The sequence below is a fragment of the Bacillus rossius genome, chromosome 14, assembly GCF_032445375.1.
Source record: "Bacillus rossius redtenbacheri isolate Brsri chromosome 14, Brsri_v3, whole genome shotgun sequence".
Taxonomy (NCBI): Eukaryota; Metazoa; Arthropoda; class Insecta; order Phasmatodea; family Bacillidae; genus Bacillus; species Bacillus rossius.
The window spans coordinates 3,437,426-3,663,391 of record NC_086341.1 but is presented as its reverse complement, the minus strand read 5'-3'; the positions used below and the strand labels follow the sequence as shown (position 1 = coordinate 3,663,391).

The 225,966-nt window shown below is 39.6% G+C and overlaps 5 protein-coding genes and 1 long non-coding RNA gene across 8 annotated transcripts; 3 read left to right on the top strand and 3 right to left on the bottom strand.

Moving 5' to 3' along the window:
* The first annotated feature begins 225 nt into the window (after nt 1-225).
* LOC134539027 (lateral signaling target protein 2 homolog) lies at nt 226-83,964 on the top strand. Its single transcript, XM_063380700.1, has 11 exons — nt 226-489; nt 59,649-59,795; nt 60,875-61,006; nt 62,826-63,136; nt 65,120-65,291; nt 66,134-67,017; nt 69,466-69,543; nt 72,344-72,463; nt 74,053-74,210; nt 77,271-77,452; nt 79,193-83,964. Exons 1-11 carry the CDS (start codon nt 454-456, stop codon nt 79,328-79,330), a joined length of 2,358 nt encoding a protein of 785 aa, XP_063236770.1. The 5' UTR covers nt 226-453; the 3' UTR covers nt 79,331-83,964.
* Nucleotides 83,965-86,680: 2,716 nt separating this feature from the next.
* Nucleotides 86,681-89,245, bottom strand: LOC134539016 (large ribosomal subunit protein bL9m). Its single transcript, XM_063380682.1, has 2 exons — nt 89,133-89,245; nt 86,681-89,032 (listed from the first exon to the last, which is right to left on the bottom strand). Exon 2 carries the CDS (start codon nt 88,923-88,925, stop codon nt 88,122-88,124), a length of 804 nt encoding a protein of 267 aa, XP_063236752.1. The 5' UTR covers nt 88,926-89,032; nt 89,133-89,245; the 3' UTR covers nt 86,681-88,121.
* Nucleotides 89,246-89,290: 45 nt separating this feature from the next.
* LOC134539014 (bridging integrator 3-like) lies at nt 89,291-101,044 on the top strand. Of its 2 annotated transcripts, none has more exons than XM_063380679.1 (4): nt 89,291-89,517; nt 91,596-91,703; nt 93,543-93,717; nt 96,629-101,044. In XM_063380679.1, exons 1-4 carry the CDS (start codon nt 89,446-89,448, stop codon nt 97,132-97,134), a joined length of 861 nt encoding a protein of 286 aa, XP_063236749.1. In that variant the 5' UTR covers nt 89,291-89,445; the 3' UTR covers nt 97,135-101,044. The 2 variants fall into 2 exon arrangements, with proteins under 2 accessions (XP_063236749.1, XP_063236750.1); XM_063380680.1 differs by having other exon boundaries at nt 96,622-101,044.
* A 75-nt stretch (nt 101,045-101,119) lies between these two features.
* LOC134539015 (homeodomain-only protein-like) lies at nt 101,120-136,777 on the bottom strand. Its single transcript, XM_063380681.1, has 3 exons — nt 136,567-136,777; nt 104,980-105,173; nt 101,120-103,468 (listed from the first exon to the last, which is right to left on the bottom strand). Exons 2-3 carry the CDS (start codon nt 105,151-105,153, stop codon nt 103,388-103,390), a joined length of 255 nt encoding a protein of 84 aa, XP_063236751.1. The 5' UTR covers nt 105,154-105,173; nt 136,567-136,777; the 3' UTR covers nt 101,120-103,387.
* Nucleotides 136,778-150,074: 13,297 nt separating this feature from the next.
* On the top strand, nt 150,075-204,804 carry LOC134539025 (RRP12-like protein). The gene is given in 24 exon segments (XM_063380699.1): nt 150,075-150,257; nt 150,653-150,824; nt 152,713-152,839; nt 153,734-153,916; nt 154,605-154,721; nt 155,804-155,992; nt 156,793-157,028; nt 160,834-160,909; nt 160,912-161,109; nt 168,170-168,334; nt 176,119-176,246; nt 178,868-179,000; nt 181,472-181,708; nt 184,861-185,087; nt 185,788-185,911; nt 186,809-186,973; nt 188,623-188,755; nt 189,908-190,065; nt 192,134-192,399; nt 192,879-193,048; nt 194,942-195,100; nt 203,643-203,759; nt 204,163-204,340; nt 204,567-204,804. Coding segments are annotated over 24 exon segments (3,894 nt in total). The 5' UTR covers nt 150,075-150,127; the 3' UTR covers nt 204,673-204,804.
* On the bottom strand, nt 194,666-222,419 carry LOC134539026 (uncharacterized). 2 transcript variants are annotated; one of them, XR_010076252.1, is made up of 4 exons: nt 222,186-222,412; nt 215,691-215,821; nt 207,406-207,478; nt 194,666-195,132 (listed from the first exon to the last, which is right to left on the bottom strand). It is a non-coding gene; the product is annotated as an uncharacterized LOC134539026 (long non-coding RNA). The 2 variants fall into 2 exon arrangements; XR_010076251.1 differs by lacking the exon at nt 194,666-195,132 and having other exon boundaries at nt 205,629-207,478; nt 222,186-222,419.
* Nucleotides 222,420-225,966: the final 3,547 nt, after the last annotated feature.

Genomic DNA, 225,966 nt, shown 5'->3' with positions numbered 1-225,966 from the left:
TTTACAAATAAAAGTTGTATAAAAGTAAAATTTAGTGTAATAATTTTATTATTTTCTAAAATAATTCTGAATTTTAATTCAAATGTATATTCATAAATTCGTTTTAAAATATGGCACCTTGTTGAGTCTATTCTATGGCTTCCCCTGCCACTACCGCCATCCAACGGTTGCCATGGAAGTTCGTTCTTTGTCAAGTAGGACGCGCATGCGCTTTGCGCATTCTGAAACAGTATGGCAGCGGCTCGTGTGTGGTGTTGTGGATGACGTTTGTTGTCCATCCGTTCAATACTATATCCTTCGATAAAATTTAAATGAAATACATGTATAATAATTTTTTAAAAGTAAATATACAAAATGTCCGCTAAGTGCTAACGTATTCTGAGCCAAACAAATGGCTTGGTAGGCCTACGTCTAAATCTTTGAAGTGAAAATTGAGGAAAAATCACCAAGAACATGGAATCCATAAGGAAATGGTTGTATAGGCCCAAGGTAAGCCTAGTTTGGATTAAATATTGCTTAGTAATTGTCTTTCCATACTTTAACGAGTGCTATTGAAGACATACGGTTGTTTCACCATTTGATCTCTTTGTTTTTTTTTTAATCTAGTGTTCAGCCGTGCAATGCCTAGTCAGAACTATATCTGCCATTTGTTGAGTTTTGTTGAGCTGACGAAGTGTTTGAAGTAATTTAGAATTATTTTCTTTCTTATGAGATTAATGGTAACTTACTAGTAATCTAAGCTTAAGTATTTACATGGCCTTGCAGTTTTGCAAAGTAAGACAGCTAAGCGCCTGGGTTTTTAATTATTAATACTGTACCTATTGAACATGTGATATGGCTTGCAAATAGGTAATTCCGAAAGAAAACCTAATTTCTGTTATAAAAATTTTTTCTTTGCGTATTTTTGAATAATTCTCTAAGAGGGCATTGTGATACTTCTAGTTCACAATTTTAACTACCTATTGGTTAGGTTTGTTTATGTACTTAAAAAACTACCATTATATTGTGAGAACGTTTGGTTTATTAGGTTAGCTGCATTAAAAATGTTATAAAATATTAAGGACGGTTGTTAGGTTAAGTGAGCGATATTTTAAATTGGTTATTTCTAATCAACCATATAAACGATTTTACAGTATTTTGGGTAAATCTGTATTGTACGGATTAGCGCCAAAAAAAATCGTACAAATATGAAATAACTTTCATTATATGCTCTTTTATGTCCTCTTTTCAAAACCGCCTGCGGAGATTAAAAATTCCAATTACTTTTGGAGATATCGCCGTTCTTATTTTGCAATACAAGCCCTATGTAATCATTCAACAGGCGCCATTTTATATTTTGCCGTGTGTGCGTGAATGCATAAATAACAGAAATTTTCCATTAGGTAAGGTTAGTTACATGATAAATACTTCAAAATAAACGGAAATTAAAAATAATATCAATTAATTTTACTTGTATAGTTTTAAGTATTTATAATGTAACTGACCTGACCTAACTAAACGGGACAAAGGTAGATTAGGTCAGGTCAGCTACAGTATAAATACTTTGAAACTGAACGGACATTAAAAATAATAAAAATTAATTTTAATGGTTGTTTAGTTTTAAAGTATTTATAATGTAGCTGACCTGACCTAACAAACCGGGAAAAAGGATGAACAGTAGGAACTCACGTAATTTTCTTTTTACGTGATGTAGTCGTTCAACTACGTCGCGAAAAAAAAAAATATCATACTTCTAAACAAGCAACAATGGGAACGCGGGAAGCCTACGATTCACTCATCCTTCTGGACATACCCGAATACTCACGTTGGCAAGCCTTCTTTCAACAGACGAGAGGCGAACGCCCGATCGTGCATCTTCGGTTTTTTTTTTTGTTTATTGTAAATAAATATGCAACTCATGAAAACTAATGGTCAATTAGGTATTGTTAGCTATATTATAAATACTTGAAAACATTGTGGATGGTTGATTTGGTTAGGATAGCTACATTAAAAATACTGTGAAATCATGTTAACGGTTTCCTAGCGCTGGATAGCTACATATTAAAAAGTTATTTGCTAAGCAACCATAAAATGATTTTACAGTTATTTTAATGTAGCTATACTTACCTAATATAACCAACCATCCACAGTGTTTTAAAGTATTTTTAATTACTTCTTGCTAATTTTAAGAAAAGAAGTCTTGCCAACGTGAGTATTCGGGTATGTCCAGAAGGATGTGTGAATCGTAGGCTTCCCGCTGAACTCCGCATCAGTGCACATCACGAAAATTAAAAAATTCCATATCTCCTAAAGTATTTGGAATTTCTGATCTCCGCCGGGTTTAATGAAAAGAGGAAGTTAAAGAGCACAGAATAAAGGTATTTTCGGATTTTTTAAAAAAATTTTTAAAAAAATCGCCAAAAAATGAATATTAAAAAATTCGATATCTCCAAAAGTAATTGGAATTTTTAATCTCCGCAGGCGGTTCTGAAAAGAGGACGTAAGATAGCATACAATGAAAGTTATTTCATATTTTTACGATTTTTTTTGGCGCTAATCCGTACAATACAGATTTACCGTATTTTGAATGTAGCTAACCTAATCAACTGTCCAACACAATTTTATAGAATTTTTAATGTATCCATCATAACGTAACCAACCATCCATATTATTTTTAAATATATTTTAAATGTATTTTAAATGTAGCTAACCATATCAACCGACCAATCTCGTGATATCACAGTGTTTGTGGATGGTAAAAGTTATTTCATGTATAAGGATTAGTATGCATTGTGATGGCTTAATACTTTGGTTGTCATCAACATGGTGGTGCTTAGGTCATTTACATCTCGACATTCATTTTGGGACAAGTGCTGGAATATAGGGCTTTTGGGCGAGGAACATTCACACACTTGTTTTGCTCGAAAACATTTATTTTTGAAATTAACCTTTGGTACACAATATTATACTATAACCTTATCTGTTCTAATCTTGAACATGATACTGAGTTTGTTACTTATAGTATTCATATTCTATGTAACACAATTCCACCTGGTTTAGTATATTTTGTAATATCACTTTTATATAATTTGTTAATGTTAGAGCTATAATTTAAACATCCTGAATATTGTAAAGTATATTAAAGCCCTACCAATTATAGTATAGAACATGATACTGTAGATATAAAAACATATCTTTTGAAATACAAAATACAAGCATGTGAATCTTTCACGTTCAAATCACAGTATTTCCACACTTGTACCGCAAAAAAGTACAGGTCGTATTTACTTCAGTACTGCCTTGTTGATGAATTTATCAATGTTCCTATCATATTGTGATATTTACTTTTAAAGAATTGTTTAATTTATCTTATCTACCCTCACCAACGTAATAGCTATCCCTCAGGTAAATATTTACTTGGGCGGTATTTCCGAAAAAAAAAATGTTAAAAATACGAAAATACCTTTATTTTATGCTCTTCAACTTCCTCTTTTCATTAAAGTCGGCGGAGATTAGAAATTCCAAATACTTTAGGAGATATCGAATTTTTAAATTTCAGCACAAAACCAGCGCATTCCCGTGGCGTGCGTGCACCATTGTTTCTTGTTTACGTACGAGTATCTATTTTTTTATTGGATAATGATGTCACGTGATTGTTCGTGATAGGCCAGAATTCAAATGAACTAATACGTGATTATTTAGTTCAATTATTGTTTAAAACGGTGTTTAATTACCGCCTCCAACTTAGGTGAGTTTTTAACGTTTCTAATTTTAAAGTCTTATTTGTTATTTTGATATTGTTGCACAAGTAATAAGTAACAAAAAAATTTACGTGAGTTGTTACTGTACATCCTTTGTTACGGGTTTGTTTGGTCAGGTCAGTTACATTATAAATATTTTAAAACTAAACAGCCATTAAAATTAATTCACAAAATAATTTTTAATGTCGGCGTAGTTTGAAAGTATTAATAATGTAACTGACCTGACCTAATCAATCATTTTATTAATTACGCATTCACGATTCACGTATTCACGAACACACGGCAAAATAACAAAAATGGCGCCGCTCGAATGGTTCCACAGGTCTTGTATTGCAAAATTAAAAAATTCGATATCTCCTAAAGTATTTGGAATTTCTTAATTCCGCCGCTTTTAATGAAAAGAGGAAGTTGAAGAGCATATGATAAAGGTATTTTCGGATTTTTAACATTTATTTTCGCAAATACCGCTCAACTACATATGATGAAATTTAAAAATTCGATATCTCCTAAAGTATTTGGAATTTCTTACCTCCGCCACTTTTAATGAAAAGAGGAAGTTGAATAGCATAATATAAAGGTATTTTCGGATTTTTAACATTTTTTTTTCGGAAATACCGCCCAAGTAAATATTTACCATCCCTCAATTTAATTAATTTAATTTTTGAGACACGTTCACGATTTGAATCACAACCACACAGTCATTATATTGTACCATTAAATTAATTCAATATAAAGAAACACTCATTTTTCTCGTTACAACTACCCACGATAACTACTTCATGCATACATCCATACATACATACATACATACATACATACATACATACATACATACATACATACATACATACAGTGAATGTATGCCTACACACCCAAATTTGTGTCACAAACAATTGGGATCTTTTGAACCACTTCACTCTACTGATGCCCCTCTACATTTTAATTTTCCTACATCTCCACAATAACTGTCCTTCGTTCATTTTTCACTTACATTGACATGCGTCATTTCCTTCCCACATTTGCCTAATATGTACTTGTTTTTATTCTATCTCAAATCCCTGGCATATTCTACAACCTGTTGTAATGTACCTATCATAATCAACAACTAATTTAAACTTGCAAAATTTTATTTTTACTACGCATCCTGTCATTATTACCAGTACCTACTATGTCTTATATGTATTTCTTATCCCCTGTTTTTTTCTTTCTCATACAATTTACTTTTTTACTCCATATTTCAACCCTTTCTAATTTAATATTGCTTTATTTTTCTTATCCCAATAAACTACTATTATGTACTAAGTAAACTTATTTAAATAATTACCTATTATCAAGATATTCCGTTCCACAAATTTTTGCTTTCAATTATATTCTTCTTTAATAACTGCACTCCACTCATTATATATACTATTTTTGCTTAAAAACTAATCCTATGATTCTTAATAATTACACAACAATATTCATTCGCTTTCAAAGGTTAACCAATATTACATACTAAATTTCCCATTATTCCTCCATTCAAGTTTATTATTGGTCAACTTAAATTACATCATCCCTTTCCCCTGCAATTTTTCTGATAAAAAAAACCATTCGCTGCTTTCCAGTACCTATCGAGATAACTACTTGAACCAGTTTTTTAACATCTAAACCTTATTTATCCACTTGTTAAAATGCTTAACTACTGGTAATTTTAAATATCATAATCCAAATTGTTAAATTTTTTTAAGTAGATGCTTATTTAAAACTAGATTCCTAAACTAATGTTTTTAAGTGCTTTTAATGTTGCTTAAATATCCTTTTAAAGTACGTTTACGAATCAGCCGTATTCTGAAAAAACTCAGCATTGGGGATGTCACTGTAGTACAGGGAAAGTTGTTTAGTAAAAACAGAAATTTTAAAAGCTTAATAATCAAAACAGCTGTAACAATTTTTTTTCCAGAGATTTTAATAATTTCCAATTAATATTCACTCATTATTTATTTGGTAAACCATACAGTTTTTTTTTTTCAATTTCCAAGTCCTTTCACAACTAACAACTTTTCCAGAATCAATATGAAATTAAAAAATATATATATTTTTTAGAAATAATGAATTTTAACAATTAGTATGTAAATGTAAAGTCATGGTTTATATTGTAAGTACCTAAGTAGGATAAATTAAGGAAATAAATTTTATTAGAACCCTAGTTTAATATATATATATATATATATATATATATATATATATATATATATATATATATATATATGCTGAAGTAGGCATTTAAATATTGTAAGTAGTATTTTATTTGTGAAGGTTGTAAATTCAAGGCTTCATAAAATTAATCTGAATAGTACATCAATAGCACATTAATAAAAATTTATCAATGATTTTAAGTGTTATTAATGTATCCGACCTAAACTAACTGACCTATCACTTAGATATTATTAGACTTATTTCCTGAAAGCCATGACTACAACCTTCAAGGTAAAAAACCACTTATAGTTAGAGACCGGAAAAATTCGCGATTTAAATGTCCTGTGGGATATACTCCATGATCCTCTATGGACGCGGGAAAATTACATCTGCTCATTGGCTACTGACTCGTGACACCTGTTAACTGGGACACTAGTGATTCGATAGGTACTTCTTTTGTTAAAGATTTTCTCATTGGCCGAGTATCATTAATCTAAACTGTGACCCAATCAGTGATGCAGTAAAAAGGCAAACGTTTTTGGATTCTAGCCTATCACGAAATGAATCCGCAAATTTTTCCGGTTTCTACTTATAGTATTTTAATACCCTTTTTAGAAAAATGCATGATATTTTTCTACATGCTGATAGAATCTATATCTTAAATTTGTTTGATTATTACTCATATTTACAATAAGCCATAGTGTTCAACATCTACCAATAGCAATTTTGGAGTTATTAAGTGAAGTGGGTTTAGTTAAAATTGGGGGGGAGGGGGGGGGGGAAGAATCACAGTTAATATATTATTAAAAAATTATATAAAATAATATGAAATAAATGGAGTGAAATTAATAAACTGTGTAAGAAGTAATATAAAGTGTGTTTAGTGTGATTTAAAAATTATCTGAACTCATTGATGGCCAAATGGTAGGAATAGCACCAAGTAACCATATATGATTTGAAATATAGGGAGTTTTTACATTGTAAACAAGGAATCAGTAGTGTAAAATATAGATGTTTACATTTAAGTAAAAAAAACTGCTAAATGTATCATAATTACATACAAGGAAAAAAAAATATTTATTGTAGCATATTTGCCAAAAAAAAATTTTTAATGTACCTTTCTTAAGAGCAGGCGACTGAATTCCACAATCACCAATTTAAGGATTTACATTTCTTAAATTGAATGACTTAACAGCATAATGGCTGTTCCCTTCCTTTGCTGTCCTACACATCAATATGTTAGATAAAATTAATAATATTAAAAATTAATATAATAAACTCTATAAAATCATATCTGCCGTTGTCTTCCATGGAATTTTCTAACTTTCTATGGCTGTCTTTCCCTTCCCTCTGGAACTCGGTTTAAATGTTCTCCACCGGTTGAATGCCAAGGAGTGAAACTTCTCATGCGGTGGTTGGACAGTTAATGTAGGGCAAACACCATTTGCTTGTTGCCTAGAGTAGCGTGGGTGTAAGAGCCACGGTGGAACTGCTATGCAGACTGGGACAAAACTCACAAGCGAGTGTTCGTGAAGTTTTGATTAGCGATTGTTTGCAAATTTGCGAGGCAAACGCTCTTGACTAGCTGTGTTGAGGCGGACTAGCAGACTGGCCACTATTGTATTCTCCCTTCTGGCTTCCATTCTGCTCTGCTCCCGTTATCTGCCTGTCTTCCTTGCAGTCACATCAATCATGCTCCTTTCTCGTTGTTTGGCTAATTAAGTTGGTGTCATTTCAATTCTTTCTTTTAATTGGGTTTATATTTCCAAGTCCCTCTTTTTATTATTTTTCGCAATTAACTACATGTTGTATCAATAACAAGTATTGTCAATGTTTGATTTTATTTGAAACCAATACCAATCATTTTAATATTTGTTTTTAATATAACTGTAAATCAATAGTCTGGAAAATATCAATTATTTCATTTCATCTATAAAAAAAATTGTGGATTTCTGAATTTGTTTTTTAAATTTTGGTAAAAAATTTTAGGTTTCTCTTCTTTCATAAGCTGGTCAGTGATAGCTTAATTGCTGAACTAACTTAATCTTAACTTGAAAATAAGGTATATCCATGTTGTATTTAAGTCAACTGAAGTGATTTTGTAAAGACATAATATAAAAAAAATTTCTAATCATATTGATTTGCAAGGAATATGACTCAGAAATGTGTTAGTACTAAGTTCAATATTTTCCCCCTAATAGCTTAACCATAATTTATTATGTTTACACATGTATTGATATTTACACATGTAATTATATGGCTAAAAATTATAACATATGTTTGTTTTCACCTCAGTCAATATAATTTTTGCAGTTCCCAAAACAAGCAAAGTATTTAGATGATTAGCAACTATGTATTTATCTAGATGAATTTATATCACTGAAGCTGGAGAGTAAGTCATAAATTAAAGTAATGGAACATATTATTTATTGTGTGTTGGAATTCCTTCCTTAAAGAAATATAGGTATTTTTTTCACTTTATAAAAACTTAAGTTTAAGAACCTCTGAAGTCACTAGAGCTAGAAATCGAAAAGTATTGTATTACATTAAAAATAACAGGGTGTATATGCAACCTTAATATCCTTATAAAGTCCTTAATTTGTCTTTTTTGAATAAGGCCTAGTAAAATTCCTTAAATTTCACAAAGAATCTTTAAAACTCCTTATTAAATATTGATAGCATGCAATTAATGGATAATTGTGTGTATTTTAATGTTCTTTTGTTTCCAACTTGGCAGCAATCGTTTTGCGTATGTACAGTACAATGGGTGAATTTTGGGCTATGTGATAATATTTTATGTATAAAAAATAATAAATTAGTTTTTTTTATCTCACATATAACAAAATTGTGTTTTGCTATCTTAACTTACAAAGAAAAAATATGTAGTGCTTAAATTAAATGTTAGGACCAAATTTTTAAGATATACACAATGCTTCAGTTAAGTTTGTATTCCAGAGAAAATTATGGACAAAAGGCCTTAGGTGTAAGAACTGAACTAACCTATAATATTATTTGTTGTGCATTAACTATTTATTAAACATAGTTATTGTCTTGAGGGATTTTATGATATTACAAATAGTTTTCTACAGTGATGAAGGCGATGAAGTAAACGATCCTTAAAGTCCTTAATTTTTTTATTGCATAAAAGGGTACGATCCATGTACGTTACAGTACATTCTCAGTTGAGTTTAGCAGAATTTTGTCAATTGTACGAATTTAAATGGTTTTGAGGTTGGCAACTAGTAATTGACTTTGTGGAAGTTAATACAAAACTAAGCAAAATTGTGTGTCGGTTTTCATGTACGCAGGGCCGGTGCAAGGTAAATTGGCGCCCTAGGCGAAAAACCTTAATGCCCCCCCCCCTCCCCCACACGCCGAACACCCGAAAAAAAATTTTTGCTTGCCTCAAAATACATCACGTAAGCCTAAGATTTTGTCAACAATCAAATGTAAGCAGGCTTGTTTTTGTTTTTTACTTTTTTATTTATTACAAATCAAAACAGGTCACCGTGGACTTAAATAATTACTTATATCAATATAAACATTCCAAACTGTTACAAAAATCCATTTTCATCTAGTTTCAATAATCGTTAAACATATCGTATCAGCTGTTGTGTGTCGTGCTGCGCCGCCCCCAGCTACTTGGCGCCCTGGGCGGTTGCCTAGTTCGCCTTTGTGGACGCGCCGGCCCTGTATGTACGGTGACACAGTACAGATATTTTTGGTCTACCATCGACGATGCATTGTAATTAGAAAAACGTTTTTTATTTGTTTATTATTTGTGAGAGGCTGCCCTCCCTAGGCGCGCCCCAGCGAAACTCTGCGTTCCGAGAAGTCGAGAGATAACCTCCCACTTCTACCCTGGTGCTCCCTCTTGCCTCTTCCCGCTGCTACTTATCCTTAGGACAAAGTGCGGTTGTCCAGCCCGTGACCTGGTGGTGACTCAAATTGCGCTCGCGACATGCGCAGTGACAATCTTACGGGCTCGCGTTCGCCACTAGGAACGTTACAGGTTTTTTTTTGTTTACGTAACGTCTAATAAATCGATGAACGCCGGCTGCACGCATGAAAAAGTGTCCCGTTACGCACATTGTCCCGTTACGCTATGTCCCGTTACGCTCATTGTACGCTTGCGCCGCACCTATCTCTCTCCCACTCGATTGGAACAACCATCGATTTGACTTTTTTCGTTTTCAAAAATGCCATTTCATTTATTCAATGAGTATATCGATTACAGAGGCCGTGGCCAATTTTATATATATATATATATATATATATATATATATATATATATATACACATACAATGACAATAATAATAAGCACACACAAACAGCAATACCAGACGAAATTGTCTCTTCTTGCAGAGGTGATATTCGATACGCATAAAAAGGATAATGTGATACATAAAAAACACGCTATAAGCATACATAGAATACATGGGGGGGGGGGGAAAGTAGAATTAAAATACCACCAAATAATCGATTTTATATACAATGAGATTATACATACCCTACAAAGAGTAAATGAATAAGATGAACACGCTAAAGGAATCTTGACGTGCGCATTTGACATGTGGCCAAGGTCCTGGACTCGTTAGGGCCGGTGTTCCGAGAGGGAAGCCTTCTTTTCACAGACGAGAGAGCCAAACGCCCGATCGTGCATCTTCGGTTTTTTTTTTTTTTTTTGGTTCATTGTAACTCATGATAACTAATGGTCAATTAGGTTAGGTTAGCTACATTATAAATACTAAAATACTTTAAAACATTGTGGACGGTTGATTTGGTTAGGATAGCTACATTAAAGATACTGAGATAGAACGGGGGGAAAAAGCGAGCATTAAGGGGCCCGCCTCGTCAGGGGTGTATGTGTGTTAGTGAGGCGGGATGATAAGCGCGACGCTCGATGGTATTTCTAGCGCGGTATCGCCTCTAAGCTCAAGGCTCTGAACTGGCGCGCAGTCTTCTCGTCGTCAATTGATAACTGTGAAATTTGTGCGGTGACCGTATTTTTATATTACGGGGAAATGAAGATAAAGGTGTAATGCAAGCCCCTTAAGTGCTTTCAAAAATCTGTACCACTTGTTTTACACCTAAAAATTACTCTGAAAACATGCGTTTCAGCCATTTTAACGCTTCTAGAAATACAGTTTAAAAACATGATCCAAAATTAAAAGTACTTTTCGGGCCTTAGCGAACTCTTAAATGCTATTCATAAATAGGCCCCACTCGGATGTCTTGAGTGGTTTTGAAATCGCGTTGTTTTTCCTGAAGCTCTGCGCACCGTCTGTGTGACCAGGTAGGCGGGCCCCTTAACTTCGGGGAACTTCGGGTGTGGCTCTCTCGTCTGTGAAATGAAGTCTTCCCGTTCCGAGACGCTCGGGCAAGCATTGCTTTGTGACCACGGGGGAGGAACTGTAATCGCCGAAGCTGAGACCTTTTTTTTTTTGAAGTCGTTTTGGGCCCGTCCACTAGGTGGAAACCCCTGGTTTGAACCTGATTTTCGACGAGGAATTTTATTAAAATACTGCCCATCTAGTTAAAATTCATTAAACCGTTGATGCTATGAAGTTTCCTCTTTGGCTCTGTGGAACTTTTGTTCGCGCTATCTTCCACAGATGGTAGCACCGTGAGCACGCTTTTCTGTTCCATTTAACGTCCATTCCATTCACGTAATTACTCCTATCAAATGCATTATACCGAGACGTGAGATGTTTACATATCATAAAAACACACCAAGTGTAGTGGGAAAACCACCGATCTGGCAACACAGCATGCGTGGTATTGGTTGCTGGGGCAGTGATTGTATACTGACACAAAAATAATGAAGTAATGGTAAAAATTATTTATTTACAATTTAAAAAAGTAAAATAAATTTTGATTTGCTGTTTTAATAATTTTTATATTCGTTAAACACGGCATTGCTTGTATACTTTTATAGTGTCTTTACAACTGTTATCAAATAATTTTTTTTTTTTCATTTTTGTTTGCATAATAGTTGCTAAATTCACATTTTAAACGTTTTAGGGGTACAAATAATGGACAATTAAATAGATTAGGTTCAGAAATTGAATTTTTTAAGTTTAAATACAGTGCTAAAGGCTACTTCATAAAATGGTTTGAATTTATTTCAGAACTTTTAATAACGTAGCTTTTCAAAACTGCGAAGCTAGTGTGTTGGCAGCCCTGCGTCTACTGGCTGCTCGGTCCTGTTGACCTGCTTCTTGCAGGCGATAGTCGCTAATGAGGTGGGCACCTATGGGGCCGAAGGCATTATGCTTATCACACACACTCTTCTTTCTTTACCAGGGTTCCCCTTGAAGGCAGTTAGAAAAATTTCCACCAAAAATACCGGGAATGTTCCGTATCAGCTTTCTAGTGACCTTGTGTATGGGCGGTGTTCCAAGACGCTCGGGCGAGGTAGCGAACAAGCACTGCCTTGTTGGGACACGACCGTAACCTAACTCGCGGGCCCGTATTCCAGAACGTGTCCAAACTGAAGTCTAGTGAGGAAACAATAAACGGTGCCCTGCGCGAGGCTAGAAAACTGGTTCCAACGCATTCTAGCGGACTTTTCGCAACCATAGGTACATCTGTTAACGACAGAAGTGCTAGAGATAGCAGCGCCGTAGTACCAAAAAACAGAACCGCAGTTCTACTTTTCTCGGGTACGTTTTAAGTTGCGATACAAAATTCAATCCGGGATAGTTTTCGCTATCATAAAGTTTCACTTGGCACACCAACGCGCTTGGTGCGTCCCGCGATGATATGAGTTATTGGGGCCAGACGCGGATCCTCCTTTCTGGACGAAATAACCGAAAAAGTGAGCTCTGCGCATGCGCCGAATTTGGGCAACAGATCGGCAACGGAATAGGACACCAAAAATCTGTTCCCTAAAACATAAGGAGACTGGCCGTGTCCTATCGTGCACTTGGAATACTGTTAGGTGTTGCGTATTTACAACCTAATTTTTTTTTTGTCTTGGAACTTCGGCGTATGTGTAAAATGTTAAGCTTCTGTAGGTGTCGCAGACACGATAGCGAGTTTCGGCCTGATTCACTTGTGACGTGCACAAATAGGCCAAGGCTGACGTTATGTCACACTGCTTTTCTGCCACTGCGGCTGGTACCCCAGCAGCGAAGCGACGGAACGGACAATTTTGTAATAATTTCCCTGTCATTTTAGAGGACCTGATACTGTTGACGTAACATGTTGACGTAACATGTTGACAAATTTGTTCATTCTGACATAATTGTTTTATGTATTTATTTATTATCGTATTTATTGGTGGCGAAGATAAAGGCGATACGCGTATTCTCAGCACGTATAACCACATTTTCTGCTATTACATCATACATTTAAATTTGGCAAAAATAAGCATACCTACTATAAACTTAATAAATATATTATAAAATAGATAATAAGATAGGACGGATAATTAATCTTTATCTAAATGTTCAAAAATAAGAGGTAACCATTACAAAATTTAAACAAAAATCTAATTTACAGGTAACTAAAAAGTAATCATAGGCATATACGTGCTGAAAAGAAATTTACACTTGAAAAAACCTGCATTTCCAAAACAATATGATAATTAGTAGTACTACATTGAAACCAGTCTCACATTCTCACACAGATTCAAGCGGTAGGTAAGCCGCGAAGTTATCGTAAGATTTTTTTTTTCAGCCTGTATTTGATTGAAATTAGCTGGGTTTTTAGATTTCCTTGTTGCCTGGTGTGGTTCGTTCCACCAGTCGCAGTTGTCGAGGTTTTTTCCACCAGTCGCAGTTGTCGAGGTTTGTTCCACCAGTCGCAGTTGTCGAGGTTCGTTCCACCAGTCGCAGTTGTCGAGGTTTGTCAAATAGGCTTCGGTTCGGTTGGACCTGCCAATCTCTTGGTATCTGTACCACGTTCCATGTTGACGCCATCGTGGTACGTCGATGTACCATTTGGACATCGGTGAAGATCAAAGGCCGAAACACGATGCTTTGAAAAAGATGACGGAAAAATGTTTCAAGTAGTGTTTATGTGGTCGTTGGTTAAAGCATCGGGTTGCTACTCTTTTATCTGCCTTGCTTTGAGGTTGTGAAGCCGCCGTCTTGTCTGTTAAAGCCGGTCCACACGCAACGTTTTGTACACAGTTTTGACTGCGCAGGCAAAACTGTGCAAACAAAACGTTGCAGTTTAGCCGTGTACACACAACACAGTTTGCAGCCAAGTTTTATCCTATCAGTTGCGAGAATTCCGTACTTTGGCCAATTCTTTCCGGTATACCGACCTCAAAGAATTAATTTTTTTTTTTGTAATTTTATCGCTGTTTAGCCGCGATGTCAACCTCTTTGTATTTTTGCACAAGTGCTTCATACGCTTGACTTTTTTTTGTCCCCATCGCTATATTCTTTTGATTCGACCCGCCACAAACACGGGAAGGACTTGTACAGACCAGTGAACTCTGTTAGAAATTCACGTGAACAGTGTCGCAAATCGGTCATCGCTGAACAACTTACACTGTTCCGGCACAATAACCGGGGGAGCTGAATTGTTGCCCGTTGGATGGGCAGCCCTTCAGGATTTTTCTGACAGTGGTTAGTTTAGGTTAGGTTAGTTTAGTTTAGGTTAGGTCACTTTACAAACTAACCACTGTCAGAAAAATCCTGAAGCGCTGCCCATCCAAGGGGCCACAATTCAGACAACCTTTCAAAAACACCACTGTCAGAAAAATCCTGATGGGCTGCCCATCCAATAAGCAACAATTCAGACACCCTTTCAAAAAAACTACCGTCATAAAAATCCTGATGGGCTGCCCTTCCAAGGGGCAAGTTTTCAGGATTATTTAACTCTTAAAGGAGCGTGTTTTCAGAAATTGGATGGGCTGCCTTTCCAGTCTCTGTACAAATAAACCACTGTCAGAAAAATCCTGAAGGGCTGCCCTTCCAATGGGCAACAATTCAGTCGCCCCCAATAACCGAGGGGAGAACCGAGCCCCGTGTACGGAGAAGACGGAGGAAGTGTCCACACGCTACGACAAGTCTGTGCAGGTCGACTAAACTGCGCGGACACAAATGCCCTTGGCCGCAGTTTTCCTTTCCCCGTATTGCGTCTCCGCGCAGTTTTCCTGTCTGCACGCCACGGCTTGTCTACGACGATGTGACCTGCGCAGGTAAATCGTTGCTGGAAACGTTGCGTGTGGACCGGCCCTTTAGCCCGAGGCTGTGGCGGGGTGTTGCGGGGGAGGGGACCGTATCGGCGCAGACAGCCGTGAACGAGCAACGGTGAACGACGCGCTCACCCGAGACGCCTTCTTCCGCCCAGTCAGCAAGTAAAGCAAGCACCAGCACAGAGCGGACACTCGGCCCGGTATACCAACACACGAAACTAAAGGTTTCTGTGTCGACTAGCAGGGCCGGCGCGTCCACACAGGCGAACTAGGCAACCGCCCAGGGCGCCATGTAGCTGGGGGCGGCGCAGCACGACACATAACAGCTCATATAACATGTTTAACGATTATTGAAACTAGATGAAAGTGGATTTTGGTAACAGTTTGGAAAGCTTATATAGATATAAGTAATTATTTAAAGTCCACGGTGACCTGATTTGTAATAAGTAAAAAAGTAAAAAAAAAAACACACAAGCCTGCTTACATTTGATTGTTGACAAAATCTTAGGCTTACGTGATGTATTTTGAAGCAAGGAAATTTTTTTTTTTGTTGTCCGGCCGGGGGGGGGGGGGGGGGGCATTAAGGTTTTTCGCCTAGGGTGCCAATCTACCTTGCACCGGCCCTGTTGACAATGCTACAACAGAGATTAGAGAAAGTTACCGGTGGAGCATAAACACAGTTTGTAGGTATCTCTGCTGAAGCCAGTGGACGTAAAGGGGAAGCAGGTTCGCCGCCATATTATGCAATGAAGAATATCGCATTTTCTCATAAGTGGAAAAGTGCATGAATATTAAACAAATAAAGACTTAACTCGAGAAAAATGCCCCTGGACTTTGTAACATTTTATTTAACTGATATAGCAAAGGGGAGTTACGAGAAAAGCTTACCAATGATGTTTAGACTTATGTCCTTGTAGCATAACCCCGCACGCCAGACTCATGCCCCACGCCATGTCGTCTTCTTCGTTCTACCGAATTCAACACTTCAACACGTGATACAGATAAATAAAAATTCTGTTTCTCACATTTAAATGTAATAAATATTTGAGGGTTTTATAAAGTTGAAACTAAATAGAATAAAATACGCGATGTCTTAAATATAAGTGAAGTGCAACAGCTTGAAAACTTTTATTTATTTTTTCCAATTTTTTATTTAGCTTTGAGACAACACGAAAAATGGGCTCACTTCTTCCTACGGTGTACGACACCCTGCTTGCGTCGCTCTCAGCTGTTCTCGTCTTTACAACATTATCTGAGGACTATTTCTGGAATTTCAACCGAATACCTCCCTGGCATTTGTTCTGCCATCAATATGCTCAGCATATATTCACTGGTGTTCGTAATCATCATCACTTTTGCGCCTCTTTACACCCATTGCATCACATTTGGTACATATATGTTGGCAATATTGGGGGCGCGGTAGTGCGGGTGGAATATGTCCCCTTGAAATGCTGTGGGGTGGAGAAATGCCAACATCAAAAATTAAGTTTTAAATATAAAGAAAACAGAATTTTGTTCTTAAAAATAACTTACAAAATGAAATTTTACTAACATAATTAGTTTCAAGTACATGAATATATAGTTTTCTATTATTACGTGGTCGTTTATTTTTATTATGTATGTAAATTCTGTCTGTGCTTTGATCTAGAAGCATATTAAAAAAAATTGGTTGTCTGTAAAGTCGGTTTACGGACGATAGTTTAACGTGACGTCATAACAAAACATTGATGAAATTATTGCATACTTTTATTAATAAAATTGAATCAAATCGATGGTTGTTCCAATCGAGTGGAAGAGAGATAGATACGGCGCAAGCGTACGAGCGTAACGGGGCAATGTGCGTTGCGGGACACTTTTTCGTGCGTGCAGCCGGAGTTAATCGATTTATTACACGTTTGCACGTTAAAAAAAATTAAATTAATGCTCCGTGACCTTGAAATGGTAATATCATTGGTTGGTTGCCAGTTGTTAGGTTTCCGTGCGTTGTGGAAGCAGCAGATGCGATAGTGAAGTGTGCCGTGGGACACGGTTGTACGTGAGTTTCACTGCCATCTGTCGGGGCAGACCCTAGGTTCCGTCCACTGACGTGCATGTCATGTAGACGCAGCCATCCCAGTGTTGCCAGCACTTACTAGGGGCTGAGAGGGGTGTGACTGTATTACACTTCACGAGCTTTTGCAGTAGAACCTTTTTGACGTGACAACGTCTAATAAATCGATGAACGCCGGCTGCACGCACGAAAAAGTGTCCCGTTACGCTGTGTCCCGGTACGCTCATTGTACGCCTGCGCCGCATCTATCTCTCTTCCACTCGATTGGAACAACCATCGATTTGACCTTTTCGAGGCACATTTAATTTGAAACACACCCGTTCGTTTCCTACTTTTCCTATCATCGTCCTATCCTTAACAGAATAACACAGATTGGAAGAAGTTAAATAGCAAACATGTATAAAAGTTATAGTTAAAATAATCTCTTCGTTAAAGTAATAAACATATTTTAATTAATGAGTGCAAATAAAAGTAAATTTATCAATTAAATTGTAGATTTCATTTCACTCCTTCTTTGTATCCATACGAAATAGTGATAATTCAATAAAAATGATTCAATTTTATTCATAAAAGTATCCAATCATTTCATCAATGTTTTGTTATGACGTCAGGTTAAACTATCGTCCGTAAACCGACTTTACAGACAACCAATTTATTTGAATACTGTTAAAAATGGTGTTTCTTATGGCTGAAAAAAAAGTTTATAACGTGGTCGCCTAGCTAGGCCGTCAGACTTGTGTTCACGCGACCGTGTACAAACAAGTGGTGCAAGTGCTCGTTAAGCATCATTACCTGCGTGACTTAAGTCCCTTATTTGCACTTATTTCAAATGCTGGAAATAATTACGACGGAACAGAACATGCAAGAGAGGTGTAGTGTTAAATTTACAGAAACAGACCTTAAGTACTAGTAATGACGAAAAAATAAAAATTAATGGGTACTTGTACGCATGCACGCGCGTTAGAAGTAATAATTACTTGGCGTAGTAAAAAAAAGAACTAATTTTAATTTTGTATGCAAATAATTAATAGAAATAAGATGATAATAGGACTGGAGTGATATTATAAATCGTACGGTTAGTAAAGTATAAGTCCAATCAAATTTTAAAATATAAATACGTGTATAAAATGATAATTTAATGTTTTAAATTAAAAATGAATTTAAATATAATGAAGGTTTGTTCTAATTTATTAATCTTAATTATATATTAAATACCGTAATAATTTATAATACAAATAAATTATACATACGACATTAATAAAAACACTTGAAAATTTTTTTGTAAACACAATTACCACCACTAATATTCACAACTGATGAATGTTTTTAATGATTCGGAGTAGTATTAAATATCAGTTAACAAGTAAAAGGTTTAAACTCACATAATTTTTTATTTGTATGTAGCCTTTTGTTTACTGTGAAAATTTCCCTGTACGGTGCGCGCATCGTAAAAATCCACACTCTCATACGTTAATAACACGCCTAAAGAACTGAGACTGTTTAAAAAAAGATGATGGCGGGTGGTGTGAGTCGCGGGAAGCCTTCATTTCACAGACGAGAGAGCCAAACGCTCAATCGTGCATCTTCGGTTTTTTTTTTGTTCATTATAACTCATGGTAGCTAATGGTCAATTAGGTTAGGTTAGCTACATTATAAATACTTTAAAACATTGTGGACGGTTGGTTTGGTTAGGATAGCTACATTAAAGATACTGTGAAATCATGTAAACTGTTTCCTAGCCCTGGATAGCTACGTATTAAAAAAGTTATTTGCTAAACAACCATAAAATGATTTTACAGTATTTTTTAATGTAGCTATACTTACCTAATATAACCAATCATCCACAATGTTTTAAAGTATTTAAAATGTAGCCAACCTATCCTAATCGACCCCAAAATTTAATGCCACACCGGTTTATACAATGAGATAGAACGGAAAAAAAAAGCTGGCATGAACTTCGGTGAACTTCGGGTGTGGTTCTCTCGTCTGTGAAATGAAGGCTTCCCAAAGAACGGCGACTGTTAAAAGAAGATGGCGGGTGGTGTGAGTCGCGAGGCTTTGCGCGTGCGAGTGGAATCAGAGCAGCGAGACCTCTGCTATCTGCCTGTGACCCGAGCAGTCCCGTGGCGCCTCTGCTGACACGTCGCGAAGTCCCGGCTCGGAGAGCTTCCAAGCAGACGTCGGCGGGCACTTGGAGGCCCGCGAGGCATCTCGCCCCGGCACTATTAGCCGGATCACGCGACAAGGCGCTGTGGACCACTCGGCGGCCTACCTGTTGCCAGAGACCGGAAATATTCGCGATTTCAATGACCCAGGGGTGCCCACAAGGGAGGGTAACGACGCAGACTGCTTCATTAAAATTTCAGGGGGGGGGGGGGTGGTTAAAAGACGAGAAAAATGTATATATTATTTACATAATTATAGCTTCTAATGTGAAAATACGTTTCTGGTGCTTTGATAATTGAAAGGGATCTTGTAAATCAAATTGGCAACCCCGCACTTTCCTCAACAAAAGCAGTTTGGCATCTGTCGGTTCAGGATGGAAATTATTATTAAAAAATCAGTTTAAATTAATGCAAAATGTGATAAAATATAATACTAAAAAAGTATAATATTATAAAATAATTGACTAAATCATTGAGAAAATAGCATAAAAAATTTCGGGGGGGGGGGGGGTACATCATTAGGTTAGGGGGGTTGATTCATATTGTTTGGGGGGGGGGGGGGCACCTCTTAATTACCTGTAGGATAGACTCCATGATCCTCTATGCACGCGGGAAAATTACACCTGCTCATTGGCTACTAACTCGTGACACCTGTTAACTGGGTCGCTAGTGATTCGATACTTCTTTTATTGAAGGTTTTTCACTGGCCGCCTGTCATTCAGATAAACTGTAGCCCAATCACTGATGCAGTATAAAGGCAAAACGTTTTTTGGATTCCAGACTATCACGAAATGAATCCGCGAATTTTTCCGGGTCTACGCTATTGCCCCGGGCGACAAGGCACACTATAATAGCCCAGCTGCGTGTGAGCACGGGCTGAAGAATATTAACCTGGACCGCTCAGCGGCCTACCTACCGCATGAATGTGTGTGTGACTGACTGCCGTCGATTGAAACTCCCTCGTACTTTTCTTATCGGCAACGGATGACTTTTAACCATTGATTTTAATTTTTGGCCTATGCTTCATTACAATTCGAAATATGTATTTAGCTTTTATATTTGAACATGATTGTAACGTTTAGGAAAACAGTTTTATTTATCAACTGCCTTTTTTTACACTTGTCATTAAATTACAACTTTTAAAAAACCTGTCTACAAATTAATCACTCTGGTCATTCAGTCCACGGTTCACTCTCCCCCCGGGAAGCTCTTTTTGACAGTGGCGCTCCATACTGGCTTTGAATATATATACTGTATAGAAGTCGCCAGCCCAGGTTAAAATTTCTAATACGGTTTTGAGGTAGTTGGTTAATTCACCGCCGCAATCGCCACCATCTCCAGGGCATCGACTTGTGGTGGTGCCTAGCGGACAAGTGTCGAACTCTTCAAACACCCCTTCCCCCTCCTGTTGAACGAACTTGAGCTGCAGTGAATGATGGATGCGGGGGTGTGCGGGGGAATGACAGCGGGCGACAGTGCTGCGCTCTAACGTGTAAGTAACAACTAAGACGATACAGGGCGTTACGGCAGCGCCCTGCAGCGGTGAAGTTCCCAAGCTGCTCATCATACGCTCCTGAAAAACGTAGAGTAAATCCTATCCACTCGCGACTTCTATACAGTACATATATTCAAAGATACTGGGTTGTCTCTCACGGGTCGTTACCGCAACGCCGAAATACCATAACGCCGAATGTCAAAATTGACCACAACGCCGACAGCTAGAAAACTGCTGTGTACCACAACGCCGAAATAACAGCAGAATGAATTTGTGCGTGTTTCTTAAATGTACCTTAACGCCGAAATACCGCAATCAAACCTAACCTTATCTAACCTAACCTAACTTAACCTAGCCTATCCTAACCTAGTCTAACCTAACCTAGTCCAACCTAACCTTTGTGGCAGTCCTGCTGTGAAATTTTTCGGCGTTAGTGTATTTCGGCGTTGTGGAAATTCAAGGTTGTGGTACACAGCAGTTTTCTAGCTGTCTGCGTTGTGGTCAATTTGGCATTTCGGCGTTGTGGTGCGTCCCCGTCTCTCACCTCGCACCTATGTCCCAACACACTGCCTCGCACACGACACAGTACCGATGCACCGGTCTCCGCACCCGAGGCCCGTCGCCTGTCGTCCGAGGGGGTCACTCCACTGCCTCACCAGCCCCCCCCCTTTTTTTTTTCCAGAATGGTCTTCGCACCCCTTTGAAGTGTCAGGTGTCGACGTGACACACCCGAAGCTCCCAGAACAATGGCGTTCTAGTTACGACACGCAGGCGGGGGCTCTGGGTATCCCGCAGAAATACCTCCAGAGGGGCGGAGAGTTAGGTTACAAAGCGCCGCGGAACAGAAAAAAAGGAGGGGGGGGGGCTGTAGCGAGGTCCCGCCGCTAATCCGGCGAGGAGGGACGGGCTAATGGACCGTGGTCCCGCCCCCAGATTGCTCTTGAAAAGACAGTTGGCATTCAAGTTTGTTTTCTATCATGACTTGATGTAAGCTTTTGGACTTACCCCATTGCTAAGCACATGCATGTCTGTAGAAGAAAACTACAAAAAACCCAAAAAGACAAAAACACAAATTAAGCAGACATACGTGTGCTTAGCAATGGCGTATGTCCAAAAGCTTACATCAAGTCATGCATTCCCATTGCACAAATCTTTCAAAGATAATGTTTTCTATCATATTATCTACTTTATCATTAGTATTTATTTTTATTTTTACTGTATTAATTTTTTTTATGTAATGTAATGGTAGAAAATCTTCCAATGTGGTTATGGCCACCAATAAAAATGATAGTTAAACAATGCAGAGAAGGGACGAGTGGTGTGTAGTCGAAGGAAGCGAGACAGGGGAAGCTGGTGGGAACTGCAAGCATGCACAGCTCGGAGAGTGGTGTTCCCTGGATCACGTGAGTGGCCTTGAAGACAACTTCTCGAGCAGTCTCACATGACTTGATGCAGTCATCTTCTTTTCCCGTGGACTTGGTCGTAAATAATCATATGAAATTACCTTCAACCTTGGTTGTTGTTTTTTTTTTTTTTGACTTGACAACGTCTAATAAATCGATGAACGCCGGCTGCACGAACAAAAAAAATGTCCCGTTACGCTGTGTCCCGTTACGCTGTGTCCCGTTACGCTTGCGCCGCATCTATCTCTCTTCCACTCGATTGGAACAACCATCGATTTGACTTTTTCGAGGCACATTCAACTTGAAACACTCCCATTCGTTTCCTACTTTCCCTATCATCGTCCTATCATTAACAGAATAACACAGATTGGAAGACGTTAAATAGCAAACATGTACAAAAGTTATAGTTAAAGTAATAAACATTTTCGAATTAACGAGTGCAAATAAAAGTAAATTTATCAATTAAATTGTAGATTTCATTTCACTCCTCCTTTGTATCCATACAAAATAGTGATAATTCAATAAAAATGATTCAATTTTATTCATAAAAGTATGCAATCATTTCATCAATGTTTTGTTGTGACGTCACGTTAAACTATCGCCCTTAAACCGACTTTAGACAAACAATTTTTTTTAATATTAAACTTGTACCTTTAGAAGAGTGAAACTTGTACCTTTAAAAGAGTGGAGATGGCCAAGGCGTTGCTTTTTTATTCAAGAATAATTTTTAGTGGTGAAATATCCGGCATATATTATTGAACTTGTTAACTTGTTTAACGTCGTCAAGAGACTTGAACGACTTACGGAGGGCAAGCGAGAATCCGGAAACGCAGACCATTCTTCGATTGTGCTTGCGACGACTGTGTATACACTAGTGAGATGGTGCGGTTTATGATTTTTCGTGTGGGAGTTTCAGGCAGGTCGTGTGCGAAACGTGTGTTTTTGACTTGGAACTTGACTGAGGTGGTTGTATTTTTACATACATACTGTTTTTTTTTTTTCACGCCGAGTATTGGGATTTTTCGCATGTTAAGTATTCGGCGTGTGCATCAGCTCTCGCTAGCTAAATGCTGGTTATCTGGTCGCCGCGATAACAGCGCGACGCAAACAAAACGCGCGACCTTCTTCCATTGGTCGGTTTGTGACCGTGACCGGTGCGTGCTGGTCTCCGCGGCCTGTATCACCCCACATCCCGGCGGTGCAGTGTTGCCTCTAGTGACGCTGCAGGTCCAGCGATTAGTGCTGTTCCATCGTGTAAGGACATGTCTCGTTTTGCCTATTTTTAGGCAAAACGCCGTTTGGCAAAACGCCGTTAGGCAAAACGCCGTCAGGCAAAACGCCGTTAGGCAAAACGCCGTTTGGCAAAAAGCCGTTTGGCAAAACGCCGTTTGGCAAAACGCCGTTAGGCAAAACGCCGTTAGGCAAAACGCCGTTGGCCAAATCGTAGTTAGGCAGAACGTCGTTAGGCAGAACGTCGTTAGGCAAAACGTCGTTAGGCAAAACGTCGTTAGGCAAAACGTCGTTAGGCAAAACGTCGTTAGGCAAAACGTCGTTAGGCAAAACGTCGTTAGGCAAAACGTCGTTAGGCAAAACGTCGTTAGGCAAAACGGGGTCGTTACCACAACGCCGAAATACCACAACGCCGAACGTACAATAACGCCGAATACCAAATTGACCACAACGCCGACGACCCGAAAACTGCTGTGTACCACAACGCCGAATGACCACAACGCCGAATGACCACAACGCCGAATGACCACAACGCCGAATGACCACAACGCCGAATGACCACAACGCCGAAAAATGTTGCTTCGGGGGTGCCACATGAGCAAACTGAAAACAACTTAATGAATTTATGTGTGTTTCTTAAAAGTACCTTAACGCCGAAATACCACAACGCCGAATACCATAACGCCGAATCGGTAATTGACAATAACGCCGAATTCAAAGTTGACGATAACGCCGAAATCCAAATTGACCATAACGCCGAATCCGTATTTGACCACAGCGCCGAATCCGTATTTGACCACAGCGCCGAATCCCAAGCGTGTTGCCTACCAGCCAGGAACCTAAACGCAGTATTTGGAAACTTATTTTATTTATAACGAAAGCAGCAAAGTTTAGAATCTTATCTGTAGTTGTAAAGTGGCACAATTAATTAAAATAAATTATAATTGTCAGTTATTATATGAATTGTTAGCGAAAATTAGTAGCCCCGGATACTTGGTGATCGCAATAGTGATTTATAAAATCATTCCTCTCGATCTGTCTCCTCAGTTACTGCTTCGTTATCATTTCACTATAGCATTTAAACTCACTTCCATGTATCATTATTATCCCCCATGCCTAAGTTTCATTGTGCACTGTGGAGGTACAAATATAACTGAAGTAGCTATTCAAACGCTTGGAAAACATTTAAGTCTTGCAAGATGACTACATAAAATAATTATGCATTGTATTAAGGTGGTTTGGACGCAATAATAGTTGTAGTTTTATATTTGTACCAAACAATGTCAAACTTTTAAACATTGATTCCGGTTTTCAATGGTTTCCCGAAAGGCTAATACTGAAATGGCGCGGTTGAGATATTCGGGCGTTTTAGGGTCTTGAAAATTACATTTCATAAATTCCTTACATATCGCAGGGGTTTCTGAATTTTTTCATGTTAAGAATAAATCTTGTTCTAGCCGCAAATGCGTACTTAACTGCGATATAAATGTGTTTAACAAAATAAAAAAATAAGCATATTATACCTAAAAATTTTATCTTGCACCATTCGTATTTATGTTACAGATTTTACTAAAGTATTATTAGCGAACATATTTTGCTGTTTTTTTTCATTCCCAGGGGCTTTATCTTGAGCCTAGCATAGATATAATTTAGTGTGATTGCAATAAATAATAAATTAAATATTATTTACTTGGCTACTGTAAATTTTATGCACCTAATTATAAATTTATCTTATTAAAGCGTAGCAACGAATTTGTAAAATAGCATGTATGTAAACTGATAAAGCTAGAGTTAGGTCCCGTTCGTACGTTTACTGCGTTCAAGAAAGGTAATTGGTTTGTGCATGAGCTCAAGAACAAACTATTCTCTATACCGCGAGGGTAAACGTTGCTTCCGAAGAGCCCGCTAGAATGCGTGGAGTGCTCTGCTAGGAGGTGCTTGGAGCGGCCAGTGTGCTAAGGAAGGCGCGCTGTTGTCACTTACTCGTCTGTTCTTTTCCAAGTCAACGAAGAGCGCCGGAAAGTCCAGAACACAAAACGTGACAACTTCGTAGTCGACAGTGTGAATATTTATGTAAACTAAATATATGTATGTTCAGTTCGAAAGCGTAGGTCAGATATTCTATTGGGTTTGCCATAAATATACGTTGCCGTGATGCAGTAATTACTGTGCGTATAGTGAAAAATCGTTACGTTTTTCTAGTAAGGCCTGTTCTACAATGCAACGGTAACAGAACAGACGGGACCGAAAACGAAAACGGATCGTTGTTCCGTTCCGTCCGTATTTTTCTCTTTCTACAATTACACAGACCCGTAAGAAAAACAGCCAGTAAATAGCAAGCGTGACGTCACATAAAACTAAGAGTATCAAATTAATTAATTTCTAAATCCTTGTATTATATGTACGGTAGTATATCTGGAAATATAGAAATAGCCATTTGGAAAGGAATTCCGATATAATGGAAGGCATAACTATCCTCGCCTTACGTTTAAACATTTCCTTTTAAAGTTTTTCTCCATCTTGTCATATATATAGTAAATATTTTAACCATGAAAATCAGCAGTTCGTTAAAATTCGTCACGAAGAAAAACACGCAAAGAATACAAACACTTGTTTCCATTTTGTTTCTGTCAAATAAAAATATATTAATTTAACAAAAATAAATCAATTTTCAGTTGTAGGAATGAAAACACAAACGTAGCTTGAGAAAAGCAGTGAAAAAATAACGTGCTCATATTGGTCGAACGGAGCAACATAAACGGAAGAGCTCAGCATTGCTGAACTGGTCCATGCGGGTCCGTCTCCGTCTGCGTGCTCTTGTAGAAGCTCTGTTCCGTGGGATTCGTCTCCGTATCTGTGTCATTGTAGAATGGGCCTAAGATGTCTTAATAGTTCTGTTACAACAATGGGGTGAAGGAAACAATCGTACTGTCCCAAGAAGAAAACGTATGCTCAGAAGTCGAAACTTGAGAGTGCAGCTATCGTGCATAGTGATCCTGTAAAAGCAATAACGCTAAAATTTATTTTTATTTTATGGCCGTACTAATATAAATAAAATCCTGCCAGTCAGTCAGAAGTGATAAAGGCAAAGAATGTGTCGCAAAAGCATTACGGTCGTACAATTAGTATATCTAACTATTATTAAACATACGTTAGAAAATAGCGAATATGTTGCGGACATGTAGACATGTTATAGCTTTTTAGAAAATGTTTTAATGATAGCATTTTAACAGTGCAATATTTTTCAATGCATGTTATACATATTGTACTTACATTAAATAATATTTCCTTTAGTTTATTGTAAAATTCTTATGATGTTAATTTGATTAGGCTTTTATAAATTTACTTTAATTGGTGCATTTAATTCAGTTATAGTACTAACACCTGAAGAATATTTGGTGGTTCTGCAATTGACAAATCAGCCTCCATCCAAGGTAATCTGGGTTCGACTTGCGGTGGGGTGGACATCGGAATTTCCAACAAGAGATAGTGGCGTACATTGCCGGTGGTCGGTAGTTTTAATCGAGATACTCCCACGTCTGCCACCCTTATGATCCACCATTGTTAAATTCCCACCCCGTTTTATCTTTATTGGCGCTGATTATGTCGATTAAGTAGGTACTATAAACCTCACATTTACTAATGTATGCTTTAAAAATAAAGGACTTCATTGTTGTGTACTTCTATGCCATGTTTTTGTTAACATACAGCTCAGAATTATAAGAACAACTACTGAAAACTTCCTAGAATATCAGTGCAATGTGACTTACTTTCCAGTGTTAGAAAAACTGCCTCTGGACTGAATTTTAATTTGATTTATAACAACTAACCTTTAGCTATATTTATCTTATTTGTCTATATTTAATTTTTTTCAGGCAGTTTTAATAGGCCAGGCTATTGGTAAGCTGCTGTTTATTGGTGTCCGAAAACAAATACTGCTGTATAAGTGAGTAAGCAGCCAAGAACAGATTTAGATTTTTTTGGGCGGGGGGGGGGGGGGACCACGATTTGGACCTAGTATATCTATGTATAACTGTATAAGTCTTGTGCATATTTTACCCTTCTAGGAGTGAACTTGCACTCAAAAAGAGTTCGGTTTTCATCCCCGGTTCGGTCATATTAATTTCGGTTTTCCATTATTTCTCTATATCACTCCAGGCGCATAATGGGACGGTTCCTTAACAAATGCCATGCTTGATGATTCCTCCCAGCAGTCTCTGTCTGATGTGTAAGGTGTGTGCGCAATCATCTCGTCGCGGAGACGTAAAACTGTAGGAAATATTTAAATGCTATAGAGCAATAACTTTTTAGATTAGAAATAGAGTGCGAAAATTACTCATAATAAGCACAGCTTTAAATTTGAATTTATTAGATTAAATAACAGTGATTAGGCCTAAATTACAAAAAGGTAGAAGGTTAAAATGATGTGTGCTTTTAAAATTTGCAGTTAAATAGATACTAAACCAAATATTTGTCGGCAAAGGTATGAATGCATTTTGCTGTAATATTTCAAATTTTTATTACCTCTTGGAACAAAATGTTTTAAAATAGCGTGAGAAAAACAATCAATTGTGCGACATGAAGTCAAGCAAAATCTGAACTTACAATACAGCATGAATCGTAATTTAGTTTCTGTAGGTGTTGTATATTTAACATACTTACATGTAAATCACATATTTTATAAATATTCCGTGAAAGTTGAAAAAAAAATTTCCTCGAAGAACTGCCTTAAGTAAAAAAAAAACAACTTAAAAATTGAATATGACTTGTCCCGAACCAAAATTAAAAATGACCACAACAATTAAGTATGTTGCTAATTGAAGTCAACCAAACACTAAAAAAAAATTAGCTCAATTAAATTTATTTAACATAACCAAATACTTAAAACTAATTTACATTATTTTTATGTTGAAAATTAAACATAAAACTTTTGAAATCAATAATTTTGGTAAACTGCTTGAAATACTACAGTGACAACTAAGTCATTCAGCATAATGAGAGGAGTGCAAAAATAAGAATTTGAAGATATTTAAAAATATACAATGAAAATTTAAAAACAAAATTCTATTAAACATAGGTTAAAAAAAATATTTCAAAACATTGAATGTTGAAATATGTATCATTGTTTCCAATAAGGCACTATCATTTTTAAACAGTGGAAAAGAAATATTTGATGTAAACCATACACAAGTAAACATGGCTATAGCAAATATTGTAGTTCCTATTAAGATATTTGGCTATAGTTTCAGCCTTCGGAAAACTAAAAAAACAACTTCTAACAGCTAGATACATCGTAATTATTGCAACCAAACATTGCACAAACTTTCCCAGTCATTATAAATAACTCAAACAGGAGAAAACAAGGAAAAAACGTCCATTCAAAATTAGCAAAATAACATTGTCTCAAATGCGCTTACAACGTAGGTCCAGGCTAGGCCGCCAGAATGCGCTGCTGAATGTGTCGCCCGTTTTTTTGACGACTTTCCTATATTTTTCTTCTAAAATATTTGGTTGAACCATCCTCACACTACCATAAACCTGTCTAGGGACCTAAGTGTGGGGGAGGAGGTGGTACACGTCCCACATTGTAAACAAACAACGTCTACCATCAACTACTAAGTACTATAACTACTATTATAAACGTTCATTTAGTAGTGAGTCAACGATGTGTGGGATATTACAGACTATAGATGATAATACACACAGATTTACGCAATTACCGAATGCTGGTTGTGATCTGTCATACCACTGGCGCTAAACTACTAAATTCTTCCACCCTTGGTAACGTAAAAAAAAATTGATTTTCATATTTGAATTATTATCACCTTGTAAACACCGCTCTTAAAGTGACAATAGATGGTTAATACCACTATGCAAGACTAATTTATATTCAAAGTCATCAACTACTGTCGCGTCATAAGCTTGGAACAGTTTACCGACATCAGATTAGTCATCCCATGGCTGAGGGGATGACACTGAAATTCCGCAAAATGTTTATTCAGATCTGTATAATTGTGGGTGTGAGTGTACATGAACGTAATAGAATTGTAATTTTTTATATTAGCACTAAGTCTGCCACTTAGGAGTGTTTTTGTGTATTTGTAACATTTATGTAATTGTATCGTTTGAGCATTGATTTTTAAATAACATATCAACAAAATGAAAGTGTATTTTAAATGTGTCCAGTGTAAGGAACGTTAGCATGCCCTCTGCGCTTTTAAAGACGTTCATAAATGAGATTGAATCACTGTAAAATCAGGTGTTGGAGTAGCGATATATATACACAAAATCATAAAAGTGACTGCCTTAGACTTTCTCATGCCAGGTAGGCATGAATACTTATCAGCAGAAGTACGCCATAAGCACAGGGATATTGCCGTTAGGGTCCTGTACAAGCCAAAAAATATATATGTATGTATATATGTACATACATATATATATATATATATTCCATATACTAATTAAACTGAAGACTGTTCACGGTAAATTTAACACTTCTGAGCACCTGGTTACTTTTTTCTCTCGATCAATTTGTATCCTTTCACTACTCATTTATGCTAAATATTTATATTTTTCTATTCAAGATAGTCTGTTTTTTCAACCCAACAAAAATTATATGTTCGAAACCTCCACGAAATATAATCTTGGTTGTTATTCAAATATAAGTTATTTTCAAAGTGTCAACTTTACCGTGAACGGCCTACCTTGAAAATGAACTAACAGTTGTACGCAGGAATCCTAAATATTGCGCAACGATTTAAGGTGGCCGCCTGACAGCGGGTATTTTTTTAATGTTCGAGGCGTGGGAAGGGCAGGACAGCTAAGAGCGATACAGTCACGCGCATCAAGGTCCTAACGCCTATATCCGCCAGGCGGTCTTCTGACATGCAGCAACATTGTCGAAGACTCCCCTCTAAGGCAATTTCAGTGGGTATCCTATCATTTTATGACGAAATATTAAATATGAAGGTTTTTTGTACGTTCCTAAACCATTTTCAAGTCAGTGAAACTGTATTTTCAAACCTAAAATTGACTGTGAAAATAACCATTTTAGCCATTTTAAGTTTCCAAAAGAGGTTATTTATATAGAGGATTGTATAAGCAGGCAATGGTCTAGGAACACGTGTAACATATGTTAAGTGGTATTGGTAGCAAGTGCCGAGCACAAACGCGGTACACTTGTGTGATACGTGAACTGCTGAAGCTCTGCACAGTATTTATAGCGGCCGGTCTAAACGACCACCTTAAATAACTTCACGTAACTGGATATAATAACCCAAAGATAGCTATCATATGAATACCAGAAGAACCTCGTATTTTACAAAAAATTTCGAAAACGCAGCAATTATAAAAAAATAAAGAAATTATATTGTTATGGGTATATTTCAGCATATTGTCTATCGCACGTAATTTCATTCTGAATAATTTAATATTTTTTTTACTGATTGTATGCTCCTGTAACATGCATATTTAGTGTTTAACAAGCTGTTTTGACAAAAATATGCAAACTGTGCTTACAACTAATGTATACAGAATTAACGTTATTTATAATAAACATCAAACTGTGAATTTTTCACACTTGAACGCATTTAAGGGGCCCGCCTATTGCAACGCCCTTAAGTAGTTTCATTTGTATCCAGATAGTAAATTTTCTGAAATAGCACCCTAAACACCCCATTTTTGGCTATTTAGACGCGAAGTAAAGGTTTTTATATTGCGCCTGTTTTCTTGAAAGAAGTGTGGGTTTTTTCGTAGATAAACAGCATAAAGACACTTAACTAAATCTGTAAAAAAATTACTCTGACATGCTACAGTGCAGTTTAGGCACATGTAGGCGAGCTCCTTAGGGAAATGCCAGGTAGTTTTACAGTAGTTATAATTTTTTTAAAGAAAATATAGTAGGCTTATTGGTATTAAAGAATCTCTTATTATTTCTACACTATTATACAATTATGTATAGCCTATCTACATTATTTTATAACAATGAATCAAATAGTGTTTAAATTTATGCACCTAAAGAATTGTAAATATTGTTATGAAAATAGCCTAAAATGGTATAATACTTTTTTTGCAGACAAGTGGTGCTCTATTTGCAAAAAGCGTACATTTTAAATAAATACTTTATGTGTAAATTACGAACTACAAACTACTACACTTATTGAGACAAATGTTTAAGACGCTCGTCCACTCATAGGTTACTTGTGTGAATGAGACACTAAATCTATATACCGTCCTTATCCACGGTGCCTCCAACTCTGAGTCGCCCTTCACGTACAAGCAATTGAACGAGCATGCAGCGTTTTCATTGTGCAGCGTGTACCTACGGGACTTTAAGCGGTAACCATATCATTTTTGTTATAACTACGTAATTCTGAATCGAATAATATATTAGTAACACATCCGCACTGCAAGAGTGGAGGTTAGCTACAGCATTAGCCTCCCACAAAATCGATCCGGGTCCAATTTACTTCCAGATTTTCAACGAAAGTTGGCAATTTTTTTTCGGGATCTCGTGTTTATCCTGCCCATAATTCCCGGCGCTACTTCATATTTAATTTATTTCCTCAAATCAACTCTAAGGAGCTGACATTTCAAAGGCCGCCTACTCTTCTTGAAACCCTTGTAAAAACGTCGCATTTTCGAAATAAAAAACATTAAACCTGACCTTGAATTGTAAAAAAAAAATTATTATTTAAAAAATATATTTTATTTCGATCAATGTTCCATTTGCCCTATAAAAAATAAGAAAGTGTATAATTTTTAGCTTCACAGTTGCAAGAGAGTGCGCTTATCTTACGAATACAGCATTTCAATGCCTGGCAGGTAGGCAACACGTTATGGTTTCGGCGTTATGGTCATATTAGAATTTCGGCGTTATGGTCACATTGAGGTTTCGGCGTTATGGTCGTATAATGGTTTCGGCCTTATGGTCATATAATGGTTTCGGCGTTATGGTCATATTGTAGATTCGTTGGTGGAATTCGGCGTTATGGTATTTCGGCGTTTTTGTACATTTAAATTCTCTTTCAGTATATTTAGTGACTTTCTTCTGAGTTTGTTTTTGTGGCAGTACTGCAATGAAATTTTTCGGCGTTAATGTATTTCGGCGTTGTGGTCATTCGGCGTTGTGGTACACAGCAGTTTTCGGGTCGTCGGCGTTGTGGTCAATTTGGAATTCGGCGTTATGGTATTCGGCGTTATTGTACGTTCGGCGTTGTGGTATTTCGGCGTTGTGGTGCGTCCCCGGCAAAACGTCGTTAGGCAAAACGTCGTTAGGCAAACGTCGTTAGGCAAAACGTCGTTAGGCAAAACGCCGTTAGGCAAAACGCCGTTAGGCAAAACTCCTTAAGGCGAAATGACTAGGCAAATCGCCGTAAGTAATTCATGTTTAGCCAAACCGCCTGTTACTCTCGTGGAATACGGAACAAACTTTAGTTGTTGCTATTGCAGTTGCACTTTTAGTTGGTCAAAAGGGAAGGGGGGGAAAAAACCCAACAGCATAAACAAATATGTCAGCCACTACATTCAGCTGATGGACTGATTGTTTGGACTGACGTGACTCTGTTCCCACACACGGCAGTTCTGACAGGTCGGTCCACCGTCCATGCACACGACATGGCAGATCAGTCCGAACTGAAGGGTAGTCACTGTTGGTAGTGCTGTCGCAATTGTGGACAAGGGCGCATCCAGCTCAAAACTTCCTGAGGGGTAGCGGGTAGCATTTTCCCCGGAATTCAGTGGAGGGATCATTGTGCCGTACAATATCAAAATGAATATTATTTATTCAATTGATGTTTGTTTTCATTTATTTAGTTTTTTTTTCAACTTTGAAAATGATGGCAGCCTGTCTCACGCTCTGATTACTGTACGGATTGAACAGCGACCACTGCGGCCATATTGATACTACCCGACTTGTTTACATTAAAAATATTACTCGTGTACCGTCTTTATTTATAATAAGTTTAAAAAATAATAATTTTAATACTTTTTTTGTATTTTTCTGAAACCATAAGTGGCTGTTGACATAATTATGCCAGTTGCAGTCATTCTAAAATGATAATAATTCAGTCCTAAATATCAAAACATTTTTTCACAAGAGAAACGATTTTTAGCATTCGTTCTCTGTTAATTACAAAGCATTCCATAACATTGTGATATGCTCAAAAGAGAAAATATTAAAAAAAAAAAAAAAAGTTTAACCAAGATGGCGTCCTGCAATTACGTAATCTTAAAAAAACGCCCATGATGAAAAAACTATAAGAAAATGTTGCAAAATTCTCATTTCTATATTTCCTTTAAAAAAATACAATGTTCCAGATACAAAAAAAAATTCATTGCATTACAAAGTTGTGTCTAAATCGTTAGTGCTTGATGGCGTATGTCTTCGAACAGAGCACACCGTAACAGTGACGTGACAGCGCAAATGGCTGAAATTGTGCATTTGGTATGAGAGAGTAAATGCGCACAGCAAGTCTTAAAAGGATGGCACACGTCAGAAACTCGTGTGTGTCAACGCGAAACGGCGCGTTATCTACAGACAGTTGAAACGATGGCGTGTTTTGTTCCCTTGCGGTTTTACTGCCTGACGACAGAATGAAACTGTTAGTGCTCAGCCGTATCTCAGTTGATTGCCGTGTGTCCCACAACCGAAGTGTTGGAGTGAACACGAGCCATGTTGCCATAGGTCTTACACAGGTTCTCACGCCTCCCTGGTCTTGCGACGTTGCCTTTTTATTTTATTTATTTATTTATTTATCGTCTTTATTGGTGGCGAAGTTAAGGCGGTACGCCTTTTCTTACACTTAACCACTTTTCTGCAATTACATCAAATCGTGGAATATTAAAAATTATGCATAATATAAGCAGATGTTGACTAAATATTAAGAGAACAAATTAAAAGTTTAACTTAATGTTCAAATATTAACTATTACAAAAGATTCAACCATAACTAACTTTCTGGCTGTTCCCTGTTCCCTACCGATTTGGGTGTCAGTGGATGATATTTTTTTCGTACACAATTTATGACACTGGTATTCTAAAACTAAACGTTAAAATACTCTACCTTCGCCCCTTACTTGAAATCCTGTAAATACCAGTTTTAAAGTCGGCGTACGCAATCGCTATTTTTCATGGAAATGTCTGTGCGTGCTGTCGTTTTGTAAAAAAAAAAAATTAGTTTCTTCGTTGGTTTCTTCTTGTTTGTCTCTTGTGTTGTTCAAAGTGTTTTTCTTTATTTTTTTGTATTTGCTGTTCTTGTTGCAACTGTCTCGTCGTTTGTCAGCCCTCTTGTGTTCGCCTGTGGTGTCGAGGTAATGGCACGTTGACATCAGCCGATTTTGCCGTGTTCTCCGTGCGTTCATATTTTGTTGGCCGTTCGTGAGCGTGTTTTCTGTGACAGGTACTACAGGGTGGGCCAGAAGTGAAGAATGGGTTATGACTTCGTGTAACCTTTTATATATATTTATCATTGGTTCCCCCTTGATTTTTTTAACAGACTTAAATACCAAGTATGGGAGTTACGTTCTCTTCCATGACAAACCGTGCAAAACTGCAATGTCGTGTGTCCAAAAAAAAAAAACTTCAATGAATCAAGTGTAGGAGATTGTTTACAATTATTGTGTTGCAATTCGTGATTAGTGGAAACTAAACTATGTAACTGTTCGTTCAAAATATTTAATCTCCGAAAGTTCTTGACCGATTGCTTTGAAATTTTGATACAACGTTGCATTCGAACACGCGGGTGTTTATACATAGATATGTCACACACGTGAAAGGTGAAAATTGGAAGATGTAAAGATGGAGAGATATAAAGGGATAGAGGGAGAAGTACACTTTGATAGATTGTCCGGCCTCCCTTGGCTGCAGTGCGTTGAGTCGCGAGTCGCCGAAGTGCCTTTTTTAAAAGCGTTCCAACTGTGATATTGTTGCGAGGCGTTGAGATGTGTGCACGCTTGCCCTAGTGCCGGCTCAGAGGAAGCCGTTTTTTTTCACAGACGAGAGAACCAAACCTCCGATCGTGCATCTTCGGTTTTTTTTTTTTGTTCATTGTAAAAGGTTAGGTTAGCTACATTATAAATACTTTAAAACATTGTGGACGGTTGATTTGGTTAAGATAGCCACATTAAAGATACTGCGAAATCATGTAAACGGTTTCCTAGCCCTGGATAGCTACATATTAAAAAGTTATTTGCTAAGCAACCATAAAACGATTTTACAGTATTTTTTTATGTAGCTATACATACCTAATATAACCAACCATCCACAATGTTTCAACGTATTTATAATGTAGCTAACCTATCCTGATCGACAGAAAAATTTAATGCCACACCGGTTTATACAATGAGATAGAACGGGGAGAAAAAAAAGGCGAGCATGAACTTGGGGGAGCTTCGGGTGTGGCTCTCTCGTCTGTGACAGGGGCGGAGCCAGCGTTTGATGTCGGGGGGGGGGGGGGGGGGGGCAAATGCAGGTTTCAAAAGTATTTAAAATGGGAGAGTCCGGGGGTCCACCCCACGGAAAAATTATAGATTTGTTGGCGCGGCGTATAGTTGGGGAGGGGGGCTTGGTTGTGGTCGCACTGCAACTCTCCTCGCTCCACCCTCCACTCCAGTAACGGGACAGCCCAGCTTGTCGCCCGCCACCCCCTTCCAACATTCCAAGTCACGCTTTTCCCTTGAGCTCAGGACAGCTGAAAAGTTGAATGATGAAGGAAACATGCCCAGAGTGAAGTTACTCTGTGTCAATGTGGCACACAGCTATCAATATTTCGGTTTCGTGTAAGACATTGCGCGGGTCTTTATGTATTTGGCTAAGAAAAGAGGTGGGGGGGGGGCGATCCCCCCCCCCCCCCCCTTCCTTGGATCCGCGCCTGGTCTGTGAAATCTTTGAATATATATACTGTATAGAAGTCGCCAGCCCAGGTTAAAATTTCTAATACGGGTTTGAGGTAGTTGGTTAATTCACCGTCCGCAATCGCCACCATCTCTATGGCATCGACTTGTGGTGGTCCCTGGCGGACAAGTGTCGAACTCTTCAAACACCCCTGTCCCCCAAGACTGGCAGAGAAGGAGGTTGGCCCGAGAGGGCCGGTTTGAGTAACGGTACTTCCAAGGGCTGCTCGTGACGTCACTGCGGCGCAGGAACCGGCCAGCTGAGCTCTCAGCTAAGGGCAAAACCTACATCTTTCACTCGTTTTCACGCCGATACAGCTACTGTGTTGGAACATATATCAAACAGTTTCTTTATATCTCACACAGTTATGTGGCTGTCACAATTTGGAGAGGAAAAATAAATAACTTTGTTACGAGTATATATACATAATAACAGTTTCATGCGCATCGTGTTTCATGCTCGTGCAAGCGATTCGTCGGACAAATTCTAATAATACCTACTCGTATTTGTTTTTTTGTTTGCAAGGTAATTATATTATATTATAATTATACTATGTATGTTTGAAACTTATTTTAAGGATACTCCTAAAGTGACTAAGTGAGTATTTCTGAAGACGGTCATACAAATACCAATAATCTAATAATTTACTATATTGTAGACTAAGACGTTCATTTTTAAGTAGTGTAGAAACTACACGCTGTGTTTATTACCAATTCGGCCTTACTGATATGAACACGAGACGGGAGTGCATAAATTGACTAGAAAAAGAAATAAACCATGGCTCGAAAAATGCGCATACCATTGTATATTGCTCATATGCATGCAGTTATAACATTTTGTCACTCAAACAAGCACATTGACGAATATTAATATATCAGTTACCTTAATTTCTGGTTTTCTGAACAAGCTGTGCAAGCTTCTTCTGCCTTTTCTTTTCCGTGCTTGCAATTTTTGCTTGACGATTTAAATGCCGAAGTCTAATAAAAGTTCTGGTTCTTGCAAACTTCATTAAAACTTTTTTGTTAACATCTGGAAAATGTTCTACTAGTTTCACGAAAAAGTTTCGCACAACACCTTTTCCGTTCTGTAATCCTAACCCGTGATGTGTTTTAAATATTTCTTCAGCATGCTGTACAGTTTTCACAAATTTTGATGACGGGACAGTCAATTTTCCGCGACTCAGTATTTCTATCCATCCATCTATAAAAATCAAAACACACAATCCTACAGTAAACAGAGAATAAAATAAAATAAATCATAGCAACAAATAAAATTATGATAATTACCTTTGTTTTCTGTTTCTTCAATACTTTTTAGATTAGCGTCCTCGCTTGCATGAATCAAATATCCAGCTACATATCTTAATGCTTCATTCTCTTCCCATGACGTAGTCAAGGGCGTGAACAAATCATCTTGAACCGCCTCGTTTTCTTCGTTCTTGTTTTCTGGAATGTTTAAATTCAATTCGGTGAACATCTGGCTGGTCAGATATGGTTTTTGCTTCAAACTATCGTCTTCAACACATGCGCCTTGTGGCAGAGGAAGTTCAGATCCTAGTAACATTTGTCTGAACCTGTACTTGAAATCTGTTGGTGTAGGGTTATCGTAAGTACCGCCGATGCTTCTGAGGCGCGAAAAAAAACTTTCAAGTAAGTCCTGGTTTAAGCGACAAGTTATGATGTATTTCAGTGAGTTATTTTTCTGAAGATAATTGTGTAGACCAATTACAGATCGCACAGAAATTAATAAACCTTTCTGAAATGGCATCAATGTTTTGTGACCTACGATTCTCATGTTAAGAACCATCGCCTCCATTTCTGTAATTATTGACAATTGTTCTTCAATTCGAAAACCAAAAGCACTGTGCCACGGCTTACATTTATCGTGAATAAATCTTGAATTCATAACATCAAAAAACTTGTCAACTAATTCAAAGAAGTTACAGATTTCTGGATGTTCAGTATATTTCAAGGAAAGCCGTGTCGCTGTGTGATGCGAAAACAGCTGAACAGCAAATTTTACTTTCTGGCGAGTGTTCCCTTTTAGTTGAATATGAAGAGGAGTAAGTTTTGGAGACAAATTTCAATTCTGTGTTTTCAATTATGGCTTGCACATGATCTTTCCTAATAACTGTTCCACAAGGGAGCTGTATTCCATAATCCAAAAAATTATTTCTCAACAACTTAATGGCATGTGGCATGTCTGCAAAAACCCACACAGGGTGGCTACTATGGGGATTTTCAAACGTTGTACTAGCTGGTGTTATATTTAGTTCTTTCCACAAGCCTATATTACTTCCGCCCATGTCACTGACCATCGCAACGACACAAAATGGCCGTTCCTCGAGCGCTCTTATAACATCGAAGAGAAGATCTTTTGTTATCTTTCTATCGAAGTCGTAAAATATTGGCTGTTTCCACTTTGAAGCTAGTCCTCGAGCCATTATTACTTGTGCGTTTATATTTGGCCCAAGTATTCTATCGTCACTTTGGTCGTAACATAATCTTGAATCTACACTCATCTCGTCAAATGACAGAATTGTTATGCGCTCTGTTTCAGTCATGATTTTAGTCGTAGCTTCAAGGACTGCTAACACTTCAGTTTGAATTCCTGGCATACATTTTAAATTCCTGGTCCATTTTCGAAGAGTTGACAATCCCGGAAGTGGCAAGCCTACTTTATTTTTCATGTAAAGATAGGCTTTCCGAGAAATTGATCTTAGAGTAATTGCTGCTGCTATGTCTTCTTTTCCCCAGCAGCATTTCTTTTTGGTTATGAATCTTTCAATTTGTTTTGGCGTGAAAACATTTTTCAAAATATTCCGCAATTCAGTTTTAACTAATTTTGGACATCGCTTATGCAGAATTTTAATTTTCAATAACTGTTGTTTCAACATTTTGTTTTCCATTTCCAAGCGCTTTTCAGATTCTCGCCTCCGTATTATTTCATTTTCCAGGTCAGATACTTTCATTTTTAATATCATTATTTCATTTTCCATGGCTTGCATTTTCGCTGACAAATAAGCCTCTGAGTTCACATCGTCTTCTGCAACTAACTGACAATTCGGAGTTTTTTGTTCATCATGTACAGTGTTACAATGCACCGAATCGTCCGATTTTCGTGCCTTTACAGATTTGTGTAATTCTTCCACAAGCTTCCTCTTCACGCTTCGCGAACGAAGACGTTTTCCTCTATAGTCTGAAGTGCATTCAGTTTTATTAGGTATGTTTGCATGTGGCACAGAACATTTTTTCAAGACTTTTCTTCTCTTCTGACCGGTCAGTTCCGCTTGTAAGTCTCTTTCAAAGTCCTCGGAAACGAAGTGATCCGAACAAATGCTAACATTCCTCGGATTGAACTTGTCTTTTCTCTTGCAAGCTAACACCCACTTTATTGAAATGTCTGGATCTTCAGGAAATCTATAAAAACATAACGCACTGTCACCACGACCTGAAACGTTTCTGCAGGTCGCAACTGCACAAGCGGGCATTTTTATTACACAGTCACATCCACGACGAAGCACGAAAAAAATCCACTACGGCGTGCGACTACTGATCGCAGCAACAAAAAACTCGCAGCTCTCCCGTTTGTGCGGTTGTAATACCATTAAACTCCGAAACATAAGTAGGATAAGGAAACTACTATAAATAAATAGAATTTTAAACCACTCCGATCTAACTACGAACTCATGCCGAAGTAAGGCGGGTAAAAATCGCGGTCTGGAACTGGCAATGCGTGGCATAGAGTAAGTAAAGGGAGAGGCGCCACTCCCATAGTAATGATCGTTTGCTTAAATTTGTAAACAAAACCCTTGCGATCATACCATTTCTTTGCAACTTGACAACGAAAAAATTACAGCCAGATACAACCTGAGAAAGGTTTAGCGTGTGATAGTTGGCACCGTTGTAGTCGTCATATTTTATATTTTTTCGATAAAGGCTACTGATATTGTAAAATTGCTTTATGTTAGTTCTTATAATGGGACGTTAAACTATTTCCGCAATAAAAAAAAAGTTTTGATGTAAAGTAGATTCGAACTCTCAATCGTCAGTTTCGAGCCATGACGCCTATACCCACAAGACCACCAATCCATCTTAAAGTAGAATTATCAAGTGTATGTACTTATATATTATTTTTCTGCACTAGTATAGTCCAAATTAATTATACAGCCAGATTGAAACTGATGATCGTTTGGTAATGAATTTTATTTCTGTTTATTATATTTATTTTCCATTCCATTTTTATTTATTGTTTAATTTTCAACTTCAAAAACTACAGTAGCAGCCCTAGCAGGTAAAATGGAGAACGACAGGCCAACGTGCTCTAATTTTCGTTTTCGGCAATATGCCACGCAGCATCTAGTTTTCAGTGACATTTAAAAAATATATACTTTTACTTTCAAATCCCATTATTACCACGAGACAATACAAAGATGGCCGTATGTAATTATAATAACTGGATATGTAGGTAATAAACTAAAGAGATCAAAACTTGTAATTTTTTTTCCGATGTTGGTGAAACATGGTATGATCTCAATTTTAAGGATTCAGTTTGTCCTATCTACTGTCACCCCCCTGATGCGTGGCAGTCAGCCCTAGACTCGGAGAGGGATGCGCCGCGGTGACGTCACGCGCGACCCTCCGGGGTACCGTTACTCAAAACAGGCGAGACGGCCCTCTACCAGTCTTGCCTGTCCCCCTCCTGTTGAACGACCTTGAGCTGCAGTGAATGATCGGGGGGGGGGGGGGGGTGCGGGGAATGACAGCGGGTGACAGTGCTGCGCTCTAACGTGTAAATAACAACCTAAGACGATACAGGGCGTTACTGCAGCGCACTTGCAGCGGTGAAGTTCCCAAGCTGCTCCTCATACGCTCCTGAAAAACGTAGAGTGAATCCTATCCACTCGCGACTTCTATACAGTGTGTATATTCAAAGGTGAAATGAAGGCTTCTCCTGGCGCAGACCAGTTGGCAACACTGCGCTCCTGGGGGCGCGCCAGCCTCGCAGGAGGCGGGATGTGCGGGGAAATCTCCTCGCCGAGGGGGAAAGTGGATTGTAGCGTGACCTTGTGTGTGAATGTGTGCGAGGGAAAGAGTGGGGGGACACCTGGTGGTCCTGACGTCGGCTGGGAATCCTTCTTTGCACAGACGGAGAGAGCCAAACGACCGATCGTTAGAGACCTGAAAAATTCGCGGATTCATTTCGTGACATGCTACAATTCAAATGATTATACCTTTTGTGCTGCTTCTGCCATTGGTTCACTGTTAATCTGGGCCAATTAGAGACCCTCACTCGTGGAAGTGTCGAATCACAGGGCCACCCCAGTCGAGACGACTGACAAGTCAACAGCCAACGAACAGTTGGCATTCGCCCGAGTGTGTTAGAGGATAGTGGAGTCTATCCTGGAGGTCGTTGATACCCGCGAATTTTTCCGGTCTCTACCGATCGTGCATCTTCGGTTTTTTTTGTTCATTGTAAATAAATATGGCGGTGTTGATAAAATGATACTAATGGTCAATTAGGTTAGGTTAGCTACATTATAAATACTTAACATTGTGGACGGTTGATTTGGTTAGGATGGCTACATAAAAGATACGGGGGAAAAAAAGCACGAACTTCGGGGAACTTCGGGTTTTTTTTGCTCTCTCGTCTGTGAAAAAAAGGCTTCCCGATGTGGGTTACCACCAGGGGCGCAAATCTGTAGGATTCACAAAAAAAAGGGGGGGGGGGGGGGAGAGAGAGAATTTTGCACGCGGGGTTATCCGACAAGAAGTTATCTCTGCACACGACGGTGCTTGTATGCTGTACACTTGCCCATATTTTGGCCGAGGTTGCATGCAATAAGCAGAAAAACGTTTTGAGCTACATGCAGAAAAAGGTTTTTCCATAATTCACTGTTTTTGACATCAAACACGTTTCACAGTCGGCGCTTTTGCAAGTGCAGGCAGGCGTCACCCCCTCCTCCCCACTCAGTGAAGGTCTTCTTAATTCCGGGGGGGGGGGGGGGGGGGGCACCCTTGGGATCTACACACGTGGTTCCCATACTAGGCATAGGTTATGGCCTATTCTCCCCATGTCCCAGACCTCGTTCCGTCTGCCCGGACACACACATAGCGTGCGGAGCTCCAGAAGTGACCATGCGATTTGCAAACTGCTGAAGTCTATCCGAGAAGTCTCTGTTTACGGAGAAAAAAAAATTGGTTGTCTGTAAAGTCGGTTTACGGACGATAGTTTAACGTGACAACGTCATAACAAAACATTGATGAAATGATTGCATACTTTTATGAATAAAATTGAATCATTTCTATTGAATTATCACTATTTTGTATAGATACAAAGGAGGAGTGAAATGAAATCTACAATTTAATTGATAAATTTACTTTTATTTGCACTCGTTAATTCAAATATGTTTATTACTTTAACGAAGAGAATATTTTAACTATAACTTTTATACATGTTTACTATTTAACTTCTTCCAATCTGTGTTATTCTGTTATGGATAAGGACGATGATAGGAAAAGTAGGAAACGAATGGGAGTGTTTCCAAGTTTAATGTGCCTCGAAAAAGTCAAATCTATGGTTGTTCCAATCGGGTGGAAGAGAGATAGATGCGGCGCTAAGCGTACAATGAGCGTAACGGGACACTTTTTCGTGGCATTCATCGATTTATTAGACGTTGTCACGTCAAAAAAAAAAAGCGAGCATGAACTTCGGGGAACTTCGGGTTTTTTTGCTCTCTCATCCGTGAGAAGAAGGCTTCCCGCGCTGAGGACACGGTGGACACGGCGCGTGGCCTAGGATGGTCCCCGGGTGTTCCCGGAGACTCCCTCAGTTGACACCAGGCGGCACGGCGGTGCTGACGGAATGTGCAACAAGCCCATCACCCGGGCTGTGACTCGGCAGCGCCGCCTGCCCGGCCGCGCAGCTCGAGACATGAGTAGTTCAGTCTCCTTGTTAACTTTTTTGACGTGACAACGTCTAATAAATCGATGAACGCCGGCTGCACGCACGAAAAAGTGTCCCGTTACGCTCATTGTACGCTTAGCGCCGCATCTATCTCTCTTCCGTTCGATTGGAACAACCATCGATTTGACTTTTTCGAGACACATTAAACTTGAAACACTCCCATTCGTTTCCTACTTAACGTCCTATCCTTAACAGAATAACACAGATTGGAAAAGGTTAAATAGCAAACAAGTATAAAAGTTGTAGTTTAAATAATCTCTTCGTTAAAGTAATAAACATATTTGTATTAATGAGCGTAAATAAAAGTAAATTAAATTGTAGATTTCATTTCGCTCCTTCTTTGTATCCATACAAAATAGTGATAATTCAATAGAAATGATTCAATTTTATTCATAAAAGTATGCAATCATTTCATCAATGTTTTGTTATAACGTTGTCACGTTAAACTATCGTCCGGAAACCGACTTTACAGACAACCAATTTTTTTTTTTTTTTTTTTTTTCAAAATGTGCTTGTGGAAAGGCCCCATCCGCTGGTCATTACCGAAGCCCTTATTTATTTATTTATTTATTTTATAATTAGTGGCATGCCCACCAACAGTTTTGCAACTTTTGGGGGTGGGCACGAACATACACAAACACAAATACACGAAAGAAAGCAGTCCTTGCCCGTGTTCAAGGCACAGCAAGCATGTCTGCACCACGCCAGGTGGGCTCCGCCCGCAAGGAGAACAATCCGTGCGGGTAGCCGCCACTCGCAAGTAGATGCGACATAACCCGCCAACACCGCACACATGAGGGCGCCACGACACAACGAAAGACAGAAGAATACAAACGCATATAAACAAGGATGTTAAAACTCTAAATGATACAGTAAGAACAAAGCACAAATACCCTCTCGATCAACAAAAGGGACGCGATCCCCAACAGTTCTGTTTTTTCTTGAAGCTCTGGTATGTTATTAAAAGCGAACTGGAACGCTACTCCCACGCTACGCTATTAGGGCATATATGTGGGAAGTGACGTGAGAATGCCGGCCGTAAGGTCGGAATAATCTGTACTTATGGAAGAGTGAAAATGGCTAAAACGCGTGTTTTCAGTATAGTTTTTTAGGCATAAAGCACACAGCACAGATTCTTGAAACCACTCGAGGAACTTGCTACCCACCTTTTACCTTCGTTTCTCCGCCATATAATGTAATGGTCTCCGCTCAAATCTCGTAATTGTCTTTTACGCACTATGTAAAGACTGCCTGCCAGTGTACAGCCTTGATCTTAGTGGCGATACCGCGCCAGAAGCACCAGCGAGCTGGGTGCCGGGTTGTTGTATCGGGGTCCGCCATCTTGTGTTGTGACGTCACGGCGGCCATCTGGGATGTCCTTGACCTCGGGCGGCCATCTTGTTAGACCTTGACCACGGCTGCCATCTTAGATTAGTCATTTAACCTTCTACAACTTATTGCCATCTGGTTTTTTCCGCCATTTTGACAATCCATAATTATGATCCAAACATATCTGGAATAATTCCAAACTATAAAAAGTAATTCAAATTTTAATTTAAAAAAAGCACTTAACATAATATACCTTGAAGTGCTCAGCTCAATTCCCGATGGTCATTCTATTAAAAATGGTGACAGGCCCTTCCACCATTACGCTGCTGACAGAGACCCACCATCACTAACACCGACCACCATTACGCCAACCAGTACAACCATTTTGTTTTATTCAGCTACTAGCCATCTTGGCTTATTTTTTTATCCGCTAGAGTGCCGCAGTGTCAATGACTAGATCGCTAGCCGCCATATTGAAAATCTATAATTATGAAAAAAATTTAAAATGGGTTCATCTAGTATGTGTAGACTTGGCGTAAAGCATTAATTCGTTCTTCTAAAAAAAACTTATTGCTATCACTAGAGACCGGAAAAATTCGCTGATTCTTTTCGCGATACGCTAAAATTCAAATACGTATACCTTAAAGCTGCTTTTGTTATTGGTTCACTGTTCATCTGGACGACTCTGGGCCAATGGGAAATGCTCAACCAAAGAAGTATCGTATCACAAGCAAACTAGTTGCGACGACTCGCAAGTCAGCAGCCAATGAACAGGCGTTATTTTCCCGAGTATACTGAGGACTGTGTAGTCTATCCTGAAGGTCATTCGAAACCGCGAATTTTTCCAGTCCCTAGCTATCACTGTCTTGAGTACACAGCGAGCAGTTAGCAAAGAAGATACGTACGCTTAAGTGTAAAGTTTTTTTGGCTATGCTTTACGCCGCGCCTTGTGTGTCATGTGTAGTGTGTTTGACCGTCAAGAGGTCGTCGGCTCGGTTCGGGAAGCATGTATTCGTGGTCTGTGAAGGCATGTTAATGCTTGGCCTACTTTCTGGCTCGTGGAGACATCGCAGCGTCTTGCTTGCCAGCCCGTGTTCGTCAGCTACCGTCGTTCCTTTCCCCCCGCAGTAATAGTTGTCCATTGCGGTAGCGAACCATGGTGTGCAAAGCGTGCGCATTTTCGAATGAGAAGCGGTTGTTGGCCAAATCACGGCCGAGCTCGCAAAAGTGTCGCGGACACTACATATTTGCTGATGTCGATGCTCAGATAATGAGCATCCGCCATCTACTCGCACACGAAGATGGACACACACTAATCCTATTCTTAATAGGCATTTATTTAAACTTTTATCTTCTTGATATAAACCCCGAGGTGTATCCAAGAAGGAATTTATTTTCCAAATTTGATTGTGCATAACATTATTAGCCACTATATTCTCTTAATTATTTTATTTTGGTGTAAGGGCATAATTCCTTTATATATATTATAATTATTTATAGGCTATAGATTACAAGAAGATGGACGCCTAGTGATGGGGTGTGTGTGTTAGGGCGATGCTAGCCGGTGCTTCTTGCGCGTTATCGCCTCTAAGCGCAGGGCGGTGGACTGACGCGCAGTCTTCTCTTCGTGCTCAGGTCAACTATGGTGTTTGAGCGGTAACTTTTAACATTATATGGCGCAGAAATGGAGATGAAGGTGTAATGGATGTCCCTTGAGTGCTTTCAAAAATTTGAACCGAGGGTTTCATGCCGAAAACTTACTCTGAAAACATGCGTTTTATCCCAAAAAAAAAAGTTTAAAAACTAATTACGGCAATTTAACTACTCATCTTCCCTAAACGTATTCGTAAGTGGTTTAAGTAAACAGACACCACTCAGATGGCGTGGTTTATTCTGAAGCTCTTCACACCTCATGTGAGCCCGGGTAGGAGTTCCTTCCCCTTGCTTTTTCGTGCGGCTCTTGTGTTGAAACCCTCCCGAAGACTGAAGGTTGGCAGGCCTTCGCTGCCGTTGTCTTGTGTTGGATAGGCCCGTGGGCTGCGGCTGTGTCAGGGTCGATCGACACTGCTGCAGTCGTCTTCTCCGCTGAAGATGGGTGGCAGCACTCTTGTTGGAAACGCTTCTTCGCGAATCGCTTTCAAAAAAGACTCGTGTTCCTCTTCGGGAGGAAGCGTAGCGGCGTGAAGGGTCGAAGTTACAGTATGTGTGTACAGGGTGTCCAGATTTCGAAAGATCAGGGAAGTTTGAAATTGGTCAGGAAATGTCAAGGAATTTACTTGGAAAAAAAAATGGCAAGTGAAACTTGTAATTTTGGTGAAGGGAAGCCTGGGGAAGCCAGGGAAATGTTAATTAGATGCGTGCATTGTAAATTACATTTGTGACATCAGTACGATTATATTAGTGTTTACGAAATGAGCTGGAAAACCAAGCAGTACTTTCAGGCTTACAGGGCCGTTTGCAAGACTTTCCGTATCTGATAAAGGTAATGAGTGTCCTTTCTGTAAGATTTGTGGTGATATCAGTCGACATGGCACACAATTGGGGGAAAAAACCACATTAAAAATCATTGTAAACCACGTGACACAGCAGTGACACGATAAGTGGCAAAGAAAGCTAGGAAATTCATTATTTTGTGAGGACTCAAAACGTGGATAATGCCGTCATTAGAAGTGAGTTCACTGTCAAACATAAGTAAGCAACTGCATCATTACTCATCTCAAGAAAAAAAATAGCTAGTACACACCCAGATAGGAACAGATTAATCGAGTGCAGTTGATGATGGGTGCAATATTGGGTGAAGTACTATTAGAGTATGTATTGTGAATTATGAAATTAACAAAGCAAGTTTTTGACGTGACAACGTCTAATAAATCGATGAACACCGGCTGCACGCAGGAAAACGTGTCCCGTTACGCTGTGTCCCATTACGCTCATTGTACGCTTGCGCCGCATCTATCTCTCTTCCACTCGATTGGAACAACCATCGATTTGACTTTTTCGAGGCACATTAAACTTGAAACACTCCCATTCGTTTCCTACTTTCCCTATCATCGTCCTATCCTTAACAGGATAACACATATTGGAAGAAGTTAAATAGCAAACATGTATAAAAGTATAGTTAAAATAACCTGTTCGTTAAAGTAATAAACATATTTGAATTAATGAGTACAAATAAAAGTAAATTTATCAATTAAATTGTAGATTTAATTTCAATCCTTCTTTGTATCCACACAAAATAGTGATAATTCAATAAAAATGATTCAATTTTATTCATAAAAGTATGCAATCATTTCATCGATGTTTTGTTATGACGTTGTCACGTTAAACTATCGTCCGTAAACCGACTTTACAGACAACCAATTTTTTTTTCTGAAAATATTTTTACTTTGGTAGATAGTACAAAATGTACGACATTTAGTCATTTGCCAGGTTTAATGTTAGAGTGACCAAATTGACGATGGTTTATTTAAGCTGGAATTAACAAATTAAAAATTTTTCTGCTGGATTGGGGATATTCCAAAGGCTGGCAAGTGCGCCGACCCTGTGTTCGCTGTCGGCTGCTGTTTGCCGCTGTGAGTCCGCGGACAGAGAGATCGACTGCGCGTGACTGAGTCAGTGAGTCAGTGAGTCACTGGCGGCGGGCCGTGACGTGAGTCAGCCCCGCTGTGACCTGCGCGGTTCTCCCCCCCCCCCCCCCCCTCTTCTCCTACTAAGGCCTCGTGACGCCGCCTGGCTTTCCCCAGGGAGCTTCCCTTTCCTCCTGCTGTGTCCTGGCGCAGGTTCGGGTCTGTTTTTCTACTTTCTCGCCGAGAGGAAAACACCGCATGTGTTAACGTTATCCCAGGGTCACAGATATCTGAAATGTAGAACAACATTTGTAAACTTAATGGAAGCATGCATTTCAGTCACTTGGTTATGATTAGGGATTACTGAATTTTTTTTTGTAAATATTTGTAAGACTATTTTGGTATTACAAAAGCTAGGAGCAGCTGTACATGTTTTTTCCCCCTAAATAACGCCGTTAACTTCTTTAGGCGCGTTATGAAAGAAAAATAATGAGAATAAATTATTACGATTCACACGCACCATGCGATGAAATTTTCACAAGATGAAAAAAAAATTATGTGCTTTTAAATGTTATACTTTATTGATTGATATTGAATTCTGATCCATATTATTAAAAGAAAAAAAACATTTATTTATTGTAGATATTAGTGATGTAATTAGTGTTTATAAAGTTTTTCACATGTTATATAAGTGAGGTTTTGTTCCCGTATTTATAATTTATTTGCATTATTAATTATTACATAATGATTTAATAACTAATTAAAATTAATAAATTATAATAAAGATTTAGCATATTTATTGATTTTCATTATTAAAATTTATCTAAAATATTTTATACGCATCTATTTAATTTGGTATACGGGTTTTATATTTATATTGAAAACTTAGTATTTGTTTATATTTTATCTGATTGAATTTATACTTTTATCAACCAGTTAATTTTTTGCATGTAAATTTAAGTTTGGTGTTTTTATTACGCCAAGTAAGTATAACTTCTAACGCACGTACATAAGTACACGCGTCCATTAAAAAAAAAAATTTCTTCTTACTGTTTGAGACCACAAAACTCATTGGAAACACAGCTGACGATCTGTTAAGGTCTTCAACGTCTCTCACTCGAGCGAGGCAACCCCCTTAATGCTGTGGATGCGTGAAGCTATTATCGACTAGGTTTGGCAATGGTGTTTGTTCGATTTAGTTTTGAATACGTAAGCGTTATTAATAATAATCAATTTGTTTCTGAAGTTGTGAAGGATCGAATTCCAATTTTCTCGAATTCGAATCGTAAAGAGTACTTGGATATACTCCTGGTTAATTTTGTTACAGGTAACGAGGGGTCAAAAATAAAATATTGAAAATATAAATTAAAATATTAGCTAGATTGTTAAAAAAAAATCAGTCCTTTACATTTTTTTTTGTTTTATGAACTAAGTTTCACGTGTAATTGCTTACTTATCTTAATTTTATTTACGTGATCACGTATTTAAAACTGCAATAACTTTGGGAATGGCAATATTATAGGCATGAATGTAAAATCAGTAGACATAGTGAACTGCAGTAGTGTTAATAAAGCTGGCTGTACGGTGTAAAAAAAAAAAACAAAAAAAAAAACAGTAACATTAGTTCATATGCACATGATTTGACCACCGTTTTTTCGAACCTAATGGTTCACAATAGCGCACAGGACGGTAGTATGCATATAAGGTAAGTGAATATATTTTATGTATCTTACAGACGCATGGCGCAACAGCCAATGAGAGTAGAATAGGAAGCCATTTAGGCGGAACTAGATAACCGTTTATATTTATCAACCATGTTGCTGCAAAGAAATTGTCCAGGTAATTCAATGATCATGCGTAATTCCTGCTTTAAAAATTATTTAATTTTATTACTGTAGCAAAAAATAATTGTAAATAAAACAAAATTCTCGCGGTTAGAATGTTTAACTAAAACATTTTTATATAACCCTCAATTATTTATACTTTAAAAAACTGTGCTCACAAATTGCTGGTCAGATGTCACGGAATAATTGTGTTGTAGTTGATATAGTTAGTTACTGACGCTGCTAAACATATGTCGGATACATCTTTATTTTTCATCGGCTGAAACTTAACAGTGAGATTTCAATCGTGAACCGACTTCGCACAGGCCTGCTGGTTTATTATTATTATTATTATTATTATTATTATTATTATTATTATTACCGCGAACCAAGCCTTAGGAGTTGCTTCGCTTGTGGGTCGTAGCCGCGTCAACAGTGAAGATTTCACCGACGTTTCGGTCGAACTTGCAGTCGCTATCATCAGGGTGGCAAGTTGTCCGTTGTGTTTGAAGTGAAAACTTCTATACGATGGTTTGGATAGGGAGTAAATTCATGTAAGTCGTCATCGACATGGTCACGTGACGTGTTAATTTTTTTTTTTAACATTTTAAGGATAAAACTTCCATTTATTCTATTTTTATAGATAAAAGTTTTTAATTTTATCTTTATTTTCCAAGGTAATTTTAACGTTATTGTGTGGTACATATTTGCGAGTATTGGATATTTTTTAGTAGGTAGTAAAGTTGAGGTTATGTTTTTTGTTTTGTTTATTTATTTACGATATGAATTTTTTCAAATGTCAGGTTATTGATTTATTAGAGATAGTTTTGATTATTTGTAGATTTAAGTTAATAATTTTTTATACCTACAATTAAAAAAACTTCATTTCTTCTAGTTTTAAAGTTATTATTGGTAGGGGCAGAACTGATGGGTTAGCGTCACCGACATGCTAGTGACATAATACCAAATACATTTTCTTGCGTATATTTGACGTAGAAATGATGTCATAATACACATTTAAAAACAAAATTTTAAGTTTTCACTTCTGTCGACAGTCCCCGTTACTGACATTTTTTTTTTTAATTGACGGCGTTTTCTCCCGTTTTTTTTTTTTTTTTTTTTTTTTGCGGGCTGTGAGATGTGGAGAGCGCGGGAGACCCGAGTGTTGGTGGGCTCGTGCCCATCCTCCAGGGGGGAGGGGGGGGGGCGAGGAAAGCTCTGGCTGGATGTGAAAGTGGCGCCGCCAGGTTGCCCAACCTGCCGCCGGCAACAACTCTTGTTTTCGTTTCGCGCGACCTGCCTCGGGACGCTTGTTGCACTCCCAGCCTTCGTATACGCCTCCTGGGTAGCCTTAACAAGTCCTTAATCTGCCTTCAATTGAAAGTGGCATTTTAAAAGTCCTTAATATGTCTTTTATTGAAAGTGGCATTTTAAAAGTACTTGATTTGTCTTTTATTGAATCCTTGATTTGTCTTTAGCTGAACATGGGCCCTTAAAAGTCCTTAATTTACCTTTAACTGAATATTGGCCCTTGAAAGTAATTTAATCGTCTTCATTTGAAAATGGCCTTTTAAAAGTCCTTAATTTGTTTTTAACCGAATAAGCGGCCTTTAAAAATCTTTAATTTGTCTTTAATTTAATCCTTGATTTGTCTTTATTTAAAACTGCTCAAGATATCCTGGTGGGGTCTGCTTACGAAAAGCATTTAAAAGTTCGCTGAGGGCCGATAAGTTCGGTTTCCGAATTAAGTTTTTAAATTTTATTTTTTTAGAATAGCTAAAAGGGATGTTTTCAGAGTAATTTTTTAGGCATAAAATAACCGACACAGATTCTTGAAAGCAATTACGGGACTTACATTATACACCTTTATCTTCACTTCTCCGCCACACAATGTTACGGTCACCGCTCAATGCGCGCCAGTCCAGAGGAGACACCGCGCTAGAAGCACCAGCGAGCGTCGCGCTTATCATCCCGCCTCACCGACACAGTCTAGACGGACTCCTTAACTTGTCTAAAATTTGACATTTCTGAATACAAAACAACGTGTGTTTGTCAGTGTTCGTAAAGAAACACCTCGCGTTGCTTTGGACACCACTGGCACTACTAATGACTAGAGATCGGAAAAATTCGCGGATTCATTTCGTGATAGTCCAGAATGCAAAAAACGTTTGCCTTTTTACCGCATCAGTGATTGGGCCACAGTTTATTTGAATTGACACTCGGCCAGTGGAAAAACCTTCAACAAAAGAAGTATCGAACCACGAGCATCCCAGTTAACAGGTGTCACAAGTCAGTAGCCAATCAGCAGGTGTAATTTTCTCGCGTGCGTAGAGGATCATGGAGTCTGTCCTATAGGTAATTGAAATCGCGAAATTTTCCGGTCTCTACTAATGACCTTGCTTGTTAAGGTACGAAAATTCCACGAATAGAATTATTTTGAAACTTGAAATCCAAATTTTCTTCGGGGATGAAATTCAGCTTTATTTGTGGGAATTGTGTGTTCCTCGGGGAGTGAAATTGACCGCGTTCGGTATATAGTTGACTTGATTTGCTGTTCCGTCCCTTCATCCCCGGCGGATAGAAATCCTTTTGTTTTCGTCTTCGTCGTCGCTCTGAATGCTTGTGTGCGGCGGTCAGCGACTGTCGTAACCAAAGTGGCTGGCTGCAGGGTTCCCAGAAGCGGCCATTGGACGGGGGACGTCTTGGGGGCGTGTCCGGGGTCGACCAGGGGGCGGAGGCGGCGCGCTGATTGCCGCCGCTTGTCCTCTTGGTTGGGGGCGGAGGGCGGAGACGGGCGGACGGCGTCTCGCCTTGCTGTGAATACTGCCTGCCCGCCGCCTGCTGTCCGCGGCTAAACACTGCTGTCTGCAGCTTCAACCAACTCCAAAGGGCTAAGGGGGCATCCAACTTTCTGGTCAGCTGAGTGGGGTAGGGGGCTGTAGGTGGTGCATTAGCTGGGATGGGTAGCCTCAGCCCCTGTGTATAGCTAACACTCTAACGTCCCTCCTGGTTGCGTATGCGGCGTATCCGCATCCATGCCCATGGGGGCCCCAGCCTTAAAATCCTGTTAGGCATGAAGGCTGGGTTATCAAATAGGAGGAGAGATCCTCAAAACTTGTCTGCAGCTTGAACCAACTAGTTTTATATAGGTCTTCTTATCGTTGCCGTTACTGAAAAAGGTCGCATGTCAAAAATTGGCATTTTTTAAAAATTTTTGGCTGTTTGTGTATTTCGGAAGGCAACCCATGTTGTGGCAAAAAGTCGTTTGTCAATAACTGTGAAGTAAGAAGCATAATTCTAAGATTACTACCAAAATTTCATAACATGATATGATAACCCTGATGAATGAAACAGTTTTTTTTTTAATCTCCTGGAAAGTGAGACATTTTCACATACGACCTTTTGCAGTAACAGCGACGTTATTCCACTCTAATAACAACAAAAGTTAACTCATTGTTTCTTGTGATCTACAGGAACAAGAAATTACGTACCAACCAAGATCGTATCGTTTAAATTATCTGAGTAACTTCTCTAAAATTAAAAAAAAATATAGTTAAATCCTATTTTGTTGTGGGAAATCCCTGACTACTGTAAATCCCTGTTCTGTGGGAAACACCCATTCTATGGAGAATCCTCCTCCAGTGGGGAAATGCCATTTTTCTGTGGTTTATGCGTCCAGATTTGCTGGACTTCAGTTCTCTGATGTTATAACTTTTCTAGTTCAACATGGGCGGCAGAGATCGGGATGTTTGTTGTATGGCTTCCATTTTACCATGTAGAGAACCGAGATAACAAACGTAATAAAAATTCTAGTTTAAACAAAAACTGTTTAAACAAAAAAAAATGCAAAGACAATAAGAAAATTGTAGCAGCCTAACTACATAAAGTTTCAGATGTATTTTTTGGAAGGATTATCGTAATCCTTAGTGTATTACAATAATGTATTTTCTCCGTATTATCACCCGACATGTCTGATACACAGAAGCGGCAGGCATAATTGTGTTTACAAGTAGTCCATACTTAATGCCGGTTTGTAAGCGTAATTTTTGTTATGTCTTTCATATAAACTTCACACGTATGTTTCATGTATTTAATTACATTATGTACTTTTCCTTTTTTTTTACGAATCATTAATCAATACGCTTAAAACAGAGTATTAAGAACCGAAACAAATAATATTCAGTTTTATTTTCTAAGCTACATTGATTCAGACAAAATTCATTGTAATAGAAATAAACGAAAGGAAGGAAAATATGAACGTGAATAAACTTATGAATTTTGCCTTTGCTGTGATGGTACAAATATTGCATGTGATGTATCGATAATAAAACCTGTATGTATTATTATGTATAATAACTGATACAAATTATAGCTTGTTAAGAAGTAACGAAAAGTAAGTCTCTTGAAAAATAGTATTTACAAAAATATAAATACGTGGAAATTTAAGAAGAATTATTATCAAACATTATAAATCGTATGTAGAATTTCATTTCGGAAGAGGGGGAGAATACAACCACTTTGCCTGCTGTTTGTTTTCAAATATTTCCAGTTGTTGGTTTACAATTTCTGGTATATCCGACACCTTGCATATGCCCCCGGTTATAAACTATTGTTTTGAACATATCTGAGAAGAATGTGGCTTATAAACACCGCCTGTTACCAAGTTATTCTAAATAATATACAAACGACAACTAACGCCGACCATATACCTGATATAGTATGTGCATAAAATAATATCCCAGTTATAAATTTTAATAGTATCAACTGTGAGCGTTGTAGAGTTTTGGTTCAAGGTTACAATTTAAAGGAGTCACTCAAAAAAATTTTAGATACGTGCATGCGTGAATACTGCTTTGTTGTTTTCTCGCTTGTGGCGAGCGCCATACATGCTGAAAGATTGGCTCCTTTCCACAATTAGTTGGAAGGTGAACTTGTAAACTTTATTTGGCAACAGGTTAGAGCCCCTCCCCATTGGACTCTCTTTGTGCGAGAGTGGTTGAACGTTCATGTCCCTGGCCGTCGGATTGGTCGTAATGATCGAGACGACAGAGCTATTTTCCACTGGCCTCCACGTTCACCTGACATATCGCCATGCGATTTATTTTTTTCCTTAGATAAAAAATTATAATATAACAAATAAATTAGCGAACTTTATTTTTTAAATAAATTTTTTTGGCATCATTCCAAAAAGGTTGATAATGTAGGTATTTTTGAGGCTAAAATGTATTTTGGAAGTAGTCTGGAGGGACGTTTGGTTATGTGAAACCTGGCAACACTGGAGACCCGCAGCGCAGCGCCGGCGCCCTCGCTCGATCCGCGAACTGGTTTTCGCAGCTCCGAAAGTGGACCTGGAAAACAAGTCCAGCCGATTGCGTGTGGGCCCCTTTCGACAGCATTGGTCGCTGGCGTCGCGTGCGTGGTGAGTAGGTGGACACGCGTGGTTCAGGACCAGTTAGTGTCAGGGCTCAACCAGTAGCGAAAAAAAAAAAAATTATAAAAAAATTCTCCTGCTGGATATGTTAAAATCTCAGTAAATTAGAAGCATCTCGTACGCGTAAAATTCCCAATACGATTGTTATAATTTTTAAGAAAATACGTTTTGAACTTAATTTTGACCTCGTTACAAGAAACTGTAAAGCGTCAACGTTATTCACGTAATGTGATTGAACGTGAATTCAACTTGTGTATCAGCATGCCAGTAATTTGAGACCTAAAAGTTTCCAGTGTATAAGGGAAACTAAATATGTTATGGACACTACCAGAACGATGTGGAAAGGGAAATGTAAGTTTCAGAAACAATTACAGATCACTTAGTCGTATTGCAGATATATATGAACATTTGAGCAGATAACGAAGCGAGAGTGACACGTGATAGTTCCGCTAACAGTGAATTTTGAAAACAAGTCGTTTACAATACGATAAACTGTCGATATTTACAAAAACATTAACTTTTTTTTTTGTGGAAGACTTCACAAATTATGTGTGTGAGTGAGTGTGTGTATAAGTTAATAGGCTCTCTGAAGAAGAAGCATCTAATGTGGAAAGTAATTTTAATGAAATAAAAAAAACTTTATTTAAGCATCACATTTAAATAACGTATATTTTAAAAACTTAATAAATAGGTTCATTTTTTAGTGGTTGTAACACTGGGAAAAACAGTATATTTTTTGATAAATGTATTGTATATCATATGAAATTTTGTAAACCGTGCACTGATATTTATGCCTGATTAAGATAATAGTCTGCATGAAGTCCGTGAAAATTCGGGCCATGTCTACTCGTGCTGTGTCAAGATGATCCGTCATGGATCGCCAGGATTGTCGGTTCGTTTTGGATTTCCCGGTGATCTTCACCCGGCGCTCGGCACACAGCGGCGCAGCTGAAGACGTGATGAGACCAGTGTGTGTGTGTGTGTGTGTGTGTGTGTGTGTGTGTGTGTGTGTGTGTGTGTGTGTGTGTGCGCGTGTGTGTGTGTGCGCGTGTGTGTGCGCGGGTGCGTGGGTGCGTGTGTGGGTGCGTGGGTGCGTGTGGTTGTGGTGGGGATGGACGTCAGAAATCCTGAAGGATCAGCAAGTCAGTCGTCTCTGGACTTGTGGCAAGGAGACAACCCCTCCCCGTGCCAGGCGTCGTGTGGGGCGCCCCGGCAAGGCCGGGTCTTGTTTGCAAACAAGTCCGGAGGGACCGCGCCCCCACCGCGCGGGCGAAAGTCTTGGACACGACTTCGGGATCTCGCCGCCTCGCGTTACCTTCGCCGCGGCGTATAAATAACTGGAGGCTGCTCCGGTCTGGAGGTCGCCGGCGTTGCCAGCGCTCCAGAGGGCCAGGAACCACCGATTTCTATTCTACCTAACTAAAACTAAGTGTATTTTGGAGGGGTCCGGGTTAGGGAGGGACCTAGGTGCGTCTCAGGCCTAAGCCTATACGCCTAGTCACGCTGGGATTAGCCATGCAGGGAGAGGGTCGCATGCGTCATGTGCTAGGAGGGGATTGGCCAGCCATGACAAAGATTGGCGCCATGACTAACTCCCCTCACTCTTAAATCTAGACTATAACTAGAGATAGGTTGTGGCCCAGGTAAAACCTGCATAGACACAGGGAAAACCCTGGGGCACATTCATGCGGGATGCAAATTGGCATGCATTACGTGTAGGAGTTTACAAGAGGCAGAGGATGGTCTGGATGAAGTGTTGGACAGAGTAGAAAAGAGTCTACCATGCGGGGGTTGGGCACTGGGACTAGTGGTCCACTTTGAATTTTATTTGTATCTGGAACCACCCGGTCGAAGACACGACACGACTCGACTCGCACTCGGAAACACTCGGCTCTCCTCGGCACGCTTCGGCCGATCAGTCTGCAAGGCGACTTTGCTGACTGCATCTTCCCGAGAGTTCGCTCTTAATTCTAGACTCTAGCTGGAGATATTTGGGCCCAGGCGAAACTATCATCGACATAAGAAAAACCCCTGGGCACTCTCATGTAGGGTGCAAGTTCGTGTGGGAAAATACAAAAGACAAGAGGACGGTCTGGACAAAGAGTTGGTCAGAGTATAAATGGCCATGCCGGAGTTGAGGCAACTGGACTAGTGGTCCGCTTTATATTTTAATCCAGGGCTGGATCAATGCACCCCTGGTGGTGGTGAGTGGATGCACTAGCAGCTGACTCGTCTGTTCCGAGATGGCCGGTTCCAAACCGAACCACGCCAAGCACGACTACTTGGGGTACCGATTCGGGTTCATTAGTTCGAGGCACGCTGGAGTGTTGGGCTCTGTGGCCAGTTGCACCGTTACGCTCTTTGATCCGTGATCCAGTGATCTTCAGATCATTCCTCTTGACGCCACACCAACACATAATGGGACCACACGATCGTTTGTAGCGACTTCATGTAGTTTCAGCCCACCAATAGAAATGCACCTAACATTTCTTCGACACTTGCTGCTGATTGTAAATGATTGAACTTGGGCGACTACCTGGTGGGATCGATGAGCATAATGGTGCAACTTGCCACAAGTGATGCTCGATTAAGCAAAAAGTGAATTTTTCGTACTCTTTTTAATTATTAACCAATGAGTGTTACAGGAACAGTGTGCAGGGCATGTCCCACACACAGCTTAATGCTGCCCCTGCCGTGCCAATGTCCCTACTCTGTTGGTTAGCACCAATCTCTCTGAATCTGTGAAATATTTCTGATGATTCCAGTGACACAACTTCAGTGATTTTAATTCATTTGAAAAAAATATTTCAAGTGGAGTCTATTGACTGCTCAGTCAGAGAAACCTTGTTAACTTAAGTTTTAGTGAGTGAAACTGAATAATGCCTCGACTGTGAAGCGACCAGCTCATTTGCCTCAAGTCTCGAGTGGTGAGAAACCCCGTATTTGAGCCAAAGTTGCAACGAGATGGTTAGTTTTTACTTGCGGTACAACTCTTTCCCTCACCAATGCATTCCCTTGCAGGTTTCAAATAACCTAAGTTGTCACCGAGATGTTGAACAGTGATTCATAAAAACCCCAGGCCAACGGAAAAACACACTATATTTTTAAGAGTGTGAGAATGGTGAAAACGTGTGTTTTCAGAATCATTTTTAGGCATAAAACACACAGTGCAGATTATAATCCCTTGTGTGCTTTCAATAATTTATTATTGAAAGCACTCAAGGAATTTTCATTGCACCCTTACCCTGGTTTCTCTGCCATGTAATGGTATTGTTACCACTCGGACCTCATAGTTGACGTGTTCACGACGAGAAGACTGCGCTGGAAGCACCATCCCGCCTCACCGACTGGGCGAGCCCCTGTAGGAGTCGCTCGTCGAGGCGTGGATTGAAGTGTTGAGTGGCGCGGGGCGACTGAATTGTTGCCCATTGGAAGGGAAGCCCTTCAGGATTTTTCTGACAGTGGTTTATTTGTACAGAGACTGGAAGGGCAGCCCATCCAATTTCTGAAAACTACGCTCCTTTAAGAGTTTAAATAATCCTGAAAACTTGCCCCTTGGATGGGCAGCCCATCAGGATTTTTCTAACAGTAGTGTTTTTGAAAGGTTGTCTAAATTGTTGCCCCTTGGAAGGGCAGCCCATCAGGATTTTTCTGACAGTAGTGTTTTTGAAAGGTTGTCTGAATTGTTGCTTATTGGATGGGCAGCCCATCAGGATTTTTCTGACACAGGTGTTTTTGAAAGGTTGTCTGAATTGTTGCCCGTTGGATGGGCAGCCCATCAGGATTTTTCTGAGATTGGTGTTTTTGAAAGGTTGTCTGAATTGTTGCCCGTTGGATGGGCAGCCCATCAGGATTTTTCTGACAGTGGTGTTTTTGATAGGTTGTCTGAATTGTTGCCCGTTGGATGGGCAGCCCATCAGGATTTTTCTGACAGTGGTGTTTTTGAAATCTTGTCTGAATTGTTGCCCCTTGGATGGGCAGCCCATCAGGATTTTTCTGACAGTGGTGTTTTTGATAGGTTGTCTGAATTGTTGCCCGTTGGATGGGCAGCCCTTCAAGATTTTTCTGACAGTGGTTAGTTTGTAAAGTGACCTAACCTAATCTAACCTAACCTAAACTAACCACTGTCAGAAAAATCCTGAAGGGCTGCCCATCCAACGGGAAACAATTCAGCTCCCCCGGTGGTGCGAAGCGGGCGGTGCAGGGTGTCGCGTGGCTGGGTGTTGCAGAAGGACGACAGCTCGCTGCTGGCGAGGTTCTTCTTCGCGGACGAGGCCTTGAACCTGGTGGCGGCGGAGCTGGACAGCTTCGACGGCCGCAAGGACCCTGAGCGCTGCACGTCCCTGGTGAACCGTCTGCGCCAGTGCCAGGACAAGGTGAGTGGCGGCCAGGGCCGGCGCGTCCACACAGGCGAACCAGGCGACCGCCCGGGGGCGGCGCAGCACGACACACAACAGCTGATACAACACGTTTAACGATCATTGAAACTAGATGAAAATGGATTTTTGTAACATTTTGGAATGTTTATATTGATACCTATAAGTAATTATTTAAAGTCCTCGGTGACCTGTTAATGATTTGGAAACTATAAAAAAAGTAAAAAAAAAAAACACAAGCCTGCTTGCATTTGAATGTTGACAAAATCTTAGGGTTACGTGATGTATTGTGAGGCAAGTAAAATTTTTTTTGGGGCATCCGGGGGGGGTGGGGGGGCCATTAAAGTTTTTCGCCTAGGGCGCCAATTTACCTTGCACCGGCCCTGGTGGTGGCGCCCCCTGTCGCGAGCCTGCGTAACCCCTCGCGTGAACCAGCCCAGTTATAATCTAGGGGAGCTGGTCATGGTACCAATCGCTGCCACGGCTGGGCCGATCCCCGAACGAGATGCATGCCACCCTTTCTGCATGGCTGAAACCCGGCAAGATTAGACTGAAAGCTTATAAAGGCTTAAAGGCGAGGAGGGAAGGCCATAGCATGGCTGGGACTGTGGTAAGGTGTTTGGGAGCAGGTTTAATTACTGGAAATACATTACAATTAACGTTTGCATTTATTATTGCCAAAATAATACTGACGTGTTACAAAGAGTAAAAGGGTAAGACAACATGACCGACTATATTTTGCAATTAAAGTTTACAAGTTTCATTTCATTGATGACATAAATAGTTAGACAATTTTAAATAGTGACATAATAATCGACAGAGAATATACACGACGTATAGGCGTTGGCCTGAGAACACACTTGTCTTTTCCTAACACGAACCTCTCCCAAACAAATACACTAATTTTTTTTTTTCCCAAACCTGGAAACTTTGAGGAATTTTCCATCACACGTTCGCCGGTCTCCCTGGTACAGCCTGCCATCAACCAACCTGTGCGCGCGGCCTCTCCCGCTGTAGCCTCTTGAGGTACGGAGGGGGCCGTCGCTAACGATGCGAGTTCCCGTGTTTTTGTTGCGAAGGTGCTGAACATCTGCAACCACATCATGGACGACGTGATCCCCTGCGAGCGGGCCAACCGCGACTTCCGGGTCAAGTTCCCCGACGACGTGATGCAGGAGAGCCTCGCGGGGCAGCTGTGGTTCGGGGCGGAGGTGAGCTCCGTCTCCCCGCTGTCCGGGGTGCATGCTCAACATTGTGAAGCCAGGGAACGCTTTGAAAGCAATCACCCAAGTTGGGAATTTCAGTCGTAAATTAGAACCTTGAAAAAAAATATTTTTTTTTTGTTAATTTGGTCACATGCCACCAACAACCAAAGGTTCTTTAGCGGTGGGTACAACACATACAGAATTGTCGCTGCAAGTGTGACACACCCCTACGTTCGTACCAAGAGCAGGCAAGCGCGACTTGAGGGTTGAGCCATTCGTGATTGGCCGACACATGAAAGGTTAGTGAGCTCCACACTTGCGGCGACCAAAACTAGAGTAACATGTGCAAACACAACACAACACTAATAAACATTAAGACAAAAGACCAATAATATGACAAGGAGTCAATGCTTGTCGGCGGAAAAAAGACTGCATGCGTTATTTCTTATAGCATCAAAATACCTATTGCCCGAATAAAATAATGGTGGTTGCTATGGAAATCGGTATCAAATTAAAAAACAAATTGCATCAGTACTGCAAAGGAAAATACAAAAATATTAAACATTTTGTATTTAGGTGTGTACCCTTTTTAAATGACTCAAATTTTTTTCAGGATAACATGAAAAAGTCTTTTGAAATTTGATTACAAAATTCTGTAACAAAATGTATCCATCATTACTTTCGCACCATGTTATTGGTGTACAGAGAAATCTCATAAAAAAATACCTGGGTATACGAAATTCTCATTAATACAAGATATTTCAGAGATTCTAGAAGTTACATGGGAGGTTTAGCGCTAAATAATTTGTTTATTACAAAAGTATAGTTATTATGTTTTACAAAGTTTTAATTCCAAGGGTAATAAATTACATGTAGTTAAGCATGGATAGTATTAATATTCAAGATTAATCTAAAGAAAAAATGTGAAATTTCAACTAAAAAATACATATTCTATTAGTTTAATTCGTTGTAGGCTAGATTAAAAAGTTAAAAAAAAATTTATTCTTCCTTATTGAAAGTTGTTTGTCTTTTTATAGGTAATAATGTAGTGTGAACCATTTTTTGGACCTCATTAGCAGCTATCTTGATATTTTTACAATTTCCCCCCCCCCCCCCCCCCCCAAAAAAAAAGTATAATTTTGTGCAGTCTAAAATTACGTGCAATTACTAACTTTATTTGGATTTGTTTTGAAAATTATATAAAAATTTTTGATTAAATTTTGTTAGTTTTGATTATTACGTTCCTTGTTACTGCAAAAGTTAAAAAAAATTATGTGCCCTTTCAGGTTTGTGTGTGGTTTATAGGTTTTGTCTAATTTTGCACTGGGCCATTTAAAACAATTGGTATTGAAAGGTGTTAGTAACCGGTGTTTTGTGCGCAGCGGCGTAGCCAGGATTTGTGTATGGAGGGGGGGGGGGGGCCAAAGAAGCATGTGCGCTCCCCCCCCCCCCTCCCCGTATTAAAGCCGGGGGGGGGGGGGGGGGGTGTTTATGTCTTCCCCCGTGGAAAAATTCGGATTTTTTTAAGGCGTGAAATAGGTAGTGCTGTTTTTTTTAGCAGTTTTCGGTACCTACTTAAATTTAAATCTTAAATTTAAATGTGATGGTTGAGGTTTTTTTATTGATTTTAATATGAAATTTGTTTTGAATGATGGATAAGAAATTAATTAAAGATTTGGTGTGCTATTGGGGGGGGTTTGAACCCCTGAACCCCTGAACCCTTGAACCCCCCATCCCCTGGCTACACCCCTGGTTGTACGTGTGTCCCGTGCGTGATGGCGTTGACCGGGAATGAGCCCGAGCGTGTGCCCCCGGGCGTGTACAGTGCCTGGCGGCGGGCTCCAGCATCATGAACCGCGAGGGGGAGAGCGCGGCCATGCGGCCGCTGGCCAAGGCGCTCACCAAGGCGCTGGAGGGCGTGCGCAACATGCTGCGCGAGCGGTGCCTGCGCGGCGCCGCCGGCACGGACGCCCAGGGCGGCGGCGGGGGGCGGCTGCGCGAGGCGCTCAGGGTCTTCGACCGGCTGTTCGCCGAGTTCGAGCTGTGCTACGTGAGCGCCATGGTGCCGGTGAAGACGCCGCGCGAGCACGAGACACAGCAGCACGTCGCCGTGCTCTTCTCCGAGACGCTGCGCAGGTAGCGGAAGGAAAAAACTTGAGTCCCCAAAAAAAAAAAAAAAAATTCAGAAGGAAGGAATAAAATTAACGTCATTAGAATTTATGTTAGTTACAAGAATTGGTACTTAAGAGCAGTAGCGGATCCAGAGGGGGCTAAGGGGCTCAAGCCCCCTCCAAAAGCATCTGGGTCCACTATTGTTTTAGTGTTTGCCTTGATAAAGCCTAGCCTCAGCTGGATCAAGCCCCTCTCAAACCAAAATCCTGGATCCACCACTGCTTAAGAGGCCACTCCAGTGTTTGAGCCACTGCGCAACCCTGCGTTAACCCCGTAAGATTCAATGCTATTTTTCATTCTGCTCATAACTTATTAACTGATACAGATTTCGAAACGACTCTCGCTTGATGTGCAAGACGACGATGCTCTTGTTAAAGCCCCTTTCCTTCAAAAAACCTTGCGTGAATTATGGTTTTTATACTAATCTCTACTGACGTGCGTAAGTGTATTGTCTAGGGTTTGAACCATAATTTATGCACATTTTTTGAAGAAAGGGGTTTTTGATAAGAGTGTCGTCTTGCACATCAAGCGAGCATCAGTTCGAAATCTATATTAGTTAATTAGTTATGAGCAAAATGAAAATAGCATTGAATCTTATGAGGTTAACATGGGTTGCGTAGTGCCCCTGAAACACTGGAGTGGCCTCTTTCAAGTCCCCAAAAAAAAATTTAGTCAGAAGGAAAGAATGAAAATTAACGTCATTAGAATTTTATGTTAGTTACAAGAATTGGTACTTAAGCATATTATTGCCTTTATTTTAATCTGCGAAGTGCTGTAAAACCATCCTTATTTAAAAACATCACAATATTTTACCTAATTAAAGCCAGACATGGTTCACAACACGCTGGGGCAAAAATTATCACCTTAAAATTAAAAAAAAGGGATAGAGAGAGATAAATTAGAATTCTTCTTAACTTTGTATTAATGAACTGTGTCATTACACTTATATGAAACTTCGAATATTACATAAATAATTAATTATTTAATCAGTTACTTGTTCCTCCAGTAAAAATAAAAATTACTGATGTCACATTTTATCCTGAGAGTACAGTTGTTGCTACTTGCAGTTTTGCTAGGGCAAGAGATTGTGTCCTCTTTTTACCATTCAGAGAAATGAGAGAACCTAACCTTATATTCAAGCATCATCGTACATGATTGATGAGAAAATAAAACCACAAAGGGCAGGGTTTGTAAACATGACTGCAAATGCGTAAAATATTTCAAAATAATATATAGAAGTGGTGCCGTGCCGTACAGTTATCTCCTCTATGAACATTAGGGAGCGGGACCGTAACACGGACAAGTTTTCCTGTACCTGGAGGTAATTTCTTGGCAGCTGCTAGATGTACTGGGGACGGTGTAAGTAGTTCTGGACCAGATGGGTTGATCACTCCCGAGCAACAACAGTCCTTTACACGTACTGTCTGCCCGTCAGAACGCTGACCCAGGGAGTACTGTACAATTTTGTTTCCAAGCATCAGACTCTTTGTTTTGCTACATCTATAGTTGTTCGGTGAAGTGTCAAGAAATCTAGCCTGTGGATACATAAAATATTTCAAAATAATATATAGTTACAAAAAATGTCAACTATTAATGCCACGTTTGGTTTCATTTTTGACGTAAATATCTTATTGGCATGGGAGAAGTGTGCAGCCCTTATTTGACCTGGGTCATTAAAAGTACGAATTTCTTTAGTATGTTAACTCTTTAGGCTGATATTTAGTTTTTCGGCTAGCATAGATCGCAATTGAAAACCTTCCGTAACGTATCAACATCTTTCTCATGAAAAAAACAAGACACCCACACTAACCACGTGCAAGATACCCGTAGTCTTACTAATAGCAGATGATCCCAGCCTTTGAGGTTGACAGAAGTGGTGCCGTGCATCGCTGCCGGTGGCGAGTGTGGAGTGTGGAGTGTCGTCAGCGCCAGCGCCGTGTGCCGCAGGGCGCTGGACATGAAGCTGCTGCAGCAGGAGATGGTGGACGACTGCGACCCCGCCCTCATGTTCACCATCCCCCGCCTCGCCATCGTCACCGGCCTGCTGGTGTTCCCAGACGGGCCCCTGAGCCTCGACCAGCCGCCCTACGACATGTCGGAGATGTTCCGTCCCTTCCGGGTGAGCCCGACAGACACCCCGACTCATCAGGGACACGATAAAACCAAAATAACGCCAGAATGCAAGTTAAATGCCCTACAACATGTCGGAGATGTTCCGCCCCTTCCGGGTGAGGCCCGAAGCGCGTCCCTTTCAGACACCCTGACTCATCAGGGACACGGATCTTACGGTGGATTGCGATGAAACCGAAATAACACCAGAATGCAAGTTGAATGATGGAGTCGAGTAGCGTTTAACCAAAAACTAATTCAAATCATGAATAAAGGAATCTTAAATTTTTTTAATTCAAGAAAAAGTTATTTTAGGATAAAAAAATTTTACCAAATATGTGTGGATCAGAAATATTGATTTAATCAGTTTTATTTTGCATCTTCTATTATAATCAGTTTTAAACCATAAGTGTTCACTAATATATTGATATTGTTCTGAATGTATTTTTTTTTTTAGGACCAATTTTTAAAAAGTTATTTTGCTATAAAAATGCAGTATATATTATATATAAAAAAAACAAGAACACCGAAATACTCTTGTTTTAAAAAGTTAATTTGGACTAAAAAAGAAACCATAAAAACCTTTTCTCTACATTTTGTACAGTGATAAAAAACTATTACACCCCATGTGATTGGATGAAAGTTTTTTTACTTCTGTTTTCATAAAATTTTATATATGAACTAATCCGTGAAACAAATATGCGACCAACCACATTAGTTGGTTTGCGAAACAAAGTTTTCTTTCAGTTAAAATAAATTTGTCTCTAGTTCCTTGAATAGAAGCCTGACTATCGCGTGATGTGGGGTCCGTCAGAAATTGCACTGACAAGGGGGTGTCTGCTCTGTCCCCAGACGCTGCTCTTCAAGATCAGGGAGCTGCTGTGGACGCTCAGCAAGAAGGAGCTGTACGCCCTCGAGAAGCTGCTCTGCTCGTCGGAGGAGCCCGGCGACTACCGCAGCCAGTGCCTCGGGAACGAAGAGGACAGGGACAGGATCAACGAGGAGAGCTACCGCAGCGTGCCGGACCCGGACGACTTCGTGACGCGCTTCTACGTCGACTACCCCAGCTGCAAGCAGTTCGTGTCGGACTTCTACGCGCCCGGCGACGCGGGCGAGGCGGACGGCGAGGGGGAGGGGGAGAGCTGGGTGGGGGAGGTGTCGGAGTGCGAGACGGTGATCAGCGGCGACGGCGGCAGCATGACGATCATCGCCGTGCCCGCGGCGACGGCGGGGATCCCCTCGGACACGCCCGCCGGCGTCCCGGGCGCGCCCGACGAGTTCCCGCAGCAGAGCGGCTTCCTGCTTGCCAACCAGGTGGGGCACGAGGCCATGCAGGGGTCGCCCCCGGGCCCGGGCCCCCGCTGGGACCTGCCTGCCGTCCCCTGCAACTGCAGCCCTGCGGACGACGGCTGCGAGTGCGACGAGAGGGCCGCGGTCCCGCCGGCGCTGAAGCAGAGGTTGTGGGCTCACGGCGGCGTGCTGATACGGACCGAGGGGGAGGAGTGGCTGGGGGTGACGGCGGGGGAAGGGACTCTGGCCGTGTGCGACGGGAACCTGGGCCCGCCCGCCTCGCTGAGCTACTCCGACAATTGGGACAGCCTGGTGGGGGGCCGGCCGCGGGACTACGGGTGCTCCCGGTCCCCCAAGGGCGCCGTGTCGGGACTCGGCTCCCGGGGCCGGCAGGCGGCCAGGCTGGAAGAAACCTCGTCTGTGATAATCCCGAGGACGTTCGGCAGGCAAGTAACTTCTCCCGTCAGGCACACTTAAAACTTGTCAATTGTTAATTAATAGCATAGCTGTAATTTAAATTCTGGTTAATATTACTGTTCACATTTGCTGTGATCGCAGTAGATTATTTATGAATAGAGACAAGATTTTATTGTTTTATTTTTTGAACAGTCTCTTTTTCAAACTGAGGATTTCGGTGTTATTGTTTTATTTTCTAGGATGAAATGATATATAATGATGGCTCTAAACCGGATACATTCAGAACAATATTAAAATAAAATTGGCGAGCATTTGCAGTTTATAAGTGATTCAATTAGAGGTGCACAATAAAACAGATAAAAAAATTTTTTTTCTGATCCGCGAACATTGATTCATTCTTTCGTCTGGAAATAATGATATTCTTTGAATTTCCAACATTAAAAGATTACATTTTTATAATTTCAATTAAGTTTCAGTGCTGTATGGTGTTTTAACTTGCATTTCAGTGTTATTTCGATTATATCGCAATTCATCATATGATCTTGTCCCTATTTATAAATCTTCACACCAAACCTTCAAAAATTCACAGTATGTGCGATTTGTTCTTTGCTAAGCTTTTGTGTTGTGGCTCACCTTAAACAGCAATTTTTATTCACGTGAAGGAGGAATTTTGGAGTAACGGAAGAAGATAGAGGCATATTTCTTTTCTGACCCGGTCATAAAGCTGGTGGCAGTTGATGACTATGAATTAACATTTACTTTAACTCTTATTAAATGGCACTGTTGATGGTAAAGTGTGTAGGTCATAAGATTTATTTAGTGGTATGAGTTTATAGAAATACAAGCCACATATGGTAACATTTGTCATGTATGGCTACGGTAAAACCTGTTTAAAGATGACGCTGCTTAAGGCGTTTTTCCCACATAAACATCAGAATAGTTTTCTTTACGATTTACCAAAACAACCCTCTTTGAATAAGTTTTGGGTTATTATATTTTTCCTTCAAAAATCCTTGCATAATAAGTACTTGCCTGATTGCGTAACACTTTTGTTATAATCAAAAAGTCATAAACACAATTTTCAGTAATTGTTTTCTGCAAATTCATACAGCCTATGAAAAGTTCACATTCAACAGTACTTTAAGCATAGCAAATAATAATGGGTGAAAACATTCCTAGAAACTATCAAATGTGAATTTTACTTGACATTTCAACACAAGAGTGATCAAAGCTATCTTTCAAAACAGTGGCAGAAAAGATTGTTTGGATGATTGAAAACTGACAGTTTTTTTCCTCCCTTCAAAATGAACCACCTCGATTTTATGAAGGTAGCTATTTTACAAATGCAACCCATAGAGCTGTCAGCATACGTAAAATCGGGGTTCCAGTGTATAACTTTTTAAATTATTAGGAAAATTGGTGTTTTGTATGTTCAGCGTACTTCTTGGTAATAAAGTGTAAAACTATCTTAAAGTTCGGTCTCGCTCACTACTGAGTTAATTATTTCATTTGCTCATCATAATTGGTACTTTAGGGATTTTCCTGTAAATTTATTCAGATAGCTCTTTTTGTCTTTTTGTATTTGTTGTTTAGCCTGAAATTCTCTCGCCAGAGATTATTAAACGTTATTTTCGAGCAGTACGGTATAAAAAAAAGTGATTGCAATCATGAACACTTGCATGACACCAAACCACTTCCAGATTTAATATTAATGAAACAAAATGCAAGAAAGCCGTCGTGATATTTTTGCAGGGAAAGCCCTGGGACGGTAGCAATGATGAGAAAGTGAAATGACCAGCAGGGATTGTGCCGCTGAGACGTGACGGCAGTGAATGGCAGTGAACGTTCGTTCATCTCGCTGTTTTGGTCATGCCACCTCAGTAGAGTGCAGCTCTAGTGTTTGGATCTGAATGTGTAAAAGAGGCCGCATTTGGGCACCAATATATAATATACACTATTATTTAAAAAGTCATCATCTGTAGCAGCATTAAATTTTGTTACGTATGTGTAGAGACCCGAAAAAATTCGCGGGTTCATTTCGTGTTATGCTAAAATTCAAATAATTATACCTTAGTGCTGCTTCTGCCATTGGTTCACTGTTAATCTGGAGGACTGAGGGCCAATTAGAGACCCTCACTCATAGAAGTGTCGAATCACAGGCCACCCAGTCGAGACGACTCACAAGTCAGCAGCCAATGAACAGTTGGCATTTGCCCGAGTGTGTAGAGGATATTAGAGTCTATCCTGGAGGTCATTGAACCCGCAAATTTTCCGGGTCTCTACTAATGTGGCACTAAATTAAGATATTATTTTTGGTTTTTCTTTATGGATATTAAATCTTTAACAATTCCAGAAAACCCACAAATACGCGGTGGGAAAATTTTCTGAGCCAACAACAAGTGCAAGAGATCTATCGTAATAAATCAAGCCGCAGTGCTTGCGTGATGCGTGACGCCCAGTGTGTGTTTGTGCGTCAGGGAGCAGCCACCAGCGGCCAGTAGCTGTTCCTCGACTTGTTCCAGTTGCCAGAGCTCGGTCAGCGCCAACTCCGACAGGTACCTCGCGCGTTCGTGCGGACTACTTTAGACTACTTTGTGTCTACTTTAGAACGATCATGAATTGTATCACCGTCAACTGTTCAAATCGATACTTCTAATGATCTGAGTACATTGGTGGAGTATAGAAATCACGATCTTATTGATAGTTGGTGTAGCTTCTTAACCACTTGACCAGTAAGTAATCTGAATACCACTGTCGAAACGTTATGGAAATTAAATAGATTAATATTAGTGCCACCTCCTTGGTTCAGTGTAGGATGGCGAAAGCTGTTGGGAAGTACGTAGTTTTGTGATTTGACGTCGACAGGGTAACAACGCTCCTTTTACGAGCCCAATGTGACCTGCCAATGGTCACCCTTTCACTCCGCCCCGCAGTGCTTGATCCTCCGCCAATGTGTGTATGCGTTTGTTGTGTATGTAATACCGTGTTCACCGGGAAATGAGCCCCGAATATTTGGGGGTCATCTCATAACGAACAAGAAACTATTTCAACAACTGTTTAGGTTAGGTGTGACGAAGAGAATGTCAGCAATGAGAGTGATAGTGATGAGGAAAATGATATGCATTTTTATCATAAAAGTTCTGAAAAAATTAATTAGAAAAATTGTTTTAAATTACAGAATTTTTATTTATTTTTTTATTTTGAATAGAAGCAATAATATTGAAGCATTTTAAATTCTCACAGAGATTTGGGCAAGAAAAAAAAAATTTACAATTGTTTTTATTATTACTAGCTAATGCACGGCATGCGTTCATATGCCTCTTTCAATTTTTTTGTAATATCTCTCTCTCTTTCTTTCTCTCTTTAAATCTCAATATATTTCTCTCTTTATATCTCAATCCATTTCTATGTATTGATATATACATCCTTTTCTCTTTTTTCTCTCTATCTGTATATCTCCCTCTCTCTATGTCTATATCTTCCTATCTGTATTTTATCTTTACTAAACAAGATGAATAGAAACATTCATTTATATATATTTTTTTAACTCATCTATATTTTTATCTCTTTCTACGTAACACAGGTGTGACAGGTATATAAAAACAAGCGCTTATTCGAATGCAACGTGTCAAAATTTCAAAGGAACTGTGAAGAACTTTCGATAATTATAAATTTTGAGCAAACGAACATTTACATTTTTATTTATATATATTTATTTTTATGTTTTTGTGATTCTGTGCAGTGACTTCCTACTAAGCAAGAGAAGGAAAATGGTGAGTATTTATTCTTTAGAACCTTGACTTGTGGAGTCGTTTTGCATTCAGGGTTTATTTATTGTCAAGTTATGTAATACCTTCGCCAAGTTCCTGTCAACCTCCTTTTTAATTTTCGCCCCAAGTGTGTTTGTTTATTTTTCAGCTCATAAATTAATAAAGATGGAGCTGTGCTGAGCGCATGAATTTAGAAACACACCCCGTACCGAACTACATTTATACATTTTTTAACTAATTTTAATCGTGTACAGTAGTTTAGTTAAAGGGCACAATTTAAATTTTTTTAAGGCTTTATGAAAGGTTTCTTTTGTTTCACCTCCGGCTTGCATTTCAAATTGACCTAACAGTCATTTTTAGTTCATTGATCGTACACTTCCTTTGGCCATTTTGCGCTGTGCTCCGCCCACTCTCGTGAGAGCGTTACTTGAGAGAGATGCTAGCCACTCCCCCATGACTTCAACTTTGTCTGAACTGATCCATTATCATTCGCAGCTTTTATTAATAGTATGTCATTTTTAAAATTATTTTTAAATTTTAATTTATACTGTTTAACTTAAGTATTTATTGTCCCGTGGTAAACATTTTACAAACGTTAACAATTAACATTGAACTCAGTCCAGGACACGAGGTGACCTGGGCAGTATAAAGTAAATCAATTCTGTGCCAATTGTGCCTTTTCGAACTGTTTCAGTTATTCCGTAATAATGTGAGAGAGCTGCTTCGATAAATGTAGTCTTAACGTCCGCCGGTGTCAGGGTGTCCACAAGGAAAAAAATATTTCGTACTAACTTAGGCATGAAAAAAGTACTAGATGAGAAAAAAAAGTACTAAATTATAATTTGTTAATGGTTTTTAACAATTTAGGAAGTTATTATGACATTGCAATGCTCGAACTTAAATATCACACCACACACATACATTCCATAGTTTTTTTTTTAAAATAATTACGCTTGATAATAAAACAAATTGGAGTTACAATAATATTATTATATTAAAGAAAAATGTACTAGATCTTGTAGGAAAGTACTAACTGTGGAGACCCTGGCTGGTGTGAAGGCGGGGTGTGGTGACGCAGCAGCTGCAGCAGGTGTGTGTGTGCATGTGTGTTGCAGATGCAGCAGGTGTGTGTGTGTTGCAGCTGCAGCAGGTGTGTGCATGTTGCAGCTGCAGCAGGTGTGTGCATGTTGCAGCTGCAGCAGGTGTGTGCATGTTGCAGCTGCAGCAGGTGTGTGCATGTTGCAGCTGCAGCAGGTGTGTGCATGTTGCAGCTGCAGCAGGTGTGTGTGTGTGTTGCAGCTGCAGCAGGTGTGTGTGTGTGTTGCAGCTGCAGCAGGTGTGTGTGTGTGTTGCAGCTGCAGCAGGTGTGTGTTGCAGCTGCAGCAGGTGCGTGTGTGTTGCAGCTGCAGCAGGTGCGTGTGTGTTGCAGCTGCAGCAGGTGTGTGTGTTGCAGCTGCAGCAGGTGTGTGTGTGTTGCAGCTGCAGCAGGTGTGTGTGTGTGTTGCAGCTGCAGCAGGTGTGTGTGTTGCAGCTGCAGCAGGTGTGTGTGTGTTGCAGCTGCAGCAGGTGTGTGTGTGTGTTGCAGCTGCAGCTTCAGCAGCGACACGTCGTCCTTCAACTCGGACTGCCAGGACGACGAGGAGATAGCCCTGGCCATGCAGGCCGTGGAGATAGCCAGTCGCAACGAGGCGCGCTCCAAGTTCAGGTAGCCCCGAGAGCCCCCCTTCTTCTCGATCACCTCCGCCGAGAAGCAATACCTTCACCAATACCTCTCATTCTACAGCCGTCGCCTCCGCACTTTATCCTAGCGTAAACTGTAGTAAATTGTTATCCGGTTGCCTTTAGCTTTCAACTCTGAGGGTGTACTTGCTGTCGGAAGTGTCTCTTCCCCGTTTCGGAACATGAGATGCAGGTGTGCTGTGATTTCGACACACAATCGCAAATAAAAGGGTAGATAATTTATTTTAAATTTTTTGAAGTGCAAACAAGCACACCAACTTAGAAATAAATATTATTCATAGGGGATCTTATCTGTTCCTTTAGCTTACCCAGACAAAAATTTGTTTGTCACAAGGAAAAAATATTTCGTACCAATTTAGGCGAGAAAAAAAGTACTAGATTTAAAAAAAAAGTACTAAATTATAATTTGTTATGGTTTACATACATTCCATAGTTTTTCAAAATAATTACACTTAATACTAAAACATATTGGAGTTACTGCAATATTATTATATTAAAGAAAAAAGTACTAGATCTGAGCGTAAATGTACTAGACCACTAAAAAACTTCTAAAAGTACTAGATCTAGTACGAAAGTACTAACTGTGGACACCCTGCACGCAGGCGGATCCCTTCTTCTGAATCACCTCCGCAGGAAAATAATACATTTACATTCATTCTACATCAGAATCACTCTTACCAACTTGTTAACCGCAAAACTAGATGGATTTATTATTTTTACCGTGCTAGATAGTAAAGTTCTAATTATTGTATAAAACTGTAAGCATGTATGACATTTATTTAGAGTGGTGTAAATTAGCGTCGTATTCTTTTCATCATAGTGAGATAATAAAAAAAAAATTAACACTTATCCCCTTTACATATTTTTGGTCTTTTCCCTTTAAATATGTATTAAAAAAAAGTTTCTAATGTAAATAAATTTTTATATGTAAAAATTATTCTGGAATATTAATTTAATTTTATTAAAAAAATTCTCTATTTTATGTATTTTTATCAGTTTGATCAAGAAAGCGTTTTTCAAACTTTAAATTTTATTGGTTTAAGAATTTCATTATATTGTAGTTTGTATAAAAAACAAACATGTAGTTTTACTTCATTTCATTTACATATTTAATTACATTTGGGTACAAATAATTTAATTTGTATTGTATCAAGAGAATTTGTTTGTTATATTAGGTTTCCGATTCATTTCGGTATATGTATGTGGGTGTATTTCATTTCCGTTTGTATCGTTTGAGATCATTTCGGGTATTTCATGTTAATATGTTCAATTAGGTAACTTGAAGAGTACTTGTTGCAGATCAGCAAATAACCCATGCATGGATGAACTATAAAAAGTACCCTCACAAAATACATGTACCTTAAAACAACTGACAAAGTCCTAAGCTGGATTAGGAATGGCTACTAGAGGTGTATTATTATAGGTACAAGCAAAGTTAAAAAATTTTATTATTCCACACAATTCAGTTCTTTCCTTAGATTCATTTCGTTAACGACGCTGAGTACCGGATGCCTGTGGCCGCCGTGCCGTTGACCGTGTGCTGCCGGGTTCCAGGTCGAGCGAGGACCTGGTGCACCGGCTCTTCGTGTGCGTGGCGGGCGTGGCGGACCAGCTACAGACCAACTTCGCCGGGGACCTGCGCAGCATCCTCAAGTGCGTGTTCCTCATGAACGCCAGCGGCGCCGCCGGCACGCCCGACCCCGACGACGAAGGTAGCGCGGCGCTGTTCTTCGTCCGGTCTGGGGGGGGGGTAGTATCTCGTGGCGGCGAGGCGCTTGGGGCGCAAGGCCCTGGGACGTCGTGCAGCTTGTGTGGTGGGAAGCCTACAACTCGCGTAGTTTCGGTTCTCTACCATGTTCGTGCAACTTCGGGATTTCTCTCGAAAAAATTGAAATTTTAAAAAAAAAATAGAGGGGTTGGGTTAGGTTAGGTCAGGTCAGGTCAGGTCAGGTCAGGTCAGTCACGTCACAACATGCTTGTTTTCATTGTAAACTTCTGATTTAGCGGGGCTGAAGGTGGCGTTAACACCAAAAACTCAAAACTGCACGGAAATCTTCGGAAATTCTTGCAGGGAACCGAAACTACGCGAGTTGTAGGCTTCCCTTGTGTGGTAGCCGTGACTTTATACGGCTTAAAAGGGTTTGACAAAAGTCCCTTGGCGTGCTTTCAAGAAACTGTACCTGGAGTTTTCGTGACTAAAAATAATTTAAAAGCTTTTTTTTTTTTTTTTTTTTCCATTTTCACTCTTATAAAAACAAATTTTATAATCAAAATACAGAAACAGAACTACTCATCCATCTTCTACATATTCGTAAATGTTATTTTTTTGTAACAGACACCACTTGGATATCATTAGTAAGTTAAAATTGTCGTTTTTTTTTCCCCTTCTGATTGTGTGTCTGAGTAGGCAGGGGCTTTAACAGTTAGAGCAGGATTGCGACAGGTGGGGCAGATAAAGCCATGAAGGTCGAGCGGTCAGATCAGTCCCCTCCCATTGGGGTTATAAAGCTTTGATTCCCGGCAGAGTTGGACACAGATTATTCGTAAGTGTGAAACGCTGCAGACGTTGCCGCGGTCGTAAAATTTTCTCGGGGTATACTCCCGTTACCCCCCACCCATTCATTCCACAGGGTGGCCAGCCAACCGGGAAATCGGGAAATACGGGAAATAGCCAGGATTTCTTAAAAAAACCAGGAATACCTGGAATCAACCAGGAATTTTTATTAGAACCGGGAATTTTTTTTATGAAGTAACGATCACAATAACATACTGCTGTTAAATGAGCACGTTCACCACCCGTCGAAGCACGACAGCGTGCTCGTGTGCTATATTTTGTGAAAGTTAATTTGTTCATATTGCATTTAAAAACTTTTGTAGTACGTAAGAAACCGTTAACAATTCAGACTTCCATACTTATTATGTTTCTGTATTCAAAAGCAACAGCATTTTGGCTGAAAATGTTGTTGTAGGATGGTAGTAATTTCTCGCACGGCATGTTGGTAGCACTAGTTTTGTATGTATATTTGTTTTTACTTTGCGCTCATGTTGTTGCGTCACGGTATCACGGATACTTTTCTCGAGTTTTTTTTAAAAGTTTAGTTGTGCGGGACGTTGTTTTGAATCTTTTAATCTAACATGTAATTGGCGCAGACTATCATAATGTAAACGAGTTCGGTCACCACATACAATGACAAATGTACGGAAGAGTTTGAATGGGTGGAGAAAGAGCCAAAGTGCGGGACGAACGCTATTTGCAATTTCTGTAATCTTAAAATCTATATCGGTAGCATGGATGGGAAGAACAGCATTAGCCAGCCACGCAAGAGGGGCAAAACACGTGCGTTTGGTGTCAAGTAATTTTTGTGACGTGAGATTATAAATTTTTTGTTGGTGGTAGGTTTTGTTTTAAGCAAGTTCATTGATTTAATTTTTAAGCCTATAGTTAAGTTGTCTATTGTTTAACGGCAATAAAACATCATATTGTGTGTGCTTTGTGTAACAAAAATGCAAATTGTATGCAAATATTGATAAAAACCACCCTTGAAAAAACCTGGAAAAAACCAGGAATTTTATTATCCCAGAAGAGTGGCCACCCTGTTCCATCAATGTGCCATTGTCATCTCGTGATAGCTCTATTCAGAGTTCTTCATTTTTAAATAATTATTTATTTCAAATATATTACATCCTATTTATTTATAAATGAGAGTGTTTGGATTTTTGTTACTCAATCATATCAATTATTTAACCATTTTTGATGACTTTTGAAATAGAGGGATACATACATTGGATAAAGCCACTTTACATTCCTTTTGAAAAAAATCCTTAGGGAATAATTATTTTTTCTTTATATTATAAAGATAACATATTGCGACAGGCCACAAAAAGAACAGGGAGTAACCTAATGGCTGTGTTGGAAATTTATATAGTGTGTTTGTAATATTTTTTTGTAGTTTAAAATATCATAAAATAGATGTATTTAAAGTATTTAATTGTTTTCCTTTTACCATATGTTACTTCGAATATGAGCGATGTACATAAATACAGAGCTGAGTACATCTGAAAGCTTTGCAATGAAGTGGAAATGGAACTCGTCAGAGGATGAGTACTAGAGCTAGTTTTTGATAATCCCTACAAGATATATTATTTTTAATATTAGTTTTAAAAAAAGTACCTTTGACTTAGGTAGTTTGTTTCTTGACATTATTTTATATTCATTTGTAATCCACTATAACGGAGAAAAAGTTAAATGGCACTTTGTTTAGCAGTAGAATGAAACATTCTTCATAGTGACACAATTCTTTCGCTGTTGTGTTTGTTTCATAGGGGAATTCCAGAGTGGGATAAGTTTAGCCACTATTGTGATGAGTTAATTTCTGATGGCTAGGTCAGTTTTACTTTTTTTTCCGTGTTCTCAGTTTGGTACTGATTCTGAAAAACCATTTCTCAGTTCTTGGTTAACTTCCTAACATTTTCGCATCACACCAAATATACAATTATTTCCTGATAGATGGCATCTTTATTTGTTCAGTATACGACTTATCCGTGTGCTGTTTAATCTAAATCTGACCACAAACAAGTCGCCTAGTATCTAGGTAGCACAGCATCTAGTAATGTGTATTAACTTTTGTTGGGTAAATATTTATGTTATTCATACACACCCATGAATGATGCGCGGATAATAGGGAGTTTACTGTATAAACAAACAGTTGGTAACCGTTGGAGACGAATGACGGGCGTTGCGAACGAGGAGGGTGCGGCGTGTGTGGGCGCAGAGGGCGGGCGGACGGTGGAGCGGGCGGAGGAAGCGCTCTCGGCCGGGGGCTGGGAGCCGAGCCCCGGGCAGCCGGAGCCGCCCCCTCCCTGGGTCCCGGACTTCATGGCCCCCCGCTGCATGTCCTGCGAGGCCGCCTTCACCGTCGTGCGGCGGCGCCACCACTGCCGCAACTGCGGCAAGGTGCGTGCACACCAACACCTCGTGAAGAGGTTACGTACTAGCTTTGAATATATATACTGTATAGAAGTCGCCAGCCCAGGTTAAAATTTCTAACACGGTTTTGAGGTGGTTGGTTAATTCACCGCCGCAATCGCCACCATCTCTAGGGCATCGACTCGCGGTGGTCCCTGGCGGACAAGTGTCGAACTCTTCGAAAACCCCCTTCCCCCTCCCGCTGAACGACCTTGAGCTGCAGTGAATGATGGATGGGGGGTGCGGGGAAATGACAGCGGGCGACAGTGCTGCGCTCTTAACGTGTGAATAACAACTAAGACGATACGGGGCGTTACGGCAGCGCACTGCAGCGGTGAAGTTCCCAAGCTGCTCATCATACGCTTCTGAAAAACGTAGAGTAAATCCTATCCACTCGCGACTTCTATACAGTGTATATATTCAAAGGTACTGGGGTGTGCACGGGGATATAAAAAAGAAATGGAAACAATGAAAAAAACCACATCACGATAAAAGATGCAAACGAAAAAAAAAAATGCAAGGCACAAAATAAACAATAGACACAGACTCAATAAACAGTTGGTTAATGAATCAATCATTCTCTACAGGAAGAGATGAAATAAACAAATTTAGACAAGTCAAAAATCAAAAAGTTTAATTCTGCGGATGTGGATGTAAAATAAATTATATTTATTAATACATAATTTTTATTTATAGTTAATTATTTATAACTTGAGAATCTAAGGATAAGCAGAAGAAAAAATGTTTTTAATGAATATTCTATTATTTGTTGTCTTTTTTCACTCGGGAGGAACCTTTCCAAGCACAGTTCATCCACCGATGGTCTCCGTAAACTACTCCTGGCTTAAGCTGGAGTTGGTTCCTTGCAATAAACATAGCCCATTTATTTCCCGATTCCCCTGATGTGTATAGCATTCATTTGATACCTAATCTCATCGATGAGACAAAAAAAACCCAACAAAATTAGAAAATTTGTTTAAATATTTTTCAGTTTTTTTTTCCTGTATACCTTAAGAAGTGATAACTATGAATGCACTGTTCAAAATGTGTCAACATCTGTGACAACTGTCGCAAAGAACATTCAGACTACAACAGTTAGGGAAACTTGTAGTGTCAGGTATGTTAAATCCAAACGAAATCTGGGCAGGTTAATCAAATGGAGACATTCTTTCCTTTCCCTTAAGTCTCTACTGAGTATGCCAGCCTTAATATTCTGATAAAACTAATAAATAATATTTATTGAAACATAGTTGTTCAGGTGCAACATGAAGGGAAATTTTGTATTGTTTTGTTTATTACATCATGATATTTGGTTCTCAAGGTCTGAATGTTCCTAGAGCAGCTATCAGAAGTGCATCCTTATCTTGAAGGGTGCGTGTTTAGAGTTCTTTTATTTAGGCTGTCATAATATCTGGAACACTGAGCAAGGCATAATTGCAAAGTGAAAAGACTGTTGGGCTGCACAAATGATTGAATCAAGGAAAGTGCAGTCTGCACAGTAAACAAAGTATGTTTCTCCTTATTCTACCATGTAGAATAAGTTTCCATCCAGTTAGAGTATAAACGTGAAAATTGTGTTTTACGTGTATTTCCATAGAAACTAGGCACGTTGCAAAAAAAAAAAAACCTCTTTAATGGCCATGTTTTAGCATATCTGGAACAGTTAACTTTGTTTGTTGGGAAGACAGGTGTTTGTTGTGGTTTCAAGGTGTTCGTTGTGGTTTCAAGGTGTTCTGCGCGCGCTGTAGCGCTAACTCCGTGCCGCTGCCGCGCTACGGCCAGGTGAAGCCGGTGCGGGTCTGCAACCGCTGCTTCCTGCACCAGGTGACGCCCTTTACCCTCGAGGAGGTGGCTGCGCGCTCGTGAGCCCACGAGCCCGGGCGTTGGCCCTGAACCACCTCGCTCCCTCTACTTGAAGCACAGTGGCTCGCGGCGCTGGCCCTGAACCGCCTCGCTCCCTCTACTTGAAGCAAAGTGGCCCGGGAACACCGCGCTCCCACTACTTGGTCCGAGACCGTCGCCTGCGCCTTTCTTAGGAGAACAAGGATGTATATATGTATTTTTTGTTTTGTTTTTAAGTGAATAACAAATTCCGTTACGTGCTGCCCGCATGGAAGTGCCTGATCGGCTCTGAGATAGCGCGGGAGCATCGCGTAGTGGCTGCTACGTGGCGCCAAGAACATCCGCGCGCGTGAAGTGCGCTTCTTCTTTTGTAATTATATTTTGTACAGCTGCTAGGAATGTCGTTTTTAGAGTACTGTGTGTTTATACATGAGTGCGTTCTTTAAAAAAGAATTTATTTTATTTTTTGATTCATTAGATTTCATAGAAGAATATAGTATTAGGTTATTATTGCAACTTTGGTTGTGTCGAGACTTTTTGAGTGAGAAATTTTTATTTACACTTGTATGTTGAAATATGTGAGGGATGGGTGAAGTACCAAAAATTATTTAGGGGTTATTTGAAGGGTGTTTCTGTGGAGCATTTTTTTTTTTTGTAAATGTGTAAATGTCATGCTTTCAGCAGTGAAGTCTGGATTAACATTCAGATTGGATCATTGTTGGTATTTTTCTCTTTTTTTTTATTTTGTGGAAGCCAATTTTTTTATGTGTAATATATGTGGCTTGTTTGTATGGAAATGTTGCTGCTTATGAAAGGTTCGCAGTATTCAAGTTTAGGTGGCCAAAGCAACAGAGAACATATTTATATTTTTTTTGTCACTCTTTGGAAAGTATCTGATGGTTAATGTAAGGTCTTTTGAGTGATTACTTAGCAGGATTGGATTTTTCTGTAGAAGATTCACAACCAAAGTTCTACATCACTGTGGTCGTTTGAAGTGTTTGTCATGCACACAGCTGAGAGTTCTGTATTTACCATGATGGGTGCAGTTCTCTGCTTTTGGAATATTTAGGCTTGAACACGGGGAAAGAAACCAAATTGAATTATGAAATACTGTACACATAGTTTAGCTTTTGAGAGATGCAATTTTTTTTTTCATGCAAATTGTTTTAAGTTTTACTCTAACTTGTAACAAGTAATATTGTTTTTATGATGTTACACATTTGATAGGGTTGAGTCTTTACCGATCAACATGTGTTAGTGTGAATTCCGTGATAAAAATTATAAATCAAAAAAATTGTTAAAAGAAGGTAACTTAAATTATTAGTTTTTAATACAGATATATGGACAAGAAAATCTGTGTGACCCAAGAGCCTTTTCAATTAACGGCCATGTCCCTCCGAAGGTAGGGCTGCTGTTTCGCGTCACATTCTCTCATGCTCGGTGAGTGTCCAGCCATATTGCGCCGCTCCAAGTACGGCGATGCAAAAATTTAGATGGTACTCGAGCAGTAATAGACTTTTCAGCCGGTAACTCGCACATGTTTGAAGTAAACGTGTTAAGAGTTGCAAAACTGTGCAGGTTTACCTATAAGCGTGTTTGTAAACTACAAAGACGCTGCATAAACGTATTCACTGATGAAATTGATCAATATTTTTTTCCCACAGATAGTAAAGTTATTGTTCCTCAGGGATAGTTTACGAAGTAAAAAAAAAAAGTGGTACAGGCTGACGACTAGCAGTTGGTACTCCTGGCGTGTGGGATAGTGCTCACTAGGGTATTCGGCAGTCGGTGATTGAAGTAGTAATTGTTAGTTTTGAACGATTAAACAGATTTTAGTTGCCAAAAGTGAAAAAAATAAACATTTGTGTTCCATTTTTTTTATTCCAGAAAGTATCTACTAACCTGAACTAATCACTCTTATTCGCAATCTTTAACTTTGGAGAGGGAAAAATGAAACAAACTAAACATTTTAACGCAAGAAAAATCACAGAATTATTAACTTAAAAAACATATTTTTTGTAACAAACTTGAAGGAATAATTATCGTTACTTAGAGTATTGTGCGACAACCACAGACACACACACAGTAGTCCAAACACCAATCAGCGACTGAGGCGCGGCAGACTCACTCCCTTCACCCCGCCCGCTTCCATCGCCTTGTCAGAGGAGAGTTGCGAGTGAGAGTAACCTTGGCACAGAATAAAAACAAAATTTTATGCTGTCGATGTCGATTCCTCAAAGTACCAAAAGAATCTGGAATTGATTTAAAATTCCTTGTTCTTTTACTATAGCAAAAGTACCCGTAATTTCCGGGATTTCCTGGTTCAGAACCCTAGTGCTCACGGGAGAATCGCAATGCAAGGTGCCCAAATAAATGCAGAAATGTGGTTTTTCTGTTTGCTTTTCTCAAGGTTCCCCCATAAAGGTTATTGCTTGGAGAGGGTTGTTATTCTCGGGAGAGTTGGAAGCTACCTGTATTAACACTCCGGTTTTTCGCATTCTTAACGGCAGTGATTCTCGTCTATTTACTTCGACTGTGAACATCACTCTGACCCAATACATCACATTAAACACAACTTACGTTATGGCGTGTCATTTGTAGGTTGAAATTAATTGTCTGGCAATCCTGAGACGGTGTACACACGCACACTTTCGCAAGCTAGCTTCTCGATATATGCCAGGGTGTCTTGTGGCCTGGAAAAACTAGTGAACCAGCCAGCATTTATATAGAGATTTTTCAGCCTAGGAAAAGTACGAATTTGTACATAATTTTATTTGAATACCTGGAATTTATTTTTTAGGGGGGAAGGAAATATGAAATTCAAGGAGCACATTCAATACGTCAAAACCATAACATATAATTATGATGATAAAAAAAGTTTGGGGTCATTTTACAGCCTCCAGAAGTCACCGCTATTCCTAATAATACTTTTCGTCCTCCTGTTATCACAACTGCATCTATTGTATTTGTGTTTGTCTCAGTACAGAAAATAATCAGCTAGATAGAGGCATTAGGTGTAAATGGGGCATGAACGGATATTTTATTTTTCCAGGTACAATAATTATAAAACCAAACTTTGGCATAGCTTATGAGTGTTATGACAGATTATACTTTACTGAAATTTTTCACACTCTGCTGTAGGAATGCAAAAATACTATAGGCATCTAACTCATGTTAAGTCAGGGATTATCCAAATTTAATCAGATTACGAAGCCTATGGTGTACCCATCGCTTTATATTTATTGTCATTAAAATACAGAATTTTTGGCAGTTTTTTTTATTCATTTCACATCACACAAAAAAATTATTTCGATATATGGATCATTCAGATATAGTGCAGTGAAACTTTATTATAAAGTATCTGACTAAATGATTTTCACTTTAATGTTGGTATCTAATATTAGATCCCAAAGAGAGAATTTTTTTTCCTGACCTGTTGTAATCATTTAACTCTTTTGTAATTTACGTACGTACAGTTTAGAAATAATTGTTTTCACACATTGCCTAAAGTGTTCAGAATAGTTAGCAAATATTAAGCCAGGTAACGAATCGCTTGTGAGCTGAAGGGATGCAAGTGAATAGTGGGAGAACGCTAAAATGTCACACACCATATTGGTCTGCCAATTACGTGCAGTGTGTTACTGCTGTAGATACTGTGCTTTGTTTGAGTGTTCTTATAAATGTTGGTGATGACTGATTAAATATGCCACACATCAAATGTTTTTTTTTTTTACAAGATGGCAACTTGTAATATGTTGTAAAGTCCACGAAATACTGCGAGTCTTGAAGGGTGCTGAATATGCTAAACTGGAAAGTATGAACAAAGAAGCCACTCATCATTCTTACTACATGATCTTAGATTCGTTAGTTTTTATAACTCCCGAGACATAAGTTTGTTTTTACCTAAGTTGTGCAGTATAATTGTTTCTTCTATATTGAGCCATTCAAATTTTTCTAAACAGAGGTAATAGAATGTATAAATGGTTGTATTAATGTTATTTATATCCTCTGATATGTTAAATTTTTTTTTGTACCACTGCTGGTTCTTTGCCTTTGATGTAGTGACATTAGTGTTAGGAACATTTGGGGGTTCGTGGCAGTGTGTAGCGTCGTTGAGTGACCTTCACCTTAGGCAAACATTTCAAATACCAATTTTTTTAGTTAATTTTCTTGTGTTGTTATTTCAGTTATATTCTCATGTTGGCTATCTTGATGCACTGTTTGAAGTAACAGTCTCAACAAAGTGTTGTTTTTTTAAATATATATTTTAGTTTTACATGTATTATTTGATATTAATGTTGTTAAATAGAATGAAAATGAGGAAATAACTTAAGGGATTTTATAGTTCACCCAGAAGTCATGAAGTTAAAAGTTCAAGGTCATTCGTTGGGACCCTACACACTTGTCCTGGTAGCCCTCGGAACAATGCTGACAATATATTTGCCTGGTAACATCATTGGCTTCTGCTTTTGTGAAACTGTGATTGTAGTGATTGAAGCAACAGCTACCAGTCTTCATCTTGTTACCAACAATATCTGTGTGGTGCATAAAAAGCAGGAATTCTTTTTATGTTACTGACCATGTGATCTGCGACTATTGTAGCATATTGGTGGTGGTTTAAAAAAAGCCTAGAAAATAAAAAAAAGTCACATACTTAAGATTGTAGTTTTATTTAACCTTTGCCTTGTCTAAAATACACAATGACAAAGTCAGTACTAAGTAATTGAAATTTTAAACATGTGAATTTACCTTTGCAAAGTTCATACAGTGTGTAATGCCATTGAATACCGTGTTTTCTCGCATAATCGTCGCACATTTTATTCTAAAATCAAGTTTGACAAGTAGGGGTGCGATGATTATGCAGGAAAAAAAAAATTTTGTTAGGTAAAGTTGTTTATGAAAACAAAACCCGTTCACGGAAAGTACGTTTATTTAAAAAAAAAAAAACATAAAAAAAAGGGTGGAGTATACAAGAGCACGCCAAACAATTTATATTAATAATTCATTAAACCAAAACCTTTCTTCAACTTAAAAAAATAGAAAACCCAAACTGTAACGCGAACGCAGGCCACTTGAATCTGCAAAGTGAACTAACGCGTAACTATTGCCGTAGTACACATTTACCACGAAAGAATGCGGGCCATTAAATGTAGTTAACTCTGCACTCGACAGAGAGCGCGCGCTGCATGCAATCGGCGAGATATCGATATTCCACTACGTGTGCGCGCTCTGTGCGGGAAGCCACATAACCAAACATGAATGATGCCAACTAGCACTGGCTACATGTTCATAGGCGGTACACCGGGGCGACGCAGACGATCAGATAAAAATAATGTTTAAAAACGTCTTTTAAAGAAAATTTACACGTCAGACAACTTCGTATTTTCCATTAATTAAATAAGTGGTAATTTCAGAATAAATATTAAGATTTCTACTTTAAAATACATCGTTTTATACGGAAAAGATACCTACACATAGCGCTCGGCATCTAATAGCGGGTCCAAAAACATCATTTGACGTTTAAGCGAGAAGTTTTTTTTATCCCAATTTTGACGGCCAAAAATATAGGTGCGACGATTATGCGATAAAAGAGGGTGTTTTTGCCAGTGAGTTTCAGCTTTATTCGCCCTGACCTTTCCACTAGTGCTATAGAAATGATTCTATCCAACAAAATTGGGACCAATCTGATTGCTGTGCTGTTGCTGTGGTTATTTTCGCATGGAAAAAATATATATATATCGTTTCCCGCCATTTTCTTTGGTGAACATCCTCTCTACTAATTGGTCAAGTAAACTAGTTGATTTGAAAGCAATGTTGGACACTAACATTTGCTTCTGCACACAGTGTACACATTTTGGGAAATCCAGGAAGTCGGGGAATTTACTTGAAATCCTGGATAAGTCGCTGGAATTTCAGCGTGTGAGGAAAATGTCATGCTGAAGTCTGCCCTCACGTATAGAAAGCATAGTTTCAGTGCATAATCATTGTAAATGCTGTAAAATGGTGTATGCAAGATTCTGTTTGTATTAGTCAGCTGTAGGGATGGTGGAGGCTGTCTCTTAGTTTATTTTATAAAGTTGCAAAAAAATTTGATCCAATAAAATTTTCCCGACTTTTTTTTTAAATATTTGCAAGATTGACCTCTATCTTTGTGTACTCTTCAGTTAAATGCGAAGCTCCTTTGGGGCACATGCAGTACAAGAGCATATTTTGTGTCTCAAATTTCTTGCTGAGCAAACAGCTCTAGCCTGTCAAGTAGGTACGGTGTAAAGTGTGTGTGTGTCTCATCCCATGACGTTGCATCCCACTACCCCCAAATCTTGAAGCTTCCTCCCGAGTTCTACCCTTCTTGCCGTCTCTCCTGCCTTCCTCCAGAAATTAGTGTTTCCTTCTTTTAGTGCTCTATATCCTTCGCATCTCCTCCCTTTATGCAGCCTGTTTCCTAACTTTTCCCCTTTTTCCTCCTTGGTGTTCCCTATGCCAGATCTCGGGCCATTATGGATGGCTAGAGACCGGAAAAATTCGCGATTTTAATGACCTCTATGCACGCGGGAAAATTACATCTGCTCATTGGCTACTGACTCGTGTAACCTGTTAACTGGGACGCTCGTGATTCGATACTTCTTTTGTTAAAGGTTTTTCATTGGCCAAGTGTCATTCAGATAAACTGTGGCCCAATCACTGATGCAGTAAAGAGGCAAACGTTTTTGGATTCTAATCTATCACGAAAAGAATCCCGCGAATTTTTCCGGTCTCTATGGAGGGCCTATCTGCCCTGCCCTGCCCTGCCCTGCCCTGCCCTGCCCTGCCCTGCCCCCCCCCCCCCCCCCCCCCACAGCACTTTACCTTTCCCGAACATTCCCATTAACCATCTTGACCAAGAGTACGTGCAAGTGATACAGTTGACACTATTGTGTGTACGTGTATTGTGAGCACACTGGCTAATTTGTACCTCTCAGGAAACTTTATGTATTTAAAATGAGTAATGGTGTTTCTGGTGCTATTTGTACAGATATATTCATGAACACACACAAAAAAAAAAATTTTGAGCTGGAGATATGATTTGCGAGTGACAATGCACACACTGTTGAGCTTGCGTGGAAATAAGGTCAAATCAACTGCTTTAAGAAGCCAGTAAATTGCACCTGCTCTCGATATAGATTGCCGACTCCGTTGTGAGGCGTTCCGGCCATTTTAAATTGTCAGATATGATTAGTGTAGAGGTAGTGACAAACTGCAACTAGCACCACTCTGCAAGACAGCTCAATCATGTGATTCCCCTTGGGAACCACGGTATATTTTAATGTATGTACAATCTCACCCATCCTTTTGCTTTGAGAAAAAAAAAAACTGGGGAAGGCATAAGATAGCAAATTTAATCATTACTGTATTTATTAGTTAACACAAGTTAATAATACATAGTAAGAATTGTCTCCAAGAATAATCATGATATTTTCAGTTTCTGGTTATAGTTTAAAAGGTAAACTGCTAATAACAGACAGATAAATTATTGATAAGTACAGTCAGTTTGCAACTAGTGCTTTTAAATGGCCAAACACAAATTATTTATTAGTATTTACCACAGGTTTGGATGGTTACAGACAGGCTAGATATGACAACATAATTTTTGCATCTCAATGTAAGGAAAATAAATAATCCTGAATTTCAATGTAAAATTTTTATAAGCCAGTACCATCTATTTTAATACGTACTTATAATGTAAATAACTCATATTTGCATACAGAGGAATAGTACATAGAATATTCTCATTGCCAGACTCAATTTTACTTCAGGACACATTGGGAACACATTCAGAATGGAAACAAATATTCTCACTACTTTCTATCCATCTCTACAGTACAGTCAATTCACATTTAATAAAAAATGGCTTGCCTGTGCCACCAACCTAATGAGCCAAGGGCTTACTGCCGCAACTGCAGTACCAATGTGCCAGGGCATGGCTGCAGAAGTGTATGCTTGTTTCCGCCACTTGCTCCTGTGATCAAGCTGAAATGGCATTCAGAAATTCAAAATATCCATATCAGTGCCAACGCAAGTAGAACAACTCTATCATGAACAAGATTTCAACTACTGAGGGTAAAAAGAGTCTAAAAATTAAACTGATATTTGTCATAAAACCCTAGCATTTATTACCTCCTTTCAGTTAATAGTCAAATTGGTTAAAATAAGGGTACAAAAAAAAAAAAAGAAGATTCGAGGGTTTTTTTGCAAACGAGAAGAATAAAAATTCTGAAATGATTTTTGTTTCCACATCCTGACAAGTTTCCAAATCATTCTCTTAGAAGACGTTTGATATTTCAAGTAGTTTACCAGTATTTTATAACTGGTTCGGTTAGGTTTACATACCTATTACAAATACTCTGATCATGCACACGATTTTGATGCATACTTGTTATCAGGGGTGCAACAACTAAATTTCCAAAGGGGGAAGCAATATACCTTTTTATAAAGAATCATCGATCCCCCCTATTGAAGTGGGGGCTCCGGGGGGTCCACCCCCGGAAAAATTTGTATTTCAAGGTGGAAAATTGTGCTATTTAAGCAGTTTTATTATCTAAAAATTGATGATTACACAGAACTTTCTTTGCCCCCGTTTGCCCCCACTTCAAGGTTTCAGAGGGGGGGCAAAATACCCTTGCCCCCCCCCCCCTGTTGTTGCGCCACTGCTTGTTATCATGTACATTCTGAAAAAAAAAAACTACATTCCTCACTTGTTTGTGTGGCTCAACAGAGCATTCAGCCTTGACGTGGGAAAAGTAAGGTGTCTAGTAACACGAGCAAGCGGACCGCGGGTCTACTGAAGACCGGGTGCCGTCGGCTTGGGGTCGCCCCCCGCGGCAGCCTCCGGGAACAAGGGCTCGGCGGGCAGCAGCCAGTGGTCCTGCAGGTACGGCAGGCGGTCCACCACCTTGGTGCTCCAGTGGTGGATGCGACACTTGACCGCCACCCGCTCCACCCCGTTGATGGTCACCGTCACGAGGAACTGCTTGCGCTCCAGGCCGAGGTCCGGCCCCGTTATGGCCTCCTGCGGCATCTCTATGGCGCTCTCCGGCACGTGGACGTTGGCCTTGCGGAATGACATCCGCACGTGCCACGGCTCCACCGTCCACGGCACCTCCTTGTTCATCACCACCGACAGCACCATGGTCGACAGGTAGTTCACCGTCCGCTGCGCGTGCGGGGAGCTGAACTTGGGCTTGGCCGCCGCGGAGCCCTTGAGGCGGGCGTACTTCTCCTCGTTCTCGGGCGTCGCGTACACGGCGAGGCCCGGCAGCAGCAGCTTGTTGTACGCGGCGAAGCTCTTCACCGCCACCCTGTCGCCGACGTCCCCCAGGCCGCTCACGTAGTCCGTCAGGATCAGGTCCACCGTCTCCTGCTTGGCCACGCTGGTGTCCTGCACCAGGTCGTAGATGAAGTGGCGGTTCTTCAGGCGCTTTGGACGCTGCCCTATCTTACTCAGAGGGACGGGATTCCTCCTTTTCAGAATGAACGTGGTCCTGCACTGTTGGTTTACTTTTAAGCTTCCGTCGACATTAAAAACAGCGGCTAACTGATTCGGTAGAAAATTACGAACTGATGTAGCGAACTGTTTCCACATTTCAAAAAATCGGTAGAAATTTTAATCTTACAATACTATTTTAAAACTTACGAAAACGTATTCAACAAAGCCCTTTAGCCGACGAGTTTCTAGGTTAAGCGCATTATCTGCAAAAAAAAAAAAGTATCCATTAATGCATTAAAATATTTAAAACCTGTTAACTAAAATTATAATTTATAGGTATATAGCCTAATAAAATATACTTACATCAAAAATTAAGCCAGGAACAGAATTATTGTAAATAACAAACTACACACGGACGAACAATTGAAGCATAGAATAAAAATGCCAAAAACAAAATGAAAATATCGCTGGAGATTGTTTTATGGTACTACCAACCGTTGCGTACGTACCAACGCAAAAATGCAAAAATAAGTTTCTTAATAGAATTGCTTTCAGAAACGTAAACATGCAGTGTTGAAAGTTAAAAGGGCAAAATTTACAGGACGGATGTATTATTTATTTGTTCCAGTGCGTCTTTAAAGATGATCCTTTTGTTTACTCTACATGTGGGTGTGGGATGAGAGTGTTGTATACCCAAAATTTGCCTGTATTGTCATCTGGACGTTGCAGAACTTTTAAAGATGACTTGGTGAGTTGCATTTACGTACTTTTTAAAGTGTGGCTATGTAAGTGGACATAGCCTTAAAGATAAAGAGAATTTTTGTGAGGTTTTCAACAGTAAAATCATATTGGTCATAAAATCTAGTATTTATTACCTTTCATTATGTAGTCAAATTGGTTACAATCAGTAATGAACTCAAAAATTCTTGGACGGGCCAGACACAAGCAATAAAAAGGAAAATTGCTATGTAAGTGGCCACGGTTAGTGGGAATAGGTGAGATATGGATAGAGCCCTATGGTACACATTGGGCGAAAATGTGGAGATATTAGGGCCAAGGAGAATATTGGAAAGGGAGGGAGGAAAGTGTGTTAGGTGTACTACGGAAGAGAGACCAAAAGGCTGAGACGCAAGTGCATGAGGCTGCTTGCTAAAGCAGAAAGGTTTGTGTGGATGGGGCAAGGGTGCAGCTGGACTCTAAATGATCCGTAGCATCCGTCCATCATGTGACCTGCAGTTAGTCGGATTGCTCGGAAAGAGACAATATAGAGATACAGAACTAAAAATAGATGGATGATGGAGAAAGATAATAGGTACATCAATTTCATCATAACATATTTACCTTTCTGCCTATAGTTTTACATAATTTTTTTATTCTCCCAAACAGTACAAAATTGACCCAAATTGGGACATTTGATGATTTGATGCATCATTAATTTATAAGTCGGCGTAAACATTTTACGTCTGAATTACAATACATACAGATTTCTCTACTATCTTTAAATTTAATATGGTTATTTTATAGGTACACATAAACCATCCGGAAGAAATTTACTAAATGATGTGAAAACCGCATAAAAATCAATTGTATAGTTGAGAAGAAGTAAGCGAATAGACCGGTGTATATACCGACTTTTTTCATACTATTATTTAGAGATAATCCGTTTCTATTTTTTTCAGTGACTGTCTTTAAAGTAGGTTGCCATTGTTAAGTGGTCATATAACTCGCCTCCCATAAGCTAATTCAAGTTGGATCCTTGGAGTGAAAAATGAGTTTTTTCGCACGTGAGAACATGGCACACTTTGCCGTGGTTGGTAGGTTTTCTCTGGGTACTGCCATTTTCCCCCACACTTGGAGACCAGTACTGCTGTTAACTCACTCACTGTTTTACTTCTCATTCACTGCTAACGGCATTGATGTACCTAAATGAGAAGTTAAACCCTCATTTGTTCTCTCATTAAACTATCAGGAGTACGCTAAGCATTGGAGTAGGTACATAGGTTGGCCCAAAAATAATAATGAAGGGATTTCTTGGAAATATTATAATAGAAATTAAAGCATTAAAGCTAATATTGTACTCATTTTAGTTCAAGACTGCAGTTTGAACTGAACAGTGTTGATTACATGTACTGTTTAACTTGATGTAAGCTTTTGGACATACGCCATTGCTTAGCACATGTATGTCTGTAGAAGAAAACTACAAAAAAAAATGACAAAAACCACAAATCAAGCACCTGTGTTTCCGTACTGTACCATGTGCGTCTCTGCCTGAGGACGGGAGCAGATAGCAGTTCCCAAAACGTCGCTTGTTTTGTTTTAGAAAAGTGTTGTGTTTTTTCGTCTTTTCATTAGGTCGTTTTTTTGTCTCGTTTTGACTGTTGTGCTGAATTTTTTTGGGTGTAATATTTGTGCTGTCATCATTTATGGGGTTTTTTCATTTCTCTTTTGTTTTTTTTTTGTTTTTGGAAAACTATTGTGTTTGTTTCGTCTTTTCGTTTTGCTGTGTTTTTGTCTTGTCTCAACTGTTGTGTTGAATTTTTTGGGTTCGGTATTTTTGTGCTGTCATCATTTGTAGGGTTTTTTTCGTTCTGTTAGTCCATTTTTCTTTGTTTTTCTTTGTTTGTTGTGGAGTATTGTGTGGCGTTAAATCCTGATAACAGCAATTTTTTGCTTAATTTGTGTTTTTTGTCATTTGTGTTTTTTTCTAGTTTTCTTCTACAGACATACATGTGCTAAGCAATGGCGTATGTCCAAAAGCTTACATCAAGTCATGCACTCCCATTGCACAAATCTTTCAAAGATAATATGTACTGTTCACACTTGCAGGAACCCGCTCCGGAAACAGAAGCTGACGACGAAGCCGTCGCCAGCCATCCAAGCCATAGACAGCAAGAGCGATCAGAAGTTGGAGAGCCTGTTTCTGAAGCTTCAGCAGTGAGTGGTGGCCGTAAGAGGGCAGCACGCCTCGGCGTGGCTGTTGGGTTTGCGTTGGGCCCAAGTGTTTGCAGATGCACCGTCACAAAACTATTTTGGCAAGAGAAGTACTTAGTAATTGTTGTTGCCATTCCTAGAGTATGATTAAGGATCATTTACACTGTTGGCTGAAGCATCATTCAGCATCATTTGGTTGTTTTGCTAATGTTTCTAGCTGCTTGTCGCTAACTTGGTATCACCAGTGTCGCATGCAGCAAACTAGCCAGCAAATGTGTAGAAATTAATGTACTAATGGTAACCACCTTCAAGCTATAAAATTCCTTTGGTGTGTTGAGTCACTACTAACATAGTGCACAACTTAAGGTATAGGTACCTGATAATATTTATTATTTTGAAAAATCGTTTAGACAATACTTGCGAATCGGTTTCTTGATCCGGATCTGCCTGTTGCCAGCTCTGATCTAGGAGTTCAGGAAAAGTTTAAGGTTGTTTGAGTCACAGCATTACATGATTTGTGAAGATGTCAACACCCTTGCTAATCCACCAATGAGCTGGAAGCCATATAGAATGCTGTTGACTTAAAAAATTTCATCCGTCGGCCCGTCACTAGTTTGGCAAACTCATACTTTTGACAGAGGGATGGATTATATCTATGGTTTTAGCTGCGACAGTCAGAAGTCACTAGAATGCAGGCCAGTGGTGTTTGTATTAGGTCGTTCAGATGTTCTATATAACAACATTGTGGTTCTTAAAACTTAAAACCTTAGAAGCAGGTTATTGTAGAGTTTTTGTTTGACGGGAGCATGCCTTAGAATGATGTGGTTATAACCTTTTTACTTCCCTAATAAGCTGAAGCCTTAATCATATCTCCAATATTTTGCTATTTGTTAAATCTCGAAAATAAGGGTATTGTTTTATTCAAAAGACACTCGATAACTGTAGTCTATTTTGTGACATGTAAGTGTAGTAATATCACACGTGCATTCTACATCTGGCAAGATGGACAGTTAACTGAAATGCTTGAGTTATACAAATACGCGCACAAAAAATTTATTTTGATTTAGTAGGGTAACCTAGTTGACTAAACCCCATTAAAAACGGTGAACTGATTCCTCGTGACTGTAGACAAATAATTCCCCGCTAGCATCCCTGAAATCTTGCATTTTTTTTTTTCTAAAATAGTAGTGCTGATGTGAGCGGTCTAGTGAAGATGTCGGTTGTAGCGGTTCATGCTTAAGAGGCCACTCCAGTGTTTCAGGGGCACTACGCAACCTGCATTAACCTCATAAGATTCAATGCTATTTTCATTTTGCTTATAACTAATTAACTAATATAGATTTCGAAATAATGCTTGCTTGATATGTAAGACAACGATGCTCTTATCAAAGCCCCTTTCTTAAAAAACGTGCATAAATTATGGTTCAAACCTAGACAATTCACTTATTCATATTAGTAAAGATTAGTATAAAACCATATTTTATGCACGTTTTTGAAGAAAGGGGCTTTGATAAGAGTATCGTTGTCTTACATATCAAGCAAGCATCATTTCGAAATCTATATAAGTTAATTAGTTATAAGCAAAATGAAAATAGCATTGAATTTTATGAGGTTAACGCGGGTTGCGTAGTGCCGCTTAAACACTGGAGTGGCCTCTTTAAGACCCGATGCCCCATTCTGATGGTCCTGAACCACACTTTTAAAGGTCCTCTTATGGCTATTCAAAGATTCCCACTCTGCGGCTTTCTAGTCCATAACACCACCTGGCCGGAACAGTCACTCTTCATTCGTGCGTCCGGGAGCGTGGCCGGAAGGCACCGACGAGCTGGGGCTGTGTCCCAGGAGCGAGGAGCTGTCCCGGAAGCTGCAGAAGGACATGAGGAAGTACCTGGAGGGCGTCGCCAGCTGCTCCAAGCAGGAGCAGCAGATCACGACGGAGCTGTCCGCCAGCCCGCTGTGCGTGTCCCGGGACGAGCTTCGGCAGGTGGTGGAGGACTACCACTCTGTCACCTCGCAGGTACGAGCCATCCCGCCCCTCTCTCCCTCCCCTGATGTGCCCTCACACACGCTTCCTAAAGAAGTGATTTTTTTCAACCCAAATATTGAACAGAATTTCTTTATGCTGAGCATACAAGTGTGTTACAGTTATATGACATAAGCTAGCGTTCGCTGTTGAAAGTTTCCAAATATCGTCAATAGATTGTAACTTGTTATTATGCTAAACCATGAAACTTGGGCTGGTAAGACTATCCTCAAAAAACAGGTCATAGTATTTAAATTTTCATTATAGTTGTGGAATTTTACCAAATTGTTTTTGTTAATATTTTTATATTAAATTTAGGTTACACTGAAACTAAAATTTAAAATCCAAAATTTTTAGAAAATTTATATATATATTAATTTTTTTTTGCGTTGGTTAGTAAATATACATCTTGAAAAAAAAAAAATTGTCTATTGTTTTACCTCTATACCCAGATATGTATTGTCTAACAAAGGTCCATACTAGAAACATACGTACAAAGTATATACCTACTGTTACGAACGCGACGCCAAGTTCGTAGCTGGCTGGCGGCTCTGCACGACCACAGGCATCACACACTGGGTCACGTGCCGTCCACTGACGCAAGGCATGCCACGCACGCCTGGCCGGATACAAGGGTCGTCACTACCGCCCTTCCCCCTCCGCTCTCCGCGCTGTTACCTATCGCCGAGCGGCCTTGAGAATTCCGTGTGCCACCACGCGGAGTAACGTGAACGAGCGCTGCCTATTTGGACTTTCCGAGCGTCGGTTCGGCCCGGGATGACGCAGCGCGTCACAGCCGCTCTCGTCGGTTCGAGAAGGGCGCCCCGAGTACTTAAGCAGCGACGCCGGCCTCCGTGAGAGTTCCACAAGGAGTCCCGCGACGGAGAGGTCTGCGATAAGTCCCACGCGAGTTGGGAGAGTTCATAGAGTTCCGTGAGTGAAGGGAAGTTTGACATCGGCGAAGAGGGTGCGAGACCACCTCGAGAGTTGCGCGACTGGATTGTGAGCGTGCGGTGACTGAGTGGCGCGAGACTGTGTGTGGACAGGCGTGAGGTGAGGGGCGAACCACTGCTGAGTCTAGCTCCAGTGAGGAGTGCGAACTGCGAAACTTGACAATCATTGAGTGACTGGCAAATAAACATTTTTAAGTGCCAGGGATTGGTGATCGGACGATTTTAAGTTCAATTATTTATTAGTATAATTAAACTGTAATAAAACCTAATTGGCCTATCCCTTACGAACCCAGTTCTTCCCACATAGATCGTAACAGTACTAATGGAAAAGATAGCTGTTGGTGAAATAGTTTCTAATAAATGCTATACTTCAGTTTGACAGAGGTATTCATGAATTTAGCCCTAGGCACTGTTACTATATAAGACTAAGCATTCAGGCTGTTTTTTGTGCTCCCCTCTATAAATGTGGTAGTGATGGCAGTTTAGTGTGTTCTATAAATTTTCTTATCTTTATCAGATAATCCACAGTGTATTTTGGGGATAATAATTTAGATAAATTTACTGTGCTTATCTTTCATGACTCATGAGGAATGGCACACTGCCATTTAATACTTTTGTTACATAAGTTGTCAGTTGAAAGTCAATGCTTTGATAAAGTTTCTTTCCGTGCATGTTTTGGTTACGGAATAAATTCCGATGATTGATTTCTGCAAGGAGCCACGTGATTGGGTGGTTTTGGCCATCTTACTTGCTACACGGTAGTTGTTTCATCACTAACCTCTTGCCAAATCTTGACTCGAGAGCGTTTTGCATGCCCCTCGCCCCTTGCTCAGCAACCACCGGCAGTTGTCGGCCCAGCCTTGCGTACCCCCGCGAAGGTCCGCCGAGATCTCTGGTAGCACGCACTGCGCAACATGGGCGACAGGCTGCCTCTTGGAGACCGCTCTGCGCCTGAGCGACGACAACAATGCTTGCGCACTGTGACCCCCGTGTGATCTGCCGCAGAGCCACGTTCTCGTCCGTGCCAGTTCACGGAGCTGCCCAGACACCCGGCAGTGCCCTCCTCTCAAGGTGAAGAAGAGGGGGGAGCGGGTATGGGTTTCCCCAGTACAGTATGCAACAGTCTGGGCATGTCCATACTGACCTACTGTCTCCGCTTGCCCACGCAACAATTACATATACTGATATAATGATAGTCATTACGGTATTTAAGTCTTGGGCGCAAGACGTCAGCAAACGAATGTCTTGACAAAATGGAGGCCGTGTGTCAGACAGGGTCTCTGCAGCGAAGCAGTGACGGAGCACACACATTTAAAACATTTCCCAGTTTTCTCAAGGATCGAGTGGTCGGACCACTCGCCTTCCGCGAAGGTGATCCAGTTAAATTCCAGGTAGTATCAACTTTAAGTTGTTTTGCTAGTTTTGTTGCCACGAACCAGTGAATTTTCCATGGGTGCTGCGGTTTCCTTGTACCAATAATTTTCATTTCTGCTCCATTCAAATCCCTTTGTCGGAAAACTTTTGAAATTATTATAAACTTTTTTCACACTGGTGGCTACCAAAATTGGTTTATCATCAGGTATGTTTACTAAAATAAGATTTAGCGTTATAGCTACCATTCCCTATTTCCAAAAAAATAACCGTTTCACAGTTTCATCTTCCTGAAATGTCTGTTATTATTATTTTAAGATCACTATTAGGTATCCCAGTGTTTATCATAAGTTTGATCAGAATTATTTTAATTTATCACAATGTTTCCATCGTTTCGGTATCAGGGCTTCATCACAGCTTTCGACTTTGCCAGCTTTAGGTGCTTCAGCCTCAGAGTCACTATCATCATCATCGTAGGCATGACTGCTACTAAGACATGTAGGATGGCCAATGCTGAGAGTAAGGTAGTCTGGATGCCGGGAGGGTGCTATAGTCCGCGCGTGTGTGTACCGAGGTTTCAGACAGCGTGAAGGCCCTCATCGACTCGTGCCAGAAGACGTTCCAGGAGCCGCTGAAGAAGTACGGCACGGTGTTCCCCGACATCGACGCCAGGTTCCGGCAGCGTGAGCAGCTGGTGCAGGAGTGGCGCGAGGCGGGCGCACGGGTGCGCAAGTACGAGCTGCGCGAGCGCACGGCCAAGAACTTCGTGAAGTTGGAGCAGGCGCGGCGAGCCTTACAGGCGGCCGCCGCCACGTTGGTCTCCTGCCACGAGGGCCTCCTCTCGGAGCTGAGGGAGTTCACGGCGCGGCGCGCGGCGTACCTGAACCCGTCCGTGCGGGCGCTGGTGCGGGCGCACCTCGAGCAGTACGGGGAGACCACGCGCCTCTTCACGCACCTGTGCCGCTTCCAGGACGCCAAGGGGGCGTCGCCGTCGTCCGCCGTGATGCCGGAGCGCGAGTTCCAGGCCCTCATCGACGACAAGATGGCGCGCATACAGAGCCTCATGATCGTCAAGAAGAAGAAGTGAGACACGTCCGTAGCTTGTTGGTGTCGAGTCTCAAGCAGTGAATTCTCTCAAGCTGGCGATACCTTAGCTTCTGAATTTCAAAAACGAGAAAATTTGCCCACATCAAGCATTCACATGATAGCTCAGGAGCTTTTTCTTTTATTTGTGTTTGAATTCTTGTTAAGTTGTTTAACATGACAAAAAATGTTTTTCATCTCTCTAGCATACCAAATGCACTCTCTCACAACTAATTGAATCTTTTAAGTTTTTTTCCTATCTAAGAATGGAAACCAATTTCCTGTCAACATTTTTGTCCTAATCTCCCAAGTTTTTGAGCAAACATAAAGCATCATATTTTCTATGTGTAGCACCCTTAAAATAAAACGCTTCAAACTAACATGAACGCTGTCTCGGTCGAGTCCTAAGTTTGTAAGCAAACGCAAGAATGAGAAGGCATTAACAAGGAATTCTAAGTGGAACAAAGTATATTGTTGTTACAAAAAAAATTAAGAAACAGTACCTGAAAAGATTTACGAGAGGATTTGATTATTTTTTTACCTTTTTTGCCATTCTCAGCAATTTGGTGTGTTTGCTCATTTTTATCCTGTGAGGTTTTAACGTTTTAACTCCTGGAGCGAGCTGTTTATAAATGTTGAGTCTTTCTAGAGTTAAGATTCGAAACAATACTGTTGCCGAGCTATATATATATTTTTTTTTTTTTGAGTGGCACAAGTGCTGAGTGTTCACACTGCACTTCTGCGCACACATGCCGTGCACTAGCGGTGGAGTTTCCAAACTGAAGCTACTGGCTCGCCAGATATTGCCCCTGCAAGCACTTGATCTCAAGCTATTCACGCCGTGTTTCTTTCTGGTGTCGCAGTTTATCCATGGTGCTATTTGATCTACTTAATGAGGAAAATCAAAGAATGTGTTCTATTTTACATTTTAGCTTTGAAGGAGGAGGATAAAATCTGGAGGCTAGGTGTACCATTGGTGCAAGTTTTACTCATGCCCCAGGCAGTGAGTGAAGATCCGGGGGCCTTTTTTTTATGCCTGTGGCACTGATAATATTCAGTGTTACTTTAGTTATTCTGGTAATTGATGTTACGTAGTAGCTTACAATTTAAAAGTACTAATGTGTTAAGAATGACTGTCCAAGTTTACTTTTACAATTACGCTTAAGTTCTGTCACATTAGATTCCTGCAGCATCCAAATGATTTACATTTTTAGTCATGGATTCCCGTCTGAGAATAATTATTTTTTTTTTTAGTATTAAAACAAAATTTGCCAATAGTAGTAAATTATAGCTAATTGAAAACAAATTTTTTTTTTTTATTGAAATGAAGTGTATGACAATAATTTAAGTGTCTGCAAATCTTCATAAGTCACAAATTATTATTTCATGTAAGATATCACTAGTAAAGACATTAAATGTGTCAGCTCAAAAAAAAAAATTTATTCAATTTTTGGACCTTATGGCCATCACATATCACACAACTCAAATATTATATAATTTTTGTTTTTGTGTGTTATTTTAGGGTTTGTTTCTTAATTCATGTCACCTGCTATTTTTAATGTCTGTACTAGTTTTATCTGTATTGTAAACACTTCATTGCTGTTTTGTCAGTGAATCAACTGAAGCTTTGAGAAACAAGTTTATGAAATAGTAATTTTTAATTACAGTATGAAATGATTGAATAAGTGATGATCTGGTTCTTATGAAGTTTAGGAGTTTTTCAAAGTAATGTATGTGTTAGTTGAAATTTCACTGGTTATTATTTATTCCTTTGAAATTTGGAAATTTTGCTAAACTTATGTAATTTTATAACCAAGTTTCTTATTGCCATGTAGTGGACTTATTTAAAACTAAATTAATCTACCACTTGATTTGTAGGAGTTGGTTTGGTAACTATGTTGTAAAAATTAACAAAAGTTTATATGTAGGGTTTTTTGATACTATGTTTAAAGTTTCATAGAAAAATGAATCACTGCAAAGTAATAAGTGGTTTATCAAGCGACTTATAATTGTTTACTTACTGGCAGCGTTTGTCATGTTCTGATGGAGTTTTGTGTGGTGGAACTCGATGTGGTTGAAGTTAAAGTTACGTTATTGTTCTGGGCAATTTTGCTGTGTCAGACTTCACAGAACTTGACTTATGTACTGGAGATTATTGGTTCATTGGCTGCTCTTTCACCTGAACTCGTTCTTTTGTTTGACTGAACTTTTGGCATTGTGCCATTCGAGCATCGAGTATGCACACACTGTTGATGATCACATGTTTTGTGACACTTAGAACCAACATCTATGTACATACTTCAATTACTTAAATATATAGGCCTGTTTGAATATTTGAATTTTCAACTATGAAAACTATAATTCTAGGCTGCCAGGGAAAAATAGTTTATGTTGAGTTTGGACTTCTGTTCCTTTCCTCTTGGAAATCTGAAAACTGTGATTAAATCCATCAAAACCAATTTTATTTCGTAAAAACTGTTTACTTATGATTTATACTTCTAACGTCACATAAGTAGGCTCTTTCTATTAGCAGACTGTTGACTTAATACCATTTTGGCCATTATGTGACCTATACTCTTTCTCCCTAGCAGCCTAGAATTTCTTGTTCATAATTGATTCAGTTGTAAAGAGGTTCTTACACTTTGAAATGTAAATGTTCATTTCTTTGAAAGTGCACTGAAGCTATTACACATCACATCATGTTACTATGAATATGGTGGTTCAGATCTGCTGTGGTACAGTATAAACATGTACATCTCTGTTTCTGTAGCTGTGACTACTCTGACTATTCTAACAAGGGCACAGTGCACAGTAGAACCTCTTAGTTTCAGACTGGGGGACATAATGTAGGGGCCCGAAAAATTATCATCTTGCTATAGATGCTTTGTATGTATACATTTTATAGTTTTGTTTTCTAAGTACGTTTAACCTTTTACGTGAAACACCATGCACAAGTATTTGTCAAAATATTACTTTACCACCAACATTAAAACAAAAATTAAGTGAAAAAAAAATTCCCCCCTCATATTATTGAAATTTTAAAATGTGTAAACACGTTTATAAATAAATTTAAATGGTGGGCACTATGTAATAAAAATATTTTAACCTTTATTTTTAAAAAGTGAATATTACTATGAGATGTTGGCAAAAGTTTTTAGAGCAAGCTTAATGTGGCATTTTTTATATTTATAGTTTGTCATTATTTTGAAAGTGGTAAATGTAGATATTGGGGTAGTATTATATTGGTAATTAAAAATTCGTAACTAAATTTGTTTGTGGTAGTGAATTAAACATTATTAAATCTAACATAAACCTTTTTAATACTAAATAAAAGTGCAAAGTTGACACACAACACATTTTTTTTTGTAAATTTCTTTAGTTATTAGATATAAATAATTTACAAATTATAAACTTGCTTCAGTAATTTTTGCAACAGATCATGAGTATGAATTGATAAAATATGCTAGTGCACCTTCAGATTTGTATTAATGAGGTTTACTGCAAATTGTAGCAAATGTACTTATTAAATTTATTTTAAATTACTTGTTTCATAACTGGTTTGTTTCCGTATTTAAGCTTATGCTTATGGCCAAGGAATTGAGAAAGGCGTAGAACTGTCCCACATTAAACCAGCCACCTCATAAATATAATTTTTGTAATGTTTACCACATAGCAAATGTATTCATATGTACCTACCCATTACTTTGGCCAAAGTTTGTTGTTTTAAAATTGCATTTTGTTAATGCGCTATGTATGATATGGTTTTATAATAATGTATTATGATTATTTAGCTGACAGCAGTGTTTGTACTAATTATTGTATTTAATTTGCATATTATAGATAAGTATTTTTGTTATGCTAATACATATATTTATTTTTGGAATAAAATAAACGTAAATGATCACTTGCATTATTTTTCCCATCACTTCTTATTTTTGATACATCACTCTTGAATAGTATAACGTTTCCAATAAAATTGACAACTATAATTTGTGTCTGCACTTGGGTAACATAAAAATATACCAGTTTTAATATTTTAACAAATTTTATGATACATATACATTTTTTTTAAATACTTAACATCATAAATTCCATAATAGTTATAAATGTGTTGATATTTATAAAGTAATGTACACACACATATTATGTTGCTAGTCGTACGCAAACGCAAAGCTTTTTTGCGCCTGCTGTCTTGGGGTTTTTACATTCTTTGCTGTAACTCGTGTATGTGTTTTGTAAAATCGGGTTGTAATTGCACCAAGAGCTTATGGACTGAAAGCACAGAAGAATGATAATAGTCTGTCTCATGTTTATATTGCAGTAAAGTCTTAAGTGGTGGCCACTGGTGCCAGTCTGATATATCATTGTTAATTATAGTAAGTTCAAATACTATGTTTTAATTTGACTATTTTGTTGATTTTTCTAAGACCTAACACCAGTTATTATTTTACAGGCGAAACTATTTAAAGAAGCCAGTCTGTGTTAATGACGAGGCATTTCATTAAATTATGTGCTGTGCTCGAACAGAACAAACATTTTTAATATTAAATTATATAAAACATTTTTTGACAAAAACACATTTAAAAACCAAGGTGGCGTCTTTCAGCTCCGTCTCCTTAAAAGAAAAAAAAAATTGAATATGAGACAAAAATAAAAGGTATTTCTCGACAACAAAAAAGTACTTCCCAGATTCTCATTCCAAATTTTTCTTCACAAAATACAATGTTTCAAATTATGCATGAACTGTTGTGCTCTATGGTGTGAGTTCTGGCAAAGAGCAAACCGAAAGAAAGACAGCGCTAATGGCATGCATCGTGCATGGGAAAGAGAGAGTAAATGCCCATAAAGTGAACACTGTAAAATAAAGATGAGACACGCTTCAGTGGAAACCAGGTTCTTTGAGTACGAGAAAAGAGAACAAAAGAAACCTTGCATTGGAATCATTTACGAAATGTAAGCTGCAAGATGTGACCAAGTTCCAAGCATTAAGAAAAATCCCAGGTGGCAGGGTTCAATCTTCCTTAAGATTATTTGTATAACTACTTTGGTTTCTTTATTATTGCTCTTCACTGTAGTATAAAAATGTTATTTATTTTTTATTACAATCAACACAGTTGTTTGCTCTAAAACTAATGCTTGTGTGAAGAGACATTTGCAGCGAGAATCTACTGGCATGTCCGTGCTAGCTACACGTATTCTTCTGAACTAGTCTAGCATTTGAATGGCCCGCAGTGTTGATTTTTTTTTCTGTCAGACTGCGACTTGGAACTCAAGAGCTGTCCCTGTCCGACAGCGCAAAAACGAGTTGTGCTCTAGAGTTCGTTGGCTGGGCAGAATGAAGTTCGAAGTTTTCCATGTGATAATATCAACAGCCTGAAATATGGGAAAATTTAACTTCTCGGTTGAATAAATGAGCTGTGTACAGGATATATTTTTTTTTTCCAAATTTGTATAAAAAAACTTTTCAAGATATGCAAATAATTATTATTATTACTGCTTGAAAGGTTTACATAGATTGAAAGATTAGAAATTTGTTCTTTCAATCATATTTTACAAAATGCATTTCAAAATAGTGTACAATTAATTGTACGTGATGCAAGCAAATGTTAAGATAAAAGAAAGTTGATGCTTGAATAGCAGAAGAGTGCCAATTGACATTATAGCACTGAATTTATGCATGACAGATGTTAAGCCATTAAAGAGTGTACTTCCTCCACAAGACCAGTGCATCAGGTGGAATTGAAATTAAAAACAGAAGTACACCACAAATTTCAGCAATTGTTATGGACTTTGCTTGAAAAAATTAACTATGAAGATTTATTGTGGATTTTATCAAGACTTTCCTCATAATTGCAATACTGGCAGTATAATTCATACTGCCGCAAATGAATGGGGTGGCGATGATGATTGGAAAGGACTGTATTCACGGTGTCCTCAGCTCATGGGTCACGAAACTCGCGAGAAAGTAAGGAATCACATTTTGGGTTCTTGGCACCTCCCTTCAGTTTACAGTAATAATTTTAGCTTAGAGAGTTGAAAATTTTCCTTTTTAAATCAACTGTTGATTATATCTGAAAAGGTTTTACCTCTCAACAGTACGTTCCTGCGAATTGTGGGAAAACGTTGCATTACATTCGCTCGTGTTTAAATTTTGATTTGTTGAGGTGACCGTGCAGGAGGATGAGCTGGGAGAGCGGTGATGGCGGTCGAGATGTGTCCTGTAGCGGTCGCTGGCTGCCGGCGACACCAGCGGCTTCTCAGCGGGGGAGGGGAGTCGCCTTGCTGGGGGACAGCCCCTGCTCCAGCCTCCATGCGGCCAGCCTCTGCGCGTACCACACCTGCACAGCACCGCGACAAGCCCAGGTACTCGCCTCGCCTGACCTGCAGCCAATCAGACATGGCCTGGAGAATTTACATCCGCCCGTCCGTCCTTCGAAACCTTTCCACGCTTCGATGGCCCCCGCCCACCCGGGCGCGCACACACTGCGTGCAGAGCTCCAGGGTAAGAACAACGCGATTCGAAAACTGCTCAAAATATCAGAGTGGGGTCTGTTTACGAAAAGCATTTAAGAATTCGCTTGAGGGCTGATAAATGGTTTGGTTTCCAGATTAAGTTTTTTAAACTGTATTTTAATGAGAGTTGAAATGGCTTCAAGGCGTTTTTTCAGAGTAATATTCAGGCATAAAAAAGGCTACATATTCTTGAAAGCACTTAAGAGACTTGCATGACACCTTTAACTTATATAATATTACAGTGACTGCTCAAATTTAATAGTTGTCCTATGCACGACGAGAATACTGCATGCCAGCTCAAAGCCTTGCGCTTGGAGGAGACATTGTGCTAGAAGCACTAACCAGCGTCACATTATTTATCATCCCGTTTCACTAACACATATACACCCCTGACTAGGGCGGGCCCCTTAACTTTCGACGGTCGGATGAAATAATAACCTCAAAAATGTCTGAAAGGCATTGTCTGAATTCTAAAATGTTTTTTTTTGTTTGTCTAGCTGCTTCCATATCACGTTTTAAGCTTGATATTCGAAAAAAAATAACTAGTCAGTAGTATATAATAGCCAGAGCTGCCCAGGCTTCAGCCTGTGGTGCCGGTGCCAATGACCGCCATCTTGGATTGTGACATCATGGCGGTAATCTACGATGACCTTGACTGGTGGCCATCTTGGATCTGCCATCTTGGATTCTGCCATTTTGTTTTCTAGAACTTTCCGCCTTTTTGAATTATGTCACCGTTGCAATTTTTCGGTTAATGCCGCCATCTTTAAAATCCGTAATTATCAAACAATTTTGAAAAAGCAATTAAAATAGGTAAAAAAATGAGGTGAGTAGTCGAGGTGTGCGGAAGAGAAGCGGTGTGTGGAAGAGAAGTGTGCAGACGAGGTGTGTTGAAGTGAAGAGGTGAGCGGAAGATAAGAGGTGAGCGGAAGAGAAGAGGTGTGCGGAAGAGAAGCGGTGTGTGGAAGAGAAGTGTGCAGACGAGGTGTGTTGAAGTGAAGAGGTGAGCGGAAGATAAGAGGTGAGCGGAAGATAAGAGGTGAGCGGAAGAGAAGAGGTGTGCGGAAGAGAAGCGGTGTGTGGAAGAGAAGTGTGCAGACGAGGTGTGTTGAAGTGAAGAGGTGAGCGGAAGAGAAGAGGTGAGCGGAAGAGAAGAGGTGTGCGGAAGAGAAGAAGCGGTGTGTGGAAGAGAAGTGTGCAGACGAGGTGTGTTGAAGTGAAGAGGTGAGTGGAAGAGAAGAGGTGAGCGGAAGGGAAGATGTGTGTGGAAGAGAAGCGGTGTGTGGAAGAGCAGAGGAGAGAAGAGAAGAGCAGAGGAGAGCAGCGGAGAGCAGACCTGCACGTCCCGCTCGTCGAGTCCCGTCTCGGCGGCCAGCAGCTCCAGGTCGGTGGGGTGCGGGTTCTTGACGCGCCGGAACTGCGCCTCGAGGGCGGACTCCTGCTCGGGGCTGATGCGGGGCGCCCGGGACACCGCCCCCGCCGGCAGCCGCGGCGACACGGACTGCAGCATGTGGCGGCCTCTCGCGCCTCCTGCAACACCCGGCTCGTGGCAGTTCCTTTCTCTGACTAATACTTAGAGACCGGAAAAATTCGCGAGAGATAACTAACCGTTGATATAAAAGGAAAAATTTCAACTCTCTACGCTAAAATTATTACTGTAAACTGAAGGGAAGTGCCAAAAACCCAAAATGTGATTTTTTTACTTTCTCGCGAGTTTCGTGACCCATGAGCTGAGGACACCGTGGATACACTCCTTTCCAATCATCATCGCTACCACAGACAGTGTGAATTAATAATACTGCGCGATAGGCTAAAATACAAATAGTTATACCTCAGTGCAGCCTCTGTTATTGGCTCACAACTCAACCTGGATGACTCTGGCCCAATGAGAAAACACCCAACGAAAGCTGTATCGAATCACAGGCTGCTATACGTCGGGACGTCTCACAAGACAGCAGCCTATGAGGGGGTCACATTTGACCGAGTGTACGTAGAACTATGGAGTTCATCCTACAGGTCATTGAACCCACGAATTTTTCCGGTCCCTGCTAATATTCTTATTGTAGAGAATAAACTTCCTACTGATAAGAGAATACTTAATGATGTGAATGTGTCCGGATAATGAGTATCGCCGAGGTATTCCTGCTGGACCTAAAAAGTGTTTTGGGGAAAATGTAATTAATAGAGACCTGCAAAATTCGCGGTTTCGATGGCCTTCAGGATAGACTGCACATACCCCTGTACACTCGAGAAAATAACGCAAGTTCATTGGCTGCCGACTTGTAAGTCGTCTCAGCTGGTTTGTCTGTCATTCGATCCTTCTTTGGTTGAGGGTTTATAACTGGTTGAGATTCGTACAGATGAACAGTAAGCCAATAGCAAAATTATCTAAGAGGTATATGTGTTTGAATTCTAGCCTATCACCGAATGAATCCGCGAATTTTGCAGGTCTCTAGTAATTAATTAGATTTTTAATAATAATGGATTCATAGATAATCCTGTAAATAATGGTAATCATTGTATGTAACCTTCCATAATGGCATCTGTAAAAATGAATGTATGAAATACTTTTTTTTTTTAACAATACAATCATAAATGTCAAAACGTTTCATTAGTTGTACTTTATTTTGTTTAGTTTTGCTTATTAATGTGCGCGTTTAATACTGGGAAGTTATTCAGGGAACGGTTTCCAATTAACTTTAACTAAAGTGGGTACTTGGAAAACACAAATCACGTTTGCCTGGGCAAGAATCCAAAATTAGTATTACTGCGGGAAAAAAAATTTGTAGCAATACATGTTAAAGTACAAATTTACACACACATGTGTGAGGCAGCTAAGACCAAAAATAATAAACTTCGCTGGTGTGACATGATTTAAAACCTGTATTTGAGGTTATCTGACCAAGTATGTATATTCATTTGATGGAGAAAATTGGAAAGTCCTGCCCCTACAAATCCATTGTTGAATGTGGTTGGAGACGAATAACTGACAGTGTGGCGGGGTCTTTACAGTCCCCCGGCGCTTTTGGCCCGGCCGCTGCACGGACCGTGTGTCGAGTGTGGGAGCGGACCACGGCGTGTACACCCCTGGGACAGCGACTGACCCAGTTCCCCCGGACGCGAGGGACAACCCCCCCCCCCCCCCCCCACCCCCGCTTTCACACACTGATGTTCAACTGAGCCTCCCACGATACAGAGGCCTGCTCCGTAGTCGACTGCTCTACACTGTACCCTTTTTTTTTTTCTTTTTTTTTTTTGGAGCTGATAAATATTACGTAGATTGACAAGATATTTGCAAATTTGTACATTTACGTGAAAGAAGCAACCGTATCGCTACAAAAAAATTGTTTTTATTATTCCCGGGTTCGGATTCTCGCCCGGGACATCTAAGCTGTGTGTTGTCGCAATGCCTTCATCAGTTAAAAGTTATTCGCAAACCGTTCCCCGGATGGCTTTCCTGTGTTAACGCACACATTCGAATATCTTTCCCATTGTTTTTGGATACATACATACATACATACATTACATACATACATACATACATACATACATACATACATACATACATATTATATATAAATATATACACATAATTGTATTAAATAGCAGTCATTATTTAACTACTTTCGCTAGCGTGACTATATTCTATATACAATCAATATTGTTTCCAAAAAACGTATTTCATACATTAAAAAAAAACAGTGGCCTTGATTTGTAAAAAAATACAGTCTTTTTTTTTTTTTTTGTGGTACTACAAATAATTTATTGGTAGAGGCAAGCATTTTTCGCGAAAAAATCTGAACTCGTATTAGACTGCAACAATGTATATCCACACCAGCTGTTTCTTCCTTGTGATTGGCGGCCGTGTATGAGAGAAGTCATTGCCTTATTTGGTCGAGCCACTCAGGACGAGTTTGCTTCCTGCTGAACTACTGTGATTGGTGATGTAACAATCGACATGCACCTGAAAGAAACTCACCCAATCAAGAAACACAGACGAAGCTACAGTGTTTTAACTTTCAGCTGGTCTCGGAATCTTTTCGCGAAATATGCATGCCCCTATTTATTGACAACTGGTTTCCAAAGTTATATTTTGTAAAAGTAGTTTTTTTTTCTCGGTTTACTTATGATTCGGAGTCAAGGAGGGATAACTACGTGATAGTAACTTTATAAAATAAGGGGGGGGGGGGGGGGTTAAATGGTAAACAATAAATAATAATTTTTAAATAATAATTAAAACCTACGTTTTTTTTAAACGGACTAAAAAAACATAAAATAATTTCTCCTAGCCCCGTGAGTATCTGTAACCCCATACAGATTCCTATATGTGGTTGTATGAATTAACTTGTAAGTTTCAAATCGACAAACGTTGGGCGCATGTGATCGATAATCTTAAGCAGTGTAGGGAGTAGCTGTCGTTGAGAAAACTCGCACAACAGCCCATATCATTTGCAGCGCAAGTATATTGTTAGTGTGCTGTTAATGCATCAATTGTCTATTGCATACGCTCCGCGGTTTTAGTTTCAAAACTTACAATTCAAATTCATAAGTGTTAAAAAAATCAACAATCGCCATTTTTTTTTAGCACCATCTGTATGGGGTTAGGAATCTATATGGAGTTATAAATCCATGGAAAGTTCTCGTAGCCCTCAGAAGTGTCGCGTCGTTAAAATAGGTCCCTCGATGTAACACTCGAAGCTGCAAGAACAACGGCGTCCTAGTTATACCACTTCACGCGGAAGGGGTTCTGGGAACATGCCGAACCCGAGAGAGAGAGAGAGAGAGAGAGAGAGAGAGAGAGGCGCGGCTACTTCGGGTGTACGTGTAGCAGTAGGGGAGGGACGGCCGCTACCTACATCGTGCGTGCTCCTCCCGCAGACTGGCCGGCCTCGTCGCTAGCGTCCTCGTAACAAAAACTTAAATAAATTATTTTGGTTACGTCTTAAATTATACCGAATATCTAACGAGTATTTTACTTTCAACTGTCTTGAAATCACTGTTAGTTCATTTCCTGTGAACGTTTTTAGATATTATTAATTTTCATTTGTTCACTATTTCCCAAGAAAATAATTTTAATAATGATTTTAAAAATAAAAATTAAATTTATTTAATTTTAATTTGTTGAAATATTACAAAAATTTCATTGAAATATAATGGTTTTGAGTGGTAATTAATGTTTTATCTATTGCTGTCTCTTGCTATCTCTTGTATTTGCGTATGGTGAAATATGTTAATATCTTTATTTTATTCACATCCATACCGTTTTTAGTCTAACTTCTATTGTTATTTGATCCTAATTTTTTTTTTGTATTTTTTACAATGATATTTCCGTGCTCACAATGAACATTTTAACTATTTTTTTCGAATGGACTTCACATATTTTTTCGAGCTTTCAAATTACTCTTTTTTTTTTTCATTATAGTTGCTTATATACATTAAAAAAAAGTTTTACAAGTACTAGTAAACTAGTATGATGTAAAAAATTTCAATATTATTTCTCACCTCCATAAACTATTTTATTTTATTCAAGTTTATCTTTTTTATGTTATAAATCTGACCAGTAAAATTGTTTTTATTCTTTTTATAAAATATTTATGTAAAACAGAAATCGCTTTTAGTCAAATTTATTTACTCTTTTGAACTTGAAGTATTTCCAATTTAGAAAGCTTCGAATGTTCAAATTATAGATTCTAAATACTGTTAAAACGTTTCTAGCATATTAGTTGATGGTATAAATATAGTTTGACCTGATAGATGTATTCCAAAAACTAAAAAAATATATATAATGAAAACCGTTTTATTTTATGGTCATAAATAAACCTAGAGACTTGAAATTATACTCATGTTTAATTTTCTTGGTGTTAACTGTAAAAATTTTTTTTTATTAATTACAATCCAAAAATAGCACAAGCGTGGTTAGTTAATACGTGAAATTAAATATAGAACGAATTATCGTCTTGAATGATATATTTGAAATGTCTGTATGAATATTTCACGTACACGAATCGGGCGAGGTGTCTCGCTGGTCCACTGCTACAGCGCAGACGCCAGCGCCTCTGGTGTTAAAAGCGCGCAGTCGCCATGTGGCACGCTGGCAGATGAGTGAGTGACCCCGTTTCTGGGCGCCCGAAAGCCGCCCATCTACTTCCTACGCGAGCAAAAAAAAAAAAATGAATAAATAAATTATAGGCCTATATTTTCTCTTCTTGTACCACTACTCCTTGAATTTTTATTTTTTTTTAACTTCTGATTAACGGCCTTCGGTTGTCGAAGAGGCGCGCCGCTCGAGGCACGGAGGTCCGTGGTTCGAGTCCAGAGTCCAGCACACGGCTCGACTCGCTATGGCGGCCCTGAGCAGTGGTGGACTTTTTTTGTTGAGGAGGGGAAGGAGGAAATTTTTGAAAAAAAAAATACAATTAAAATTTGAACACATGTATGCAAAAAAATGTGTACGTCAGCGGTGAAACTTCTTGCGTATTATATCATTACGTATACCGGAAAATTTCGCGAATTCATTTCGCGATAGGCTAGAATCAAAATACGTTTGCCTTTTTTTTTACCGCATCAGTGATTGGGCCACATAGTTTATCTGAATGACACTCGGCCAATGATAAACTTTCAACAAAAGAAGTATCGAATCAACTAGCGTCCCAGTAAACAGGTGTCACGAGTCAGTATCCAACGAGCAGGTGTAATTTTCCCTCGTGCATAGAGGATCATGGAGTATATCCTACAGGTCATTGAAATCGCGAATTTTTCCGAGGAGACATAATGCTCTTCGACTGAGGTTGCGGATAAAAAAATATATACAAGAATATGAAAACTAAATTATGCTACTGTGCAAGTATGCAAGTGGTAACGTGTCCGAGTGTGCAATTATCCAAGTGTATAAAACTACTTGTACAATAGTTCAAGCCGTAAATAAAGGACAACCGAAGGAAGCAGACGTCCCAGTGCTGAAGGAACTCGGACACGCTGGTGAAACAGGAAGGACGAGAAGCCAACCTCGGGATTTGTTTTTATTTTTGCGCAGGAAAAATGAATTCAAATATTAAAAGTGGTCGTTTAGGTTAGCCAGGGGTTCCCATAAAAGGAGGTAACGACGCAGACTGCGTCATTAAAATTTCAGGGGGGGGGGGGTGGTTAAAAGACGAGAAAAATGTATATATTATTTACATAATTATAGCTTCTAATGTGAAAATACGTTTCTGGTGCTTTGATAATTGAAAGGGATCTTGTAAATCAAATTGGCAACCCCGCACTTTCCTCAACAAAAGCAGTTTGGCATCTGTCGGTTCAGGATGGAAATATTACCTGATATGACCAAAATTATTATTATTATTAGAAAATCAGTTTTAATTAATGCAAAATGTGATAAAATATAATACTAAAAAAGTATAATATTATAAAATAATTGAGTAAATCATTGAGAAAATGGCATAAAAATTTCGGGGGGAGGGGGGGCCGCATCATTAGGTTTGGGGGGGGGGGGCACCTCTGGGTTAGCTACATTAAAAAACACTTTCAAACACTAGGGACGGTTAGTTAGGTTAGTATAGCTACATTAAAATAAACAGAGAAATATAAATATATATAAATGAACCCGAGGTTGGCCGAAGGTGAATTGTTCGGCCGTGTTCGGGCAGGGACAGAACTTGATGTACATCTTAGGCTTCCCGAACAGGACAAGTGTCTTCATTGCGACACTTGGAGCACGAGCTGGGCGTGGGGGCCGCTCGGAAACAACAGGCACCTGAACTGTCGCGGAACAACGTGGTGGGCGCACACAAGGTTGTCGACAGTCGGCGGCTGGCAGTGGTCACGACCTTGGCACGAATGTCGAGCGAGACGGCGCAGAAACGGATACGTGGAATCGATACCCCAAGGTTATTATTATTATTATTATTATTATTATTATTATTATTATTATTATTCGAGAAGTGTAGAACTGACAAAAAAAAATTGGTTGTCTGTAAAGTCGGTTTACGGACGATAGTTTAACGTGACAACGTCATAACAAAACATTGATGAAATGATTGCATACTTTGTTTTATGAATAAAATTAAGTCATTTTTTTATTGAATTATCACTATTTTGTATGGATACAAAGAAGGAGTGAAATGAAATCTACAATTTAATTGATAAATTTACTTTTATTTTCACTCATCAATTCAAATATGTTTATTACTTTAACGAACAGATTATTTTAACTATAACTTTTATACATGTTTGCTATTTAACTTCTTCCAATCTGTGTTATTCTGTTAAGGATAGGACGATGATAGGAGAAGTAGGAAACGAATGGGAGTGTTTCAAGTTTAATGTGCCTCGAAAAAGTCAAATCGATGGTTGTTCCAATCTTGTGGAAGAGAGATAGATACGGCGCAAGCGTACAATGAGCGTAACGGGACAATGTGCGTTACGGGACACTTTTTCGTGTGTGCAGCCGGCGTTCATCGATTTATTAGACGTTGTCACGTCAAAAAACTTTTGTATGAACGCTCTGATAAGGTTGGCTCATTTTCATTTTGAGGTTATAAAATCTCCTTACATTTGTAATCCCTGTTCTACAACGACTCGTAGACGGAGACGGATCACACGTTAACAGAGTTTCAACAATAGCACGCAGACGAAGACGGGCCCATACTGATTAGCTCGGCGATGCTGAGCTCTTCCGCTTACGTTGCATGTTCGAGTTCTAAATACGTTAAAAAAAAAATTAAAATTAAAAAAAAATCTAGTGTTCCATTATTAGCCTACTTATTCGTTTATTTTTATTATACATGTAAATTCTTCTCCTGCTATGTTCTCGAAAAAAATATATATATATTTTTAATTAAATTATATTTTGTAACCTTTAAATAAATCTCAATTAACTGCAATTTGTTACGTTTCCGTGCTATTGTAGAACGAGCCTAAGCGAATTGTGAAAAGTCGTAGGTATTAAGCTTGTAAACAGAAGATGAAAGGGACGGGGGGAAAAAATGGGGGAGGGAACGGATTTTTGAACATGTATAAATTTAATTATAATATTATTGGTTGCCTAATGAAATAAATGCTCAGATATGTTTTTTTTAAGTTACAAAAACATAATTTCATTCATACTCTGTTTTCGCATACGACATTCATATTAACATTATTTTAGTAATTTAACTGTTTCACTTATTAAAGCAGCCATGTGTCCTTTGCATTTTTTAAAGAATCATTGAGACTCTAGGCACGATTTTGATTGGCCGATTGCATCCAACATGCAACGTGTTTTAGAACACGTCCTATATGGAGAATATTCGATGGGAACTCAAGTCATCCAACTTACAAGCATGGATGTATTAGTGACGTTTTTCGGTGATGTCATAACCCTCCAGCATATCGGAAGGTGTTGGAAGGGAAAATTCGACCGTGTGACAGCTGACAGGGCCTATGCAGGTCTACGCCACAGTTGCTCTATGGCACGCGCGCTGCCGGACGTAGTTCGCCGACCCGCCGCCGCGCGCCCGTGGCGCTGCCGCCAAGGCCAGTCTGCGCGGCTCGTCTTGCAGGCGGGCGCTGCGCTATTAAAAAGGGCGGTCGGAGATAATTACAAGTCGCAGCCCCGCCATCTACGGCCGTCCATTCATCCGGGCGAGCGAGGCAGAAAGGAAAAATAAAAAGTACTAAACACGCTCTTTGCAACACAACACATCGAGCTGCCAAGCGATGTGCACATTTTAGGCCCGTTCAACAATGGCACGTAAACTGAGAAGGATCTCCCAGGGACATTTCACTATCGCGTCTGCTGCAGGGTGGCGCAACTGTACAGGCGGAGTATGGACACTAAAAAAAAGGGGGGGGGGGGGTTGTCTGTAAAGTCGGTTTACGAACGATAATTTTACGTGATAACGTCATAAGAAAACATTGATGAAAAATCGCATACTTTTTAATTTTCAAAAATTGTTTACAGTTTTCCCAAATTTAATTTAAATAATTTATTTAAATATAATCACGAACGATTAGTTTAAAAAGCCCGCCTTAACCTGTTTGATATTATAGAAGATTTTCTTGCACGGTGGTTGGCCGGTTCTTGCACGCTCGGCTCAGTCAGAACGTGACAATTTTTCATGCGTGCAGCCGACGTTCAACGATTTATAAGACGTTATTACGTAAAAAAAAAATAGAACGAAGAAGGTACCCAAAAAAATTTCACGATATATCATCGTCTCAAAATATATTAATAAGATGTTTTTGGTACAACGTTCCAATTAAGAATTAAAAGGATTTTTATCATTGTATTACGAGTAATTAGACGCTGCCCGAAGAAAATGAAACAAATTACAAAAATAAAAATTAATATGATCTAATGAAGTGAAATCCGCGCAATTGCCATTAATGTGGAAGAAGCCAATTAACTATAAACTCGTACGAGAAAATTTAATTAGAACAGGAAATATAAATTTCACATAAAAAATAAATTTCGGGGGCTAAATATTATTTTTTTTACCTGAAGACGATACTTTCTGTATTGTATCCTATGCCAATAAATAATGAAAAAATCACCAAAAAAAATTATACTATTTTTAATGTACATATAATGGTTCATATTTTAACGCATCTGATATTTTCAAATTTACTTTCTGTGATCGGTCATCATTTCAATGTCTATTTTACGTACATATAAAACAGTATCTTAGCACTAAAAAAAAGTTGCTTTTGTGAATGTTAATTACTTTCAGTTTTACAAAGTGTTTTTGTGCAATTTATGCAAATCAAAGAAATAATTTAGCTGCATAACTAAATAAAATACTTACGTTTATTTGAACAGTTATTATTCGGTCAATATATGATAATAGTTGTTATTATATCATCTTTAAGTTGGTTTATTTTGCAAAGAAATCGCCATTGAAAAAAAAATTGTAAAATACTTTTTATCGCGCAGCGAACGGCCTGAATCGAGGCGACGTCCACGCGGCCTCATTGGTCACTTCCTCGTTATCTCGCCCGCTGATTGGCCCTGCCCCGGGCACTGTGGAGCCTCCCCCACCGCGACATGCCGCGCTGTCTGCTGGAGAGTTCAGTGACCTCTCTCCGGAGTTGTCTCTCTCGTGTTATTCGAGGCCAACCTAGTATCCTCCTTCCAAGGTCGTCCCTTATTGCAACTCTGTCGCGCTCGGACTGCAGTGCAGAGCAACTGGCGCCCACTACATGGCTTGTTATGGGGACCGCCTCGTCAGGGGTGTATGTGTGTTAGTGAGGCCATAGGCGTGCCCAGACATTTCCATTAGGGGGGGCCCCTGCTAAATTTTTAAATCAGAAGCTGAATTTAGAATGTTAAATAGCCTAAATACATTCACTCATTGCCGTGTTTATATTTTTGTGCAGTATCAACGAGATATGTTTACTAGTTAATATTTATATCCGTATAATTTTAACAATCTTGAAAATATGTTTTTTTTCCATAGACAATGTATAAAGGATACTTACACATTTCCCCCCCCTCGAATTTTCCAATAGCTTGGTCCAGATCTACCTTGAAATGAACTTATTTTTAGTGAATGCAAACACAGCAATTCAGACAACAGAACTTTAACAAACCTCTTAAAATATTTTTTTTTTTTGCTTGGCCATGACCTCGTGTTTTAAATATACTAAGGCGGCTGTATTTCCAGAACGATAAAATGTTTAAAAATATTGTTAATTAGCATCCACCAACACTGAAACATAGTTTGAGTGTCACAGTTCCAGGAATATACGAATATTAGCGAACGCATTAGAGAAAATGCCGATCTGAGTGATTACATTAGGGGGGGGGGGGGGCCATGGCCCACCTGCCCCCCCCCCCCCCCCCTTGTAGGCACGCCTATGAGTGAGGCGGGATGATAAGCGCGACGCTCGCTGATATTTCTAGCGCGGTATAGCCTCTAAGTGCAAGGCTCTGAACTGGCGTGCAATCTTCTCTTAGTTACAGGATAACTGTGAAATTTGAGCGGTGACCGTGACATTATATTGCGGAGAAACGAAAATAAAGGTGCAATGCAAGTCCCGTAAGTGCTTTCAAGAATCTGTACCGGTTGTTTTACGTCTAAAAATTACTCTGAAAACATGCGTTTTAGCCATTTTAACTCTTCTAAAAATACATTTTAAAAACTTAATCTAAAATCAAAAGTACTTTTTAGTCCTCAGCGAACTCTTAAATGCTTTTCGTAAGCAGACCCCACTCGGATATCTTGTGTAGTTTTGAAATCGCGTTGTTTTTCCTGAAGCTCTGCGCACCGCGTGTGTGCCCGGGTAGGCGGGGGCCTTAACATTAAAACACTCTTTTTGAATACTATTTGTTTACCATCGCAAGACACCAGGGCTTCTGAGGTTCTCTAATGTGTGGTTTTTCCAGCTATCTGTCACAAACTTTATTTGTTTATACCTTAGAATCCTAACGGGTCCCAAATAAATCTCATACATGGGTACCTTAATAAATATATATTTTTTTATTGTTTAAAACTTTATTTAGCGATAGATAGGGACCGGAAAAATTCGCGGGTTCAATGACCTGTAGGATGAACTCCATAGTTCTACGTACACTCGGTCAAATGCCACCCACCCATTGGTTGCTGTCTTGTGAGACGTTCCAGCGTAGCAGCCTGTGATTCGATAAAGCTTTAGTGGGGTGTTTCTCATTGGCCCAGAGTCATCCAGGTGAGTTGTGAGCCAATAGCAGAGGCAGCACTGAGGTATAACGATTTGTATTTTAGCCTATCGCGAAATGAATACGCGAATTTTTCCGGTCTCTAGCGATAGAACCACAGTACAGTACGTTGAAACCTCATTTCACCGGAGGACTACGCAATCAATTGCGATAGGAGATTAGAACCCTGGAATTTACCACACACACACACACACACACACACACACACACACACCACACCACTCCTGAATCGCCGGGCAGAACTATGAGCACGTCACTCCCATTGTTCTTTTTAACGTCGCAACTACCAACCGAACCAACTCACTCCATGTTCCGTACGTGACTAACTTGAAAAAAAAATGCCGGAATACACACAATGGCGCCCGGTAACGGTATCCTTAAACGGTCAGTGTCACCAATTCAACAATATAATCACTTCCTAAACACAATTTTCAACCTAGTTTATGCACAACACTCTTAGTAATTATAATAATATTTACCTATTTGTTCATATTTCTAAGACCATCAATTAGTGTATTTTGATAGTTTTATTACATTATAAAAATATGTTATGAAAGAAAAAATATATAAAATCTAAACACCAATTATTATTATTGCACAAGAAAAACTATGTGTAACAGTCTGTAACTCTTAATAGCAAAACATTCCGTTATATCATATTTAAAGATATAAAATTTTTTAAATAAACTTAGAAACCGATAAAATAAATAAAGACAAATGTAATCGAGGATAATAATTCACAGATATTAATTTTTGCAATCAATGTTTATCTCTTTCACATCTCCAGCGATGGCAAGCTTGTTATCATCAGCGATGTTATAGAACATCCTGCCTATAAATTTCAGCAGTTGGCCACACTTGCTGGATAAATATATGTATATATGTGTCTATGTTTAATTGTGAAGGGTTTGAAAATGTGTGTATCGAATAATGGGGAGGGGCCCAATCAACTGTCGTGACAGTTCTGGAGGCGTGTAGACATGTCTGCGACCAATCGAAGTGCAGCGCGCAGTCACGTGCTCTCAAATTACTGGCTTTGAAGCACTCCGCAGCGGACTGATATCATTAGGGGCAGGCATTTTTCGCGAATAAATCTGAACGCATGTTAGACTGCAACAAGGTATATCCGCACCAGCGGTTTCTACCTTGTGATTGGCGGCCGTCTGCGAGGGAAGTCGTTGCCCTATTTGACCTGAGCCACTCAGGACGTGTATTGCTTCCGCACTGACTCGCTGTGATTGGTGTTGTGACAATCGATATTGACCTGAAAGAAACTCACCCAATCACGAGACACAGACGATGCTACGTTTTAACTTTCAGCTAGTCTCGGAATCTTTTCGCGAGATATACATGCCCCTAGCATATCTTTTTTTTTTTTTTGACGTGAGCCATTCCTGGTCTGCACTGTACGCCAATAGTGTAGAAAACTCGAAGAAAGGTCAAAGAAACGACGACAGCACAGGGTATGTTAAAAAAAACCAATGATTTAAAATCAGTCCAAAGAACTCCGCAGCGGGGCATCCAATGAAGTGAATGCCGCTTGCGAAAGTGTAAGAGTTAAAAAAAAAAATGTTTGTTAACTTGCCGGAAAATAAATCAGCGAATTGTTTTCATTCGTGCGCCAGAATGGATTTGGTTTAAAAAAATAATAAATAAAAAAAGAAGGGTCACGACTTTCCTACCCCATCAACCCCCTTCACCGCAGTACGCCTTTGTCTTCGGCGGCGGCGACCTTGGTAGGTTCTCGTGAGTCTTGACGGGTTGGGGGGAGTGGGGGGGAGGTACAAGTCGGGTAGGAAGGGGAGGGGGGCTGACCGGACTAGTGTCTGCACAACCCTCCTCCAGCCGACACAAGGTCGAGCGTGCATTATGTCCGCTGTCCCGCGGTGCAACAATAGCGCCGAGAGAAGCGGTGGACACTCTGTGGGGAGCAGTGGCGGATCCAAGTGGGGGGGGGGGGGGGGGCACCAGGGGCAAATTCCCCCCCCCCCCCGAAAAACCACTTGTCTGCTACATTAATATTGCTGACAAAAATGATTGTTTCTGAAACCAATAAATTATTTTAATATAATTAATGAATTTCTTGTAGAATCATAAAATCCGGTGGTTGGATGTTACCTGTATGTGTAGTGTGAGTAGATGAAATACAAATTTAGTAATTTTAAGACATTTTTTTTCTCTGGCTAATCTGAAATCCTAGAGTGCCCCCTCCGAGGTGAATCTCTGGATCCGCCACTGATGGGGAGAGACAGTTTATACAACAGCTAGCAGCGGCGCAAATATGTTTGATTCCCTGGGGGGGGGGGGGGGGGTGTCTCGAGCTTTGCGCTTGGGTTGTAACCGACACAAGTCATGTCCGGATGTTGTACACTGCCCACATGCATGCAATAAGCAGAAAGCTCCGTGAATAAAAGGATGTCTAGTTTCTTGACTTTTTTTTACATGTCATTTTATAACTTAAATGCTTGAACACATTTGGAGGTTGTTTTTTTTCCTCTAAAATAAAAACGTTCGACTCACAGATTATTATTAATTATTCATGGTAACTCTGAAAGTGTTTAAATAGATATAAAGTGAAGGGGAAAAAACGCGTGTAACTCTGTACATGTGATAGAGGTAAAACTTCTTATTAGGCAATTCAAAACTCGACTAGTAAGTAGGTATATCGTAAGTGTAAAACGGCATAGAGACAGAAAGAGAGAAAGAAGATGATTTTATAAAACAAATATTTTATTACACAGCTAAAAAAAAAGAGGGGGGTTGTCTGTAAAGTCAGTTTACGGACAATAATTTTACGTGATAACGTCATAAGAAAACATTGATGAAAATTTGCATACCTTAACCTGTTTGATATTATGGAAGATTTTCTCGCACGGTGGTTGGGGCCGGTTCGTGCACGCTCGGCTCAGGCGGAGCGTGACGATGAGTCATGCTTTTTCGTGCGTGCAGCCGGCGTTCATCGATTTATAAGACGTTATCACGTCATAATACTCATACAACACTGTTTAACAATACTGATTTACACAAGTAATTAAAATAATACGTGCATGAAAGAACACCATTTTCTTGCCAATACTTCGCATTAACTTTCGGCCTTGAAATTTTACTCCCATCGCGTCCAAATAAGTTTCACTTAAACTAGTCTAAATTATAAAAGAGTAATTTTCTCCAAATTATATAAGTTTTCTCAGCAGTTGGCAACAATTCAAATGGAAAAAAATTAAATATTTTGACGGACGAACGGAGTGTTGTAACTCGCTCGGCGGCTGACGGACGGACGCGAGGGTAAGTTGTAATCCCGGCCCGAGACGACGGCCGGATCGCGGGGGCGCGGTGCGCTGACCACTACACGGAGCGGACATGTGGTGTCGCAACTCCCTGGCGGTCGCAGTTGACAAACACTTCCTGGCTCGCGCCCCAACTAGCCCCCCCCCCCCCTCCCTCCCTCCAGGGACAGTTATTCCTGGACGCCCCCTGACCTATCTCCCGGTCCGCCTACGCGCTCTCCAACGGACCGTGAACAACATTTTTTGAAGGCGTTGTGAAAAAATAATGAGAGTGGATTTTTTACAATGCGCGCGCACCATGGAACGAAATTATCACATGAAATTAAAGGCTGTATACAGAAAGGTCTACATTAAAATAAAATAAAATTATATATGTGCATTTAAATCTTATACTTTAGTGGTTGATATTGAGTACTGGTCAATACATATAAAAAAAATATTTTTTATTGTAAATATTAGTGATAGAAATTGTGTTTATACATTTCCTATTGTATTTATGAGAGGTTATGTTCCCGTATGTATAATATGTTTGCATTATAAATTACATTAAATAATTATAATTAATAATTTATAGTAATATTCAGCATATTTATCGATTTTTCGTTATTAAATAAAATTGATTTAATTTATTTTACCAAATTAAATAATTAATTATATAGTTTTTATAAAAATGTTAATTTAATTTTTTAATTTGATTAAATTTATAATTTACAAACCTTAATTATAATATAAATCGAGTAATTTTATAATTTAATTTATATTAATTATTTGTATCCAAAATTAAAGTTAATGTTTTATTACTCTAAGTAAAATATTCATCTAAAATTACAATTTTTTTTAAGTTGTACATTTACATGAAAACAACTCTATCATTACAAAAAAATGTTCGCAGTACTACTGGGTTCGGATCTTACCCGGGCATTATTGCTTTGTGTTGCCTCAGTACCTTCAATAGTAACAGTTATTTGTAAACCGTTCCCTGAATAGCTTTCCGTATTAAATGCGCACATTAAAAAGCATAAAAAACCAAAATAAAGTCTAATGATTGAATATTCTAGTATCTATTCCATGCTTGAAAAAAAATATTTATGTATTAACATATATTAAAATAAGGAATTATGCGCAAATTTGCGTAAGATATACCTACTCAGTATTATCACGAAAACGTGATATTCAAATAACCATTGCCATGTGTTGTACAAAGTTATAACATATTTCTTGTAATATTACAAAATATTTCTTGGTAACTAGTTTCCAAAATAATCTTCTGTGGAAGTACAGAATGGTTTTTTTTTTTTTTTTTTTTCTGTGCGTGTCTCTACGAGTGATTCTTTGGATTGCACATGGTGGATCGCATGGATATCATTACTACGCTATTGATTTGTTTGCCTTGGAATGTTTTAAATTGTTTGAGGTTCAATCGTGAGTTTCAACAAAAAATTTATGACATCAGATGTTCAAATAATTATTGTTAAAATTACACACATAATTCAAACTTTTTCAATCAGTCACCATTTATTTTCAACTTTTGGGTTTTTCAAGTAGTTAGGAAATTAATTGTCAGGAGACGGCATGCTGTGAAATAGTTGGTCACTTTTTAATTTTACCATCGCAATTTTGTTCCGCCCAAAACATTGCGGAAATGGTTCATGATAACGTCCAGTAAGTATGCATTAGAATCTCCGTCGTTAAAAAGTCACTTTCTTTTTTTTAAAAAAAAAGTCATTCGAAACTTTTCCAACAATTCAAACACTACATTTCATCCAATGTTTTAGGCGTATAAACAAAAAGGCACAACAGTTAGCTGGAGAAAAAAACTGCTTTACCCAGCTACCATATCCTATATAAATAGTTACGCTTATCACTGACTCACTGACTCTGTAACGTCAAAGAAATATGTATACCTTGGAGACAGGCGTTATCATGAAGCACAAATATTAGCCTACTCCATAGAGATGTATATAAAATAGAAAATGGCAGTGTAACAATATACATATTTAAAATTTATAATCTTATTTAAAAAACATTGGTAATTTTTTTATGTTCTACCTTATTGCAGTTCTAAGTTATGTGGATTTTTAAATAATTCAAATTTATGATTGTTCTAAGGTATGATAGTTCTAAGTTGTGTGTTTATAAGCTATGTTGTTAGGCGTTGTGTTGCTAAGTTATGTATCTAATCTAAGACAGTTATATCTAGGCTAATTTATGGTAGTTCTAAGTTACGACTTTTTAAGTTAAGATTTTTCTAAATGTGCATGTTTCTAAGTTAAGATTTTTCTAAGTGAACATTTTTCTAAGTTATGATTTTCTAAGTGAACTTTTTTATAAGTGAAGATGTTTCTAAGTTAATATTTTCTAAGTGAACATGTTTCTAAGTTTCTAAGTTAAGATTTTCTAAGTGAACATGTTTCTAAGTTACCATGTTTCTAAGTTAACATTTTCTAAGTGAACATGTTTCTAAGTTAAGATATTTCTAAGTTAAGATTTTTCTAAGTGAAAATGTTTCTAAATTAAGATGTTTCTAAGTTAAGATGTTTCTAAGTTGAGATTTTCTAAGTGAAATGTTTCTAAGTTAATATTTTCTAATTGAACATGTTTCTAAGTTAACATTTTTCTAAGTTACGAGTGGCTCCCTGGCTCGTGGACGAGTGTGTCTCCTCCCCTCCCCCGCTGGTCGCACCAGGTCTCGCCATACAAGGAGCGACGCAGCACGCAGCTGCCTCGCGTGGCTACACGGCCAGGGGAGGGGAGACTCCACTAGCGTACTGACCACTGCTTCCAGCTTCCTTCCACTTGTGGGTGGTGGCTCTTATCAGCTCGGCTACACTCTACAGAGAGATGGCGGACTGTTCATTGGCTGCCTCCCGTGTTGCGCCTTAAGCCTCAGTCCACTCGTAATTACTACTATCAAATATTGCAATACGGACAAGATGGGAAACCGGTAAGAAATACGCTAGACAAGTGATGTCAGCGAACCTGGCGGTGTGTGGAGTGTACCTTCATACGTTTTGATACTATATGTATTTTTTTTAAGTGGAGACTAGTTACAGTAGCATGACTCATTGTCACGTTCCGCCTGAGCCGAGCGTGCAAGAAACCGGCCGACCACCGTGCGGGAAAATCTTCTATGATATCAAACAGGTTAAGGCGGGCTATTTTAAACTAATTGTTCGTGATTTTATTCAAACAAATTTATTTAAATAAAATTTGAAGAAAAAAAACTGTAAATAATATTTGAAAATTAAAAAGTGTGCAATTTTCCATCAATGTTTTTCTTATGACGTTATCACTAGAGACCTGCAAAATTCGCGGAGACATTCGGTGATAGGCTAGAATTCAAACACATACACCTCTTAGATAATTTTGCTATTGGCTTACTGTTCATCTGGACGAATCTCAACCAGTTATAAACCCTCAACCAAAGAAGGATCGAATCACACAGACAAACCAGCTGAGACGACTTACAAGTCGGCAGCCAATGAACTTGCGGTATTTGCCCGTGTGTACAGGGATATGTGCAGTCTATCCTGAAGGCCATATCGAAACCGCGAATTTTGCAGGTATCTAGTTATCACTAGAGACTGGAAAAATTCGCGGATTCATTTCGTGATAGGCTAGAATCCAAAAATAACGTTTGCCTTTTTACCGCATCAGTGATTGGGCCACAGTTTATCTGAATGATACTCGGCCAATGGAAAAACGTTCAACAAAAGAAGTATCGAATCACGAGCATCCCAGTTAACAGGTGTCACGAGTCAGTAGCCAATGAGCAAATGTAATTTTCCCGCGTGCATAGAGGATCATGGAGTCTATCCTACAGGTAATTGAAAACGCGAATTTTTCCTGTCTCTAGTTATCACGTAAAATTATCGTCCGTAAACCGACTTTACAGACAACCCTCCTTTTCCTGATCCCGTTACGGAACGCCTGTACGTCCGCGCGCAGGACGCGAGGAAAGCTTGTCTGAAAGGAGCCGGGTCAGAGGGGTAACGGGGGCGTGGGATAGAGAGAGAGAGTGAGAGAGAGTGGCGGTTGGAAAGGAGGTCCGAGGGGTCACTCTCAGGGGCAGCCCAAGGTCTCGCACGGGTCAAGGCCGCAGTCCGCGGCGCCGTGCGGGGGCAGCCGAGCGGGGACGCACCACAACGCCGAATTACCACAACGCCGAAAAATGTCATTGCAGGACTGCCACAAAGGTTAGGTTAGGTTACACTAGGTTAGGTTAAACTAGGTTAGGTTAGACTAGGTTAGGTTAGACTAGGTTAGGCTAGGATAGGCTAGGTTAAGATAGGTTAGGTTATATTACGCTAGGTTAGGTTAGGTTAGGTAAGGTTAGGTTTGATTGTGGTATTTCGGCGTTAAGGTACATTTGAGAAACACACACAAATTCATTCAGTTGTTATTTCGGCGTTGTGGTACACAGCAGTTTACTAGCTGTCGGCGTTGTGGTCAATTTTGACATTCGGCGTTATGGTATTTCGGCGTTGTGGTAATGACCCGCAGCGAGCCTGCTCCGCTATCGATACATCGATCCGTCCATGTTTCGACGCGGAGGCCTTCTTCTTGGTGCGTGAACTGCATTGTCAACAAGCAGAAGTATCCGACTGGCCCCCCACAACTGCAGCCAATCAGGAAACACTCCCGGTGGGTAACCGCTACCCTGAAGATGGCGACTGCCAAGGTCGACCGAAACTGCGGCGAAATCTCCGCCTTCGATGGTTTTTAAAATCCCACAAGACAAGCAACCGCAAGTACCGGCCGCGAAATATTTCAGGCTACGTCAGACGATTACTTTCAAAACGTCTTCAACGCCAAGAATGTACTTTCTGGTGTCGTTTAACGTCAGAAACTGTAAATGTGAGACTGCTATGCTTAAGGGGCGATGCGAACTGTGGGTCCGGGTTCGAACCCCAGCGGAGTCGGACCAGCATGCTTCGCGAGTGGGGAACACGAACAAATGAACCAATCGTGGCTTAACGTCTCGAGACATCGAGGTCACGAGAGGCGGTGAATGTAGAAGCAAATGAATGCTTTTGTGGGTTTAGGCCGGGCACACGACACGACGAGATATTTTATTATCTGATAGTATTTGATAGTATTAAATAATCGGGATAAATTTGATTAATAATGAAAATTAATAAATATGCCTAATTATAACTCTAATTTATTAATATTAATTAATTTTAAAACGATAAAATAGTAATTTTACATTCATAATGCAAATTAATTATACATACAGGAACATAACCTCACAAACACTCCCATTAAAACAGCCAGGAGACTACTAAACCCTCCACACACTCCCTGCCAGCGACCAAGTAATCTTACAAGCAACCTAACATCGTTATACATACGGGAACATAACCGCACTTATATAAATATACTTGAAAAAGGTTATAAACACAATTTCTGTCACTAATATACACAACAGATAAACTTTTTTCAATTATATGGACCAGTATCCAATGACAATCACTAAAGCATATGATTTAAAAGCACAGACACAATTATTTATATAAATGCAACAATGCACACAGGCTCAGACTGACACGACACCACAATAACTGTCGCTATCAGACACGAGGCGAAAACTTCGGATGACTGCTCCAACTTCGTCGCGTACAGACTTATGGCTGCAGTGTTCTGCGCATGCGCGAATATATATTTAAAAAATGTCAACAAATACATACCATATGTGTTTATAGCTGACTAGTTAGGGTTGTTTTTCAGTGTTTCTTTAATTTCAGTAAATATTCAGTTGTAAAGTATTTTGATTGGTATTTTTCTCATTGTAGAGCTGGATGCATATAGTTTAGTATGGGTAGTACAGGAAGACACTTTTTGTATTATCCATCCTTGCAGGAGTATCACGACAAAGATTTAATTTCAAGAAGTGTGTGAAGATATAACGTGACGAAGATACGGTGTTAAAGCTGTCGCGAGGTGTCACGAAGTGTTGCGTCTGGTTCTGTGCGCGCCCGGCCTTAGAGCGACGTCCGCCATGTCTCCCACTCGCCAGGAGGGGTCTAACCCCGCTGCCCCTGCAGAGGAGCACGCGGGGGGAAGGCGCTAGCCGGCGCGGTGGAAACGACCGGAGACTGCAACGCTTGAGAGAACACTAACCCTTGTCGTGCTAATCGCTCCGTCTGCCCGGGCACACACACACGGCGCGCAGAGCTCCAGGAAAAACAACGCTATTTCAAAACTACTCAAGATATCCGAGTGGGGTCTGCTTACGACAAGCATTTAAGAGTTCGCTGAGGGCCGAAAACTACTTTTGATTTCGGATTAAGTTTTTTAAACTGTATTTTTAGAAGAGTTAAAAATGGCTACAACGCATGTTTTCAGAGTAATTTTTAGGCGTAAAACAACCAGAAGAGATTCTTGAAATCATACTTTAGGGACTTTCATTACACCTTTATCATCATTTCTCCACCATATAATGTCACGTTCACCGCTCAAATTTCACACTTATCCTGTAACTACGAGAAGACAGCGCGCCAGTCCAGAGGAGACACCGCGCTAGAAGCACCAGCGAGCGTCGCGCTTATCATCCCGCATCGCCGACACAGATACGCCCCTGACGAGGCACGAATAATGATAGTTTCACTGCGAACGGAATATTTTTTGAAAGGGTTGCTCTGTATCTTACGCCTGCCCATGGCGTATTTTTCAATTAATCACCATCACGAACAATGGCATGGGTCTAGCAACTGGCGTGCGCGTAACGATAACGCAAATTAATTTGTTTTAATTATTAATGCTCTCTGTTCTATCCTGATGGTCAAATCAAGAGACGACTTACAAGCAAAACATTATTTAATATTCCAGCCAAAAAGAGAAAAGATTATGAGATACAGTATAATTTCTTGAGAATACCTGTTAACATTTTGAACTTTAAAAACTTATACATCAATTTTTGGTAACGTTCCTTAACACATTTTATATGTTATTAACCTATACATTGCGTAAAGATACATCCTGTGCATCCATGGCATATCTCCATTTGTTTAGAAAAAAATTAAATGAATAGGATAAAAACGAAAATCTGTATGCATTGGTTAATAATAATAATTACTTCCATTACACGTTTCAGAAAACTGATACATTTTTTTACAGTGAATATTTTGAATTGGAACCACATTTACTGCAACAAGCCCAGCGGAGGGCTTCATGAGACAAACATAAAATGATCACAGGCAACCCATTCTACACTGCTAAAAATTTTCACCTCTACAAAGAACGTTGGTTACAAATTACACAGGAATCTTCGTAGATTTACGATCATTTTCTTTGACACCGAGTTCACTTAGTAATGACATATAGAGCAGAATACTAGTCAAAACATAAGACTATGTTATTAATAGAGTCCCAAAGTGTATAAATGTTAATAAAAATAATTATTGAAAGGTTTTTTTTCAAAGTCCCGTACCCCTTGTGGCGGCCCTTCTCTCCCGACATATTCATCATCTGCACGTTCCTTTCTGCACACTAAATAAATTTAACATTGTTGATTTAATTTTAGAATTTATACAGGCCGAGAAATTTGTTCGGATTTTTTTTCTTTGCCATAAATAATGTATTTTACAATGATATAACATGTCCTATGTCTCCTAGGTACAGATATAGTATTGCAGTGGAAGCGAGGTAGGTACCATCTGTAGTCTGTCGGTGTCTCGGCCAACTTGGCAGTAGCTCTTCCACTGAAGCTCACCCCACATTCGCCTCAGAATCCCGAACACAGTTCGCGGTTAGTTAAACACATATTTTTTTTCCCTGCCAGGCTTTGGTTGCGTCTGTCTGCTAATTTAGCATGCGACACGTGTCACAATCAGCTCTGCTGTTCGCCGTGGTTTCAGCGACTTGTGACCATTGTGCTCCGCACAAGGTACAGCACTGTGAAATCGTCTGAAACAAGACGGACAGACGTGACTGTGTCGTGTCTGATGGTCACCACCGGAATTACAAAATGTTTTCCCCTACCCTACGAAATGTCTTGAAGACATTTAAAATCCAACTTTTAAATTTTGACGTGACGTCTAATAAATCGATGAACGCCGGCTGCACGCACGAAAATGTGTCCCGTTACGCTCATTGTACGCTTGCGCCGCATCTATCTCTTTTCCACTCGATTGGAACAACCGTCGATTTGACTTTTTCGAGGCACGTTAAACTTGAAACACTCCCATTCGTTTCCTACTTTTCCTATCATCGTCCTATCCTTAACAGAATAACACAGATTGGAAGAAGTTAAATAGCAAACATGTATACAAGTTATAGTTAAAATAATCTGTTCGTTAAAGTAATAAACATATTTGAATTAATGAGTGCAAATAAAAGTAAATTTATCAATTAAATTGTAGATTTAATTTCACTCCTTCAATTGTATCCATACAAAATAGTGATAATTCAATAAAAATGATTCAATTTTATTCATAAGAGTATGCAATCATTCCATCAATGTTTTGTTATGACGTTGTCACGTTAAACTATCGTCCGTAAACCGACTTTACAGACAACCAATTTTTTATTGTTAATGTGTTGGTGGACAAGTGGCTTCTGGGTGCGGGTGGGGGGGGGGGGAGGGAGTAGGGGTGGTATCGGAGGGGGAGGGTCGGCTGTTTGTTCCCAGGACGCGACCAGAAGCCGCGACGGAGCAGTTAGACTTCCTTCCCACGGCCGCGTGTAACCGCCACCGCTAACAACTGCCGCGCGCTAGGAGGGGAGGGGCCTAACCGCTCTTCGTCGCCAATCACTGCACACGTGCCGCTCGGGCGAGTCCCCGAGGGACCAGGCCTCGAGTCCCGGGCATCGCCATCTTGATCTGGGAAGCCTTCTTTTCACAGACGAGAGAGACAAAACCCGAAGTTCCCCGAAGTTCATGCTCGCTCTTTTTCCGTATTTTTAATGTAGCTATCCTAACCAAATCAACCGTCCACGATGTTTCAAAGTATTTATAATGTTGCTAACCTAACCTAATTGACCATTAGTATCCCTTTATCAACACCGCCATATTTTTTACAATGAACAAATAATTGGTTGTCTGTAAAGTCGGTTTACGGACGATAGTTTAACGTGACGTCATAACAAAACATTGATGAAATGATTAAATACTCTTATGAATAAAATTGAATCATTTTTATTGAATTATCACTATTTTGTATCGATATAAAGAATGAGTGAAATGAAATCTACAATTTAATTGATAAATTTACTTTTATTTGCACTCATTAATTCAAATATGTTTATTACTTTAACGAACAGATTATTTTAACTATAACTTTTATACATGTTCGCTATTTAACTTCTTCCAATCTGTGTTATTCTGTTAAGGATAGGACGATGATAGGAAAAGTAGGAAACGAATGGGAGTGTTTCAAGTTTAATGTGCCTCGAAAAAGTCAAATCGATTGTTGTTCCAATCGAGTGGAAGAGAGATAGATGCGGTGCAAGTGTACAATGAGCGTAACGGGACACAGCGTAACGGGACAATTTGCGTAACGGGATACTTTTTCGTGCGTGCAGTTGGCGTTCATCGATTTATAAGACGTCACGTCAAAAAAAAAAACGAAGATGCACGATCGGCGGTTTGGCTCTCTCGTCTGTGAAATGAAGGATTCCCCGGCTCCCTGACGCATCCCCCGCCGCGGTCCACATCCGGTTCCTGCCATTGAAACCCCTCTAATCGTGACGTATCTTCCCTCGAGCTCGGCCAGTCGTGAAACAAATTACAAAACTCACCTTTTTCTATTAAAAAAAAAAAAAAGAAACTAGAAAGGGGCAGTTTGGTTCCGCGCCGTAGATTTTTCGTGAGAACTCCGGGATATGCGTCCGTTTCGACGCTGCCGTGGCTCTCGTGTTCGCTCAGCACTGGACTTTTTTTTTTAGACTTTTTGGATTCCCTTTTGAGCGAGCTTTCCAATGACAGACCAGGGCTCCTCGCTCGGGGGACTGAGGGGGGTGGGGGGGGGGGGACAAACCTTAACCTAACTCGTCTGAGCCAGCATTTCACATTCAACAGTACGAATTCAACGAAATTCTTCCATTCAATTTGGCGTCGAATAAATTCAGGCTAACAATTCATTGTCTCTCTGCAGCATTTCAATGTTAACTAAGGATTTTCAAAATTTTATTGTATAATTTTTTATGACTATAAATTATAACTTTTTTTTTCAGTTTGGCACACCAATGCGTTTGGTATAGCCACTAATGTTCACGTAGGAACACGTGAATCGGCCATAATCGACTTCCGTTCCATTTTCATGAAGTCACTTCTACCAGATGCCGTATACTCTTGCCAGATGCCGTATACTCCTGCCAGATGCCGTATACTCCTACCAGATGCCGTATACTCTTGCCAGATGCCGTATACTCCTGCCAGATGCCGTATACTCCTACCAGATGCCGTATACTCCTACCAGATGCCGTATACTCGAGTGCTAACATGTCTACACAAAAAAAAATTGGTGCTAGTCGTGAATAGTCATGAAAAAAAATCCAAGGTTAAAGGGCGCGGGAAAGTTTATAGCTTTTGAATTTACGACGGATTCGCCAAATAGAAGGAAGTACTCGACACAGAACTCCAATCAGCCAATGAACGCATGATCACAACGAAAATATTTGCAGTATACGCATTTTTTTTTACAAAAATGGGGGCCACTGAAAATTATTTTTTGAAATATTAATATTACCAAATATTTTATTGTACCAGTTAAATAAGTTCACCAAACAGTTTGATATCGACCATAAAATATCGCTGTTACAAATAAACCGTTCTACGGGGTGATAAGACACTATATATTTTGCGGTGTTAAAAAACTTATATTTCCCTAATATAGCAACGCCTTAATATTGTTTGTAAGAAAGGTTACTTTACTGTCTGGGACGGATGAAGTTTGACAACGTTGCTTTATTTGTATTTGTCTCTTATCCGACAGAGCGCTGCACTTGCTCTCTACAACATGTCAGTTAAAGAAGGTCGTTCGTGCTTGAAAGCAAAGCACACGGCACAAGGTTTCAGCCACAGAGACCAACATCAAAATATGCCACGTTTCATTCACTCGTTTCAAGCATAATGCTGCCAAATAATTTCAGATTGAAAGCAAAATAATCTTACATCTGCAGATAACTTTGCGAAGGTTTTATATCTTACTTTATCTAAATCAGATTTCTGTAATCTACGTGGGGAAAAAAAAAATTGACGTTGGAATGGTGAATATACTGACGATTGTGTGTTATAAAGATATAGCAGAATCATCGTCGGTGTTTTAAATGCAACTAAATATTTACAAGAAGCCAGCATGTTTGTTTGACTTGCCAAGTTAGGGGACATTTTTAAAAGTAATTTTTCCTTCAAGCAATCCAAGTCACCGGACAAACTCCGTCGTGAAGTTGACCCCAATTGTCTCGAGGAAATTAACAATCTAAATAGCATCACCTTAAATCTACTAATGGTCTTAAACTTTTGAGAGAGAGAGAGAGAGAGAGAGAGAGAGAGAGATATGTATGTTTTTCGTTTATAATATTTAATTGTAAATGCCGTGTAATTCTATTTCCGACTATCCTCCGCACCGACACATACACACACAAACGAACGTTCTATTAGTTAGTTTTATTTTTTAAAAAAAAATTGAACGTAGCAACAGTTTTTGTGTTGAAAATCCGTGCACTCCAGTAAATTAAAACCGTTGCTTAACTGAAAAACAAAAGTCAGAATTTTTTTCCGGCACTGCGTCGATGTCGAGAGGAAAGGCGGCCCTCTACATCTGTCACTCGTCTCCTTCCCACACCACACGGCGCGGCGACATCAGTGGACACTGCAAGAAGGGGCTCGCGCCTGGAAGGTAGGCAGTCCGTCTGGCGGGTCAGGGCAACCGGCTGCCTAACCATCAGCGCGCCGTTTGTCTCATTAAAAAAAATATATATGTATATTGGGGTGGGTATAAGTTGGAGCGACTACCACTATGGTTTCCCCCCCCCCCCACCCCCCGCGATGTTGTGATGTCCTGATTTCCCCGGGTTGTCCACGAGCATTGACTCCATATCCGATGCGTTGTCACGTGTGTCAGGCCGATACGCGCACAAAACAATATCGTTAAAAAAAAATTTTCAGTTTTTGACGTGACATCTAATAAATCGATGAACACCGGCTGCACGCACGAAAAAGTGTCCCGTTGCGCACATTGTCCCGTTGCGCACATTGTCCCGTTACGCACATTGTCCCGGTACGCACATTGTCCCGTTACGCACATTGTCCCGTTAAGCACATTGTCCCGTTACGTTGTTTCCCGGTACGCTCATTGTACGCTTGCGCCGCATCTATCTCTCTTCCACTCGATTGGAACAACCATCGATTTGACTTTTTCGAGGCACATTAAACTTGAAACACTCCCATTCGTTTCCTACGTTTCCTATCATCGTCCTATCCTTAACAGAATAACACAGATTGGAAGAAGTTAAATAGCAAACATGTATACAAGTTATAGTTAAAATAATCTGTTCGTTAAAGTAATAAACATATTTGAATTAATGAGTGCAAATAAAAGTAAGTTTATCAATTAAATGGTAGATTTCATTTCACTCCTTCTTTGTATACATACAAAATAGTGATAATTCAATAAAAATGATTCAATTTTATTCTAAAAACAAAGTATGCAATCATTTCATCAATGTTTTGTTATGACGTTGTCACGTTAAACTATCGTCCGTAAACCGACTTTACAGACAACCAATTTTTTTTTTTTTTTTTTAATAAAATGGCGTCAGATCGGGCGCGCTAAGTGATCCGGCCTCAAGGAGGCGGCAGTCGCGTGGCTTTCGAACGAGGCTTGGCGGAGAATCCGAGTTTCTCTCCGACCGGGTCAATCCGACCACTTTCCGTAAACGCCCGAAGGAAAAAAAATGAGATTGAGGCCGCGTTCCAATTGAGATGTGTAACATCTTAGCATTCGTTTGGTGGGAGTAACTTCGTGGGCGGAGCGGTGGTCGCACGGAACGGAAAGGTGTAACCACGCTCTACTGCCATCTGTGGTGGATGGTGCGAGCCAATGTTCACAAAGCCAAAGGGAAACTTTATGGTGTTAACTGTTTAATGGATTTTAATAAGATGGGCAGTATTTTTTTTTAATTCCTGGTCGAAAATAGAGGGTTTAGTACTTTTCCAAGTATTTTTTTTTTTTTCGCTTTTATCAGCGCCGTTTCATTAGTAACTTCGTTATGCTAATCAAATGATTCAATAGTCGACGTAGCTGCTCCGGCAGCTAATTATAGCGGCGGGTGCGGAAACTACGTGCGTGATTCGCGCCAAGAAACATTTTTCTAATATTTATCTTGCCCGGCATTATTTTAAATAATTTTTACTTGGAACTTCGTGCCCGAGTTTCCTATCATAAGTAATACTATTTTTTTTACGAAATGATCACGTGACCCGGTTTACAAAAGTTTCTCATGGAAACACATAAATAAATAAAAGTTGATGTTTAGCATTGAATGTTTTCTCCAGGCTGTCAAAATACACCATTTAATGGGTCTTGGAAAAAATAAATCTTAAAAAAAGGGGGTTGTCTGAAAAGTCTGTTTATGGACGATAATTTTACGTGATAACGTCATAAAACATTGATGAAAAATTTGCATACTTTTTAATTTTCAAATATTATTTACAGTTTTGCAAATTTAATTTAAATAATTTGTTTAAATATAATCACGAAAAATTTAGTTAAAAAGCCCGCCTTAACCTGTTTGATATTATAGAAGATTTTCTCGCACGGTGGTTGGCCGGTTTTTGCACGCCCGGCTCAAGCGGAACGGGACAATTTTTCGTGCGTGCAGCCGGCGTTCATCGATTTATAAGACGTTATCACATCGAAAAATAAATTTATATTAATACTCGTATCGAACAAGGGAACACAAAATAATATTTTGAATGTTAAAACGAGCCGGTGGTAACGGTCTGGCAACAGCGCGCGCCGTTTGCTCTGTACTGCAAACTAAGCGTGGGACACTTTATACTTCAACTCGAACAAGGTCGGGCGCCAGTGCGTGACGGGAAGCCTAAGATGTACATCAAGTTCTGTCCCTGCCCGAACACGCCCGAATATTCACCTTCGGCCAACCTCGGGTTTATTTATATATATTTATATTTCTCTGTTTATTTTAATGTACCTATACTAACCTAACTAACCGTCCATAGTGTTTTAAAGTGTTTTAATGTAGCTAACCTAACCGACCACTTTTAATATTTGAATTCATTTCTCCTGCGCAAAAATAAAATAAATCCCGAGGTTGGCCGAAGGTGAATACTCGGGCGTGTTCGTGCAGGGACAGAGCTTGTTGTACATCTTAGGCTTCTCCAGTGCGCGACACCGCTCTCCTCGCGAACAGCCAGAACATCCAGAACAGCCCGAACAGCCCGTGTGCCAAGCTACAGCACGCGCTGTTGGACAGTCGACTGTAGACCCGGGAAATAACAGGTCGTGATGCCGTTACATAACGCAGTTTACGAAAGTTGGAAATTTCCTCGAACGTTGGCAAACCACGGTTAGCATTAAACACGTGTACATTCATTGTGAGAATTAAACGAGCAGAATCCATTGTGAGAGATCACGTTTGTGAAATGGTGTTATTGTGACTTCGTGTCGGTAACGCACCGCTATGGGACTTGTAGCGGTGACCCTGTAGTTGTATGATACCACTTAAAATACTGTGTATAGAATTTTTTTCACCCCTTGATGTTATGGCGGTCGTACGTTCAGACGGATGCAATATTCGTCATATTATAGAATTACTATATTTTATGTTTGGAAGTGAATAAATTGTGAAAAAATTACGGTAGTTATCGCGTCTATAAAAATTTGACACATCTTTCATCGAAATCTATCTCGGGCAATATACTTAAGTTTCCTAAAATACGGTCGTTTCATGTAAGCGAGGATTATACAAAGTAGTTTTTTGTGAAATAATTATTCGTAGCTAATATCTGAAATATTTCCACAATAAATAAATAAAAAATTGGTAAATTTAAATGTACAAAAACTGGAGCAATACGAGGCACATGTCTATCAGCAGTTTTTTTTTTTTTTACGAAACATTTACTTTTAACTGATATTTATTTCCAACATGCTAAAATTCCTCTTAAACAAGAAACCAACAAATATTTTTGCAAAACTCCGTTCCCCCGGAGAAACCCCCGGAATGGCCACCGCATGGGGAGCCCAAGAAAAGAAACAGGCTCCCCATTTGAAAGCCACCTGGCAGGTTTTTTGTATCCACCCACCGTCTCTTTGGTGACCTGACTTGTTGCAAGGGATTGTATTCCTATCAGACAAATGCCACCATTTTGTCTGGGCAATCCGCCTTGGAGGAGCCGGGGCGCGAACCCGGGTCCTACAAGTCACAAGGCAGGCGCTCTACCCCAGAACCAGAGTGGTAGAGCGGATACTTGTAGTCTTCTTAACACTTAACACGATATCATTCGCTCGCATTTACTGTGTTACACATGCTAACTTTTGGCTGTTTTGGTTCGCTATCATTGACTTATATGACAAATAAAATAGGAAAATATTGTTTACATGCATTAAATTACTAATATCGCTCTATCTAAAAATATTTCTGGTGTAACCTAATGCAGTTCTCTATACTGAAAATTATAATTTTAATATAGATTAATTAATTAATAGTTTTTACAATAAAGAATTGATAGTATAGCTACTAAAAGAATTTATGGTTTGTTTTTGTCTTTCAACCCTTGTTATGTATTTTTTTAGGCAATATTTAGACATTCAAAATAATTAAGAACAGGTTCAATAGTGAACATTTCAACCCTTGTTATTTTTTTTTTAGACAACGTTTAGATATTTCAAAATGAATGAACACCTTGCAGTAACGGTTGGTCATATAAAAAAAATATTTCACACGAAAGTTTTAGATATCATTTTTAGGTTTTACAATAAATATTAACGGATGTAATAGTGTATATGGTACAAATACCAATTATAATTTCTTTTATACACAACATTTTAACAATTTAACCTTACAAAATAATAATTTAATAACTTATAACTGTCAAGTGATATTTTTTGCACTACATTGTTTTAGATTAAAAATTTATGCAACACGCAGAAACAATGCAACATAGGAAAGTTTAATTAAAACAGTTACGGTGACTTTATACTGCCTACAAAAAAATTACACGTAGATATAATGTACTTTGTATGAATTTGAAAGCATCTGCCTCGGGTGTTAAAAGAGATAAAAAAAAAAACCTCTAATGATGTTATTGTTTAGGAAATCAGTTAAAGTAATTTTTTTTATGAATGTTTGTAGGAAACGTAAACTTCACTTCAGAAACGTACATATCTTATGATCGACACTCGAAACAAGGATTTAATTATTTTGAGGGGTTATCACATTTTACACCAGAGGTCTTCAGTTCTTGTATGACTATGGGTCGTATCACCAATGAATATCGATTAATTGTTCGGCGTAGCGAAAAAATCTGTTATTAAGTAGAGTTGTTACGCTTATGTTTGTTGATAGCACTGAAAAATATGCATTTAATCTAACATGCAGGGTAACATTTCACTCGAAAGAGTACCAGCAAAATTTATATTTAGATCAACGTCAGCGTAACGGGACCAAGGAGGTGTAAGTACACGGAGTGGATGTGTGATACAAACGTTGAAGTCACCCTGGTTAGCAAAATAAGCCGTATCTCTGCATAAATACTCGAGAGTTTGTTAATTAGCCTGAAAGGAACGATTTTTCGCCTGGAATAATCGTGAAGTCATAATGCAGTGAGTACTATAGACAACAAACACGACCAGACATCAGCTGCTGGAACAGCACTTGAACTATAGTTAACCCACGTGTGTTTTACTGTCCAAAATTGCACACACAAACTCCCCAACTTCTCGCATCCGTGAGCGACGCGACAATTCTGCACTGTGCAGAGGTAGCAACTCACCTCAGTTGCAGTTGTGCAGAAAACAATGGTTCCTCGCCGGCGACTCTGCAAGTCTGCAAGTCTGCTGGTCTACTAGTCTGGTAGTCTGCTGGTCTGCTGGTCTGCTAGCCTGGTCTCCGCCGCCGCTACCAGCCAACACGCGATCACGACTTGAACTGAGCGCCACGGTAGACGTATCGAGACAGCTGGGCTGTTGGTTAGCCGCGGCCCTAGATCCCGCGTCGTCGCTCGCGCGCGGAGCCGTAGAGAGCGATCAAGGATCTAGAAGTCACCCCCAACCCAAGCAAAGCGTCTCACTGGCAAAAAAAAATATAACACGCGTGTATTTCCTACACGTGATAGAATTAAAACCTCGACTCGTAAGTATATCGTAAGTTGTAAACAGCAGAGAGAGAGAGAGAGAGAGAGAGAGAGAGAGAGAGAGAGAGAGAGAGAGAGAGAGAGAGAGAGAGAGAGAGAACGAAGACAATTTTCAATTTTCTAATAATTTTGTAAAACAGCAAAGCTATAGATGTAATACGAGTCCAGCAACGTATAAATAATATTTTTTTTTGGCCAAGTACGTATTCTCTGTCCTTTTCGCATCAGAAACGTTGTTTCACAACAATGTTCCACGAAAGAGTCGCATTAAAATTCGGCCTTGAAATTTTACTCTCATCGCGCCCAAAGAAGTTTCACTTCAAAAATCGTCATAGTTGATGCCAACAGTTGTGCCCTATAAAAAGTCTCTTTACTAGTACATTAAAACATGCACTTGACATGCAATACTTTTAGCAAAGCGCGCAAGTCTGCCAGAGAGTGCAGTTTGTAAACAAACGCACGTGCCATTGTTGTTGACGTTTGCTTCTGTTTAAAAATCGTTCGCCAATCACAGGTGCGTACGCAGAATATCATTTCGTAAAATGGGGGGGAAATAAGAACCAATTTTCCTCCTCAGTTTGCTTTCAAGATTTCCTTTCGTTGGTGGAAATGATTGTTTTTTTTTATTTTATTTAGAATTTATGGTCAAGTATACTTATGTATGGCGAGATCCATGGAGGTCATACACTCGTACAGTAAGTACTGTTGTTGACATCTATGGCGGGATCCATGGAGGATACACACTCGCACAGTTAAGTAATGTCGACTTCTATGGCGGGATACATGGAGGTCGTACACTCGCACAGTGACAGCTGCCACACGTAGTCGTGGCTCATCAACGCTAATTTGTTTTCTTGCGCCGCGCACTCTTGAACCCGCGCCACGCCGATGGCAATCGCCGCGCCCACAGCTGCGTCCGACGGGCATTCGTTCATCTCCGCCATCTTGGTCTTCAAGCACGCAGCTCTAATACTGTATTTAACTCCACGAGGGAGGGCAGTGGTGTAACTGTTATCGCATGTGTAGTTGGCCACATGCTGCGATCAGAGGCGGACCCATGCCATCGTACACTGGAACAATATTAAGTTTATTTTTTTAAAGTTGTACTTAGGCGCGTCATGGAAAAATAATGACAGTTAATTTTTACGATGCGCGCGCACCATGAAACGAAAGTTCCACAGGAAGATGGCGGACCCACATGTATGAACATAAACCCGCATATAGTCACTTTCATAAAAATTTGGGGACATACCAAACGTATTGGTATGATAAATGAAACTACTCTGGAATATATTTGGTAAACTAAATTAGTCATGGTAAAGAGTAGTTAAGTTTTACCAAACGTAAGAATACTGGTATTAGATATAATAATTATAATACACATGTTCTTTGATGGTTTCGTAGAGCAGTAGTTATAGTGCGTGGCTAATAAGCTTAAGGAATGTGGTTCAACATTCGAATGTGGAAATTTTTTAAGTTACAGAGATTACTAGATTATACAAATTGTGCTCCAAGTAAAGATATATATGAATACATTTTGTGTGTTTATCGTATTGCTATAGTATTATTAAATGCATAGTTCAGTAAATTGGACTGATTATTTTACACTAGGTACACCTAATTCTTATATTTATACTTAAAGTAATATTAAATTAAATACGTTTGTTTGGAAATTAATTTACATGAATTCAAATACGTAATAAAAAAATAAAACTTTAAAATACCGGTTGTACAACTATCCTTTAATACTTAATCATTTATAGTCATAACATGTTCGTTAACTATAAAGTATAAAATATTTAATGGTTTTTAACAATGTGGGCATGTCGGTATTTGGAATATCCTTAAAACGATCAGTTACTTCCAAAATAACTCCGTTGATTCGTCTACTGTTTTTTTTTTTACATCTGTTTTCCATCCAACCTCAACTCGTTTGAAACGTTACCAACTAAATTTTAACGAATGATACCATACGTTCCCAGTATTGTGTATACTGACGCGCCTGGCAGACATTTTATTTTATCCTCTGTCACAGAAACAAATAAACGTCTAAACAGGGAGCCAAGTTTGGCGAATACGAACAAGGACTGCGACGTCTGATGGTTTTGTTTACGTATTTACATTCTCAGCGTCTTAGTTGTAGTAATTTTTTTCTGTGCGTTGAACCTTGTCTGTATTTGCTATTGAGTTTTCCGAGACTGACATCCACTGTCACTCCAGTAAAATATGGGATGTTTAATTAGTGTTGCTGTCATTTGCTAGTATAGTTGGTGTTAACCAACTCCGAGCTTATCTGTTGTATTGTGTTAATCTTTTTATTAGATTACTAGCTGAAGTACCAGGCGTTGCCCGGGCTAGACACATCATCTTGTAAGGAACATCACTACCGACTTTCCAGTCTGTAGGAAATACACTTGAAAAACGGTGAATTTTGCTTTTAAAGTCCCATTTATCGCACGATCTCGGTACATCAAGGCTACGCATCACCAAAACCGGGACGACAATCTTCAGCCTCATTCCATGGGAAAGCAGGTAACCCCTTGGCAAGACGTGACGGACGCACCAACTGATAGCGCGATACGAATTCAAGGCAACGCCATCTATTTACGAAGTTATAAACTAAACTGTTATTAGCGCCTTTAGTTCGCCAGCAGCCGCGAGCTTCACTAAGCGGATGGGTTTCGCCACGGAGAAGGATAGGAAGTTGCGAGACCTTACTATGTGACCGTTCGGCGGACACAGAGAAATGACACAAATGCATTGAATTTACCCATTTCCTCCTCTCCTAGAGATAGAGTTTCATAATTATATGTATTCTATGTCACTTTCCGGCACATAACTATGTAAACGAAAAAAAAAAATTCATGTAGATAAGTTGCTCCGTTGCTGCGTGAAAGAAGGACAAACAGGCAAACACACGTTCGTATTTATATTATTAGTAGGTATAGATTACATAAATTACCTCTAGAGACCTGAAAAATTCGCGGATTAATTTCGTGATATGCTACAATTCAAACAATTATACCTTAGTGCTGATTCTGTCATTGGTTTACTGTTAATCTGGAGCAATGAGGGCCAATCAGAGACCCTCACTCATAGAAGTGTCGAATCACAGGCCACTCAGTCGAGACGACGCACAAGTCAGCAGCCAATGAACAGCTGGCATTTGCCCGAGTGTGTAGAGTGTAGTAGAGTCTATCCTGGAGGTCACTGATCCCGCGAATTTTTCCGGTCTCTAATTATAGGGGACAGGGGCGTAGCCAGGGGGGGGGGGGGGGTTAAGGGTTCAAACACTCCCCCCCCCCTTTAGCACCAAATCTTTAATTAATTTCTTATTCATCACTCAAACAAATTTCATATTAAAATTAATAAAATTTTTACCATTACAATATTTTAATTTAAGTACCGAAAACTGCTAAACTAGCACTATTTTACACTTTAAAATCCAAATTTTCCCGGGGGAGGACCCCCGGACCACCCGCTTTAATACGGGGGGGGGGGGGGGTGCGCCATGCTTCTTAACACCCCCCCCCCCCCATACACAAATTCTGGCTACGCCACTGATAGGGGATAAAAATTATTTAATTCAAAACAATAAATCTATCGAGCAACTCCGCTTTTACGTTATCGAACCATTTGTTCGCATGTGTGTGTGTGTGTGTGTTGCATGCGTGTCGATAACCTTTCCTCCGGATCGACGCACCGCTGTTGAATATTCATGATGGCCGTCCAGTAGCTCTCCTTCTCTGGCCGGAGCGCGGCGTCATTCAGGTGTGATGGCCTCGTCTTCTCTGCAGTCGCTCTGCCGGCGACCTCCGACCTTCTTGCAGAGACGGTCTCTTGTCCTGTTCCCGGTTGCCCTGGTACCCTTCCCCGCGGTGAAGCCTTCTTTCCACAGACGAGAGAGACAAACGCTCGATCGTGCATCTTCGGTTTCCTTTTGTTCATTGTAAATAAATATACAGCGGATGGTCTGTCTCCTGTAAATTCCTACACGTAACGCATGCCAATTTGCATCCCGCATGAATGTGCCCAGGGTTTTCCCTGTGTATGCAGGTTTTACCTGGGCCCAACCTATCTCTAGTTATAGTCTAGATTTAAGAGTGAGGGGAGTTAGTCATGGCGCCAATCGCTGCCATGGCTGGCCAATCCCCTCCTAGCACATGATGCATGCGACCCTCTCCTTGCATGGCTAATCCCAGCATGACTAGGCGTATAGGCTTCGGCCTGAGACGCACCTAGGTCCCTCCCTAACCCGGACCCCTCCAAAATACACTTAGTTTTAGTTAGTTTAGGAGAAAAAATCGTAAATAAATATGGCGGTGTTGATAAAAGGAAAGACCATAAAACAAGGCAACGGTATTTATTTGTACGCCGCCATATTTTTCGTTTGCCGTGTGTCCGTGAATGTTTTATTTTGGAATAACTCACGATAACTAATGATCAATTATGTTAGGTTAGCTACATTATAAGTACTTTAAAACATTGTGGACGGTTGATTTGGTTAGGATAGCTACATTAAAAATACTGTGAAATCATGTAAACGTTTTCCTAGCGCTGGATAGCTACATATAAAAAAGTTATTTGCTAAGCAACCATAAAATGATTTTACAGTATTTTTAATGTAGCTATACTTACCTAATATGTATAACCAACCATCCACTATGTTTTAAAGTATTTATAATGTAGCTAACCTATCCTAATCGACAGCAAAATTGAATGCCACGCCGGTTTATACAATGAGATAGAACGGCGTATGACGTATGAGTAAGCTACATCCAAAATAAATACACTTGTTGTGGTACGGAAAATAAAAAGCGAGCATGAACTTCGGGGAACTTCGGGTGTGGCTCTCTCGTCTGTGAAATGAAGGCTTCCCCTTCCCGGGGTCTAGAGGCGGCGAAGCCTTCGAGTGACTTCGGCAGCCCCCGTGAAGGTCCCGTCTGCAAGTACAATCACCAACCACCGTGGCACAAGCTCCCAACCCCCCGCATGGTGGACTCTTTTCCACCAGGACCGCCCACAAGGGGGGTGGATTGCCCCGGGCCACAAAAAAACTCAACTGTAAAGGAAGCCACCTCTAAAGAGAAATAAAAAAAAAGGGAAGACAAACTGTTGATTAACTGAAACTAACACCATTTTGTCATGCTATGATTTAATTTTAAGAGCTATCGAATGAAATTTTGAATATATTTGTATAGTTTTGAAAGATTTTTTTTTTCAATATTAAAGTTAGTGATATTACATTTTTTTTAATGTTGTCTTCTTTTTTTATTTGTTATTGAAGAACAACCATAATCATTCCAATACATTTTTTCTAAACAATCTACATACAGGTCTAGGTATAGTCCCATCTAGTGAGAGATAAGAGACCAGGCCCCAGGTTTCTCTTATTCAGTTTTAGGTGAATAGTGTGTAAATGGCAACTTTGGGCCGATGGAGTACAAAAACGATTTTTTTTTTTTTTTTAGAGGAGGGGGCCACAAAACCCAAACTCTGCCCCGGGCCACAAAATGTCCGTTTGCGGCCCTGTTTTCTACTGCTTTGTCCAACTGTTCATACATAGGTACCATCCTCTGTATCATGACGTATGTTCCTGCGTAATTAATGCATGCCCTTGCATCCCACATGTCTGTGTCTATGCAAGTTTTACCTGGGCCCGAACCAACACAGTTATTAGCTAATTTTAAGATAGAGGAGTTAGTCATGGCTTCGATCGCTGCCACGGCTGGCCAATCCCCTCCTAGCACACGATGCATGCGACCCTCTCCCTGCGTGGCTAACCCCAGCATGACCAGGCGTATAGACGCAAGTAGTTAGGTTATGCCGATCCGAGCGCAGTGGATTCGGATTCGGATCTGTGACCTTTAACCTCTGACGTCACTTCTGGCCGCCATCTTGGATTACGTCACTTCCGGAAGCCATTTTGGATTGCGGCCGGAAGTGACGTAATCCAAGATGGCGGCCAGAAGTGATGTCACAGGTCAAAGGTCACAGATCCGAATCCGAATCCACAATCCACTGCGCTTGGATCAGTATAACCTAACTACTTACGCACCTAGGTCCCTCCCCAACCCGGACCACTCATACAAATACACTTATCTTTAGTTAGTTTACGAACAAAAATCGTCTACAATTTTAATGTCCCGAATTGTATCCGACGGACTCTGATCGCTGATTGGCCCACGTGACACTCTGACGTCACGGGTGGTCTCTGGGCGATGGTCCGGATACATTGGTCAGCTTGAATTTTATGTCCCAATATGTGTCATTTGGTAGCATAGAAGACGGACACTCGTAATATTTGCTGTTCCCGGTTCCCGTTGCAAAAATTACGAACTGTGTGGTAGGAAGCCAAGAGATCGAGACAAAATATCGAATAAACAAATATTATTGAACTCCCGCAATTTCCGCAAGTTAAATAAATATCCAATAACATGGCTGCGTACAATAAAACGAAAATTAATTGTAACTCAGCATCTGGTCGAATGCACTCCGAACATGTTCCGATAGGGGTTGATTCTCATTCAAACTATACGAATTTTGCTAGTGGATACCCCGGAATGACATATCCTCTAAACTGGCGGTGATTGGCTTGTTTGACGTCAACAAACCATAGCTGAACCGTGGCTGGTGAAAGACGTGCAACTGTAAAAAAATCAACATGTAGATAGGTAAAATATATGAACTTACTATTTTTTGTGTAAGTATAGCAATACATAATAATGGTGTGGTATGATAACTTTAAGAATGCAATCAAAAGCCCACCCTAATAAACAAGGTAACATAAACATGAACATTGAGATCGATTCGAACTGCAAACAGTCTGTGAGGGTGGGGGGCCACGTGCACCCGTGCTGCCCCCCTTTTTTTCTTTCTAAATCCGCCACTGCAAACACCGTCTGTGGAAACTCTTTGGCTCACAGATGCCAGGGCACGCAATTGGCATTGCGACACTGCTGCGAGCTTTCAGAACGCACTCCGTGGCGGCAGTGACGTCACCAGGCCGGGCACCGCTCCAGAGGCCGGGAGCTGCCAGCACGGCGTAACGACCCGCTCTGTCATCGGCTGGTGATCCCGCGCTTTTCCGCCACGCTCAATGCTGCGTGGTTGGTAGCGACGGATCACACACAGTTACATCATTTGGCTGGTTAGGTCGCCGAAAATACAGCATGGCCATAAAGTAATTTCCCAGTTATACATTTTAATAGTATCAGCTGTAAGCACTGCAGAATGTTGGTTCATTTCACAATTAAAGAGTGTCTAAAAACAGTTTTAGATCAGCGCGTGCGCGACAGTGACGGTTCCAAGGGGGGGGGGGGGACATGGGGCAAGTGCCCCCCCCCCCCCCCCCGAAAAACCAGGTGTCAGCTACATTAATATTGCCGACAAAAATGATTGTTTCTGAAACCAATAAAATATTTTAATATAATTAATAAATTTCTTGTATAATCATAAAATCTGGTGGTTGGATGTTATGTGTAGTGTGAGTAGATTAAATACAAATTTAGTAATTTTAAGACATTTTTTCTCTGGCTATTCTGAAATCCTAGAGTGGTGAACCTCTGGATCCGCCACTGGTGCGCGAGTACTGCTTTGTTGCTTTAAACACTTGCTCACGGCCACATTATTAGTGGAAGGGATGAAAAATGGATTTTTGAAGGACAAAAACAAAAATTAAATCATTACCTTGATTGGCATATAATATGAAATTCGTTTTAAGTTATTGATTTATGGATACACTAAGTTAAAAATATTCGTAATATTTTCGCTGCATGGAAAATGAGCGAATATTTAATCGATAGTTTTGTAATTTTGGAGAACATAAATATGTTATGTACATTACATTCTTAAAATGTTCCAGAAGTTTATAGAAGTATATATTTTTGTAGTAAATAGGTACCTACTATGCCTGTAGTATGCCGAAAGGGATTTTTAATTTTGTTAATACATTTTCTGTCATTTATTTTGTATGTCTCTGGTGTGCCATTTTTAAGACCTATTACCTACTTTTCTCCTCTTTAGTCATTACTATCTGGATCCAATTCTGAAGTCCATGCAAATGAATTCGCGTGCAAAAGCATTTTATAAAATCAAATACCTAATCAATACTAAAAATTTAAAAAAGGCTTACAAATGACTTTGGTAAATAACATTTGATGTCGTACCTTATCTGATAGTAAAACCCAGTTTCCACTGCGCCAGTACCAGTCACCGCTGGCGGAACGCACCTTCATATCACGTCCGCACGAGTCAAGTTAGTGATTGTGTCCACAACTAAGTAAGTGCTCCGTGCAGTGTGTTAGGCACCTGTGTGAGTACCAGTGTATTTAATTCCCGTCAGAATTTATGAAGAAAACCATGATATTCACAAAAGAAAGTGCTTCGTTAAGTAGGCGTGTGACCCCTAAAGAGTACCTGGTTTGACGAATGCCTTAATATATTTTGCAGCTCCAGGCCAGATTTAATACGTAGTGCTCACTAAGTGTATTTAATATTATATAAATAGTCTGACTCCAGGTAATGGAGTAGCCCACAAGCAACGAACAGTTTCTGGTTTGACTGGTGTTTTTCAAATACAAAAATTATCATATAGATAATAAACACATATTTAGACATTCTGTCAGTCTTTCCCAAGTGGGGAATTTAACTAAGTAAATTGTAAGATGTTTAGATGTTAAATTTCACGTAAAGCATTTATTAGTGCTTTATGGATTTGGCATGTGAGGGCGCAATCCTTCCCCTCTCCCGCCGGCGAAACAAGATACATCCTCGCGGTAAGTCCATATTACTTGAGGGTGGGTCCACACACATGGGTCGTTTTAAATAATACAACTACATAAATTAAAAACATGTCCTGGAGGAGCAAAGTACAATATAAGTTAAACGACCGGTGGTGTTTGGCCGAGTCAAGATAGGCCGGCCATGAAGCAGATAGAAACGGATTTAAAATGTACACTATTTCAGATATTCAATGATGGCGGGAAAATAAGGGCTCCTTGGTGCGCGGGTGCACCTGGCCTCGGTGCTGGGTGAAGGGGGAATGCTATGTCCTTTGGGAGGTGCGCGCCACTCAGGGTCACTTTCGCGTGCAAAGTGCACAATGTGCGGTAAGCGAATCAGGCTAAGATTTAGACATAATCACATTACATTAGAGAATTCATACATATGTGTTATTAAATGGATTTTAAATAAATTGGATATTTACAACCAGAACCTCTTTGTTGGCAGTGAAGTACAGACATACCCTTGGTGGAGTAATACATGATTTGAGATCGATAGTCGTGCAGGCATCTATTGAACAAGCACTGAAGAGTGCTGCTACAATCACACATCACACTTCCTTGTCTAGTATTTTTCACACTATGTTGGCACTGATTGTCTGTCCGAAGAACATTCTTCCAGCACTCGGTAGTAACTGCATATTAAACTGTGAAAATCCCAGAGTTGGCCATCCCGTACATAGTTGCTGGCTGACGTGCCGATGGTGCAATGTTGCTTTTGAAGGAGGGGGAGGGGGGGGGGGTGCTGCCACATCTAAAAACCTGATAAGAGACACACAGAGCTCGAGAAGAATTTATGCAGGTTTTAAAAAAGATTACCGAGAAAACTATTGCAGTTAAAAATGTTAAAACAAAAATAATGCTTGTAAGTTCTGTGGGATTTTGTCTGCTCTCGGCGGCAAAAGTAACATCATGGAAAACAATGTAGGTATTAAAAAAAACACGTCTGCCAGTCTTCCTGAAAATTACTAAGAAATTAATCATAAATTTTCCTTGTATTTAATTGAGTCCATTTTAAAGAAGAATACAGTCTTTAAAAAAGTTGATGCCTGTTCTGCCGGTCCCCCGGTGTTCGTCTATTAAGGTTGGCGCATTGCTTGATCTCAGGGGTAGGTTTGGGCCTTAATGGCGGGGGAAGGGGATGGCTTGGCTGATGAGGCTGTTCTCACCCTGTGGCTGCTTCTCCCAGTCGACGCGAGCCAGTAGCTGCCTCTCGCAACTGCTCCTCTGGCCTCAGCACCCTAGTCTGCAGGGCGATGTCTCGCTCGACATGGGTGTAGTGGCCATCAGGGCTGCTCCGGTTGTCGGTCAGCACTCTCACCACTTGTTCTCGCACTTCCATACTGACTCAAGAGCCGGCAGGCGCGCAGTGGCTAGCACTCCCCTCTCTCCGCTGCATGACGGGTGGAACCTCGACAGACGCACTCCGCTGTGGCCGTGTGGCAGTCGAGGGAACCTAGTTGTCGCATCTTGTAAACGGCCGATTGTCACTTGTCTGCACACATACACTGGGCCACTGCACCGACACTCGTACTCGCTCACTTCCGGTGCACACGGACAAAAGGGATGGCGATGGGCAACAGCAAACTTAGCGACTGAGGAAGGCACGACGGATGTCGTCAAAGTAATGTAAACAATCACAATGGGACAGTGGTTGACCGTAGCAGCGATGTCACCGGATACGCTCCGACTGCTGCAACGAGCGGCGAACCGTTCTGGTACCCGGGCTTCGACTACTGCCCAGAATAGTTTGACATCAAAATATTCTGGAAGAAAATGTTAAATGGTACTAGGCTCATCTCTTACATAACTCAGCAATTCAATCTAATCAATTCGAGAAAATTAAATGAACGTAAATTATTAAAAAATTCATTCAAAGTTAAACAACTCGTAAAAAATATGTCATTTAAACCAGACAAGTGGTAAAACTATGTCTAAGAGCAATGATGGAACATCTTAGATAAGTAAATGGGAGAATCGTGAGAAAATCCATCGGCTTATGATAATAATAACTGATAATTCGCTGAATAATTCGTATGGTTGCCAAAAAAAAAAAATCAAAGAGGAATTTAAACATCCTTTTATTAGATTTTTTTTTACATGATTATTTTGCCAAATGTAAAGCAATTTTTTTTTCCTAGCCTAAGTTAATTCGAAGTGTGTAGGGGAGGGTCCAGGTTAGGGGAGGACCTAAGTGTGTCTCAGGCCGAAGCCTATACACTCTACCATGCGGGTTTTTAACCATGCAGGACAAGGGCGCGTGCATCGTGTGCTTATTGGGGTTTACTGGCCAGCCATGGCTGCAATTGGCGCCATGACTGACGCCCCATTGGTCGCCTAGCTTAAAGCTAGCTAATGTGACCCAGGTAAAACCTGCATAGACACAGGGAAAACCCTGGGCCGGTTCATGCGGGGATCAATTAACATGCATTACGCAAGCAGGTAACTACTGGACAAGAGGAAGAAGGGTCCAGGTAAGAAGAGTTGGAGGGGCTGAAAAATCAACCTTGGTGGAGTTGGGTGCTTGGGCCTTGCGGCCCGCATTTAAGTTGGGAGCTCCTGGGTTATTATTAGCCAGGGGCGCATGCGCCCCCAGGGGCGGGCGACTTCACGTCAGCCCAGCCACAGCTGCCCAGGCAGCCACAGTTAAAACAGAAGTGGGCAGACGAGCCAGTAAACCGGCTCGAACTGCTGGCTCTCGGAGCGAAAGGCAGCCTGACATTGCGCCATCTTCATCTTCCTTCTTCCAGTCAACAGCCAACGACCTTTCAAGCCAGGGTGGGGGTAAGTCGTTCAGGCGAATGAAGTATCTTGCGAGTCGGACCCTCTTGCCCCCCAAATTCCCGGGTCGGTTGAAGGTCGCGCCGCCCAGGCTACCACTGGCTCCAACAGGGCCCCAACTTGAAGGCGCCGCCATCTCTTCCTTCAGAATTCCGATGCTGTTCAGTTCCGTTGCGCGCGCGGCAGTCCACAGCTCCGCAAGTTCCAGCCCGCAGTTCGTCTACACTTCGCATCCAGGGCACATCGAGCTCCCCTGCGGTGCCTTCTCCGACGAAGCTGCTTTCTGCCGCGCGCCGAGCTACATTCAGGCTACCTTTCACACCGACAGCCGTGATAACGACTCCACAGGCCGGCCATTGGTCCGCGGACTGCTATTGGTTATTCACAGCCACCCCAGCGAGATTGCAACTCTCGAGCTGGGCTCCCGTATCCGCCACCCGCGGGACGCGGTCGGTAGCAGTTGGCGCTGCTAGGCCGCCCCCAGCACGCACACAAAACCAACACGCACTGCCAGCCTTCGGTAAAGCCTTATTGTTCCTATAATTTATATTACGTATCTAAGACTGTATCCGAATACATAGGGATGCTTCCTTAGCAAACACATCCCTACATCCCTTAGCAAATGCAGCCACAATAGCCTTTTTGTCTATGCACAATAGTCTTTGGCCACAATGTAGAGGACGCATTTCTAACAGAGATTTCTAATGATTTCTAATGGATGGATAGTATCCGAATACTTTTACTGTTAGCACCACCTGTTTACTGTCAGTCGTACTAATGTTCACGCAGCCATTTTGTGTAGGGATATCTACGAATATTCAGCAAAACGTAAATAATAAATACCTACCAATTAAAAAATAATGTAACGTGTATTAATACGTGTTAGCGATCCAAATAAAATATATTTTATAAATTGTAAACTTTAAAAATAGTTATGAGTTTGGAATTATCCTTTAAGTTTAAATTCGTATTTTGATTATATTTATTAACGTCTTCATTTGTCTCTGTTTAAGTTATCACTTTCGCTCATAATGTTTTAAACAAATCATATGCTGAAAATCTGAAGTAATATTATACACAAACAAAATAAAATCCGATTCCGAAGATAATGGATGTAGGGACGCGTTAGTGGATGCGAGTGTCGCATCCCTAGAAATCTCGAATTAGTGGATGCGTGAAGGGATGCATCGGCATTCCTTGTGATAATTCGGATTCAAAACAAAGATGGCCGCGTCCACTACGATGCACTTTTAGTGGATCCCTTAGCTAAGGGATCCATTTGGCCAGTATTCGGATGCAGCTTAAATATAAGATTGGAAAAAAAAATTTGACAAAATATAAGATGTCGAGGTAGATACAGAGCCATATTATGCTGAAATATCCTTTTTCTTTTCCTTAAAGCTTCTTTTCAGAAGAATGGCGTCGCTTATTAATTCTAATTTTTTGTTTTTGTAATTATTTTGTAATTGTTTCCAACTAATTTTACCTTTTTCATTTTAAACCATTTTTTTGTATGTTATATAAATATATCTTGGCTATGAATTGTTAGTACACGGCCATATTATTATTATTATTTTTCACTTCTTTGCGCATGGTGTGGTTCATTTGAGGTTACGTCAACGTGTGGTGCGGTCAAAATGGGAAAGCATCGACCACGGTTGAAAGGAAAAGGCTTGAGGTGGGCGAAAGGACAAAGTTCAAGTAGTAATCCACAAACGAAAAAATTCAGAGACGCTGCAAAATCCAATTTCTTCCAAGAAAATTTAGGTGAGTGGTGCACGAGTTGAGAACGCCTGGATACTAAAATTTATTGGTTTGCTTCATGAATTTCAAAACACTTTCCTTTTATTATATGATGTTAGATGATGGGTGTTAAAATTTATTTCTTAATCCATTCATTATTTTATTTAATTATTTATTTAACATTACTCACATAATGATATGGGTTTCAGTCCCATTGTACGATGACTTAATTAACATATTAGCAGCATTAACAACACATTTTTTTAATTAAATTTTTTTTAGAGAAGCCCTTAATTATTACAATCACCAAAGTGCCTTTACAAAACTGTAGTTTATAAGACAGGTGTGTATTATTCAACAGCCAACTATGATCACGCGTGTGTCGTTGAAACCCTCGGAACTGTTGCTGTGATTCGCAGGGCAGAGCGGACTGACGGTGAGCGCCGTGAAGCAGCACAATGTGTTCCAAGGAACAAAGGAGAACGAAGCGGAGCCGATGGCAGACGACGAGGAGACACTCGGCGGGACGTACAAGACCTTCCAGACCTTCGCCACCGACTGGAGTGCGTGCACTAACCTCTCTTTCAGCAGGTGAGGATGGATCCTGGTTGGAAGAAAAAAAAATAAACTTTAATCCCTACTGTGCATCCATACACCTTGTCAGGGATTTCATTTAGCCATACGAAAGCGCGAAGCCCTGACTTGTTAATGTGCGATAGCACATTCCTTGACGTACAAAAAGGTCAGGTTTGTGTTATCGCACTCCTAAAAAAAAATTCCTGTCAAGGGTTGATGCTTGGGTTTGGAGGCACAGTAGTCTATATTTTTGTTTTAAATTACTGTTTGCATTCCATTGCATCAGAATTATTAATATGCAAAATATACACTTTCTTAAATATGGAAAATCACAGGATCGGCAACGCAGTTAATGCACAACATGGTGATGGCCGCTTCACTGCGTAGGCTGTCTAATGTGACCTATAAGTAGTAATTTCTCAGAAACCAGTTGGAATTTAGAAACAGTGTTTTCAAGGTAAACAGAGGAATGCTTTTTAGTATTAAAAAGAAAGTAATTTTGTCTTTTATTATTAATTTATAGAAAAGCAGCTACGTATGTAAGAATTTTACCCTCATTCCAGATGTCCATATTCCGAAAAGTTATGGAAGTTGAAATTAGTCAGGGGATTTACTCGGAATCCTGGAAAAGTCATAAATTTCCCAGTGATAGTAAATCGAAGGGGAGGAATCATTCTCCATTTTGCCATCGCCCAGACTCTGAAGTTGATTTTTTTTTTTATGTTTACGTTTAGTCGTACACAGTATAAAATGGTGTATGCAAGGTTCTGTTGGAAGTAGCCCAGTTGTGGGTATTGGTGGGAGCTAGATTTTTAAAATTTCTTTTAGAAATTTGCAAAATATGTAAATTATAAAGAAAAAGATTATTCAGGGAACTTCGAAATTTTGGTCCTGGAAGTCAGCATAAAGTCAGGGAAATTTTATTATACAGTTGTGTGGACATCCTGTGTTTGTGTGGTGAGATTCTGACTTGAAACTAACAGTAGGCCTAAATGATTTGAATGGTTTTTCACAGAACAATTTAATGATAATATTTTGATTTCATTGTGGACTAGTACTAGTTTCAAAGAAATTCCATATTAGCTGTCAAAATTGTGTGATGATGCGACATATTAAATGGTCAGTTTGGTTTTCTCAAGCGAAATCGTGACTTAATATTTCTGTGTGCAACCGTTGAGTTCTAAGAAGTCTACTATTCTCTGAGATTTTAGTGTGACAATCGTGGGCGTACATCTCGGGCTCTCCTGGAACTATGAAGCCCCTCACTTGCAAAAGAGTGACTGTGAAACGGGTTTGTCTGTATGTTTTAAATTTTTCTGCTTGTTGCATGCAGCTAGGCTAAAATATGGGCAATGTACAACACACAAGCACCGTATTCAGAGATGATGTGTCGGTTAACCCCACGTGCAGAACTCTTAAACTGCTCTTCCCCCCCCCCCCCCCCCCCCTTCTTTGAGGAAAATTTCTGTGGGCCCCCCCTTCCCTTCCAACCGGCAAATCCTACGGATTTGCGCCCCTGGCCGTGGCGTAGCCAGGATTTGTGTATGGGGGGTGTTAAGAAGCATGACTTCCTCCCCCCCCCTTGTATTAAAGCGGTGGGTCCGGGGGTCCTGGGAAAATGGGTATTTTAAGGTATAAAATAGTGCTATTTTAGCAGTTTTCTGTACTTAAATTTAAATATTGTAACGTTAAAAATTTTATTAATTTTAATATGAAACTTGTTTGAGTGATGAATAAGAAATTAATTAAAAGATTTGGAGCTAGGGGGGGGGGGGGTTTGAACCCCTAAACACCCCCCATCCTGGCTATGCCCCTGGCCCCTGGTGTCAATAAATTAAAGTACATAAAGGAGACTTGCTCATACAAGAGGAGACGCGCTGGTCATGGAAGTCCTGTCCCGCAGGCTGCTGAAGGGCTTCCGCTCGGACTCTGCCCTGCACAAGGAGATGCTGGCCGTGCTCGCCGCCGTCACGGAGGTCATCAAGGAGAACAAGGGCAAGGAGACGACCACCGAGTACTTCGCGGCACTGGTGAGCCCGCCGCGGTCGTCGACCTTCCCTGAATCTCGAGGGCCACTCGTTCCTCCAGCTCAAGTGTTCCGGGATGCCGGTATCGCGCTCGTTGCCACAATCATCACGATGACCGTTTTTCCAGACAATTTGTCTGTGGCTGTTTTTTCACGATGGCAAAAGTAACTTAAATCTCAGCTACTTACATTTAAATCTACTAATATGTTTTGCAAACATTAATATAATTTTTACAACTGCTAATGAATTTTTCTTTTTGAAGTTCATAAAATACTTTTCTGAAACTTAAAGGTTGTGTACAAAATTGAAGAAAAACCTAACACAGCACCGCTCCCCTCAGCTCACTGCTAGCTTTGAATATATATACTGTATAGAAGTCACCAGTCCAGGTTAAAATTTCTAATACGGTTTTACGGTAGTTATTTAATTCACCGCCGCAATCGCCACCATCTCTAGGGCATCGACTTGTGGTGGTCCCTGGCGGACAAGTGTCGAACTCTTCAAACACCCCTTCCCCCTCCCGTTGAACGACCTTGAGCTGCAGTGAATGATGGATGGGGGGTGCGGAGAATGACAGCGGGCGACAATGCTGCTCTCTAACGTGTAAATAACAACTAAGACGATACAGGGCGCTACGGCAGCGCACTGCAGCGGTGAAGTTCCCAAGCTGCTCATCATACGCTTCTGAAAAACGTAGAGTAAATCCTATCCACTCGCGACTTCTATACAGTATATATATTGAAAGCTGCTAGACAGTCTCCTCCCCACCCGTCATGGCTGCCGTGTCCTAGATTATTATTTGAGAGTAAGTAGAAAAAGTGCAGTATTTTGTGACCGGCTTGAGACAGGTTATGCCGTCGCGGAGTGTCGGGGCCAGCGGCTGTGCGTGTCCCCCAGATGACGACGCTGGACGTGACCCAGTCGGAGGACTCGGTGGCGGCCATCCTCTCGCTGCTGGGCATGGGCATCAAGAAGGTGCCGGAGAGCGTGCTCCGGCTCAAGTTCCCGGAGACGTCCAGGACCTTCCTGGACCTGCTCGGCCGGTACGCCGAGTCGGACAACGGCGTCGTCCTCCGATCGGTGCGTGCTCGCTCCTCGTGTTCTGTCCTTGTAACACCTCCTTAATATCACTTGAAAAGTCCTTAGTGTGTCTCTAATGGAATAATGGCCCTTAAAAGTCCTTAAATTTCTCCAAGAATCCTTAAAATCACTTTACTAAAGACTAATAGCATGCAAATAGGGGATGAAAGCAAGAATTTTCAACGTTTTTGTTTCCGACTTGGTAGGAAACAATGCTCTGCGCATGCACATTACAATTTACGAACTTGGGGCCACGTTATTAGATTTTATAGATAAAAAAATATTTTAAAATTTATTTATTGTATTTTTTTATCTCACCTTTGAACTGAAAATGTGGGTTTTATACTGTATTTTCTTTGAACTTAGAAGCTAAATGTAAATGTGAACAAATCAAATGTTAGGGCTTCAAATTTCTGTTAAATATGTGTTCAATAGATAATTATGGTTTATTAGGGACATATCTGTAATAATTGAATAATTGTATCATTAATTATTTACATAACATCTTTTTAAATTATTATTTATTTTATTCTTACTCTTTACCTAGCCTTAAGTCATTACTGAATTTAGAGTACCTTTCAGTAATGTGGACCGATATTAACAGTTCTGGTAGGGGATAGAACGGGATCCCTGCCGTGCCGTGCCGGTGGAGTGAAGTGAAGTGTGTGGCGTGTGTGTGTGTCGGCAGCTGCTGGGCTGCCTGTCCGTGCTGCTGCGAGCGCAGGAGCCGGCCGCCTGGAGTAGCTCCTCCACCTTCCAGGCCTTCGACTCCGTGCTGGCCTTCACCACGCACGCCAAGCCCAAGGCAAGGAGTTCCCCCCGCTGTGGTCCGCCTCATTGCAGCACAGATACCACATTCCTGCTTCGTACGAGAGCTCCATTACTGGAGTAGCTCCCGATGTGCTTTTTACAATTTAACTACGCATTTGTTGATTTTTCCAAGACCATAAAAAAAGGTAGTTTTCTTTCGGCAGTAATATTATGTAAAGTTGTTTGTTTGCATTCTGAAAAAAAAAAAAAAAAACACCTGTTCTAAACAGCAATTATTATTTCACAAGGGGGAAATTATTTGTAGCAGATGGTCACTATTAATAAAATAAAAAGACATTCCCTTGGTATCGTACTGTGGCAAAACAGAAACTAAATTTTTAATGCATATTAAATGTTGGAAACCAAGATGGTGTAAAGCAGTAACTTTTTTTTTTTAACGTAAGAATCAAGTATTGAATGGTTGGTGGAGGCTGGATTGTCTTTATTTAATTTAAAAAAAAAAAATACAAATTTGTAAATTATCTTAAAAAACTTTTGCCAGGATATTAGTAATTTTGTTCTTTGTATGTCATGGAAGAGTCAGTAAAAAATTTTTTACAGTTTTGTGTGGCCATCCTGTGTACGATGGCCGCATGGTTCCTAGGTATTTTTTTTTGTTGATTCCCAGTTCTGTGTCCTGTGGTTTTTATTGGTGTGTTTGCTCCTGTCTTTTGTAATTTTAATTGGCTTTTAAGTAATAAGTTTTAACAATAACTGTAGCTCAGTGATGCTCTTAAGACTCCGCAGATGGCAGGTAGAGTGTCTGGTCGGGCGTGCGTGCCCCAATATAGGCCGACTCTAGATTTCAAGGTTGACAAAAACTGGCAAAAAAAAGGTCGGCCTATTTTCGGACCAATACGGTAATTTTTTGTTTCTTCCCAGTTCTGCGTCCTGTGGTTTGTATTGGTATGTTTTCTCCTGCCTTTTGTAATTCTAATTGGTTTTTAAGTAATAAGTTTTAACAGTAAGTGTAGCTCAGCGTCGCGCTCAGGTAGTGTGTACGTGTGTAGTTCAGTGTCGTGCTCAGACTCCGCAGACGGCAGGTAATGTAATGTGTCTGGTCGTGCGTGCGCGCAGGTGCGCAAGGCGGCCCAGCACGCGGTGTGCGCGGTGCTGAAGGGCAGCGCGATGAGCCCTCACCCCGCCGCCGGCCGCACCGCGCAGTTCTGCACTCGGCAGCTGGAGACGGCCGGCCACACGTCGACCCTGCACGTCCTCGCGCTGCTCAAGGAGACGCTGTGCACCTTCCCGCGCTCCCACCTCAAGGTCAGGGCTCACGGCACGGACCTGCTGCTTCTCCGACCCCAATCCCTGAACATGAACTTGAATTGGAACCTCATTAGTAGAGACCGGAAAAATTTGCGGATTAATTTCGCGATAGGCTGAAATTCAAACACGTGTACAATTCTGCTGGTTCTGCTATTGGCTCGCGGTTTTAACTGGAGACCTCTGGGCCAGTGAGAGACCATCGACCAAATAAGCGTCGAATCACAAGCTAGACGAGCACACGTGTTTACTTGAGAAATGCAGAGGATAATGGAGGCCATCCTAGAGGTCATTGAATCCGCAAATTTTTCCGAGCCTTACTCATTATTAAAAACCCAGTTAATACAAAACCCTCATTAATACAAAGGTTTTTCACAGTCCCTAGGAATTATATTGCTAATTAATTGGTTTAATACAAAAGAATTGTTATTATGTAACACAGGTTATTTTGTTTTTCAATGCTTAAAAAATATGCATGTAATAACTAGGTCAACTGAAAAAATACTGATGCCGTTACTGTGGCATGGTAGGTTGGGGTAAAAAGCTTGGAAATTACATGTTTTTCCGAAATGCCCTTTCGGTTTGTAATTTTAAACCTTTGCTTTACTTTCCTGTCTTGTATCCTTTAAAAAGTAGTACACTACAAGTTATTATTTTTAAGTTTTAGGTGTAATGCACTCTTGAATGTAAGACTGTCTCAAACATAAGATGATCATGAATGTAATGCACTCTCGAATGTAAGAATACCTCTCATGAAAGATGACCCTGAGGTTGCAGAGCGTGCTTGTGTGCGCGTGCAGACGAGCTGCGAGACAATCCTGCGGCTGCTGACGCTGGGGGACGCGCTGGTGGTGTCGTGCGGCATGCAGGCGCTGCACAGCCTGCTGCTGGGGCGCCCGCCCCCCGGGGCCCTGCCCCCGGCCCTCAACGCCCAGCTGGTGTCCGCGCTGTACGACTACCAGCCGGCGCCCGGCGACCCCCAGCCCGTGCTAGCCTGGCTCGCCGTAGTGCAGGAGGCGCACGCCAACCTCGCCAGGTGACCACCCCGTCCGTTCCCTCCCTCTTCTCCCCTCGCCAGGTGACTACCCCGTCCGTTCCCGCGTAGGTCGACCTCCACACAGAGACCACCTCTCGTGGGTTATTTTAAAACAGGAGATATTGTTGTCCTTGTTTGTATTTTTTAAAAAACTCTGTTTATTCATAGATAGCACAATTTTCATCAAATACGACTCTTACATTTTCAATGATACTAAATTCACCAAAACAGTTTCACTCTGACTGGTACATGATGAACTTTTACATTATAATAATTTGTAATAAGCATGTCTAACTATGTACTTGTAACAATAAAAATAAATCAGCAAGTATATGTGCATTTCAAAAACCGTACCAATGGCGTAATGTGAAAATTAGTTACTAATAACATTTGTAATATTAAAAAAAGCAAGATATTAGTACAAAAATTTACTAATTCCAATAAATGAAGCCTCATGTAGATGTAGGCTTTGTTTTCCTAAGTTTTTACACAGTTCATGATTGAGGACACTGTTAGTGATTAGGTGGGCCAGCATGACCAGATTAGGATTTTGTAATCCAAGTTGTTTTGGTTACATGTGATGATTTTAGGCACTTTTCATGGGTTTTTTTGGTTGTACCCCTGCTGTCAAACAATTTTATGAGTAAGTTCCTCAGTCACTAAGTTCGCTGTTGCCCATCTTAAGCTCTAATTTCACACAGTTCATGATCGGGGGCACCAGTGGCAGTAATGACTAGGGAAAGATTACGTGGTGAATAGCGATAAAGCTGAAATAACACTGAAAAGCATTTTAATACACCATATAACACATTAACATGCAAGTTAATACATCACAAAGCACCAGAATGCAACCAAAAAAACCATTAAATTAATCATTATATGTAATAAAAATTCAACTCTGATTAAAAAATCGAAACTTTTAAGGTATTAAATGCAAAGAATTAAGTTCTTTAGCTTGGGGTTAGTAAATGTGTGAACTAAAATTTTGCTTTTTTTTTATAATACAAATGTTAAGTAATTTTCACATTATGCCATTGGTTGCATTTTTGATTTGCACATGTACTTGCTGATTTATTTTTATTGTTACATAGAGTTATACATGCTTATTACAAATTATTACAGTAAAACCTTTTTGTTGCGACCCCATTTATTGCGACCACCTCTCTATTACAACCCGATTTCGAGGAACCGTGTAAAAATTGCCGAAAATCGGACAGAAAATAAGTTTCTTGTGGTGAGTAGCGTGTTACTGCGTTTATCTTGCCGAGTACTGTACTGACGTAGGCAGCGCATATCTAAAAATAGATACCACTTCCTGATAACCGCTGTCAGTGCTTAACGACCCCCATTCCACGTCCCTTAAAGCAGGAAAAACCCTCCGGCCGCAGCGTGTGAACATGGTAGTCGGCCGCTCTATCGCCCTTGCTCACTCTCTCCCCGTACCGTGCGCTGCGGCCGATCTCGGATGCTGCTTGTACTAGTTAACAATCACGTTATCTGCTTCATTTTAACGAGTAGAGTAAAAATGTATTAAAACTGTCAGCAAATTGATAAAAGCTTTCTTTATGTGTCCGCAAAACAGGGCACAACACTGGCCGGCCAGTTGTTTTCATTCAAAACGTGGCTAAAGAACTTGCATGGATCAGGCTGAAAACATCCGGCAATACGTGTAGGTTATAAGGAATCTTGTTATGAATTGAGATGTTATGTTTTTCAAGTAGATATACACAGCGACCGACCGGATGCATGCCCGCCTCGACTTGTTTCAACTGCCGCAGCGATGTTTATTTTGACAGCTCAAGCAATTATCTTTTCCCGTGGGTTGACAGAAAAAGGTCGCTTCACCCAGCATAAAAAAAAAAAAGGCTACGCCATTTATTCCTCACGCAGGAAACACACTGGCTGCCGTCTGTCTCCCCCACATTTATCTTTCTTCTAACATTCCACGTCTCACCTCTCACGCGAGCAATAACGAAGCGACCACGCATTGGGCCGGTTTATGCTTTGTTTGGTGACAGCAGCTTGATTTTATTCGGTATATTTCTATATTCCTTTTCATAGGACCCTTGCTATTAAAATACATTTATATTTTAATTTGAAAGCTTGTTAATTCCTTGCCAGAGATGACTGAACTCGAACTTGGTGTGAAAAGTGACATATTTTGACATACTTTTTTTTTAGGCGTGTTTGGTTGGGGAGGGAGGGGTTCGAAAATATTTACAACGATCTTACCTCTCCCTCACCGCTTTAGTACCCCATTCATAATAGCCCATTTTTACGGGAGAAGAGAGGGTGAAAAGAGCATTTTCTCACTGAAGGTTTTTCAAAGGGGAGGGAAGTTGGGGTGTTATAAGGGAGGACACTAGATGGTTTGTGTGTCTGGGAGGGATGAGCTAGCCTTGAAGAATGTTACCGAGGGGTGCGTCATGAAGCCGCTGCCGCCAGCCAGCCGGGCGAGCTTCAAGTGCGCCCACTCGCGTTGCAGAACCTACTGCTGCCATATTTTTAAAGGAAATGTCCCATTATTTTTTTGTTATTCTTACATAAACATTATTGGAAGTATTCAAGTCGACACAAAAATACGCTGTGTGTTAAAATTAACAGATTTTAATGATCTTTCAATTCTTTTTTTTTTTTTTTTTCTGATTTTCACATTTTGGTCAAAATGTAGGTTTTTTTTACGGTTCCCGAGAATGTATTCGTAAAATCACTGCTTCGTTAAATCCGGGGTTCTAGTGTATTTAACAACGGCAAGCATAAAACGTACATGTAAACTAACCAGTAAAAATAAACTGTCTTTTGACATATTTTCTTTAGAGGTGGCCTGTAGGGCAACGGACTTGTCATTTAGGTTGAAGTGGGTTTAAAGCAAAGCCGTCTAGCATTGTGAGTGACAGCATCCTGCCATTGTACGGCTGGTTTCTTAGGGTGTAGCAGTTTTGTGGGGGGGGGGGGGGGGGGGGGGGGGGGGGGTGAAATCAACTGAAAATTTTGGAAAACATCTATTACGACCCCCCCTCTATTAAGACCCTATTCCTGGGAACCGTGAGGGGTCGTTTCAGAGAGGTTTGACTGTATATTGTAAAACCTCATCATGTTTCAATCAAAGTGATACTGTTTTTGGTGAATTAAATATGATTGAACAAGTAAGTTTTGTATTTGGTGAAAATTGTGCTGTCTATGAATTATTGGACGTCATGAAAATAAATAACAACAACAAAATCTCTTCTTTTAAAAATGAGTTTGGCCTAAAAATAAAACTATATAATTTTGTTTCTATTAATGACCTACCAGAATCATTCTGCGTTTTAAACTTTAAACTCGGACGTGCAAAGTATTATGACTAATTGCGTTGGTCATGTTTCGGGTTTTTCATAATCCAATCACCACATAGGCCTGTTAACTCGGGGTCACAACCTTGTCACTGATCTGTGTCCGATGTCCATTCCCCCTAATTAGTCTGCGGTTTTTAGCCGCACTCATACTTTATAGAGAAAATTGTTGGTTTAGTAAAGCACATATTTTCTAACAGGCTCAAGTCTGTAAGTGCCGCGAGGAAATCACTTATTATTTCATGCGGGCGACTGCAACTGTCATGATAATCACACCAACTCACAAGTTTTCAAGTAGCCAAATCTGAGTCATATGCCACGTAAAGACAAAAAAAAAATTAAAAATACATGATCAATTGCAAACGGTATCAAAATATTTGAAAATGCGAGATGGCAGGGCATGGTCCTCGTCAAGGGAAAAGAGAGTGGCTGGCACGGTAGCTGTGTAGAGCTGTGCCCCCTGCCGCCCGCAGGAACGACGTGTCTCTGTGTGCGGCCGGCCTGCCGCGCCTCTTCTCGACGCTGGCCCAGCTGTGGCTGAGCGGGCGGGGGCCGAGGTGGTGGCCGGGGCGACGGCGGCCATGAGGGCGGCGGCCCGGGACTGCGTGGGTCCGGCCTGCACCCCGGAGCTGGCCCCCCGCCACGCGGCGCACCTGGCCAGGGCGCTGGCCGCCGTGGAGGCGGGGCTCAAGTACCAGTACCACGCCGCCTGGGGCCACGTGCTGCAAGTCCTCGCCGAGCTGTTCCAGGTGGGGTCCCCTTCCTGTCCCCGCATGGCCCTATCAACTTGCTGTGCAGGGAGCGTTAGTGTGAATCCCGCAGCAATGTGTTTCGGGCGAGTTAGTAACTGTGTCATCAGCCCCAGTAAACTGCAAAGTACAAAAAATATACATATACATATACATACATATATATAAATACACACACACACATATATTAGTGATGGGTCGAATCCCATTTTTCCCGAATCCGAATCTTGAATTCGAATCCCAGTCAGTACCTCGAATCCACCCCTCGAAGGGTTAATTATAAAATAATTTATAAGTTAAGAGAAAAAATTAAACATTATGCAGAATTATTTAACCCTTTAAATTTTTATTTAAAAAAAAACAAGGATTTTGACACGGTCTGGATCAAGACGATTCCGTTTTTGGTCACATATGTTTCCTGCAGTGCTGAACAAACATTCAGAGAACACTGTCGCAGGTGGTGAACGCAAATATATTTTTGACAGTGTATGTAGCCTCGGTGAACACGCAGACTGAGTTTTCCAGTATTCGAGGATGTTTATTTCTGGGTTAACTGTAGGATCACGTAAGAATCTAGTCACTTCATCAATTGCTGTAGAATCCGACTTGGTGGATTTAAGGCATTCAGGCATTATCTGTGAGTACAGTGATTCATGTATCCACGGAAATTGGAAAACGAAATTCATCATCCGATGGAACAATATTTTGTAGTTACCAACTTGACGTTTGTTTAAAGTCCCAAATGAAGATAAACGCTTTCCTGAAATATTTAATGGAAACTGAAAGGCGCCATCTTGGCTTCAATGGTTTTAGGCCATAAGAAATATTGTTGTGCGTCTTTTAAAATTAAGCCTCACTAAAGCATAGTGATTAAAATGCCTGAAGTTAAAAGTGATGGGGTGTTTTCTCCAGTTTACCGATTTAAATTCTTTATATTAATATTAGTTATTTTTTGTGTTGCTCAAAATGATTGGCTAACAAATTCATTGGTTGGCCAACATGGAATTCTCAGATAATACATATTTTAATGTTGGTAGTCAACACAAACCAAACATGGTCCTAAAAAAATTCATAAATAGAACATTTATCAAAATATTTAAAATTGAATCGCGATTAAAATAATAATTGTATAATTTATTATTTTTGTCATTCATTATTTCATTGTTATTACTACATGTGCGACCGTAACTTGTGATGAAAGTCGGCATTATTGTTGTATTACTAAGTAACAGATTTCTCGGCAAAGTTATTTAAAAAAAACAAGATTCATATTACTAGTCTAGATCCTAAATTTACTTAATTTTATTTTTTAGCATATTCTGAGAAAACATCTGTGATTTATGCCTTATTTAATACCAATGTAGCGACAATGCATCCATGTTCATGAATATAAAGTAAGTTTCCCAAATAAGTACAGGCTTCATAATTTTTTTTTATATAATAACAAATTAAAAGTAAAATACAGTAGAACCTCGTTAATCCGTGATGCGCTAATTCGGGAATCGGATAATCCAGGACGATTTAAAAGAGAAGAGAAAAAAAAAGAGAAGTAAAAATTTTCAGCGCTTAAAATTAACGTCACGCGGGCCGGCGGCCGGCAAACACTGCAAGCCATCGCATGGACCGCCAAACTCTACAACGCTGTTTGTACCGACCCTTTGTGTCGCTCCCCCTTTCAGCTGTCACATTTGTCACTCTTTAAACTTGAAGGGGATGTCATGACTTCTGCTTCCCGTCTCCCTTTGTTTGTTTCCACCCGCCAACGCACGGCAGGCGCCTGGCGAGTGACGTGTCTGGCTGGCATTCGGCTGTACGAAGTGGAGAGGGGGGGGGGAGGCAACCCAAAATATGTGTGCATGGTCAGCACGATCTTATCTTTCTCTCTTCGGCTGTTGTAAATGACCGTGAACTAATGGCTAGGCGGTGCTGTATTTTTTAAGCCGAGACACTAATTCGAAGACGGCTGGCCCTTACCGTGAACGGATTATCCGGGTTTATTTTTTTTTACAGGATTTCAATTATCCGGGCATCGGCGGGTCCCAATTAATACGAATAATGGGGAGTTTACTATTTTTTATCCATCTGCTGCCAAGGCGCAGTAAGCCTCGGGAGATGTTACGTCACACGACCTTGGCCTTAACCCAGCTGCACGCTGGTGTCTGAGAAGCTTGACAAGACCTTCCGGGCTTTTAATCGCTAGTCCGTGAAATTCGGTAATCCGTGATTATCTCGGTCCTTACCATCACGTATTAACGAGGTTCTACTGTACCTCAATAGGATGTGTTCCAAGGAAAACGTAAACAGGCCAAGTAAATTGTAAGCATTTAAGTTTTTTAAGTACTACATTAACATCAATATTTTTCCTCGAATCCCGAATCTTTTCCCTCAAATTTAGAATCTTTCGAATACTAGAGATTCGGTGGGATTCGAGGATTCGACCGGCCCATCCCTAATATATATATATATTAAACTCTTCTTTTTATATTGACCTAGCTAGCAAACATTGTGAAATGTAGCCCACACCAATAAACTTAGGTGAACTTAGGGATGGGTCAATCACATCCTCAAATGTGAGATGTGTAACACATGTTAAGATAACACTAAGGGTTGCCTGCGATTAGCCGTAAAGGAAGTGTCTACTCAATTTCTTTTCTTTCCTTCTTTTCTATTTTTATGTCTGAACATTTTCACCACTGGTAATGAAGAAACAGTTGTCGCTGTCACGTGTGGTGACCAAAGGGCAGTGACGTTCCCCACAACTTGCTAGGAGCACTCAGTATTTAAGCGCGGCATAAAAAACATTGCAATAAAAAAATTGATTAAACAAATTAATCATAGTTCGCCACAATTATCATAGCTTCTCATTATAATCAAGCACGTGAGCCCGAAACAAACTACCAGAGAAAAGTTTCAACAAAATTAAGAAGGACCAAGTAGTGAGTGTTATCTGGCATAAATAAAAAAAAAAAATTATCATAAACTTATTGGTGCTTTAAATATGATAAAATCTCCAATTCTAAACAAATACATATAGCCTTATCGTGGCTTCATATCTCGTGTTGGGATCAGCTTTAAATATGATACAACTTGAATATACCAAACGATATACTAAAATTAAATGCGTGAAAAATTTTATGTTTAACACAAACGACATTAAACTTTAAATGGCCATGCGTGACTTTCCATATAATAGGGGAGCATGCTGTATATTATCAAACAAAGCTGTTAAACAAATTACTAAATTGATTAATATCAAAAATGCAAACATTATTTAAAACAATAAAATATTTTTGTTCTAAAATTTTGTATGATGTACTTTTCTTATAAAACAAAAGTATCCCAAATTCACATTGTATTGGTGTGGTCTGCATTTCACAATGTTTGCTAGCTAGGCCAATATAAAAAGAAGAGTTAAAAAAAAATATATATATATGTTTTTGTACTTTGCAGTTTACTGGGCTGAACACAGTTAATAACTCTCCGAAGCATATTGCAGCAGGATAAATATGTTGCTGTTTAATTCACACTAGAGCTGGGCCGATGCCGATCCCTGATCGTAATAATCGGCCGATTTTGTTAATTTTGCCGATCATAATGATCGGCAAAACGTAGCCGATTATTTGAGCCGATCATTGGTCTCCTACTGCAAACTTATAACATTGAATAATTACCTATACCTAACAACTTTCCATGTTTGTTTACGGTACTTTTCGGGAAGAAAATTTGATTATTCATCGAAAAATAATAGGATTTAATAATTTAAAACTAACCACACACGAAAAAAATATACCAATAAAGTAAACAACAAATACCGTAAGTTTTATAAACATTGAACAGTTACATACCTAAGTATCAATTTCCACGTATATTTACGGTACTTTCGGTAAAATAATTTTCCATTATACTATTTGCAAAGTCATTTAACATTTACGAACCGAAAACTATGTATTTGTTTACCATTTACGGTTAATATTACTGGAATGGCGAATGGCGACTGTTGTTTAGGTTGGTTATGTGACGCCAGAGATTAGAGTGACGCGCGTCGCGCGACGGAATTCGTACGGATTAATGGCGCTAGTAGTTTTGTGGTTAGTAAACAACTACTCTTCGGGAATTCATCTATTTAGTTTTTTCTCGCTAAATATGGCCTATTGAAAGTTTTGTTTAGCGAAATTAATATTCTTATCCTGTTTAGCGGGAAATAGAGCTTAACTTTCTTTTGTATAAAAACCTGGTTGATGAAGAGTTTTGTTTCCCACAGTAGAACCTCGTTAATCCGTGACGCGCTAATACGGGAATCGGATAATCCGGGACGATTTAAAAGTGCAGAAAAAAAAGTGAAGCTAAAATTGTCAGCGCTTAAAATTAACGTCACGCGGGCCGGCGGCCGGCAAACAATGCAAGCCATCGCTTGGGCCGCCAAAATTTGCAACGCTGTTTGTGTCGCCCCCCCCCCCCCCCCCCCCCCCCCTTTTCAACTGTCACATTTGTCACTCTTTAAACTTGAGGGAGATGTCCTGACTTCTGCTTCCGGTCTCCCGTTTGTTCGAATGTTGTTTCACGTGCTGCTGAGTTACTTTCCGCCCGCCAACGCACGGCAGGCGCCTGGCGAGTGACGTGTCTGTCTGGCATTCGGCTGGTCGAAGGGGTGGAGGGGGGTGGGGAGCTACCCAAAATTTATGTGTACAATTTATGTGTACACGATCTTATCTTTCTCTCTTCGGCTGCTGTAAATGACAGTGAACTAATGGCTAGGCAGTGCCGTATTTTTTTAAGCCGAGACAACAATTCGAAGGCGGCCCTTACCGTTAACCGATTATCCGGGTTTATTATTATTATTATTTTTTTTTTACAGAATTTCAATTATCCGGGCATCGGCGGGTCCCAATGAACACGAATAATGGGTAGTTTACTATTTTTATCCATCTGCTGCCAAGGCGCAGTAAGCCTCGGGAGATGTTACGTCACATGACCTTGGCCTTAACCCAGCTGCACGCTGGTGTCTGAGAAGCTTGACAAGACCTTCCGGGCTTACCTGTATAATCGCTAGTCCGTGAAATTTGTCGTGATTTTTAAGTAATCATGTCAATGAAAAGTAGTTTTGTCTGGGAATAATTCACCGTTTATAGTGATCCGTCAAAAGCAACGTGTAATCAGAGGTACTTGAAAGGCTCTAATCGGCTCAGAAGATCAGCAAGATCGGCAGCAGATGATCGGCATCGGCATGATCGGCAAAATAGGTGATCGGCCCAGCTCTAATTCACACTAACTTCAGGACGTAAATGTAATCTTGCTAAATCCTAAACAGGGACTGCGCCAAGACTTACTTGCGTGTGCGAAGTGCAGGCTGGCGATGTCCCATCCAGCACGGCCGTGAAATTGCACCCATTGTATGGAGAATCCTCCTCCTGTGGGGAAATACGTAGCCTTTCTTTGCTTAAGTCCCAGCCAGATGTGCAGCTGTTCTTTGATGTTAAAATTTTTCTGGTTAAACATGAGTGGCAAAGAGCGAGATGTTCTATGGATTTCATTTGAACATGCTGAGAATCAAAATAACCGACATAATAAAAAAAGTTTGTTTGAACATAAAAAAAATGTGGTTCAAACAAAAAACAGGTTGTTTAGGGTGTAAAGCAAAGACACTAAACTGGTTATCCAATCCCAGTGCGACCAGCGTGGCTTGGATGTAGGTTTTCTGTGGTTTTTCCACTGTCACTCCAGGAAAACATTGGGTGGTTCTTTGAGTTTTGCAGCGAGTCCTTCAATTTTAGTGTTTTATAAAGTACTAGCTTTTACCCACAGCTTCGCTCGCGTTATGTCCTTAAGTATCAAAGATCATTGCAAAGAAAATAAAATATGGTAATTGTTTTTTTTATTGCGTGACTGGAATCATCAGTATTTAAAAATTCTTACATCCGATTTAGCTTAAAAAACTGAAAACATGCTTTATTGAAATATGTTTCAATATTACAAAAAAAAAAATTTAATCCTAACATTTTAAAAAGTTCAAAAATGTTGAGTAATTGGATCCACATCATTTTCACTAAATAACAAAATTCTGTTGAAAGTAAAATATAGCCTTCTGCATCAATGTCCAAACAACAATCACTGAAGAAAATAGACACCTAACCTCAAAAATTTAAAAAGTTAAAGTATTGCGGTTACAGAAAAAATAAAATTGAATAGTAAATTGACCGTCGGTATTATATTATTAAATTAGCAAATTATTTAATTTACTTATTGAAACACCAGATGGCGTTACATGTCATTCAAATTACTTAAATTCGCAGTCAGACGATCATACATACAAATATCATTTTGTTTTTTGAAAAAAAATATTGTTTCCCCCCCACCAATAAAAAGTATCCTATGTTACTTCTAATACCTCCAAGAATATGTGTACAAAGTTTCATGATGAACAGTTATGTAGTTTTCACGTGATAGTGTTACAAACAAACTTACATTCTCATTTATAATATTAAGTAGGGATTTTACTTGATCTACGTTCTGGTCTGAGCCACGCCTCCATAATAAGTAGGCCTGTGGGAATATTCAGCTTTACAAATATGAATAACAAACTATTCGTATTCAAATCAACCTCTAATACATAGGTACTTACACTTTGAAATAACAAATATTTATTTGCTTATAATCTTATAAATATTTGTCTTGGCGTACCTTTTGATTTTGTTATATACCAATACAATTCACCATATAATATTTTTCACTAATCACACATATTAATAAATATATTGTTTTTATCAATTATTCAAAAGGTCTCTAAAACATATAAATATGTTAAAAAAAAATATTGTTTTTATGTTCTATGCTTATATATATTTTTTTTGTCATAATCGTGTAATTATTTGTTTATGTTTTTTATCTGTATTTGTCCTTGATGTTTTTTTTTACTGTAGTGATTGTCCTGTCTTTGTGATTTTGTGCCCAAGTTATGGTGGGCATGTTAAAATAATAAAGTTATGAAGCAATGACAATGACTAATGAATTGCACCTCAGTGCTACCCCTTGTGCCTGTTTTCACCGCATCCATTCACTGCAGGTGATGGGCGGGACGTGCCAGCAGCTGTTGCTGCCGTGCCTGCGCGCCCTCGCGGAGCTGCGCGACTCCTACAAGTTCTCGCACGCCAGCGACGTGGAGCTGGCCGTGGGCCGCGCCGTGCGCTCCATGGGTCCCGAGGCCGTGCTGCAGGCCATCCCCCTGGAGGTACGAACCGCGCACCGCCCCCCCCCCCCCCCCCCCGAGCCCTTTCGTGACCTTCGCTGCACCTGACTTCAAGGGGCCCCGCCTAGTCAGGGGCGGGACTAGACTATCGCTCGCTTCTGGACCGGCGCGCAGTCTTCCCGTCGTGCGTGGGGAAACTACGACATTTGAGAAGTAACCGTATGGCGGAGGAAAGGTGCAAAGCAAGTCCCTCCTGTGGTTTTAAGAATCTGTACAGGATGTTTCATGCTTAAACATTATTTTAAAAACACGAAGTTTAGCCAGTTTAACTCTTCTCAAAATACACTTTCGAAACAATACGGAAGCAGAAGTACTAATACGCCTTTAGCATATACTTAAATGCCATTCGTAAACTGCTATTACTCTCTAATAACTTGAGCTGTTTTCTAATTGCGTGGTTACTTCTTAAGCTCTACACGCCGTATTTGTGCCTGGGTAGGTGAGCCTCTTAACCAAACTTTCAAATTTGAATTTACTCTGCCTGAAATGCTCACATAATAGTACATAATTTAATCTCTTGAATGTTTTCATGTACAAGAACTTTATTCCAAAAACTGAAATTTATCAAAAATTGTTCACGTGTGTTATACTTAAAATTTTCCCTTCTTTCCCTGAGGTAGGTTTTTTTTTTTTTTAATTTCTGGCAGTGTAAATTTATTAGCGATTAATTAGGGACCCCAGAAAATGGTAAATAAAACTGGCTCATTTCGGTGTAAAAAATGACAAAAGCGGTATAAAAAAATGACAAAAGCGGTGCAAAAAATCTGTGTAAAAATAAGCAATCGGTAGAGACCCTAAAAATGGTGAAAAAATTATGCCATTGGCGGTGTAAAATAACCTCATAGCGGATAGGCACTACAAAGTAGCAGACTCTGCCTTACATCGGCCCACTTTGTCTGTCGTTTCATCACACAAGAATACAATCTGTTAGTCTTCTATAGCGTGCCTTACTGCTTCCTTATTTGCCTGGCCAATTTTTGGGACATAAGTTTCTCCAAGAGTGTTGGCTGATGGCAAATCACCTGCACCTAAAATGTATACATAACTTACAATATACTTATAAATAGGTAGCATTTATAAGGTTATCGCTGAAAATATTAAGGGGCTAATTTACTCAAAACAATTCTAAGCCAAACCTAACCTAACCTGTTCGAGATTACTGCTGGATTACAGAGTCAAACCATCAATCAATCAGTCAAAAATATCTTGTGGTGTGCTCACCATTTCACAATGCAATCCATCGTATTTATGTGTTTGTTAATCTGAGGTACTTGCATATTTATTTGAAGTAAAGGTAAGTTGGGCCTAAAGGTAAGTTAATCGATAATATTGTAGGCCTACATATGCTTATAACCTTTTATTAGAGGGGGAAAACATTTCTAAATAAATAAGGCTAACGTTCTTCAACATGGGTGTTAAACCATTCCCTCATAGCTGGATGATCAGCTTTTTCCAAAGGAATGTTAACTTACAGCATCATATTAACAAAATCAGAAACAAATTATTGTTTTCTGCACTTTAAAGCTTGTTTGCTTTATTCACGCTGTCGCCTATCGAGATTTGTTTAGAAACGGTAGAATTTGCTTGACAAAATAATTGTCTTTTCTGTTTTGTTTTGTGTGTGTCATTTTGCCACATGCTTTTTGCACGTGTTTTTGTGTGTCCTATCAACCCGCACGTTGCAGAACTTGCACATCATATTTTGTCCCGCTGATCAAAAATATAAAATCCATCCGATTTCATCCATCTTTCGCGTCGAAGTTTTCAGCAACTTAGTCATAAATTCAATTGTATCACAAAACTTACAAAATGTGGACGGTATTTGTAAACACTCATAGATATGTGCACGCAAAAATGACTGCCATCTTAGCTCCATGCGATTAAATTAGGTTAGGAAAATCGACACCAGTGCGCCTTGCGGCAGAAACGACCATTATTCAACACGAAAACTGTGGACAGTCAATTTTGTTGACATTTGTTACATTTTGTTTACATTTGCGTTGGCAATATTTACTGCTTGTAAACAGAGTAATAAAAATACGTGGATTTCAGTAACGTATCAAAACGATGATAATATCAGGGCATTAGTCTTTCAGTCTATGTTTATTTCACGCCTATGTTTATGATGGCGTAAATAAATTGAACTTGCGACATAAGGGCATTATTTTGTGCGTCAAAGCGTGAATTTCGCGCGAAAATGCGTGAAATTCGTGCGAAAATTCGTGAATTTCGCGACTATGTCGAAATCAAAGGAAAGTCGCAAAATTCGTTTAAAGTATCAAATTTTCGCTGTATTTCGTGAATTTCGCGCTTCACCATTTTTCGGGGTCTCTAGCGACGATTATCTGCTTATTATTTCTGTGTTCAGTGTCTTTAACCCTTTGAAGTCCTGTGTTGAGCCAGGTTTAACATATTTAGATTCCTGTTTCAGTACTTCCTGGAGTCCCTTGAATCTTGTGACATTGATCCATGCAGTGTGACTTTAGAGATTAGGATTTGAACAGGAAATTAAAGAATTTTAACTTATATTGACGTAGAAGTTCAAAGGGTTTAGGGTTGCAGCTAAAGGTGCCGATAAGGAACAAGTCATGTAACCATTTTAAGAGATGAGACTCGTGATAGTAGATGAAAGATGGTACAGGTAGGGCTGGCATTTGGATTGTGTCCATTGGCAGCTGTTGTAAAATCGGTTACAACTGGTAAGAAAAAAAGGGCTATCCTACTTGCATTCTTTTCCTTCCATGCCACTGATCATGAATTGTGTGCAAGTTCAAATGACATACTGCACAGGTGTGACAACTCCTTGCAATAGCAACAGAAATACCATAACTAGAGACAAGATTTTACTGTTTTATTTTTAGTCCAATTTCGTTTTTGAAGCAAGATTTCAGTGTTATTGTTTTTATTTTTTATAGAAGCTGTTTCGTAATACATACTCCAAAAAAATTTACATGCTGCAATTTTACTATAAAATAATTTGTACAAAATTGGTCTAAAACAGATTGTACTCAACAAAAATATCAGGGTGGCCACAGACGGGAAAACCGGCAAAAGTCAGGGAATTTAAAACAGGTCAGGGAATACCTATTTCAGAAAGCTTGTTTCTGCATCCTAATAGTTTAATCAGTGGCGATTTCTATTATAAAAATGTGTATTTAAACAATAGCATTTACAAAATTATTTCTGCAATAACCGTAATCACCCGAATAATCTGCGCATGATATTCGTAAAATGCGTTTTGAAAAAGCATGGTGCGCGAGTATTCTAAATTTGGCAACACTACGGAGCATAAAGTTTTTATGCTCTAATGTTGGTGAACCTGTGCTTTTCAAAATGGAAAAACTGATATCTTGTACTTAATTTTGAACGTATAATTTTATGACAGACACAAATGTTACAAAAGGTTTGCGGTTGCCAAAAATAATATTAAAATTTAAAAAAAAATATATATCAATAATTATAAGGAAATGGGAAGTCGTGTTACGAGAAGAAATTATGTAGTCACGGAAAGTCGTATACTTGACTGCAATTGGCGCTCTTTGGTAGCCATTTTACATTAATGCTTCTTTTGGGTTTTTCCTCGCGTCGTGGAATGTGATGGTGGAATGTGAACGTGTTATAATTTACAGTTAAACGCCATAAAATATATGACGTGCATTTGCGTAACACTTTTTATGAAAATGTTAATTCATGCGAGGATCATTAGGGTAAATACGGACGTCATAACGTTTTGAAATAAATTGTGGGAAATAAATAAGTGAACGAGATATTTGCAACGGTTTATGAATCTTCAGTTTTTTACCATATGCATAGTGACAGCGTGCTTGCTGGATTGAACTATTACGTATTAGACTCAGTTTTGTAAAAGTGAGAGTTTTTTTTGTTTATAATATATATTGTTTTCAAGGAGAGAACTTGACGGTTATTATTGTTTAGAATGCCTGTTTCATCGATTTCGTAAAGGCATTTGATAAAGTTCCTCGTGAGAAAATGATGAAGAAAGTGGTGGGGGCTATAAGTGACAGGAGGGCGGTACCGCAGGGCAGTGTGCTCGGCGCACTGCTCTTCACTATAATGATGAACGATATAGGTGAGGAGATAAAAGGGCATATCAGGCTATTTGCAGACGACTGCGTGGTATGCATGGATGCTGAGAGTAATGGGCTAGAGGATGATTTGAATAGGCTGGAAGAGTGGGTGCAAAATAATGGCATGAAAATAAATGTGGGTAAGACAAAAGTGGTCAGGTTTACCAGGGAAAGGAAGATTGACAGGAGGGAATTTCGCTGGAGGGGAGAAGTGATAAAAGAGGCCACAAGTTATAAATATCTATGGGTGGTGCTGCAAGGTAACCTGGGGCGGGGGGGAGTTACACATGTTGAAATAATGTGTCCGTGTTTCAGTTAATGTTTCTTGATTCATTTCAGTCAGGTAGTCAAATGTCCCCATTTTTTTTTTATGAATCGCTAAAATGTATACTGGGAGCTCTGATGTCAATATTTGTTAAGGCAGAAGTAATTAATGCTGCTAGATCTGTAACAAGTAAACATCTCAGGTAAATATTTACAATCGCGGTAGATGCCAAAAAAAATGCTAAAAATCTGAAAATACTTTTATTCTGTGCCCTTTCACTTCCTCTTTTGAAAACAACCGGCGGAGGTAAGAAATTCCAAATACTTTAGGAGATATAGAATTTTTTAATTTCATCATATGTAGAGTCGCGGTATATGCCAAAAAAAATGCTAAACATCTGAAATACCTTTATCATATGCTCTTCAACTTCCTCTTTTCATTAAAAGCGGCGGAGATAAGAAATTCCAAATACTTTAGGAGATATTGAATTTTTAAATTTCAGCACAAAACCAGCGCATTCCTGTGGCGTGCGTGCACCATTGTTTCTTGTTTACGTACGAGAACGAGTATCTATTTTTTTATTGGATAATGATGTCACGTGATTGTTCGTGATAGGCCAGAATTCAAATGAACTAATACGTGATTATTTAGTTCAATTATTGTTTAAAACGGTGTTTAATTACCGCCTCCAACTTACGTGAGTTTTTAACGTTTCTAATTTTAAAGTCTTATTTGTTATTTTGATATTGTTGCGCAAGTAATAAGTAACAAAAAAAATTACGTGAGTTGTTACTGTACATCCTTTGTTACGGGTTTGTTAGGTAAGGTCAGTTACATTATAAATAATTTAAAACTAAAGAATAATTAAAATTAATTCACATTATTTTTAATATCACCTTAGTTTTAAAGTATTTATAATGTAACTGACCTGACCTAATCGACCATTTTAGTTTACTGTTCACCCTCTGTCCGGGTTTGTTTGGTCAGGTCAGTTACATTATAAATATTTTAAAACTAAACAGCCATTAAAATTAATTTACAAAATAATTTTTAATGTCGGCTTAGTTTGAAAGTATTAATAATGTAACTGACCTGACCTAATAAACCATTTTATTAATTACGCATTCACGATTCACGTATTCACGAACACGGCAAAATAACAAAAATGGCGCCGCTCGAATGGTTCCACAGGTCTTGTATTGCAAAATTAAAAAATTCGATATCTCCTAAAGTATTTGGAATTTCTTATCTCCGCCGCTTTTAATGAAAAGAGGAAGTTGAAGATCATATGATAAAGGTATTTTAGGATTTTTTACATTTTTTTTTGGCATCTACCGCGACTCTACATATCATGAAATTAAAAAATTCGATATCTCCTAAAGTATTTGGAATTTCTTATCTCCGCCGGTTGATTTGAAAAGAGGAAGTGAAAGTGCATAGAATAAAAGTATTTTCGGATTTTTAGCATTATTTTTGGCATCTACCGCGATTGTAAATATTTACCACATCTCAGAATCCAAAAATCTTCTTACTGCCAAATAACTGAATTTGGGATTTGCTACAATGGAAGTCTTGCGAAAAAATTAAGAGGAAATTAAGAGAAATTGATATCCTGAAGTTTTATCATGCTTGGATCCTGAAATAGCTTTGCAGTCAAATGTTAGAGACAAGAGATTAACATCCACATTGCAGCACTTGGTACAAAAAAGGCATATGACAGGGATGGTAGCTGATGCAGTTCAACGCCAATACGTGTATAATACAGGAACAGGATTTTTTAAAGATGGATGCAAAGAAAGAAACTGCTCTTCTAGAAGAGGAAATAAAGTCTTTAAAAGAATGTAAGTAATATCCCAGAGCAAATATTTGTAGTGTTGGTGAAAGGCTGTGTGTTTATTTGTTTATAAAATATGCATTAATAACTTCTTGTGGGTAGATTTACAAGTACTTTTTATCTTCAAATTAGACAATTGGAACATTGAAACTTTAATCCTGTTCAACTTAATTTTCTGCGATAATACATTTGGGTGAGTAAATACCTAATCTAAATTAGTTTTGTATGTAGATAAAAAAAACTATAGATGTCTACTTTTATCACATATTGCATAAATGATTTTTTTGGGGGCCTTTGGCCAATGTTTGCGATAGAGCTGATAGATAGGGACCTTCTTTACGGTATAGGCTTTCAAATAATAATTAAATTACTGAGCAAACTATCTTAGAAATTGTCCCAGGGCCTCTGGAAGCCCCCAAAGTGTGGTTTTCCTGGAGTATTTCACAAAAATAATTTTTTTTCAGTGCTTTTGGCCAATGCTAACAATAGAGCTGATACATAGGGACTTTCCTTAAAGTATAGGCTTTAAATTAATAATTTAATTACCGAGCAAAATAATCAAACAAATTTTTTCAGCCTAATGAGTAAAAAAAATATTATTCTTGAGTCTATTGTTACCATACGCCAAAGGCTCCGATAAAAAATCATGTTTGTAAAATACACAATAAAAAAATCACTTTGGTAGCTTTCAGAGGCCTTGGGACAATTTCTACGATAGTTTGCTGGGTAATTAAATTATTAATTGAAAACTTATACCTTAAGGAATGTCCCTATGTATCAGCTCTAAATTATTTTTGTGAAATATTGCATGAAAACCACACTTTTGGGGCTTTCAGAGGCCCTTGTAACTGCTCTAACGTTATGACTCCTCATTTCTCTTGTAAAAAAAATTAAAACTTGGTTGGAAATTGTTGTATTTGTGCGGAATTACTTAGGCTGTTGTTGTCCCAAGCACTCTGTCCCGGGAGGCCGGATAGAGCCGGCGGATAAAGCTAAGTTCCGCTCAGTGGAAGTTACTGTGTGGTTTTTTTTTTTTTTTTTTTTTTTAATGAATTCTGGTTATTTATAACTATAGCTTATTAAACATATATGGCACTTAAATGATTTTGACTAATATATTTTACACTTTTATGATGACATAATTTTTAATAAGTACCTATGTTAAACTATTCAGAACAAATAAAATAAATTGGCAAGTATATGTGTGTGGAAAATGTTACTTCATAATGTAAAACTGAGTTACTAATAACAGTTGCAGGATAAAAAAAAAGTAAAAAAATTACCACTTTTTTGGAGTACATACATTTAGGTACATATTTTCTGCTAAATAAAAACACATTTATTGAAATTACTATATTAAAAGATATGGGTTTTTTTGTTGATTTTATTTCAATTTTGGTTATAAATTCTTATTAATTTTATGATTTAATTTGCTTTCCGTTGCTTTGTGGTGTATTTACTTGCATTTCAGTACTATATAGTGTACTGGCGATTATTGGTGGTGTGTTGGTTTCGTCGTGATTCACCGCGCTGGTGGAAGTGGCGAGCGTGACGGCCGGGGCCACGGTGTGTGTCGCAGATCACGGGCCGGGAGACGAGCTACGAGTTCCGCCGCAGCTGGCTGCTCCCGGTGCTGCGCGAGAACGTGCTCGGCTCCTCGCTGCAGTTCTACACGCAGTACTTCCTGCCGCTGGCCGTGACCTGTCGGTACTGGCGGTATTCCTGCTTAGGGATCGTCCATTAATCACGTGAGGCTCTAAAGGGGGGGGGGGGGGTGGTCGGGAAAAATCACAAAATATCACAAGGGGGGAGGGGGGGTGTAGAGAGATATCACGTGTATTTCTTTTTTCGCACGATTTCTACTAAAACGAAAAGCGACTCGTGACCTTGACTCGCCGTAGCCAGGCAACAATATCCCCGCCCGCCGCAACATGAACCACCCGGCTCAACTTGCCAGCCGCCAGTAAGACTGTGATTTTGGCGCCGAATACAGGCTGTGCTTAATTTTCCAGAATTAAATTAGATTATACCTATATTTAAAGATAATATTCTTAAATTTTTAAAAAATATTTTGTACCAAAAAAATGCACGTGATTTATTGGGGGGGGGGGGGGGGGTTTAGTCTGAAACCTCACCACAAATCACTAGGGGGGAGGGGGGGTTAAAAATTTGCTAAAAAAAACATCACGTGATTAATGGACGACCCCTTACCTGCAGCACGGAGACCTAGCCATGTGCTCAGAGAGGGTTCAAATAGCTTGCTTCTCATATGAATTTTCGACACATAATATAACCATATTTATTTGTTTAAAAAATAAATTTTCTATAAAAAAATTCCTTCAATTTTTTTTTTTATGAACGTAAAGTAGGAATGGGCCAGTTGTATCCAGGAATCGTCAGTATTCGAAATATATTTGGAATTTTAAGGAAAAATAATTCTGAGAAAAATATTGGTGTAGAAATAGAAAATAAAAAATTTAGCACTGGCAAAAGTTTACAGGGCTTATACTACATGTTGATTTTTTGTACTTATTCTAATACCGTTCCCCAAATAATAGTCTTAATATAGGTGCATTAAGTAAATTAAATGCATTACATGTCGTCATATGGATAAATTAGTTTCTGAAACGAATATAAATGTGTAGGTTGCCATATTTAAGAACCCAAAAACATGGTGAGGTGTGAAATTTGCGGAAAAAAAACAAAATTCTGCCTTTTTAAATATTTTCCTTAAATTTCCATTTTTTTTTGCAAGAAAAAGGTTAGCTTGGAACACAGCTGTTTATGCCATTTGATCGACACCATTACTGAAAATGTCACGCGGAAGGGAATAGCTCTTTAACATGGGGAATAATTTTTAATATTTATATATATATATATATATATATATATAACATTTTTTTACATAGCCAATAAATTTTATTTATGAACGTAACAAACTCGATAAGTTTCTCTTTGGTGTGTGTTTGTACGTCTTTTATCATCATATCTTTGGTTATTTAGAGGGTAAAGAAAATGAGAAGATGGCTTTGTGTGCCGGAAAATCTGTAACACATTTTATATTTATACCAGGTGTTATGTATATTCCTTTATTAGAGAATTAACCTATCTTCTCGTTTGTTTATACTTAACATTTTATAGACCTTATAGGTTAGGCCAAGAACTAATTGTAAAATGTGTGTGAAAACATGTTACAATGTGTTTAACGTACGTTTAGCCCTGTTCCCATGTTCTCATTTACTTAAGTTATTACATCTAGAATTGTACACATTGTGTAGATACTGCCCAGTTTATGCCAAAATATAGAGTTGTTGTACTGTTCATTTAGTACCTTCCACGTGTTTTAATGATTTATTTTAATTTTATGGTTCAATTTAAGAACGTTATGGAGATGGGGTATTATGTATATTTTTTGAGATGGTTTCTGAATGTAACCCAAGATTTTTTTTATTTTATTAAAACAAAATAATTCTGAAGAAACTATTTGTTCATGTTGTTGGCGGGGGGAAGGGGAAACCCCTTGAAATTTTTTTTTCTTTTCTTAATTTCTTGGCATATTTTCAAATAAAATTGTTTAGTTAGGTATAAATGTGTGATATTGTAAACTGCATTGTTTGGTGTAGGATAGGGACTCTTAAAATACTTTTAAAACCTTAGGAATCACTGATTTAATATGTACCTAGCTAACAATCTCAGAATCAAACAAGTCCTGTGAGGAAGAATTTAATGTTTATTGAAATTATTTATTGTACATTATTTCATTTTTGTCTCTTGAAAGTTTGAAACCAAAATTTGGATTCAATACAATTTGGATTCGACCAATCACTAACTTCAAGGCAAATTTTTATGTCACCCTCTTACGAGCCGCGTCATCCCGGGCCGACTAGACGCCTGAACAGTAAAAAAGGGCGTTCTTAGCTCACACGATGACCTGCGTTATATTCTGAAGGATGCTCAGCGATAGCTAACAACGCTGTGGCAGGACGATGCATGTAGGGTTTTTTTTTTGGGGGGGGGGATGAAGGAAGGTAGCGACGACCCTTGCTATCCGCCCAGGAACGCTTGGCATGTCTTATGTCAGTGGAGGCCACGTGATGCTAGTGCCTGACACCAGCCAGCTCCGAACCCGGTGTGCGGCCGGGTAAATATAGTTTCAGTTAGATGTTCAAATCTAAATTCAGTTCAAATAAAAAAAAAATTATTTACTAAATCCTACTAACATGTCTGCTGTGCACTGCAGAAAGGGGCATTGTACAAGGAAAATAGTGCGATGTAGTTGATGTGCGGTTTGTGCGGTGGCGGAGAGGGAAGGGCGTGTGTGTTTCCAGGAAGCGGAGCGCGGCGCTGGCCGCGCAAGGGGACTCCGTGGGCGCGCACAGCTACGACCTGCTCCAGGCTCAGCTCTGGGCCTTGCTGCCGCGCTTCTGCGACGGCGCGCGGGACGTTCCCCAGAGCTTTAAGGTGAGCGACACCAGCTGCTGTTCCCTCATTGTTGGAGACAAGATCTTTATGGGTTTTTTTTTTCAGGCCAATTTTGTTTTTGAAACAGGACATTCCTGTGTTTCATATTTTTATGAAATCTGTTTATTAAAAAAAGATAGCACATTACTGAACAAACTTGACTCTTTAAATGTTCCGTCATGCTAGTTTCTTCATATCAGTGTAATTTTGACTGATACATGATGGCACTTTTACAATATAATGAATTTTACTAATCATATCTAACTATTCGGAACACACTAAATAAATCCGTTAAGTATTTTTGTATTTGAAAAATGTACTAACTTTTTTATGTAAAAATGAATAATTAGTAACAGTTGCAAGATTAAAATGAAGTGAATGTTTGCTATTTTTTTTGTGCATAAAGTGGGGTACGAACTTCATGTTAAATAAATTAATTTACTTGAATTTAATATTTAAAAGATAGCGTATTTGTCAATAGAGTTAAATTATGTCTGAAAATGCTGACAAATTTATTAATTTTAATGGCATTTCGGTGCTTTGTGGTGTGTTAACTTGGATTTGGGTGTCATCTGGAGTAGTGACATGCTGTTCGATGTTATCGCAAATTACCGTTTATAGTCTTGAAAGTCTAAAAGCTTAGAGGCGAGGAGGGAGGCCATAACATGGCAAGGACTGAGGTACGGTATTTGGGAACATATTGATAAACGAAATGACATAATATCAGATTATTAAGTTGGCATTTAATTAGGCCAAAAAAAGAATAACACTGATGAACACGTGAACAATAACAGTGACACAGGAAAACCAATAAGGTTAACAATGACGTTTCATTTAAATTGACAATGAACACGACGAATAGTTTAGGTGAACGAGCCATTATCAAGGCCACAAGTTACGCCGGCTAAACAGTGCGTGGTCCCAAGACGGACCATCAAAAGGGGGCGTCACGTCCACACAAGGTAGACGCGTTGAAAACGGCAAGATTACAACAAATTCATTTTTGTAGGGATAACCTACTACATAATGCGCACAACTTAAGTTACATTCTAAAATAAGCAATGTGGCGTTTTACGTACGTCGACGTCTCAGGGGAGAACAGTTACAAAAAAAAAATTGAAAGTGAATTTAAATTAAATAAGTAAATCCAAACACAATTTTTTAGGTGGCGACCGAAAGGGAATTTAAACAAGACAGACAAGAATTTACACAAGCTTACATTAGGGCAAGGGCCACCGCCTCACTCGCAAAACAGAACAACACTTACATTTATTTCCCTCCGAGGTCGCTCTCGCACGTCGTACAAATGAAGCCTAACTGACTACATGCTGGATTACAAAGACAATGCAGCTACTCGAGCTACCGAAAGAGACCAGCCAACAAATTTAACAAGACAAGACTGTATTACACCCTGACAGCTGTTTGGATAGATTTAGTGCGGCACGGCGCGCATGTGCCAACCCCGGGAGGGGAGGCAAGGAGTGAGCAAACACACACTAGGAGGGGGAAGGAGGGAGGGGACGAAGTGCCGACGCCCGCGCTGACGCGCAGAGTTTGAAAGTAGCGGCTAACCTGACCGCTACAGTCTTGTCCCTACTTATTAATCATTACTAACTCTCAACCTCAAGATTTTATTAATTTTTTTATTTTTAATTGAACTTTTGATTTTTAAAATCAAAAATATCTGTTACCGTGCTCTATACAGTTATCACGATAACAAAACATGAACGATGGCACAAAGCACTGGCTACATTTTTGTAAGCGGTAAACAGCTGCGAAGAAGGTGAAGATAAAGGTTAACGTATGCAATTATTTTATACGGGAAAAAATACCTATAAAAACCGCTCTGAATGAATCGAACATCGAGACCAAAAACATAGTGCAACCCACATGCTAAAAAAAATTTTCCCCAAGTTTTAAAGTCCTAAAGTAATGGTGCAATGATTATGCAATAAAACAAAGTATTGGTTTTATTTTTGTAAATTCTGTTCCTAAAGATGTTGTACTGCAATTTATAGATCATGCTAAAGGAGTTACTTTGAACTCTTTTACATAAGTACTTGTACTTTTTTTAAATTTAATATTTATTATAAAGTCTGATGCAAGGTACGTACATAGTAATGTACTATTTACCACAATATCGTACGTAAAAATACAGTAATCTAGAAATTAAATTTTTTTTATGAATTTCGTTCAAAACTACATAATAAAATAATACAATAACATATTTTTATTTTTTATAATGTAATTTGAGATGTTTGATTAAAGTTTTGTTTAAATTTTGTTTCTATTTCTTGACTCATTTGTAACAATCTGATCCCTACTATTTCATGTACAATTCTTAATTTTCTTTCAGGTCAGTTTTTTTTTAATTTTAATCGGGTACTGTTTAGTCCCTTTGATTTGTGAACACACTTCCCAGAAGAGAGGCATGAAACTCGGCACGGACTATTGCGCACGACTGCCGACAGGGCATCGCGAAGGTGCTGGGCACGGCCATCGCGGAGCACAAGGACCTGCGCATCTCGGTCATGTCCGCGCTGCGCAAGCTGGTGACCGGCGGCCAAGAGGCCGGCGACGAGGAGGCGGTGAAGGAGGTGGCGCGCTTCGCCAAGAACTTCCTGCCCATCCTGTTCAACGTGTACACCGCCAAGCCGGTCGGCTCCGACGAGGAGGGCCAGCGGCTGGCCGCGTTCGAGACCGTCAAGGTGAGCGTCCCTAGACGTGCCGGTTACAAACTATGTATTGTAAGTGTGCCGAGCATCAGTTCAAGTGACACTGTTTTTGGTGAAATAAGTACCATCAAACATTTATGCTTTATGAATAAACAAAATTCATTAAAAAAATAAAAACAGTAACACTGACAAAAACTGATTTAAAACTAATTTGATCCAAAAATAAAAATCCTGTCTCTAATAATTTGGTGTTCAATTCAACATCTAAAAATGAGTGTTTTTATATTTATTATTTACTGAGAAATACATTCAGTGGTACCCATTCACAAAAATTTAATATGTATGAAGTTAAAATTAATTATTTAGATAATGAGATTTGGTTTCAGCAACGTTATACATAAATGTTTTCATATGCCATAAATATTATATGACAGTGATTTAAAATTATTTTTAATACTCTATTTTAAATATTTATAATCATTTGGATCACAAAACAATTTTCAATCTTACAATAAAATTCTACTGGTTTTAGAAAATACATTGCCAGTTTATTTATTCTTTAATTTTACACCTCTGCATATAGTATTTCTGTTTAATTTTACTGTATTTTGGATCAAGTTTTCTTGGACTCCTGTGAAATGTGAAAAACGAAGTTTCACCGTATGTTAAAATTTTATTGGAAAATATTGGATATTCGATTAAAATAAAAATTAGTAGTTCTGCCAACCATTTTTTACATTATATTTCTGATACAATTTTTTATACTTATGGTTTTATTTTTAAAAAATTTGGTTTTTAAAACAGGTGATGTCTGTTTAATTTTTTTTATTATTCTTTTTATTCCTGAATATAGTGTATTAGTAGGGACCCCAGAAAATGGTAAATAAAACTGGCTCATTTCGGTGTAAAAAAATGACAAAAGCGGTGCAAAAAATCGGTGTAAAAATAAGCAAGCGGTGCTAAAAATCGGTGTAAAAATTTGGTGAGATACATTAAATTAAAATTGAAATTGGCTAACGAGGATTGTTTTGCTTCAAATTTTTTTTTAAGTTTTAATATTAAACATAAAATGCACTCAGTTGGCAAACACTAAAAAGTTTTTAGTGTTTCTAGTTTCCTTCTTGGTCTTGTCTCCTTTACAGCAACCCTGTGTTCCCCTAGCCTGTTCTATTCCATCTATTTCTAACCAAATAAAAAATAATTAAAAAATTAAAAAATGCAATAAAAATACTGAACCACAGTACCTTGAACATATTTATTTAACCAGGTCCTCATGTTTGGGTCATCTGCTTTTTCCAAAGGTATGTTTGCCCCCACCATCATTTTAACAAAGTCAATTATAAATTATTGTTTGTTTACAACTATGTTTTTAGAAGTTTGCAAAGCAGCTCCTATAGACGTCTGTTTTGCAGTACAGGTAGTCGACGTTGATGCCGCACATAATTTTTTTTTATGAGTTGCGTTAGAAACGTGTTTTAGGCATGTATCTCGACGCATCCAGTCCACACGAACATTGCAAAACTTACACATTATTATCTTATCCTTAACATCAAATATATAAAATCCTTCCTGCTTCATCTCTCGTTCTCGATAGAAAACCGTAAATATTTTCGGCATCTTAACACAAAAATAAGCACTACTAACTAGATGCTTGGAAATTAATACCGAATAACCGAGACGTCATAAAAAAAAAACACTACTGCAAGCTGCACCGTAAAAACATTTATGCCGTAGTGGCACGCACATGAAAAAATATTGTGTTCGGCCAGAATGAAACTATTATGTAAGCGTAAATATTGTGTTCGCTTCTGTGCGCTAGAATTTTTGAGAACTAATACCAACTACACAAAAATTGTGTTCGTAACGCTGCTACATAGCGGCAATGTAAATATACACGTTTGCCGCCATGTTGGAACTACAATAGATTTCGTTACGCGATAGCAATACAATCGATAGTAAGATTATTTACAGTATCCGACCAATGTAAACATTCTTGGTTACGGAAATTACGTGGATTTCGCGCAAAGTTTCTTGTTTTGTGAAAAAATAACAGATTTCGTGAAAACTGTGAAATAGTGCCCAATTTCGCGGTATTTCGTGTATTTCGCGGTTCAGCATTTTCTGGGGTCCCTATGTATTAGTCAACAAACATGGTGCTAAATTTTGTTTTTTTTTTGCTACTTTTGTCATTAAAATGATTAATACATAGTGTAATTTTGCAATAAATAGTGACTAAGCCAGAAATTATCGGCTTAAAGATAAATCATTAATGTTTGTGTGTTTAAAAAATGTTGAAAAGTCAGGAATGTACAAATGATTAAATAATACCATATGCAAGCCCCTCAAACAAGTAAAATTAAATTTTTTCCAAGAATTTAAAAGATAAATTTTGGTTCAAACTAATGTCAACATATATCTTTGGTCAATGAGAGAAGAAATTCTGCAGAAAATTTAGTGGGCCTGTTGTAATTTTTTAAATGAAGTGCTGATAAGTCTTTAGTGACAAACATTAATTAAAATAATTTAGTAATTTCACGTTCACATGTGTCCTAGACATACTGCAAAGTATGAATATAATGTAAATAGGTCACTCAAAGTCTAGCTGTCTGACTTCAATCTTTCGTACCTTAAATTGAAATGATATACGTATTATACAGACTAATATTATAACCAATTTTATTAAACTCAAGGTTCTTGAAACTATCAATTAAATATTCTTACTCAACAAAAATATTCTTAGGAACTTAAATAATCCATTATATAAACTAACATTACGCTTTATTGTTGTAAAAAAAGTTCCTTGCTGATTATCATATGCTATATCTATACTTATATTTATACTGTTAATATTATTGTGTTTGTCCATTGTTATTTTGTTCCTATGTGGTTTGTATTTATTTTTATATTTTATTTGCCTGGTGTGCACATCCAATAAACTTAATCAGAATTTTTATGTGCTAATACTAATGTATGTACAAATAAGGAAAATAAATAGCACATATCAAGATGGTATTTTTTCTGGTCCCTATAAATAATGTAGACCTTGCCTTAGTCATATTTTATAGTTTGAATTTCTTATTTTTTCCTTTCTCCAATATTTTTCTTGGAATGTTTTTCCTTGCAGATCAAATCTCTTGAATACTGTGGATGTGATGGTGTACGTCCGCGTGCGTGCCGGAGCGCAGGTGTACCTGGGCGTGGCGGACGCGGGGCTGTGCGCGGAGCTGTTCGACCGGGCGGCGGGCAAGCTGGACGATGCGGGCACGGACGGCTTCGTGCGGGAGAGCGTGCTGGACCTGCTGCGCGCGCTGCTGCCGCGCCAGGACACGGCGCGCGTCGCGCTGCTCTACGCCCGCTGCCGCGAGGGCCTCGCCGACGCCTCCGACCACCGCCAGCAGAAGAAGGCTTACAGGTGCCCCTCCGTCCCTCCCGGGGGAGCCGGCGTACATTTCCATCATCACAGTTATGATTCCGCAAGCTCAAACAAACGGGCCCCCTCCGAGAAGGGTTTTTTGATTAAGCGGGGGGGGGGGGGAGTATCATGCCCTGTACCCCCGCCTCACACCAGGTTCCACTCTTATATACCTCCAACCCCTCTCACTTCCGGGCCCTCGGGTATTGTTGCATGTATCCTTAACAGGATAGACTAGTGATGGGGGTCATACACACACAGGCGCACACGTGTGCGTGCGAGCTGATGTGTCAGTATATTCAATTCAATAATTTCTGTAAATAATAATCACATTGCAAGTGTCTCCGGAAATTAATATAAATCCTTCTGAAAATTACTTTTTGGATATGACGTAAAATTTATTTTACCGAAAGAAGAAAAAAATTAGAATAAATTGTGCCTACGTAACTGTGAACTGGTAGATCAAATGAATATCATATGGGAAAAATGAGAAAATAGGGATTGTCAGTTTCCAGACTAGTACATCACTTGTATAGACCCTACAATTTTTTTTCTGTATTATAGGAATCGACCATAGTCCCTAGTGATAGTAGTAACGGTACACTTGGAAGTCGCACGGCGCTCTAGCCTCGCGTGGACGGCCACTAACTCGTCACTATTGTGCCCGGGGAGCGCAGTGGTGTTTGGCGTGTGCCCGCAGGCTGCTGGAGGAGCTGTGCGGCAGCGAGACGGAGACGTGCCGAGCCTTCGTGGACCAGAACCTCCCGGGGCTGCTGGAGGTGCTGCTACAGGCGCTGTCCTCCTCCGCCGTGCCCAGCAAGGGGGTGAGCGCGCTGCATTCCGTGCCCATGGATGATACTATAGCACAGACATTTCAAGTGATTGTACACTAAATAACAACGCATAACAAAAGTAAAAAAAAGCAGTGTATATCACTTCTACACATAAGTAAAACTTTTTGCTTATTAAGTATATATAGATGTATTATAATATTATGTTTTTATTGAAGAATAGCTAGTAATTAAGAATGTGGGTATGAATTAACGTGGAAAAATTTTGCACTAATAAATTAATCTCGAAAAAATTTCATAAGCAAACGAGTATTCGTTATTTCAAAGTATTAATGTTTCGAAGTTGAATTGAATACAATTAATTTATTATTTGTGTTTTTATTTGAAAATTTGAATATTCTTGTAAGTCTATGTACTACAATGTATTGTTTCAAAGATGACTGGAAATTATAACAGTGCAAAATGTGTACAGGGAAAATTTTTCAATGGTCAATCTGACATGTGGTGCGAGGTTAAAACATGATTTGATAGATATTTCCAGGGGTGTAGCCGGGGGGGTGGGCGGGGGGTTTAGGGGTTCAACCCCCCCCCCCCCCCCTTGCAAAAACCTTTACAAATTTCATATTAAAACAATAAAATTTTTACCATTACAATATTTAAATTTAAGTACCAAAAACTTATAAAATAGCACTATTTTACACCTTAAAATCCAAATTTTCCCGGGGGAGCACCCCTGGACCCCCCGCTTTAATACGGGGGGGGGGGGGGGGGGGCATGCTTCTAAACACCCCCCATACACAAATCCTGGCTACGCCACTGGATATTTCTCTTGTAATGTGTCTTGCAAAATTGATTCATTAGACGGGGGTGAAATGTGTGGTCGGAGAGGGAGACCAGGGAACACTGAGAGCACGGGGGGGCGTGTTGCAGGCACGGCTGCGCTGCCTCGCGCACATCGTGAGGCGTCTGGAGGCGCGCCACCTGGACGTGCTGGCCCACGTCGTCCCGGAGGCCGTGCTGTGCTGCAAGGACCTGAACGAGCGCTGCCGCACGGCCGCCTACAACCTCCTGGTCGAGATCGGGCACGCCATGCAGGTGAGCCTCTGCTTCCGCGCCTTACCGAGGGGAGTCTACGTGTGTTCAAAAAAAATATTCAGTTATTTATAATTAATATTTTATTCTATGTACAGTAGAATCCCGCCGATGCGACCCCCCTCTGATGCGTCCTTTCCGTTTATACGACCGTTTTTTGAGAAACTGTGAAAAATTTGAGCAGAGAAAGTCGAAAATTTGAGTAAAATCGGCTGGAAAACAAGGCTGTTACACTTTGTTGGGCGCTATGTGTTCACGTTTATCTTGGCGAGAGCTGTACTGTAAGCAGGCTGGCATACAAAAGACGGCTAAAAATAGATACCACCCCTCTAGACTGTCCACGCTGCAGTGTCTGTCTAGCCATGCTCGGCGCGTCCACTATCGCACGAAAAGCCGTCTCAGCTGTCCTCCCCTCCCACACCGCGTGCGGCAAAAGCCAGGTTGTATAGTCCATTCTCGGTAAAATATTTTTATGGGCTTATACGACTGTCCTTCGCCGTTAATAAATACGTTATAAGTTTAAGTTATTATGATACAATTTGTTTATTAGTCACACAGCAGTTTCTGCTGAAAAATCACTAATACCTCAAATTTTATTGAATAGAAAAATTTAGCAGTGCCGTAAATATATTTATTTTGCTGCATAGTTACTTTACCATCTGCATTCGAACTTGTTTTTTTCTTCTTTTTTTTACGCTGTGAAGGAACAGGGGGAAAAGATAATTGCTTGAGCTGTCAAAATAAACATAGCTGACAGCAAAGGCGGGAGCGCATCCTGTCGGTCTGTCGCTGTGATTATCTACTCCAAAAACATGTCACAGCGATTTTTAATGTTAAACAATTTTGCATTGAAAATATATGATTTTCGGCAGGATTTGGAAAAAAAAATGTTATGGTGAGGTACATTGTACCGGTATTCTACTGTATTTAGCATGCCGTTTGTTCCACTGTTTAATTTATAAAGATTGGAAAAAGTTTATTTTTTTTTTAAATCTTCAAATTTCTTATTTGTACCAAAAAATTAGATATACTTATTACAAATCATTATATTGAAAAGGTGCATCATGTATCAGTCAAAATTAAACTTTTTTTTGTCCAGTAATATGCTATCTTCTTTGAATTAATAGATATTCATGAAAAATTAAAGCAATAACTCTAAAATATTCTGTTTTAAATACCACATTGGCCTGGAAATAAAACAATATAGTCTTGTCTATTAATGACAAGACTATTTCTTGCTCTTCACCTCAGAGGGGCAGAGCCTTCTTTCTTCGTGATCCTTGAAAAACTGCAAATACCCACTTGAAAGCCCTACTGTGTAACCTACCTGATCAAAACAACTAACAGGACTGTGAGTGCGGCTGAACAAACAGGCTAAAGAATTTGTCAGATCTACACGTTTGATTGCATTTTTGCTTGAACATAAGGACTGAAAAAGTCATGCAATGAAGTCTTCTGGAAAAAAAAAATTTTTTGTGCTTCGCAGCTGTTGATTTAATGTAGCAGATTTTCACCTCTTTGTGAGATAAAAATCTGCTTGATTGTGTTTAGGGCAATATTGTCCTTGCCAAACTACCGGGTAATTTATGGGTGAACTGACTGGTGTAGTTTGATGACCGCCTTATGTGTGTGTGTGTGTGTGTGCTTGCCAGCGGCTGTCGGGCAAGGCGGTGGACGACGTCATGAGGGACTTCGTGGGGCTGATGTTGGCAGGACTGGCGGGCAGCCCCGCCATCGCGTCGGCCACCATTCTCGCCCTGGCGCGCGTCACTCACGAGTTCAAAGGTTGGTGGTCGCTCCTCGCTGGCCACGTAATGTTCCGTGCTGCAGCATGCTGCTTCGTCAGATTATGAAATATTGCTCTGAAATACTTACCCCCCCCCCCCTTTTTTTTTTTTTTTTTTCGTTTTCCACCTTGCAAAAAAATTTAAGCAAATGTTACAAAATTGTAAATGAAAGAGAAAAATTGTTAGTTGTCAGAGCATTGTGTGGGTCAACATATAATTTATGTAGGAGCTCTAGAAAATTTATTTTACTTATTTACCCCACCAATCCCTCCCTATCAGGCTTTCTAACAAAAATAACTTAATCTTATAATTGAGAAAGCCGCATACTTCCTAACCTCTTAGGATTCAAATCCAGAAACTTCTCACATTCAAGTTGGTGTTGCAAACATCTACACTACAGGTAAACATAAAACTACAGTAAAACCCTGTTGTTGCGACCCCATTTATTATCACTACCTCTCTATTACTACCTCTTTTCGAAGAACCGTGAAAAATTTGTGTTAAATATTCACTACTGGTGATAATTAGGTGGTCCAATTGCTGTTTTACTTTTTGAACAATGTCTGTTATAAAACTAAAATTATATTTCATTTTGAAAACTTGTCGGTTCCTATACGACCCTATGCCTGGAAACTGTAAGGGGTCGTAACAACTGGGTTTTATTGTTATTGTTTAAAAAATGTTTGTTGGTTAGGTACTAGCTCTTTTTCAAATGACATCTAATATTTTTATAGGGACAGTGCTCTTTAAGATAGTGTATCGTGCGTGGAAGTGTGTTGTGATTGTACCCACCCCAGGCCAGGTACAAGCAAGTGCGATGGGGGGGGGGGGGGGGGGGGGGGTTTACCAGGGTAGACATAACCTGTGGTCGTCTTGGGCTGAAAAAGGATCAATGCCTAAATGCCTGGGGATGAAAAAAAATTGTTTGGTTGCGACCTGGCTCTGACCAACAGGGGTTAAATTCAGGGTTGCTGCAGTCAAGGTAAAACCTCGAAAAGGTCAGGGAATTTCATAATCAAAAATGTGTAGCAACCGTGAAATAGTCCCTCGTGAAATCCACTTTGTTATCGGTCGGTTAGCCACCGCTGTCTTCCCTTGCGAAAGGTTGAGGCGGCGGTCGCGACCACTGGCGTGCCCGGTGTTGTTGCAGACCTGCTGCCCGAGGACCTGCGCTTGCTGCTGCTGGACAACGTGACGCTGCTGGCCTTGTCGAAGGCACGCGAGATTGTCGCCGCGGCCCTGAGCTACGTGAAGCTGTACATCACCTCCTTCCCGCCGGCTGTGGTCGGTCCATCGCTGCCCACCATCGTGAGTGTCTGTTGTTTCTCGGCAAATACCCTCTTGTCGCATGATATTCGCACCCATATTTTAGGGCGTCAAAATTTGTATAAAAAAAAAAACCTCTAGCATAAAGTTGCATGATGTTTTCGGTCCCACTATTATAATCCGAGCGCTTTGTGTGGGTATTTTTTCCCATATAGAACAATGTATTTTAAAATAGAAATCTAATATTTATTCAGACATTACCTCTTACTTATTTAATTAACGGAAATATGAAGTTGTCTGATGTGTACATTTTCTTTTGAAGACTTTTTCAACTTTATAACCTTCATCTATTCGTGTGCGTCGCCGCGGTGTACCGCTTACAAAATTGTAGCCAGGGCTCATTGCAATTATTAAAAATTAATGTTTGTTTATGTTTCTTTCCGTATAGAGCGTGAACACTTAAGCAAATATCGATATCTCGCCGAGTGCATGCAGCGCGCGCTCTCTTTCGAGTGCCGAGTTAACTACATCTGATGGCCCGCACTCTTTCGTGATGTGTATACGGCGATAGTTACATGTTCGTTCGGCTTGCATTTGGATCACAAATTTTATTTTTCTGTTTAAGTGTAAAATTTTTTGATGCATGGCTTATTAATTTAAATTGTTTGGCGTGCTCTTTTATGTGTCACTTTTTAAATAAACGTACTTTCCATGAATGGGTTATGTTTTTATAAATAACTTTATCTATCAAAAAAAAAAAATTCAGCATAATCGTCGCACCCTTACTTTTCAGACTTGATTTTAGAATAAAATGTGCGACGATTATGCAAGAAAAAACGGTACTACGTCGCCCGTAACTAGGGACAAGATTGTCTGGTGAAGTGCGATGATAACCTGTCAAGACTCTGCATAACACCTGGGTAATACACCATATAGCAATGAAATGAAAGTTATACCATGGAATTAAGTATCATTTAATTGAAACTTTATTCATACCATTAAAAAAAAAAAACAATCTTTTGAAATTTTAAAATTCAAGCAATGTCATTTTGTGACAAAAAAAAAGTACCAAAGTGCATGGATCAGAATCTTATTGATTCACTTTGAAACCTCAAATGCTTGCTGATTTATTGTTCTGATTGTATTGGTTTTAGACCATTTTATTACGATTTTATTAAATAGTAAAAATGTAGCACATTAATTTTACATTTATTTGGTGTATTAAGTAGTAAAAAACAGCTTTTATAAAATTAGAGACAATAACACCAAAGTCTTCTGTTTTTCAATAATAAAATTGAACTAAATATAAAACCATAAGATCTTTTCTCTAGCCGTAACCAGTTTGTTCCCCACTGTTAACTAGATGTAAAATATGCAATTTACCTGGTGCCAGGATGTTTAAAAAAAGAAAAAACCCTTGCATAAACCAATTTGAATAGACCAATAACAATCCTTTAAAAAATATAAAAAATGTTGCAAGTTTATTTGGGTGCCCTTAAATTTCTCTCAAAAGGTGTGTTTCACCACTGACTTTATGAATTTCCTAGAAACTACTGCAGTTTCCTTCTTTAACAAGTGTCATCACAATCGTTGCAAAAGCTGTCCAAAAAGAAGACCTTGCTAAGGCATCGTAGTTTATTTATATTCATGCTAATAATTCCAGTCTACCAACACCATAACAATAAAAATTGGAGCAGACCGTATCTACAGTTCATATTTGCGGTATTGAAACTTTCAAACTTGAGCTTTGTCATGGTCACCAATAACAAACAATTTAAATTGCAAGCCATCTGTATCACACCCCGCAAGGCTGAGCATTCGTAAGTCTTCGTCTGACACAACACACAAACTTGTAGGTTAAACTTGCCAATTGTAAAGTTCAACCTATTCCCTTTAAAAACGTTGTTAAAACTTGGCTTACAAACATCGCTAACTTTAGACTTGAAATACACCACTAAACAAACTTATAACAGTTAATAAATAATAAAATATATAATCGTAATAGATGTAAAGAATTAAATTTTTTAAGGAAAACCCAAAAAATTCCCCAATAAGACCAGGGAACATGCACGGGTAAGGAAATGTGACAGCTGGAAGGCCTGGTGCGCAGGTGAAGAGTCTGGCGGGCATGACGGAGGACTGCAAGCGTCACCTGCGCGTCAAGACGCGCAACATCCTGGACCGGCTGGTGCGCAAGTTCGGGGCGGAGAGCGTGGGGGCACACGTCCCGCCCTCGGACGCCGTCATGCTCAAGCGGCTGCGCAACCTGCGCAAGGCGAGCGCGCGCAAGAGGCGCGAGCGTGACCAGCGCCGGCAGACCGACTCCGGCGACGAAGACGACGGTCGGTCGTTCGCTGTGAAGGCCCGCGCTAAGACGTGAGTCGTGTATTTCACCTTGTTTTTCGTGTTTAGGGATGACATCTCATGTCGTGTTAGTTTGGGAAGTCAATTTTATTTAGTATAGTGTAAAGAATCAATTTTAAGTATCATTTACAAAGATACTGACACCATTGCTTTGGTTGGCATTGTATGTTAGGAAAACCACACATATTTTATTCTTTGAAAATGAGGGTAGTGTGTCATGTAAACCTTTGCTTTATTATTCCATCTGACATCCTTTTGAGTCTAAAATAGTAATAATTTTTTTCTAGTTAAAGGTAAAGCCATCCTAAAATTGTATTTTACTGTCCTTAAAAAGTGCAATTTGTTTGGTATAAAATAATGTGCAAGTTTTAAATTGAGTTGAATATGATTTTAGAAATTATTCAAATTTTTTCTATTTTAATTTTGTAATACTAATTGTTTTTCTGTAGTTACTATTTGCAAAGGTTTGTATCGTTGAGGTTCTGTGGCAGGATCGACGAGATCCTGGCCGACTCGGAGGACTCTGCCCCGGAGGAGGAGGCAGCCCCCAGTGCCGCCGGGCGCCCCAGGAAGAGGGCGCGGCAGTCCAGCGCCTGGATCCAGGAGGACGAGGACAACTTCATGGACTTCACCGACGCCGCGGCCGCGCGCCGCATCACAGGTGCCTGCCTCGCCACTCTTCCTGCCTGGGCTCAAGATTATCTCATGAGTTGCGATAAAGCCGAAATAATACTGAAACGCAACCAATCAATCATGAAATCAGTATATTTAATTAAAACACAACTCTTATTTCAAAGATGTATGCACTAAGTAGATTGGAAAAAAAAAAAGTTTTTTCTTTTATATAAAGCTGGACTCCCAATCATCTGTTTCATCCGTCCGTCACCCGTCCGTCCGTCAATTTCGGTCCGTTATTTCTCTCGGCAATTATTACCGACTCAACCATCCGCCATCCGTCCGTCCGTCACTATTCTAAAATATCAGTGCTACAACTTTCCGCCACATACTTTCTCAATTGTAGGTAAACGTTTGGTGAAAATAATTTACTTGGATTAATTAACTTTTGATATTATGAATGTGATAATAAGTTGACAGGCGGGAACCGTGCTTTGACAAGTGGATTAAACGGGTGCCGTTTTAAAAATAACATTAGTCATGCCAGCAATAAATAAAATTATGCTTCTTTTATTACTGCGTCAAAGGAAACAGAAGCTATTTCTATTCAGGCTTTTTCCCTCAGTTTCTTATCCAGATAGTCTTTGCTATATATATTATATAAATGCTCCCTTTCGCGGACGTAATTTATCAGCATTTATTCCGAAAAGCTCATTCTCATAAGCAATCTTTACCGTTATTATGACAATAATAATCGGTCAATACGACACAGCCTTCTATATATTGAAAATTAAAAAAATCTAACACTGTTTTCGGAAAGTCGTATTGAAGACAGTCGACTTAACAAGGCGGTGGACCATCCGTTGGTCCGTCAAAAGCTAAAGCTTGGCAAGGTTTTGACGGACGGACGGAATTTTTCGGGCCATCTGATTGGCTGCAGGTCACGTGATTGACGGACGGACGGGTGACGGACGGATGAAATGGATGATTGGGAGTCCAGCTTTATGCAAACTCATTTTAGTGTGTTACATTACAACATTGGAACATTTTTCAAATGCATCTTTATTTGCTGATTTATTTGTACTGTTCTCAGTACTTAATTGTAAAAGAGCATCATGTATCAGTCTAAATAATGCAGTTTGAAGAAATTCTGTGCTAGTGAGGCGTAATAATATTGCAATGCTGGCTATGCTTCTAAGCAAGGTTTTTCTTCTGGACTTCCGTGCAGGCTTCTCGTTGTGCATAGGACAACTATGAGATGTGAGCTGTAACAATAATGTTATATGGTGGAGAAGATAGTTGTAACAAAAGGCTTTTGAATGGTTTTAAGAATCTGTAGACTGCATTTCGTATCTTAAACATTATTCTGGAAACCTAGGTTTTAGCCATTTTCACTCCTAAAAATACAGTCCATTAAACAAAATACGGAAACAGAACTACTCATCCGCTTAAATGCTTTGATTTCAAATTGCGTAGTTTCTTCAGAAGCTCTGCACACTGTATGTGTGGTCAGGTATGGAGGCGCCTTAATTTATTTCCGCAAAGTGCTGAAACATGGTGCGTGTTCCTGTAACCTTGTGGTATTCCTCACCGCTCATTAGGGATGTGAGTGAAAACATTTTCAGTTTGAAATATTTTCTAAAAAAAAATATGAAACCACACATTTTTTACAAAACATTTTCTTTTATTTCATTACCAACATAGATTAACATAATTTTCTGCAGATTTGTAGTTACTGTACTGTTAAAACAATGTAATTATATAGGTAAGATGAAGGACCAAATATGTACGCTTTTGCATTGTTAGTATTGAAATTTTTAATTAACTATATTACCTCCAATACTTCATTTTTTTTTGTTGCTAGTTTTTTCGATAGCATTCTAGGGTTTGGCCGGCCCATGCAGGTGTCATGACCTGGGAGGGTTGTGTTTGCTCGCAGCCACGGACCCCGCGCAGAGGCAGGCCCAGGAGCAGAGGAAGCAGAAGTCTGCGCCCTTCAAGACGGCACCGGACGGCCGCCTGATCATCGCGGACGACAGCGATGAGGACCAGAGGAAGATCCCCAGGAGAGCGCCGCATGTTCCCCCCTTGGACAGCGGTGAGTGTAGCGGTCCTGTGCTGTTTAGGTTCCTGCAATAGTTTCAGGCAGGTTGTCGAAGAACGACTACCTACTATATATAGTCTTTACCATGTTGCAATTTCTATGTAACACACACTTACACCTACACACACTCTTACCCCTAGAACACCATAACTACTGTGCCGTTTCAGTGCCACTTTCAGGCACAAATGTACGATTTTAAATTTAATTTTTAAAGAAGGAAACTAAACAATAAATTTGCATTTTTAATTTAACTTAATTTTGTTTCCATTACTGTACACTCCGACGTAATCTTGTGCAACCCAGTGCACCTGCGCTTGTTCACAGGCTTCAATTAGATACTGTTTGCTAGCGATTGGCTATCGCTGCATCTCAACCGCGGTTGGAATCACATTTTCTCCCTGTAACAGTATGACTTTTCGTGCTAGCCCCCAAGCCCACTGCTAGCAACTTTCATTTCTCGGAGGCAAGCATAGGTAAGGGTTTTGCCAGCACGTACAGGAATAGGTTACAGCCCCCGGCGACGCCTCGGGACGATCTACATAACGCCTTTCCCAGGCGACTTAGCAAATTTTAACCCCCTCCCCTCATCCCCGCCTGTGGCTTCACAAGAACTTCCACTCGGAGCATCGACCCCCAGTGAACCCAGGCGGGGACATTGTCTTTTCAAGGACTTTCGCCCTTGTCAAATAGTGCCCTCAGCAAAGTCGAGCGGCGGAAAAATCCCTAACCTTGCTCTGAGCGCTGGTCGCGAGCGCACTCAGTGCTCTCTAGCGGACGTCTCGGTGACCTTCCAGGCAGGTTCCCCTCTTGGCTGCCAGAGCGCACTACTCATCTCTCCCATAAGCGACAGCTTGTCATAATCGACCTTGGCAGCAGTCGCAGTGCGATTGCGATCTTAGTTCGCCAGCGACTCGCGTGAGAGCGCGGCGAGCGTTTTGCAGTCTGCTTCGCCCCTTCGGGCATTTCCGGACAATTATGTTTTTCCTTTGACCGACCGACGCATATTTTTCTCCGCGTGGCCCAAGGCGGGCGCCTGGCTTATTCACCCAGCTGGTCTTATCTCTAGGACGTGCTCCCCCGGTGCAAACAACACCCCCCCCCCCCCCCCCGCCCGCACCTTATCACTCACGGTGCGCGTAGTCGCGTCGAGTTCAGTTCACCGCCCTGGGCGACCTTCACAAGACGACTGACTGTACTCCCACAGCGGCCTGCTGGGCACGCAACTTGACGAACGTCCTTCGTTCCACGAGCCAAGCAGTAATAATTAGTTTTCATTCCCGGCTAGGACGCATGTGTTTAACCCATCCTAGGTATAAAGTTAAAGTTTTCTAAACAAAGATTTTTCATTATTTTGGGCACACTACCTACAACATGCCTCTCTCCACCCAACCTCCCCTACATCTTCCAACACCTGCCCATACCCCCCTACACCCCCCTCACTACACACACCAAGTCTACACGTTTCCCTACACAACCCAAAACCCCCCATGCACAAACATCATCCCCCTTAAACACACACATTACCAACATACAACCTCCACTGCACAAACACAAAGGCTGACAGGGATGTGATAATTGGATGGCATGTGGGGGGAGGGGGGTTGTTATGATTGTATATGTATTTCGAGGGTGTGTTTTACCCATCATACACACTCTCAACCACACACTACGCACTACCCGCCAATCCTACACTCTCACCCCCTAATCCTACACACACTGACATCAACCAACACACCTACTCATGTGGCTGTGTTGGGTGGGGGTGTGCAAGTGTGTGTAGAGTAGGGGTGTGTAAAGTGAGGGGAGTAAGCATGTGTGCATGTATGGTTGGGTGGTGTGTTTAGGCTGGTTGGTTTGTATATAAAGTGGATGTGAAAGTATAGAGAGGGTGTGGTGTGTGTGAAGTGTTAAGGGAAGAGGAGTGTTTGTGTAGGGTAGAAATATATATATATAAATACCACCCTTTGAACGCATTCCTCATTCTACTTATAGACCCTCACTCTAAACATACTCCCCCCACCTTACACACACTTACCCACCCCCTACTCTACAAACATACACACCACCTCTACCTTTCAGGCATCCTTCACCCCCACCCCACCCCACACACACGCAACTATTGAAAAAGTTGTGTGTGTGTAGGTTTGGATGTATGTATGTGTGGGTGTGTGAATAGATTGTTGTGTGTAAGCATAGAGAGGGTGGTATGTGTAAGAGAGGTGTACTTCTAAAAGGCAGGCAATCCTACAGACCCGCCCACATCATATCACCCCCCCCCCCCTACCCCCTATCAAACCCCAAAATTCACACCCAATTTCCCTATTCAATCACATGGGTGTTTAAGTTTGGGCGTGAGTTTAGGGCGGGGGTAGTGTAAGGTGGGGTAATATGGCAAGGGCATGTGTATAGGTGCGCATATGTATAAGTGGGTGTATGTAAGGTATGGGTTGTGTAGGTGAGGGTTGGTTGGGGGTGAGTGTATAGTGTTTTGTGGCCATACAAATAGCCCTTACACATACCACCCTCCTATGCTCACACACAACAACCTATTCACACGCGCATACATGCACACCCCACCCTAACCCTACACACACTCACGAGTGTGCGTGGGATTGTATGGTTGCCTGACACACACACACACACACACAGTACACATACACATACATACCCTCACATTACACACACTACCCTTGTCCTACAGATACTCCCCCAGTCTACACAGTCCCTGCCCTTCATACACACGCCAACCCCCACCCTGTAAAAACCCCCAGCCTACACACACACACACTACCCTCACCCTACAGAGATCTCATCCCTTCAATCACCACTGCGTGACATTAACCCTACCATACACACATCCACATGTGATGGTAAGGGGCTGTGTGTAGGGTGGGGGTTTGTATAAGGTGGATGGGGATGTGGGTGAAGGGTTGTGGGGGGGGGGGGGGGGTAGTGTGGGTAGGTAGGTATTGAACATAAGAGTAGGTGGAAGGTTGTGTAGTGTGTGTGGACTGTGTAGGGTCTGCTTTACATACACACACACACACACACACACACACAAACACAGCTCCCTTATACATACCTCCTATATCCACATAGATACATAAATAAAACACACACAAACCACCACCTTACACATACCTTTGCCCTACTCCAATGTCCACCCTACTACACACACACCCACCTCAGTGTGTAGGGTAAGGGTGAGTAGGGTGGCAATAGTGAGGGGTGGGGACAAGTGTGAAGGATTGTAGGGAGGGAATAAGTGCAGGGAAGATGAATGGAGCCAAGGGTGCATGTAAGTGGATCACTCATGCCCCTACCCTCCCCACCCTACACATCCACCCCCAAATTACACCCACCCCTGCCCCCTACTCACACATTTACTCTAAATTGTAAGTGTATTGAATTTGAGGGGAGTATATGTAAGTTTGGGGGTATTTGAGGTGGGTGGGAAAGTGTGTCTCACCTTACACTGACCCCCAACTTCCACCCTTATCACACTAGCCTCACCCAACTTTCCTGCACGGAACACACCCTTTCCTCATTCCCATCCTACACACACATTTACAGTGTATATGTAAGCCGTAGGGGGGGAGGGGTAGTCATGGTTAGTTATAGGGTAGTTAAAAAGGTAGTTATTTGACTGGTGGGTAAGGGGGGATGTATGACTGTAAGGCAAAACCTTGTAGCATTCTTCACATTCACCCATTTTACTTTCTCACACACCTGCACAGCTTACATACTCTGCTATGATGCTCACCCTATCCTACCTCCCTCTACACTAACCCACATTATGAACAAGTGTATTTAGTAGGTTGTTTAGTGATTTCATGTGGGTGGGGGAAGGTATGTATTAAGATGTGTGAGGGTTAAGGGGAATGTCCCACACCCCCTCCCTACAACTCTGCTCCCATCGGACTCACCACTTTACACTTTATTGGGTAAGTAGGGAGGGGGTTTGTGTCCCACCATAACAATCACTCTCGCCTGGCTTCCACATACTCAAGGTCCTATACTCAACCATGTGTGTAGGGTGGAGGTGAGTGTAGAGGGACACTGTAATGGGTAGTGAAGGGTGGGCATGTGAGCAGGGCTGGGTGCATGTCAGGTTTTTCACACCCCCCACACACACCAATAACCCCACCCACCTTACACACACACACACACACATTCATTCATCCTACTCCCCCCTGCACACACAAATGTATATGAATGGTGGGGGTAGTGTATGTAGGATTGGGGGGGGGGGGGGGGGCCAAAGTTGTGTGGACTGATCTGTAGAGAGTGTGTGTCCACCCTACATACTTATGTGGGTGTAGCGTGGGGTAGTTAAGACCAGGACGCACACCCATCCTTACATACACTGTCCCCACTCTACATATACTCCCAAAAACACTACCACCACCCTACCCAGCCACATGTGTGTACAAGGCTGAGTAGGTAGGGTGTGTTTGTTAGGCCGTTCAGAGGGTGATGGTGTAGTGGTCAGGTGATTGACCCACCTGCCATTCACCCTGCCCTTCTCTCATGCCCAACTTACACTCACACATCATCCCTACACATTTGTGTGAGTGTAAGGTTAGGGTAATGAAGGTTCTTGCGTATGTGTTAGGCAGGGTGAGTGTAGGTGAAGCTGAACATTTAGAGTGGGATTCATAAACTCCCCCTCCCCCCCCTTCATCACTACCCCAACTACTTTAATGTAAATGGGTGAGTACGGTGGAGGTTGAAAATATAGGGTTGGGAAATGTGGGTTCCACCCTACATGTATCCTACTTTCCACCTACGCTCCTACACCCCTTATACTTAACCTTCCCCCGCCCATACTAACACACAATAAAACACCCTGCTCACCCCTACCCTCCACCAGGGGCATAACGGAGCAGGGTGTGTTGAGTGGGGGGCAGGTGCAAGGTAAGTATGTGAGCATAGGATGTATGAGAAAGCACGTTCTGTGTCAGTGTCTTCCTTACACAGTCTGGTCTAACATGCATACATTAGTACCCTATCCACTTTACACACACACTACACCCACCTGTTTATCTCCACCCTACACACCCATTTGTGTGTAAGGTTGAGTAGGGTGGGGGTGTGCTTTTGTGTCCTACCTTACATGCATCCAAGCCTCCTAACTTTCTATCATGCCCACCCTACTCACACGCCCTCCATTTGGTGTGTGGAAGGTGGGCAAGAGAGCAGGGCAGCAGGGGTGTACTGTGCTGGAGTATGTTGGGTGAGGTGGTGTTTCAGTGTGTGTAAAGTAAGTATGTGGACATAGGCGGTTATGTGTAAGGCAAGCAACCCTCCGCAATCCCACCCTACACACACCTCCTTAACCCTCACGTGTGTGTGCAGGGGTTAATAATGGGGGTTTTTTGCAGTGTAGTGGTGTGTTAAGGGGAAGGGAGGGGGTGGTGTATTAAGACCGTGTGGGGCCTACTTTACTACCGTTAACCCACCATTCACAACCATTTACAAACCACACCCCTACAAACACATTCCCCCATCCACACTAACATCCACTAGCCCCTTATTCCCTACTACCCTACATGCTCACGTGGGTGTATAGGGTGGAGATTACGTATCGCGAGCAGGGCAGGAATTTATATGTTGGGTGAGTTTATTGTGTGTGGAATGGGGGTTGGTGTGGGGCAGGGGTGTGTGAAAGGTACACCATATATATCCCCACCCCCACCCAACCTTACACAACCACCTTACACACATTCAACCATTTATCCTCTCTTCACTTCACTAAACCCCACCCACTTGTCTAAGGATGAGTAGGATGGGTGTAGGGATCAGGGTTGTGGGTGTGAGTGTAAGGTAAGAGTATGGGTGTAGGGTGGAGGGGGGATATGTGGGCTTTTGTCCCACCTGACCCTTAAACAGGTGTGTGTAGGTTGGGCTTAAGAGCAGGGCAGGGCTGTCGGGTGACTAGTGTGTGTGGGGTGGGGGTGGAAATGGGTGTGAACCATCCTCTACACACAACCAAACTACTCACCCCAGCACACACAAGTGTGTGGAAGATGTATAGTGTGAGTGTGTGTCTAGCTCACCTCTACCCCCACCTTACATACTTGTGGGTGTGTGTTTGTGTGTGTGTGTGTAGGGTGGTTCAGTGTTATGTGTGTAAACTACCTTACATGCACACCAACCTCCACTCAACCTGGCCTGCTCGCATACTCACCCTACACTAACTTCACCCAAACCTATACATACTCCAATACACACCATGCTAAACACTCACATGGGTTTTATCTTTGAAAGATTTATGCAATGGGAGTGCATGACCATTGCTTAGCAATGGCGTATGTCCAAAAGCTTACATCAAGTCATGCACTCCCATTGCACAAATCTTTCAAAGATAAAACCCATGTGAGTGTTTAGCATGGTGTGTATTGGAGTATGTATAGGTTTGGGTGAAGTTAGTGTAGGGTGAGTATGCGAGCAGGCCAGGTTGAGTGGAGGTTGGTGTGCATGTAAGGTAGTTTACACACATAACACTGAACCACCCTACACACACACACAAACACACACCCACAAGTATGTAAGGTGGGGGTAGAGGTGAGCTAGACACACACTCACACTATACATCTTCCACACACTTGTGTGTGCTGGGGTGAGTAGTTTGGTTGTGTGTAGAGGATGGTTCACACCCATTTCCACCCCCACCCCACACACACTAGTCACCCTACAGCCCTGCCCTGCTCTTAAGCCCAACCTACACACGCCTGTTTAAGGGTCAGGTGGGACAAAAGCCCACACATCCCCCCTCCACCCTACATCCATACTCTTACCTTACACTCACACCCACAACCCTGATCCCTACACCCATCCTACTCATCCTTAGACAAGTGGGTGGGGTTTAGTGAAGTGAAGAGCGGATAAATGGTTGAATGTGTGTAAGGTGGTTGGGTAAGGTTGGGTGGGGGTGGGGATATATATGGTGTACCTTTCACACACCCCTGCCCCACACCAACCCCCATTACACACACAATAAACTCACCCAACATATAAATTCCTGCCCTGCTCCGATGCTCGCGATACATAATCTCCACCCTATACACCCACGTGAGCATGTAGGGTGATGCTGAATGTAGGGTAGTAGGGAATAAGGGGGTAGTGGATGTTAGTGTGGATGGGGGAATGTGTATGTAAGGGTGTAGTTTGTGAATGGTGGGATAACGGTAGTAAAGTAGGCCCCACACTGTCTTAATACACTACTACACTGCATATAAACCACCACTATTAGCCCCTGCACACACACGTGGGGGTTAAGGCGGGTGTGTGTAGGGTGGGACTGCGGAAGGTTGCTTCACTTACACAAACACACCTGTCACAACTGCCTTACACATAACCGCCGATTTACACAAATTTACTTTACACACACTGAAACACTGCCTCACCCAACATATTCCCGCACGGTACACCCCCGCTGGCCTGCTCTCATGCACTCTTTACACACACAAATTGCAGGGCGAAAGTCGACTGGGTGTAAGTAGGGAGGTCATGAGAGAAGGGAGGAGTTTTGGATGCATGTCAGATTTAGGGCAGGATACAAAAGCACACAACCACCCCCCACCTTACTCACCCCTACACACAAATGTGTGTGTAGGGTGTTAATAAGGTGGAAGTTAAGGCATGGATGAGTGTAGGGTAATTCTCGCCTGAGTCACACATGGCCAATCTTCACACCCCTGCCATGCACTTATGCCTACCTTACACATCCAGTGTGGATGGGGGTATGAGTGTAGGTTGGAGCTGGGGGTAGTGTATAATGGCTGTGAGTAGGGAGACCATGAGAGCAGAGCAGGGAGAAAGTAGTCAGGGTGCATGTAGGGTGACCCTCCCAACCCCACCCTGCATTCACCCTGACTACACTCTCCCTGCTCTGCTCTCATGCTCGCACTACTCACAACCACTCTACACTACCCCCACCTCCAACCTACACTCATACCCCCATCTACACTGGGTGTGTATGGTAGGCATGAGTGCATGGCAGGGGGTGAAGGATGGGGGTGAGGGTGGGACATGGGTGTGAACTACACTATACACAAATCCATGCCCCAACTTGCACCCCACCCTAATAACACTAGCAGCACCCAACATAGACTCCTGCACACAAGTGGATGGGTAGAGGGGTGGAGGCTAATGGGGGGAAGTGTGTGTGCGCGTGTGCGCGTCCCACCCTACAATCACCCCTGGCTCCACTGACCATGCCCTACACACACCCAAGTCCCTACTCCACCCCCACCCAACTCACTCTTGTGGATGTGAGTGTAGGGTGGGGAAGTGTGAAGGGTTGCCTGCATTATTCAAACAACCCTCCACACCTCCCTCACACATACCTACTATGCTCACAAACACACCCCTACTCTACACACATCTTCACCCCACTCTCGATAGTTTTACATACAACCTTCAATTGAGCACCTTTTGTAGTGTCTAATATACACAAGGGCTTTGACTAAATTTTGAAAAACTTTTGTAATATGCTGTGGCAGTGTTGGCAGGCTGTGTGTGATGTGCACAGATGATGCAGAGGACAGGACCAGCACAGTGGACACAGCCACCCTGCCTCGTGCGGGCAGGAAGAGGAGGCTGAGCGCGAGCACTGACGGCTTACGCGAACCTGCCATGAAGTACCAAGGTGAGGGGCAGAACACACTGCCTTGATGATTCAAAGAATAAACCTTCAGCTTTCTATGAATGATAGCAGTAGTAGTAATAACACCTCTTAAACAAAATATAGTAACTAAACAAAAAGAATCACTTGGGCCCTGTGAATCGTACATAGAAACTGTGGCCCTGTGAAGGTTTAGTTTAAAGTATGCATAAAGACATGCTCTCGCCACAATTAACATTGTTTGGGGGGGATGTTTCTAGTTAATCTTTTCCCAGCAAATTTACACAATGGCTTTAGAAATATAGGAGTATATTCATAAAAATATATGCAGTTACAAAACAACCCTCCACTTGCCACCATTGTACTAGGTCTGAGGAGTACTATATTATAGTGTGGCCTGATGTTGGCAGTAATGCATGTGTTACAGCGGGCGGCTCAGGCATCCACCGGCCGATGAAGAGGGCCACGCGTGGGGGCAAACCAGCCTCCGCGGCGGCGACGGGGGCTGCGTACCGTTCCAAGAAAGCACGTGGGGACATGAAGAGAAAGGGCCTGCCGGACCCTTACGCTTACGTTCCGCTGTCGCGCAAGATGCTCAACAAGAGGTGAGCGGAAATTACATAACACTGTTATGTCAAATTGCTGATTAAAGTTTTTAGTTACAATTCAATGCAAAATAATGTGTTAAATTGCATTTTGTATGTACCTGGTGTCAGTTTGATGTTAACAAATTCCGCCAATTAATTATCTCCCTAGTAACAGTAGTTTCATTTTTTTCCACCATTAGTCCTGTGCGTTGGGTTGTTCATGCATGAGTGTCGCTGCTTGCAGGCAGAGGGCCAAACACACAGGGCAGTTCACGAACTTGGTGCGTGCCGCGAGGAAAGGAGCGCAGAAAGGCGCAAGGCAGCGTGCCAGGTCTGGGAAGAAGAAGTAGGCCATGAACCTGTGTATTTATGATTGGAGAAGAATATTCACAGTGTAACATAGGTTGGTGATGTAAATTGTTATGTTGCCATGTAGGTATTGTAAACAGGAGTTATGGACAATAATAAAGTGTGCAAAATTATCACAGTGTGTTTGTTACATGACCAGTTATCCCATTTAATGTCTGTGTTTACCAAAGTTAATATTTTGCAGATTTCTCACCAGGAAAATAAAATCTAGAAATTAAAAGGATGTTCTGTAAACTTGTGAAATATAGGGAAATTGCCAATATCTTGATTTCTAAACAGCATCACTTTAAAATAAAATTAATGTGAGACAGCCACATACATAAGAAGTGTAACTTCATAGGCAAGAGGGATGGGGAATTTGTAGGTTACAGTAAAACCTCTTACAACGAACTCCTTTATAACGAAATCCTCATTATAACGAATCAGTTGTTTGGTCCCACCAAAACGCCATATAACCCTATGTATTTTAACCTCAAAATAACAAAGTATTTTTTTTCATATTTCCACCAAAAACCCCTGCTACAGCAAAAGCACAATTTAAAATTTTCAAAAAATTTCCTTAGTATTTCTTATTTATACAATTTGCTTCGTTAATATTACGTTTCGGTAAACACAAATATTCCTGCATCTTATAATATTGGCTGACATTGACCATAGAACTATTGACATACTGAAACGCACTTCGAAGCTAATACATTGCACCACCACTAGCGGGAAAAAAATTCACTTTGATTAATCAATGTTCCGTACTTCACCAAGAAAATTTGTCACAAATCCCACCTACAAAAGTTATATCTGTTTCTGTGGAAATACACATTCGTTTGTTTGTTGTCATGAATGCCGATATTTTAGATTCTGTGGAAATTTTACTTATCTAAATTTCGCAGAGTCTAAGAGTTGTTTTCTAATTGTGGTAAAATAAATTCTACTTCAAGTATTTTATTGTTTGGAGGTTAGCTTTGATGAATTACTTATGTTTACATACAAATTAGGTTATGGATGCACAAAACCATGTGCAATGATTGGGACGCATTTTAACTTCTTTCGGTGCTATAATTATTTTTTGTTTACAATAATATATTTTAAAAAAAAATTGGTTGTCTGTAAAGTCGGTTATTCAAATATGTTTATTACTTTAACTAACAGATTATTTTAACTATAACTTTTATACATGTTTGCTATTTAACTCCTTCCAATCATTGTTATTCTGTTAAGGATAGGACGATGATAGGAAAAGAAGGAAACGAATGGGAGTGCTTCAAGTTTAACGTGACTCGAAAAAGTCAAATCGATGGTTGTTCCAATCGAGTGGAAGAGAGATAGATGCGGCGCAAGTGTACAATGAGCATAACGGGACAATGTGCGTAACGGGACACTTTTTCGTGCGTGCAGCCGGCGTTCATCGATTTATTAGTTGTCACGTCAAAAGAAGGCAATATATTTAGCGTATTTTGTTGTTTGGAGGTTAGCTTTGATGAATTGCTTTTGATTACATACAAATTAGGTTATGGATAGACAAAACCATATGCGATGTTTACGACGAATTTTAACTTTTTTCTGTGCTATAATTATTTTTTGTTTACAATAATGGATTTAAAAAAAAGAATGCAATATATTTTACCACAAAATTAAAAATTCTGTAGCCTATGGTGTTGGATAGGGAGACAAAAAAGTTTGTCTAAGTAAAAGAAAATTACACAGGCTTGCATAGTTGTCACTTTGATGCAAAATAAAGTATTTCTCCATTTCATTTAACGGTCAAAGTTTTTGCTTGGATTTACTTACTTTACTCTTAAAGCGGCCCTTAGCATCATGCATTCAATTCTTTTTAATTTATTTTTTGTATACATATCACTTGTAGTTTTGAATTCACATCGTTATAAAGAAAACTTCACTATAATAAACACACCCGAAATCAGTCCCTTCAAGCTTGTTATACTGAGGTTTTACTGTATTTGAAACACTTCCATAATAAGTGTAAAAGTATGGTAATTTACCTACAGCAGGTCGCTCTTTCGTATGAACTGCATCCTTAATTTTGGGTCAAAGATATCCAACATTTTCACTGTTAAGGTTGGCCCGCAAATATGAGTCACACCGTATAACTGTCTCCAGTAGAAAACAAGTGAAGGGTTTGTGCTCTGTCTCTTGGCTTAGTGTCACATTAGAAACTGCACTGATGTCTTTTCCCTCTACATCCTTTATGGCCCCTTCCTTCACCAACCACCCCCCCCTTTTTTTTTTCACCCTAGCACTAACAAAAATAAACTAAAAAGAATACAATTTTTTATACCCATGTTACCCTTCTATTGTCTCTTGCTTTAACCTGCTGGACTTTCATCCATTGTAGCATCCCACATAATCTCAATGGGGGCATATTAATCATAATAAATAAATATTAAATGAGATAATTCAGGAAACATTAATATGAGGAAGTGAAGGGTTTGTGCTGACTGTAATTATTGGCCTTTTAAAAAAAATATGAAGTACATATCTTGCTCGGCTATAACTAGGTACGTACATTATTAACTACAAATCAAAACATGTTAGTTTTAACTATTCTTCTTTAAATGGTTACTTGACCGTTGATTTTAGCCAACAAAAGTTCAAAGCATTAAAGATCATTCTAACGATTTCAAATAGATGCCGTCACAAGACACATATAGGTTACATAACCTTATGAAATAATGGTAAATAAAATTTCTGGCCTTTACTGAAGTGATGTGCGATTCTCTTCACGGATTCCCTCTCTGGAACACCAAAGTTAGGAGGCCATGACTCGAACCTCTATTAAATAAAATAAACAAAGTTTTAACAATCCTCAAAATAATTATCATAAGATACACATTTATTCACTCAAAACAGTGGTTAAGATTTAGATGTTCCATAATAAAATTAATTTTTACAACAGCACCAAAAAAATTGTAGAAGACGGTAGAAATTAATTCTAAAAGGGCAAGGTAAGTAATTTTTGCTTGGCACACAAGAAAATTAAAGTTAACTACAAGTATGTGGTATAAAACTAACAAGCTAGGCCATACAACTATTATTATAAGTTTTTCTTTTAAACATTAGGATATGCTAGAAATAACACCAAATATTATTTTACCAATTCTGGAAAAATAGGGGGGGAGGGGGGTTAAACCCCCTCCGAATATGTGAAAAAAAAAAATAGAATGGAAAAAGTAAAAACATTCCCAGTCCCAGCCAAATAGGTACGATGGTCTATGGACAACGCTCAATCTACCAAAGAGATGTTTTCACTGTATACATTATGGTGTTAGTATTACATTTGTAGTCTGCTACCGTGAATTACTTTAATTTTTTTTTACAAATTAGTTTGTGTTATATAAAAACTAAGAATTGTATGTGCGCTACGTTTATCTCAATTTTTGCATAATTTTGGACTGTATTTCTGCAGTTTTAACTAGACATTATATGTGTGAATTTTATACCCTTTGTTTTTACTCATAGATAGAGCCAAGATTATATGGTTTTATGCGAAATCGCGAATTTTCATGCGAAATTCATCCCAAACCGTGAAAAATGCGAAATGTTTTCTAACCACAAATAAACACCTCAATATTGATTTAAATCGTTAACTACCGACTATTGGTTGATTGACAAAAATTCCGTATCTGTTTGTAGAAGAAATGGTCGTCATCCAACTGCAGTGTGGTGGTTATTTAATGCGTTAATTATTCATCTTAAAAAATTACAAGATATCACAAAAATTGACGATTTCACGAACAAAAAAAGATTGTTATCGGAGTTAGGTTAGAGTTTTTAAACACATCTAGCCACTAGAGATCACGCAATATTAACAACTGACGATCGTAAACTTAAAATTATCAAGCTAACAAACACAACAACGTGAAAAATCTCAGCGCCTTGTTTGCTGTATCCTTTGAAAAATACACGTGAAAAAAAACTGCATTCATTAAATAAATACGTATGAAAATAAAATAAAAGCGAACATTGATATTTAATGATCACTTAATATTTAATGAAATTTTACTGTAATGCAATTTTGTGTGCTTGTTGAATAAGCAGTTTACCGTGAAGCCTTCATTTTCATTTCACACTTCACAGGCGAGAGTGCCAAAATCGTAACATAATCGAAGTTTTCCGATCGCTAATGAAAAAGCACCTTATTGCAAGGATTTATTTATTTTACGGTCATTAAATATTTTAAATAACGCTTACCTACCCAACCCTCCCGGAAAATAAATAAAAACATTTATTTCACTGACCTGACATAACCTAACCTTTTACTTCGGGTTGAGTATATGGCTCTCTCGCCTGTAAAAAGTAGGCTTCCCGTGGTTTATTTTTTCGCTAAAACTTCAGTAAATACTAGTTTTTGGTACCTCCGGGCTTTGTTTACAAATGACGTGCATAAATGAAAGCTAAATTTCTTAATCATGCCGAAAAATAAAGCTACTGCGGCATCACGTGCTGACGAGTTTAAGAATGAGGGATTATATGTCAGTGACGGAAAAATACTTTTCTGTAAATATTGTAATTGCCGTTTGGAGCATGAACGTAAGGACACAGTAAACAAGCACATAATTAGCGACAAACATGTAAAAGCTAAACGATCCCCATGCACTTTGAAACGACAGCTTTCTATCCCAGAAGCAGGAGTGGCGCAAATATGCGCAAAAAAACAAAAGGAAGATTTTGTTCTCGAAACTGTTGAAGCCTTTGTAGCTGCAGGTATTCCTCTTGAGAAACTTGACAACAGCAAGCTGACTGCATGGATGCAGAAGCATGTAAGTGGTGCTGGTGATCTTCCAACAGCGGATTGGATGAGGAAAAAGTACATTCCCCTACTTAGAGAGAAAAAAGAAGTGGAAATCAAGCAGCAGCTCTTGGGGCAAGATGTGTTCATACTCGCAGATGAAACCACTGACAAGAGTAATAATTGTGTTTTCAACATCTTGTTTAAAATTCTGAAACCAGGTGCTGAACAAGATGTTATCTTAGGGGCTTCTTGTGTCCTTGATGCAGCAAATGCTGTTTGTTGTTCTCGGGCAGTGATTGATGTATGCTACAAATATGAAGTCAAGGAAGAAAACATAATTGCGTATGTTACAGATAGTGCCAGGTACATGACAAAATCTGCTGGTACCCTTGAAGGTGTATTTGGTGACCACATGTACCACATACAATGTTGGGCCCATAAAGTAAACAAAATGAAAGCGGATTATCCTGAATTTGCAGCTGCTGCTTTAAAGTTAATATGGATACCTGCAACGAATGTGGACTCAGAAAGATCTTTTTCTAAGTATTCTGTAGTTGTAAGTGACAGAAGAAGATCTCTAAAACCAGAGAATGCTGAACTGCTGACAATGGTGGCTTTTTCCTGAGCTTAATTATATTGCATTTATAGAACAAAAGTTTAACTGTAGTTTCTATTTTAATTAATTTAGACTCTCTCCTGAACTCAGGAACAGTACTTACCTGCATAAGAATACTAAATATTTTAGTTGTTAATTTTTTATGTACTCTCAACATAGTATTGTTTAATGTGCATATTTTAAGTCTCTAACCACGAATTATTGAAGCATTTGATCAAGGCAGCTCTGCTAGGTGTGTACATGTTATTACATGTGTTTTAATTTTTTATGACGATAAAGACGAAATCCACAATTCTTAATGACGAAAAGTCCTTTTTCATTACACCATAAAATCTTGGCTCTACTCATAGAGTGAACTTAATTTGTGTATGTGAATGCAGTAAAAATAAAACCATTATTGTCAGTGATTTAAGTTGCACAGAATGTGGACTTTAATGCATGCTATGATTCTCATGGTATTTAAATAATACTGATTTTGAGCGGCCCAGACCCTGGGTTTGATAAAGGTATCCGTTTGATTCTTGTCTAAAACAAAATTTAGTACCGTACTAAAAATTATTCTTTTTTCTACCAGCAGTATATTCAATAATTAGATACAAAAACTTCTTAAATAGCACCAATTTTCACCTAGAAATCCAAATTTTCCCGGGAGAGGACCCTTGGACCCCCCTCCATTTTTGAAACCGGTGTTCCTTCATAAAAAACATACTTCAAACACCCTCCCCCCCCCCCCAAAAAAAAAATTCTTGTGTGCGCCTTTGTTCAACTATATATATATATATATATATATATATATATATATATATATATATAATGAAAATATTTAGGAATAAATAAAAATTAAATCCTAACTTTGCCATAAAAACATATTTTAAAAATAAATAACAAAAAAATTAAAATATACAGTGATTAATAAACAGTTAAAAGTACCGGAATTAGAAACGGCACACTCTCCTCTCAAAGCCCACCGTGGCAGGTAGGTGGCAATAATACCCAAAACGTAACAAACATTACTACACAAAAATTATAACTTTTAAATTGAAATTATAATAAAGAACACTAGATATCTAGGCCACAAAATGCAGAGCAGGTTTAAAAAAAAAAAAAAAATTAAAAATATGATTTTAGAACTTTGATATGGTGAAGATTCACTGACAGAACCGAAATAAAAAAAAAATACTGAGAACAACAAATTGCACTCTGCCGTTATAAACTCAGTAAGTAAAAATGGGGACTAAACACCTCTGCATATGAAATTACAGGTACACTGTTATATAGCATAATCGTTGCAACACTACTTTTCAAACTTGATTTCAGTATAAAATGTGCGACAATTATAAAACACGGTACTAAATGGGGGGAATTCACCCCTGCCTGCTCAAGTTAGCAAAGTGGAAACTCAGTCTTGGAACCAACATTATTAGCTGAACGTAGGCTCTGATAGCCCAGAGTCTGTCCTCAGGCAGAAACAGAAGAACCTACGAGAGAAAATTCTCAAAGCTAGATTGGGAATGGAACCCAAAAAATCAAAACCTCTGAAAATTGGTAAAAGAAATTATTTTTGATGAGACAGAAATAACATCTAGATAACTTTTGACTGGGCTAAAAAAATTATTAATTAAATGTGTTGTTTGAAAAAAATAATTAAAATTAACACTCAAAATTAACATGTTTTTTTTAAAAAAAGAAACATAATTATGATGGCAATATGAAAATGATAAATAAATAAAGAAAGAAAAATTCAGTTTGTAGCTGAAGAAAAAAAACTGGACAGAATGGTGGTAATATTACCCAGGATAGCCACTGCATACAACAAAGAGGGACGAAACCTCGCAAAAATGCCAGTCTGCTTAAAAAAAAACTGGGAGGTGCCAAAATCCAAGGGTAAACCAAAATGTGGAGCGGGCCAACACCCAACTACACAACCCAGCGCAAAACAAAAGGACACACACCCGATACTGTACACTAAGATCCTGAACGTTAAATACCACTCTGAACACTGCAGTTCAACAAACCAACACAAAACTGACAAGATTTAGAAATACATATAGTTTTAAAAAAACTAAAAAAACACGCTTTATATAGAAAACCAAACTAAGAAAATAGAAATTTTTTCTTAATAAATTTGAATTAAGAATAGTGTAAATTTTTTTAATAAATATAAATAATAGTGTATATAAGAAAAAAATGTATTTTATTAAAAAAAAAAAAAAAAAAAAAAAAGCGTGGGGTGCTTGTTAAGACATTATCGAAATGATAATCTTTCTACTCATATATGTCAATAAAATATTTATAACTATTGACCCCATGCACTGAACACTTTTTTTTAAATAAAATAATTTTTTTTCTTATATACAGTATTATTAATTTATATTTATTAAAAATTTTTACACTATTCTCAATTCAAATTTATTAAAATTTATTTTCTATTTTTTTTTAGTTTGGTTTTCTATATAAAGCGTGTTTTTTTAGTTTTTTTAAACTATTATTTATTTTCTACTTTTTAGTTTGGTTCATTTATAATTTAAAGTGATACTTCTTTATAGACGTATGAAAGAAATATTATAACAATGTAAAAAAAACTTGATAGTTATTACATCTATTTACTATTAAAGTAGTTTTTGAATAGATATTGGCTGCAGTTAAAATAAAATCGATAAATATTGTTTTATCTCAGAAGTGTCTCCAGATGTGGCTCAATTTCTTATTTATTACATGACTTTACTATTAAAGTGATGAGTAGATATTGGCTGCTTCTAAAATATATATCCAATATAGCGTGTTGAAGAACTACAGTAAATAATTTCAATATCCTGCTATGAAAATCAATATATTAGTGAAGTCATTGATGTTTATTCTAAGTCAGCATATCTGATGGGTGACCATCCTTGTTTTGCAAATGTCTCACAAAAAAAAATTCACCCATTTGTTCCAGTCCGATTCCACTGTAAGTTTCATTTGCATGCAGTTGTACCAAACTACACTGGAGTATTCTAAGAAATGTTTTAAAATTTCTATTTTCTTTTTGTCTTCTTTGATTAGGAAACGTTCACATTCTTTGTTGAAATCTTTAATCCACTGGTAATCATTTGAGTTTCTGCCCGTGAATTTCTCAATCATGAAATCTTTTGCAATTATCCCTAAATTTTGAGTTTCAGATATAGTTTTTTTCCTTCAAGAAATTTTTCTAACAGTTTTTCCAATTTTTTATTTGATCCACTAAGTATAGATTCAGCACTTTTTGTTTTTTCCTCAATTTCTTCCAGGTAAAAATCCTTAAACTGTTAAGTTTTTGCTCTCTATCCAAATATGTTTTTGATATATCATCTGTCAAACTTATCCATATTTTCCGTGTTTGATGTCTTTTATTTAATGATTTACTGACCTTGGCATAGTTTGGAGTATTTGTAACAACTTGGTGTAGATTTGCTGGTTGGTGTTCGAGTGGAATTTCAAAAATCTGCCCATCATTTGTAGCTATTGAAGTTATGCATATGGTGTTTTATTTCCCATCTGCTGTTGGTTTCATAGCAAAATCAAACCTCAATTTTTCCATGTTTCGTGAAATATATGCAGAAAATGTTGGATAATTGGTAAAATGAAACAAAGACGTAATTGTGTTTCTCTATTTAACGAAAGAAACAACATTTAAAGCCCTTATTTCAGGGTTTTTTTTCATACTTTTTACAAATATAGATAATATTCTCTTCTAGAAAGTATATTGTTCACAATAATCATAACCCACTCTCACTTTTCATTTAATTAAATGTCACAATATTTAGTAGGCTTTCTTTATATCGCGCCAAAGACAAACTGAAAGAAAAAGTTCGCACATGAGTGAAATGGTTTTCTTTAGAATGTGCGAACTCTTTTCTTTCAGTTTGTGTTTGGTGCGATACAAACAAAGCCTACTAAATATTGTGAAATTATATAAATTGACGAAAATATTATTTTGCAAATTGAATAATGGAATAATCTTATCATATTAGGGTATTGTCATCGGTCCTCGATAAATCTACAAAGTTTGAATGAAATCTGGCAGTTTAAAGTGGGTCAAAATCGCACCCAAAGGAGTTGGTTATCTTCCTCAATCCTATCTACTATGAAGTCACTAACAGGGGCCAGGTTGATGCCTGTTACTTTGATCTAGCCAAAGCTTTTGATTCTGTTAGTCATCCACTTCTACTTCTTTAACTATCCAATTTTGGTTTATCTGACAACTTTGTTAATTGATTTTCGAGTTACCTCAGTAACAGAAGTTTCTTTGTCTCTATTTACAACAGTAATTCAACTCTTCACAATGCCTGTTCTGGTGTTCCTCAGGGCGGTACTTTATATCCTTTACTTTTTAATCTATATATCGATGATATCACACATGCCTTGTCCCACTCTACTGGTGTTCTGTTTGCAGATGATCTTAAAATCTGTAGAAAAATCATTTCAGTCAATGATTGCATTTTATTGCAATCCGACATCAAGGCAGCTAATCTTTGGTGCAAATCAAATCTTGTCCGTCTTAATCATGATAAAACAGAAATAATTTCCTTTACCAGGAAATATTTTCCTATAAACTATGAGTACAAATTAGAGAATTTAATTCCAAAAACGACTAATTTAAAAGATCTTGGAATTATTCTTGATTCTAAATTATTTTTTCATCAACATGTAGATATTTTAATTTCTAGTTCTCGAAGAACACTTGCCCTAATTAAATATATTACTTACCATGCCACTAATTCAGATTCCATTATCCATTATTTCTCTTTTCTTAGCACTTATTAGGTCAAAACTAGAATATTGTTCAGTAATATGGAACAACATTAATTCATCTGATAGGTATTGATAAAATTGAAAATATTCAAAACAAATGTATTAAACTTATTACTCAAAAATCATTTCCCCCTCCTAAATTAACATCACTTTTTGATCGGCGTGCCCTCCTTGACCATCTTTTTATTTCCAATTGTTATTCTTCTACAATCAATTGTAAATCCATCTTAGATAATACTGGTTTAAGAGTCCCCCAGTATCATAGTCGACTTATGTCTACTTTCTGTACAATCAAGAGAAAAAATGATATTATTTTTAGATTAATAAGCAATTATAATAGTTTAGACCCAATAGTAACAAGCTTAGCCAATTAGTAAATTATTTTAGTAGCACTTGCAGCCAATTCAATTAACTGTGTATTCTTAGTCCACTAATTTTCTGTATTTTTGAATTTATTAATATTTTTTGTTTATTATTTTTTTGTTTGTGTTTTGTGTCCTTTGTCTGTTGTGTCTCTTGTGTATTGTGTGTGTTTTTTTTTATTGTGCACACCCCTGTAATCTCTCCTCAGAGTGTTGGTGTGTGTCACAATTTATAAATAAATAAAATAAAACATACATACAAACAAACATACAGGTGAAGCTAATATAAAGCGTGTAATTAGTCCAAATGGCCATCCAAAAGTGCATGACTAGGTCCCAAACCCTATACATCCAAGAAAAATTTTGCACCTGCTAAAGCAAGCTTGATCATGAAAAATAAAAATTACATTTAAAAAATTGTGCAAAGTCACAAAAGGAGAGCAGAAAAAAAAAACTGAATTTTAAACAATAATTTTAGAGAAGAAAATGAAGTTAATACCATACCTCAAAATGATGACAATGCTGCCGGAGGTAGTTGAAACGGTGAGTCACAGCAACACCCAGTCGAAGTCGCAACCACCCCAGCAAACTCCAGGCAGCAGACACCACAGGTGAGGGTCCATGCAGCAACAAACCTAGCAACAAACATCAAAACTATGAAGAGTAACAAGGTGCAAACACAAAGGAAAAACTGACTCATTACGATTTTGAAAAAAAAAAAATGGGAAAACACCTACATAGGTTAGGTTACAAAAAAATGTCCACAGAGCAACTTGACACTAAGGAACAGAGGCTAACACTAACACTGCCACTATCGAACCACGTAAGTAATGAGGCACATACAAAACTACAAAATACATCATTCAGATTAAAAATGATGAAAACGAGAGCATGAAAATGAAACAAAAAACATCTCTCGTAACACCTTTTAACAACATAATATTCATGTAAAAAAATTAATGATTATGATATATTATAACAAAACACATATTAATATTACAAATATTAAAAATTAAAAAACTTATAATTAGAAAATTTACTGTATTTTATTAAATCGGAAGAGCTTGCAACACCAAAAAAATATTTATATATTAACAAAATAATTATATTAGGTAAAACCTTAAGAAACAAAATTTTTACTCTATTTCCAAATTAAGTAAAGACAAAATAATAAACACAGTAAACAGTAAACCCAAGCTCTGCTATCATTGTGTTTTGCTTTAACTTTCTGGGCTTTCATCCGTCTAAGCTTACCACATAACCTCATTGAGGACTTTGAAGTTAACGAAAACAACACAACCAGTGAAAGTCTCAGACATGTCAGGATCCTTTGTATTTACCATACTGTGTTATATGTTGATAATTAATAAAAACTTACATATATGTAAAAATAAACGTTCACCGTAGACTAAACTTCTACTCATCCAAAATGGCGGTTTAAGTTTTACATGTTACATAATAAAACTAAATTTCACACCAGGACCAAACAATTTGTAGAAGACAGTAGAATTTATATTATTTTTTTATTTTTATGCAGTTATATGATTATTGACTTCCACCCACACCAGCACTAGATGCACACAAGGTCGACGCTGCCAGAGTGAACTGCGTAACGATGAGCTAACACACCTATCTTGGTGATATCAATTGTAGAATAAGATGGAGCAGGATAATTGGTATATAGAACCAGCCACCATGGACAGGGATCCCACAGAAACGGTTATCAATCAAATATGAATGTCATTTTCTAAGAAATAAGTAGACAGTGCTGTACAGACGTCATGTGTAGACCAAAAGATAATTAAGGGGTACCCAAGTGGAAAACGTAAACCGAGAGCACCTAATTGTGTGCCTAGGTTATGTCTGGATGGGGATGGGACAGTGGGACATTCAAACAAATGATTAATACCAACCAGGATGGGGTCACAATTACAGACAGGTCCTGGATGCCAAGTTTACGCAATTGTCCAGGGGATATGTTGTGTGTAGTCCGGAGGCGGAACGATAAAACTGCAATAGCGCGGGGCTGATGGTCAAATATAATGTTATTGCTCACTGCGCTAACCCGATATAGTTCCGTATATGGGCCATTCCATTGTCATGGGTGGGACACTTGTGCAGCATTTTATTTATTCAGGGATTTAAAATAAGCTTTAAAAAATATTTATTGTATATTATTTTTGCAGTGTGTGAACTACAATCACAATGCTATTTATTGGTTAATGGTTTACTTTTAAATTTTCTTCTGATAATTAAATACTAGTGCCTAAACATTTGTCATGGGTGGGACAGAAAAAAGACATAGCCTTAGACACAACAAGTTTCTTGGAAAAAAACTCTGTGAATTTATGAGTGTAACACAATTTAACTCATAATAATCTTATATGGGAGACATTGATCTATACATTACCACATGAGAAGAGGAGCTAAAACACCAATATTGAAAATAATATACAACTTTGTTCTGTCACGGGTGGGACCACTCCGTGTCACGGGTGGGACCACTCCGTGTCACGGGTGGGACACGATGAGAATTAATCAAGTAAATACAATTTTATACCAACTAAAAACTGCATGTTAAACAGTGAATAACTTTGAAAGACAAATTCTACACTTGTGAGAAATTAAAAATAATATAATAAAAGTAATAGTAGTAACAAAAACAAAATGCCCAAAATAACATGTTGTTGGCAAAAGTTTTCTTTTTAACTAAGTTCATGTTTGTTCATAGACATCCAACTGGCAAGGAAAGTCATAAACAACACTATTTCTTATGTTTTTCACATCAGGTGTTGGCAACAGAGAGAGAACCTGTTCAAATTGCACATAGGAGACATCTTTTTCAACAGCCATCTGAAAAGATTTTTATGTATTTCAAACTTTTAAATTCTTGTGCCAGTAAATTTGTAATTTTTTTATACATGTATAAAAAAAATACTTGTCATGGCTTAAATCATTGCTTACAATAGCAAAATAACGTGTAGCTCCTTTTACCCAAGCACAAGCTGAGAAGACAGTAATTTGTTTGTGGTTCTGTCTGCTCATCAATTAAAGTGTTAAGATTATGAATGCATTTAGTATAGTTTCCAGTCATGCAGTTCTCATTTGTCAAATCACAACATATTATTTAAAGAAGTGTGGAACCATTTGAGGGGAAGTTTGGAACTTTGGTAAATATGTAGAGTAGCGGTATATGCAAAAAAATGCTAAAAATACAAAAATACTTTTATTCTATGCTCTTTCACTTCCTCTTTTCAAATTAACCGGCGGAGATAAGAAATTCCAAATACTTTAGAAGATATAGAATTTTTTAATTTTGAACATGTAGAGTAGCTGTATTTGCGAAAAAAATTCTAAAAATCTGAAATTACTTTTATTATATGCTCTTTCACTTCCTCTTTTCATTAAAACCGGCGGAGATAAGAAATTCCAAATACTTTAGGAGATATCGAATTTTTTTAATTTAGCAATACAACACCTGTACAACCATTCGAACGACGCAATTTTTGTTATTTTGCCGTGAGTTGTTAATTTTCATCATTTGTCCGGGATTGTTAGGTCAGGTAAGTTACATTATTAACACTTTCAAACTAAGCGTACATTAAAAATAATATGATTTAATTTCAATGGTTCTTTAGTTTTAAAGTATTTATAATGTAACTTACCTGACCTAACAAACCCGGACAAATGATGAAAATTAACAACTCACGTAATTTTTTTTGTTATTTATTACTTGCGCAACAATATCCAAATAAAAAATAAGACTTTAAAATTAGAAACGTTAAAAGCCCACCTAAGTTGGAGGCGGGTAGATTTCCTTTGCCATTAGAAGGAAATGATGTAGTCGTTCACCTACGTCGCGATACCTCCGACGGAACATTAATAAATAAATAAATAATCACGTATTGGATCATCTGAATACTGGCCAATAACGGAACTGTCACGTGACAAAATTTTCCAATAAGAAACATAATAGATACTCGTAAACAAGAAAAAATGGTAATCGCAGCATTAATACGCAGGTATTGTGATGAAAATTAAAAAATTCTATATCTCCTAAAGTATTTGGAATTTCTTATCTCCGCCGGTTGATTTGAAAAGAGGAAGTGAAAGAGCATAGAATAAAAGTATTTTCGGATTTTTAGCATTTTTTTTCGCATATACCGCGACTCTACATATTTACCGGAACTTTTTTAGCGACAGCCTCAAGAAGAAAAGTGAAATTTGAATGGTATTGGCACACACACATACATTGTGCGGCATTTCACTTGTCAGAATAACATGCTGGGGACGCAATGCATAAAATGTGGACAGTTTTACTGCACCAAGGTTTTCATTATTAAATAACTGATATGATTCCCTTACCGTCATATTCATGTGACGTTTTTGTAGCTGCTGTCTTTTACCAGTTTTCGGATCCTTAACTGATTTGATATCCCTAATACCAGGTGACAGGCGACTGATATTTTGAAAATTTTTGCTCCAGGTTCACTTTGTTATGGAATGGCCCATATATTCTTTCGTGCTGGCGTACATATCTTTGCCACAGCCCATTCCTCCATGAGTAGTGTCATTAAATAGGGTATGAGTATGTTATATGAAATTTCTATCACCAACATGCCTGTACGTATAGCTAATTTGACATGACAGTCAGCCATCTCATTTCCTCTAATCCCAATATGACCTGGTATCCATATAAATTGGATCGCAATATGCAATTTGGGCAATTTCATACAAAATTCTTTGATGAGCCGTACTACGAGTTCCTTAGGTAGGGGTACGAATGAAGAGAGCGGATTAAACTTTACAAGTCAGTAATAATGCTGGGGTGTTGTATGTTTTCCCGCCAGACATAAAGCATACGCCTCACCACAGTAAATGGTGGTTAGAAGCGGCAGCTGATATAACCCAGAGGTTTTATTATTAACTATCACAAAAGGCTGCCCCAGAGGTCTGTCGGGCGGCGTGTTGTGTCAAAATATTCATAACCGTCTGCAACTGTCTCTGGGCTAATTTCCACATCCGGCACAATCTCAGCCAAAAGGCCCCGGTATTTGCCCCAATTGGCTTTGTGGACAACATTTTTGCAAAGATAGGGAAGGAAAAAAGAAAAAGGGGGGAGGGGGATAGGTACTATTGCCATGAGAAGATGTCAGTAAAATGGGATAATGATAATTTCCCCAAATATCATTCAAAACGATCCAGGTCAACACCCCAACTAATTCAGATGATTTAAGAGTTAAATTAATGGCTGTAGACTGCTGTGCATACTACCAAAACGAGTATGACATATTGAGAGGTATTAATAAAATCCATAGTTGTTTCCCAGCAGCATCACTATATGCATCCCCCCAACTAGTGTTATGGCAGTTAAAATCACTACAAATGATTACCGAGGTCCGAAAGTGGTCAAAAAGAGGCGTTCCAAGTATCAGCAGGTAGATTGGTATTAGGATGGACATACAGTGAGACGATGGTCCACACGGAATGTAAATAACGTACTGATATAACGGCCCCAATATTACCAGCCCCCGACGGATAGTGTACATCAATTGTCTCGACACTGTACTTCTTATGAATGTAAATAGCCGTACCCCGGTCCACACCACACTGTCAAAGCTGAATAGGAAATAATCTAGAAACCTAATTGTATAATTTGGAGGAAGTTGCGTTTCACAAAGCATGATAATATCTACAGTCTGTTGTCGTAAGTACAGTTCAAGGGGAAATCAATTAGCAACCAGAGATCCGGCATTCCACTGAATTATTGATACACCGGAAGGAAAAGGCATCATCAGTACAGAATTACTTCATATTTAGAGTAGTACCTCCAGCAGTGTTTATTTACTAAAAACGTGTGACCTAATTTTGCCGTATTAACCAATTCTTCCATCATGTTAAAAATATAGTTCAGTTGAGCTTGCTTGTCAATTATTTCAGATACAGAGGAGACCAGGTGCGGCGGTAAATCATTCATCGGTACCGTATAATGTAAAGTAACGAGTCACGTGATGTCTGGCACATCAGGGCGAAATTGTGCATAATACTCATGAAGGTTTCCATTGGTGTTAGCATTACGTGGGTCAATAGAAGGTATAGATTCGTAGAATACGTATATCCGTCTGATCGAATGTGCATGGGCGGTGTATGACCTGTGCATATGTTGAGTGTGGGCGCGAGGTCACTCCACCCATGTCTGTGTGCATTTAGGGGTTAGATTACGTTCACACAGTTGGTGCTATGCCTGGAGGGGTGTTCGTCGCCTGCAGGTCCTGACTTTCACTTTCCGCTTTGCTTCCTCATAGGGTAAGGTATGGAACACCATAAATCTCTCCTGCTCCCAAACAGAACACGACTTCCTGTCTAAAGCAGAGTGGTTGCCATTACAATTTACACATTGCAGGCATTAGTGGTAGCATATATCTGTTCGTTGTCGTTCAAACATGTAGCACATCGCTGATAGCTGGTCCCAAACCAATAGCACGAACACAGATATTGAACTTTGTACTTACAGGTGACCTTGAAAATTTCTTTACATATTACTATTCCCGTTGGCAAGGATTGACCTTCGAAAGTGTGTGTGACCAGTTTAATGGGCACCCTCTCATGCTAGCCCTCCCTCCGAATATGTTTGGTCATACGTTCGGCAGCTATAAGTTTGTGTGTAGCACATTCATAACCCTTCATGACTTCGACCATACTGACATCCAAAGGGATGCCACATATAATACCCTGCTTTTGTACAAAACCTAACGGGATAATACTGTTGAGGTGTAGTTTATGTCAAATAAATGATTAGCTGCCTCAGCAGTACTAAAATGATTCTTGAGTCGTTTAGGTCATGCTTGTTGTATGTGGGTGATGTGTCGGTTAAAGTGTAACCTCTGGCCGATCGCTATAGGATGACGGTTCCCTATGTTCTCATCAGTAGACTCAGCTAATACTAAATAGTTACCACTATAGGAGGTAGTATAATGCGTGTTTCAGCCCATTACATACCGTTTACCATGTTGACTCAGTCCATAATGATCATCTGCCCCATTCATCGTTTCGTTCAAGGCATGTACTCCATCTTCACGTAATATTAATTTATTCGTTCGCGCATTCAATTCACTACAACCCAATTTGATCTTCCACTTATTGTCCGTTCGCTGCTCAATGTCCATATCACTATCGTGAATACGTTCACACCTAACGCGTCATTCGTATAGCTCGCCATTTGACTGCGGAAGTAGCCCCTTACACTTCCGGAAACGCTCGTTTGGCAAGTCAGAAACCATAGAGTAAACCACAAGTAGGTGGTAACAAAATTAACTTGATAACCATATAAATATTAAGGTTGGTTTACGATAGAAAGATAAGAATTAAGAATTAAGACATAGTCGTGTACTTACCATATGACTCTATGTAAACTAGTGGAATGGTTTATGATTGTCGTGTGTGAATTTTGACGGGTCGTGTGCGAACCATATGATGACTTAAGACTTAACAGAAATGGTTATATTTTAAATTTTTCGTTAAGACTTAAGGGAAGTGACCAATCACAACAAACCGGAACCTTTCAGCCGGAAGTTTATGTCTTGGTATTGTACCGAGCGCGGCAGTATTTTTGGTTAGAATTCGTATATTTGTAATTTGTAATCATCATCCATTTCAAAAAATAGATATCCCATTTGTCAATATCCTATTTCAAACCTGCTTCTCCATTACGAACAATGGTCGACCATGTGTTTTGTGCTGTGATTGGTTGGAATTAACGACTGCTATGTGCCGTCACCCGCAGTCTCGTGATCGAAACCCGGGGCGGTCCTAGTGGTTTTAGTGGCTCTTAATGAAATCTCCGGCGGGCGCCAGGCTAATTTGAGTATTAACCGAGGTGGTCGTGGGTTTTTGCCCCTACGTGTTCCACTAGGATCGGCAGCTGTTGATGGTGGAAGGGAGTCCCTGCTTTTAATACGTACTGGCCCTAAGCAGTGTAGAGGACTGTTTCCTAACTGTTCAGGGGGCGTCTATGAAATAAAGAACACATTAATTAGGTGCTGGTTTTTAATCCCGCATCTCACAAAGTGTGGATGGGCACAAGTTATACAATTACACTGGACAAATACGCTCACACTACACACACTCGCACTGAATAATTAATTACGTGTTACGTTGCGGCACTTGCAAATAGATCCCTACATGGGCTTGGGGGTCCTCGAAGAGTTTGAGTGGGTTAACGGCCACTCCCGTGATAAACTGGAACTAGCTTCGTGCCCGGGCTCACCTGTGTGAGTCGCGGGCCCACGAAGGTAATATTAAGAGAAAAGTCTTTACGTTTGTAGCCGGCAGGCGTCTGCTCGACGAATTAAATTAAGTTCTGTTCGCGGGAGTCGGCCTGGACGGTAAGGTGACTGCGTCGCGAACCGTTGTTGCGCGACGAGCAAAAATTAACGCGGCCGGGTTAAGCCCTGCACCAGAAAAGGGCACGGGGGCACGCGGGGAGAGGAAAAAAGAGGTTTTAATGAATTATAATATTTACCAGTATGAAGAAATCAGTAGCACAAAGGTTGAAGTCTCCCCGCGGGATCACATGTCCGCCCCGGCCCGTGGGTAAAACTCTACTGCCGCTTTGTGCCGGTTAGGGGGGGGGGGGGGGGGGGGGAGGAAGCGTCATGACGCGCCGAACTTTCTAATGTGCCGTTATTCCAAATTTATAATTATAATTAGACATTATTATTTCTAGAACCCTCGTAACTTAATAACATCTGTCTGAATTAGTTGGCGGAAGGCCTATAATAATAATACATAATAAAATTGAGATTAATAATATTTGAAAATAGAAAGTCAAGCTGGAGACTGTCTGTCACTTGTTGACTACTCCAGTGGCAATTTGCAGGTGAAAACGGGGAGGTTAATTAGGTTGATTTATGCTGTTGTTAATTATTAGCGGAAGGCCGCAAGGGATGTTCCGAACATTTATTAACTGCGGTTTCCCACGGGGAAAACCGCTGCACCCCTACGACGCACTTTCACTCTTAAGGGTTGTTTTGATAATTAAAAATCACTTAATTACTCCCAGTAATTAATGAAGCATAAGAGCTGTTTGGTGGAGTTGGCATATGGGCGTAATCTATTTAACACTCACCGACGTCGACGGCTCGCTTGACTCAAGTAACCTGGGCTAGGGTTGCGTTCCGTTAGCGGGGTTTAATACTGGCGGGTGGAGGCCGGGCTTTATGGCCTTCGGACGGACGACGACATATGTCTATCATAAACTGGAAAATGTAGTTTTGACATAATCGTGTGCTCGATGTTAAGTTATAATTCTAAAGGAAATCAATCGTAAACCCAGCTTTACTGTTTGTTTTTCAAAGATTTGTACATACTAGAAACAAACATAATTAAAGTATTATTTTGACGTCGACCCAAGTGTCTCCCCTGCTCATAAAGCCCGTTATGCTGTGCCAACTCCTGAGCCACCCCTGCCTGTGCAGTGTGACACTTTATTTGTATATTCAGAACGTACTTTTATATGTAATAATGGCTCATGTATTATTTTATGTATTATTTTTCTGCAATTTTTGTAATTTCAATATTGTTATATGTATTTCTAAATATTATGTGACATTTATTTTAATTGCTGTCACCGGGCGACGAAGCCGAGGCCAACACCCGGAATCTCTCCGAGCGCTGCACGTGTCTCGGAGTGGGGGGGAGGTCGGGCGGAGAGGCAAGCGCGGCAGAAGGGGGCAGTTAGAGTCTGGCGCCCGGACAGGACAGATGTGTCTAGGGACGAGAGTCGCCGGGCAACGACAGAGTAGTCATCTGGCGGCTGAGCGAGGCGGTCGCATGGCGAGACGAGTGCGGCAGTGAGACGAGAGCCACAACTGGTGAGATTGGATCCGGGGGATCGGGACTCTCACGTTCACGTGTGTTACGCTGTCGGTCGCCATTGTAACTAATTTAATTGTGTATAAGTATTTTCTTGTTTCTTTGAGGCGGGACATTGCGCGCATCGGCGGACACGTGCATGCCGCAACGGGACGGACTTTACGTCGCCGGCGACGGCGTTCCAACTTAATTGGTTTCTCGCTATCATAGGGAAGGGGCAGAGACAGTTCATCAATCGCACACGAAACCAGGGGATGCAGTCCGCACTTGGCGCCTGCCCCACCCAAACACGTGGAGCCGAGCCTCACTCCGCGGAGGGACGGGTGTTGTGCCGCGGATTGCCCATGTACCTAGATTACATGAAGGGCTCAATAAATACTTGTGGTCAAACTGCCAAAACATCATTGTAGCTCGGATAGTGTTAATTTCCCCCGCCACGAGGCCTGAACCCTCCCTGAGAATACGACGCAACCCGCATCACGGAGGTGATATCCGGGACTACGACAATTTTACCAATTCTGGAAAAATACAAAGCTTTAACAATATATAGATAACGAAAATAATTAGGAATAAATAAAAATGTACAAAAAAACTTTGTCACGAAAATAAATTTTAATAGTAAATTAAAAAAATTAAATATTAAGTAAAAAAAAAACAGAATTAGAAATAGCACACTTCCTTACTTCCCCAAAAAAAGAAAAAAAACCACAGGCTATTTAATTTGTCAATTTTTTTTGTCAGTTTCCTTAGTAAAAAAACATGCAAAGCCTTTACAGCAGTTTTGTCATGAATTAAATGTTGCTGTAGTAAGTAAAGAAAATCTCACGCAAAAAATTATTGTTTAGACACTTGTTGTGTCACAAAAACCTGTCGAGATAGACGTGATAATTGTGTATGGTATCAGTTC

Coding starts and splice junctions, on each gene's coding strand:
- LOC134539015 (XM_063380681.1), bottom strand. CDS start 105,153: ATGCTGCAGTCCGTGTCGCCGCGGCTGCCGGCGGGGGCGGTGTCCCGG. Junction 103,469..104,979: donor TCGACGAGCGGGACGTGCAG/GTCTGCTCTCCG, acceptor GGTGCTGTGCAG/GTGTGGTACGCGCAGAGGCT.
- LOC134539016 (XM_063380682.1), bottom strand. CDS start 88,925: ATGTGGAAACAGTTCGCTACATCAGTTCGTAATTTTCTACCGAATCAG.
- LOC134539027 (XM_063380700.1), top strand. CDS start 454: ATGGAATCCATAAGGAAATGGTTGTATAGGCCCAAG. Junction 67,018..69,465: donor ATCCCGAGGACGTTCGGCAG/GCAAGTAACTTC, acceptor TTTGTGCGTCAG/GGAGCAGCCACCAGCGGCCA. Junction 74,211..77,270: donor GCCCGACCCCGACGACGAAG/GTAGCGCGGCGC, acceptor GTGTGGGCGCAG/AGGGCGGGCGGACGGTGGAG.
- LOC134539014 (XM_063380679.1), top strand. CDS start 89,446: ATGAGAGTGTTGTATACCCAAAATTTGCCTGTATTGTCATCTGGACGT. Junction 91,704..93,542: donor CTGTTTCTGAAGCTTCAGCA/GTGAGTGGTGGC, acceptor GCTGTGTCCCAG/GAGCGAGGAGCTGTCCCGGA. Junction 93,718..96,628: donor ACCACTCTGTCACCTCGCAG/GTACGAGCCATC, acceptor CCGAGGTTTCAG/ACAGCGTGAAGGCCCTCATC.